A 288,358-nucleotide genomic window follows, 5' to 3' on the forward strand; every position below is an offset into this window, starting at 1 on the left:
AAACATTTCTTCCTAGGCTAATTTGCTTCACATGTTGGTTATAGTAATAGATGAAGAACACATTTGAGATTATACTTAGTAGAAAAAAGTTAAAAAAAGAGACAAACACTGTTTAGGTTTATCTTCTATGGATACAAAAAATGATAATCAAGTTAATTAACTAGAGTTTTAACGTTCCAAGAAAAGTTTATGAGTGGACCAGAGCCACAATTCTCACAAACTTTCAACTATGACAAATAAAAGCAAGTGCAACCACCCCTGTACTATCACTATGTGAAAGTACTGTTATAGCCAGCATTCTGTTTTATAGTCTGAAGAAAGCTCTCACCTACTACCTATCATTTCATTTGAACCTCATGTGCCTATGTTTTTATTTGTAAGTGGAAAAGAAGGATGCTAAATACATTACATTACCAGGATCAGAGAGTGCAGGGATAGGTAAAGATTCAAATGAAAAAGCAAAAAATACATTTTCTTTAGTTGCATCTTGATGCATTCCCTGGCACTTAGAAAGCCAAGCTGATTCATGCAAAAAGTGGGCAAAGATGGGATGTCTTTGAAATACAGGTACGGACTTAACTTTTTAGGATATGATACTTTGCTCTTGTATCATATTTTTTTTCCCAGACAGCAGGCACATTTAAAAACAACTTTGAGATAATTCTGATTCTAGCTATAAGGTAGGCTAAAATTATCAGTTAAAATTTTCAGTTATAAGCCCTATAAATGCTAGATAAAATGTGATACATCATATTAAAATCACAGCTATGGGCACCAAGAGAAAGAGAAAATGTCAGGTGCCAGGAAGCAGAAAGAAACCTGAAAATCAGACAAGTGTGTTGTAAGCTGACACGGGCATCCCCCTGGAGCTGTCAGCACTGTAAGTTGTGGGAATCCATGGAGAGGTTGGTGTGGTGGTGTGTAATCCCTTCTTTATTCAACTATGAATAGAGAATCTTGGGCTAAATGTTCTCTAGTTTATTTACAGCTCTAAATGTCTAAATCTCTATGATGCTAATGAGGTATATAATTATTTCATTACTTTTAGTTAGACAGTTTTCTCCAGCCAAAAGAATCCTCTTCAGATTCTATGTGTTGTCTGGGAAATGTCACAAAGTATCACACTGTATTTACAAACATTATTCTTGTCCACTGCCATCATATCAGTTTAGTTCCTTTACATTGAATCATATACATTCAACATCTTTTCAGGGGTAACACCTATGAACAGATGATAAAATTAAGATTAATTTTTTAAAAGCTTGATTTACAATGATCATAGAGCTTGTTAGTAATTGTGCCAGGAAATGAGTATATAGCTGCTGTACAAGCTAATCATATGTAACTACTATAATTTATGACTATGCAACCTTCATATAGGCAAACCAATTACCATTAAAATAGGATAAACTCATGGTTGCATGATTGCTTTAAAAAGATTTCTCCTAGGGACTTACTTTAGATGAGGTCCTCTAAATGCAAATGCAGAGTGGTTCCATCACAATAAGTCTATCAATAAGCTGGGATATAATATACACACCCATACATTTGCACATGTACACACACATAAACATACACAATAAGAAATGTGTATCTAGAATAAAGTCAATAACAAGAAAACAACCCAGGGTAAAAACAAACAAAACATTTATTGACAAGATATCTTATAAAAGAAGAGTTTAAAATGTACATGTGAAGGAACCTTAGTGCATTTGAAGGAACCTTGGTGGGAATGTAGACTAGTGTAACTACTCTGGAGAGTCCTCAAAAAACTAAACACAGACCTTCTCTATGACCCAGCCATACCACTCTTGGGCATCTATGTAGAATAGCACAAGTCAGGATATGGTAAAGACACTTGCATATCCATGTTCATTGCTGCACTATTCACAATAGTCAAGTTATGGACATAGCCCAGATGCTGTAATAGTAGATAAGTGGATCAAAACATGTGGAACTTATACACAATAGAAGTTTACCTATCCATTAGAAAGAATAAAATTATGTTACTTGCAGGCAAATGGACAGACTTAGAACAAATCATGTTAAATGAGGTTTCTCTCCTATGTAGAAGCTAGATCTAAAAGATAACTGAACTTGATAACTTATACAGGACTCTAGGCATTCACATACAGCCAGACTAAAGGAAGATACCCTTAGAGGAAGGAACCAAGGTTGTAACTCCTCTGAAAATTTAAAATACTATGTATCGGCCAGGAGCTGGTGGCTCATTTCTGTAATCCTAGCTACTCAGAAGGCCAAGATCCAAGGACTGTGGTTCCCAGCCAGCCTGAGCAGGAAAGTCCATGAGACTCTTTTCTCCAACTAACGAACAGAAAACTGGAAGTGGAACTGTGGGCCAGAGTGGTAGAGTGGTAGCCTTCAGTGAAAGAGCTCAGGGACAATGCCCACAACTGACATAAAATAAATTAAAAAAATAAAATACTATTTATCAAATGAATTCCAGGAAATGGAAACCTGTTTTTTGTTGTTGTTGCTGTTGGTTGTGGTGGAGTTTTTTATATTTTATTTTTTTATCTTTTTAGGAGAGAAAAGGGATGCAGAAAGGAAGGGAGGAAGAGTGAAGAAATGCAATCATGCTATTCAGTATACACTATGTAGAAAATGGACTATGTAACTTGTGAGTAGGGAAAGGAGAAGGAAGCTGTGAGAAATCAAAAGAAGGGGTAAAATGGTTAAAAAAAAAGAAGTGAACTCATCACCTGACTTATGAAATGATAATCCCTCTGTACAATACCTTAATTATAACAATAAAATTATATTAAAATGTCTTCAAGTCTATTTGAAGACATTTCAGGAACATGTAACAACATAGAGACTATAATTTTCTGAGAAACAGCAGTGGTTTTCTTGATGACTATCAAAATTTTCCTTGACCATTTATTTCAAGGCAAAAGAATCTTTTTTTTTTTTTTTTTTTTTTTTTTTTTTTTTTTTTTTTTTGCCAGTCCTGGGCCTTGGACTCAGGGCCTGAGCACTGTCCCTGGCTTCTTCCCGCTCAAGGCTAGCACTCTGCCACTTGAGCCACAGCGCCGCTTCTGGCCGTTTTCTGTATATGTGGTGCTGGGGAATCGAACCTAGGGCCTCGCGTATCCGAGGCAGGCACTCTTGCCGCTAGGCTATATCCCCAGCCCCTCAAAAGAATCTTAATAAAAACAAAGAAATCAGGATTAGGGTGTGTCTGGTACATAAGATATTTAAGGAAATTATATTTCCTTAAATTAAGGAAATTATATTTCCTTAAATATCTTATTTCCTTAAATATCTTATGCTACTAATGAGTTCTTTTTATTAGACTTGTCAAATTGCCCTTTTCTTCACTTTAGTGACTTTTTAAAAACACTCTATAGACCTATGGTCAATAATATTAGATACTTCAAATTGATATATACAAAACATCCAAAGAATTCCACTTACTTAGACATTAACATGCACTAACCAGGACTCCATTTAGTAATGAAATATTCATTAATACATTAATGAATTATTAATTCTTTTATTTTCTTTATTGCTTAACATCTCAGCAGTTTTGAAATTTAATTTCTTCAGGAAAAAATTCTCAAAATAGATTTTTGCCATTTTACAGAGCTTAATGTCATATCTCATTAAAAAATATTATTCTCCAAAGAGCATAGTGTTTAGCTAGAATAGCTGAGCTTTTCACATCTGCATAAAAATAATGTCATATACTCAGTGTATAATTAGTGTGCAAAGATTAGGTAGTGATGGGGAAAGGAGAAGAGAATAGACAAATAAAGATAGGATATTAATGGATGCCAAAAGATTAATACTGTATAGTTAAATACATTAATAAAGTGAAAAAAGGTAACACATAATTTTTCAAAAATAAAGTGTGTATTTCATTTCCACATACAAAATTCATATTAATTTTCTATCATTATAAATGATAGTTATTTTAAACACTAATAATCAGTCTTTATTTCTGGCTGTAAAGAGAGTGGTAAATCATTTCCTTGCCACAAAAATTTAAAGATAGCTGGTTGTGAGACCAATATGGTTTAATTTTTTTCTTGTTTCTAATTTTCTTCACTAAAATAAGAACTCATTAGTATTTCTTGACAAGAACAAACTGTGAGAACTACATTAAAAAAATTACTGGTCCCACAGAAATTACTGAACAATCTGAAATTCATAGCTTTAGTTTTTCAATCGCCATAACAAATAATGTTTTAGGTCCATGCTTACAAATAGTTGTACAATCTTCTGTATCATCAGACTCAAAGTTACTTCAGAAGAAGTGGTTTTTGAAAGAACTCAATGCTTCAGTTCATTTTGCTTTTGATCTTTTAAAAAGCAGTGTTAATTGCCTCTTGCAATTTTTTTTTGCCATGGGTATTATCACTCAACTGCATGACTAAGGCCTTGAGCTACCATAAAATATCTGCTGGCCATTTGTATTTTGAACCTTATGAATTAGTATCTGATACAACACCTGATTATTGACCTTCTTCAGTGTCACATCTAATCATTTAAATCATTTAAATGCTTTTTTTTTGGGGGGGTGGCAAATACAATGTTTAGTGAGAGAAAAAGGAATTAAACAGTGTTTATAACAGGATCAATCTTTTTTTTTTTTTTTGCTAGTTCTGGGGCTTGAACTCAGCCTGGACATTGTCCTTGAGCTCTTTTTGCTCAAGGCTAGTGCTCTACCACTTGAGCCACAAGGCTACTTCCGGCTTTTTTTGAGTTTATTGGAAAGTCTTACTGACTTTCCTACCTGGGCTGGCTTTGAACTTTGATCCTCAGATCTCAGTCTTCCAAGTAGCTACAATTACAGACATGAGCCACTATGCCTCAGGATGAATCTTATATTAAAATAAACCTCTGGTGCTCAGGAAAGGCTATTTAAACTATTTTTATAAGCCATGTGTTAAAGAAACACATAAGATATAAACCACTCAATTGAGAAAGCCAAATATTTAGTTTTGTGTTACCACTACTATTATCAATGAAGACTTTATCACTATTCTCAGAAAATTGGGAACTTTAATTTTTTTTTCTTCAATCTTCAAATTCAGAAGAGATCCAGGAAGAGGGGGGAGATATGAGGGTGAGGAAGGTGGAAGGAGAGAACAACTATTAAGAAATGAGTCATAACAGATGTGGTGGCACATATCTGTAATCCTAGAACTTGGAAATTGGGATGATCAAGAGCTCCTGGCCAACCTGAACTATGTAAGACCCTGTCTCAACAAAACAAAAAAGTAAATGAACCTTGTAATGAACACAACTTAAGATTTTTTTTGCCAGTCCTAAGGGTTGAACTCAAGGCCTGGTCACTGTTCCTGAGCTGCTTTTGCTCAAAGCTAGTACTCTACCATTTGAGCCACAGTGCCACTTCCGGCTTTTTCTGTTTATGTGGTACTGAGGAATCAAATCCAGGTCTTCATGCATGCTAGGCAAGCACTCTACCACTAACCCACATTCCCAGTCCTACAACTTATGATTTTTATATAAACTGACCAACTAGTCAGAATCAAGTACAGCCTAATATACTAATTCCAATAAATTAATTCATTTAAAATACTTATGAAGGGGCTGGGGATATGGCCTAGTGACAAGAGTGCTTGCCTCGTATACATGAGGCCCTGGGTTCAATTCCCCAGCACCACATATACAGAAAACGGCCAGAAGTGGTGCTGTGGCTCAAGTGGCAGAGTGCTAGCCTTGAGCAAAAAGAAGCCAGGGACGGTGCTCAGGCCCTGAGTCCAAGGCCCAGGACTGGTCCCCCGCCCCCCTCCCAAAAAAACAAAAATACTTATGAAAATACATTAATGATATTTAAAATATTTGAAATAGAAATGTGTGGTATTACTTGTGGTTTTTAAAAGGCAGCATGTATAATATTTCAAAAGTTTGGAAAAATATACAAACCAAAATCATAATAATACTTAGATATGGATAATAATAAAATAATTCCAACATGAATTCTTCTATATTGGTTCACTCCAGAATCCTCCAAAGTACTATTCTCACAGTAGACAGAGCCTGATGAAAAAATTCTCCAATATCAATTGTTTTAACTATAGTGCCTAACAATCATATATGCTGGATTATCAAATATATTTTCTTACATGTTAACATCTTTAAAATAGATATTAAAATAAGATTATGCTGTGGCAATGTTTCTTTTTTATTTATGGTATAGATAAAATAACAATCTGCACTAAAGAATCTATATACATTATCTTTAGTAATCATCGGGACAGGCACAATGTATATAACATATTATAACCATGTTACAGGTGAGGAGATTAAGTTTAGAATAACTTGAATAGAATAATATGGCTGCTTATTCAAGGGTGCTTATCAGCTTTCTATTATGTAATAAAATGCCTGAGAAAATCAACTAGAAGGAGAAAAGATTAATTTTGACTCAGAGTTTCAGTACCTAGTCTATTAGGTCCTTTGTCTGTGGGCCTGTGGTGAGGAAAAATGTAGTGACTGAGAGCACAGGATAAGAGAAAGCTTCCCACCTCTTGGTGGCTGAAAGCAAAAAGAATGGAGGAAAGGGACAGGGACAAAATATAGCCACTAGGGGCATTCCCCAATGACCTACTTCCTCCTCTTGGGTTCCATCTCCTAAAGTTTTCATCACCTCTCTATAATCTAATCCACAAATGGTTTGGGCCATTTATGAGGTCAGAGCCCTCATAATCCAATCACTTCCCTAAGGCTCCACTTCTGAACATATCTGCATTACATACCAAGCCAAAACACATGAGCTTTTGGGGGACATTTGAGATCTAAACAATAACAAGTAATAAAAACTCCTAGTCCAAGAGTTCAAGCTGATGCTCTGACATTGGACACTGTTATAGCTAGGATCTAGATTGTCCTCCAAAGGTTCACATGTTAAAAGCTTGGTCCTTAACCAATGGCACTTTTGGGATGGTACTTTGGGGATGAAGTGGGAACTTTAGGGAGTAGAGCCTAGTTGGAGGAAGCAGGTCACTGAGCATGTGCTTTTGAAGGGAATATTTTGTTTTAGGGTCCTAGTGGACCTGTTTTTTTCTATCTGCTTCCTGGCTGCCATTAAGTGAATAATCTCTTATTCCTATGGGCTTGCTCCATGATCTTTTTTCCTCAAGCCCAGAGCAATGGGATAAGTCAAAATAAATAATTTCTCCTTTAAACTGCTTCTCTTGGTATTTTGTCATGCAATGGAAGCTGATTAGAACAGAGCCTTTCACCTTGCCAGCCCATACCATTTTACACACTTGGTTAAAGTCTTAGCAGGAGGACCATGTATCCATGTATATAGTATGAGATCAGTTTTATATCAAAATATATGGCATGTGTTCATGAAAGCCTATTTAAAACATTTTGCAAAACTATGTATTAAGAAACCATAGTAAGTTGAAAGCATATACATATATGCACATACATGTGTACAGGTGTACAAGTGCATTTTAAATTACCTCACAGTCAATATTGTGTTAGTAAACACTGACTACTTCGTCATCATGGAAGCAAAAAGAATAGGTCCTAACTTGTAGTTTTTGTTGTTTTCTGTGATATAAATATTCTTATTGTGTCATACTTCAAGATATCAGATAAAGGAAACTGGCCTTCAAGTTTCCTGAAAAGTTAACAGTTAGCTCTGGCCAGCTGGTCCAAGCTGATCCTCAACACCATTACCAGTAAAGGTGAACTAGTGGTGAAGAAAATATCTCATTTTGGGGTTGGGAATGGGGCTTAGTGGTAGAGTGCTTGCCTAGCATGCATGAAACTCTGGGTTCGATTCCTCAGCACCACATAAACAAAAAAGCCAGCAGTGGTGCTGTGACTCAAGAGATAGAATGCTAGCCTTGAGCAAAAAGAAGCCAGGGACAGTGCTCAGGCCCTGAATCCAGTCCCCAGGACTGGCAAGAAAGGAGGAAGGAAGGAAAGAAGGAAGGAAGGAAGGAAGAAAGGAAGGAAGGAAGGAAGGAAGGAAGGAAGGAAGGAAGGAAGGAAGGAAGGAAGGAAGGATTGATTTTATTCTATGATTCTCTTATAGTCACATTTGCAGTAATAATTCTAATTGAATTGGAATGAAGGACTGAAAACTGACAAAATTATAATGAAGCAAACATAAGTTGACATGGCTGTTTAAGAAAGGAGGGTATTTGGGTAGAAGGGTTGTAAATAGTCATAATATTCATATTTAAGTGTTTACACATGGCACTGTGTACTGTCTGCAGTTTCAGATATCCACTGCAGGAGGTGGGAGCTTATAATGCATCTCCAGAGAATAAGAGGGCTGCCATATTGAACTTCCATAATAAACCCAGCTGTGACTTTTAGTCATAGTCTGGAGGCAAAGTTTGTGGTGGTCAAATTTTAAGGATTTTCTAAGAGGAAAAACAATGCAATGTCAAAATTTAGGGATTATTATAAATTTGGAGTTTTGAAAACATGACAAAGACTTAAAAAGGATGCTACAAATATATGAAGTTACAAAAAAGAATGTTGAGAATAACAAGTGTCTATTTCAGAAGATGTGAGGCATTAAACTTAGGGAAAATAATTTCAAACACTGAAATTGGAAAAACAAAAATTCAGATATCCAACTGTGATATGCAAGCTGCAACAGGAAAATCAGTTTGTAAAATGATGAAAAGCATTGCCAGTGCAGCTAACTGAAGATATAACCAGGATGGTGCAAGTCAAATTCTACCACCCAGACTTTAAGGAGCTGCTCAGAAACTTGCTCTAGAATTTTCTGTTAGCCACTGCCTGAAATTTGTAGGGGCATTGATTACTTTTGTAAAGAAAAAACATTCCATTTAAAGTAGTATTTATTTTAATCAAGGCATGCTTAACATAAATACCATTTATTTTAATAAGGTCTCTATTAAATAGCATTTAACAAATTTCTATTTTAATGGGGTCTTGCTTCCTGCCCACATATGCACCTAGGTACGGTCCACCTATGCTAGGCTTCTGTTGGTAGCTAATAAGCACAGATCACTAAACCCAGCTGTCAGTTGAGATGGGGTCTTGCAAACTTTTCTGTTTGGGCTGTCCTCAAACTGTGATTCTCTTTATATTATCTCCAGAAGCTACAATTATAGGCTTGAGCTATCAGCTCTTGGCTGTTTTGTCTCGTGGGGGGGGGGGTGAGGCTTGAACTCAGGGCTTGAGTGCTATCCCTGAGCTCTTTTGCTCAAGGCTAGCACTCTACCAATTTGAGCCAAAGCTCCACTTCTGGTTTTCTCGTGGTTAATTGGAGATCAGTCTCATGGATTTTCCTGCCCAGGCTGGCTTTGAACCATGATCCTCAGATCTCAGATTCCTGAACAGCTAGGATTACAAGGAGAAAGCCACTAATACCTGGCTCTTTTGTCTTTAAAAAAAAAAGTATTGTAAAGGTAATATACAGAGGAGGTACAGATATATAAATCAGGTAATGAGAACATTTATTTTTGAACCGTGTCATCTCTTCCCTTTTTTGTCTTTAACAAAAGCCTTTCATCCTGGAGTGAGGTAATATTTTGTGATTTTGATTTGTCTTTCTTTTTTTGCATACCTGTTGGCCATTGATATCTTCTTTTTAACAAATATCTATTTAGATTTATTTCCCATTTCTAATAAAGTTCTTTATTTGTTGTTTTGTTATTCAGGTTTTAGAATTTCTCACATATTCTGGGTTTATTCCTTTCTTCTTAGATAGAGCTACAACCCCACAATTCAGGTCTCTTCTTCATGAGGACTTCCCTGTCAACCTCTCTACAATGCTGTGTGGAATGGTGCATACCCACAATCCTAGCATACTGGGGAGGTTGAGGCAGGTTGATCATCAGTTTGAAACATAACAAGTTCTAAATCAGCCTTGGCTACATACTGAGACCTTGTCTTATAAGAGCAACCAACCAACCAACCAAACAAACACATAAACAAAAACTGACATTCACTTGTACCATACTCCTTTGGGATTGTGTCATATGGAGCCTAGTATTAACTTGTTTTGATAGGTAAGTCTTGTCTGTCCAGTGGGATTGAGGACTGGCAAGATTTATGTTTCATATTATTTATATAACACTCATAGGAATGCTAGACCACTCTTGCTTTTCTTTCCTCCACTCTTTGCTTTTCTTTCTACAGCATTGATTAATTTGCCTGTCTTGAACTTTGCTAGGCTTGCACAAATTTGGCTACAGTTTCTGTCCTTAAGTCATTTTACCCTTTCTTACCTCTCTAGTCTCTTCTCTTCTTTTCTGTTTCCTTAAGGCAGAGTCTATTTGCACAGCTTATCCTGGCTTTGAGTGTACTCTGTAGACCAGGCTGGTGCTGAACTCACAATCCTCAAGTGTTAGGATTATAGTTATGCATCAGCACTTGTAGCTCCCAGCCTTATCTTAATACTCTCTAAGCAGGCTAAAGAATATTTCTTTAGGGGCTGGGGATATGGCCTAGTGGCAAGAGAGCTTGCCTCGTATACATGAGGCCCTGGGTTCGATTCCCCAGCACCACATATACAGAAAAAGGCCAGAAGTGGCGCTGTGGCTCAAGTGGCAGAGTGCTAGCCTTGAGCAAAAGGAAGCCAGGGACAGTGCTCAGGCCCTGAGTCCAAGGCCCAGGACTGGCCAAAAAAAAAAAAAAAAAGAATATTTCTTTAATGTACATTATTTCCTTTCATGACCAGAGTCAGGGCTATTTCTTCTGTGCAGTCTTCCTACTTCTATTGGGTCCTCCCTTCTGTTTATGTCTGTCAAACACCTGTTCAAACCTTCTATCCTTAGCTTAGCTAATTCTTCCCGGGAGAGTCACCAAAAAGAAGTATCTTTTTCAGAATGTGCCCCCTCTTTTGCACCATTCCCAGCACTGAATTCTCAAAAAGGAACTGCAACTGTGTGATTATTTATTTGTCTGTCATTTGGAGTAAATTGTATATTACTAAGCATTTCTTTTTTTCCCCCCTGTTAGGAATGAGTCACATGGTTAGCTCCTGAAACCTAGTAGGTTTTTTTAAGTTAAAAAAAAGTTGAACAAATGAATTTGACAAATAGGTTATGATCTCTGCTCTTGAGGATATCACCATCTAGTGGGGGAGAGAGAACTGCAGATAAAGCATAAGACAAGGTAGACAAATAGGTTTAAAAGCCATGGAGAAGACAAGTGTTGCGGCACACCCCTGTAATCTTGATACTCTGCGGGCAAATACATGAAAATTGTGAACTCAAGGGCAATCTGAGCTATATATCCAGTTTCAGGCCAGCCTGGGCTACATACTGAGCCTTTGTCTCAAAAACAAGATGTTGTACAGGCCCCAAATGGCTACTTTTGCCTGGGAAGGCAGGCAAAGGAATGGCTAGAGTTTTAAGGATTTCCAAGTTTTCTGAGTAAAAGCAAAACACAGAAGATGCTCACCAAATGAACTGCTTAAACAAGTGCCTGCAGGTCTCTGAATGGTTCACATCGTTTAGATGCCTTTTTGTGAAAGATATGGCCTGGCTACAAACAAAGGACCCAGCTAAATTAGGGCAATAGAAAAGATTGTATTTATAACAAACCAATTTTAAATGCAAATGTCATATAAAAGTGCTATCAGTGGCTGCTAGCCGGACAATTTTTGCCGACCACATCTCTAGGAAAAGAAACTACATTAAGAAGAGCATAGGGGCTGGGGATATGGCCTAGTGGCAAGAGTGCCTGCCTCGGATACACGAGGCCCTGGGTTCAATTCCCCAGCACCACATATACAGAAAACGGCCAGAAGCGGCGCTGTGGCTCAAGTGGCAGAGTGCTAGCCTTGAGCGGGAAGAAGCCAGGGACAGTGCTCAGGCCCTGAGTCCAAGGCCCAGGACTGGCCAAAAAAAAAAAAAAAGAAGAACATAAACATTTGATTGATGTCAGTCAATGTAAGGAGAGAAATTAGAGGGCCTGCAGGATGCAAGGGAAAGTTCCTGAGCTATGGAAATTATTAGCTGAGACTATTTTAGCAAGGGGGAACAAATGAAAATTCAACAGAAATAGTGCCTCTAGTGTAAATATGTACACTATGGCATCCGGATCAGAGGGATACATTACCATTCCCAACCTGCAAAACATGGTCACCTACTATAGTCATAGATTGCAAGCAAGATGTGAAAAAAATCAGCATTAATGAGGAAAATGAACCAAAGGAGACGTAAAATTTAAGCATGCTAATAAATATTAATTAGTACTAAATCTCTGTAGGAAGTGAAATTTTGAAGAAGTTTAAAACCCTCCAGGTCATGTCTGTGGCCCCCTTTACCCTATCATACTTCACATTCTAGAAACAACTGTCATTGTGTGTTGTATACACAAGTTGTAGCTATTCTTAATAATGATTTTCTTTTTTTTAAAGTTTTTATTATAAAACTGATGTACAGAGAGGTTACATATAGTTCTCTTAATAATTATTCCTCTCCCCCTTATCGTCTATCGTGAGTAGCTACCTAAAATTAGCTTTCATGACTCAGATATGATCTCCAAAAAAGTCTTTATTGAAGCTCAAGGCTGTGAGGTTTTTATGTCTGTTTGCTCTGTGACCTTGTCCTATTTTCACTTGTCTCTACACTGGTTGTCTCTACCTTTAACATGACTAGTTTTTACTGGTATTTATGTTCACAGATACTCCAGCCACTCCCAGTGGGCATGCAAGAGTAGTTCTTTTTTATTTATTTATTTATTTATTTTTGGCCAGTCCTGGGGCTTGAACTCAGGACCTGAGCACTGTCCCTGGCTTCTTTTCACTCAGGGCTAGCACTCTACCACTTGAGCCACAGAGCCACTTCTGGCTTTTTTCTATATATGTGGTGCTGAGGAATCAAACCCAGGGCTTCATGTATGCGAGGCAAGCACTCTACCACTATGTCATATCCCCAGCCCAGGGGTAGTTCTTGAATAAACTGAAAAACAAAAAAATGGCACGCCTAGTCCAAGGCCACAGAACTGACTGTTTGCAGAGCTGAGACAGACCTGAAATCTGTACATGGCTTTCTCTCTCACCTTTTGCTTCTAGTTCTGAAGCTCAAACTCTGGTTTCAGGCTGCTATTAAGGACAGGCAAGGAACATCCTCAGTAAGCAGCTTGTAACAACAGTAATTGGTGGACAAACTCACAGTAATAAATATTGGAGGTAGGTCCCATTAGTACCTGAACTCTTCTTGTTATTCCGGTAAGATAACTTTCCCTAGCTCCCAAGCTCATATTCAGAAGAGACACTGTCTATGCTGGGACATGTAAGGCCCTAATGTGCTTTCTTCTGACGGTGTGGTTAAGTGATATTCATAGTCTGGCACAATCCTCCCACACTCCACAGAAACCATGGCAGCAGAAACTCCCCTGCAGTTTTACAACTTCCCAAGGAAAAGCTCAGTTCAACATGTGCTGTAATTTCTGTGAAAGATATTTAAAGTCCTTTAAAACACATGAATGAACCTTTTGAACACTGCTTGGAAGAAGTAATGACATTCAGTAATCACCACCTAGGAGGTATATGAATGCCTCAGGGCAGAACAAAAGGCCAGCTGAACCAGTAAGGGCATTTGCTTCCACAAAATGCTTTTACCAGAAGAGGAACTTGAACAACTCTCATGAAATGACACTGTATTTTTCCATAAAGTGTCATGTGTTCTTTAGTCACTCGCTGAAGCTATGAGTCTAAATTTATCTTCATTTCTGTATTTAGTTTAGTTGCTTTATTCTTGGGAAACAATCTTATCAGAATTCCATTATTCAACTGAGTGCTACATTTGTTTGGATGGAAGGAGAGAACAGTAGCAGCCACCAGTGTTTGTCTGCGAAGCTCTGATTAGAGAATTTTAGTCCCAACCATTTGAAATAACCTTGTAGGACAGATAATTCAGCCCTTATATTACAGAATGGATCCCTGGCAATCTGATAAAGTAAAAAATTGCCTGTTATTTTGTGTAAAAGAAATCATTCGAATCTACAAGGAATTAATAATGTGGGCATTCAATCACAGCTGTTACATTATTAGGATAATGTACACATAGGCAGGACAGAAATGAATGCTCTAGATAAAATGTATTTCCCTTCACATATCATTTTCTGTCACAAAAAGTAGAGGACCTCTTTAGGTTTCCTTTGGCAAGTGCGCACTTACCTATACTCCTTTTGTGCTAACATGAACACCTTTTTGTTTTCACACTTTATGGACATAATGTAAATGGGCTACAAGAGTCTCCTCAGTGATATTTACGTCAAGTTTTTCATTAAAAAAAATTGGTTGACCTATGTTCTAAACCAGGTATGGTGGTGCATGTGCATAACCTCAGAACTTGGAGCACTGAGGGCAGAGCCAGCCAAGATACACAATGAGATCTTGTCTCAAAAAAAAAAAAAAAAAAAAAAAAAGTCACACTCCCCAGAATAGGATGAGCTATGGAAAAGTCCTTTCAAAAGCAACGTGCAAGGGCTGGGAATATGGCTTAGTGGTAGAGTGCTTGCCTTGCATGCATAAAGCCCGGGGTTCGATTCCTCAGCACCACGTAAACAGAAAAAGCCGAAAGTGGCACTGTGGCTCAAGTGGCAGAGCGCTAGCCTTGAGCAAAAAGGAAGCTCCAGCGATAGTGCTCAGGCCCTGAGTCCAAAGCTCCAGGACTGGCAAAAAGTAAAATAAAGCAGTCAATGCGCATGTGCAAAAGAATCCGGTTCTTCTACGTCTGCACATGCTCCGTTTCATTTATTCCTGGAGCACACTATTATTAAGCACTTAGTAAATATGACAGGTCCTAGGTTCGACCCAGAGGTGCAGTTAAACAAGTCCCCAAAATGAGACTGGTGAATGACTCAAAGGCCTGTGCAAAGCCCAATGACATCATCTCCGGCAGAAGCCAGAATGAATGAAAGGGTTCAACTTGCCGGAGCAGAACCGGGACTGGAACCAAGCCCAGAGCCGCCACGTCTGCACCGCCCGACTCTCCCGCTGCGGCGTTCCTCGTCACGTGACTCAGACTGGGAAGGGGGGGGGGGAGGAAAAAGCCCCACGCGCCCGGGGGGGAACGTGCGCATGCGCGGCGTTCTGGGGCGGCGCTCTAAGTGCGCTGACAACTTCCGGTTTGCTTTCCCTGCCTCCCCGCCCCCTGCGTGGTTAGAGCTTTTTGGGGTTTGGCTGTGGTCGCGGTGAGTTGGTGGGGGGCCAGGCGTGTTAAGGTAAAGTGAGTCCCCCCCCTCCTCCCCAAGAGGGACTCCCCACCGTCATGGCCTGTTCCATCGTCCAGTTCTGCTACTTCCAGGACCTCCAGGCCGCCCGGGACTTCCTCTTCCCTCAGCTGCGGGAGGAGACCCCCAGCGGCGCCCTGCGGAGGGACCCCAGTAAGTGCCCCCCGGTGTCACCCCAATTAAGTGCCCCTCGGTGTCGCGGCGTTACTTCCTCGGGCGTCCTCCGGCGGGGTTTGACAGTCTCCGGTCCTCAAGCCACCGCGCGCCGCCGGGCCCTGCCCTCTGGGCCCCGGGTCAGCCGCGGCGTCTCCTCGTCCCGGGACGACAGACAGTCCTGCCTGCCCCCTCTGAAATCCTGGTCCGGCCTGGCAGCTTCGTGGTTGTCTTCCTCGCTCCCCAGTTTTTCTCCCCAGCCTCTTGCCATCCGCTTCCAAATTGCGTCTGGCTTCCTTGGGGCCTTTGCCCCTCCTCCGCTTCCCCATCCCCTCCTACCCATTTCTAGCTTTCCTCCTGAGTTTCTTGTCCTTTCCTCTCTCCAGCCCACTGTCCACCGGCCCCTGCTACTTGCTGGGATGATCGTATCCGTGCCATAGGTCAGCCCACTCACCACTGTTATTGCCCCAGTGTCCACTCTTCTCCATCCCTGGAACTGTGGCTTTTGTCACCCACCCTACCAGAAATGTTTATCATCCCCCATACGCTCCCCCTCGCCCCCCCATCTTTCATTCAGATTTAAAAAGTAAGTGGCTGCTTGATGAGTAAAATGGGCTCTTAAGGTGGTGAGTAAAGTCCCAAATAAGAAAATAACCTGTTAGGAAGAGAGTCTGAATTAATGACATGGCTAAGAAAAGTTAATATGCTTTTATTGAGGTGAGATGCCTTATGCTTGTTTCTACTACAAAACAGCCCGAGGCTGGGTTAGTAAATAGTATGTGCTTCTTCAGAATTCCCTAGTTGTCTCCTTTTGCAAGAGTGTTTCCTGTGGTGTGTGTGTTTGTTTGTTTACTATATTTCCAATATGAAGCACATCTTGCTTTGTAATAATGCCACCAGGCCCACTAAAACAAAGCAGAACACTGTTCTCTTCCAAAATTCAGTGGATACCTCAGGCACTCAGGAGGCTCAGACAGGAGGATTGTGGGTTCCAAGCCAACCTGGGTCTGTCAAAAAACAATTTAGAAGGTAATCAAATCAGAAGTGTCCATGAATAAACATTTACTTTGTGCCAGTCATTGATGTGCCAAACCCATTAAGGTTGGTAGTTTCTGTTCTCTAGGAGCTTATGGTTTTTGGTAGAGACACATACCATGCCAGAGGTATGCAAAGCATGTGAAGTGCTAATGCTTAATTCCACCTTGCAAGAAGTAGGCAGAAGAGGAGATAAAATAGTTTGTGTGGAGGAAGGAGGCCTGGAATGGCATGGCATTTAGAGAACTCAGAAAAGATGAATGGCTGGAGAGAGGATGTGAGAGGAGGAGGGGGAGGGGGAGGAGGAGGGGGAGGAGGGGGAGGAGGAGCAAGGGATGAGGCTGTCATGAGCTAAATCATGAAGAAACCTTGTAACCCTTGTGGGGTGCCTTTGAAAGACTTAAGCAGAGAAATAACACTATTGATTTGTACTCCAGGTAATCAACACAGTTTGTTGAATATCAGTAAGGTGCCATGGCAACCATGTGGAAGAAAAACAAGAAGCAGGAAAATTTGGTTGGGAGAGACTGTTCAGTTATTCAAGCAAGAAGTCAACAGAGCTTGTACTAGCCTTAGAGTTTGAGAGGGAAGGCTAGAACACATACTAGGTGTATAGAATCAGGACCTAATGAAGTGGTGAAAGGGAGTGTAGTTGGTAAGAAAGAATTTGGCTGGCTTTGGCAAGAATATATGATGAAAGAAAAAAGGCATTAAGTTTCACATTTGTAATGTTTGTGGCATGTCCAGGTGAAGATGTCCAGCAGTCGATACAGAAAGTCTAAAATTCAGTATGGATTCCTGATCCAGACTTATATTAATTTAGGAGTCACCAGAAGTGCCAGTTCAGTGTAAAGGATTTTATGTACTGTGAAATGTACTGAGTATTGAAGATGTGATCTTACAGGAACCCTGAAGTTTAGGATTCAACTAGAAGTTACTGACAAGAAGAGTGAAAGGGTATATATCAGAGAGAGGAAAACTAGGCTGTGCATGGAGGGAGTACAATCTGTGATCCTAGCCCTGAAACAGGATAATTGCAAATTTCAGGCCAGCAAGAGCACTGTAAAATTCAGTCTCTGAGGAAAAACAAGGGCTGGAGATGAAGCTCTTTGGTAGAGTGTTTGCCTAATATTTGCAAGCCCTGGATTTGATCTCCAGCACTGCAGAGTGGGAGAGAAAAAGGAGGAGGGGTGCAAAAAGGGGCCAGGGTGAGAGGAGTAGGTGACAGTAATGTCCCTAGATATTGAGGGAGGAGAGAATTTGAATTTGATGCAAGTGTGAAATGGCCAGCAGTTTGAAAACACAGAGAAGGCCAGATAAGATTAAAAGTGCTCATTGGTTTTGGGAGGATAAAGATGATTGAGACCTTAGGGTAGTTTTGGTAGAATAGTGGAGGCAGAAAGCATATTTAAAAGATGTAGAGAAACCGAAAAATGAAGTAGATTGTTTCAGGAAGCTCACTGTGAAGGATAATAGTCCAATGTGGCTAAGGGCTATTCACAGTTACAGATCCCACTAAAACTACAGATTGAATATTCCTCTAAGGTCATAGAGTGAAGATCTAGTTGGGGATGTAATCATATCCCAACATTTACATTAATTTGCACTTCCTGTAGGTTCGTGACTGTAATTTAATTTATGACCCTTTAAAATAAAATTCTTAGATTTCTGTGTGTTGTCTTATTGATGCCGCCATGAGTTCATGTGGCAATAAAGTCTTAGCCAGTGAGCCCCTTTGTAAAACCTGTATTTTAACCTACACTGGAAGGATATTTTAAAATTTACAAATAAGAATTTTTAAATAGTTTGTTCTGTGAATAGTTTTGTTGAAATTCTTAGATTGACTAGGACATATATAATTTCTGTAATCACATCTGACCATCTTTCACAAAAGCATTGAATTTTATAAAGAACTGTTCATTAAGAAAATAGACCTGGCTCTGGTGACTCATGCCTGTAATCCTAGCTACTTGACAGGATAAGATGAGGAGGATCATGGGTACAGACCAGCCAAGGCATAGATTCAAAGCCCCTTCTCAACCAAAGCTTGGCATAGGGACATGAACCTATCATCTCAGCTATGGTGAAAAGCAAACATGGCTCAGGTTCTTAACATGGCATGAAGTGAGAACCTAGTTCAAAAACGACAAGTACAAAAAGGGCTGGAGGTTTGGCTCAGCAGTAGAGTGCCTGCCTACCAGGCATTAAGTCTGGAATTCAAACCCTTGCATTGCAAAACAACAACAACAACAATAATAAAAAAAACACCAAAAGTATGTGTGAAAGGGAAGGGAGGGAAGAAGGGTAGGTGGAAGAAAACCTCTCCCTAAACTTTCATTACAGTGAAATAAAGTAAAAAAAAAGTGGAGTTAGGGTTGTATCTCAGCAGAGTACATGGTACATGCATGTGTGAGGTTCTGGGTTCCATCCCTAGCACCAAGAAAACATGGAAAAGGATCTGACATAAACTGTTGATGGTGATTGCTCCCCCTCCCCTTTTTAACATTATTAATATTGTAATTGATTATTTCATTAGGAATCAAAACTCTTTGAGACTATTTTAATTTTTCTAATCCGGTATTGTAATATTAATATTGCTCATATCTGAAAGGTATGTAAAAAATAAACAAAAGCTCCCAATTGTGCATTTTATGGATGGAGGTATGTCATTTGGTTTAATAGTAGTACTTTTAATATAGACAACAGCTGTAGATGTAGTGAAACCTGGTACCTGGGCACACAGATTAGTTGTCAGATAATAACAGTATGGACATATGTTTCTTTGTATCTGTAGTTATAAAATGAGACAATCATTTGTCCATTTAAAAGATCTCAAAGTCTACTATTTCTCAATAGTTACAAAAATGAAAACTACCACATAGTTGTTTTTAATATCTATTGAGATTTGCAATTTGGCCTTATTACATTGAAATTGCAGGAATGGGTATGAGTAGTAATAGTGAGGACCCACCTAATAGACACTGACATAATTTTGAGAGAGACTGATTTCTAGACCAGTAGTAGTAAGACCCACTTAATATACACTGACATAATTCTAAGGGATAATGATTTTTAGACTAGAACTTTAAGAAATTCACATTTAAGAGGGACAAGTAAATAAATAAATACATATACAGAATATATTAGAATACTTGGAAAAAATTGACAAATGAGATTATGTCAAACCATAAATCTGTATAGCAAAGAAATAGTCAAAAGAGTTGAAGAGGCACCCTAACTATTCTAGATTGATAATGTATAGAACTCAAGCAACTCAATAGCAAAATTATACTGATTTTACTTAAAAATGATAGGTGGACTTGCATGGGCATTTCTCAAAAGAACATATACAAGTGGCCAAGAAGAATATGAGAAAATACACAATAAAACTAATTATCAGGAAAATGTAAATAAAAACCACAATGACATATTATATCTCAATTGAATAGCTGTTATGAAAAATGCTATTTTCTACAGAGACTATGTTATCAGATAACTCAATGGACTTTTAAAATTACAACATTTTTATATTGGTAATTTCTCCACAGTTGTCCATAAAGTATTTTTGTAGTAAAATGCATTAATATATTAAATGTTGTTTTGTGCCATGATATATTAGTACTTAACAAAAAGGAGAATGAGGCATTTAGAATTTCTTTAGGTTTATAGATTTTTGACTACATCATTTTTGTTTTTTATTTTTATTTTTATTTTTTTTCAAATTTTTATTATCAAACTGATGTACAGAGAGGTTACAGTTTTGACTACATCATTTTTGATTACTACATATTTTATTTCTTAAGGAAGATGTAAATATGAGTTTATTTCCTTCTCTTCCATTTCCCTAGAAATATAAAAAACCTGATTTGTGAGGCATAGAAAATTATGAGGTAGTCTCTTCCTTCCTTGTTGTTACTGTTGATTTTTGTACTGCTTGCTCTGTGAAGCCTTCCTTTCCTAGGCCAAAAAAAAAAAAGCCAACAAATTTGTTGAACTCTTTGAATTATTTATAAGTCATATGTTCTAGAGGTTCCTACTTTCTATAGAAACAAGTACATTATCTTTTTTTCTTGTCTCAAAAACGGAAATGAATTTGTTCTGTACTAAGAAGAACTTTTATTAGAGCATGGAAATTAAATTAAGTTTTCCTTTTCCTAACATTTAATGGTTTCAGCTTCTCATTTAGTTTTTGATTTCAACATACTCATTCAAGTACTGTCAAATTAATTGTCCAATCCTAGAATTCAATTTCCTTTTTAGCTTCGGGTTCTTGTTCAATGAAAAACATATTCCATTTATGGATGACAGACTATTCAAAGGCAAATTAGAATGATGCATTTGGGGAATTAAATAGAGCTATAGAGAGCAAACATTGGACGTCTTACTTAGCTTTTGTTAGTAGAATAGTTCATTCATTGGAAATATGCTTAAATAGGACATCTGGGAACTGGAGGGCCATCGCTCAAGTGATAGAGTGCTTGCCTGGCATGCAAGAGGTCCCTGGGTTCAATCCTTAAACTTAAAACTTTCCACAAACTTAAAAAATAATAACAGAAATTTCTTTGATAATTAAAATTGTTTTCTATGTGGTTTGAAAGTTTATTTACTGACAGCTTTTTATACTAGTAAAATCCAACCCATTTATTGAAAAATTTCTAGAGGGGAATTGTGGCCACATTTATAGGCAAAACCTTTGATAAAGGTAAAAACAAAAAATTATGATTATGATACAAATGAATGATTCTAAATAGTTCAAAATAGTCCTATTTGATGATGGGTGTTAAAAAAACAGAAATTGAAAGTCAGGTTAATGAGCAATGAAGATAGTTACTTTGTAATCACTATTATAATTTTATCTTGCTCGTCTGTTTCTCTTCATATCAGATTAGTTGATTGGGTGTATTTGGAAGTTTTGATTGAATCTGTGCTTTGAAAGGAGTGAATGTTAATTTCAGCAACTAAGACAAAGTATTTTAAGCTAGCAAACTTCTTGAAGACTGAAATAGAATCCTCAATGAAAATCTTGAGTATGTGTGAATGTTAAGGAAAAATTCTGAGAATATGAAGAGAATATATTTTAAGGAAAATTCATCCCCACAAAGACTTAATTGGAGAAGACTAAAGATTCAAAGCTATTTACCTATGTATTTCTTTTGTAGCCAGAAATATAGTTTTGTCAGTAGGTTATATGGGAAATGGAGAAGCTAAGTTCAAACATGAAGATTTGAGCTGTTGCAGTGGCTCAAGCCTGTAGCCATAGCTACTTGGGAGCTGAGATGGAAGGATTGTGGTTTGAGGCAAACATGGGACAAAAATAATTCAGACCTCCATCTTAGCCAGTGGCTGGGCATGGTAGTACATACTTGACCTCCAAGCTACAGGGGAAGCACAAATAGGAGAATTGCAGTCCAGGTAGGCCAGAGCATAAAAGCAGATCCTATCTCCAAAATAGCCAGTACCAAATGTTCTAATGATTTGTCAAGTTGTAGAGCCTACCAAAATGAGAGGCTCTGAGTTCCATCACTAATGCTACAAACACAAAACAGAAAGAAATGAAGGAGGGATGGAGGGAGAGAGGAAATTGAAAGTTACATGTACTTCAGTAAGCAAATTGATTTTGCATTATTGATCCAGGATCTATTGTTAGAGATGATAAAAGTTTTGCTTTGAAATGGAGAAATATAAACAGTATAAACAGTGTGAACACCTCTTTATGTTTGAAGATTTTTTAAATCTGTACCCAGTTATCTACTCTGAACTAGATTTCCAGATGATCTTTTCTAACATAGTCAAATTCTTTCTTTAAGATTGAGGAAGATCAAAATATATCATATTTTCACTATTATTTCTTAATACAAATGAAAGCTAAGAATTAGGGCAAATTAATTATTTCATCTAGAAATCAAGTGGAATAAAATTATCAGTGTCAACGATTCCATTTATAGAAATTCTTTGAAAAGGGCTGGGAATATGGCCTAGTGGCAAGAGCGCTTGCCTCCTACACATGAAGCTCTCGGTTCGATTCCCCAGCACCACATATATGGAAAATGGCCAGAAGGGGCGCTGTGTCTCAGGTGGCAGAGTGCTAGCCTGGGGGTGGGGGGGGGGGCGTGGTGAAGCCAGGGACAGTGCTCAGGCCCTGAGTCCAAGGCCCAGGACTGGCCAAAAAAAAAAAAAGAAATTCTTTGAAAAAATAGTTTTGATCCTGGATATAGTCAATAAATGAAATTTATATGAAACTAGTTTAAAACTGCCTTGTATTTCTCTTGAAATACAAAAGGCTTAGCAGTGACAACTGTTTTGTTCAGCAATATAGAGAAACATTTGGATAAGAATAATGTTTTGCAGCATTCTTTTTGAAGTTTTATTAGCATATATTAGTTGTATAAAAATAGATTGAGCTGGGCTGGGGATATGGCCTAGTGGCAACAGTGCCTGCCTCATATACATGAGGCCCTGGGTTCGATTCCCCAGCACCACATATACAGAAAACGGCCAGAAGTGGTGCTGTGGCTCAAGTGGCAGAGTGCTAGCCTTGAGCAAAAAGAAGCCAGGGACAGTGCTCAGGCCCTGAGTCCAAGCCCCAGGACTGGCCAAAAAAAAAAAAAAAAAATAGATTGAGCTAGGAAATTTTTACAGGCATTTGTAATAGGCTTTGATCATAATTATCACACTACTCACTCTTGTAACCCTGGCTGCTGATCCCCTTGCTTTTCCCAAATAGCTCCCCTTCTCACTTTCATTTCTTTTTTTCCTCGGTTGTAGGTCTTGAATTCTGGGCCTGAGTGCTCTAAGCTGTCCCTGAGCTCTTCAGCTTAAGGCTAGCACTCTACCACTGGAGCCACAGCACCACTTCCAGTTTTCTGGTGGTTAATTGGAGATAAGAGTCTCATGGACTTTCCTGCCTGGGCTGGGTTTGAACCTCAGATCTCAGCCTCCTGAATAGTTTAAGATTACAGGCCTGAACCACTGGCACCTGGCTTGTGTTTCTCTCTCTCTCTCTCTTTCTCTCTCTCTCTCTCTCTCTCTCTCTCTCTCTCTCTCTCCCTCTCTCTCTCTCTCTCTCTCTCTCTCCCTCTCTCTCTCTCTCTCTCTCTCTCTCCCTCTCTCCCTCTCTCCCTCTCTCTCCCTCCCCCCAATACAGAGTCCACATATTAGTGAAGACATACAATATTTGTCTTTCTGAGTCTGGCCTATTTTGCTGAATGTGATGACCTTCAGTTCCATTTTTTTGCAAAAGATATGGTTTTGTTTGTCATTGTGGCTGAAAAACATTCTCTATATATCGACATGTTTCCTTTATCCATTCATCCATTAGTAGGCACATAGGCTACTGATTCCATGACTATTGTGAATAGTGATAAGCACTTGATAAACAGGAGCGTATAGGTATCCCTATTGTATGCTGACTTTGATTCCTTTGGGTAGCCAGGAATGGTGGATTATGTGGTAGTTCTAATTTTAGTCTTTCAAGGAACCTCCATAATTATTTCCATAAAGACTATTCATTTAGCAAATATTTATTGTTTATGATGTTCTTAACATAATTTTTATACATATATATGTATAAATACATACACAGATGCAGGGTACTCATTCTGTGTACTTCTAGAGCTTAATATTTGTGTAGATCAGATAGGGGTACATTTAGTATCTGATTTAAGTATTTACATAAGTGTTTACAAGTTAACAAATAGTGCCATATATGGCCTAGAGCAGTATATAACTAAATGAATGAGAAACATAATCACATGCTATAGTTTCACAGAGGGAAAGATCATTGTTGGATGCAAGCAAACTTCATGAAGACTTAATCTTCGTCCAGGAGAAGTTGGATATGGAGAGGTAAGGCAAATGAGAAAACATTTAGCTAACATGTGAGAGATGTTAGCGTGAAAATGTACTTGAAGGTTCCTCATTATAACAGCAGTATTTAGATGTCTGTATGGCAGACAGTATGCTGTGTTATGCCAGCTCTACTTGTCCTTAGAGCTTTGAATAGTTTGTCACAATTCTGTAAAGGGGATATGGTTACTAACCTCATTTTATTAAAAAGGAAGCTGAAGCAGTAAGAAATTACTTAACTCATCTTAACTCTTTAGGATAAAATTGGACATCCAACCCAGGCAATCTAATTCCAGATACTTGTTTTAGATCTTCTCTGTCTAAATATACACTAGCCACATGTGCTAGTGAGCACTAGGAAAATGGCTAGTAAGAACCAAGATATACTCTAAATGTAAAGTACAAATATATATATATATGATTTCTTATAAATTCACCTGATTTCATTAAAATTTTGACATAATGGCTACATTATGCTAAAATATACTATAATCATGTTTAATTCTATATAGTTTACTTATTTACATGTGACTAGTTAACATATACATGTGGCTCACATTAAATTTCTAGTAGACAGCACAATTAGACTACCTACTGCACAGTCCAACTAGGAAAAGAGTGATGGCAGGCCAAGAGAAGAGGTATGTTGAGGATCAGATTAGAATGGCATTACATTTAATTTTTAATTTAATGTACCTTAACACAGTATCCATGATCTGTCTGCCGCTGATTTGGTGGGATGGAGATTAGTAAACTCAGATTCCTGGATCCGTGCAGAACCATCAGCCACAATCCCTGACAGTACCATCTCAAATTTGATAGTCATTCTAACTCATCCAAATTTCTTTATTACAAAGTTTTTCAGGATACCTATAGAGGGAGAGCTGCAAGAGATATTGTAATTTCAGTTTAAGAAGGCAGTGAATATGACCTCCATTTTCTTAATTTTCTGGTTTGTTGTGTTGGATTGCCTTCAACAAAATGAAAAATGGAGGCAGTTGACAGTGTTACTTAAAAAAAGTGCCGATGGGATATTTAGTGGCTGCTGCTTCTTTGATAAATAGGACAAAAAAAAATAGGACAAAACAGTTAAAATTACCCTCAAGTGGTAGAATGCTAGTGGAGTTCAAACTCAAGTGCTGCCAAAAGAAAGAAAGGAAAAAGGAAAGAAGAAAGAAAGAAACAAAGAAAAAGAAAAGAAAGAGCACTGATTACATGGATGCAGGCTAGAAATGTGGCTCAAAAAGTGAAGCCCTGAATTCAAACTCCAGTGCTGACCAGACAAATATTAAACTTGTATCCGTGGAAGAACACTGTTCTTCAAGAAAGGTTGTCAAAAGGAAAAACTGTGCCTGAATAAAAATTTTTACAGGAATAACATCCTTACAAGATACTATTAGCTATTTTTAAGTATAAACTTGTCTTTTTTCCCCTTATAGATTATTCTTGGCCTGCTTGCATAATTTAAAGATATGAGAAATAACTTTGTGAAAGTGCTGGGAGTCTTAACATATTTTATCAAATGGCAGCTTATAAAACGTACTGAATGATTTTCAGTAGACACTAAGGATGCCACAAAATTTAGATCACTGGCACTGAGTAGAAATAGCCACAAGGGTAATGGCTAATTTGTAAAAATGTTCCTCATATTTAAGTTGACTAGAATTTGGAATGCTTTCTTTTTCATTATAATAGAGATAGTAACTATTCTACAGCGGTCTACAAAATACCTTTACCCTGTTCTTGTTTGTTTTGTTTTCTTTGCCAGTCCTGGGGCTTGGACTCAGGGCCTGAGCACTGTCCCTGGCTTCTTTTTGCTCAAGGCTAGCACTCTACCACTTGAGCCACAGCGCCACTTTTGGCTTTTTCCTCTTTATGTGGTGCTGAGGAATTGAACCCAGGGTTTCATACATGCAAGGCGAGCACTCTACCACTAAGCCATATTCCCAGCCCTACCCTGTTCTTATCTTGACTTCTTTTGAAAAACGTTAGTGGGAGCTTCCCAATTAAATTCTCTTTTTCTCTGAGCATTGGTGGCTCACACTTGTAATCCTAGCTACTCAGGAAGCTGAGATCTGAGGATCGCAGTTCGAAGCCAGCCTGAGTAGGAAAGGCTGTGAGACTCTTATTGCCAATGAACCACCTAAAAACAAAAAATGGAGCTGTGGCTGGAAGTGAGAGAATGCTAGCCTGAGCAAAATCCTCAAGGACAGTGCCCAGACCTTGAATTTAAGCCCTATGACTGATGGGGGAGGCGGGGGGGGGGATCTCTTTTCCTTTAGTTGAGAGAAGCTTCCCAGTCAAAAGTTGCCTAGTCAAGTTTCCTACCACTGAAAAATGGATAAGCCCTTATGAACACAAATTCTTGCTTAAAATATTTCTCTGAATCTTGAATGTTTTGAATTGTGTCATAAAGGAACAGTGATTCTCTGCAGGGATAAGAAATCCAAATTACTGCCATCTTCTGTTTGATTGTATGAGTCATTCATGACTTGACTCAGGTACTTTTTATACCAATATAAAGGAAAAATAAAACGTTTTTTATAGCTTCTAACAGAACTGAACAGAGGTTCTGTGCTCCAACTGAGTTTTTTAAAGTCTTACTTGCTTTTATATATCCTGCACTTAATGCAGTGTCTATCACATGAGAGGTGTTGTTTGCGAAATTGAATGAGTGGGTGATTAGCTGACCTTCCTGAAGCACTTTACTTCTGCACGCTTTTCCTGATATATTGGTACCTTGGTATATGCAGTATTTTTAATAGCCAGTTCCAAAGTGAGTCATGGACTTTAATTTCCTGTGCAGGAGACAATACATATTCTAAAGCTATAAATGAGATTGTCTAGTTGTTCTAGTTGCCTCCATTAAGCTAAAATAAGACAGCTGTTTATGGTGCAGTAGGAAATGGATTCAATTGCCTATCTGGATTATGTTTCCAAAGAACAAATTGTAACCTTCTAAGTTAAAAAACAAGACAAACAAACAATAAATCCTCTTCTTACATCTCAATGTCCAGTCAATGTTCGTACTTTAGTCAGGAAAAAAATACCTTAAAAAATTAAGAGCTCTTACTTTTGGCTTTAAATGCAAACTACCATTCCCTAATCTTATCCTTCCACATGAGTTATAGTAGGAATAGGAGTAGTGTAATCCTTAGGAGCATGGGCTGTGGAACTTGTGTGGTCCTGAATTCAAGTCCTACTTTACCACTTAGTCCTATGTGATATGGTCAAGCTATTTAAACTCTGTTTTCTCCTTGTAAAATGGTTTTTTTTGTTTTTTTTTTTAGAGGATTCTTATGCTGTTTCAGTTGAGTTAATGTCCATAAGCAACTCAGGCATGTAGAAATGTTCAGCTCATGTTGTGTATATTGCATCTTCCTGCCTCTTTACCTTTTCTTATTGGTGGTGAATTTTCTTCAAGTATATCTGAAGAATGTTAACTACTTTTTAGTGACTCATTTCACTTTTTATATATCTTACCCCTGGAAGGCCCTTTAATAGTTGAGTATAGCACTCTCCGTGTGTAACATGTGTTACATATTAGTTCCTCTTCTATATAAGATCACAGGGTGTTTGTTTGTTTTAAAGGCAAAGAGTATGTTTGTGTTTTTCTTAGCTCCTACTACAGGGTTTGGCCCATGGTATTTATCAGACCAGTTGTTAAAATTAATTGACTTGTGTATGGAAATCTGTAAATTGCAGTTTTAATCAAATGGTGTAGTCTTTAGGACTTAATATATACCTCGATGCCTGATCTAGGGCAGGGGTGGGGAGGTGTGGCCAGGTGGATTAGGATGTGACCTCAGGGTAGGGGGACCAGGTGGGGGCATCTGCAGAGCCCTCTGGGGAGAGGATCTTACAGTAATGGTGTTTGGGATATTAGGAAGTAATTATTTTTCATTTAAGTGCCCCAGATTAGACTACTATTACTGCAAGTTAATTGAACAATGATTCCAAGTACCAAATACACAAAGTTTCCCTTTTAAAAAATCATTTCTGCATAATTGATTTCAGTAACTTTTAAAAGCTTATATGTAAGTGAAAGTCCTGTTTGTTTCCATCTCAATGTACACCATCAAAATCAGCCCCCCTTTGGTTTTCTGAGACAAGGTCTGTGTGTCCTGGGCTGGCCTGAAACTTGTCAGCCTCTGCCTCAGCCTCCCTGGTGCTCAGATTGTACATGTATTACCATAGCTGCCCGAGATCGGACCTGTCTTGTAAACTGGTTTCCCTTAGAATTTTCATTTTAATTGCTTGAATAATACTTCATTTGTACTTTTTTTTTTTTTGGCCAGTCCTGGGCCTTGGACTCAGGGCCTGAGCACTGTCCCTGGCTTCTTCCCACTCAAGGCTAGCACTCTGCCACCTGAGCCACAGCGCCCCTTCTGGCCGTTTTCTGTATATGTGGTGCTGGGGAATCGAACCTAGGGCCTCGTGTATCCGAGGCAGGCACTCTTGCCACTAGGCTATATCCCCAGCCCTCATTTGTACTTTTAGTCACTGTATTTTACTGGCAAATTCCTGATAGCGTATGTCAGGCTTATAACACCCTAGAATATATGCTATCTGATTCAAGTCCTTACTACAACTCTACTAGTTATGAGGGCTATTGTTTTTCCTGCATTTGTAGTGAAAAAAACCTAAGCTTAGAGATGAGGGATAACATGTCTGAGCTCATAGAACTCAGATCAGGATTTGCCAGATCAGTATATGAACTATCACTAGATACTTTATATTACCACAAAGTAAAATCTCAGAGGATCTCCCATAAGAAGTAAGTATCAAGAAGGGGTACTGAATTTGTCTGGTTTCAGAACTTAATTTTCTTTTTCATGGATACCTTATCTTTTATTAAGAAACAATTCAGTGCTGGGATGTAGCTCAGTGGCAAAGCGCTTGCCTAGCAAGTGCAACGTCCTGGGTTCGATCCCCAGTACCAAAAAAGAAAAGACAAAAAAAAAATACAGTTAAAAAAAACCCAACCAAGAAACAATTCATTTTAAAGGCATCTGTATAAAATGTTAGGTGCTTTTGTAAAACTATTTTTGGGTAATGTCTTAAGTAGCAAACATTTGGCACAAATAAAAATTCTGAAGTCACTGTGCAGTTTGATAAATGTAGATCCACTTGATGTCTAGTATCTTAAGATCCAAATAATGTGCACATGATTTTATTAGTACACATATTTGGAAATCCAGTAGATCAGATTATTTCCTGACTGTTTTCTACATAGAACAAAATCCTAATGTAACACAGTTTATAGTTGTTTTCTTGTGGGTGAGGCGGGGAGGGAGGCTTGGACTCAGGGTCTTACACTCTTGCTCAGCTTTTTACTCACATCTGAAATTCTGCCTGATAAACTGTACCTCCAGTTGTGATTTTTTTCCTGGTTATTTAGAGATAGAGTGTCTTAAGTTTTTGCCGTGGGTGGCTTCAAACCATGATTGTCAGATCTCAAATCTCTAGAGTAGCTGTTATTACAGGCATGAACCACTGGCACCTGGCTTGTTTTCTTTTTTAATATCACCATTATTTAGGGATTGGTGGTTCTACTACAGTTAGAGGAAATTATTTTAAAGTATTTTAAGCTATATATTTCATGTAAGCATTTTCTTTTTTTTTTAAAAAACCAACAAACAGGTAAATCAACCAACTGGGAAGATGATGGCTGGGGAGCGTGGGAAGAAACGGACCCACAAGAACCTGTAAGTCTTTAAATGGACCTATGTTATTTTGACAGTGAATTTTTCTTCTCCAGTGATGGTAACATGTTTCCAAGTTAGGCTGATAATTTAAAAATCTTTGCCAAAGACATGTTTACTTAATAATACCTAAGTAGATACTTATTCCTCTTCATTCTCTCATTAGGTCTTACTCCCTCACATTATTACTTGGAAATTAAGATTTGAACTTGCCTTTTCAGGGGCACATTCAAACCATAGTAATGGGCTAGATGGAGAATGTTCATTTTAGGATTTAAAACATTTTTTTATAGCTCTTTCACTTAGTAATTCAACACGTCTCTGTTGTGCCCACCATATTATAGTTCTTCTTATAGTCCCTGCTCCCATGAGAGCTCATACTCTAGTGGGGAGAAAGAAATAAAAAGGAAAGATAAGCTGGGAATATGGCCTAGTGGTAGAGTGCTTGCCTCATATGCAAGAAACCCTCGGTTTGATTCCTCAGGACCATGTATATAGAAAAAGCCAGAAGTGGTGTTGTGGCTCAAGTGGTAGAGTGCTAGCCTTGAGCAAAAAGAAGACAGGGATAGTGCTCAGGCGGAGTTCAAGCCCTAGGACTGGCAGGAAAAAAAAAAAAAAAGAATGGAAACATAAGTGAAAAGTATCAAATGGTGGTGATAGATATGCAGAAAATTCAAATGATAACAAGATGTAGTGTCTGCTGTACATTGTATGGTTAGGGAAGACTTTCAAAAGATAGGACATTTAAGGTGAGATGTAAAAGACAATATAAATTCAATGATGTGAAGATGTGGCAAAGAGCAACCAGTCATAGTCACACAAAGCCCTGAGGAAGGAAGGCCTTCCTGTATGAAGGAACATAAAACTGATGTGACCTGGTGGAATTGAAACTGCTGTAAGAAGGGGTCAGAGAAGTAAGCAGACCCCATGTAAAGCATTATGATTTTGAAGCTTATTCTAAGTACAATAGAAACACACATGATTTCTAGTTTCTGCAGCTCACCTTGCTTGCTCTTAGGAATAAGTCAAAGTAGGGAGAAGAGTGGAAGGACAGAGACCAATAAGGTATCTGTTGAAATAGTTTAGTTAGAAAATGATGATGGCTTTGTTAAAGTAGCATTAGTGAATATAAGAAATGGGTGAGATCTGTGTAAGTTTTAGAGGTAACAGTAAGGCTTTGCAATTAAGTAGGTGATTACTAAGGGTGAGAGAAACATTAAAAACCAAGAATATGTAGATGGGGTTCAAAGAGATGGGGAGAATGATGAAAGGAGTGACATTGATCAAGATGCATTGTACTCAGAACTGACATATTAAATTGAAACCCCTTTATACTACTCAAGGATTAGAAAAAAAAGAGAGAATAACTTCTTTAGCCAGGCTTATGCCTGAAATTCTAGCTACTTGAGAGGCTCCTTCTTAAACTGCTCACGGTGATATCATGCCTGTTATCCTAAACTACATGGGAAGCTCAAATGAGAACACTTAAGTTCTAAGACAGCTTGACATACAAATCCATGAAACTATCTTGAGGGAAGCTGGATATGGTGGTGCATGCTTGCAATTCTAGCAATGATAGGAAGCTTAAAATAGGTAGGTTGTGGTCCAGGCTCCATATCTGGACAGGAAGTGAGACTTTATCTCAAAAATAACTAGCAAAAAATGGGGTTAGAGCTGAAGCTCAGTAAAAGAACACCTGCCTACCAAGCATGAAGCCCCAAGTTCAAACCCCATTTCTCAAAAAAATGAAACAAAAACCCCAAGAATGGCCTTTTTGACCTGGGATATGGTGTGGAATAAATAAAACATAATTGGCATATATTGCAACTCCTAAAAAGTCTTTTAATTTTGTTAATGTTCAAAGATAACTATAATAAAAAAAAAAACCACCCTCCCAGATATTTGGCTTGAGACCTGAGTAAATGGTGTGTCATATGAGTGGGAAAGAGGAAAATAATAGGTTTAGTGGAGAAATTCAAGAGCATCACGTGTTAAGAAGTAGAGACCTACTCATGTAGTAAAGATTTATGGAAAAACTCCACAGGAAGATTTAAGAGCAGGCAAACATGCCAGCAGACCTCTGGGAGGATTGGGATGTGTTGACTCTGAAAATTCTGCTTGAAGAAGTGAGTGGATGGTCACCTCAGCAAACACCTGTTCCTTGCTGTTCTAGGGCTGTATCAGTCATTTCTAGTTTTGTTCTGATGTTATCAGAACATATTTTGTATTCTTCCAGACCTCTTATTAAATTTATTGTGTGTTGTCTCATGGATTCACATACGGTCTCCCCTATATAGTGTTTCATATATGTGGAAGGAATATACATTATGCTTTTGGTGGATAAAGAATTATGTATTTCAACTAGGTTAAGATGGTCAGTAATGTTCATATCTTCTATATTCTTTCTGATTTTTCACTAGTTCTATCTATTACTGAAAGAAAAAACATTGAAATCTTCATCTGTTACTGTGAGATTATGTATTTCCCTTTCCAGCTTTGTCAGATTTTGCTTCATGTATTTTGGGATTCTGTTGTGAAGTACATATACATGTATACTTGTCCTATGTTCCTGATAGCTCTCATTCAGAAACATTTTCTCTTTGTATCTAGTGATTATATTAATATCTATTTTGTCTAATATTTTATTATAGCCATTCAGCTTTCCTTTGGTCACTTTTTATCATACTGTATCTCTTTTCCATCTTTTACTTTTAATCTATTCAAGTCTTTTACTCTAAATTATGTTTTTATAGATACCAGATTGTTGGACCTTGTCTGACAGTCTTGACCTTTGATTGAAGTGACAAACTTCACATTTAATGTAATTATTGGTACTATTAAATTCATATTTGCCATCTTGCTCTTTGTTATCTATTGTCTTATATCTTTTTACTTCTTTTGTTACTCCTTCATTGGTTCTTTTGTGTTTTTTTAGTGTACATTTTAATTACTCAGATTTTAATAGTTTTGTTGTCATGTTAATGTTCACAGTTTTGATATAATTCATGTACCATATATTCACTGTTTAAACTATACAGTTCATTGTGGTTTTAGTATTCACAAACTTGTACAGCCATTACCAGTGATCTCATTCTGTAGTGTTTCATCACCCCATGTCTTATTAGTCATTCACCTCCTGTGCTTCCCTTGTTCCCAACTCCTGGAAACCACTGATTTTTTTTTCTGTCTGTGAATTTGCCTATTCTGAATATGTCATATAAATAGAATCATGTTATTAAAGACTGATTTTTACTTATATCTTTGTGGTCTCAGATTCTTTATCCTTTTCTTTACATTAGAGCTCTATTAGGTCTCCCACACCCAGTAGGGAGGTAAGAATGGAAAGGAAATTTCTACTCTTTTACTAGGCATATCAGCAGCAAACTCAAAACCTACTTTCCTGAAAGTATAGCTGGGGCTTGTTCACACTAACGATGATGCCAGCATCACAGTAGACTGTCTTGAAGTCAGCTTGTGGTTGAGTCAGTTGAGTTCTTTCAGTTGCCATTGGGTTGAGATTGTTGTGACCAACTTTTATTCTTTGTTAGTTTGGCATTAGAGATCTGTTTTGTTTTGGCCTTTATGAGTATAGCAGTAGTAATCAGATAAATGACAGCCACCAGCACTGAATGTGGCTGACCTGGAGGCCAGGTTCTACTACTGAGTTCAGCAGCAAACTGTTACAACTCCAGGATTCTTTTTATCTCCACAAGTCTCTTAGCTCTTTGATAGTAGCTTCTCATTTTTATGGCATTAAAGAGTAAAGGGCTTTTGAATTTAGACAGACTTAGTGCCAGGAGTCTGGAAACGCCTTTAAAAAAGAAAGAAAGAAAACCTCTTTAGCTTTTTCCTATTCCGAGGTATAAACCATCATAAGGGCTTACTGAAGAAAGTGTATTCTGGCCCCAGCATTGCCTCCCTGAGGCAGTGATAACAGCAAGCAACAAGAACATCAAGTCTTAAAAGATAATAACAGTGGGAACCATGAGCAGACTGAAGAAAGGAGCACACAGAGAGATGGTGAGAAATGAAAAATGAACACAGGAGTAAAGTTAGTAACAAGAGGAAGGTTGCCATTTGCAGATCAGCATATCCTGGCAGTATGACTGAATATCCTGGCATTTCATGAGGAGCCTGGGTTGTCCTACCAGCTCACAGCCCTATGAACAGAATATCAGACAGAGAAATCTTTTGTGTCTGTGGAGCAGTTCTGGTTTTATGGCATGTCCCAGGGACCAGATTCAGATGACAATTATATCCATCTCACCAAAGAAGTTATTACACCCATATGAGAAGTAATGCAAATAAACATAGTGACTAGATCACGCACCTGCAGAAGAGTTGACCTCCCATTGCTGGGATTCTCATCATAGCCATGCTGTGGGAACAGTTAGTTCATGGTTGGGAAAAAGGTCCGGTTGCCATGGTCTCTGCCTTTACATGGACATAATATCTGTGTGGAATAAGTGAACAAGTAACCACAACTCAAATCTGTGGCACACTTAAACAGGTGTTTAACCTACCTCCCAGCACAATTATGGAACAAAAAAACTCACATAGTGTCACAATGTATTGGAGGGCTTGGGGCCACACTGTTGATGGGCCCAAGGCGTGTGGTCTTGTAGGAATCTGGCTTGTTGAGAAGGGACAGACCAGACTCCCCTCAAGGGCTTCTGGCCATTGGTGACTTTTTTCAGCCAGGTTCTCCACCGACCTACCTTGCTTTGGAACAGAGAGCCCTCTGTAGAAGCCCAGTTGCCTCCCTAGGTTTGCTCCATTAACTGTCTTGTCCTTGCTATACTTACCATTCTCTCAAAATGTCACTTCCTAGCTATTTTCTAAGGTAATTTCACTGAATAATAAAGTCCTTTTCTGGGCGAAAATTTAGAAAAAGTGGTGAGGTGGGTAGAAGATAGGAAGGAAGGGAGGGAGGGAGGAAGAAAGGGAGGGAGAAAAGGAAGGAAGGAAGGAAGGAAGGAAGGAAGGAAGGAAGCAGTAGCCAGCTGTATCTAAAGAAATATGTGTCTGTGACATTGGTGGACTTAGGAACTTCAAGTATAGCTTCTGTAATACAAAACAAATGTTTTCAACAGATATTTCCTGCCTGCATCTGTGTGCTCTGGGTTGCCATAACAATACCACAGACGGATTGAAACAACAGAAGTTTATCTTCTCTGTTCTAGAGCCTGGAAGTCCTCACTTGCAGAGCACTCCTTGCTGTCTTCTCAGTTGTCCTCTCTTCTTGTACACTTGGGAATGGAGAGTGAATTCTGGGGCCTCTTCTCCCTAGGAAGACATCAGTCCTTTAGGACCTTATTTAATCCAGATTATCTCTTAGAAGCCCTGTTAGCAAATATTAGTCAAAGTAGGCGCTACGACTTCAGTGTGTAAATTGAGATAGGAAGAGTTATCATTCAGTATATAACAATAATCAACATAATGGATCTGTGTCAAGTGTCATATAATTGGGCAACGAAGAATAAGGTTAAGGAATTCCAACTTGCCCATAAGGAAATACAAGAGAATGAAAGCAAGCACCAGATTGAGGTTTGAACTTGGGGACTCAAACTTACTGAAAAAGTGCTCTGCCACTTGAGCTATACTTCCAGGCCTTTTTCTCTTACAGTTTTTAGGATAGGATTTCTTTTTGCTATGACAGCCAAGACCTTGTTCATCCTGTTTAATGCCGACTTCTGTAGCTGAGATGACCAGCATCTGTTGCTATGCCCAGCCTTTTCTGTTGATAGCATCTCCAAAACTTTCAGCTGAATAGGCCTCAAACTATGATCCATCTGATCTCATGCAGCTGTAAGCCACCACACCTAGCTCTGATTTTTTTCCTCTAAGAAATACCTGGTTATGTTGGAATATTTTGCTCGGCCAGCCTTCACATTTGAAAAGGAACTGAAGCAGTGTAGAAGAATCTTGAAAAGGGCTAGATTTAATCTTAGCTTGGAAGGTATATTTGATGGGCTTTCCTTCATTGATATATTAAGGACAAGGAAGGAATATAGTTTCCTCAATAGTAAATAGATGGTGAGAAATGGTTACTGGTACAGGAAGCAAAGCAGGTTCTGTGTCTTTTATTCAGATAGGCAGTGTGGGAAATTTCCCTTTAAAGACTTTGATGTATGTTCCATCTGTTTTACAAAAAGTAGCAAGGGGGGCTGGGGATATGGCCTAGTGGCAAGAGTGCCTGCCTCATATACATGAGGCCCTGGGTTCGATTCCCCAGCACCACATATACAGAAAATGGCCAGAAGTGGCACTGTGGCTCAAGTGGCAGAGTGCTAGCCTTGAGCAAAAAGAAGCCAGGGACAGTGCTCAGGCCCTGAGTCCAAGGCCCAGGACTGGCCAAAAAAAAAAAAAAAAAAAAAAGTAGCAAGGGACAACTGTTGTCTGTCAGATAAACAAGGAATGAAATGATCAGATAAGGACCCCAGGGAAATGTTTGTTTAAAGTCTAAAACACAGACTATACCATGACCTGATTAAATATTCTCAATTAGAGCATTAGTCTCTTTTGTTTCATTTCATTATTTCCATTTGACTCTAATACCATTTACAACAGAAAAGACCTTAAAATCTTCCATTTGGAAATTTCAGAGAAAAAAGTGTGAAAAAGATTGAGTACTGCCTATATTAGTAACAGACTAATGGGGTCAAAGAGAAAAACCTTTTTACAAAGCATTGCTTACTTTATTTTTGTGTCTCAAAATTGCAGAAGCACTGATGTCTCTTTAAAAGTATAAGTGAATATTTTATTTTGGTGTTTTAGGTGTCAGACTACTGAGAATTAGTGAATATGATGAAAGCCCCTTATTAAGGCAGACTTTATTGGCACCACTATAATATATAAATGACTTTGAAAGTTAATACAAGAACAAGAACAACCCAAGTTGCAAACAGTGGTATTAATGTTGAAAGCTTTGAGAAGTTGCTCCTGACAACTTGAATGGCTATCTACCTAGTATATTATTGCATATACTATTGTGTATACCAGAAAACATTTGTCACCATGTTTACTAAGAGATAATTCATCATACCCTGAAGTAGCCAGCTGTAATTTATCATCTGATACATTGTGAAAGAATAATTATTGAACCTATTTGTGGGCTTAAAATCAAAAGAAAAAATTTGAAGTATATACTATAACCCTAGTTATTTAAAAAGAATTCTTTCATAATCCATAGTCATGGCTTCCATATTTGTGCAGTGAAGAAAAATTTTCACTGGTCTCAATTGAAAGATGAAGCTTTGATCTGTAGGCCTCACTTAAATAAAATCACAGCCTTCTTCCACCAATAGGGATTATGTTCCTTGTGTTTTTTATTTTGTTTTGTTTTGTTTTTGTAGTGTTAGGGCTTGGACTCAGGATCTTATACATGTTGGCACGCCTTCTCCCCTGAGCTACAAATTCAGCCTCCCAGGGATTTTGTTTTATAAATATAGATACATTCTATATTAATTTTAATAAAGACACTAATTTTTGTGGAATACTAAGTTCATTCTGATGTAGTACCTTTATGTGGTTAAGATGCTTTTTGAGTTCTTTTTTAAAATGGCATGCCTCATTTGGGAAATTAACCACCTTGTCAGTTGCTGCTGTTATTTTAGAATCACTAGCTTCAAGGGACCAGTATTAGTGACTGTGCTCCCCATTAGTGTGGGGAGATTAAAAAAAATGTAATAGGTAGACAGATATCCTTATAGTATAAAACAAAATGCTGAACTTGCATCTTGTCAGCCACCAAATGTGTGCTGATGCTCTATTCAACTTCACAGAGGGGCTGGGAATATGGCCTAGTGGGAGAGTGCTCGCCTCGTATACATGAAGCCCTGGGTTCAATTCCTCAGCACCACATATATAGAAAAAGCAAGGAGTGGCGATGTGGCTCAAGTGGTAGAGTGCTAGCCTTGAACCAAAAAAAAAAAAAAAAAAAAAAAGACAGGGACAGTGCTCAGTCCCTGAGTCCAAGCCCAAGACTGGCAAAAATAAATAAATAAATTTTAAAAGTAAAAATAAATTGAGATACTCTTTTTTTACTTAGCAGACTGACAAAGATCTAGTTAAAATATATTTTGAAAAGTCTGTGGAAAAACAAATGCTTTTAAAACATGGCAGGTCATATTACAGATGAATATAATACACGGAGCACAGTTTGAGAGAATATCTAACTCAGTTTTGACACATGTATATACTTTTTCATTGTAAGGTACTTGATAACACCTAATGATTGTAAGCAATGTAAATGTCTATCAAGAGGAAGCTGATTAAATGAATTTGGTGTATTTATGCTATACATGCTTTTAATAAGAATAAAGAAGCATCAAGTGGAATAAAGTCTAAGGTATATGTTAGGAAAAAAGCAAAATGTTAGACAGATATTATGCTACTATTCCTGAAAAGGGGAAGAAAAGATAGTGAACATATTTGCTTTTATGTACATAAAGTGTCACAGGAGATACAAGAAGTGAGTTCATTGGTTGTCTGTGGAGAGGACAACTAAGTGGCTAGAGCACAGGAATATGAGAGAGACATTCCAAAGAAAACCTCTATATACCCTTCTCATTTCATTATAGATATTTACCTATTAAATAAATAAATTTCCAGTTTATGAAAGATAATACTTTGCAGGTCAAACAAAAGGCAGGCATCATACCTTATCAAATACTTTCACAGATCCTAAAACCATTCCTGTCATCAGGTAATGGCTATTTTTTCTTTGCCATCTAGCTGCTCATGTCACAGCTTTTTCTTAATACTGAGTTTCCCAAGATTGGTTCATTACTGGAATGATCCTTGTGTGACATTCTTCTAATATTTTGCTTGTTTATAAATTGTTTTGTTAATGTTCAAGACATTAATTTATACTGTGTATTTTGTTTGTTGATCATCCTTGACATGCTTTGATAAGGAATTTTATATACTATAAAACAGTTGGGGATTTTTCTTTTTTCCTTTTGTTCTTCCCCCTTACACTCTAAGGCAAACTAAGTTGAAGTACACAATATTTTTGTACTTATGGCAAACTTATTTTTACTCATAGGAAGAAGAAGGAAATATGTGCAAAACACAAAAAACTTCTTGGCTTCAAGACTGTGTTTTATCCTTATCTCCAACCAATGATCTCATGGTTATAGCTCGGGAACAAAAAGCTGTGTTTCTAGTGCGTAAGTAGTCTATTGTTTTCTGCAGTTTTTATGTGAATGTGTAGATGGGAGTAGTATATAGGAAATTGGGAATTGGAAATTATCAAATGTTACTTCTTTTGTTTGCATTATATGGTGACATCTATAAATGTGTATGTCAAGCAATGCTTTCATTTCCTTCCCTCCTTTTAAAAAAATTGTTTGCTTCCCTTCTGTATCTCTCTTTCTCTTTTTGGCTACAAGATACTTTATCACTGGATGGGGGCTGGGAATATGGCTTAGTGGTAGAGTGCTCGCCTTGAATACATGAAGCCCTGGGTTCGATTCCTCAGCACTACATAAACAGAAAAGACCGGAAGTGGAGCTGTGGCTCAAGTGGTAAAGTGCTAGCCTTGAGCAAAAAGGAAGACAGGGACAGTGCTCAGGCCCTGAGTCCTAGCCCCAGGACTGGCAAAAAAAAAAAGATCACTGGATGGCCCTTCAGAGACAGTGCTAGCCGCTGCCCATTTATTACAAGGGATAGTTAGTGCTGAAAGGGTCACTAACTGTTTTTTAGTAATAGTACAACTAGTGTGACTTATAGCTACAGTTTAAAAACTCAAAATACTATATATTTTTATTTGAGCATAGATTATCAGCTCACAGACTTTGAAGGTTAAAATTAAGGTTTGGGTATATATAAGATACCAAAATACTTACTGAACAAAATTAGATTGTAAAATGACTATGAAGTGATCTTATAAAGTAAGTTTATACCAACTGACATAGATATAATAGAAAAATGTCTGCCATCTGAAGATAAGTATTATAAGTGAGATAGGTGGTGTGATGTGTGAGAATTACTAACTTTATACTGCAGGAACTATGCATAAAATAGTATGCAGCATGGGTTTAATTGGAGGAAGGTTAGGAAATCAGGTGGTTTAAAAAATTCTTAAATTTAAAATATCTTTACCTATATAAAGATCCCAAGTCAATTAATAATTGAGCTATTACATTTTATAATCATCATCCTAACGGAATAAACCTTATAAATTACTCCCTTTGAATGGTTGTTTTATATGGCATCTTAATGTATTCCAGCAAAATGGAAGTGCACTGATAAAGGAAAGGAAGAAATGCAATTTGCTGTTGGTTGGAGTGGTTCTCTGAATGTTGAAGAAGGGTAGGTTTGAGTTAATTTGGGGTTTTTCTTTGTGTTAAATGAAATGTATGAAATAAATATGTTTGTAAGAAACTCTATTAAGTAGTTCTATCATTTGAACTATTTAGCAAATATGCATTTGTTCTTAGCTGATGGGGACAAGAGGAACTTGTGAGAAATGACTACTTGTTGATCCTATGTACAATCAGTTACATGTGTAAAGTTTTGTGTTCGTTCATGCTTTTTTATGACAACAGAGAATTTAAACATATAGCTATAACGTTTTTGTTTGTTTGTTTTTGTTTTTGTTTGCCAGTCCTGGGCCTTGGACTCAGGGCCTGAGCACTGTCCCTGGCGGATTTTGTTTTGTTTTGTTTTGCGCAAGGCTAGCACTCTGCCACTTGAGCCACAGTGCCACTTCTGGCCGTTTTCTGTGTATGTGGTGCTGGGGAATTGAACCCAGGGCTTCATGTATACGAAGCAAGCACTCTTGCCACTAGGCCATATTCCCAGCCCCGGCTATTAACTTCTAATGAATGTGATGTTATGTTTTATGTGGATGAATTTTACTATATTCTTTTTTTGTGCGTGTGCCGGTTTTGGGGTTTGAACTCAGGCCCTGGATGCTTTCCCTGAGCTTTGTTTTGCTCAAGGTTACTGCTCTACCAGTTGAGCCACAGCTCCACTTTGGCTTTTTGATAGTTAATTAGAGATGAGAATCTTATGAACTTTTCTGCCTAGTTTGGCCTTGAACCATGATCTTGAGGTCCTTGCTTTCCAAGTAGCTACAGGTGTGAGCCACTTGTACCTGGCTTTGATTTTACTATATTCTTACTTATTCATCCAGTAATACTGGCACACAAAGTCTTATTGCACTCATTATCTTTTCACACCAAATTATAGAGAAATAAAAGTAGTTGGTAAGTTCAGTGGATAAGCATGTAATTTTGTTCTTGTTTTTAGGGAACGTGTAACTAGTGCCCTCTGTATCCCACTAGCAAGCCAAAAGAGGTAAGAATAAATAAAAGTTAATTTCTTCATTTTGATATTTGGCTATTAGGATCATAAATTTTATTTATTACAGGAGTTCCACTGGACGCCCTGACTGGACCTGCATTGTAGTGGGTTTTACTTCAGGCTACGTACGCTTCTACACTGAGGTGAGTTGGGTTTTCATCAGTAAGAAAACACTAGTTGACTGTAATATCTACCAATGCATGTAACTTTATTATATTCTGCGTGGAAATATTGCTTCCTGGGGTTGAAGGCCAGGAGAAACAGTAGAATCTTTTTTTTTTTTTGCCAGTCCTGGGCCTTGGACTCAGGGCCTGAGCACTGTCCCTGGCTTCTTCCCGCTCAAGGCTAGCACTCTGCCGCTTGAGCCACAGCACCGCTTCTGGCCGTTTTCTGTATATGTGGTACTGGGGAATCGAACCTAGGGCCTCGTGTATCCGAGGCAGGCACTCTTGCCACTAGGCCATATCCTCAGCCCCAGTAGAACCTTTTGCTAGAAGACGGAGAGAAGGAAAACTGTATTCTTCTGAAAAGAGAGTAGCTGTTAGGCATAGGAACTACTGGGGAGATGGCACTATGTTTCTGGCCATTCCTGCTGAGGAATATTGATGAGAAAATAGTAGAGTTCTTTGTGCTTCTTCCTAGAACGGTGTGCTTTTGCTTGCACAACTTTTGAATGAAGACCCAGTACTTCAGCTTAAATGCAGGACCTACGAAATCCCCCGACATCCTGGCGTGACTGAGCAGGTAGTGTGAAAGACTGTTCAAAGCAATGGTGGTGTTACTTGGAAGCACTTTCTTTTTGCTTTATTGATTGGAAACAAAGATTACATGTCACAGTTAACTATTTTATCTATTTGTCCTGAATTTAAAATACCAATTTAAATAAAAATAAAATAAATAAAACCAATTTACTTGTATTTTTAAATGCAACATTGCACTCTTGATTGTGTAAAATGTGGCATATATAACAATCTTTTAAAATTTTGACAGGTGTCAGAATTACTTGTGGTAAAAGAAAAGTTCTGGCTCACTTCACTTAGTATAATTTTTTCCAAGTCCTTCCATTTCCTTACAAAGGGGGCAATGCCATTCTTCCTGATGGAGGCATAAAATTCATTGTGTATATATGTACCACATTTTCCTGATCCATTCGTCTACTGAGGGGCATCTGGGTTGGTTCCATATTTTAACTATGACAAATTGTGCTGCGATGAACATTGTTGTGCTAGTGGCTTTAGTGTGTTCTTGTTTGTGGTCTTTTGGCTAGATGCCCAAACGTGGGGCTGCTGGGTCATAGGGGAGCTCTATGTTTAGCCTTCTGAGGAATCTCCATACTGCTTGTGAAGTAAGCCAGACCCCAAAAAACATGGACTCTATGGTCTCCCTCATAGGGAATAATTAGCACAGGTTTAGGCTAGTCACAGCAGAGGATCACAAGAGCCAAATAGCTATGCCCTTATGAATGCAAAAGATGATGCTAAGTGAAATGAACTCCATGTTATGGAAATGACTGTTATATCACTGTTGTAATTACTTTCAACATGCCATGTGAAACCGTAGCTTCTATTGTTGATGATCCTCTTGTATCCCCTTCCTGTGGCTGTACCCGCACTATCACTGTATTCCATCTTAGTACACTGGATACTGTATATACTGGTATTAGAATTAGGGAAGTGAAAGGGCATATCAAAATCTAGAGACAAAGGATAAAAAGACAAACAACTCCAAAAGCAATACTTGCAAAACGATTTGGACTACAACTCTATTTTCAGTTTTCTAGTGATTAATTGGAGATAACAGTCTCATGGACTTTATTGCCCCAACTGGTTTCAAACTGATCATCAGCTCTCAGCTTCCTGAGTAGCTAGGATTATAGGTTTGAACCGCCAGCACCCAGCTTTGTAGTTTTATTTATTTAGGAGGCTGAGGCAGAAAGGTTGCTTGAGTTCAAGATTTCTAATCCAGTGTGGGCAACATAACAAAATTTTATCTTAAAAAAAAAAGTAGTGTTCCACATTGTAGAGCTGTGGCAGAAAAGATTTCTTTACTTATTACTAAAGGGAAAAAATATCATTTGCATAATATGAGTAAGAAATATATGTTTTAGAATACTATGTGATTATCTTATGCAGTGTATATGAATAAACTTCAGATGCATTTGCTTTCTGTTTTTATATATCACTTGTATTTACACAATGATTTTCTTTTGCATGAAACTGAAAAAACTCTTCTTACTCATACTACATATCTCAGATGATTTCAACCATCCTCAAAAGCTTTTTTGAGAAGAATTGTAAGCCTTGCTCAGAAGACATTTTGAAATGTATTTCCATTTATTCTTACTACTCGTTCCCTGATATTGCTTGTGTATCAGATAATTGACAGTTTTGTCATAGTATTCAATTTTACATTATCCATGACCTTCAGGTATTAAAAATATGTTTATTTGTTATATCTGTGCAAGAAAATGCATTATTTTTTTCACTTTTCATTTCTGAAATAGAATGAAGAATTGAGTATCTTATATCCAGCCGCCATTGTGACTATTGATGGATTTAGCCTTTTTCAGTCTCTTCGTGCATGTCGAAACCAGGTAGCTAAAGGTAATGTTTTGACAAGAATTGTTTTTATAATATGACCTACTTACAGAATCTTTATTGGCTCTCCATGTGGCTAGGAGAAATGGCCTATATGGCATCAGATACAGTTTGACTTCACATTGACTTTTAATGTTTTTCTAGTATTTCTGTAGTTTTCTCTAAATTCTGAGCTTGAATGTTCCAGAATCTCTTGTACCAACTTAGTCTTTCAAATAAATGTTTGCATTTTGTGTATGTGTTACCATATCATGAAAGAAATTTTACTTTATCCCTTGTCTCATTACTTTGCTTCATTATTAGTTGTAGTTCTAAAATAACCAACTATTATATATTTACTTTGTTTTGTAAAACTTCATTTTACCCATTATAATTAAATTTGGATTGTCTTTTATCTTTGACAGCTGCAGCATCAGGAAATGAGAACATCCAACCACCACCCTTAGCTTATAAGAAATGGGGTCTACAAGATATTGACACTATTATTGATCATGCGAGTATTGGTAAGCATTACTAATTTAAATTCTTTTTTAATTTACTTGTTTTGATTAAAGTATCTCATTTGTTAGAAATGGGCATCTCTTATGTGAAAGAATGTCTTTAGTGACATTTAGAAGTTAGTTCAAACTCAGAAATCATGGACTCATTTATTTTTTTGAAATCTCTTATGTAAAAGAATGCTTTTAGTGAGACATTTGGAAGTTCAGACTCAGAAATCATGGAAGTTAGTTCAGACTCAGAAATCATGTCTTTAAGAGATAGTGGTTGTTTTAGTAAGGGTTTAACTATATCCTCAGCAACAGTATTGTACAGTTTTAAGTCACTATTTTACTTAATTTGTTTATACTGGCCATATAAATTCTTTTAAAAATCTAACCCTTAAACGAATAAGATATAGCTTAAAAGCACATTTCTTCTTACAACAGTATTTGAGGGCTTATTGTGTTCAGTATTAACAATACAGGAATGAAGGCTAGATATAGTGGTATATGCTTATAATACAGCATTCAAGAGACTGAAGCAAAAAGGTGGCAAGTTCCTTACCAGTCTGGGCCACATGGTAAGACCACAGAGAATACAGAGATGAAAGACACTGTGTCTGTTGCCTAGAAGCACCATCTAGTTGGGAGAAACACATACACACATACATACACACATGCTCAAGAATAACACTCTCATGTTGGTTGGTCTGTTAGAAAAATCGCTTTGGTGACAATTTAGATGCTGGAATGGTCCAAGAACAGTAAAGAGAAGCCAGATATGTGTGCCTGTTCTCACAGCTATTCTGGAGACTGAGGCAGGAAGATAGCAAGTTCAAGGCCAGCCTGGGTAACATGATGATACCTCATTTTCAAAAAAAAAAAAAAAAAAGAAAGAGGGGCTGGGGATATGGCCTAGTGGCAAGAGAGCTTGCCTCGTATACATGAGGCCCTGGGTTCGATTCCCCAGCACCACATATACAGAAAACGGCCAGAAGTGGCGCTGTGGCTCAAGTGGCAGAGTGCTAGCCTTGAGCAAAAGGAAGTCAGGGACAGTGCTCAGGCCCTGAGTCCAAGGCCCAGGACTGGCCAAAAAAAAAAAAAAAAAAAGAGCAGGATTAGTAAGAAAACTTTGATCTTAATGAGAAGTAATAGGCTTCTGAATTAAGGTAGTCAAAATAGGGATAGAGAAGAAAGTACTGTTCTGAAAACCATCTTTTTCAGTCAAGGTAGTATATGTTTGTTAAAAATTCACCCAGTACATAAATATATTAAGAGAAAAAGAAAAACAAATTCCCTAAATCCTACTCTCTGGAGATACTCATTATTGCAGATTTGGTCAACATTCTTCCAGACTTGGTAGTGTGGGTATATAAATGCTTATGTAATATGTATTTGGTCATGTGGAGAGGAGTGTTTTCATAAATAGGATTGTATCATACCAATGATATTAGCCCTTTCCCTGTCAGTGCTTTTATTAGTGAGCGGATTGGAAGATAGATGGCATACCTGACATGGGATAAATCAAAAGACTTATTTATAAAGAAACTACTTATAAAAATGTGTATGAGAACCACAAGGGATAGTTGAATGTCCCAGAGCGTCTTAGCGCCAAAGTACGCCTAAAGAGAAAAAGCAGGAACCAGTTCCAAACTTGGAGACCAAGGTTGGAACCAGCATCTGTAGAGCAGTGTGACTTTTGCTCACAGGTCACAGCCAGCTTTCAGGAAGAGTACCAGGGAAATCGATGCCCTGACTTCATTCTCCTTTCTCTCTTTGATCTCCTGACCTTCCCCATTGTCTGAATTCCGCTAGAAGTCAGCACAATGTACATATGAAGGTGGAAGTTAGGGAAGGAAGCAGTGTTGTCTCTAGAGGGCTCAGGGAATGTCTCACAAATAGGTCATCTGATTCTGTTCACTGCATAGTGAATAGAACTGCCAAGTTAGTGTCTTCCCCTTTTTGCTAACAGAAATACTAATATAAAGGGATGGTAGCTTAAGTAGTAGAGTGCCTGCTTAGCAATTGTGAGGTCCTAAGTTCAATCCCCAGTAGCACCAAAAAGTTAAGAAAATATTTCCAAAGTGTTGAGTTCAGTTCAGGATGTCTTCCCTGCTCTGTTAATTAAACTTTGGGACATTAAAACTGGCTGGGGAAAATGATTGGATAGAAAACCTATTTCTATTCATTTAATCCCCAGCCTACAAACAAAAATAAAGACACAAGAACTTTATTTTATTATATACATCTTTATATAAAGGTCTAGTATGTAGCTATTATGTCCTAATATTGATGCTAGAAACACAGATAGTCCGGATCCCTGCTCAGATGAAGTTTATTGCCTGGTGATGAGAGACAAACAATAGATGAACTAAAGGAATAAATATGGTATTGTTAAAATACTAATAAGCCTCATGAAGAAAATTTGCAGAAGGTGTGATTGAGAGTAAGGAGAACACTTATGTAGACTGGCAAGGAAGGGTCTATCCAGGGAACACTGATATCAGGATATTGATTGGGTGAAGTAGTTCTGTGAAGAGCTATAATAACAGCATTCTAAGCAGAAAAAACAAAGTTAGAGTATCAGCCAAGGGCTGGGAATATGGCCTAGTGGCAAGAGTGCTTGCCTAATATTCATGAAGCCCTGGGTTCGATTCCTCAGCACCATATATATAGAAAAGGCCAGAAGGGGCGCTGTGGCTCAAGAGACAGAGTGCTACCCTTGAGCAAAAAGAAGCCAGGGACAGTGCTCAGTTCCTGAGTCCAAGCCCCAGGACTGGCAACAACAACAACAACAAAAATCCCACACACAAAAAAAGAATCACATAGAGTATCAGCCAACTTGGGGACCTCAAAGCCTGCAGAGTATTCAAAAAGCAGAAAGGAGGTTAGCATGGCTTGACTGTTAAGAGTGAAGAAGACACATGGACACCAGTGGCTCATGTCAGTAATCCTAGCTACTGGGATCTGAGGATCGAAGTTCAAAGCCAGCCTAGACAGACAGATCCATGAGATTCTTATCTCCAATTAACCAGCAAAAAGCCAGAAGTGGAGAGGTAGAAGTGAAGTAGAAGTGGAGTGTCAAAGTGCCAACGGTAAGCCGAGGGAGCTTATGTTTAAATCACACAGGATAAGGAATTTGGGCTTTATCCTAAATCCAGTGGGTGAAATTGGTGGATTCTAAGTAAGAGGAAGGAATATATTTTTAAATCTCCCTTTACGCATTGCGTAGAGAGAGGCTTGAAGAAATCAAGGAAACTAGTTAGAAACATTGCAATAATTCAGGCAAAAGGGAAGAGTGGCTTTTATCTAGTGTGGAGGCAGAAGAGTTGGAAAGTAGAAAGATAAGGAAGTTGCAAGAGTTGTATTTCTCCAAGTTAACTTCTGATGTTGCTATACATTGAGCTAGGAGGAAGTGAGATTGTAGATACACATTGGGGAGGGGAGGAGTTAACTATAGAATGCCTTGTAAAGGAGGAAGGCCATTGGATTTGATAACACAGATCTATTGGCTATTTTTTGGGAGCAGTTGAAGTGGAATGGTGAGGATGAAAGCCAAATTGAGTTAGGTTTAGGTTCCAGAATAATAATTTCTACTTCCTAATGTAGAAAGATCACAGCAAGGAAAATTATAAAAAATTGCCACATCTCGATTTTTTAAAGAGATTTCCAGTACTGACCCAAAAAAGGGTCAAAACCTTGGTTTTCATATTCATTTTTCTAGCTCCCTTTCTGGACATTTCTACTTACATATGTGGCTCTTATCATAAAGTGCCACTGTTTTGTATACTGATAAATTCATCTATGAATGTGAGATAGGCATTCTGATCTTTTATTGTAGTCCAGGATTTATAAGGATTTATTTGATCACTTTAATCTCAAAATGCAATGAATGGTTTATTATAAGTACTTAAATAATTTCCTTTCCCAGGACTTTTCTTTAGGAACAGTGTGTGTGAGGGCAAAGTAGAGGCAATACTTAAATATGAATGTTAGTGAATGGAATAATAGAAAATGGGATAGCAACTCTTCCATTTCAGTACTTTTGAGCTCAGGTCTTCTCAATCAGTTGTCTCTATATACTATATAAATGCCCAAGTTTGAAAACATTGCCTCAGTTCACATACTTTGGAACTTAGCAGCAGGCCTGTACTTCCTACATCTCTAAGCTCACTCGTCCCCTCTTCTCTTTCTACCACTCAGATGAATCTGTGACAGGTTCTGTTTTTTTTTTTTCTACATACGGGCATTTGGATATCATCATTGAAGCAATTTCTTTTTCAATATAACTTGTCTTAGAATAGAACTTAGTATCTTAGAATAGAACTGAAATAAACATGTGGTGATCTACAATGCTAGTGCTGTTTCAGTATATTCAAATCTTGTGAAGCTTTTTTTTTTGTATTGTTAGGTATTATGACATTGTCCCCTTTTGATCAAATGAAGACTGCCTCCAACATAGGTGGATTTAATGCAGCAATTAAAAACAGCCCACCTGCCATGTCCCAGTATATCACTGTAGGGTCCAATCCATTTACTGGCTTCTTCTATGCTCTCGAGGTATGTGTTTCAGCACTGATCATGAATAGGGCCACTTTTTATTTTTCAACTTGTCTAAAATTTGCATATAGCGATGTAGCCTTAGAAAGACTTAGCAGTTTGTGTTTCTAAGTTTCAGTTGAAGTTATAATAAATCACAACTACATTTCTTATGTTATTTAGATTGACTAAAAATGATTAATCAAGGTTAAAAAAAAAACTTTGTTTCTGAAGGCTTGAGTTCTTTTGCAACTTAAACAAAAATAATCTGCAATAATCAAAAGCTCAAGAATGTTGGGCTGGGGATATGGCCTAGTGGCAAGAGTGCTTGCCTCGTATACGTGAGGCTCTGGGTTCAATTCTCCAGCACCACATATACAGAAAATGGCCAGAAGTGGCGCTGTGGCTCAAGTGGCAGAGTGCTAGCCTTGAGCAAAAAGAAGCCAGGGACAGTGCTCAGGCCCCAGGACAGTGCTCAGGCCCCAGGACTAGCCAAAAAAAAAAAAAAAAAAGAATGTTAATTATGTCAGCCCACTGGGGATTTGAATAAGCAAAGACTTGTAAAGACAGAATAAGCTACCAACATACTTGATATATGTAGTGAAAATTGCTTCCTAAATTAGGGAAAAGTTAGGTTTTAGGTTTCACAGTTCTTAATTCTCACTTAAAAAGCAGTCATCTCAGAATTGACTAAACTTTTATAAAAAATACTTAATTTTTTTGTGTGCAGATGGGACATCCACAGCACAGCTAGAATAACTTAATGGCCTACCTTATCATTTAGTGTAACTAAATTTTAATTTTAAGGACTGAAATTCTAGAGGTAAGTTAGACTACTACTAATTTTATTTTAAAATTAGAGTAAGATTTTTTAAAATGTTATCACTCCTGCAATAATCATCCCACCTGAGAAATGCTGACCTGCTTGTCCGGGTTTTACAACTTTTCAAAGTTGTTTGCTTTTTGTTTTAGTAGGCTTGTCGAGACATTAGGGTTGTTTCTTTGGGGCTACTAAGTTTTCTGTCCATGTGTTGTGTCTTACAGGGAAGCACGCAGCCATTGCTATCTCATGTTGCACTAGCAGTTGCAAGTAAACTCACTTCTGCTTTATTTAATGCTGCCAGGTAATTTGATAACAAAAATGATCTGATTTGTATCTAGCTTGGTGTTAGCTTATATTTTGATAGTCTGTACTATAAAAACTCAAAACTCTAGTGTTATTCTAATTTTTCTTCTTTTCAGTGGTTGGCTTGGTTGGAAAAGTAAGCATGAAGAAGAAGCTGTCCAGAAGCAAAAGCCCAAGATGGAACCAGCTACCCCATTAGCTGTAAGGCAAGTTCTGCCAGGTTTCTTCTTTTAATGTTTACAGGTGTGCATTGTTGCATTTATGGGCTTTCAGTGCCCATAATTGAGAATGTCTTCATGAATGTCTTTGGGATCATCAATGTGAGGATCTTATTCTCACTAACTTTAAACTACACAAGAAGAGTGATTCTTACCTATTTCATTCGCAGCTGTCTCTCTCTCACAGAGCAAATACTCAAGATGTATTTGTAAACTATGCTTCTATAGACTTAACTTCAGTTGTGAAAAACTTAGTCTAATAGTTGTTGTGTTTTTTGCTTTAGAATGTTTATATAGTTGGTCATTGAGTTGTACAAATTTAAAATGTGTTTAGTGATCTTAAAAAAAATAAATCTCTATACTTGGAAAGCTGAGGGAGGAAAAAATCACGTTTGGGGCCAGCCTGGACCTTGTAGTAAGACCCTGTCTTGAAAATGAATGACTGAAAAACTAAATCACTAGGAGTTACTGGTATTCCAACACTCTTCAAAATACTTGTGCTTACTTCCTTGTTTACCTTAGTAGGACTTTAGGATATGTTAGTAGATCCATGAGTTGTTGGGGGTTTTTTTGTTGTTTGTTTGTTTTTGGTAGAGAGGAAGCAGGAATTTTTACTTGGTTTCGTCTTTTCTCCTTTTACCAAATATGAAGTACCATCCTGAAGGGAAACAGTACCTCTTATCCCTCTTTTAAAAGATGTTCTTCCAAATAATGTTGAGTGAGACAAGCCTAGAACACAGAAAACAAAGGGGCATGATCTCTCTGATATATGACTGTTAACAAAGGGAGACGGAGAGACAATAGAGACCAAGTCTGTGAATACTGTATATGTTCTTGATACATTGTATATTGTATATATGTCTACCTGACCTAGAGAAGGGATAGAAAAACAGGATGTAAGATATCACAAGAAATGTACACACTGCCCTACTATGTAACTGTACTCTTTTTGCACAACACCTTGTAAAAAAATTTGTGTTCAATTAATAAACAAATAAAAAAGATGTTCTTCATCAGAACAGAACCAACTAATTATGTTAATAAAATATATTGAAGTTTTTTGTTTTTTTTTAATCTTACCTTAAAATATTGTGTTGTAGCCAGGCACTGGTGTTCCTAGCTATTCAAAAAGCTGAGATCTGAGGATTGCAGTTTGAAGCTAGCCCAGGGTGAGAAAGTCAATGAGACTATCATCTGTAGTTAACCACCAAAAAGTCAGAAATGGAACTGTAGCTCAAGCAGTAGCTCGCTCACATTGAGTAAAAAAGCTCAGGACAGCACCCATACCCTAAGTTCAAACCCCAGGACCTGCACCAAAAAAAAAAAAAAGAAAGAAAAAGAAAAAGTTGTAACATATCTCATTTCCTATATTCACTCAAAAGTCAAGAAACTGGCCAGATGGCACTTTTTGTCTCAAATAGAATATAACAGAATTTTGAGCACTTTGGCTCAGTAATTTTTCTCTTCTGATCCTTTTTCAGTACCTCTGTTTCACTCATAGTCTTAAGAAGGTTGTTTTTAAATCAATAGCATTTTAGCAAGAACATCAGGGAAAGGAAAATTCTTGCTTCAGGCTGATATATTGCTATCAGCACAGTATTCACCTAGCAAAAAGAGCACTGATTAGGAAGAACTTAAAATAGACAAAAGATAGCCTGTATAGGAAGGAGCAGAGCATTCTAAACTTCAGTTGATTGTGAAGAGGTATCTATGAATATACTTTATAGTCTGTAAAAATGTAAGGTATGGATATCTATACAGAAACCTACATGAGACTGTGTTTTATTTCTTTTATGCATTTTTATTATTAATTTTTATGTTGCTATATGTGATTAGGTAGTAAATTAACTGCTAACCTAGGCATGATTCATATTTCTTTATGGAAGAACAGATGAAGTATATTTCATTGGAGCATTTCATTTATTCTAAATTTCCTGATTTGTATGTGATTTGAGTTTTTATTTTCTTTTAAATAACAGATTTGGACTTCCAGATTCTCGACGCCATGGTGAAAGCATCTGTCTGTCTCCTTGCAACACACTAGCAGCAGTAACGGATGATTTTGGCAGGGTGATTTTATTGGATGTAACTAGAGGAATTGCAATACGTATGTGGAAAGGTACTTCCTTATGGAAATTGAGAAAAAAGTTAATTCACTTTGGGTCGATCATAATATTTAATCTTTTATGTTTATGTGACATTTGATTTTTCTTAATTGGTATATTCGTTAAGTTTGGTCACCTCATACTTTTATTACTTCTTTGTTATGCACTTTCTTTTAGTTCTCACTATCATTTCAGTGTCTGAAATCCATTCCTTGACCCTTCGCCATCCATTTTCCTCACAAAGCTACTCTTGAGGAAGAGGTTCTCCTGAGCCTATAATGCCTTTCAGGTTTAAGAGAGTAAATAGGCAAATTCTATCCTCACCGACTTGACTTAGTTATACTGTGTGCTTACATCCTGCCACTTAGTTTACCAGTAACTGTACCAGTGAGTTTCATTCAGGTGCAGACATAACAGACCCAAGTGTAGGACTAACATGGCCTTACCATGAAATCCTCAGACCTAGTCTCCCTCCATAAAGCTATCCTACTCGTGATTCTATCATATTACTCACCTTTGCATTTTGGGAAGGAAGGAAGAATAGTATATGCTCATATTTAACTCTGTTTTTATTTGGAAGCCACACTTAGTGATCTTTCCAGAATTTTTTAAAAAGAAGTAATCTTTCAAAGAGAGGGAAGGAAGGGAATAGGACCAGGGACTAGTTTGGGGGAAATGTCTCAGAAAGCTTCAATGATACCCAATATTTCTTTCTAAAGAAAAATTATCTGAAGTTAATATAGATGACAAAATATTAAAGTTTGGTCAGTTTCTGTGACAGATTATTATAAGTATTATCCTTTCTGTTGAAGATATTTTGTAATAAAGGTGATATACTTCTATTAGCTTTTCTAATTTTCTACTTTAAATTTTCCAGTGCTTCAAGAGGCTACCCCTAAGCTGAGGGTAACTAATTAGCGTCTCTTTTCCTGTGTCTCAGGGTACCGAGATGCACAGATTGGATGGATTCAAATTGTAGAGGACCTCCATGAAAGAGTACCAGAGAAGGTGGATTTTTCTCCCTTTGGAAATACTCAGGGTCCCAGTCGAGTAGCTCAGTTCCTTGTGATTTATGCACCAAGAAGGGGAATTTTAGAAGTCTGGAGTACGCAGCAGGGACCTAGAGTAGGAGCTTTCAACGTGGGTAAGCACTGCAGGTAAGCAGCAACCTCTGGAATTTTGCTGATTGTGAAAAGAAATACAGGGTTGCTTTTATTAAAGTAAAGCTTTTTATTAAAGCAACTTAAAGATTGCAAGTTGCTGGAGAATTGTAATTATTTTATATAGGTTTTCCTGTGAGTACATGATGTGTAATTAGTTAGTAACAAAGAAATAGTACTAAAAATGCCATGATGCAGTTGAATGAAAGGTAGCTTGACTTAGCTATTTATCCCCTACTTCAGCAGCAAAGACTCAAAAGGAAAGTTTCCTTCATGCTCTCTTAGTGATGTGTGCCATTGAAAGATAGGCCTGGTTTTCTTTATTTTGTTCTCTGGATCCTTTTAAGGTCAATTGGTTCTCTTAGGTGAGACATGCTTTTTACTGGCTTTTGGTATTAATATTCATTTGCTAATGCTCCTGAGTTGATGATGGCGTGGTGTCTCCTGGCTATTATAAAAGTACCTTTGGGCATGTCTCCTTTTTCTAATATTTTTACCATTGTGGTATATGATTTCCTTAGGCTACTGTATCCTGGCTATAAAATAATGGGTTTAAACAATGTTACCAGTCAGAGTTGGCAGCCACAGACCTACCAGATCTGCCTTGTTGACCCTGTGTCTGCAAGTGTGAAAACAGTGAATGTTCCTTTCCACTTAGCTCTGAGGTAAGCTTACTGAGGTAACTTCTGATTCCCTTAGCTCACTGTGCCTTGTAATATAGTGAAGGCTTTGCCATTTCATCACTAGAGGGAACTTTATTGGTAAATAGGAACATAAAGAAAAAAAACAGTTTGATTTTATCTGACTTAGAATAGTTTCATATTCTGTAACCTGTGTGAGAGAGAGAGTGTGTGTGTGTGTGTGTATGTGTTAACCTGTGTTTATTATTGTAGTGATAAAAAGAGTGAACGAGCCAAGGACATGCACTTAGTGAAGAAACTAGCAGCTTTACTGAAAGTGAAATCTCCTGATCCAGGTAGGTAAACATCAGCGAAATAATAGAACATACTATCCTGTCATTTTCTAAATCAAGAAAAGAGGCAAACCGTGTTTACTGGTATTGGAAGTAGGAAATTCAAAGGGAATACCAAATTCGAGAGACACAGGGTAAAAAAAGAGAAATAACTACAAAAGCAATACTTGCAAAACTGTTTGGTGTAAGTGAACTGAACACCAGGGGGGAGGAGGGAAAGGGGGGGAGGGAGGGGGGCATGAGGGACAAGGCAACAAACAGTACAAGAAATGTATCCAATGCCCAACGTATGATACTGTAACCTCTCTGTACGTCAGTTTGATAATAAAAATTTGAGAAAAAAAAAAAAAAAAGAAAAGAGGCAACTTGCCTGTCATCTCCCATACTTTTTTCTTGGAGGCAGGCGGATGAAGTGTGCCATGTAGAGGATACTACAATAATAAAAGGATAATGTAAGAAAATACCAGTAGCATTTAGAGTGACAGTACACATGTGCTTATTTTCTCTCAGAGAAATATTTTGCTGCAATAAAAAGTGAAAATTCTACTTTGATTTTCTCTTTCTAGATATGATAGAAACAGAAATAAAGGAATTAATTCTTGATATTAAGTACCCTGCAACCAAAAAACAAGTAAGTGAACTTTCCCACCAAGTGGCTATTACCCATCATTTCTAAGAACACCTTTATTGTCCTATTTCTCTCCACACATAACAAGCTTAAAATTCCCTGTTATTTTGTTTTCTTATAACTTCATTCGTTATACTATACACAAGTGCTCATGTTTTATACGTACATAGACATACACACACATACACTCACATTCTCTCTCTGGTACGTAACATGTTTAAATTAAAGACTAATAATATACACAAGGTGTTATTCCTTAGGAAATAGAATGTTGTAAGGAACTCTGAAGAACCTTGGGCAACCCTTTTCAGCCATTATCTCCCTCTGCATCCTTAAGATCACCTAATTCAGAATTCGTTTTTCTCTACTAATTACATTACTTCTAACACTCTTGGTATATTTTCTGCCTTTTTGAGCTGTATAAATCCACATATACTTTGTGTCTTCTTCTTAAACATTTCTGTGAATGATCTGTGTGATATATGGAGCTATACTATAGTTGAAATGATAGCGTTCATTCACTTCCTGTGCCATATGAACTCACTCTATCACTCTAAGTTGTTTATTCACTTTCCTCTCTCCATAAACATGTAGGTCATTTCTGATATTGCTATTCAGACAATAATGCCATGTTCATTCTTGTACATATTTCCTAGAACACATCTGCATGTGTTTTTCCTGAGTATTTAGCTAGGAATGGAATTGCCTGGTGTTTGTTACCTTTGTCCAGGCTGGATTATAATATTGTAATCAGCTGTGACTTTTACTCCCACTCCTCTCCACACCCCTCACAAGGCTGCTCGTGTGTTGATTTCATAACTTGTTAGGTGACATTTCAACCCCATGGAGCTCCTTTAACTTCTACTCTACCTTTTGTTTTACATTGCTGTGGCTGGAACTCAGGGCTTCTCTCATGCTAGGCAACTGCTCTACCACTGAGATATACCACCAGCTCTGTCTGCTGTTAACTTTTAGACTACTATTTTCTATTTATTTTGTATACATTAATCATAATTCTCCAAGTGTTTTTTTTAGTTCTTTTATATCTTCAAGTGGGAACCTTACCAAATACTTAATTTTCAATTGTCATAGCATTTATGATAATGCTATTATAACATAGAAGGAAATAAATCAGTGGGTTTTTTTTCTTCTTATTCCCTTAACACAGCCAATTAATGGTTCTACTCAGTATGTAGATTCCCCTCTCCCCCCATTAACCAGTTTCTCCTACAGACTTTCCAATTGCATAGGTGGGTGTCCTCCAATTCAGTTCAGTTCTGACATCTACCTGGAGAGAGTGTCAGATTTCAGGATGAGGACTAGCTCCCATAAGATTAACCCCACTTTAGTCACCAGTCACAAGTAGCAGGTTGTCTGACTATGATCTCCTGTTTGGGTTTGATTAACTTGCTACAGAACTCACAGATATCAGGGCAATTCTTATGTTGACCCACATATCATAAAGGATGTTACAAAGGATTTATGGTGATCAGCCAGAGAGAAGAGATGCATTAGGCAAGGCAGGTAGGAGGGGTGGAGAGCTTCCTGTTCTCTCTAGGCTGGTTATGCCAAGCATCTCTGTGTGTTCAGCTATTTGCAGCTCTCCAAACCCTGCCCTGTCAGGTATTTATGGAAGTTTCATTACTTAAGCATGATTGATTACACCCTTGACTGTTAGCCATCAGCCCTACCTACCTTTAGCAAACCAGATAAAGGGTGGGGTTAAAGGTTCTAATTCTATAATCACATGGGTGGCATGATAACTAGTTCCCATCCTGAAACTGTCCAGGAGTCCACTTGGTAAAACCCAGGATCAATTCCAAATGTTAAAACAGAAGCATCTGTGCCTGCATGGGTTTTAGGAAGTGGAGCAGAGACTGAACATTAGAGGAAAAAAAGATGCTTTTAAGCAACCTGTTGCTGAGGAACTTAAAGGGGGTTAGGAGCTGTGTGTCACAGCCTGAAGCTAGAGATCAAAGGTTTATTCTTATTTTATAGCTACATGCACAGGAGAATTTAGGGAAGAATTATTTTATTGCAGTTATTTTTTCAAAGATTATTTTCCAGTACCACCAAAACAAAAAAGTACCTTATTGTCTCATTGTAAAATGATTTTCCATTACACAGGCTGCTAATTGGCTTTCATGTTTCTCAGGGTAAAATTTCAATCATTAAAGGTGATACTAATTACAAGTTGGGCATCTAGAGAAAAGCTGGGAGGGAATCTAGAGTAGAGACTCATAACCCCAGTAATTTTTCCTAATGCATTTGTTATTCTTACATCATGAAACAACAAAATTGGGGAACTTTAGCCTAGTACAAATTGTCTTCTTGGGTTCTCCTTGGGTTCATCTTTAAAAAGACAACTATACTCCTGAATCATTTATGAAAGTGTGGATTTTATTTAAAATTTTGAAAAACCCAATAACAAAATTGTTGTCTTAGAAAAATTAGAGGAAAGGAAAAATTTTTGCTAAAGAACTTAGATGATTCAGGGAAACTCTTAACTCTTTACTGACTTACCATACAGGAAGTTACAAAGGATTTCTGGTGAACAGCCAGAAGGATACCCAGAAAGTAAGCCAAAAACTCACTTGTGTAATTGTTGACAGATTATGTTTGTCCTGAGTTCTTTAGGTTGCTTTATTTCTTCCAGGTAGTTAGTACTTTGTCAAAGGCCACCCTCTAAGCCAACTTCTCTCCCACAAATACAGAACTTACTGTGTTACATGATCTGATTCCTGCTTCAATGCCACATTTTAGTCTGTCTGCTTTTAAGTTATTTAGTCTCATCAGTTATAATTCAATTTAATGTGAAAGGGTAGATGTGAACTTTAACTCTTGTCTAGTTGCTATGTTGGACATGAGAAGAAAGTTTGGGGCTTCTAAATGAAGACTTAAGTACCAAGAGTGGGTTGGGAGTAGTGAGAGGTAGGCAGGTTAGGCTGTATATTACAGCTAGCCAGCATGACCTGTAGATTCAGCCTGCCTTGCACATAAGTACTAAGTAAGCTGTAAGTTGTCAGCTTTTATTATTGGCATGACAATCACCTCTGCTTTTCATTTATTCCTGGGGAGGGCTCATTCACACTTCTTATTGATAAATAGCTTTGTCTGTTTCTATTTTGTCTCTTCCACTTTGTTAAATATTAGTTCTCTTCTAGTGTATCATTCTCATTCTGGACTTTTCGTCATCGTACCACTTTATTTCATGTGATTTAAAGCTGATTTATATTGCTTACTGCTCAACTTTAATGCATTTTTGTCCTCTGCTATATAGATTAAAACATCTTAAATATGAAATTACTTTTGAAATATAGGGAAGATTAAGGCGTTAATATAAAATACTAAAAAATGAACTGTTGGCTTATAGGTACTAGTATTGCTCAATGTCTTTCTTCTAGGCTTTGGAAAGCATTTTGGCAAGTGAACGTTTACCTTTCTCCTGTCTTAAAAACATCACTGAGACTTTAATGGACACTTTAAAAAATCAAGGTAATAGTTTGTACTGATGAAGGTAATAGCTTCACTTCAAATTTTATGTCTTTATAGCTTATAGCATCATTTTAATATAGACATATATGATGAAATTGGTTACTATGTATATATGAACTAGATTTGTATCTATAAACCTATTCATGTATCTATAAATCTACTTAATATAAGCCTATTTATATATGTGTATGTGTATATACACACACACACACACACACACACACATATAAAAACATACCTTTAGTCTTTGGGGTCTTGTTAATACCTATATATGCAGTTGATGTTCACTTAAAGCTGTTTCTGAATATATTACTATTTCTTGTTGGAAATACTTTAATATGCATCCCACAGTTGTGAGAAAAGCTATCTATATAGACTGATGAATAATGTTGGAGAACATTGTGAAAGCCTTGGCAGTAGAAAACTCAACCATTGTTATGCAAACAGTGGCTGCTTCCATTGTCTTTTGCTTTAAATTGTGGGATAAGGGTGATTCCATACATGTACTATCAAGTAATCTCATTCTGACTGAACTAATGATCAAAAATACTCCAAGTCATTGTTCTGTTAGTGTTTAGTATCCATGTTGTCCTCTCTTTCTTTCATAAGCAGAGCTCGTCCCACCCAAATCCAAATTGTAGGATTCAATGTACTGATTTAGTCATAATTTTTTGGTTGTCATGTTAACTACACAAAATCACCTTACATTTAATTATGTCTAGGCCATAGTGACTTTAAATATCATTACATGTTCTTTCTGGACTTGATACTTCTAATTTTGAGACCACTTTTTTTATTACTTTTTCCAGTAGATACGTAAAGCTGGCTTTTAGTCAACATACAGCTTGTTAGGAACAACCTCTTTTAAGAGGCACTCTATCCTAATAAAGCCTCCTCTCCCGCAAAGACTTCAATAAAATATCAAAATTTATTAAATGAAAAATTACTTTGCACAGGGTTGGGAGTTAGACAAAGCTATAAAATGATCACAATTTCAAATTCTACCTGTACATGAGAATCTTAACTATTTCTAGTTTTATATGCTACTTTTTGCTATCATTGTAAGAACTCGGACAGTTTCCCATATTACTGGGTCCTAAATAAGATTTCTTGGAGGTTTTTTTACTGTCTGCCTTTTCACAGAACAAGTATTTGTTTTAAATTAGATAAAATATTTAAATTATTATACAGAAACATTTTTTATTTAGTTTCACTATGGAGCTCAGGCTAATCTGGAACTTACTGTATAAACCAGGCTGACCTCAAACTCATGATTCATCTGCCTTGTCCTCTCAACAGCTAGGATTATAAATGGATAATACCATACCTGGTCAAAAATTATTTTGTAGAATGTATTTCGTCAGCAATAATGTTGGACAAAATTAAACCTAATTAAGGGAGGATTTTAAGTAAAATTTTACTTTCAGTCTCTTTTTCAGCCTTACTAGATTACATTTGTTACAGCATGCAGTTTCAGGTTGAATTTTATTGTCTTTGACCATTGTGATAATAAGAGTTAGGCAGCTTTGTATTTGCATAGGCTCCAGGTGTGAGCGTAATGGACAGCATAGAAGTTATGGGTGATAGGGATATTGGCAAAGATGTTTCCAGATTACTTAAGTATTACACAAAGACATTTCTACTCTTTTTTTTTCTTTCTTTTTCCCACTACTATTAGAGCAGGTCATTTCATTTTAATCTTTTTAATATTTTTTTCTTCTACTTTTAGAGCTTGAGTCTGTGGATGAAGGATTGTTCCAGTTTTGTGCCAATAAACTGAAATTACTACATCTTTATGAATCCGTCAGTCAATTAAATTCTCTTGATTTTCATTCAGACACGCCATTTTCTGATAATGTGAGTAATTCTAAATCTTAGAATTATAGCTATATAACCTTTATAGTTATAATTATATAGATAAAATTATATCTATTTTAATATATAGCATATGTATATTCTATATCTTAGAATCTTAGTGATCTCTTTGGTTATTCCTAATCTTTGAAGTTTTTAGGAAACAAGTAGGAAATGGAGGTTTTTCTCTCCTTGCACTGATTACAGGTATACTTTCTGTATCAGGCCTCCTGATGGCTCTCTATACCTTGTTGCTAAATTTATATATTTACATAAGACCATCAAATTTTATTATTTTATGTTAATTCAGCTTTCCTACGCTACTCACTTGCTTTTGTTTCTTTTTTTTCCTCTACATATTTTTAAGGTGGGGTGTGTGTGTGTGTGTGTGTGTGTGTGTGTGTGTGTGTGTATTTTTAAGGTGGTGTGTGTGTGTTTTTAAGGTGGTGTGTATGTGTGTGTGTGTGTGTGTGTGCTCGCGCATGTACGCGCGAGCACATGTCTAATAGTATTGGAATTGGAACTCTGGGCCTTGTACTTCAAAAGCAGCCCCTCTACCACTTGATCCATGCTCCCATCTCTTTTTTGTTTTAGCTAATTTTTTAGATAGAGTCTTGAGTTTTTTGCCTGGGGCCATACTAGGTGACAGTCCTCCTAGTTAAGCTTTCCTGTGCAGCAGGGATTGCAGGTGAATCCCACCACTCCCAGCTTGTTTGTTGAGATAGGTTCTTACTTTCTCTCTGCCTCGGCTACACTCAAACCAGTCCTTCAGATCACTGCCTCTGAAATGACAGTGATTACAACGGTGTATCACCAGGCCCAGCCCTTTAAACTGATGATATTTTTTAATACAATAACTTGAAAAAAGTTTCCAATGAAAATATGTTCAGTTTAATGATATGACTACTATAATTTTTTAAAGATTCTGCAAGAAGTCAATTTTTCTGTTATTATAGCACATTAATGCAATTTAATCTTTTGTGTACTACATGTGAAGTACACTTTAAAACTATTCTTATATTGAAGTGTTAAAAAATTCTAACAGATGTTCTGTTTTATTGTATGAAACATAAAATAGTGACTGCTTCTTGTAGTTCTTATAACAGTGCAACTTATGGGAATTTATACAAAATTTTTACTTTTTCGTAGAGAACTTAACTTGTTCTTCATAAAGTACAGAGTCAGTAGTTACCTGTCTCCTCAGATAACTGAGTTCTGCTGGACAGGTTGCCAGGTCTTGTGCCTTTTCTTCTTATCCAAGGAAGAACTTAAATGATTTTAGTGATTAGTCAAGTCACTTATAATGCTTGATAAAAAAATTTTTCTGGTATATTTAAAAGTTAATTGAGGTTTAATGTGTTGACTTTTTAGTTTAAAAATACATATGAGCCAGGCATTGGCAGGAAAGTGTGATGCCCTTATCTCCAATTAGCCATCAAAAAGCTGGAAATGCAGCTGCGGTTCATATAGTAGAGTGCTCGCTTTGCTCACAACAATTCAGGGACAGTGTCCAAGTACTGAATTCAGGCCCTAGGACTGGCACAGGGAAAAACACACACACACATACACACACAATTTTTTTCATTTTTATTTATTTATTTATTTTTCTTTTTTTATATATTTTTATTATCAAACTGAATTACAGAGAGGTTACAGTTTCATACATTAGGCATTGGATACATTTCTTGTACTGTTTGTTACCTCATCCCTCATTCCCCACTTCCCCTCTCCCTTTCCCTCCCCCCCCATGAGTTGTTCAGTTGGTCAGTTCATTTTCACCAAACAGTTTGTAAGTATTGCTTTTGTAGTTGTTTGTCTTTTTTTACCCTGTGTCTCTCGATTTTGGTATTCCCTTCCAATTTCCTGGTTCTAATACCAGTATACCCGGTTTCCAATATACTCAGATAAGATACAGAGATAGTGTAGGTACAACCACAGGAAGGTGATACAAGAAGATCATCAATAATAGAGGCTACAGTTACATATGGCACGTTGAAAGTAGTTACAACTGTGATATAACAATCGTTTCCATAACATGGAGTTCATTTCACTTAGCATTATCTTATGTGTTCATAAGGGTATAGCTATTGGGCTCCTGTGATCCTCTGCTGTGACTTGCCTAAACCTGTGCTAATTATTCCCTATAAGGGAGACCATATAGTCCATGTTTCTTTGGGTCTGGCTCACTTCACTTAGTATAATTTTTTCAAGTCTTTCCATTCCCTTACAAATGGGGCAATGTCATTCTTTCTGATAGAGGCATAAAATTCCATTCACACACAATTTTTTAAAGCAGAGAAATTAGTGGTTTTTCTCCTTGGAATCAAATTTAGATGGATTTCATGTAGTAATTTGACAATAGTGTCACCCATATTAGTGTTCTGTGGTTGCTATTATAAATAATGACAACTGTTTTCCAGAATCTTTTTTTTATCTCCACTGTAGTGTAAGTTTAAGCTACAGGAAGGTTCAAGTTGTTTAAGAAATATCTACAAAATTTCCCCAACAGTTCTTAGGTTTTTTTTAAATGATTAATCATAAGATCCAAACCCTCTTGCATATGCACTAGCAGATGAAGTTAAGTGGTCAGGTGTGGTAGACCTAGACCATTTAGTTAGGATGAGCCCTGATCATAACTGGGTAACACAGTATGCCTCCATCTTGATAAAACAAAACAAACCCTACTACAACAAATATAAATCAAATGCATTCATTGATAATCCTCTGTAGAATTAACCTCTACTTGGCTAATTCAATATATACACCATTACAGACTCGCATTCCCACAACAGACCCCATAGGATGTGAGATATGAAAAAACTCATTTTGTATATTGTTACTTGCTATTTTTAAAGCACTCATTCAGAATTAAAATCATTTTTCCTATAGAAATCTTTGTTTGGATCCTTCAAAAACATCTAACCAGTTTCTAGGCTGATTATGGAACATAGGACATAGAAACTCACATGTAAATTTATTGTGTTGAACTACTGGTATACATTTGAGAGTTTATGGTTTGTATTTAAAAACAATAGCTTAATGTACCAAATCAAAAACACTTTTCTTATTCAAGGATATGGCTCTATAGCCAGGTATGATGTCAGATACTTGGTCCCTAGTTCTTGGGTAGCTGAGGCAGAAAGATGGAGCATTCAAACCAGCCTAGGCTACAGGACAAGACCTGAAGATTGCTTTATGTTGCATGCAAAAAAGAAAGATTTGCTTGCTATGACCAACTTCTGTGATTTCCACTAAAATGATAGTACTCTCAGGAACTGTTTCTTTACACATGGTACATACAAATAGTTTTGAAAGATTGGCATGTTTTATCTGTGACTTTCAAATCTTTGGAACCATGAGAGCCACCTAGAGGACTTACAGTTGATACAATGAGAACTATTTTCCCATGGTTTTTATTTTATACTGTCAATCTTGTTTAATATGTAAAGCATTTAAGTTCAATTTGTTCGTCAGTTTTCTTAGAATGACAAGAGTTACAGCTGATATCCCTTAGAGTTTCTCTTTTTCTGCATACTTGATGATAACATGTTTAATAAAACAATCATCTTTTGCTTGCAGTCTTGAATTTCAGTTCAGATAATGGGGCTTACAGAAAGAGACCTAGTCTTCTGTGAACTTTTATTTCTTTATTTTTTAAGGATTTGGCTGTGTTGCTAAGGCTTGATGAAAAAGAACTACATAAGCTCCAGACACTGTTAGACAAATATAAGCAAGAGAACTCCAGAACTTCTGTTCGATTTTCCGATGATAAGGATGGTGTGTTGCCTGTAAAGACATTTCTTGAATATTTAGAATATGAGAAGGATGTGCTCAACATAAAGAAGATCAGTGAGGAGGAATATGTGGCTTTAGGTAGGTGAAGTGATAAATTCCTCTTACCCTTCTTTTAGAGGAAAGCCTGGAAATATGGCAGCATCTCAGAGACCCTTTTTTAAAAAAGAAAAATTAACCAGAGAATTTAATATGTAATTTGGTTAGCAGAAGCTGGACATATGTACACTATGTCATGTTAGTGGTATTACTGAATGTGATGAAGAGACAGGGTTAAGGTATGCAATGGTTTGTTTTCAGCTATAATAAATAAAAACCATTATCTTCTCTTGTGCTAGGATTCTAGATTGCAGTTCAGGAAGAGTATTAGTCCAAATGGTAAGTTGTCACTGAGTAATGTGTTTCACTTTTGTTTACTAGGTAGTTTCTTCTTTTGGCAATGTTTGCATGGAGAAAGCTCCACCGAGGATATGTGTCACACCTTGGAGTCTGCTGGCCTTAGCCCTCAGCAGTTGTTGGTAAGGGTCTAGTGCTGGGTGCTGTCCTTCTTTACAGATGTCAGGCAGGAGAGTTTAATGTTTTCTCTTTAGCCTACTGTAGAACATACATGAAAGTCTTCTGAAAGTGAAAGAAACTTGTAATGGTCATATTTAATATAATAAGATTATTGGATTTTTGTTTGCTGTCTGTGTACTTTTTTCTTCCTTTACTTTTTTTTTTTTCTTTTGAGATAAGTCTTACACTGTGTAGTTTGGATTGACCTTGAATTTTCAATCCTGCTTCAGCCTTCCAAAAGTTGGGATTATAGGTGGGTACTGCCATGCCAGTTAGTTCCCTGTACATTGTTTCATTTTGTATTTTGCAGAGCTAAGCACCAAACTCAGGGCTTTGTACTTACAAACAAGTGCTGTTTCACTGAGCTAAATCCCCAACCCCATTTCCCTATAAATTTTAACAAGCATATTTTGTGGTTGGTATATAATAAAGTTAGAATTTGTCAGGTATGAATGTATTCATAGTGGACTTTGAACATCATTAAAAGTTGGTAATGTAGAACTGAAAATGGTATGCAAGAGATATGGCCTAGGTATGTAAAGCAGGGCCTACATTCCATCAGGCCCTGCATTCCATCCCCAGCATTTCAAGAATATATTTTTTAATTTAAAAAATTGACTAAGCTAAAAAAATTGTCTTATTTTTGAACTTTGATTATATCTTGGAGATATAATCTTCATGCTATAACAAAAGTTAAATAAAAGAATCATACAGCTAGGCATGGTTTCTTATGCTAGTAATTTCAACAGTTGAAGTATAGAGGCAAGAGCACTTAGCAAGATCCTGTCTCAAAAGCAAAGAACCATCCGGTGGGAAAACTGCAATTCTAAAATTTGTCTTTTCTGAAAACCTGCCCTACACATGCTCACACATATGCACACACTCCTCTTTCATGCTTATACCACACATTTTTATTCTGGGCAGGATTTGGACATTTTGTCTCTGTGAGGAAGGATACATGCTGCTGTCATTTTATTATGTAACTGTTGTGAAATAACACATTGGAAGAAATGTTGGATTAGTGGTTGCCAAAGGTTAGGTGTGAGTGAGGAAGGAGATGGTTGTGAGTCTGAAGGGGAAATGGAGTCTGGATGGCTTGGTGTCTTCAGTGTAATGAGGATTATTCCAGACTACCCATATAATCAAGTTGTACAGACGTACACATACAAATTAATGCATATATATACATGTAACTGGTGGGATCTGAATGAGTTCTGTGGATTTTACCAGTGTAAAATCTTGATTTTTGATCTTGGATGAGATAGTAACATTAAGAAAGACTTCCCTGTGCATTTATTTCTTCTTTTCATCAAGTGAATCTATAATCATTTCATAGTAAAAAGTTACAAAGAAAGGAGTTCCAAGTTAAGATATTTAAATAAGTTAAGTGTAGACTAGTTTATACTGTTTCAGGAGTCTGAGGTCTGAGGATCCTGGTTCAGGAAAATCTGTGAAACTCTTATCTCCAGAACCACCAGGAAACCAGAAGTGGTGCTGTGGCTTAAAGTGGTAGAGTGCTAGCCTTGAGCAAAAGAGCTCAGGGACAGCACACAGGCTCTGAGTTCAAACTCCATGACTGACCAAAGAAAAAGTATTTATATGGGGTAAGGTAGAAAAGGGATACAAGGGGAAAAACATGCAAGGGAAGTTTTAAATGGGAGAAACAATGACTTCTCCTGGTGGGGGGAGAGAATATGGTTTTATATATGTAAAAATTAAAGTCATACAAAAATTTATGTGTGCACATTTGTATATACATATATCCAAGCAAAGTTTTAAAGGAAGACAAGATAGCTGTGTGAGAGCCAAGCAGACTGAGGTTCACATTATGGTTCTAACTTGCTCAGTATGTAGTGTTGGTGAGCTAGGAACTGGTTTCACCATTTCTGAGATCTGTATGTCCACCCCTGCCAAAGAGGTTGTTATGCTCAGATGTGGTGCTATGTATGTCAAGTATATCTTCTCTACCTCCTTAGTTTTTGAAAATTATTTTAAGTAACACATTTAAACACACTGCCAACCTTTTATTTTAGTATTTTTCTTATGTGAAGGTGTTGTGAGGCACAGTGCTTACACCTGCAATTCCATGCCATTAAACTTCTCATTATCCCACAGTTCTCTACAGACAAACTTCATCAACTTAAGAATGCAAACCTAAATAGCTAAAACTGGTTCAAATACATTTAAAAGTTACTCCTTTTGCATTATGATTTTTTTGTGAAATGTATTTTCATAACTCACTACTGCTTTTAAAATGCGAGTTTGCTCGTTTTCCCTGCTTGTTCCCTGCTATCATGTCCCTATCATGTATATGGGAAGGGCGAAGAAAGATCCACAGCTCCAGGTTTACTCTGTCCCCTGTGGAAACCTACAGCTGAGTTGCACCTCAGTAATCCACAGTGAATCCACACACAGCAGTGTCCTCCCGAGTAACATGTTCCTTACTAGACAGTACATAAGCTAAAGGAGAGACAGCGACGTGCTGCAGAATCTTGTGGTTGGCAGACAGAGAGCTTTGTTCTGACTCTCCCACTATCTGTCTGTAGACCCAACTAAGACAGAAAAGGCTGCCTTGTCCTTATGTATGTGTGTGTTGTCCTGCACAGCGTGAGATCTTGTCTGCATTGACAATGCCTTTTGACTGAACAAGATTTTAAATTTGATTTCAGTCCCTGCTCCTCAATGTGTGGCTTTCCAAGGAAAAAGATATTTTGGATAAACCCCAGTCTGTCTGCTGTCTTCATACAATGCTGTCCCTCCTGAGCAAGATGAAAGGTAGGGTGCTGCTGCACATGTAGGTCCATGCTCTCAGGATCTGATTTACTGTTCTTGGAAATACCACAAGAACAAGGAAGGAGGAGAGTTTCTTTTAACAAAAAAACAACATAGTATCAAAACATTTCAACATAAAGCGGACAGCTGTGCCTTTAAACTGTAATCCTAGCTACTTAGCCTGAGATCTGAGGATCTCAGTTCAATGCCAGCCCAGGGAAGAAAGTTCATGAGACTCTGATCTCTGATTAACAGCTGGAAAGTGGAGCTGTGGCTCAAGCAATAGAGTACTATCCTTAAGCCAAAAAGCTCAGACACGGTGCAAAGGTGCTGAGTTCAAGTCTAGGACCAGCGCACATATGCAAAACTTCATTGTAGAGTTTTTTAAAACATAGATTAATAGGGAGTTTGTAATATATCAAGTGTTTAAGTTTGAAAATTAGTCTGTCCTTAAAAGATATAACCTAATACAAATGATACATTTTCTATTTCAGTAAGGCAAACTCAGTAGTCTTTGGTAGAGAAAATATTTTGCTTATTTCTGATGGAATTGTCAAAACAACAATCTATTAAAATGTTCAACAATAGGGGCTGGGGATATGGCCTAGTGGCAATAGTGCTTGCCTTGTATACATGAGGCCCTGGGTTCAATTCTCCAGCACCACATATACAGAAAACGGCCAGAAGTGGTGCTGTGGCTCAAGTGGCAGAGTGCTAGCCTTGAGCAAAAAAAAAGAAGCCAGGGACAGTGCCCAGGCCCTGAGTCCAAGCCCCAGGACTGGCAAAAAAAAAAAAAAAAATGTTCAACAATAGTTTTTAGTAATGATGAAAATAGGAATTTAACACTGATTCAGGAACATGATGACTTAAATTTGGATATAAATGTTTCAAATACAATAAATTACAAGGTTTATTTTCCATTATGTTCAGAACCAGCAGGTGTATCTGTGGGGAATTTAGTTTTAAATAGGAAAAATTAGACAAGTAAAAAAAGAAAAAACTTGGCAAGGTGCAATTTTACTTTCTGTTTCCCTCTCCGCCCCCTAGTGGCCATTGATGACACCTGGGACTCCCAGTCTGTGTCCCCCTGGTGGCAGCAGATGCGTGTGGCCTGCGTTCAGTCTGAGAACAATGGAGCTGCTCTGCTGTCTGCTCATGTTGGACATTCTGTGGCTGCGCAAATATCAAACAACATGATAGAGAAAAAAGTAAGTGGGCAAAGTTTGGCTTTGCTCCAACCCTATCCAGTCAGCTAAAGGGATGCTTTTCCCCTCCTGGGAATATATTGCCTTTGCTGTTAAGGGGTATCAAGAATTTGAAATGTTGACAATAAAATTATAACTAAAAAAAAAAAAGAGTTTGAAATGTGTGCCCAGCAGAGTCTTACTTGTTCAAAGTATTTTGAGGGGGAGAAGAAGGTGTTGATTTTTATTTATTTATTCATTCATTCTTTCATTTATTTTGCCAGTCCTGGGGCTTGAACTCAGGGCCTGAGCACTGTCCCTGGCTTCCTTTTGCTCAAGGGTAGCACTCTGCCACTTAAGCCACAGTGCCACTTCTGGCTTTTTCTATATATGTGGTACTGAGGAATCGAACCCAGGGCTTCATGTATGCGAGGCAGGCACTCTACCACTAGGACATATTCCCAGCTCCTGTTGATTTTTGCCGAGTGAGTCCCTAAAACTGAATCTCTCAGCTTCAGCTTCCCCATTTAAAAGAGGTCAAGGTTTGGTTCTGTTACTTCTCAGGTTTATTCTAAAGTACTCTGTCATCACTCTTTCACTTCTTATTAACCTCACCTTAAACAACTCAAGTAGGAATTTCCTACTTACCTTTGGCTCTGGGGGTTTTCCTCAACTTTTGAGGACTTAAATTTCTATTACAACAACACTCATCTAACATGTTTCATATTTCATAATGGATCAATAGGGGTTTTTATTTGTCATTCTATGATGATGTTACATTGATCTGAAGAGACACCTAAAAAGACCTGAGATTCACTTAACATTGTCAGTCTTGTAATTTTGGGCTAAATTTAATATTGCTAGTTTGACATGTTTTATAATGATGAAAGAAAGAAATTCCAGATATTTTTCTTAAGTTTGCCAGTGCGTTCTGAAGAAATGTCAGTATCCTGACTGGGGATGATTGAAAAAGCTGACCCAGCAAGGTACTAGTGGCTCAAGTCTGTAATCCTAACTACTCGGGAGCCTGAGATCTGCAGGTCATGGTTCTAAGCCAGCCCAGGCAGGAAAGTCCATGAGACTCCTATCTCCAGTAAACTATTCAGAAAAAAAAAAAAGAGAGAAGTGGCGCTGTGGCTCAAATGGTAGAGTGCTAGCCCTGAGCAAAAAGAGGATCAGGGTAGTGTCTGGAGCCTACGTTAGGCCCCAGGACCAGCAAAAAAAAGGAAAAAGAAAATAAAAATCTGGCCCTTGCCAAAGAAGGCCTGGAAAACTTTGTGGTTGAACTGGGTCATTACTTCTGGACCCCTTGTAAATGCCCCTTCTCTCATTCAATGAGGCAGAACAGCCTTTGTGTGTTGCCTTGATTGGCCGTGCTTTCCCCTTAGGAGCAGAGGATCACTTTAATGTTTTCTCTTAATTTTCCCAGACAGCTTTGAGTGCTGATACTGAGGCCCTCACTGATTCCTGGGAGGCTCTTTCTCTTGACACTGAATACTGGAAACTTCTGCTGAAACAGCTGGAGGATTGTCTGCTACTTCAGACTCTGCTTCACACCAAGGGTAGCCCTCGAACCTCCAAAGTGTCATCACTGCAAGCTGAGCCACTTCCCAGACTGTCTGTTAAAAAACTGCTAGAAGGAGGAAGAGGTAAGCAGAAGTTTATTTCAGCATTTGCAACGGTGTCTTTTTGTTCTTGATCTCTACAAAACTTCATTCTGCTTTTCTTTCTTTTTTTGTAATCTTTTTATTTTCTTAAATATTTTCTTTTTGTCACATACTAATCCTACACATGGATGGGGTATAGTGTGACATTTTAATATATGTATATATATGTATGCAGCCTGCCATGAACAGATCCATGTGATTGGCATTTCTTTATGTTAGGGACAAAGTCCTCTGTTTTAAAGTATAATTAATTGTTGTTACCCTACTGTGCGTGGAGCAGTAAAGGTTATTCCTCCTATCCTCCTGCACCCCTTCTGCCTATCCTTCTCCCCCTCGCCTCAACACACACACATCTCAGCCTCTACTGACCACTCTCATACACTACTTCTGTAAGATCACCTTTGTAGCTTCCTGTGTAAGTTGAGGACCTATGGCTCTTGTCTTCTTCTATATCACTTCTACCCTGGCAGAGACACTATGGTTCCTGAGCTTAGATTGTGCAGGATCATAGGCATTATTCAATGCCAGTCTTCTTTGGGTGCTAGTAACTTTTTTTGTCAGCTCTGTTAGCCATTTGATACCAGGATGCCTGTTTGCTCATTGTTTTTCTTTTTAATTGGGTGTTTTAAAGTATCATTAGCTATATTTAAGTCATAGGTTGTCTTAAGAAATTTGATGGGTAGGGCTTTCCCAGAATCACCTCTATGAGAGTTTTCAAAGTGCGCATTTCTAATTGCACTTGCTGATGTCCAGTTATGCTGTGAACTTCCAACTCTACCAACTCAAAAATGGACTGAGCATGTGTGTATTTTCTGTCTATTCTGAGACTGCTTTTGTCTTGGTGTTGTGTTGCTAAAATCACTTACTCTGTAAAGAAAAGGCAGCCTACTTTATAAGTAAAAGAGGTTTATTTTGGCTGACGGTTCTGGAGGTATAGTGTATTGGATGACATCTTGGGTAATGGTCTTCTTGTTGACAGAGTACCAGAGGTGTGGAACATCACAGGTCATGTGACAAGAATGCATGTGTATATGTGTCTTGTTTTCTCTCTTCCCCCTACTGGGGCTTAACAGGGTCTTGAGCTAGCTAGGTAGGTGTTCTGCAGGCCCCCAGTCCTATTTCCTCATTCTTTATTAAACTTGTGATCATTTTTTCTCTTTTGAACAATACGAGGACTTGAACTCAGGGCTTGAACTTGCCAGGCTCACGCTGTCCTGTTTTAGGGTCTAGCTTTCCTCCTGGGCCCACACTTGAGCTTGATCGGCCTATTTTAGGCTTCCTGTCATAGCTGAGGTAACAAGTATGCACTAACATGTGCAACTTCCTTCCATGAACATAGAGTCAAGCAGACATTTTGTTTTTATCCTCCTGTCCTCACCTTCCCACAGGATCATTATAGGTATAAGCCACTGTTGTCTGTATGACAGTTTAATTGTAAGCTCATTATACTTATGCACCGTCTATTGGAAGTATAGGAACACCATTTTATCACTAACCTAAAAAATAAATAAGTAAAAGATTTATTTCTAGAATAAAAATTGTCAAATAATTTAGAAGCCTCACATAAGAAATTAAATCACCCAGCATATACTACTACTTCCATTTGTGACTTTGAGTTTTCTATAAAGCACTCTTTGTGCAAAGTTTTTGGGCTTTTGTCTTGTTTTTGTTGTTGTTTGAGAGGTGATTTTTGTTTTAGCTGTGTGTTTGTGTGTGTGCACACATGTGCGTGCATGCCAGTCCTGGGACTTGAACTCAAGATCAGAGCACTATCCCTTAGCTTTTGTGCCCAAGACTAGCACTGCACCACTTGAGCCGTAGCTCCCCTTCCAACTCTTTACTGGCTAATTGGAGAAGTCTCATGGACTTTTCTGCTTGGCCTGACTTTGAACTGCGATCCTCATTTCTCAGCCTCCAAAGTATCTAGGATTACAGCCCTGTAGTTTTTATTTTTGTTTATTTATTTATTTGTGATGTTGGGGATCAAACTCAGGGGCTTGAGTGTGCTAATAAGCAAGCACTCTATTACTAAGCTGAATCTCCGGGAGGGAAGCTGGGTGTGGTAGTACATACCTAGAGTCCCAGCTACTTGGGAGACTGGAGTGGCCGAGCTCACAAGTTGAAGGGAATCATAGCGAGACCCTTTCACACTAGAGATGCGGAGATTGAGGTCAAGGTTTTTGAACAGTTTTTAAAATGTTTAATTTGCTTCAGGTAGCAAGTAGGACTTCACACCTCTTGGATGTTTTTCACTTGTGTCTACAATTATTTATACTATATTGATGGCTGAAACATGTTATTGGTTAGTTGTGGCTAAACTTTGTCCATAAATATTTTATATGGGCAAGTTAGTCTAGTAAAAGTACTATTATAGGCAAGACATAATGTCACATACATGTATCACTCAAGAAGCTGTGCTAAGAGGAGTGAAAGTTCAAGGTAGCCTGAGCAACACTGAGATCATGTCTCAAAAATAAAAAGGTCAGGACTGGGATTGTGGCTTAATGGTAGGGTGTTTGCCTAGCATGAATGAGGCCCTGGGTTCGATTCCTCAGTATCACATACACACACAAAAGTCATTAAATCACAAAAAATAAAATATTTGGCAAAGCATTGATGGCTCACAGCTGTAATCCTAGCTACTCTGAAGGCTGAGATCTGAGGATTGCCATTCAAAGCCAGCCCAGATGGGAGAACTTGTGAGACTCCCCATTAACCACTAGAAAACTAGAAGTGGCACTGTGGCTCAAAGTGGTAGAGTACTAGCCTTGAGCAGAAAAGCTCAGAGACAGTGCCCAGGCCCAGAGTTCAAGCCCTATGACTGACTAGATAGCTAACTAACTAACTAAATAAGGAGCCAAGATGAGTGTCGTGCTAATTAGCCTGTCTTCCCTTACAATAAAGTGAAAACTTTTAAGTCATTCCTTCACCTGTGTCTGGTAAGGTAAAAATTTTCCGTTATGGACATGGACAGTGTGTGGTTTGTAGTGTAGGCATGTATTCATTACATTATATTCACCTAATGTTCTCTGAGATCATAGACATTTCACTTGTCCTCACCAGTGGAGTGATAGGTAGTGATGCTGCTCTAACTTTATGCCTCACAACTGACCGTGGTCCTTAGGCTTCTTCCTAAGCAAGTGTTCACCATGCGATGTGTTGGCTCCATTTACCAAGCACTGACGTTCATGATTCACAAGTTTTCATTTTCTTTTTTGTCCTTCACCTGTAGGTGGCATTGCAGACAGTGTAGCCAAGTGGATATTTAAACAGGACTTCAACCCTGAACTGTTAAAACTGGCTAGGAAAGAAGGAGAAGTAGAAAATCCAGATGAACTCAAAGAAGGAATGAACAAATGTCTTCTTGACGTGTTTGAGGAGGGGATGGACTTAGGCACTATACCAGGTGATATACAAATAACGACAATTACGAAATCCAGAGTGGAGAGAAGTATGGAGTCTTCGTTAGGGAAAGAATAATGTGACCCTTTCTTCTGGCTTTCAGACTTGCTGCATTTAGCCTATGAGCAGTTTCCTTGTAGCCTAGAGCTTGATGTGCTGCATGCACACTGCTGCTGGGAGTACGTTGTTCAGTGGAATAAAGATCCAGAGGTAAGATTCCCCATTGCCTAGACATGCTAATCTGTTCTGCTCTGTGCTCCTACTGTGTGCTTATGAGACTGCCATTTACTGTAAAACTAGATTTTCCCTCTTGTGGTGTCTCTGTATAGTAATTGTACTTGGCCTTTTTCATAGTTACCTTTTTTAGTGTTCACTCTACACCTGTGAAGACTGGGCATTGTCACTGTCCTTACTCTAGAAAAGTAGGGCACAGAGAAGTTACATCTGCTAAATGTACACCAATCAATAAGCATCATAATTTAATTCTCTTTATTTAAAGCTAACAAGTGGACTGGGATGTGGTTTAGTGGTAGAGTGCTTGCCTAGCATGCATGAAGCCCTGCGTTCAGTTCTGCAGTACCACATAAACAGAAAAAGCCAGAAGCAGCACTGTGGCTCAAGTGGTAGCATACTAGCCTTGAGCCCAGAGTGGCTCAGGGACAGAGCCCAGGCCCTGAGTTCAAGCCCAAGCTCTGGCAAAAAAAAATAAATAAAGCTAACATGTTTTGCCCAGCTCCCTAGTGACTTGCAACAAATATATTTTTTTAACTTTTTGAATTTCTGTGTGAATGCCATCTACCTAATAAAATATTCTTAGTATAGCCATCTTGATAAAAGTTTGAAGATCCTGATGCCAACCAACTATCTGATTGCTCAGATGTCTGTTTCTCAGAAGAACAGGAGAAAGAGCCAGGTGTACATGGTTGATTTCCTGTCCACCATTTTCCTTGCTGTCCTCTCAACTCTGCTGCTCAGGCTTCGTTTTCCTCCACTTTCTGTAGCCATGTGTCCCCCTGAGCCACTCATGGTTTGGAAGCTGCATCAGGAGACCCCAAGCTTGGGTTTGGATCCCACATCTCATCACTGAATTTATTAGCTGCTTTTTGTCTAACACCCTAACTCACCACCCCCCCCCCCCCCGCCCCACTTCATCAAGGAGCCTGTCCTTCCAGATTGATGCCAGGATTTCTCTCAGCCAGCCCCTTACTTAGACTTCCCTTCTTAGTGCTGTGGTAAATTACCCCTCTCTAATCAAAATTGTTACTATATTAGGTTACATTCTCATAAAAAGTAGATCAAGTTTACACTAATATTTTAATAGTAGTAATAGCCTTCCTGCCTCCAAAAACATTAGTATATAATGGAAGTATATTAGTATATAAAGGAAGACACTAATAATAATGGACTGGTCTCAATCATTTGAACCGTAACCAAATAATGGTGTCTAGATGGAGCAGTCTTTTTAATGCTCCTTGATTATATCTTCTACAGCCTGTTTGTTTGTTTGTTTGTTTGTTTGTTTTTACAGATAGGGTCTTACTGTGTAACTCGCTCTGTCCTCATACCCACATTTTTCCTGCCTCTACCTCCCAAGTGCTAGGAGAATAGGTATGAGTCACTATACTCAACAAAATCTCTATATTTTGGTGGGAGAGGGAGAGTGAGGAGCAGCCCTGGTACTTAAACTAAGGGCCTAGGTCCTGTCCTGAGCTTTTTTTGCTCAGTGTTAACACTGTACTTGAGTCGTAACTCCACTTCTGGCTTTTTGGTGGTGTTAATTAGAGATCAAAGTCTCACAGATGTTCCTGTATGGGCTGGCTTTGAACTGCAGTCCTCAGATCTGTCTGCTGCATATCTAAGATTATAGGCCTAAGCCACTGGAGCCCAACTCAAGATCTCTACTTTTTATATTGCACACTTTTCTAGCCCATGACAAAAGGAACATTAAAACCAGAGTATGGGTATAATAATTTAAAAAATGTGAATGAATCAGTTCAAGTCTACGAAAATGGCTGTTAACAGATTGGAGGCCTGGCCCAAGTAGTAGAGAGCCAGCCAAGCAAGCAAGCTGCTTAAGCACAGAGTGCTGAGTATCAACCCCTTATTGTCAGAGGGGGCGGGGAGGGGAGAAGGAAAGACAGACAGACAGACTGACCAGAAGATACTCGAGGTTCTGTGAGTAAATGCCTACAGTCCCAGTTACTCTGGAGGCTGAGGCGGTATGATCATTTGGCCCAGAAGTTTGAGGTCAGCTGGAGCAACATAGCAAGACCTTTGTTTCAGAAAGAAAAAGAAAACACAAGAATAGGTGGTTTAAGAACCAGATCCAGGGGCTATGTGCATAATGGACACAGCTGCCAGTTTTTATATCTAGTCCTTTTTTCCCCCCTTGTAAGTGCCAGTTTTGGGGCTTGAAATCAGGGCCTGAGCACTACCCCTGAGCTTTTTTGCTTAAGGCTAGCACTCTACCACTTGATCCACAGCACCACTTCTGGACTTATTTCGGTAATTAATTGTAGATGAGTCCCACAAGCTTTCCTGCCTAGGCTGGCTTCAAACCCCAATCTTCAGATCTCAGCTTCCAGAGTAGCTAGAATTACAGGCATGAGCCACTGGCACCTGGCTTATGTCTAGTCATTTTAACACACCATGTATGACCTCTGAACCCTTTACTTCTGAACCCTTTACTTTACTGAACCTCTGAACCCTTCAATATTCTCCTGAAATGAAGTCTATAATTGGTCATCACCAAAGGTTATAGTAGTTTATAGATTGAAATTTGTGCATGATACCTGGTATTTTTATTAATTTAATCATTGGTTGTTGGTAGAATCACTTACATTATCCTCTTAATTGTTCATCTTCTTGCAGTATTCAACCCCTATGCCAACCTCACTATTTCATAATACTACTTCAGTAGGCTTAAAGCAATTGAAATTAACTTTGGGAATTCTATTTTCCACCAACATGTTTGTTGGCAGTGGTGATGTTGTGTACAGGCTACAAAATTGTTTAGCAAAAAAGTGGATAATTTTATCTGTATTACATATTGTATTGGGTTGTAATAGATAAGCTGTGACTTTTAAAGAGTAGAACTTAAGACATCCCTCTGATTGTTCATATTTTCTTACTGTTTGAGTTTTCTTAGTAGCACTGAATAGTAACATATTTCACAGTGTGTTCACACGTTGTGTTAAGGATGATCTGAGTTCATGAGTATATATATCTGCCCTTGATGCTTCAAACAAGGTTTGGTGCATAGTAGATGCTCAACATATACTTGTTGAATGATGAATGAAGGGATTTCATTTATAAAAATAAACTGATTGTTTTCACATCTGTGTGAAATTGAAGAATTTCCTGAAGAGAATATTTGTGTGGTATACAAAACACAGTGAGTTTGAATCTTCATTCCCACAAGTATGACCTGGGAGAGTCAAGGAATTAGTAATGTTGTTTAATCACAAATTACTTCTTACCTAAGTACTTCCATAGTTTTCTGTTTATGTAATTGCTTCTTTGGTTGGTTTTTGAGTCAGGGTATTGCTATGTAGCCCAGGCAGGCCTGGGACTTGCTATGCTGGCCTTGGACATGTGATGCAATGCTCTCACCTCTACCTAATTAACGTGTTGTTATTGCCACATTCTTAAGTAGCTTTATGCAGAAATTTATGTAAGAAGTCTCCTTTTGGCATTTGAAGCACTTCTTAAATAACCTTTTTCTCTCTCTTTTCTTCTGTTCATTAAGGAAGCACGTTATTTTGTTAGGTCAATAGAACACTTGAAGCACATTCTTAATGCACATGTTCAGAATGGTAAGTAAGTGGATGTCTCAAACAAAAACTGGGTGTGGTGACTCAAGCCTGTAATCCTAGCTACTTGGGAGGCAGAGATTTAGGGAGTGGTTCCAGGCCAGCCCTAGCTAAAAGTTTGTGAGACTCCCATCTCAACTAGTGGTATATGGGGTGGGGTGGTGGGTGCACCTGTCATCCCAATTCCAGGAGATAAGCAGGGAGCAAAGCAGGCCATTCCAGACATAGAGCAAGGCCCTACCTCAAAACTGACTAATGCGGAGCTGGGGATATGGCCTAGTGGCAAGAGTGCTTGCCTCGTATACATGAGGCCCTGGGTTCGATTCCCCAGCACCACATATACAGAAAACGGCCAGAAGTGGCGCTGTGGCTCAAGTGGCAGAGTGCTAGCCTTGAGCAAAAAGAAGCCAGGGACAGTGCTCAGGCCCTGAGTCCAAGGCCCAGGACTGGCCAAAAAAACAAAAACAAAACAACAAAACTGACTAATGCCAAAAGGATCTATTTTACTCCTGCCTAACAAGCATAAGACCCTGAGTTCAATCCCCACTACCAATACTAAACTCCAAAATGTCACTGATTGGCTGGTGGCATGGCTCAAGAGGTAGAGTGCTTGTCTATCAAGTACAAAGCCTTGAGAGTCAAACTCCAGTATTGGGGGGGGGAAAGTGGATTCAAAAGAGAACCCCTGCTTTAACAGGATGTGAATCTTCATATACTTATACTCATAATTTTTATTTATTCACGCTACCATCTAACTTAGGTGTTTTGCCATATGTAAAATAGTGCTAATTTTAACTACTTGCAAAAATGTTCTTCTGGAGGGGAAAGGGCATTAGTGGTCATTTCATGTCTCCCAAGTGGAAATGTTAGGTTTATTTATTTATTTTGCCAGTGCTAGAGGCCGGGGACTCAGGGCCTGAGCACTGTCCCTGACTTTTTGCTCAAGGCTAGCACTCTACCACTTGAACCACAGCACCCCTTCTGGCTTTTTTGGTTTTTTTAAAATATATGTGGTGCTGAGGAATTGAACCCAGGGCTTCATGTATACGAGGCAAGCACTCCACCACTAGGCCATATTTCTAGCCCTGAAATGTTAGGTTTATATTGCCTACTTTTCGGCTCTTATCTTTTTTGTGCCAGTCCTGGGGTATGATCTCAGGGCCTGAGCACTGTCCCTGAGCTTCTTTTTGCTCAAGGCTAGTGCTCTACCACTTGAGCCACAATGCCACTTCCAGCTTTTTCTGTTTATGTGGTACTCAGGAATCGAAATCAGGGCTTCATGCATGCTAGGCAAGCACTCTACCACTAAGCCACATTCCCTGCCCCTCTTTTCATTTTAATGGCACAGTTTAGTGAATATATAAATAGAAAGCTCGGAACTTTGCTTGAGATTGAGGTAATTCTTATATATTTTTAAAATTAATTTGTGAAGCTATTTTCAAAGGTTTCATCTTGTACATATCTTTTGTTACTCATTTCTCATGAGTAGAATTTCTAGGTGATGGAGTAGACACATACAACTTTAATAGATACTGTCAAGTAGTTTTCAAAGTGATTTTGTCAACTTACCCTACCTGTAATATGTTCTCCATTTGTTTCACATAATCACAAGCACTTGGTGTTATCATTTAAAATGTTTGGCTCAGTGGTGGAACCTTGCTTCATATTATAAAGTCCCGAGCCTGATTCCCAGCTTTGCAAAGGCAGACAAATAGGCAGAGAGACAAAGCTTTTCTGGTGATTATTTGACACTCTCTTACTGTGATTTTTCTATTTTTCTTGTCACTAATGGTATAAATCATTTCTTATACTTCCTGGCCATTTTAGCATACTCTTCCACAGACTAGTTTTGACTTTCATTGGAGATAAGAGTTCAAACTAGTAAACTGCTTAGAAAAGAGAATACCAAATAGCAGCAACATAGTTAGGGGGAAGGACAAGGAGTGGTACAGAGATGGAGGGAAGGAGAGCAAATGCAGCATTATATTCACTGTATTCTATGTAAAAAGTGAACTGTGTCACTTGAGGGCAGGGAGGGGTGGTATAGATCAAGACAATAACACCAGTTGGGCTACTGTACTCATAACACGGCATATAGAATTGTAACCTCTTTGTACAACCACTTAAAATGATTTTTTAAATATGAAAGGCTCATTAACTTCATAAATATTGTGTAAGACACAGGAATGATAGTAGCTTAGTTAGCTTCGGACAATAATTGGTCTAGTATGATGCAGTGACACGATGTAAGCCTTCTGTTTCCCTCTTGTCTTTTATCCTGCCATCTAGGCATTGCACTGATGATGTGGAATACATTCTTGGTTAAAAGGTTTTCTGCTGCTACATACTTGATGGATAAGGTAAGGTAGTTTTTAATTTTATGCATTTTCTTATTCATTAGTTCCCTTAATTTAATTGACTGTTGTAAGAAAAATCATCACACTGAGCCTTGTTTACCTTTTTAAAATTTTTGGTCAGTCATGGTGCTTGAACTCAAGGCCTAGGTACTCCCCCTGAGTTCTTCAGGTCAAGGCTAGCACTACCACTTTGAGCCACAGCATCACTTCTGGTTTTCTGGTGGTTAATTAAGGATAAGAGTCTCACTGACTTTCCTGCTTAGCCTGGCTTCAAGTCATGATCCTCAGATCTCAGCCTTATGAGCAGCTAGGATTGCAGGCATGAACACCTGGCTTTTCAATTTATTCATGCTGTATTAAATGCAATTTCTAGTACTTGGATTTTAATGTCCTGAGGAAGATCCCTAACCAGAGCATAGCAAAAGACATGATGGCTGATGAATTAGAATAAGGAATTACATTTTACTTTAAACTCAGACATGTGACTATATGTTTAATTTACCAATGTCTGCATTTATAGCCAAGATATTTTTTTGGAATAGGGTTGACTGCAGTTTTAGTTTGGCTTCCTTTTTTTTTTTTTGCCAGTCCTGGGGCTCAGATTCAGGGCCTGAGCACTGTCCCTGCCTTCTTTTAGCCCAAGGCTAACACTACCACTTGAGCCACAGTCACTTCCGGCTTTTTCTGTTTATGTGATACTGAGGAATTGAACCCAGGGCTTCATGCATGAAGGCAAGTACTATACCACTAAACCATATTCCCAGCCCCATAGTTTGGCTTTCTTGAATAAGCCTCATTCATAATAAATTGTCTCCATATGTAGATTATATTTTTTTGAAGCTGTGATGTAATCTAAGTGTAAAATCTTAAAATTTTCATAATCTGTCCCTAACAGTACATTTTCTTTTCTACAAATTGTTTTAAAGTATTCAACATAGCACTGACATAAACAACTCCCTTTTTCTTCATTCATATCTCATCATTTAATTCAGTCACATAATTAGATGACTATGCAGGCACATGAGTAGATTGAGAATAAATGTAATATGTGAACATAGAATTCAGCTACTAGGATTAGAATCTGGTTGCCTAGTAGAATATCAGTCCAGCATCAAGTACTTTTTACAGACCAGTCAAGGATACAAGCTAATCTGGCATCTTTAGTTAAGAGAACCAAGAGAATTGCCAGTATATTGACAGTTGTCTTTTAAATGTATAGGGACAGCAATCACTCTGATGTCATGATTAGCATCACAACTCAGGCTCCTTTGGGTCACTGCTTCCCTTGAAAGTACTTTGTTTCATTTTTTTGCCAGTCCTGGGACTTGAACTCAGGGCCTAGACATTGTCCCTCAACTTCTTTTGCTCAAGGCTAGCACTCTACCACTTGAGGCACAGTGCCCCTTCTGGATTTTTCTGTGTATGTGGTACTGAGGAATTGAACCCAGGACTTCATGCGTGCTAGGCAAGCACTCTACCACTAAGCCACATTCCCAGCCCCCCTTGAAAGTACTTTGTATGCCGGGAGCTAGTGGCTCACATCTGTAATCTAGCTTCGCAGGAGGCTGAGATCTGAGGATCATGGTTCAAAGCTAGTCAGTTCAAAGCCAGACTCTTTATCTCCAATTAATTTCCAGAAAACTGGAAGTAGGGCTGTGGCTCAAAGCAGTAGAGTGCTAGCCTTGAGCAAAAAGACCTTAGGGACAGCACCCAGACCCTAAGTTCAAGCCCACAACCAAAAATAATAGCTCTGTGATGGCATTGATAATTTTCAAACCATGTTGAGGCTGGGCCTATAGTTCAGTAGTAGACCACATGCTTAGTAAGGTTCTGATATGTAAATATCTTCAGCATTTCACACACAAAGCATTTCACACAAACAAAAAAACAACCATCTTTTCCTGTGCTTCTCTTCCTTGCCTGCTTAACTAGTTCCTTGTAACCTGCTTCTTTTGGTCCTTACGATGTTTTCTTATTCTTCATCACATCTGAGTGCCCTCTTTTAAGAGAAAAATAGGAGAAAGTAACATAAGGAATTTGGGGAGTGCCAAAAGAAGACACATGGTAAAACTTGTGGCTTGAAGTCTGGTAGATGAGTACTTACGAACCAGTATAAAGCAGGTCAGGAGAAAATGTATTCTAGTTGCTGGAGGTGACTTGTTGGATTCAGAGAACTACCTGGATATAGGCAGTAGCAATAAGAGAGAAGCTAGGTGTATTAGTGACTTTTATTGTTGCTATGACAAAATTCCTGGCATAAGGAGGAGCACGATTATTTTAGCTCCTAATTTCAGAGATTTCAGTCCTTAGTCCTTGGCTATCTTAATTGTGGGCTGTGATGAGGCAGACCATTGTGGTGGTGGGAGCAGGAAGCAGACAGAGAGGGGAGGGGTGGGAAGGGATTGGAAACCCTCGAAGCCACCTCATCTCCTACCTTAGGGCCCACCAGAACACCACTAGCTGGAAACCAAGCATTTAACACATGAGACTATGGAGGACAGCTCATATTCAACCCACAAGATTGAGGTGGACACTGTGCTTCATGCCTGTCTCATAGCTACTCAGGAAGAAGAGAGCAGGAGAGTAAACTAGAGCAAAAAGTTAGTGAGATTACTATCCCAACAAATAAATCGAGCATGACGAATTAGGCCTGTAATCCCAGGGGCATCAGGGGCAGAGATAGGAGGATCCAGGTCCCCGGTTAGCTCCCAGGCAAAAAGTAGGAGGCCCTATTTGAAAAGTAACTATAGCAAAAAGGGATAGAACTGTAACTCAAGTAGTAGAGTGCTTGTCTAGCAAATGCAAGCTCCTGAGTAAAAATCTAGTACCACCAAAAATGAAAGTAATTTATAAAATTATCTAAGCTTGAAATCATTCCTTTGCAGACTGGGTGTTTGAATTTTCTAGTATATGTAAACTGCTCAGCATTAGGCTCTGCTTAGCACAAAGGGCTCAGTAAATAGAATCCATTGCTTGATATTGAAAACATTGGACATTATAAGTTACATGCTTATATATGTTTTAAAAGATGATTCTAGCAATATTCTGGCATCATAAGGTTGGACTGTATTGAGCTTAGTTGTCCAAAGTCTGTGCACTAATTTTAAGACTAATGAGGGGAAGAAAACTCTTGTGTCAGAGTTCCTTCTCTACTGTGCTCTGTGAAGTTCTTGCTTTAGAGAGCAGTGATCCTAGGGGCAGAATTTTCACCTCCCCCTGCCCCCTGTAAACATATATAGTTGAATCCTAATACATCCGTACTGAAATCAAGGAAATCATATATAGCTGGAAAAATAGCTAAAATAGACACACTTGCTTATATTAGAGTATTCTCCATCTCTCTGTTTAAAACTTTTTTTGTCTTTATCAACAAGCCTTGAGTATAGTTCTAGGTTCTTAAGACAACACAGTTATTTTACTGTATAAAACAAAGGCCACATTTTTTAGAAGGTTTTTTTTTTTGGCGGGGGAGAGGAGCTTTCTTCTTTTCTTTTCTTCCTCTCTTCTCTCCCAGAATCTTATTATGTAGCTCAGGCTGACCTCAGACTCATGATCCTCCTGCTTAACCCTCCTAAGATTAGGATTACAGAAGTATATCACCACACCTAGCAAGAACTTTTTCTTAGTTGTTTAAAAATACATTATTTTAGCTGAGTTTGTCATACATGCCTGTAATTCCAGCACTCTGGAGACTGAGGTTAGAATCATGTTGAATTCAAGGATTACATAGGGAGACTCTGTCTCAAAACACACATACAGGGGTTGGGAACATGGCCTAGTGGCAAGAGTGCTTGACTCCTATACATGAGGCCCTGGGTTCAATTCCCCAGCACCACATCTATAGAAAACGGCCAGAAGTGGCTCTGTGGCTCAAGTGGCAGAGTGCTAGCCTTGAGCAAAAAGAAGCCAGGGACAGTGCTCAGGCCCTGAGTCCAAGGCCCAGGACTGGCAAAAAACAAACAAACAAAAAAACCACACACATACATACACACACACAATATCTGTACACATAAACACAAAATATGTTTATAATCATTTTGAAAATTATATGAGCTCAGTATCATATTTTTGTGATATGCTTGTGAATTCTGTCATAAAATTAAGTGGACTTCCTACTGATAATCAATTAATTACAGGTCACCACATATATTTACTGCTGTATTTGTAGCTTGTAAGTCTGGTTACTTTTAAATTCCTATACTATTGTAGTACCTTTTAATTTTAAAATTGTAAATATTACAGCATTTTGTGTTCTTTTTGTCTCAGGTTGGAAAATCACCGAAGGATAGGTTATGCCGAAGGGTAAGTTAATAGCTGTTTAATCCTAAACTTAATATTGTATTTTATTAATTGAAAGGGTGAACTATGCCTTTTAGCATTTGGATGATATATCAGGAGACAAGAAAAATAGAGAATGTTATGTTAAGGAAATGGTCATGAACTATGGCCAATTTTGATTCAACTTGCCAGATTGTCAAGCTAGCACATTTTAACTAAGTTTTCTTAAGACACATCCATCTTTGGACTTTGAATGGTAGGTAACAAACTATGCTTTCCACATGTTAATCTAACATTAGATTGAGGCAGAGGTATACAAATAGTTATTCAATCTTCATATATGTATTAGCCATTGTACAAATACAACATTGCTCTAAATAAGGTTCTAATCTACAGATATTGAGCTTGTACTTATGGCTAGTGATTAACAGAGGTAGCTTTTACTCAGAACTTTGAGTTTTTTAAGTTAAAAATGGCTTAAGAAATGCTGGGACATAGGACTCTAGCCATCACTTACTTGCTACCCACAGCATGAATCTAGTATTTGGTTCTCAAGGTAAGGATTTTAAATGTGTTCAAAAGATTCAGTTCAGTCCCTAAAAGATACAATGAAACCAAACAAGGCTCTTTGATGATAAATACCTTTCATGTCCCTTGTCTGTATCTTACCATGTTCCTTAGTTAGCTGGGTAGCAATGTGGTGCTGTCTTTATAATACACAAAGAATACTAGTTTTTATGTCCCCCTGGGACTGATCCCATGGTCTTGTATAGTCTAAGCACATGCTCTACCATTGAGCTGCACTCCTCCCTAAAATACAACTTTTTTTAGCATCTATTTTATTTGGCATCATCTGTATTACTTCTCCATAGCACAATTTTAGGATAAAGGAAAACACTGATGGGCCAGGGGGCGGGGACTTAAATATGCCCATGACTTGACTTCAAATTCTTGCCTGTCCTGAGTAGAGTAGGGTGATTAGATGTTTAGAATCTTCTTGTGTTCTGATTCTAACAGCAGTTTTGGTTCAGGACTGATTATGTTCCGTTTTGAAACAGGATGTGGGGATGAGTGACACAGCAATGACATCTTTCCTGGGCTCCTGTTTAGATCTTCTTCAGACATTACTGGAGGTAAAAGTGGTGTGTTCTAGGCAGGCATGGTAGCATACTTGTAATCCAAGCAATGAAGGAGGCTAAGGCAGAGAACTGCACGCTCATGACCAGTCTGGGCTGTGTAGTGAGATCCTTCATTCTGAGTGAAGATTATTTTTCATTTTGAGACTGACAATAGGATTGTTCTTACTAGACTTGATGTTCTTTTACTATAATGAGGGTATAGATTATTATGGGTTTGCTTTTTGCTTGAGGAAGTCATCAAGATAGTAGCAAGTTGTATTTTTCCCGTTCTTAACACAGTCCTGCATTCTGCAAACCCTTAGGCAGATGTTAGCAGGGATGAAATGCAAGTGCCTGTCCTGGACACCGAGGATGCTTGGCTGTCTGTGGAAGGCCCAATCTCCATAGTGGAACTGGCCCTGGAACAGAAGCACATCCACTACCCGCTGGTGGAGCACCATTCCATTCTGTGCTCCATCCTCTATGCAGTCATGCGCTTTTCTCTGAAGACTGTGAAGCCACTTGCACTTTTCGATAGTAAGGTGAGTGAATATCCCAAAGGATGAGCCATTTGGGTGTGGCAGGTTAGCAGACACATGGATTTTCTGACTAAAAGTTGGTCAGTTCTGTTGTGACCGATATATCTGTCTTTGAATGTCCTAAGGGACTTAGGATTCCTCATATGTAAAATTTGCAGACCCTTACTCTATCCTGCCCTGACTCAACTTTGCTTTTCCTCCCAAACTCCCTGGCTTGAGTGATTGATGATTCTAGTGACTTCTACATGAGTTAACATATTCAACTGAAAGTATCTATTAACAGTTTTACCATATGGTAAATAATAAATAGTATGGCTTTAGACCTCTACATCTAAGATGTGGAAGATATTTCAGAAAATATCCAGGATAATTTATTTGCAAAAGAAAAGTTCAAGGTGTGGAGGAGGAAGCATTGCTCAAATGTTACAGTACCTGTCTAGCAAGTGTGAGATTCTAACCAGTACCACAAAAAAAAAAAAAAAAAGACTAATAGTGGTGGGCCCATTTGCCCAAGGTATAATCTGATTGAAAATGGTGTGTTTTGAGATAGAAACTTGGTCTTCCCACCTAAAGATCAGTGCTCTTTGCTCTATCATACATTTCCTGCCTAGGAACTTCTTGTGTGCAATCTTCTGGTACTGTTGATTCTTCTGACTTGTCTCTACTGTTAATTAAACAAGATTCTTTAAATGAGTCAACAAAAGATTCAGATTACATAGATTTAATATTATTACTTGCCTTACCAAATGCTCTCAAAACTTATTGGCTGAAAACCACCAGCAATTTTGTTGTTTGCTTTTCAGTGGTAGGGATCAAATGCCAAGCCTTGAATATGGTAGACAGGTGTTCTGCCTTTGAGCTATACCCCCAGCCCTTGTTTTTTTGAAATAATGTCTCACTCTAGTCCAGGCTGTGCTCCCAATCCTCCTCCTCCTTTCTTGACCTGGGATTACAGACATGTGCCACTACCTGGCCTCTTTTGTGGCTAGTTAGCATGTTGGCATGGTATACTGTTTCATGTAAAAGCTCAACTGGGATGGGGATGGTGATCCACTCGCAGTCCTGTTGGCAGTTGGAAGTTCTTTTCCCCGTGTTCCTCTCGGTTGGGTAGCTCACAGGGTTGCTGTCTTCACTCAGATGTAGGAATATGAGCATGCAGGACAGAAGCCACAGTCCTTTTGAAACCTAATCTTGGGAGTAACATGCTGTCACTTCTAATTCCATTAGTGACTAGCTAGCAGCTAGCCAGCAGCCCCAGTCAAGAGGGCATGGTCTAGGGTGTGAATATCCTGGGTGGGGGGCAGTCTGGGGGGCCCGTGGGGACCCTGGCAGCCCACCACATACATAATTGTCATAAAAACTTAAGTAGAAGAACTGTTAAATCCTACTGTTTAGGAGAGAGCTAAAGTCAACCATAATCTATCGTAACTCAATAATTTGTTTTTTTTTTATTTTTTCTTCCTTTAATAACCCATACTTAGCATTTTCTTCATTTCCTTCTCTTCAGGGGAAAAATGCATTTTTCAAAGACCTAACTTCAATTCAGTTATTACCAAGTGGGGAAATGGATCCAAATTTTATTTCTATACGACAACAGGTAAATGATAGTTACTAGATTTTATTCTTGTTTCTTGGGGAAGAAAAACAGGACAGCAAAAATCTCGCTGTCCTTTAAAGGGACAAGCAATTTCAGTGTATTCTCAAGAGCTAGTTTCCTTTTCTTTGGGAGCTGAAAGTTTTAACGGAAGAGCCACTGACAGAAAAGCCATACTAATGAGGCGTTGCCCTCTCTCTCTCCGTTCTCAAGTTCTTGTTGAAAGTTGTTAGTGCAGCTGTCCAGGCCCAGCATTCAGTGACCAAGGAGCAGGACTCTTCAGAAGAGGCAGCAACCACTCCTGGGAAAGAGCCAGACTGGCCGGGGCTGGCCTTGGACTTAGCCCATCACCTTCAAGTTAACGAAGATGTTGTTAGAAGGCATTATGTGGGGGAGCTCTACAACTATGGAGTTGACCACCTAGCAGAAGAGGTAATAATGACCCGGGGATGTTAATAAGGCTCAAGTTACAAAACCAATCGGTGGGGGGCTGGGGATATAGCCTAGTGGCAAGAGTGCCTGCCTCGGATACACGAGACCCTAGGTTCGATTCCCCAGCACCACATATACAGAAAACGGCCAGAAGCGGCGCTGTGGCTCAAGTGGCAGAATGCTAGCCTTGAGCGGGAAGAAGCCAGGGACAGTGCTCAGGCCCTGAGTCCAAGCCCCAGGACTGGCCAAAAAAAAAACAAAAAACAAAAAACAATCGGTGGGGCTGGGGATATGGCCTAGTGGCAAGAGTGCTTGCCTCGTATACATGAGGCCCTGGGTTCGATTCCCCAGCACCACATATACAGAAAATGGCCAGAAGTGGCGCTGTGGCTCAAGTGGCAGAGTGCTAGCCTTGAGCAAAAAAGAAGCCAGGGACAATGCTCAGGCCCTGAGTCCAAGGCCCAGGACTGGCAAAAAAAAAAAAAAACCAAACAAAAAACAATCGGTGGAGTAAAGAATCAGTGAAGCCTCCAGCACAGCCTTTTGTGCTTCCTTTTGTTAGAACTTTGAGGCACAAAAATAGAAAAAAAAAAAGAAATACAAACTGTAGTCAAAGAAATTCCTAAATGTGCCAGGCTCGCTCACTACACAAATATGTCACAGTAAACAAAACAGGTAAGTTTTCATGGAACTGATAGTCTTCCAGAGGAGGAAGCATGATAAATTGTGTTCTGATTGTCAAGTTCTATGAAGAAAATAAATAGGGCCATAGGGGGTAGCGAGAGAACAAGACTACTGAATCTTCAAGGTAAGAGGCAGCCAGGGAATACTCATGCAAAGGCCTGAGGCCAGGCCAGCTTGTGTGGGTGGAGGACTAGAAAGCCCAGTGTGGCTGTCAAACCTAGTAAGAAGTAAAGAAATGTGACGTAAGGAGGGTGGCTGAGGGACCACAGCAGGGGCAGTGCCATGCCCGCAGTCATTCCAAGAACATTCAGCAGTCATCACATGATCTTATATACTGTAATCCCTTTTTCAAACACTTGCATTGAAAAATTATGTGATAAAGGGAAAATATAGCCAGTGTTGGAGAGGCTTAAATGCTAAGTTGACTTTGGTTATATACATGGCCACTGCTAAAAAGTCAACTGGGATCTCCTCACTGAGAGTTAACTTTCTAGAATAAATAACTGGTCAGCACTTACTGTGTTATCTATGTTCACATCCTCAGGCCATTCTACAGGTTCATGACAAAGAGGTACTTGCCTCTCAGCTGCTGGTGCTGACAGGGCAGAGGCTGGCTCATGCACTCCTCCACACCCAGACCAAAGAAGGGATGGAGCTGCTGGCTCGACTTCCACCCACACTCTGCACTTGGCTGAAGGCTATGGTAAGTATGGTAGAATGAGCTAGAATGAGATCCACCACGCCACTGAAGTTTCAATAAATTGGTTCTTCCTAACAGTTAAGGAGAAAAAAAATGGCTGGGCACTGATGGCTCACACCTACAATCCTAGCTACTCAGGAGGCTGAGATCTGAGGATCTGGGTTCGAAGCCAGCCTAGGCAGGACAGTCTGTGAGACTCTTTTTCTCTACTATATTACCAAAAGAGCTGGAAGTGGCTGCAGTGGTAGAGCACTAGCCTTGAGCCCAAACACATACACACACAATGAGCTACAATTTGAATTCACCTAGTTCTAGAGCATAGTATTTTGTTTTGTCTCGTTTTAACTGGGAAATAACTACTGTGATGTCTTAAGCCACTTACCACTATTGACTGGTAGTATATAACTAATGGATTATTTTGTGTCTCATTTACAGAACCCTCAGGATCTTCAAAACACTGAAGTGCCCATTACAACAACTGCTAAACTAGTAAACAAAGTAATGGAGCTTTTACCAGAAAACCATGGGCAGTATAGCCTAGCCTTGCACCTCATTGAAGCTGTGGAAGCCATATGTATTCCTTCTTTATGACACTTACCTACTGAAAATAGTCTAAACTTGTGTGACTAAAACCTGAATTAGTGCATGGCCATTTTACATAGTAAGAATTGGAATTGTGTGGAATATGTCTTTTGTTTTTGTAAAATAAAATATATATATTATATATATATTACTTTCAAAATGTGCAATCCTAGGTAAAATCCACTCCTTTGGTTAATACTGAAGATAAAATATGAATCAATACTAATTATACTATACTAACAATACAGATGTTTACTGTTTAAATTTCAAACCCTTAGGTAGTTTTATTGTTAAACTTTGGTATTTAAATTGGTTCTCATTTATAGATTATGTTCTTATAGAAGTCTACATTTCATACCATTGCTGTGACAAGATTTCAATGTATTCATATCCAATCACCATATGCAAAGTTAGAGGAACATCCTGCTTTCTTTTAAAAACTCCAAGCAACTTTGTTAACAGGCTAGCCGGGCACCATTCCCCCCATGGGTGCTGCCAGGCTCCTTTCCAGGGTGCTGCCATCTGGAGGAGGAAAGGAACAAGTTTGAGGCCTTCTTCAGAAGGGACACAGGTAGCACTCTTGTAGTCCTAGCCAAAATTGAGGATCTGAGATGCAGATGCAGTAAAATCAATATAATGTAATTCAGATTTGCTTTTTTGCCAAGTTATATCCACATCAGGAAATTGTAAAAAAAAAAATGTATTATCTTGTAAAAACTTATGTAAAAAGTGGGGGAAGGGGATTCTAAAATATCTTAAGTCCACCTTTATTTTTCCTACAAGTGTTTAGAAGTCTGCTTTTAGGGTGGGTTGTGTAATCAGTCCCCAGGAATGTTCAGGAAAGTGCTTATTGATACTCCAGCTTTAGCAAACCTACCTCACAGCTGGGTGGAAAGGATACAGTAGAACTAATTTTGTACCCTACAGTGCCTAGCGCAGTCCAAGTGCTAAATAAATATTTTTTTTATCCAAACCAAACTAACCAAAAGTCTGCAAGAAGTGTTTTGAATTGCACAAATACAAGTATGTATTGTGCTGTGTGTTTGGGATGTAGCCACGCTGATAAGTGTGGTATCTACCGCGGGTCACAGTTTTCAGTCACTAATGTGACACAGAACTTGCTTTCTTCACTTTTTTTTTTTTTTTTTTTTTTTTTTTTGCCAGTCCTGAGCCTTGGACTCAGGGCCTGAGCACTGTTCCTGGCTTCTTTTTGCCCAAGGCTAGCACTCTGCCAATTGAGTCATAGTGCCACTTCTGGCAGTTTTCTATATATGTGGTGCTGGGGAATCGAATCCAGGGCTTCATGTATACGAGGCAAGCATTCTTGCCACTAGGGCATATCCCCAGCCCCTCTTCACTTCTTATAAGAAGCCACCTCTAGCATTGAGCACAACTGAGGACTTCCTTCAAGGATATAAGAATATTCAAGTGTGAATTTGCTCACTACAAGATCATATTCAAACAAGATCTGACTTAACTGTTTATGTAGCTACCAACTTTCAACTCGAAAGGAAAATGCCTCAGGTGTTGAATGGCGGGGTGGAGCTGCTGAGCATGAAGTGCAGGTGGCGTGTAGAAGCAGCATGGCAAAGAGCCTGAGCTGGTCCCTCCCCTGCCTCACTGTCTTCCCCTCCCCCCTCCAGACACAGCCTAGAATTCTGCAAGCACATCAAGCTTCATCAGTCACTTGTTACATGTGTTCTAAGGAGTCAGTTTTTCCTATGATTTTCAAAATATTCTCAAAGTAGTATGAATTTAGGCTGGTCAAAGAAACTTGAGGTTATAGATACTACTCTCTAATTCCATTAATACTTTTGTGGGGGGTCAACTTATAGTTAGATAATGATATAAAAACTTACTTTGGTAGGTTCCATAATCAGATCTAGGGATACTAAAGAAAAAGCTGAAATATGGTTCAGAGAACTTCACCAACAAATCACTGAGTCTCTACTAGATTTGTCATCCTAACACTTAACACATATAGAAGCTGAATTCTGAGTTTTTGTGGTTAGGAAAAGCAGTTAAATATTTTACTGCTTCATTAAGGGCTTTTAAAATAAATTTGTTAACAAGAAAGAAACGCTAAGCTGGGCATGGTGGCACAATGCCTATAATTCTAGCTACTGGGGAGGCAGACACAGAAGGATCTCAAGTTTGACGCCAGGCCCCCTAAAGTTAGAAGGCCCTGGATTCAATCCTCAGGACCACAATAATAATATCTACGTGTACATTCTATAAAAACAAAGAGCTACAAATAGTAGAATTAGGTTTTACATAGAATAGGCGTATACAAGTAGCCCAGGTATGGAGAAGCCAATAACCAGGAGTGTTTCCTGCAGACACTCCCTTCCTTAAAGTTATATGCTTTTTACATTGTTAAAGTCTACTGTGTAATGCTAAAGGAAAAAAGAGGTATTCAAAGAATTATAACTTCTATGTTACAGATTGCTAAACAGAGAAGTAAAGAAGATATAGATAAATGTACATAAAGAAGTATATAATACCAGGCTTCTAGATGTTTCAGACTTGGAAAAGGGGGGTGGGGAATGTATTTGTTTTGTAACATTTTACCTAAGGTCAAAGTAAATCCTTTTAAATTGCCTTTATAAAAACTGATGAATTGCAATTTAAAGTCACAGGAAAGTTAAGATTTAGTAATAAAAAGCTTACACTGATTGTGTTCATTTGGAAGTTGCTGTGGTCCTCTTCATTTATAAGAGATGGATATTTTCACAGTGCCCTACAGCAAGAGGGACAGGCCTCTCCTGGTTAACAGGAATGGGACGGAGGGTTTCTGAGCTTCTGACAGATGTCTGCTGAGTCAATTAGCCATTCTCAGAAAGATTTTAATCCAATACTGGATTGTTTATGAAAGGCTCTTTTATCTGTTGTACTGTAAGTAGTGAAATTCTGTATATATTGCTATTTTCTGTGTTCATTGTTGTGAACTTATGTTAGTGAAATAAATTTTCAGCTTTCATGTTGTTTAAAATTCAGAAATGTAAGTATTAAGAGATTTCTTAAGTAATAAATTTGGTGATTTTTTTCCTAATGCAGCAGTTGCTCGCTGTTGGAAGGTCTGATGCTTGGTTATGGCAGAGGAGGACCTCACCTCTGGGGGGCGCACGTCCACTGCTGCGGAATCGCCTGTTCACTGACATCACTCAGGAGTTGTCCACAGTGCCTTTATTTTCAAGACATCACTGACTCAAAAAAGGATTTTAGAAAATATAAAACATATTCTGTGAAGCCATATTGAAGCAGTATATTCAGTGTCCATGTTGCATAAGTCTGATATAGATACATATATGTATACAGACACATATGTATATCCACATGTATATATACATCATTATTTCTCTAGAAACAGGAAGTACTTCTTTTATAAGTTTCATTTTGACCTCATCCTTTAGCAATTACTTTCCCGCTCCTTATCTACACTTTGTATTCCTTTCCGGCCCTATACTAATGCATCCCATCCGCACTGTTGGAGTGCTCCCAGAAAGCTGTCCACAGTGGAGTCTACTTTCCCCCCACCACCTCCGCACACCGGGGACACAGCGTGTCTGCAGACTCGGCAGTGTACTTCCAGCAGCGGGGACACTTTTCTTTTGAAGTTGGCACAACAATTACTTTATATGAAGATTCTTCACGAATATCACCACCTATGGACAGAAATACAGGGAGAGTATTTCAAACAGGCCATTCAATTTGTAGCACCACTGCCTAATTGGTTTAGTTGGTGTTCTTTTTTCCATGACTTTCTTTGCCCTGGTAGGTTTTAAACCATTTGACTTAATACTAACCTGCCACAATAGTAGGATGACTGTACTTGGTGACTGAAGACAGCCAAGGAAGAGGCCTTCTGGGGTTAAACTAGCTGATTTTTACTCAAGTCGCTGAGTTCTGTGCCTTACCTGCTCAAGCAGAGCAGGCATTCTAGCTCTCAGTCTGGGTATAGTTCTGATGAGTTACACTGCCTCTCCAGAAACACACTTGACTAAGGATTTGTGTGCATGTGTGCGCGCACGCATGCGCACGTGTTTGAATTTAGGGTCTTATATTGTTTCTCAGCTCCTTCATTCATGGTTAGCGCTCTACCACTTGAGCCACAAATCTACTTCCCATGTTTTTTGCTATTAATTGGAGATAGGAGTGTCAAGGCCTTTGCTGCTTGAGGCTGGCTTTGAACTACAGCCCTTAAATCTCAGACCCCTGAATAGCTGGGATTATAGGTGCGAGCCACCAGTGTCCAAGTGACTAAGGATTTTTTTTTTAAGCCTAAATCACAGTGACTACTTGCACTCAAAACTTCTTGGATTGGCAAAAGGCCTTCATCTAATAATAACTTAGTATTAACATACTGATTGTGAAAAATACAGTACAAGAAAAATTTCTAGTCATGCACAACAAATTTCGGTTAAGATTTTGACTAGATACTTGGGAGGTACAGGAAGAAACAACTTGAGTTTGAGGCCAGCCTGGGGGGAAAAAAAAGTATCTTAAAAAAACAACCAAACACAGCTCATATGGCAGAGGTGTGCATAGACGGACACCTACAGCCCTAGCTTCCATCCTAATGCCTCCCCTGTCCAAGTTTTTGAAAATCAGATTAAGCCAGAAACTTTCTATACTTAGTGCCAGTAATCTAGATTGACACTGTAAGTCAGCCTCCTGTCTCTCAATGGTACCTGAAATCATTACAACATCTGCTGCTTACTCTCTGTAATGCTATATCACAACTTTGTTCCTATCCATGAAGATGAACCAAGTTGACAGACAATGCCCTACAAAACCTACCTGCTGCTGCAGTGAGACCACCATGAGAATAAGCATGTTTAAGTCATATTCTGCTTTGGGCTATGGATGATATTTCAGAATATATTGTACTGAAAGGCTGTGCAGGTTAGATGGGTATTAGGACACTGTATCAAACGACAGGGACACAGAAGGGAAATGGGAGCAAGGTAGATGACACAGACACTGATGGTCACTCGGGACTAGTAAGTCCCACTTCTAGCCTTAGCCTTCACTTCCCAAGGTCATCAGCAAAGACACCTGAGAGCTGGGTTAGACATTGTTTCCATAAAAACACGTATTCCAAGACTATGTACCCCTAGAATAGTTCACACTGAAAGCTGGATAACTCAGTTCTCTAGATACTGCTTGCTACTCTCACGTGTTACCTTCTAAATTGATGAGGAATGTCCCGGTAAGCTCAATTCCATCTTCAGTCCTCTCTCGAGGGTCCTGGGCCAGTAATGTTGACTGTGAAGCCATCATTAGTTCATTCAGCTGAGAGGTGCTGGAGGTCTCCTCAGCTTGTAGCATCTGGAAGTGAGCACAGGAAAGCTGCTAGTTACATTTTCACCATCAACTGAGGTAGGTTATCTACTAGAGTATCTTCTATGCTTTCCTTCACTAATTCTCACACACACACACATGCCATATGCTGTTTCCCATCTGCATTTTACAAATAAGTAATCAGGCAGAGCCTGCCTGCTTCCTTACCAATCAACAGCGAGGGTGCAGCTCAGGTCTGGTCTCACAGCCAGTACTTTTTTTTCCAGTGTCATGCTTCTGATATTTGGAGGGGGAATTAAGATACTGTATCTAAACAAAAACCTGTTTTAGCCCTGTGGATGAATGGTTACAATCTAAGTAATGCCCAGAAACCTTCTAAAGTACACTGAACTTAGATGTCTGGTAGATTTTGGTGGGCGTGCATTATATTTTGTTGTAGTAGTGGAGTTTGAACTCAGGGTCTCACATTTGCTAGCCAGGCACTCTACCATGGAGCAGTGCTTCCAGTCCTTTTTTTTTTTGCTCAAGGCTAGTACTCTGCCACTTGAGCCACAGGACCACTTCTGGCCGTTTTCTGTATGCGTGGTGCTGGGGAATCGAACCCAGGGCTTCATGTATACGAGGCAAGCACTCTTGCCACTAGGCCATATCCCCAGCCCTCCAGTCCTTTTTTGCGCCTGTTTTTGATGGGTTCTTTCTTGTTGAGGTGCATACCAGAACCTCAATCTTCCTGCTCTTTTGCTTCCCACTGTAGCTGAGATGACAGGTATGCACTACGGTGCTCAGCTTCTTTCACTGAAATGGAGACTCACCGGCTTCACTGCCACTGTTTTAAACTATTGGTTCCGAAGAAGTCTGTCAAACTTTTCTGCCTGGGCAGATCCTCCCATCCTCAGCCTCCTACATAGCTAGGATTACAGGTGCGACTCTCCAGTGCCAGGTTCACTAAGTTCATAATTATTTGTAATTCTGACCTTCAAAATCAGTTGTGATGTAAGTACAGTAGAGAGATTCCTTAAATACCCATGAAACAGATTCGTTTGGTTTTCACAAGGACTCTAAGTGACAACTACGGCCTGCAGTTCTTAAGGGAAATACATGTGGTTTTTGAAAAGAGTCAAAGTTCTTTTTCTGGCATGTTCCAAAGCAAGCTATAATCTTTGGATGACTATTTACAACAACTGAAGCTCAGGAAAGCAGCAAACAATGCAGGAAGTGGGAATGATGGAGGAAACAATCCCTGTAACAGCCACATGGCAGGGCAGAAGTTGCTAAATGAATCTCTTTATCAGTTAAGAAAGCTCCTTAGGATCCTGTTTAAAGGAAGCTCCCGGTGATGCTGTACAGGCTAGCGGCACATGCAGGGATGCGCGGGGGGGGGGGGGGGGGGCCCTACCTCCATGATCTCGAAGAGCAGCCCGGGCTCGATGACAATGATGACCTCGTACTCGGCGGCGTTCTTGCCAGGGATGCTTGCCAGGAAAGAATCGCGCATAGCGCACGTGCTCTCCACCGCCTCCTCCAGCCCAGGCTTCTTCCAGATGGAGCTGGTACTGATCCAGCCCGTGCGGAATATGCTCTGGTCTTTAAAAGGAAAAGGAGCACACTGACATGTACCTGGACTGTAACCATCAAGGGTGCACTGTCTCTGGGAAGCGGGGGTTGTTATTTCTGGGAATCATGCGATAAAATACCATGGGAGCAATCTATGTCTCTGCGAACGTGAAAAATGGGAAATATCACAGAGAGAAAGAGAGCGAGGCAGGCAGGCAGGCAGACAGACAGACAGACCTATTCCAATATTCACAGCGCTTGTCAATGGCGGGAATATCTAGAGTGACATTCTCCTCCCCCTCCCCTTTCTACACAGATTCTAATATTCTAAAAGCTTAATTTAATCACCAGAAAAATAAACTATTATGCAAGCATTCCTAAGTTTTAGTAAGTAGAACAGACTTGGGGTTGTGCATAAACATATTAAGAATGAGTGCCCTGTCAGCATTCTGAAGCATTAGCGATGGTCAGCGCGGCTCTGCCACTTCCCAGGCCCCGGAGGCCAGATGCGTGCGCAGCTCCGTGGAGGGGGGCTGGGCAGTTGGAGAAGACATCACCCTTACCTTTCATGTAAGGCAGGTGCTGGAACACCTCTTCAGCCAGGTGAGGCAGGATGGGCGCGAAAGACCGAACGAGCACATCCAGAATTTCTGCCAGAGCCGTCTGGCAGGAGCGCCGCCGGGGGTCGTTCTCACTCTCGCAGTAAAGCCTGGAGGAGAGGGGCCGTCAGCGCCCACCCCGCCGCTGGCAAAAGGGCCGGCCTCACAGACTAAGACCCCACTGCACCGTCCCCCCAGGGCCCACCTTCCTCAATGTTTTAAATTTGTTATAAAGGTGAGGTACAGAGGGGTTGCGGTTATATGTAAGTCAGGTAGTAAGTACATTTCTTTTTCAACACTGCCATCCCTTCCCTCATTTTCTCCCAGTTTTCCCCTCCGCCCCACCCCACCCCCAATTGTATAGCTCATTTTCCATATGTGTCTACTGAATATCACTGCTGCATCTGTTCACCTTTTGTCCTGCATTTCTGTGACCGCTCCCTTCCCTCCCGAAGGCAGAGAGATGAACAAATAAGAAAACAGTAACAGAGAAAAGAAGAAAAAAAAACCCTCTGGTTTCCATTTCTTGGAGTTCATTTCGATAAACAGTATTTTATAAGATCAGACTGTGCCCACGTTTAAGAAAACCACATGCCACGTCCAGTTCTGGTTTTCAGACAGATGGCAGCTACAGCCTAAAGAGTTTGTTTTTCCACCTGCCCTGTCACCCCCACAATGCTACCTGTGTGCTGGGGGAGGCGGACTCGCAGTTCCTATGTGGGGCTCTTGGAGCTGTGGCCTTGCCAGGCTGACACTTCCCTCCCATTGCACTAGTGACCACACACGACACTTCATGCACACAGCACACAGGCAGCACAGAGGCTCAGCACCGCACCTTCTAAAGAACGCCCCGACCTGGCAGTGTTGCCGTGTCACTGCCCTTCCACTCTCCCGGGCAAAGTGCCAGCCCCCAGGCACAGTACAGCATTCCTACCCCAGTACTAGCAGCCATCACTAACCAAGCACTTCCTCCCCTGCTTCTGCCCTCACTTCTGCCTGCGATCACACTGTGTGGCTGGCCCCATGTCACCCACATGAGCCAGATCATGAAGCTACGAAGTGGCAGGGAAGGCCTGACTCTGGAGCCCAATCCTGACGGCTGCACAGCGGCCCTCTTGGTCATCCCTGGGCCCCAGCGTTTGCCAGGCCCGAGCCCACACTCAAGAAGCACTCGCTATGTCTGACAATCACACCTACCTGTCCTTGATGATGCTGAAGTAAAAATTGGAGAGATCTCTTGTGTAAAATGCTTTCAACAGCCGAACCACCTTCCCAAAATCATACTGTTTGTAGGAGTCAGTAATCTAGAGGAGAAAGTCAAAAGAAATTTGGAAGGTGGAATAATATTAACATAAGGGCTGGAATTATGGCCTAGTGGCAAGAGTGCTTGCCTAGTATACATGAAGCCCTGGGTTCAATTCCCCAGGCACCACATATGTAGAAAACAGCCAGAAGTGGTGCTGTGGCTCAAGCGCCTTGTGCTCAAGCGCCTTGAGCAAAAAGAAGCCAGGGACAGTGCTAACGCCCTGAGTCCAAGGCCCAGGACTGGCCAAATAAATAAGTACTGTTAACATAAGTGAAACATGTTCCATTATTAAAATGTCTTAAGAGAAATAAAATGCTGTTCTACTCTGGGAGCTATAAAAGAGCACACGACTGCAATGAGAGGAAAGGAACAGGTTGTTTTGCTTTGTTGTGAATTGGCAGTGCTGAAGATGGAACCCAGGGACTCTCTCATACTGAGCTGCATTCTTAGCCCTTGAATTTAAGTGACAGAAGCACACCACTCAGTAGCTAAGAGTGCAACTTACCAACAATTCCCTGATTTTGGTTTTGTTTTGTTGTTGTTGTTGTTGTTGTTGTTTTTTGGTGTCAGTACTGGGGCTTAGATTTAGGGCCTCATATTCTTGCTTGGCTTTTTTGCTCAAGGCTGGCGCTGAATCATGTGAGCCACGTCTCCACTATCTAGCTAGCTGGTAGTTAATTGGAGCTAAGAGTCTCCCAGACTTTCCTGCCCAGGCTAGCTTTAAACTAGGATCCTCAGATCTCAGCCTCCTGAGTATTAGGATTACAGACATGAGCCATTGGCATCCAGCTGCTTGGCTTACTTTTGTCCTATTTATTTATTTAGCCAGTCCTGGGGCTTGAACTCAGGGCCTGAGCACTGTCCCTGACTTCTTTTTGCTCAAGGCTAGCACTCTGCCACTTGTGCCATAGTGCCACTTCTGGCCATTTTCTATATATGTGGTGCTGAGGAATCGAACCCAGGGCTTCATGTATGAGAGGCAAGCACTCTACCACTAGTCCATATTCCCAGCCCCCTGGCTTACTTTTGATCTGAGCAGAACTGACATATGTGTCTCTGTCTTAAGGATATACATTATCAGTTTTGACAAAGCATTGTGCCTATGTATGTAAACATGTCGATGAATGATATTCTAAGACACACAGCAACAATCATTTCAGCTGCCTGTCCTTTCCTCTGAGGGATGCACCTTCAGATAAATAAAGAGCTGACTGGAAGAGGACAGTGGGGCCTGGGGGAAACCTAGTCAGTAGATTAGGCCATGCATGTCCCTCTGTTGCCCTTTGAAACACTTCATACTGAAGGTCACCCAGGAGAGGGGCAGAGAGTGTGCAATTTAACAAGAGTAACCAGCTCTAGTTGCTGTTTCTACAAGGTCTTCCCTCAGATAAAACATTCAACCATCCAGCACCCCACAGCTGGTATTTCTGTCCTCCGAAAGCTGCCTGGAGAGCGTTACCTTGGTGGCCAGGTCCTGTAGCAGGTGCAGCATGTACTGGTCTATGACATACATATTGTCCACAGGAATGGAGTCTGTTTCTGGGTTGAAACCGGATACATTTCCCAGAAGAAAGCGGAGTGTGTTTCTGAGCTATTGAGGGTGAGAAACAGAGGACAGTAGGATAAATGTCACGAGGCTTTCAGATTCCACTGAAGAGCTGGTCTATAATTCTGTAAGCTTAATTCAATTTTCACTTCCTTTATAGGATACAGTATTTTAAATCCATTGTAGAGAGAAAGGGTGGACAAAGGTAGTCATAATACTCAGTGGCACATACATAAAAATGGAACTAGAAAAAAGAGGAAATAGAAGGGTTAGGAGAGACGGGGTATGAGGGGAGAATGATGAAAGGGGTGCACTGCTTCACAAATTGATATGCTGAATTAAAACCCCTTTACAGCCGCTTATAGATAATAAACAGATACATATATTGTTCCTAAATAATAAAACTACAGATACATAAACAAACTTTCTAACAACCTTTATACAAATAAGCACTGGATTTTTATGGCTAAATAATAAATGTCTGTTATAGACAATAATTTTACATCAGACTTATAAAGAAATTCTTGGGACGACTACTTATTTATCGATCTGTTCTGTCTGTCTTCATTTATTTGTTGAAGTATTGGGGCTTCAACTCAGTACTAACAAGTACTTTACTATACAAGTCATGTCTTTAACTCTTGGCTTTAGTTATTTTTCAGATAGAGTCTAGCGTTTTAGCCTAGGCTAGCGTTAGACAAACATTCCTCCTATATTGCTAGGATTGCAGATGTACACCACCATGCTGGGATTCTGGTGAAAGGGAGTCCTGCTAACTTTTTGCTCAGGCTGTCCCAAACCTCCCCAGTACTCTAGGACTAGAGACATGCACCACCATGCTGAGCTACTAGTAATGTTGCAGCAAATGAACTCAGGATATCTTTAAATGCTCACAACTTGTAATCTCCTTTTCATTGAGTCTTACTGTGCCAAAGAAAGTGTACATCGATTTCTACAATGAGTCAGTGAACTTTTCATGGAGAAACCGAGAGTAATGGCTCTAACCTTGTGAATGTCATCTCTGGCAGCGTTGAGCGCAGATGAGCCAATTGTGACTTCACTGAAGACATTGGACTCGGCCACCCACCAGCGAAGGACATCGGCACCGTAGGGAGGCTTTGTGCTTTGATCCTGCAATGGAGGAGCAACATGCAAACAGAATGACATCTGTTCCAACGAGCGGAGCAAACACTTATCACTTTAGAAAACATAGTTTTATTCTTTTGGGGCAGGAAGGGGGAGGCATGGGAGTGGGCTTGAACTCAGGGCCTGGACATTGCCCTTGAGTTTTTGTGCTCAAGGCCAGTGCTCTATCCTTTTGAGTCCCAGTGCCATTTCTGGGACTCAGTAGTAGATAACTGGATGTAGGAGTCTCATAGACTTTCCTGCCTGGGCTGGCTCTGAACCATGGTCCTCAGATCTCAGCCTTCTGACAAGCTAGGATTACAGCCATGAAGCACCAGTTCCCAGCTGACAGTTTCAGTCTTATGTGTTTGTTTACACTGGAGTAACTGCATTTTAGGTTTGGGCTGCCAATTTAAGAACTTTTGAACAAAAATCAAATGGCTTTTAATGGCAGTACCTACCTGTCCTCCATTGATGATGACATCGGGGTCAATGACATTCCCGAGAGACTTGGACATCTTCTCTCCCTTTTCTCCGAGAGTAAACCCATGGACAAGCACTGTCCTAAAAGGCAAATTAGCTAGTTTACTGACAGCATGATCATCATACTTTTTGAAGATAATGAACAATTTAAAGGAGATCCCACTTGGACGCAAAAGTCAGATTTTTCTCCTTTACAGATTATGGGTGAAAGCTTTTCTTAAAGGCTGGTTCAGTAGTGAGCTCTCCATTTCCACACAGAAAACTGGAGGAGTTCCCAATTACTAAATGCAGTATTTCCTGACCTATTACATATTGACTCTGGTCACTGAAACCAATGAAGGCAAAGTATGGCTGGAAAGAACAGATAATCGCCTGAAAATTACCAGGAAAAGACACCTGGAAAAATAGCACCTACTGTTCTGACAGATATTTAAGAAAAACAGAGAAGAAATACAGAAATTGGGGATGGATTTTTACAACTGGTAGCAAAAACCTTAAGCCATTAATAACTTTTGTGATTAGACTACCCTCCCATTTGAGTAAGAACAGTAATTATCTATACTAGCCAAGAACCAATTATTTAAGAGAAATTCCCTAAGTAATGGTGCAGTTCACTAGTCACTGAAAGTACAAGTAAGGCTAGAGTGTCTTTCCCTACACTCCTGGTCAGGTCTCACCAGAGTCCTGAGTTCAAGAGCTATAACTTTCCCCTCTATTCCAGCTGATGACCACTTTCTAAGAGTTACAATCTGCATCAACGACTTTTTTGGTGAAGTCTCTTTCTCTTTTTTCCTTTTCTTACCTTTCTTGCTAGTTTGAGTTTTGTTTTCTTTTTTGGAAGTACTGGGATTTGAACTCAGGGCCTTGCACTTGCAAGGTGGGGTCTTACCTAAGTGGAGGTTCCGCCACTTGAGTCATGCCATAGCCCATTTTGTTTTTACTTATTCATTCAGATAGGACAGATCTCACACCAACTTTACAATGCTGATGTCAGAGAACTATCCTCTTATCGTTGCCTCTTGAGTAGCTAGAATTGCAGGTATATGCCACCATGCCAACTTTTCTTACTTTAAATGCTTCTTCCAATGTGACAGAAGAAGAAAAGCTCTCATTTTGCTAATGTTATATTTATATAACATCATGCCTATGCATATATATGTATTGCCCAGCACAAGGCTCTCCACACTGGCAGGGACTCAAAGACATTGCCCTCGAGCTCAGGGGGTAACTCCTTACTTAAAAGGTGCTTTCTTCTTTGTTGCCACACTTGTTAGTAAAGAAGACTGAAACCAGCCCCCAAGTTGGTCTTTTCCTTCCAAGTACAAATCTGCTCTTTGGTCAGTACCTAAAAAATAAAAATTGTTTTACAGAAACTTAAAGTGACAAAATAAAACGAGTATCCCGTCAGGTGCCAGTGGCTCATGCCTGTGATCCCAGCTTCTCAGGCAGCAGAGATCTGAAGTTTGCAATTCAGACCCAGCTGAAACGGGAAAATCCATAAGACTCTCATCAATAACTAGCCAGAGGAGGGGGGAGGGGAGAAAGAGGGCGAAGAGGGAGGAAGAAGGGGAGGAGGAAGAGGAAGAAGAGGGGGAGGAGGAAGAGGAAGAAGACGAGGAGGAAGAGGGGAAGGAGGAGAGGGAGGGGAGGAAGAAGAAAGAGAGAAAGAAGGAAGGAAGAAAGAGAGAAAGAAGGAAGGAAGGAAGGAAGGAAGGAAGGAAGGAAGGAAGGAAGGAAGGAAGGAAGGAAGGAAGGAAGGAAGGTAACCAAAAAACTAGAACTGAAGGTGTGGCTCAAGTCGTACAGTGTTAGCCCTGAGCAACAAGAAACCTAAGGGATAGCACCCAAGCCCTGAGTCCAAACCCCAGTACTGGCACAAAAACAACAACAACAAAAAAGACAAAAAGAAAAGAAAATCACAAACATTTCCACTACAGACATAATTATTTTATCATCTTAACAAATTTCCTTCCAAGGTTTTTTTTTTGCCAGTCCTGGGCCTTGGACTCAGGGCCTGAGCACTGTCCCTGGCTTCTTCCCGCTCAAGGCTAGCACTCTGCCGCTTGAGCCACAGCACCGCTTCTGGCGGTTTTCTGTATATGTGGTGCTGGGGAATCGAACCTAGGGCCTCGTGTATCCGAGGCAGGCACTCTTGCCACTAGGCCATATCCCCAGCCCCCCTTCCAAGGTTTTGATTATACATACAAATACAGACAGGATTTAGTTAGCAAATCAAGACATTCTTCCTGTCTTTGGCCACTGTGGATCCTGTACTTGAAATACTTCCATGGGCACATAAATATTCCACTTCTATACATCCTTATCTCATATGAATGTATACCAAATCATAGAAATAACACTGCAAGAAATATCCTTTGTGCAAATTATGTGTCTAAAGTTTACAAGAGGGAGAAAAAGCTTTTTTTTTGTTTGTGCTTTAAATTTCATCTCTTTTCCTTCTTGAACAGATCATTCAGAAATTTAAAAAAATATTTAGAATTTATGCATGATATGGTAGTAAATACGGAGTTTCAGAATTACAGGAAATGTCACACTTTATCATGTAACAAAACAGCATTTCCTACATGCTTGTAATCCCAGCCCTTGAGAGGCTGAGTCAGAAGGATTGTGGGCTAAAGACCATCCTAGATTACATAGGGAAACTTTTTTTTCTCTCTGTCAAAAAAAAAGACACGTTTTAGAACCAGCACCCAGAAACATGGCAAAACTATTACTTAACTTATGTAACACTTGAACATAAATTAAGCCAAAATAATAACTAAAAATATGCCTTTAGGTTCACAGCAAAACTGAGCAGAAAATACAGCTCTCATCCACCCTGCCTATAGTGTCTCCACGCTAACACTGTCGGCTAGAATGGGACATTGCTTACAATCGATAAACCTGCAGTGACACCTTATCACACAAAGTCCATCATTTCTGTTGGATGTGCTCAGGGTGTTGTACAGCTGGTGAGTCTAGATGGATGACTAATGACCTATGGGCAGCATTCTCTAGAAGAGGAACTATAACACTCACAAAGAAGAGAGGTGACAATAACCGCATCTAGCTCTCTGACAATCTCATTTTCACTACTGAAAAATGATGGGGTCAGATTGTTTCTGTAATTTATTTTACTCTATTTCCATACATGGATACACTGTACCTTGATCAATTCACCTCCTCTGTTACTTTTTTTTTGTTTTGTCAGTTGTGGGGCTTGAACCCAGGGCCTGGGCTCTATACCTGAGCCTCTCTGTGTTCAAGGCTAGCACTCTACCAATTGAGCCACAGCACCACTTCTAGTTTTGGAGTGGTTAATTGGAGATAAGAGTTTCATGAGAACATTTTTGCCCAGGCAGGCTTCAAACCACAATTCTCAGATCTCAGCCTCCTGCGTAGCTAGGCCTACAGGTGTGAGCCACTGACACCTAGCTCCTCTGTTACTTTTATTGCCTCTCTCCAATTTTAAAAATAATTTTAATGGGTTTATTCTATTTTTAAACATGTGTATAAAATATTTCAATCATATTTCTCCCTTTACTCTCTCTTTCCCCTTCCCCCAACTCTTACTGGTTCTCACTCTCTTTTTTTTGGTTAGTACTAGGGGCTTGAACTCAAGGCCTGGGTGCTTTCCCTGAGCGTTTGTGCTCAAGAATAGCACTCTAACATTTGAGCCACAGATCAACTTCGGCTTTCTGCTATTAACTGGAAGTAAGAGTCTCATGTACTTTTCTGCCTGAACTGGCTTTGAATGGTGATCATTAGATATCAGCTTCCTGAGTAGCTGGAATTACAGGTGAGTCCACCAGCACCCAGCCATCCTTTTTCTTTGTAAGGTGAGGGTTCTGCTATTTCAGTTATAAACCGGATGCCCTGAGGTACCAAAGTAGACTGAGGGAAAACAAACTGGTTTAGAAGAGGGAGAAACATCACACAAATCATTTCCGTCTCAACCTTCCCAGTGCTAGAATTAGCGGTGCATACCACCATGCCTGGCTAAAAATTCCCATTTTTTATCTATCCTACAGGTTGTAATTCTGAATGAAATTTCAGGGGTGGGGCATGGTGCAAGTGGTATATAGCATTTGCCTAACATGTGTAAGGTCTTGGGTTCAACTCTCAGTATAATAACAATAACAACAATAACAACAACTCTAAACCAACTTTTATCCTGAAAAGCAAAACCAAGTTTGAAAATTATTGGATTAAATAATTTCTAAGGGTGCTTCCGGGTCTAAAATTATATTATAGCAGATCTTCTTCAAGATAAAGCAAAAGAACAACAACACTTTTTTTTTATTATAGACATATCGCTTCTAAGCAACATCTCTGTACTTTGAAAACTTCTTAACTGGCAGAGTTGATTTTTAGGAATTACCTGGAAGAACACAAGACCATGAGGTTCCACTTTCAAACCATATGTCCAGGATGTCCTGCCCTGGCACATATTCCAAGGCCTCGGGACCACCAGCCTAGTGGGGAATGGAAAAACATCTTTCTTACACAAAGGCCACAGTCATACAGTGAGGACTGAGAACTAAAGAAATGGAAATACAGACACTAAATCCATGCTTTCCAATAAAATGTAAATGGTCAGAAGCCTTTCACAGTTCAGCACAGCCCCCTCTATTGGCATGTAAAAGGAACTGCAGCCACTTGGTTATCGGCTGACAGAAGCAGTGAGAATTGCGTTGTTGAATTCTCTTGAAATGAAACCTTCAGCCTGAATTCTTGGATATGCGAGGTAATCAGCCTCAGGCCAGATCCCTCACAGTTCTGAGGCTCAATGTGAGGGGCTGTTCTCTGACTCAAGTACATCTGCCTTGTGGACTACGTGGGTCAGAATCAGTCTTGACCTCCAGTGAGATCACAAATGAGCCTATCTCACCACTGTCATGTTCAATGCTACACTTGGCCACCAAACTCCACACCCACTCTCAGACTGCACTGCTTCCCAACTATAGCAAGTCACTTCATTCATGTCCCATTACTATATGGCCACTATTGACTATAACCATCTCTTACCTTGTTCATCTGTCATGAAATACTACAAAGGCTGCTAAATAAAACCAGAAGCTTACCTGAGATAAGACTTCTTTTGGAAGGAGTTGCTCAGGAGGAAGAGTCCACCAGATATCGCTGCCATGTTGTTCCACTAGTTTAGTAATATGTTCAATGGTTTGGCTATTTTAGGGGAAAAGGTAGAATTATTCAATGTTATTTGAATATTCAATTACTTATTGCAATTTACTATTGCAAGTACATTTTTTTCACTTTTTTACAATAAGTAAAATTCAAATATAGTAGTATCTTTTCATAATTTTTTTTCTTTTTGTGGTACCCAGAATAAAATTCAGGCCTTGTTCATGCTAGGCAAACATTTTACCACTGAACTATATCCCAGTCCTATTTTGGGATTTTCAGAAATACTAGGGTTTGAGCCCAGGGCTTTGCACTTACTAGGAAGCCACTCTACCACTTGAGCCTTGCCCAAGTCCCTTTATCTATCTATCTATCTATCTATCTATCTATCTATCTATCTATCTATCTATCTATCTATCTATCTTTGTTTCTTTTGCTAGTCCTGGGGCTTGAACCTTGGGCCAGGATGCTTTTGCGCTCAATGCTAGTGTTCTACCACTTGAGCCATAGCTCCATTTATAGCTTTTTTTTTTTGTTACTTTAGTAGAGCTCATTGACTTTCCTGCCTGGGCTGCCTTAGAACCGAGATCCTATGATCTCAGCCTCCTGAGTAGCTAGGATTACAGGTGTGAGCCATTGGACTCCAAGTCCTTTTTGCTGCTTGAGTTAATTTCAGATAGTCAGATAGTCTTGTATTTTGCCCAGGGCTGGACTCCTGCATAGCTAGAATTACAGGCTTGTACCACCACGCCCAGCTTGTGTGCTGACATCAAGATTTCACTAATTGTTTACCTGGGTTGGTCTCAAATTATACTCGTGCTGATCTCTACCCCCTCAGTAGCTGGATTACAGATGTAAGCTGCCATGTGTTTTCTATGGGTTTTTCTATGTATCCCAGGCTAATCTCTACTTCACTGTGTAGCCCAGGCTAGACTTGAACTCCCAATCCTCCTGCTGCAACCTCCCAAGTGCTAGGATTACAAGCATCTTTTCTAACCTTCTCACATATTTTAGTAGAATCTTGTATTACTTGCTTGGCCCATGTCATCATCTTAAATTCAATATGAATAAAAGCAAATGGGTCATATATAAACATAAAAGGAAAAAAAAGACTTCTCCTTGACCTTCCCTTTCAGTTAACAATTTCTCCTATTTCTCTCAAGCTATTTGCTGTCCAACTACCAAGACCTGAAACCTTTTCATTATCTTCCCTCCCGCAATTTCTGCCCAAATTAAATCAATATGTCTGTTACTTCTAACTCTGAAGTGTTAGAGTTGACATTCTGTTAGTTCAACCTCTATGTAGATTTATGCAAAGGTCTGAAATTTCCCTATTTCCCATATTCCTAAGAGAGCTTCATCTCAGATGGACTTTAGCAATGAAGATAATATTGTATTATACTACCATAAAAACTTTATGAAATAAGTACCTAGCTATAGGACAATAATATTTAGTTACATATTACTATTTTAAACAATTTTTACACTTTATCAGTTAAGAAAATATGCCACCTTTTGTCTTGTTCGTTAGTTTGTACTTCACAGGGTGAGGGCAAGGAAGGGCACAAAAACGGTGGTACAGGATGGACAAATACAATAAACATATTCACTATACACTATGTGGAAAATGAATTGGATATCTTGTGGGTGAGGAGGGGAAGGCAAGACCAGAAGAGAGCGACAGAAGGGGAGACACGGTTCAAAAAGAGTTGGACTCATTACTCTTTACCTGATTCATGTAACTCTTACCCCTCTATCAACTCTACAATAACAATTTTTTAAAAAAAAGAAAGAAAGAAAACAAACTGTAACAGAAAAGTCAAGAAAAAGACAGAGTTGAGCATGGTACCACAGGCCTACCCCAGCAGTTGGAGGTTGAAGGTCAATCTGAACTATAAAACAAACTTCTGTTCAACTCAGCCCCTACTCCCCCCAAAAAAGAACAAAAAAAAGATACGTCTAAAGCACAGTCACAAAGCACAAAGAATATATATATATATATATATATATTTATAGTGACTATACTCAGATACCAATTATGACATTTTTATTAAAAAAGAATTTGATTCTAAAATTCTAAAAATGTATGTCATCTGCCCTGTTTTTTTTTTTCTGTTAATTCAGGCAGGTTATAGTTTAAAGATATTTAAATAAACAGATAAAATATACATAAATAAGGTAGAAATATTAAGATTAATATTATCATTAGTCCAAAGGATTTGCATATACACAACATATTACACTTTTCAAACACTTTGCATGTCCTCTCTAGTGGGATTTGCAGAAATCCTGTATACAGTCGCTGTTGCCAGCAGGCTGGCCTGTGCCCCGGGCTCTCTTAAGTCATGAGGGACAACAAGAACGAGGGTTCATGCAGACCTTGAAAGCATGTTGTGTAAGTCACAGGTCAGAACTCCTTTTTAGTTCTCTCTTCCACCTCTTTAGCTGATCTATACTGACAAGCCCTGCCCCTGAACTTGCACTTCTATTCTCTGGAGTTGACTAAGCAATGGAGAGGACTAATAAGGACTAATAAGGACTATGAGTCACAGGAGGCTGGGAGCTGTGGCGACTCAGGAGATTAGTGTGTTGACAGAGCAAGCACTGAGTCCAAAGACCACTTTACTTGTCAGTTATTGCCCAATGACAGGAATAAAGAACAGTATTTTTCTGAGCTTCTGTTTCCACAAAGTAGGGAAAAAATTGTAACAAAGAAGGCTATCTGAAAAGTTATTCTAAAATCTTAATAACTACAGATAAGTTTACCATAAAAGATACTCCACATGCATTTTAGAATGTCAAATTCAACTCAATGGATGTTTTTTTTACATCCTTAACTTCCAGTTAAGTCAATAATGTCTTAAAATTATACTCTTAAGATTTATTTAGCTACATTCAAGAATATTGCTGAGTCTATAAAAGAACCAAAGAAGGATTTCAATTTTGCTGTTGGCATGTTATTAAGGTAACTGTAAAATCCCACCAAACTTAAACATTTCTAGTCTGAGTCATTTTAATTACTACATTTTCTTATGAAGGTAGTGTAACTTACTTGGACACACAATATATATTTTATAAGAAGAATATAATCTTGATTTTTTTCCCATTTATGCAGTGCTAGGGATCATACCTAGAGCTTTATGTGTGCTAGGCAAGCTCTCTACTCCTGAGCTATATACCCTCAGCTAATGATACCCCAAATCCTTAACCTTGTATCTTACACGTTTTATTCATAAATTATACTTTTGTTTTCTTTCAGAAAGGTCTCTTACTTCAGTGAGGAAGGAAGTTTGCTAGGTTTTGGGGTTTGTTTTTAGATTAACTAGTAATATATTTTAGAAATGACAACCACAAATGTTATCTATACAAATGAAAATCAAATCTGCTTAACTATTAAAAACTATTTTTGAGTAGGGAATGGTGGTATACACCTGCAATTTCAGGAACTCACAAGTTGAAGCAGGAGGTTGACCTCAAGTTCATAGCCAGCCTGGGCTACGATTTCCTGTTTCATAAAGTAGAACTCTAAGCTAGGAGTGTACCTCAGTGGTAGAGCATTGTTAAGCATGAGCAAGACCCTATGTTTGATACCTAGCAGTGCAAATGAATGAATCAATGAATATCCATTATTTTAAAGCCTATGGTAGCCCAAACTATACATATAATACCAAGAAAGTCGCCCAATATTTTTTCTTTATTCTATACATATAAGAAGCTAGGGCTGGAAATATGGCCTAGTGGTAGAGTGCTTGCCTTGCATACATGAAGCCCTGGGTTCAATTCCTCAGCACCACATATATAGAAAAAACGAGAAGTGGTCTGGTGGCTCAAGTGGTAGAATGCTAGCCTTGAGCAAAAAATAAGAAGACAGGGATAGTGCTCAGGCCTTGAGTTCAAGCCCTAGGTCTGGAGAAAAAAAAAACACAGAATCTGAACAAAAGAAAAATGTTTTCAATGTATTCAAAAGGAGAAAACACTAAGAAAGAAAAGTAGCACTCATTTATATTTAGAAGACTTACTGCCTTCTTCTTTACTATGAATTATTAAAATACCACATTCTAAATAATATGTACTAACTATGTCTTAGTAAGCATTAGGTCTACAACTCAGTTCTACTTTGAGATTTTTGGATGACCTCTCAAATTAGAGAACAAAGAACTAGAAGTATGGCATGTGTCAATTTCTAAGTATGTTGAATCTTGAGGACCCATGAATTTTTTTTAACATCTTAGTAAAATTCACTAGTCTAAGCCAGGAAAAAAAAGAGGGGGGTTGGGAATGTGGCTTAGTGGTAAAGTGCTTGCCTTGCATGCATGAAGCCCTGGGTTTAGTTCCTTTGTACCACATACAAAGAAAAAGCTGGAAGTGTCACTGTGGCTCAAATGGTAGAGCGCTAGCCTTGAGCAAAAGAAGCTCAAGGACAGTGCCCGGGCCCTGATTTCAAGCCCCAGAACTGGCAAAAAGGAAAAAAAGAGGTAAAATGAGAGAATAAAGAAAAACAAACAAGTATATGTTAATGCTACATAAATGTATTCCAAAAGTTCAGGTTATATACAACAAATACGTATCACGTTTTTCAATAAATAAATCTAAAATGGAACACATATCAAATAAAAATGCAGATTAAAAAAACTTATGACTAAATAAAAGTGCAAAGAACTGGTGTCAGAAAAAGAAAACATTCTCTTTCTTCCTACTCTGGTAGACTAACTGATCCTAAAAATTGTGATAGAGTCTTGAAAACAAAAGTCTGTGCTGGGCATGGTGATACACACCTATAATTCTAGTATTCAGGAGGAAGGAGCAGGAAAAGCCTAAATTAAAGACCAGTTTGGGCTACTTGACATAACCCTGTGTCAAAAGAATCAATGGTTGGGAATAGAGGTCAGAATGGAGAGCTTTACTATCATGCATGAGGCACTTATTCAAGTCCCAGCATTTCAAAAATATATAAATTTAATTTAAAATGTACAATGCAAAACAAGCACAAAGCACAAACTGGGCACCAGTAGATCATGTCCATAATCCTAGCTACTCAATAGGCTGAGATATAAGGATCTCATTTTGATGCTAGCCCTGGCAGGAAAATCCATGAGGCGCTGATGTCCAATTAGCCACCAAAAAACTGGAAGTAGAACTGTGGTTCAAGTGACAGAGCACCAGCCTTGAGCAAAAAAGCTAAGGGACAGCACTCAGGCCCCGAGGTCAAGTCCCAGGGATGGCAAAAAAAAAAAAAAAAATTACTAACTAGCCAAAAAATTAAGCACACATACATTAAGCTAGAACCTTGAGGTAAATATAACAGACAAAATCTGAAAAAATACAAATAAAAGCTGCACAAGTTTTTAAAGCTATTCATAGGACAGTGGAGAAAATGCAGAACAGATACATTGTTGGGTTAGATTCTGATCATTACAATTTTACGAGAGTCCTAGCCAACGATGAAGCACTATGATGGCACCTTACAGGCCTGTGTAATCACTCCTCATAACTGACTAAACCCAACCTTCTCTTTATGTCAACATGATCTGTTACACACAGTTATGTTGGATATCTTACATACCACCAATGTCACTTAATGAATTTTCTCCTAATGAAACAGAGCATGCTTTATTTATTTATTTATTTTTGCCAGTCCTGGGCCTTGGACTCAGGGCCTGAGCACTGTCCCTGGCTTCTTTGTGCTCAAGGCTAGCACTCTGCCACTTGAGCCACAGAGCTACTTCTGGCCGTTTTCTGTATATGTGGTGCTAGGGAATTGAACCCAGGGTTTCATGTATATGAGGCAAGCACTCTTGCCACTAGGCCATATCCCCAGCCCCCAGAGCATGCTTTAAAATGTCTAAAAACACTTGTCTCAGGAGTTCCCTAAGATTCAGTCTTTTGGAGGGACAAAAAAGGAAAAAGTCCACATTTGTCCTTAGAATGTAAGAATTCTCCTTGTTATTTTGTTAACAATATCATGTACTTAAAACAAATACACAGTTAACTTGTAACCTACAGCTCAGTATAAATTACTGTTGATAAAGGGGTGTGTGTGACCACTTATCTCTATGTAATCTAGGTACTTACATTTAATGCTGTATTTCACAGAGCAGCAGGTCCATCATAAAACTTTGTACTTTACTCAAAGACCTTATCTAAACACATGCATTACGTGCCCCTTCTCAGGCTGCAATCAGTGAAAACCCAGTAGGAGCAACGACACCATCAGCTAACCATTCTGTGCTCTGCTAGCAAAGGGACCGAAGCCTTATGTGTTAGTGGAAACCAGACAGCATTAAGGCTCCCAGGTAATGAAACGGCTGCTGTCATTCCACTACTTGCTGTGCTTTGTCTTTAGAAGCAAATTATTAATGGAGCTAAGACTTTTCTTCTGCAACTTACCAGGGTAAGAATGAGGTAAGAGGCTGTTTCCTATATGTTGACAAAACTGAAATCAAGACCAATGAAACTGGAAAGAGAATTCTGTCTATACTTTAATCATATCTGTTTTAAAAATTATAGGGAACAAATTTCAATATTTTTTCTCAAATATAAAGTTTTACAATGAAATGTCACTATTAGGAAACAAAAACTGAAAATAGCTAAAGTCGCCTTTCATTAAACTGAAAACCCTTTGTCTTATTCTACTAGACTTCTCATTTCTAGAAGTCAAAGTTTCCTAAATATTTGTTAGTTATTACAATGATTAATCAACTTTTCTTCCTTCTGTGGTAACCAAAATTTCTAAATTTATCTTTTTATAAATTTTTTTCATTCTTATTAATTACAGGCAGATTTCAATCTAAATTATGTGATTATGACACCAACTTCAAAAATGAAATTCTTTCTTGGAAGGGAGGGCAGCGAGGACTGGCAATGTAGCTCTAGGACCTGTGGTAGAAGCACTTGTCTAACATGTGACAAGCTTCAGATTTAATCCTTGGACCCACACAGAAAAAGAAGAAAAGAAAGAATAAGTAGAAGGACTTTGAGGAACTCCATGGCGCTATCAGGTGTAACAGCAACTCCATGTGGACTGCAAAGCAACGCCCAGTGGAATTGCTGTTACTTCTGATGGTCACCACCTTGCTACGATGCAAGGCCTAGAAGAAAAGAAAAGCATGACTCCTTGATCCTCATTCGATTAGGTAGGAAAAATGGTAACCTCCCATTCTGTTTTATAAAGCTATTAAGAATAAATACTAATGGACCCAATAATGCAGCAGGAAAAGTCATCAGGACAAACGGTGTACAGGAAAATGACCTATGAATTGACAGACGATGTGGTTGAATTTGTCTGTCACTTCTATAGGCCAATATTCTGTATGTCTCTGCTACTTCACAAGCAGAAATCAACCATGCAAGCAACACAGCGAGAGATAATGGACGGGAGTCTGTAATGCGACCAGATAAATGCAATGACTAAATAAAAGGCAATTGATACCTAATGAAAACTTGTGTTTTTCTGACAGAGCTGACATTTATTAAACTAACTATAAATCACCGAATTACAAACAACTCCACCTAAGTATATTTTTATCTGAAGTAATGTTCAATTAAATCAGTTTGCTATGGCCTGGGGTTGTAGCGGGGTGGTATATGGTATATGCTTAACACTTGGGAGGCTCTGAGTTTAAACACCAATACCATAAGAAAACCAAAACACAGAATGCTCTACCTATTAATAGTATATGTTCATATAGTCCACCTCTGTCAATTCAGGGAAATTCTTTTTTTTTTTTTTTTTTTGCCAGTCCTGGGGCTTGGACTCAGGGCCTGAGCACTGTCCCTGACTTCTTTTTGCTCAAGTCTTGCACTCTGCCACTTGAGCCACAGTGCCACTTCTGGACATTTTCTTATATATGTGGTGCTTGGGAACCGAACCCAGGGCTTCATGTATATGACGCAAGCACTCTTGCCACTAGGCCATATTCCCAGCCAATTCAGGGAAATTCTCTATAAGTCTTATCCTCTAAATATTGAAAGAAATTATAAACAATGGCAGTAGCTTATGCTTCCCTGAAAGAGAACTCCAATGTGAAATTTTAAGTAATAGATTTATTTCAATATAATCATTTGAATTCTTGATGGAGGTATTGACATATTACAAGTATATAAAACCAACCAAACTCTAAATTATTTTGCCAGTCCTGGGACATGAACTCAGGGCCTGGACACTGTCACTGAGCTTCTTTTGCTCAAGGCTGGCACTATACCACGTGCACCATAATGCCACTTTCAGCTTTTTGTTTATGTGGTACTGAGGAATCAAATCCAGGGCTTTGTGCATGCTAGGCAAGCACTCTACCACTAAGCCACATTCCTAGCCCCCAAACTCTCAATTATTACAACTGCAAAACAAAAGTATTTAGCCCAGAATCTTAAGTTAGCTCTAAAGTGTGACACACACACACACACACACACACAGGCACACATACACACGCACACACACACACACACACACACACACACACACACACACACACAGACTATTCCTAGAAAGCAAGAGATGGTTACAGTTTAGACACACCGTTCTCCCATTCCTACATTATTCCATGAGACTCAAGTGAAGGCCACATCCTCTGTGGATCAAGCTAGTGGGCTACATTCTCTGGCTTTTATTGCTTCCAATTTTCTGTCAATCCTGTTGTTTCTCAGTGTTATTGTCACCCACAAAGTAATGGGACAACCTAGCTTTCTAGTAGAGGATACTAAGTATTACCAACTGAAAGAAAAAAATTAATAAAACTAAAAGAAATATTAGAGCATGTGGAAGGCTCTGAGTGTAATCCACAGAAACAAAACTTAAGTAAATAAATACCACCATGTGCCTAAAAATGACAAAACAAAAACAAAAAACTTCATCCAAGATCCAACATCCAAAAACCACTGTTAATAGCTCATGCCTATGTCTAATCTTAGCTACTCAGGAGGCCAAGATCCAATGGTCAAAGACTGAAGCTATAAAATGTGAGCAAAAAGCTAAAATTGTTGATGAGGCTTAAGTGGTAGAGTACCTGTCTTAAAGGAAAAATCTGGGCTAGAGGGGAAGGGCCTGAGTTCAAGTCCAACTACAGGGAGGGAGAGTAGGGGGCAGCGACTTCAATCACTATCTTTCAAAAACGTCTAAATTAAGATGAGTGTTGTAGCACATGCCTGTGATATCAACACTTGAAAGAATTCACCAAGAGGATCAAGAGTTTGAGGCCAGCCTGGGCTACATAGTGAGTTAGGGACAGCCTGGGCTGGTGAGACAAATAGAAACAACAAAAAAATAATAACTGGGGTACAATCTCCAATGCTACCGTACACTTAGTTGCTACAATGTCTTAAAGTACCTAAACAATTACTTGATGCTATTTCTAATGAAAAGGGTAAAAAACTCAGACTAAGAGAATGATCCCAAGTACCAAGAGAAAATTTTATTTCAGGCTCCCATACTAAAGAAATACTGCTCATGGGCTGGGGATATGGCCTAGTGGCAAGAGTGCCTGCCTCATATACATGAGGCCCTGGGTTCGATTCCCCAGCACCACATATACAGAAAATGTCCAGAAGTGGCGCTGTGGCTCAAGTGGCAGAGTGCTAGCCTTGAGCAAAAAGAAGCCAGCGACAGTGCTCAAGCCCTGAGTCCAAGCCCCAGGACTGGCAAAAAAAAAAAAAAAAAAAAAAAGAAATACTGCTCATGGTGGGTCTTTGATACTTTGAGGTAAATAGTAATTTTTTTTCATAGAAAAACAATTGATACAGAAAAAAACCTCTCATTTTTAATCAATATTCTAACCATACAAAAGAATCTTTTGAAAACTCTAAAAATTGCTATTTTACAGTAGTTAATTTAACTGTGATAAGCCGGGTATGGCAGTACAAGCTTGTAATGCTACCACTTAGAAGGATGAAGCAAGGGGGTCAAGAATGGCAGGACAGCCTGGGCTACACTAAGTGAGGCCTCATCTAAATGAATTCAGTAATTAACATATAATTAATGATACGTAAAGAATTTTATAGTCAATAGCTTAAAGTACTTTTCACTTTTTGAAGAAAACCATGACTCACTTCAGGTAATGAAATATTATAGGAAAAGTTCTACCTGTTGATCAAGTATTCATCTTTTGTCTTGTGATGAAATACAGGAATTGGAACACCCCACACTCTTTGTCTTGATATACACCAATATGGCCGCCTGTCCAGCATGTCCACCATGGCATTGAGGGCTGCTCCAGGGATGAACTTCACTGATTTTAACAACTCCTGCAGATTTGTCGGTCAAGTGAGAGAAAGCACAGCACTTTTTGTACAACTGGCATTGCCTTTCCTAATGTAGTTTTTCATTTGGATACCCCCAAAACTTACCAAAACAAAACAAACCCAGCACTGAGAGTGGTAGAGCCTAGCAAGTGCAAGGTTCTGAGTTCAACTCCCAGTACAAAGAAAGGGAGGCAGAGAAGGAAGGAGGGAGGGAGGAAAGGAGGGAAGAAGGGAAAAGGGAAAAAGAAAGAAAAACGAGAGCATATGAGGCAAATAAAAGAGCCACAATTTACTATTAGGAATACATAGCCAAATTTAAGTACATGCCTATAATTCCAGTACTCAGAAGGGTGAGTTCAATGCCAGTTTGGAGTTACATAACAACAATGATCTAACAGTAGATTTTACATGTATTTCCAATTTATATCAACCCTAGATCAAAACTGGCTATAAAAAGCTTAATTTAAGTATATTTCATTTAAGCTACAATTAAGATTAATGTAAGCTTACCTCAGTAATTTTTAAATGCTAAAATAATAAACTACTGTTCTATGCTGACAAACAAGACTTATAATATAACCTATTTTACATATCATGGATCACAAGTCAGAAAACATCTTCCCAAATTTAACAGTTACCTGCTATTTATTTGCCATCTACTGTGAACTCTTCCCCAAAAGGTGTAAGCTACTAGCATTTCTTTTCATTTGTCAACTACCGAAAGATTCATTTCGCAATACAAATAACTGGTAATAATCTCCATCAAAGCCAAACATATTAACATTACAAAAATTCTATTGATTAAAAGCACCTTCCTATTTTTGAAGAAAGTTTTAAGTATTTTTCTAATTTACTTTAACTGAAACACTTCATTCTCAAAACCTTTAGCACCACCTACTAAAAGAATGGCATTCTATGGTTCTATTAATACTTGATTTTTAAAAATCCATGAAATGCGTGACTAGATTATTTCTTTTTTTTTTTTTTTTTTTTTTTTTTTGCCAGTCCTGGACCTTGGACTCAGGGCCTGGCTTCTTTTTGCTCAAGGCTAGCGTAGCACTCTGCCACTTGAGCCACAACGCCACTTCTGGCCATTTTCTATATATGTGGTGCTGGGGAATGGAACCCAGGGCTTCATGTATACGAGACAAGCGCTCTTGCCACTAGGCCATATTCCCAGCCCTATTTCATTATTCTTAAGGAATAAATATTGCTGTGTAAAATTGCTGATAATTGCACTGAAGTGCGGCTTTAGAGAATCTTTATCAACTGTACATAGTGGTACACCCCTGTAATCCTAACACTCAGGAAGTTGAGGGATGAGTAGTACAAGTTGAAGGCTGGCCTGGGTTATATGGTGAGACTCTACCCTCCCATACTCTCAAAAAAAAGAAAAAAATAATATTATTAACCATAAGGCATGATGGCATATGCCTGTAATCCCAGCACTCTAGAGACTAAGGAAAGAGGACTGAAGTCTAAAGCCATGGTGGGCTACAAAGTAAGATCCTGTCTCAAAAAAGTCATTATAATTCAGGTATACATGCTGAAATGCTGCCTGGAATAAGTAAGAAACATAATACAGAAGAAACAATGCCCAGTATTTACTTCAAAACAATCCAGCAGCTGGTATAAAAAGGCAGGGTATGGGGGGCAGGGGGGCGGGGAAATGACAGGGAGACTTGGACTAAAGTTGATTATTGTTCAGGGTAAGTCATGGGAACATGGCAATAAATTACCCTGTCAGTGTCATTGCTTGTTGTTTTGGACATAGGATCTAAGAAACATGCTACCCTGGAACTCATGACTCTCCGGCCTCAGCCATCCAAGTGCAGTTATGTACCCTAATCCTGACACTTCTACAAGAAGTGTAGATAAGTGTAGATAATCTATGAACTGAAGATAATCTATGAAAAAAAAATCTCTGGGGAAAAAACAACCTAAAAGGACAAAAACGAAATAAAACAAACCACTTGGTTTAAACAAGTTACATCAGCCTTAGATGTGCTATAACATCTAAGTCAGTGGAGAACTGGGTGTTAGTACTTACAAGTAAGAAAGACTGGCTTTAAAGGAATGACACACCAAAAAACCATGCAACATAGACATCTAGAAAATACAAACTGTTACGCAAAACTTTGGCAAGGATCCCAAATTGCCAGGCTAACAAACAACTCAGCTAATTACAGAAGAATCTTAAGAGGCAAGCTGTGGAAAGTATGCTATACTCAACATAATAAGGCCATACTTGAGCTCCTTCATTCAACAGAACCAAATTATTTGTGGATGGTAGGTACACATATAAAACTACACCCACACAGATACATATATGTATTAAATGAAAGAGCTCACATATGCATTAACTATTTAAAACATCAGTTATAAGGCATTGTTAGCTTAAAGCAGCAACTCTGTAAACAGATGGCAGTTTCAATCCTAAGGAAACCAAAAGCTCACATCATTTTATCAAATACCTATTACATGTCACTGTTGGGGGTTCCTCACTGAGGTAAACACTACAATCGCCTTGATGTAGATGAGACTATAGCACTGAGACTCTGGAAGGTTGAACTTGCTAAACTCTGTTCTGTGCTGATTTCTTGCTCTTTCACTATATTGGTAGAAAAATGACTGGACAAGGCACAGCCTCTTTAAGCTGCGTATGTATACTCAAAGAATTAAAGGTTTAGGGCCTTTCAGATCAGTTATAGGAATGTAAAATCATAACAAAAATCTCCTCTAGATGCAAACCCCACTGTGACCTCCCATGCAATGTTGATGCTGCAAGAATGATAAACCCAACCACTCATAATAGAATGTCTTGTTACCTTCGCTGTAGTTTTAACATCTGCAATGTTGATAAACCACTGTTTGCTGGCACGAATGACCACTGGTTTCTTAGTCCTCCAGTCATATGGATAGCTGTGTGTCAGTTTTTCCTCTTTCACCAAATTCTTTGCACTCTGAAGCATCTTTATAACTTAAAAAAATATGTAATAGATGAAATTGAAAATTTGAATAATACTTTAAGCTACTAGAAGCCACTAAGTCTGAGCCAATAGACACCCATAACTGTAGCCCCTTTTCAAGTATCAAAAACATAATCTATACATCTACTGGTGAAGAAAAGCTGAAGATGTAAAACCTTAATCAGACTCTAAATTATACCACAGCCAGCTCTCATGACACATAATCTACAATTCTAAATGTGAAATTTAAAGTCATAATCTTTCATACCATGAGTCTTAAACTGATCCTCGGGTACCAGAAGAAATCCAGATGCAGTGGACTGAAGCATGTTCCCCCAAAAGATTACCACCACGACAGCTGTGAATATAACCTTGCTTAATGGGTCTTTGGAATTACATTAAAAAAGCTCACGGGATGAGAGTAGGCCCTAAGTCCAATGACCGCTGTCCTCCGAAGATGAGAAGGCAGAAACACACAGAGAGCAGAGGGCTCACAACAGAATTTGTAGCTACAAAGCAGGAGAGCCAGGCATCTGCGGGAGCCCCAGAACCCTGGCGAGCAAATGGGAGATTCCTCCAGACTTCCAGTGGAACATGGTTCTGCCAGTACCTTCATTACCTATATCTACTCTCCAGAATGTGAAAGAATGTATTGCTGTTGGTTTTAGCCCTCAAATTTCTGGCAACTTGTTACAGTAGCCCTGAAACAGTAATCTACCTGGTCAAAATAGCCTCAATACTGCTGTGGGCAAGGAAAGGGCTCCTAACATTGAATGCATGAAGAAAGGCAGAAAGACAATGCCAGCCTGGAGGATATAAAACATGTGATAGGGTCAGGGTCATTTGGGGGGCGGTGGGAGGGGAAATGGGAGCACCAGGAAGGGATCATCTGATTCAGCCAATACTGAACCTACACCAGACTTTTTTTCTTATACAAAAGTCATGTCTTGAATATTACCTTTGTTACCCCAAAATTATATTACTACCTGTTGACTGTTCTGATTTCTTTGAATAAAGCCACCCTAAAGCAAAAGATAAAAAAAAATTCCTAACCTCCATTTTAAAGTATGTAACCAGGACATGGTAATATACATTATAAACCTAGTACTCTGGAGTGCTAAGACTGAAGGACTGCAAGTTTGAGGCCAGCCTTGGCTATACTGCAAGTTCCAGGCCAGCCTGGGCTACATGGCAGAACCTTGTCTCAAAAAATAAATGAATTATAATCCTAGCTACCTGAGAGGCAGAAATTAGGAGGATCATGGTTTGAGATCAGCACGGGCAAAAAAATAAAGTAAGTCCCATTCTCAACAAATAAGCAGGGCATGGTGCTACATGCCTACAACCCAAGCTACATGGGTAAGCTATCATAGGTAGGGAAGTGTTCTGAGGCTTGCCCAGGCAAAATGCACAGGGTCCTATGTGAAAAATAACTATTACAAGAAGGGCTGGGGACACAGCTCAAAAGGTAAGAGTGCCTGCCTCACAAGTGTAACGCCCTGAGTTAAAACTCTAGTGTCACCAAAAATAAATAGTAAGTAAAATAAACCTTGTGGCTAACCAAACTTGTTTAGCTTTTACTTCTGTTGGAAGTATGAGGGAAATAGCAAGAAAGATTACTGCTGGCTGCTTCTTAGGAAATACTTTTAGATACTCACCTATATCAGTTCCCTCTTCAAGGACAGCCTTCTTTCGAAGTTCAGGATGGGCATCGTCTGTGAAAATCCCATCTTCATCCACTAAACAATCCTACAAAGTGTCATTTTCAACAATTACACTGTCAGGACATTTTATCATATGACAATCGCTGATAAAACAATACATTTAAGACATCTCAGCCTAGTTTTTATATACATGAAAAAGCTGGATACTTTTTATTTAGTCAATAGAAATGGGTAAATTTTAAATCACAAAAACCAAAATGTGTTCCTGAAGCATATATTTAAGGTTTAATAACAAGGACTAATAAAATATACTAAAATATCTTTAGCTGCCCTCTTACACAACTACAACAATATGCTGATTTTACTCAGTCTATCTATCTATCTATCTATCTATCTATCTATCTTCTATCTATCTATCTGTTGGTACTGGGATTTGAACTCAGGGCCTGACATTCTGATACTTGGCTTTCTTGCTCATGGATGGCAATCTACTATTTGATCCACTTGTTCAGCCCAACTTTTTTGCTGGTTAACTGGATGATGACCAAAATGGCTCTGAAACTCAATCCTTCACAGTCTCCTGAGTAGATAGGATTACGGGCATGAGTCACTAGTGCCCAGCCAATTCTTCACTTTTTGAGATTTACCTTTTTTAACTAAATAAAAAAACTTGCCAGGTAACCAAAGTGGGCAAAAATAAATTTGCAGATAGCTGTTAAGAACAAACAAGACAAAACTATCCTTTTCATCTAGTAAAATCCACTCGCTATTTTTCAGGGACTGATAGTTAATTTTTTCTGTGACTTAGGCCTAAGAGGAAGTAACAGCATGCCTCAGACACTGTGGGTTTGGCTCCAGACAAAGCGAAGGGAATGAATATCATAGTGAAGCAACACTGTCTGCATATTATAGCATTATGTCTGAAACAATGTACATACCTTAATGAAAAAAAAATATTAAGTGATTAAGTGGTAGAGTGCTTGCCTAGCATGCATGAAGCCCTGGGTTCAATTTCTCAGTACCACATAAACATAAAAAGCCAGAAGTAGCACTGTGGCTCAAATGGCAGAGTGCTAGCCTTGAGTAAAAGAAGCTCAGGGACAGAGCCCAGGCCCTGAGTTCAAGCCCCAAGACTGGCAAAAAAAAAAAAAAAAAAAATCAACAAAAAATACTTTAAGCCAGGAGCTGGTACCTCACACCTGTAATCCTAGCTACTCAAAAGGCTGAAATCTGAGGGTCGTGCTTCAAAGTCAGTCTGGGCAGTAAAGTCTGTGAGACTTTTATCTCCAAGTAACCACTAGAAAATTGAAAGTGGTGCTGGGACTCAACGTGCTAGAACGCTAGCCTTGAGCAAAAGAGCTTATTAAGGACAGCACCCAGACCCTGAGTACAAGCCCCACAGTGACCAAAACAACAATAATACTTTAGTACTAAAAAATGCTAACAATTATTTGAGCTGTTATACTTGTCAACACAGGTTTGCCACAACCTTCAACATGTAAATAATACTCATCTTCAAAGCACAATAAAACAAGGCCTGTATGAATTTTTTTTTTTTTTTTTTTTTTTTTTTGGCCAGTCCTGGGGCTTGGACTCAGGGCCTGAGCACTGTCCCTGGCTTCTTTTTGCTCAAGGTTAGCACTCTGCCACTTGAGCCACAGCGCCACTTCTGGCCATTTTCTGTATATGTGGTGCTGGGGAATCGAACCCAGGGCCTCATGTATATGAGGCAGGCACTCTTGCCACTAGGCCATATCCCCAGCCCTGTATGAATTTTTTTTAATATGCCTTGTGTAATTCTAATTTTGTGCTGATTTTTTTTTTTGGCTAATTCTGGGGAATGTTTCCCAATTAGTATGAATTAATGAACCTTTAAGGTATTACACAAACCTAAGCATTTCACAATTACTATGGCAAAATTATGATTAGCAAGAAATACATTTGTATGTTAGGATTTATCACTTTCATTCTGCAAGATAGAAATATCTGAAAGAAAAAAATAGAGGACTAGTACCATGGGCAAATTGTGCTGCGATGCTACACTGTAATCTTCCATCCCATGAGCTGGGGCAGTGTGAACCAATCCAGTGCCTTTTGCCATGGTCACATGATTTGCAGGCAACAGTGGAGAGACTTTATCAGGAATTAAAGGATGACTACAAGTACCATTTTCTAAATCTACACCTGTGGGAAAAGAAAGACATATTAAGAATTATTTCACAAAATTTTATCTACTTTAACTTAGCAACAGACATCAAGTCACCATCTCTTTTTTTTTTTTTCAGGGGTAGGAACTAAAGCCAGGAATTTGTATATATTAAGCAAGAGCTTTACCACTGAGCTTACGAACCCAGCAGAACATGAGACTAAAAACACAGAATCTAAGTCGACTGAGGTGGCTCGTGCCTGCAAGAACAACTACTTACGAGGCCAAGATGAAGAAGACGGCAACTTAAGGCCAGCCTAGGCAAAAAGTTAGTAAGACTTCATCTCAACAAAATAGGTAGGTACGGGAGGTACACATACTTGTTCACCCAGTTACATAGGAGACGTAATTAGAAGGATTGTGGTCCAGGATGGCAAGGCAAAAAAAAAAAAAAAAAAAAAGCATCACCTGACCTAAAATGTAACTAACGTAATGCCGGGTGCTGGTGGCTCACCCCTGTAATCCTAGCTACTCAGGAGGCTGAACCCTGAGATTGTGATTCAAAGATAGCCTGGGCAGTAAAGTCTGTGAGACTCTTATCTCCAATTAACCACTAGAAAACCAGAAGTGGAACTGTGGCTCAAAGTGGTAAAATGCTTGTCTTGAGTAAAAAGAGTTCAGGGACAAAGCCCAGGCCCTAAGTTCAAGCCCCATGACTGATAAAAAAAATAATAAAAACTAAATTAAAAAGTGTTGGGATCATAGCTCAAGTGGTACAGTGCCTGCCTAGCCACAGTCCTGAAGTTCAAATCCTAGTACAACCAAAAATTTAAAAAGAAATTCTTTTCAGGTGTGTATACATTATATTTTAACCTGCTTTTTCCCTCCCCATTCTCCCATTCCAATATTGATAACAGCTTTCATTGAGAATCCTTAGGTAATCTTCTGTAGAAAAAAAAGGTCTTAGAGCATGGCTCAAGGGAGAAAGCGCTTGTATAGCATGTGAGAAGTCCTTGGTTCAATTCCCAATACAACAACATCAAAACATTCCTTTAACCTGGACATTTCATTTAATAACCTGTTGCTCACTAAATGTTGGTTGAAATTTGAACACTAGGCAAAAAGGCTTGAGAAGAAAACTAACATCCCTTTCTAACTCTTGGCTACAAAGCCTTTCTTTTTTAAGAAAACCACAAGCTCTCCTTGTGGTACAACTTGGTCGCTTTGCATTTTATTCCTAGGAGGACATTAGCAAACCTACATACTTCAGAATGCATTTTTTCCAAATAATCTATAAAATCTTAAGGAAGAAAATTGTCAACCATTATTTTTAGATAAATCCACTCTGCAGTTTTCACATGGATTTCTTTCTATAATTTTCATTAAGACCATTCCTATGACCCTATGCTATGCTCTTTAGGGGGTTTTAAAATAAGAAAATGAGTTAATGTATTAACTTTCCTTTGTACAGATACTTAATATATCTAACCCTAATAATCTCTCTGAGACTTCCGCTACCCCACCCCCAAAGATCTCTAACAAATCAGAAGCAATTCTTATTTTTCTAGAAAGAAATTATATATCAAACCAATTATCGGGGCTGGGGATATAGCCTAGTGGCAAGAGTGCCTGCCTTGGTATACCCGAGGCCCTAGGTTCGATTCCCCAGCACCACATATACAGAAAAAAACGGCCAGAAGCGGCGCTGTGGCTCAAGTGGCAGAGTGCTAGCCTTGAGCGGGAAGAAGCCAGGGACAGTGCTTAGGCCCTGAGTCCAAGGCCCAGGACTGGCCAAAAAAACAAAACAAAACAAAAAAAAACAAAAAAAAAAACCAATTATCCCACTTTCACTATTCCTACTACTATATAAGCTTCTTTTGTTAGGAATGAGAAGAATATATAGGGCTATAGGCAAATCAAACTCTGCAATGTGATGGCTTAAGACAAAATAATTCTCTATTCAGTAATAATTTCAAATAATTATGTGATCTAGACAAAAGATCTCTGTACCTTTCAAGGTTGCCAAAAATCCTTGGCATTTTTTTAAACTTCTGTGAGCATCTAACTTTTCGGTGAAGCCTTTAATAACCTCTGTACTAAAAAAAGTGGGGGTCAGGGGGATAGGAATATATGAAGGCTGGGAGCAGGAAGTACAAGCCTATAATCCCAGATACTCAGGAAGCTGAGGCCGAGGATCACAAAGGCCAAAACCCTCTCTCAAAGTAAAAATAAAAAAGAATGTAGCTCAGTGGTATAACACTTGTCTAGAATGTCCAAGGCCCTAGATTCAATCCTCAGCATCAAAAAAGAAGTACTTAGTCCTCTAACCTACTGCACAACAGAGATCAAATGTTCTTAAACAGCCAAACACAGAGCACACACCTGTAACTCCAGTGCTCAGGAGGCTCCAGAGGATTACAAATTCAAAGCTGGCCTGAGCTACACAGAGAGTGCTAGGACAACTATGGTTACTTAGTAAATCACAAATAAAACCAATCTTAAACATTCTGTAAATCCTTTCTTTTGATCTCACTATTTTGCTAAACATTTTTTCCAATTTATCAATTACAGGATTTATTTCTACATTTATGGTAAAACAACAATATTGTCACAAAATACAAAGCTGCAGTTTTTAATTGCATGCTTCCTAGGGTGTTTCCTGTCTCTCACTCCACAGAAGTATGTCTGGGGGGCTGGGAATATGGCCTAGTGGAAAGAGTACTTGCCTCGCATACATGAAACCCTGGGTTCGATTCCCCAGCACCACATACATAGAAAACAGCCAGAAGTGGCGCTGTGGCTCAAGTGGCAGAGTGCTAGCCTTGAGCAAAAGGAAGCTAGGTACAGTGCTCAGGCCCTGAGGCCAAGGCCCAGGACTGGCAAAAAAAAAAAAAAAAAAAAGAAAAAAGAAGAAGTATGTCTGGGCTCACATGTCCCAGAGGTGTCTAGCTCTTTGAATCTGCTGGAGGTCTAACCAGTGGATAATACATCTTAACATGTGCTTCTTTAACTGGAATTAACTTTGCAGAATGACTCTTAAATATGCTCTGCTCTGAGAGATTCTAAAATTGTTGGGGGTGCGGGACCATATACCATGTCCCATTGTTTTACTCATGGACACCAAGAGTTTCAGAGAAAGCATTAACATGGTCCTTGTAAACACTTTCCTTAATAGTTAATGTCCATGAAAAGCCACATGGCCTGAATGTGTGGTGGCTCTTTCCTTATGAGTGACGCAAATGCTTAATGCCTTAAAGACTCATTATGCTACTTCTTGCTATACTGCTGATTTGGGAAAGAGTGAAAATCAAAATACCTTTGGTAAGGAGTATCACTGCATCGTTCTAGTGCTTTAGACTACAGATCCCCAAGCAGCATCTGTCTCCATTTTACTGTTCATAAAGTAAGGAGGAGGGCTGGGAATATGGCCTAGTGGCAAGAGTGTTTGCCTCGTATACATGAAACCCTGGGTTCGATTCCTCAGCACCATATATGTAGAAAATGGCCAGAAGTGGCGCTGTGGCTCAAGTGGCAGAGCGCTAGCCTTGAGCAAAAAGAAGGCAGGGACAGTGCTCAGGCCATGAGTTCAAGGCCCAGGACTGGCAAAGAAAAAAAAAAGTAAAGAGGAATCTCCTTTTGAAAGCCTTTGACAGAGTAAGACCTACCTGACATTGTTTGTTTATAGTTCTAACCTTAGTATAAACACACATCTGAAATGAATTTAGAGGAAGGCTTTTCTATTTACTTGGTAGTCTTTCCACTTTCTGTATGATGCCCAAGCACTTTTTGCTTTAGTAATTTTTTTTGCTTCTGTTGGCTTGGATCCTGATTCTATTTACTGTGATTTCTACCTAACTGGGATGACAGGAACATGCTGCCAAGCCCAGCTCTTACTGGTCAAGATAGGGTCTCAGGAATCTTTTACCTCGGTGGTAGCTTCAAACCATGACCCCTACCTCCTGAACAACTAGGATTATCAGTATGAGCTATCTTGTCTGGCTTTCTTTCCTTTCCTTTATCCAGATCATCCTTTTTCAGCAAGAAAGATGTATCACTAAAGATCACATACAATTTTAAACTTTCCTAGACTTCCAAAGTAGTATTTCAAAATCAGGCACTACTTTAAAACCTCAAATTATATTTTACAAAGAATTCTTCTGGTAGAATGCATACTGTATCTTTGGAATGACTTACATAATTTCTCCAATTCTTACTAAAATGATAGACAAAAAAAATAAGCTTTATTGCCTTTCTTGCAGACTGTATTAAGTCAGAAAGAAACAATTCTAATAGCTGGCACCAATGGCTCATGTCTATAACCCTAGCTACTCGGGCAGCTGAGATATGAAAATCACACTTAAAAGCCAGCCCAGGTAGGAAAGTCCATTAGACTCTTATCTTCAGTTAACCACGAAAAAAGCCAGAAGCAGAACTGTGGCACAAGTGGCAGCATGCCAGCCTTGAGCAACAAAGCTCAAGGAGAATGGCCAAATCCTGAGTTCAAGCCACAGGACCAGCATTAAAAAACAAAACAAAACAAAACAACCAATTCTAACTACTTTGCATGCATTTGTATAAAGTAACTGCTGGGCTTTTGCCAGCAATAATCCCATGCCTGGTGCCCCTGTCAATATTTTCTTAAAATTTTAACACATTTAACATATATTCTCCCCAAAAGAATAATGTAAAATAGTGCCTAATGTGGAAAGCTAGAAAGCTACAGGTCACATCTATTCAATTTACCAAGAGAATGATCAACAAAGAACTCAAATCAACCTAATATTTTAATGACTGTGACAGACTAGCTATAAATCTTTACCTTCAAATGATGAAATAACTTCAAATGTTGTATCCAAAGTAGAAGAAACAGCTGCTACTTTATCTGCAGCCACTATGTAGAGGTCTCCGGAGGTGGAACACTTCACAAGAGCATACCTAAGATAAAATTTGAGGAGAAAATTACCAACAATGAAAAAAAGACAGCCCACAGTTAACACTTTAGTTTTTAGTATTGTTTTTGGAAAACAAACTTAAAAGATTAAACACTACTTGCAAGCCAGGCACCAATGGCTCAATGCACGTAATCCTAACTAGTTGGAAAGCGGAGACAAGGACAGAGGTTTGAGGCCCCTCAAAGTATGAAACCCCTTCTCAACCCATGGCCGGATGCCATGGTAGGCGCCTGGACTTCCTAGCGAAGGAGGAGACTGAGATGGGGAGTACAGTAACTCCATGACACTGTGGATAGAAAAGATCCAGGGGCTGGGAATATGGCCTAGTGGTAGAGTGCTCGCCTCATATACATGAAGCTCTGCATTCAATTCCTCAGCACCACATATACAGATAAAAGCCAGAAGTGGCACTGTGGCTCAAGTGGTAGTGTGCTAGCCTTGAGCAAAAAGAAGCCAGGGACAGTGCTCAGGCCCTGAGTCTATGCCCCAGGACTGGCAACAAAAACAAAAAAACAAATAAAGAAAAGATCCTGAGTCTCCACTTTAACAGAAAGAAGTTGGTCGTGGTGACATTGCATGTACCCTCAGCTCTGTGGTGCTAAGCATGGGCTCAGGCAGGAAAGAAGACCCTGTCTGCAATATAACTAGGGCATAAAAGGGCTGGAGGTGTGATTCAGCAGTAGAATGGCTGACTGCTCAGCAAGCCTAAGTTCCTGAGTTTGAAGTCCAGTACTGGTGAAATAAAAGGCACTACTTTCAAAGCACTCCACACTTCATGTTTCATCTTCCAAAGAGAGGTAGGTCTTAAAAGGAATTAACAGAACCTAAACAAACATAGTACCTTTTAAGTCATTGGACTTTTTTTTTTTGCTCAAGGCTAGCACTCTACCACTCTCCACAGCGCTTTTTCTATATATGTGGTGCTGAGGAATCGAACTCAGGGCTTCATGTCCACGAGGCGAGCACTTTACCACTAGGCCATATTCCCAGCCCCAATTCATTCGATTTTTAAAGGGATAATAAGTAGAAAATAAATTCAACACAATGCTAATGGTGGCATGACCACTGAAAAATGTAATAATATACCTACTTTGCTTCTGGCATATAGCAAACAGCCTCATTGGCTGGAATTGTCCAAGGCTGGGTGGTCCAGATTAAAACACTAATAGGAGATGAACCATCTGTGAAAATAAGTTGAAACTGTTAGCAAATATTGCAATTCCATAGCTTGAATAAACCCAAGTAAATAAATCTTACCAGTGAGAGGTGCCAATTTAGGAGAAGGTTCCAAGAGAGGGAATTTTACATACACTGAACGACTGACATGCTCAGGATTATATTCAAGCTCTGCTTCAGCCAAAGCAGTCCTAAGGGTTAAAAACATCATACATAAATATTTGGAAATTTCACCAGTTTCTTTACTTCAATTACCAACAAACACACATGTACCTTGATGAAGGAGACCAAAACACAGGCTTGTAAGATCGATAAACCAAGCCCTAAAAGACAAGAGACACTAGGATGAAGCTGAAAAGCTTGTGACATGTACTTTAATATGGTGAAGAAAAGAAGAATCCTTATCATACCTTACCTTATCATACATCTGGTAAAAAACTCTCAACTGTTTTGCCTCATACTCTTTATCAAAGGTGTGGTAGCAATTATTCCAATCTGCCATTATTCCCCAGCGGGTAAATGCTGCTTTCTGCTTCTCAATGGCTGCCTTAGCAAATGACCTAGCTAAAAAGAAAGGGAAAGAAAAAGAAAGGAGAAGGAAAAGGAAAAGCTTTTGAAAGCCAGTAACATTGAAAAAAAATTTTTTTTCTTGGGAGTTTATTTCTATTTTTCAATTTTTTTTCAACTTTTTTTGGCTGGTCCTGGGGCTCTGGGCCCAAGCGCTGTCCCTGACCTTTTACTCAAGGCTAGCACTCTGCCACTTGAACCACAGTGCCACTGCAGGCTTTTTCTGAATAGTTTATTTGAGATAAGTCTCAGGGACTTTCCTGCCTGGGCTGGATGTGTGTCTCAAATGGTAGAGCATCAGCTATGAAGGAATAAAGCCTGGGGAGAGTATAAGGCCTTGAGTTCAAGTCCTAGTACCAGCATGCACACACATACACTCTAAGAAAAGTCTTTATAATCATATCTACATACATAACAGCAAACAGACAAAACAACTTCCTTTCTAGCCAAATCTAATGAAGGAAAGGATCCTGGATAAAATAGCTATTCAATTTTTAAAATGAGTTCTTGTAATTTGGTTGATTATTTTTTTCTGAGGTGAGAATCTCTCCATGATGCCCAGGCTGGCCTCAAACCCACAATTCTGTGTTAACCTCCAGGAATGCTAGGATTACAAGTATATACCATCATTCCTGGATTTAAAATACATATATTTTATTTTATGTTTATAATACATTAAAAAAAAAATGTCATTGAGGCCTAGCACCAGTGGCTCATACCTATAATCCTAGTTACTCAGGAGGTGGAGATCTGGGGATTGCTGTTCCAAGCCAGGCCAGGAAGAAAGTGAGACTCTCACCTCCAATTAACCACTCAAAAACTAGAAGTGATGCTATGGCTCAAATGGCAGAGTGCTATTCTTGAGCACAAAGAGGCTCAGGGACAGCGCCCAGACCCTAAGTTCAAGACAACAACAACAACAACAAAAATTAGTTGAGGCTGGACATTGCTGGCTCACACCTATAATCCTAGTTACTTAGGAGGTTGAGATCTGAGGACCAAGGTTCAAAGCCAGCCCAGGCAGGAAAGTCCCTTAGACTCTCATCTCCAATTATCCACCAAGAAAAGCCAGAAGTAGAGCAGTGGCTCAAATAATAGAGTGCTAGCTTTGAGCAAAAACGCTCAGGGACAGCACCCAGGCAAACATTTCAAACTCCAGTGTTGGCAAAAAAACCCAAACAATAATAATAGTTTGGTTTTTTTAAATACATGTATTTTAGAAGTAACCTTTGGTTTAGTACTTGAGATAGTATATAGTATAATAAAATTTATATTTTATATATGTATATGCTGTATACTGCAGCATATAGTAAAATAAAAGTTAAATGAAAGCAAATAGTAATAAAATAAAATAGAGACACTATACAATTGAAAAGTTGCAAGGGGGGCTGGAAATATGGCCTAGTGGTAAAGTGCTTGCCTCCTCTACATGAAGCCCTGGGTTCCATTCCTCAGCACCACATATATAGAAAAAAGTAGGAAGTGGCGCTGTGGGTCAAGAGGTAGAAGGCTAGCCTTGAGCAAAAAGAAGCCAGGGACAGTGTTCAGGCCCTGAGTCCACGCCCCAGAACTGGCAAAAAAACAAAACAAATAAATGAAAAGTTGCAAAGGATATGCTCACAAAGTCTCAACTTCGGGCTGGGGATATAGCCTAGTGGCAAGAGTGCCTGCCTTGGTATACCCGAGGCCCTAGGTTGGATTCCCCAGCACCACATATACAGAAAACGGCCAGAAGCGGCGCTGTGGCTCAAGTGGCAGAGTGCTAGCCTTGAGCGGGAAGAAGCCAGGGACAGTGCTCAGGCCCTGAGTCCAAGGCCCAGGATTGGCCAAAAAAAAAACAAAAAAAAAAAAAACAAAGTCTCAACTTCAATCTCTAACCAGAAATTCTTAAGAGAATCAATTAAAAGATTTTTTTTTCTCTCTAACACAGGGTAGTTCCCAACAGATCTCATTACAAGCAAACCAAACCAAAACAAAGTGCTTCTGGTAAAATCCTTACTTTTCCAATGAACCTAAGTATTTACAAAATTAAAGGGACAAATAGAGATTAATTACCTTTTTCTCTAATTTCCATAGCTGAAAGATTTTGAGCTTTTCCACCAAGTTCTGATAGTACTTTTAGTTCAATGGGCAAACCATGGCAATCCCAACCAGGCACAAAATGGATTTTGGAGCCTCTCATCATGTGGAATCGATTGGCTATGTCTTTCAAAATCTGCAAAGATCAAATGACAAACAACATCAACATATAAATGGCTCATAATTTATAATCTTTCCTTAATGCAAAAACATTAAAAAACTAAGGCCTAGCCAAGTACTGATGGCTCACATCTGTAATCCTAGCTACTCAGGAGGCTGAGATTATGAGGATTGCGCTTTAAAACCAGCCCAGACAGGAAAGTCTGTGAGACTCTTACCTCCAATTGACTACCAAAAACTGGAAGTGGTGCTTGGTTCAAAGTGGTAGAATGCTAACCTTCAATAATAGAGCTCAGGGGCAGTGCCCAGGCCCTGAGTTCAAACCACATGACTGACAAAAAAATAAAAATAAAGCCTAATTTTAAAAGGACATATAAGATAAACTATTAAATCTAATATAAATGCTGTGTAAACATAGGGGTAAGAAATATTTGAGTTTTTAATATGGGACGTATCACACTGGTAATGAGCTAAGTGATAACTAGAACATCATCCTTGCACTTAAGGACTCAAAAAGTCTGATGAAGGACATAAATAAAACCACATGCCAGTTAACACTGCCATTCACCGGATGCTATTAATACATTACGTAAAAGCTCATCAACTCAACAAGCTGGATGCTGGTGGGTCACACCTATAATCCTAGCTACTCTAGGAGTCTGAGATCAGAGGATCATAGTTGGATGCCAGCTCAGGCTGGAAAGTCCATGAGATTTTCATTGCCAATTAGTCACCAAAAGGCTCAGAGTAGAGCTATGACTCAAGTGGTACAGTGCTAGTCTTGGGCACACAAGCTCAGGGACAGCACAAAGGCCCTGAGTTCAAGTTCTAGTACTGGCACAAAACAACAGCAACAACAAAAAACTGTCATTCATATCAAGAGTCAGAAAAAAGTGACACTAAATGAAAATAATAATAGACAACTCTTTGAGGTGCTAGAGGTATTAGACTAATCGGATATAGATTTTAAAGCAGGCATAATAAAAATATTCCATGAGCAACTATGAAATATATGAAAAAGTAGCAATCATGGGCAAAGAACAAAAGTCTCAGCAAAGAACTGGAAGACAGAAAGACACCCCCCCAAAACCTTTTTCGTTTATATACCAATGTAAATTTACATAACTATCATATGCTCCTTTGTATAGGGTATTTCAACAATATTTTCTTTCATTTCCTAACCTAAATTATAATTACCTTATTTAAAGCATGTCCAACATGAGGGTCACCATTTGCATAAGGAGGTCCATCATGTAGACAAAATTCTTTCTTTACTTTTCTTTCTCTTTGCCAGGAGTAAAGTTCTGAAAACCCACATTTCTATTAAAATAAGCAACAAAACAATGTCTGAACATCATAAAAATATGTACAACAGAATCATACCAATACATGCTTATTTCTTATCTCATGTCAATCTATTCGTTTCTGAAGTATAAATTGCTTAAGTTTCTGAAATGCACATCTGACAATTCTCTTTTCAGTAATTTCCCTGCAGACTTCAGACTAAAACCTAAACTCAGTAAGACATATACTCTACAAAGTTTAGCAGTACCACTAAATTCTTGGACGGTGTATCAGCCCTCCTTCACTCTTCAATCTAGCAGGGCTGTAGGACATGTACCTCCTACATCTCATTCTTGTTATTCTTTGGTCTCAATACTTGCCACTCTCTAAATCTGCACCAACACACTAAAGTCCCACATCCCTTTCCCACGTTGATGTGGCTGGCCAAGCCACTTAAAGATTTGTTTCATCTGTAGGGTAAGTGTGAAGATTAACTGAGAGAACATCAGAAATGGTCACACGTCTTGGTATACAGATAGCACTAGATTAAAAACTTTCAAAAATTAGGAGGAAGGGCTGGGAATATGGCCTAGTGGCAAGAGCTTGCCTCATATACATGAAGCCCTGAGTTCGATTCCTCAGCACCACATATACAGAAAAGGCCAGAAGTGGCGCTGTGGCTCAAGTGGCAGAGTGCTAGCCTTGAGCAAAAAGAAGCCAGGGACAGTGCTCAGGCCCTGAGTCCAAGCTCCAGGACTGGCAACAAAAACAAAACAAATAAAAGCTACCACAAGGACCACTAGTGTATCCTCAAGTAGGTCAAAGATGGGCTTCAGCTTTCTTTTTTTCCCATTTACACATAAACATCTTAAGGTACTGTTGGGCCAGTCGCCGCAAAGCCCTCCAGAGCTGATTCGCAGCGCCTGTGGTGAAAACCGGGCCCACGTCTCACACGTTCTCGACAGAGCACCCCTGAGTCCCGGAGGCCCCGCAGGTGGACCGCCACCACCGCGGGGGCGACTCCAGGCACGTCCGCACTTCCCACGAGGGGCGCCAACAAACCCAGCGGGAACCCGGCGGACTCCGTGCCGGCGGCCGGCCCGCCCTCCCCCGGGTGTGGCTTCGCTCGCAGGCCCCACGCCGCCGCTACCTGCTGGATCTCCAGCTCCACGTCCGGCTGCTGGCGGCCCAGCAGCTTCATGGGGAAGCTGGTCTGCGGCAGCAGCACCGTGTCCCGGTATCTGCTGCTATTCGCATTGGTTTGCTGGTTACTGGCACCGGTGACCGAGCGCACCAGAAGCCTCCTCGTCGTCCTCAGCCACCCCAGGCGACATGGGAAGCGAGGCGGGCCCCACCACCTCCCGGCCGCGGCCAGAACCGCAGCCCCGGGCCCGCGAGGGCACAGCCCCCAACGCATGGCGGGGCCGGCCAGGCTGCACCCCCTTGCCCCAGAAAGCGGGGCTCCTCGGGGCTCCCACCCCGGGCCTGAAAGCAAAGGACCCTCCCCCCCCCTAAGAGCCTGGGCCAGGCGTGCGGGAGTGCGCAGGCGCTCCGGGCTGGAAGGGCGGGCCGGGAGCTGGGAGTGTCGGGTCGATCAGGCACGTTCTCCTCCGGGTCTTCGTGGCGGCCAAGTGGGGCGGGGCCTATTCAGGGGGCGGGGCAAGGGTGGTTCCCCAGCGGGCCTCCTAGTTCAAATCAGAGGGCCTGGCTTTTAAATGCGTAAAGGGTTAATATGCTCCATGATATAGCTTCTATGATATTGTAATTCGTAAAAGAAAAACATATGTTTATAGAGCCAGGTGTGGTGGCATGTGAGTGAAGCAGGGGGGTTAACTAGTTAGCCTCCTCCCTCCACAAAAGAAAGAAAAAATAAAATTGAAGTATTTAGGACTAAAATAACAGTTTAGGCCTGGAGATACAGCACAGTGCTGGAGTGCTTGCCTAGCAGGTATTAGAAGTTGAGTTCAATTCCCAACACTGTCAAAAAGACCACTACCACCAAAACAAACAACAACAACAAAAAAAAAATTAAGGCCCCGCGCCCATGTCTCATGCCTATAATTCTACCTACTCAGGAGGCTGAGATCTGAGGATCACGGTTCAAAGCCAACCAGGGAAGGAAGGAGTCTCTTATTTCCAGTTAACTACCAGAAAACCAGAAGTGGTGCTGTGGTTCCAAGTGGTAGAGGGATAGATAGCCTTATGCAAAAAAAATAAAAAGCTGAGATACAGTGTCCAGGCCCATGGTTCAAGCCCCACAAAAAGACTGACCCCCCCCAAAAAAAGGCAAATTAGACAGTTTAATAAGACAGTTTACATTCTTTTCATACTGTCTTCTAAATTTGTTATTGTATCTCTGTTTGGACTAATGTCTCCAGAATTCAATAGGCATTTATGGATAAATGGCTACACTTCCTTCTCCCTCTATTCAAATTTAATTTGTTCCTTTCTTGCATTTGAAGTACTCTTTGGTGGAATTCTTGGCCTACTACCGTTTGTCACCGGCCTTTAACCACGACCCAACTGCAACCAGAATAGTTTGTCTCTAATTACAAAAGTCTAGGAGTTGCGGAAGAGCGCATGGGAAGGAATTAAAACTGATTACCAACCTGGCAAAAAAATTACCCAGTGGGCTTTCAGATCAAAAGGGATGTTGGCTTCGTGAAAACAAATCTGATAGTTCTGAAGACGACAGTAAAGTCGTTAAAAACCAAATTCAAACTGCTATTAATTAGGAGTCTAAACCACATTGGGCAACCAGGCACCAGAAGCCAGAACCAAGCCTGAAAAAGGGCGACCCCGGAGCAGTGGAAGGCATGCACCCACGGGATGGTGCCTAAAACCCGGAGAAGTGGAGTCTTCTGGCCGGCTGGGAGTCTGCAGGGAAAAAGGGCAACGCGATCGCTGTGCGCTTGCGCCTCAGGTCGCGCATGCTCCGTAGCTGAGGCAGCTTTGCCCTACGTCCACTTCTGACCTATTGACTCCTGGAAAGTGCGGTACTGGACGCCACGAGGGACCTGTGGCTTCACAACGCGGTTTCCTGACCCCTGAGGGTCTGTCTCCTAACGCCGTGGCAGAGTTAGTCACTGTAAGTTCCTCTCGGCATGTCAGGACAGGCCATGGTCCCTTATCCCACCCCTTTTCACTGAGGAGACTCAAGGGATTTATGGTGCTTTTTAAAAAATAGGTTAATTAGATTGACTCTCCAAATATTTCCATCTCAGATCTAGAATCTTTTCCTTTAGTTTTTTTTTAATTAGTGCTTATTACTTATGCAAAGTAGCAGATTTCATTATGACATTAATATTTCGATCACACTGATTTCCCCCTCTCGTCCTCTCCATCACCCTTCCAGATTCCTTTCCTCTTCCCAAATAGTCCTCCTTCTGCTATCGTGACTTTTAAATCCAGAGTCCAAGTGTGACAGTCACCATGCCATGTTTGTCAGCCTTACAATCTTCAGTGCCCATATTTTAGTTGTTTATTTTCATGCCCCTGGGTGTTTTTGCTTTAGTGTGGAAGCAACAAGGCAAAAGTAGACTTGAACGTGTTTCACTCAAGCTTAGAAAATATTAACCTTAGAACTAATTTTCACAATAAGAGCAAATATTCTTTTCTTTTTTTTTTTGGTTGGTCCTGGGACTTGAACTCAAGGCCCAGGCGCTGTCCCCGAGCCTCTGTGCTGAAGGCTAGCTCTCTACCACTTGAACCACAGGTCCACTCCTGGATTTATCTGAGTAGTTTTTATATTGGAGATTGAGTCGCACCGACTTTCCTGCCCCAGCTAGCTTCGAACCCCATCCTTAGATCTCAACCTCTGAGGAGCTAGGATTACAGGGGTGAGCCACTGGCACCTGGCAGTAATAGCAAATATTCTTTAAGTTGCCATTTCTCATATTTGTTGGTCAGTATTATTTGAGTTTTCCTGGAAACAAAAATGTGCTAACTCAATAGATATATACATGTTCTTAATTATTAAGTTTCTACAAACCCTCCTAAGATGATTCCCCTATGAATTTGTGGAAAAGTACTCAGGAACATGCTCCTCTTTTTACCTATGCTGGCCTTAAACAGCCCTTTCTGGTTTACTTTGCATTTCTTTAAAAATTGGTAAGGTTGAACATTTCATTTCTTTAGTGGAAATGATTTTCTTTTTCTAGAAGTTAACAGTTACTGACTGTCCTCGGTTCATTTTTCTAGTGGATTATTTTTACATGTTAATATGTAAAGAGCCTTTTCCAATTAGTTCAATTGTTTAGTACTGTGAGTGGATTAAAAAATAAATTATCCATTTTCTTTTTTTATGGCATTTGGGGTATGTAGAAGTTTTAACTTCTGTGTAAATTTATCAATATATTTAAACGCACTCTTGGTTTATACTTTAAAGACCTTTACAACTTTATAAAGCATCTTTATACTTTAATAGTTTTATTCATTTATTATTTTAATTAAGATTCATCTGTTGACCTGGTGTGTGTGTGTGTGTGTGTGTGTGTGTGTGTGTGTGTGTGTTTGTGTGTGTGTTTCTGTTTTTGTTTTATTTTGAGATGTTTTTTAGCCCGTTATATCCTGGAATTAGAGAGCCTCCTTTCTCTGTCTCCCCAGTACTGGGATTACAAGCATGTATATCACACCCAATGACTTGTTGATTGAAAGTACCACAGGCTCTTGCCTATAGTCTTAGCTAGTTAGAAGGCTGTGATGTGAGGATCAAAGTTTAAAGCCACCCATGGGAGGACTTAGATCAGAAAAGCCAGAAGCAGGAGGTTTGGCTCAAATGGTAAAACACCAGCCTTGTGCAGAAAAGGCTAAGCAAGAGCTTGAAGCCCAGAATCCAATCTCTAGTACTGGCACAAGAAAAATGAGAAGAAAGTGCCAGCTTTAGTGTATTTGGATTTATCTGATTTTATTTATTTGTCTCTTTATCTAAAATTCTCTAAAGTTTTATGTCATATTTTGATAATGGGCACAAGGAATATCTCTGTTATTTTTCACTTCAGAATTGGCTCTGTCATGCTCACCTTTTTTAAATTTTTCCTGGTGTCCTTGAACTTTAGCATTATTTGGCCATGTTCCAAAACAAATTATTTTATTGTTTTGATTGGGAACACGTCTGACATTTTTATATCCTGATCCTCATAAGCTCACCATCTTCATACAGAATTATAGATACCTCTTCCACTACAGTCCTCTGCTCTACCAGCTATGGAAGGACCCATTATAGATACCTCTTCAAGGCTATGAGAACTTGGTAGTTTGATTCCTCTTATTTCATTCTTCTGATCGAGTCCAACTGGCCAGTTGTAAGGATTCCTTAAATGGATGAGGATTAGGTTAACTGCCTTATGAGTTATGTAATCTTTGTTTTTCATATTTACTACAAGGTTTGAGCCCAGAATATTGAGAAAGAACTTGGCCTGTGATGCAGGGTCATATTGGTTATTACATTACCTCCTTAAGGTCAAAATACCTTTCCAGAAGATACAGTAACTCTTGACCTTACCATTCTCCTTTGTCCTTACTGGATAGTCAGAAATGTTAATCATTGTTATAGGGAGGTGGATATAGTTGGAGATCATGTTGAACTAGATAAAGCAAGCTCAGAAAAGCCAACTATCACATTTTTGCTCATTTGTGACATCTAACCTTTAAAGACATATATATACATACATGTGCATGTATATATATGCATATATGTACACACATAAATGCATTGCAAACACATATACATCATATATGTGTGTATAGAGAGCATATGTATGTAACTGTGAGACTGTCTGGGATCACTAGAAGAAAAGGGAAGAGAGATAGAGAATGATAAAAGATAAATAATTATTGAAAGACACCGTGTCTATGTAGAAAGATAGGAAACTCACTGACAGCTGTTGCACAATGGTGGGATATGGAGGACTGAAAAGCAATGGATGAGGTTAATCTGACTAAATTACAATGTGTCCACATGCTAATTACTATGGTAAACCTCTCTAATTAATATGCACTGAAGAAAACCAAATCACAGGAATGATAAATAGGCTATTTCAGAGGGCAGGAACTAGTGAGAGTGGGGAGCAAGGCCAAGGGAGAGGATGAATAAGGTGACTATGACCATACAACTTTGTACTCACCCATGAAAACAGAATAATCAAAACTGTTAAAATTGTTTTAAGAAAGGAGGAAGAGAAATGAGGCATAGAGGTGGAGGTGGTGCACTTAATCAGGGTACATTGAGGGTCTGTATGTATGGAGATGACACTGAAACATTTTACAATTAATGTATGCCAATAAAGATATTTTTAAAAATTAGAATCATCTAAATAGAGGTAGCCAGTATCATTTCATGCTTATGGAGTCAAGTGTTTTCCATGTGTTGTTCATTTAAAAGGCTCTGTTATCAATTGCTATGACAAATTCAGGCAACTTTCTCACGGTTACACAACTAATGTATGCCAGAACCAAGATTGGAAGAAAGATAGTAGCTAATCACTAGTGGACTAGTGGAAATCACTATGCTGTAGGATTTGTTGCTGTCCTTTTTGTTTTGTTTTGTTTTGTTTTTTGCCAGTCCTGGGGCTTGAGCTCGGGGCCTGAACACTGTCCCTGGCTTCTTTTTGCTCAAGGATAGCACTCTACCACTTGAGCCACAGTGCCACTTCTGGCTTTTTCTATATATATGGTGCTGAGGAATCGAACCCTGGGCTTCATGTATACGAGGTGAGCACTTTACCACTAGGCCATATTCCCAGTCACTGTTTTGTTTTTTTTAAGTACCATACATGAGTTGTTCAGGGTACCCTTGTTACATTCTTTCACATGTAAACTGTGGATCCTGATCAGTAACTCTCCCATGCCCCCATTAATCCTCACCTTTCCTGCTTCTGAAAACAATTTCAACAGGTTTCCTCTTTCTACTTTAATACATGCCATTAAACTACACAGACTATATCCATCCTCATTCACCCTCTGTTAACTGAACTCCTCCTGATGATGCCAGCTATGTTGTCTGGGATTTGTTCCTGGACAAGTTCACAAAGTATAGTGCTTTAGGACCCAGAAGGTATAAACGCAATAGAAAAGGAAGTCATTTGAACTGCCTCAAATAAGAGGAAGTTAACTCCCCTGTAGCTTGTGTTGGCCCTGCTCCTAGTCTGCTGTAACATTAGAAAGGTAAGTCATTCTCCTTTGGAGCCTGGGAAGGGACATAATTGGAAAAGTTAATAAGACTCTCTGGTAGATTTTGTGTTTGGATAATATCATTAACTACGTTTTTTTATATTAAAAACAAACTTTATATCCATTTGTTAAGCAAGTATTTTTTTAGGAAATCTCTTAGGGCTAGGGGACAGTGACATTCCATAACTAAGAGTGGACAACAAAAGTACATACTTCAGAAAGAAATGGTAGGAATATTTCCTTATTTGCCAACTACAAGTGATTTGTGGAATCTCTAAATAAATCGTTATCTCTCCTTTATATCAAACCACGTTTGTTCGTGTTTCATATTAGTGGATGTTCTAGTTTGGAAATGTAGGATACAAGTTGTGAGGAAATTCATATGCAATGAGTACCTGAAAGATTTTCTTTGGAAGTAGAAAGTACCAGGGATGTGGCAGGCATACAAAGCAGGAAGTGGCTTATTCATTCCTGAGCCTCACAAGCCTCAAATTATTGCTCAAGGAGCTCAAAGGTAACTGATACTTGTGCAAGTGTTTTAACACCATGCAGTGAATGAAATAATTTTCCTGTCACAAAACAAGTCATATAGCACAGAAACTCAGGTGGGTATGCCAACACCTTAAAGTGTTCCTCATGTTTAAGACTTTTGCCAGGGCTTGGATGTAGTTTAGTGGTAGAGTACTTACCTAGCATGCACAGTGTCCTGGGTTTCATCCCTAGCACGAAGGTGGGGGAGTTTGGGTGGGAGTGTGTGTCTGGTTAGAACAAACTAGTTGCCAGATATATGGCTGGTCATGGGCATAAAGGAGTTGAAGTGTTCGTGAAGCCTAGTTTTGGTTATCTCATGCCCTGTAGTCCTAGCTACTTAAGAGACTGAGATATAAAGTATCAGAATTCAAAGCCAGCTAAGGCAGAAAAATCCGCAAGACTCCATCTCCAAAATAATCAGCTAAAAGCTATGTTGTAGGCATTGCTCAAGTGGTAAAGCACCAGCCATTAAAATATCATGTGAAAAAAATGTTAAACTATTACTCCTGTATTCTATTTATGGTGTTCCTTAATTATTAGCAATGACTATAACTACTTTGTTCCATGTGTAACACCCAACTCCCAGTATGTAGCTGAGGAAGAGGGGGGATAGCCCAAGTGGTGGAATGCTTGCTTAGACCATGGGCAAGGCCTTGGATTCAGTCCCCAATAATAATAATTTAAAAAAACACGAATCTAGCCTGATTACAACATAAGATAAAAAAAATCAAATATTATAAAGAAGTCCATTTTATTTTTACCTTAATTCTAGACAGCTACTGGTCACATTGTGGTACTATGAATTACTGAACACCAATTTGTTCCATCTTTTGAAGGGTTTCAAACACTTTGCTTATCTATCTATCTATCTATCTATCTATTTGCCAGTCCTGGGGCTTGGACTCAGGGCCTGAGCACTGTCCCTGGCTTCCTTTTACTGAAGGCTAGCACTCTACCCCTTGAGCCACAGCTCCACTTCTGGCTTTTTCTCGTTATGTAGTACTGAGGAATTGAACCCAGGGCTTCATGCATGCTAGGCAAACACTATACCGCTAAGCCACATTCTCAGCCCCACTTTGTTATGTATTGTTTCAATTGTTTTCTTAATTCCTGTAGAGTGTGGGTGATAGGAAAAAAATGTTAAAAAGGTTAAAGGCATGTCACCATATAGTCAGAAATTGGTAACAGGTTGTGAGTTCAAGTATGTAACATCTTTTATCCGAGTGGATAATAACATTTTGCCTTACTGTGGTGAAATAATGATGACCTGATTTTATTTAGGCATGGTAGAGTTTTTGTTTTGCCATGCTGGATATCTAACCCAGGCCTTTATCCAAACTGTATACATAAGCTGTGTCTTCAGCCCAAGAGTTTTTCCTTACTTGGGTTTTGAGATGGGATCTTGCTATATTGCTGATGTTGGCCTGGAACTCAAAATCTTTCTGCTGCAGCCTCTGAAGTGCTGGGATTATAGGAGAGTGTTGCTACACCCAGCCAGCCTGAGAGGACTTTTTGTTGTTGATATTGTATGTTTCCCTCAGATTGGTTCCCCATAAACATGCTGCGACAGAGATATAGTGCAAGAGGTTTATTAGGAAATGTTTTTGTCATCACTTGGAAAAGGAAGAGAGGATGTTGGGCTAGGATGTGATGTCAGCTAAGACCTCAGGTAACCTGATTTTGTTTTGTTTTGCTTTGCTTTGCAATGCTAGGAATGAAACACAGGTTTTGTGCATAATAGATAAGCATTCTACCATTTAACTACACCACTCATTCCTCTTCTTTTTAAACTATCCCGTATATACATTTAAATTCTTGGTGCTATTCATACTTCTCTGGTACTTACCAGTTTTGTATATTTCTTGTTGTGGGATTATTTGTTGTTTGAAATAAGGTTTCCCTCTGTCTCAGTCCCTCCTGGAATTACAAGTGTGTGCCACTACCACTGGATTATATATTTAGTTTTGTTATTTTACCTAGAGCTCACCAAAATACTAACTTCTCAAAGGCAGACTGTATTGTACTTTAAGCCCTGAAGCATTTTTCATAGCACATTACATACCACACATACAAACTTCCCCGTGCAAAGCAGCCTGGTCTGGTTTTACTTGTATTTTGAAATTTCCCATCTGTGAGAAAAACAATGTTATAGGATTTGTTGTGAGAGTTAATACCAAAATAAAGGTTTTTTTCCCCAATTCTCTTTTACTGCATTCTTATTCTGCTTACTGAGTAGAATAAATAAGCTCTTAATGAATAATTAACTATTTTACTCGTTAATTGGGATAGTCCCTAGTAAGCATTCAGTAATTATGTGTTGGGCTGGGAATGTGGCTTAGCTGTAGAGTGCTTGCCTAGCATGCATGAAGCTCTGGGTTTGGTTCCTCAGTACCACATAAACTGAAAAGGCTGGAAGTGGTCCTGTGGTTCAAGTTATAGAGTGCTAACCTTGAGCAAAAAAAGCTCAGGGACAGTGCCCAGAACCTGAGTTTAAGCCCCAGAACTGGCCAAAAAAAGTGTTGAATTGAGTTCAAGTAAATGGTACTATTTGGCTTTTAAAGTAGTGTGGTATTTTTCTTGATTTCTTTTCAGGATTTATCATGGCCTCCAGTCATACTGTGTTGATGCGGTTGGTGGCTTCATCGTACGCCATTGCTCAGAAGGCAGGAATGATAGTCAGACGTGTCATTGCTGAAGGAGACCTGGGTATTGTGGAGAAGGTGCTGCTGCTACTCTCATTTCCTAACAGCCTGAATTCTGTTCTTTGAAGTTTACTAAAGGGTTTCATAATTTGTATAAATATTAATATTCAGAATAATTGATAGCTCCCTTATGGAGACTGCAAGATCTTTAGTTCAATGAGCTTTGTGCCTGCTTTGAAAATCACTTCAGGACTGGGATTATAGGTCAACTGGCAAGTATGGGCTCTGCCAGGAAAAGAAAGGAGGGGGAGGGAAGAGAAGGAAAATGACTCCACACTTCTTCCAAGATCTTTATGTGATGTGTCCTCTGACCAGTATCTAGTCTCAAGATTATTTCAGTACAAAGATATGAAAACAAACGAGATTCTCTTTTATAATGTTAGGGGAAAAATACAAGAATATCTTCTTTTTAGAAAAAGCTAATGACAATTTGGTCTTAAGGGTTTAAATGGTTACTAGTGAAAGCTTCTAAAACAACATAGAGTTGAAATGCTAGTATAGAGTCAGTAAAGGAGATCCCACAGAATAGAATAAAAGATGATTTTTCTTTAGATATGCATTTGACAAATCATAAAATATCCATGGGGCTTGTACTTTTTAAGTTGTATATCAATAAAACATGATAGGTGGGCTGGGTATGTGGCTTAGGGATAAAGTGCTTGCCTAGCTTGTATAAAGCCCTGGGTTTGATTCCTCAGCACGACAGAAACAGAAAAAGTGGCACTGTGGCTCAAGTGGTAGAATGCTAGCTTTGAACAAAAAGAAGGCAGGGACAGTGCTCAGGCCCTGAGTTCAGGCCCTGAGTTCTAACCCTAGGAATAGGGGGGGGGGGGAAAGTCCTTAGGGTTTCTTATATTTCTCAAGACATACAATAGTATAACAGAAAAGACTTTGTATCCGTTTCTTATTAACTGATACTCTTACTTCCTTAGCACACTCTTTTGCTTACTGAAAGACTCTCCATTTTCAATATTATCCATGTTTTAGCTGACATGTTCTTGTGAGATTAGTTTGAGAAAAAGAAAAGGAAGAAGAGAGAAAGAGGGAAAAAGGAAAGAAAACACATTTAACAAGTTTGTCAATAAAATGTAATTTTATACCTAATATATCACATTACAGGGTTTGTACTCAAAGTAGTTGCAGCATCTGAAAAAAGTGGACTCAATTCAGTACGATATATAGGAATAATTATACAAAGTCCTATATTTGTGTTCCATAATATCAGATAGATCTTAAACTTTATTTGAAAAAGAAGTTTCCATTGACTGCATGTAAGGCAGTACAGCTGCTTCCAGAAAGCTGCTAATCTTGCTGCCTTTTCTTGATACTGGGGATGAGTCTCAGGCGTCAACCATTGAGCTAACCTCCTACCCCATCTTTTCTTTTTGTGAAGTTTTTTTTTTCTTTTTCTGAAAAAAATGAGAAAAAATAACAAGCAGTAAATAGAAACCATCATTGCTAACATTTGGGAAAATTTCTTTCCAGATTATTATTTTTCTTTGGCATAATTTACTTTCCTTAAATTGATTTTGTGTAGTCCAGCTTTGTGGCCCAGTAGGTAATGAGACTAGAAATATAGTGTCTAAGTTAGAAAGTCAAGTAGTGTTATCATTGTTTTCTGTATACGCTAGGCACTTCCAATAATTTATATACTCTGTTGATAACCTTATTTTAAAGGAAACAGTCTTAGCACTAAACTGAGAGAAGGGAAAGGACATGTATCTTAGAGAACAAAGGAGTTGGGAGAGGTTTCCTCATGTAATTAAATGAATAACAATGTGTGTGTGTGTGTGTGTGTGTGTGTGTGTGTGTGTGTGTGTAGAAGACCTTGAGTTCAAACCCTAGTATACCTTCCTTCCCCACTTCCCGCCTCCCCCTCCCCGTCTTCCAAAGGCTGGGTATTGCCACCTGTAATTCTGGCTACTCAAGAGGCTGAGATCTGGAGAATTTTGATTCCATGCCAGCCCAGGAAGAAAAATCAACAAGATCCTGTTTACAACGAACCAGCAAAATCCCAGACTAAAGCATTGCTCAAGTGTTAGAATGGCAGCAGACATGAACAAGAAAGCAACAGCATGAGATCCTAAGTTCAAGCCTCAGTATTGGCACAAAAAATGAATCTCTGGGCATTATTGACCCAGGGAGGCTAAGATCTGAGAATTGTGGTTCAAAGCCAGCCCTAGCTGGAAAGTCTGTGAGACTCTTTTCTCCAATTAACTACCAGAAAACTGGAAGTGGCACTGTAGCTCAAAGTGCTAGCCAAATACATACAAATTTAAAGAATAAAATAAAATGCTCAGTGATTTTCAGTCATCCCTGCCCTCCTCCCCCCGCCTTTTTTTTTTGCCAATCCTGGGGCTTGAACTCAAAGCCGGGGCACTGTCCTTGCATTTCTTTTGCTCAAGGCTAGCACTCTACCACTTGAGCTACAAGTGCCACTTCCGGCTTTTTCTGTTTATGTGGTACTAGGGAATCAAACCCAGGGCTTCATGCATGCTAGGCAAACACTCTACCACTAAGCCACATTCCCAGCCCTTCATCTCTTTTTTTCATTTTTTCATTACAAAGTATTGTAAGAATTCTGTTTCAGGGGCTGAGAATATGGCCTGGCGGCAAGAGTGCTTGCCTCCTATACATGAAGCCCTGGGTTCGATTCCCCAGCACCACATATATGGAAAACGGCCAGAAGGAGTGCTGTGGCTCAGGTGGCAGAGTGCTAGCCTTGAGCAAAAAGAAGCCAGGGATGGTGCTCAGGCCCTGAGTCCAAGGCCCAGGACTGGCAAAAAAGAAAAGAAAAGAAAAAGAAAGAATTCTGTTTCAGATATTGTAATCCATCTAACTACTTTTATATAAATTATAACATATAATAATACTCTGAGGGGCTGGGGATATGGCCTAGTGGCAAGAGTACTTGCCTCCTATACATGAAGCCCTGGGTTCGTTTCCCCAGCACCACATATATAGAAAATGGCCAGAAGTGGCGCTGTGGCTCAAGTGATAGAGTGCTAGCCTTGAGCAAAAAGAAGCCAGGGACAGTGCTCAGGCCCTGAGTCCAAGGCCCAGGACTGGAGGAAAAAAAAAAACAAAAACAAATAAATAATACTCTGAAAACAAAGGGAATTATGGTATCATTTGCAAAATTATCCATTGTCTTTCTGACTATCTGGATATAGATTGAGTAGGGTGCCACAGGTGGCCTATGTGTTAAATATTACTATAATTCAGTTCATTATCATTTTCGTATTTGATTTTTATTATGTTCTGCGAATCTAGAAACTAAGTATAATGTAAATGAGATAGACATTTGCACATTTAGAAATCAGAGGATTAGTTCTGCTAACACTTGTATTCTTTGTTACAGACCTCTGCAACAGACCTGCAGACCAAAGCTGACCGACTGGTACAAATGAGCATATGCTCTTCACTGGCACGGAAATTCCCTAAACTAACCATCATAGGAGAAGAGGTAAGAATTGTCAGGGATGGGATAGGAATCTGGCTTTGTGGTAGAGTGCTTACCTAGCATGCATGAAGCCCTGGGTTTGATTCCTCAGTACCACACAAACAGAAAAAGCTGGAAGTGGCTCTGTGGCTTAAGTGTTAGATCATTAACCTTGAGCAAAAGAAGCTCACAGATGGTGCCCAGGCCCTGAATTCAAGCCCCAGGACTGGCAAAAAAAAAAAAAAAAAAAAGAATTATCAGAGATGTAATCTCTGTTTGCCTTATGGATTTATAACTGATATGTCATTGATTTAAGCATTATATCTAATGCAACAGAAAGCAGTTATTATGAACCTTGACAAGACGAGAGCAAGTATCTGATTTTAAAATATTTTGGTCCATTGTTAGTCCAGAAATCTCAGTTCCTTAGCCAGAGGAAATACGTTTACTGTTAGAATGACTGTACTCAGCATGGGAACTATGAAATGGACAGAGGGCTGCAGGTGAAACTCAGTGGTAGAGCATTTGCCTGCCACAGATTTCAGCTCACTGAGAAAGAGATGGGCAAGTTTAGGAGTAAGAAGTATAATTTAGCCTTGTATATGAGGCTGTATGTTCAATTCCCAGCACCAAAAACTAAAACAGGAAAAAGAGGAAGTGTTCGACAACTAGGATGGGATGCAATGGAATGACTACAAAAACTTCTGTTGTTTGGTTTCAGTTTGTTTTTAAAATGAGACTTACTCGCATACTTATAACCGAGTAGAATAAGTTGGTTTTTTTGTTAGTTTTTTTTAGTTGTTCTTTGTTTTGAAACAAGGTCTTGAACTCAAGATACTACTGCTTTAGCCTCTAAGTGCTGAGATTAAAAGCATTCATTACCATGGTAGCTCTAGGATAAATTTCTTTTTAGTTTGTTTTGTTTTGTTTGTTTTTCAGGGATGGGGATTGAACTCAGGGCCTTGTGAATATGTAAGTACTCTACCACTGAGCCATGTCCCTAGTGGTAGAGTAAGTTTCTTTAAAACAAGCTTATGAACTTAAAAAATATATATTTTTAAAAACCTCTTTTTAAACTCTGTTAAGGGACTGGGAGTATAGCTCAAGTGGTAGAGCATTTTCCTAGCAAGCTCAAGGTCTTGAGTTCAATGCCCAGTACTGCCAATTTTTTTTTAACTAAAAATCTCCTCCTCTATCTCTCTCTCCCCGTTCCCTCCCATTCTTCCTTCTCTCCTTTTTCACTCAAGCCTTCATCCCTCCTTTCTTCTTTAATAAACCCTGTTTGAGTTATGACCATTTAGTCAGCTTTGATAAGTCACGTACGGTTTTTAATTAGGTTTGCTTTCAAAGCTCTATAAACATGAACACTAAACAGCTTCTGTCCTGCAGGACCTGCCTTCTGAGGAAGTGGATCAAGAGCTGATTGAAGATGGCCAGTGGGAGGAAATACTGAGGCAGCCGTGCCCATCGCAGTACAGTCGAATTAAAGAGGAAGACGTAAGCTCTGGTTTTGTGTTGTACTTTGTTCATCTGCGACTTAGTTCTGTGGTGTGGAGGACATAGAAAGTGAGGCAGTTCATAAATTCCATCATCAATATGCTGCTCTTACTCAAAATCTATGTCAAGTATAATTTTAGTGGCTCATGGCATCCTACTCTGATTCAAAGTCCTAAGTAGATGCTATTTATTTTCTTCATGTATTGCTAATTGTATGAACTATTCACTTTTTTTTTTGCTTATGTAAATTGTATCTTTAAAGTAATCAGACTTTTTTTTTTTTCAATCTAACCATACCTGTTTCAAAACATTCTTGGTGCTTCTTGGAAAATTCTCCCTGTAGCACCATCTAGAGTTCAGTATGTTCATAGCATAGTGTTTAGTATTCAAGTGTTCAAAATGTTATCAGTTAAATATCTCATTGGAGCTTCTCTTTTTTGAAATACAATCTCACTTCTAGACTAGTCTAGACCTTGTAATCCTCCTGCCTCTGCCATTATTTTTTGTCTAATTTAAATGGAACTAATTTATCTATGATGACAAAAATGTTAATATTTTACTGTTACAAAATTGATTATGTTAGTTTAAGGCATCCACCTTACAATTTTTTAATAAAAAAATTGCTTTAAAGTTTATATATATATTGGGATATTGTATAATTGATTTGTTTATTTCTTCTTTTTTGATTTTTATTTTATAGCTTGTAGTTTGGGTTGATCCTCTGGATGGTACTAAGGAATATACTGAAGGTCAGTGTTTCTTGTGTTCATATTGCACTAGGATATGTTTAGTTGTGCACACATGCTCTACTGTATATTGGATGAAAAGCTAGTATCCTTTTTTTGTTGTTTATTTTATTTTGTTGGTTTTGGGGATTGAACTCAGGGCCTGAGAGTCCCTGAGTTCTCTTGCTCAAAGCTAGTACTCTACCACATTGACCCATAGCTCCCTTCAGGGTTTTTTTTTAGTCATTAGTTGGACATAAGAGTCCCATAGGGACGTTTCTGCCTGGGCTAGCTTCAAACCACCATCCTCAGATCTCATCCTCTTGAGTAGCTAGGATTACAGGCATGAGCCACCAGAGCCTGGCTCATTTTATTTTTGTTAAAACTTTATTTGTACCGACAGCAGTTAACTGTTATAATAGAAGGAAGATGGGCATAGTGATACATGCCTGTAATCCCAGTACTTGAGAGATCAGAAAGGAGGATTGAAAGTTAGAGGGCAGGTTAGACTGCATTGGGAATTGCTGTTTAAAAAAAGCAAAAAATTAAAAGGGGGGAGGAACAAGGGAAGATAAGAGTAATAAAGGAGGTAACTATGATCAAAGTACACTTTCTATATATATATGTATATATATATATACACATAGCCAATAAGTGAATATAATGAATATATGTATATATACATATGGTGAATAATAAATGGAAATGTCATAATGAGACCCATTTGTACAATTAATATACACCAATAAAAATAACTACAAAAAAGCATGAGAAAAATTCATCTCCTTCAAATACTATTCCCATGTAATCTAGCAGCCTCACAGTTATAAATGTGTCCCCCCACAAGAGACTATCAGTCATAACAAACCAGTGTTCCCAAAGGAAGTACACTGAACTTCCTTAGCTCTGTTGAGGTAGAAAAGCAATGACAAGCACCTCTTTGCTGCCCTAGCCACGTCACCACCATTGTCCCACTCACCAATATGGTAGAGCGCTTGCCAGGCAAGTGTGTGAGGCCTGACTTCAAACCTTAGCAATAAGGAAAAAATAAATTAAAAAACTTGGCAACACAAAAGAAACATCACACTGAAAAGTCCAGGTTTTAGTATTGGGGAAGCTTACATTTTTATTTTATGTTATTTTTGTGCCAATCCTGGGTGCTGTCCTTGAGTTTTTTGCTCAAGGCTGGTCCTCAACACTTGAGCTCGACATCTGGCTTCTTGCTGGTTAATTGGAAATAAGAGTTTCACAGACGCTCCTTCCCGGGCTGGCTTTGAACCACAATCCTCAGATCTCAGCCTCCTGATGAGCTAGGATTGTAGGTTTGAGCCACTGGCACCTAGCTAGAATTTAGTTTTTGAAATAAAAGTCGACATAAGTTTTCTTAAACTTATAGCTTAAGAAAAGAAAATTTCTCATCATTACTGGAAAGAAACTTTTTCTGTGGTTGGCTGAGACTTATCTATGATGAATGAATCATCTTGTGCATGTGTGCAGGCTTATGTAGTTTGTGAGTACTGGAAACATTTTTTAATTCATTCACAAACAGGGAAGTTCTAGTTTAGTTCTAGCTTAAATGGGTATAAGAAAACAGAAAGCATATTTAGCTAGACACTGGTGGTTCATGCCTATAACCCTAGCTATTCAGGAAGGCCAAGATCTCAAGAGTGTGGCTTGAAACCAGCCCAGGCAGAAAACTCTGAAAGACTTTATCTCAATTAACCATCAAAACCTGGAAGTGGAGCTGTGGCTCAAGTGGTAAAGAACCAGCCTTGAGCAAAAAGAGCCAAGGGAGAGTGCAAAATCTTGAATACAAGCCCCAGTACACACACACACACACACACACACACACACACACACACACACACGCACACACGCACACACACACACACACATGGTGGGGGGCTTATTTAGATCCTAACTCCTACCCAGAGATTTTGATTTGTTAGCACTGAGAAATCACCTGAGATTTGTTTTGCAACATTCATACCAGTTGATTCCAATACTGCTTAGAACTCTACAGTCTCCACCTCCGAGAAACTTGCTTTAGAGGCTTGTTATGCAACTCTGGAGAATAATTCAAGTATATAGAGTGATTCAGCAGATAAGAGTGAATCAGATGGTAGCTACACAGGTATAGAGGGATCTAATAAAAATGAGTGGATCACAGTAAGAAGCCAGCGTGGGCAAGAAGGTCCATGAGACTCTTATCTCTAATTAACCACCAAAAAGCTGGAAGTGGAGATGTAGCTCAATTGTTAGAACCTTAGCCTTGAGAAAAAATGATAATGGACAGCACTCAAGCCCTGAGTTCAAGCTCCATGACATACACACAGTGTTGAGTTGTGTCTGCTCTGTTGATTGGTTTACAAACTATACTATTACTTTAGTTAAGTGGCTGTTTCTCTCTCTAGTCAGCTCTTATAATTTGTGTATTTTGCCATTACTAGGATTAATTGTAGGTGAATCATTATCAATTCTGTCCTTCTCCTTTCCTCCTTCTCCTTCTTCTGCCAGTCCTGGAGCTTTAACTCTGGGCCCTGGGCACTGTCCCTGAACTTCTTTGGCCCAAGCCTACCATCCTACTACTTGAACCATAGTACCACTTCCACCTTTTCCTGTGATTAATTGGAGATAAGCGTCTCACAGACTTTCCTGCCTCAGCTGGTTTCAAACCACAATCCTCAGATCTCAGTTTCCTTAGTAGCTAGGATTACAGGTGTGAACCACCAGTGGCTGATTCCAATTCTTTACTTTGTGCTGCAAAAATAACTTGGAGCATTCCATGTACTGTGATGAGTCAAAACACAAAAAAAGTGTAATTGATAACTCTTCTTCATAGGTCTTCTTGATAACGTAACAGTTCTTATTGGAATCGCTTATGAAGGAAAAGCCATAGCGGGAATCATTAACCAGCCTTATTACAACTACCAGGTATGACTGTCAGTGACACAAAAAATGTTAAGTAAATAAGTATACTGTGGTATGATTCCAGATGTCATCTAGTCCACTGTTTTCTAGCACCATTTCACAAGCAGTCATATGGAAAACTTTTCAAATGCAGATTCCCGGGTTATACCCTAGACTTACTGAACTAGAGCTTCTGGGGGTACTGGTATGAGGAATGTATTCATATGTATACACTTGTATATAGAGATACTGTTTACATTGTATTTTATGATTTACTTACTATTCAAGTACAAAAGTTTAGGAATCACTGATAGGGTTCTCGATTAGCTTGGTCATCAAGACACCTGGTTTCTAGGTAGTTCTTTAAGTAACTAAAGAACAAACCATGCCAACCAAGACAAGATGCTAGCCATGTGCTATCTGGGTATTACTGTCTAGTACCTAATTAGAGTCAGTGTGATAATGAACTAAATATGCCCTTGCACTTTTTTCCTTACTTTGTCTCTTCTACTTTGCTTTGACTGCCCATTATATTTCCAAGAAACTCTCTTCCTTAGATACAAAAGACTAATGTTACTTAAAAACCAAGAATACACTCAAGTCATATTCAATTTGAAAAAAAAATTGAAATAAAATACTTGAGGTGTTTGTATTAATGTGACCTTATCAGACCACTGAAGAAACAAAGCAGCCAGAGTGAGGATGATTACTTCTTCAATTGCTAATTTAAAAATAGGATTCATTTTTACTTCTAATACAAATTTGCTTTTTCCTGCTGCTTAATTGTAACCATGTGTTTCTTAAGAGTTACCAAAATAGTTATACATTTGTAAGAAAGTCTTTCATTGCCTAAGTGGCCATTAATTCTTAAAATATGACTTAATGTGGGTACAGTATTAGATGTAGTCTTAAGTGTCATTTTTATAAAAACTTTAGAGTAAGTAGTAGTTTAGAGGGGGCATTTAATTCTTTAAAGACGCTAATGCATGATACCTTTTGTCAGAAATAAAGATCTAAATGCTTAGGACTTGTTAATAATTTTCATCCCTTCTTTCTGAGATTAGAAAAAATTGTATTCATCTTTCACAGAACGATGAAAAGCAGAAGTTAAGGGAGCACAGGAATGAAGCAAAGGTGAGAAATATAGCTAGGGCCTGGCTAAACCACTAGGTAGAAAAGAGGTAGGCATTTGTGGTACCCAAGCTGCATTGTCCATCCCATGCACTAGCTCATTTTCTTCTGTTCCACTCATTACCTCTCCCTTTGCAACATTCCCTTCTGTACTCTATCCTGTCTTTGCCTTCTCTTTGCTTATGCCATAAATTTTGTTTCAGAACATTGAAGTTGAAAACTGGCTCAGCTGTGTTGGTATTCAAGGCTAAAGATTTCATTTTATTCAGTCATGATCTTCATCATAATAGCTAAAACTTATCAAGAGTATAAGAGCTTACTGTGTGCTCCAGACTGAAAGGATTCACATGAATTATCTCTTAATACCAATCCCAGCTTGTAAGGAAACTATAACCCTATTTTAAAGAAGTGGAAACTGAGACAGTTAACTTGCTAATGTCACCCAATGGTTAAATAGCAAACCTGGGGTTAAAAGTCAGTTCCAAACATCCATGTTATTCTATATTGCTCTCCTGAGCCAGATGAAAGACTGAACAATTAAAATAAGTGGGATCACAGGTCTCGATACCACGCATGCTCCTTAGTAACCAAGTTCCTGTCTCACACTCTTCTTCCCAGGGAACCCAACTAACAACTCTAACAGCACCCAGTGTACTGCTCTAGGAGACCTAAGATGATGTGTATGAAAATATTTGACTAGTAAACTCTAGCAGCCTGATTTAGTGATGAAGAATATCAGCTTTAATTGGCATGGTGGCACGTGCTTATAATCCTACCTACTTGGCAGGCTGGGAAAGGAGAAACTCATGAACCCAGGAGTTCAAACCAGCCTGGACATTGTAGTGAGACCTCATTTTAAAACGCAATGGAGAAACCTGGGCAGCAGTGCCTCGTGGCTGTAATAGCTTCTCAGGAGGCTGATGCCTGAAGATCTCAATTTAAAGCCTGCTGGGAAGGAAAGTCCATGAGACTCCTTAAGCACAAAAACTTCAGGGACAGAGTCTAGGTCCTGAGTTCAAGCACCCGGACTGGCAAAAAAAAAAAAAAAAGCGAGGGTTCAAGAAAAGAAACAAAAAGAAAAAAGGAGAGACACTTTTGAACATATATGATCTGGGTTTGGTTACGAATTTAGAGTCCTTAGTTTACCTAATGATACCACATATTACTTTCCTCTTCTTTAAAATATGGATGATAACATGTACTTCCTTGGGTTGCTTTGAGGGTTGAAAGAGATAATATATGTAAAGCATTTAGTTTGGTATTTAGTACCTGTATGGAATTGAGTAGACTATATGCCTGCCTACAATATATGTACTATATTAATACCATGTTTTGATGACCTTGGAACAATTATTTTATGTTCTGGATTTACTTTCTATGGCATACAGGTTCTATTTTTCTTTGTATCCACTTACAGCAGTGTGGTTGAAAATTCTTTGAGCTCTGCAAAGGAAATTGCAGATTCTATGATTGCATTATCAATTGTCATTTACTGGTACAAATGTTAGTAAACTCTTAAGCCTGACCTCATTATTTATGGCTAGTGTTCAATATCAGCCTATTTACTTGCTCTATCTCTGTGGCAGCAAAATACATTCTCACCATAGTAATACGGTCCCTGTCATTCCTTGGATCCTAAAAATAGTGATCAGTACATGGTGTCTCATTTCTTAGACACTTTTGTACCCTTGGAAAATGGCAATTTTCATTATTACAAACATGTTACTGAACCATTAGAAAGAAATCATAAATCAGCATATGATGTTTCCTTTGCTGGTGACTCAAGAATTCCCTTCAATACATTGGATACTACTAAGCAAAGCAACAATGAGATCAGCCTATTCTTTCAGGACAAGTTCTTTACCAGTGTTATTATTCTTGTATTTTATCATATTAGCATGTTTTTATTTTTATAGCTAAATGCCTTAAATTTGAAATGGCTTAACTGTAACTAAATATTCCATTTATGGCTGGCATCTTTCTCCAGGTGATTACAAGCTTTGTTTTTCCCCCTCGTCTACATAGGCAGGACCAGATGCTGTGCTGGGAAGGACAATCTGGGGAGTTTTAGGTTTAGGTGCCTTTGGGTTTCAACTGAAAGAAGCCCCTGCTGGGAAGCACATTATCACCACCACCCGATCCCACAGCAACAAGCTGGTTACAGACTGTGTTAGTGCTATGAACCCTGATGATGTGCTGCGAGTGGGAGGAGCAGGAAATAAGGTAAGAAGATCTGTCATCTGCTCTGAATCCCCAACTTCTTTAAAAATATAGAATAGAGCTGGGCTGGGAGCACTTGCTTAAAAATGTGAAATAAGATGAAAAAAATTAAGGTTTAAGAGACAAAAGGGGGTGGCTTAGTTATAGGGCATATGCTTAGCATGCACAAGGTCCTGGATTTGAAAGAGAGACATACAGAGAGACAGAGAGAGAGAGGAGAGAGAGAAGCTTCACATCTTTCTTATCTGAGGTAATAGCCCATCCTTGTCAATGACTTTCATTCCTCAGGATCTTCTGTGTTATTTCTTAGCACTTCTATAGATTCTAAGTGTAGACCTGTCTGTGTCCTTTCTAGCTACTACATTCATTCCTTCATCCAGGCTTCCAGTCTCCTGGAAGAATTGTGAAGTGGGTCAAAATTTGATCTACCCCCATAAGCCCTGATCTTTTCCCATTAGATTGTACTCTGGATGTCATTATGATAACATCCCTCAGGTATCTCAGATTCAGCATTCTTTTTTTGGCCAGTCCTGAGGCTTGGACTCAGAGCACTGTCCCTGGCTTCTTTTTGCTCAAGCTAGCATGCTGCCACTTGAGCCACAGCGCTACTTCTGGCCATTTTCTGTTTATGTGGTGCTGGGGAATTGAACCCAGGGCCTCATGTATACAAGGCAAGCACTCTTGCCACTAGGCCATATCCCCAGCCCCGGATTCAGCATTCTTTTTTTTTTTTTTTTTTTTTTTTGCCAGTCCTTGGCCTTCGACTCAGGGCCTGAGCACCATCCCTGGCTTCTTCCCGCTCAAGGCTAGCACTCTGCCACCTGAGCCACAGCGCCCCTTCTGGCCGTTTTCCATAAATGTGGTGCTGGGGAATTGAACCGAGAGCTTTATGTGTAGGAGGCAAGCACTCTTGCCACTAGGCCATATTCCCAGCCCAGATTCAGCATTCTTAATTTCCACTCATCCCCAGATGTTTTCCTCTCCCTATTTGCTGTGTGGTTGATTCTATCACTTTTACTTAATTGTTCCAACTAGACACCTGAAAATCATCCCAGATTCCCTCCTTCCTCACACCTGATTCTTTCCTTCACACTTGAGATTCCTTCCTTTCTTACACCCTTCCTTCTGCCTCACATCTGGCCCTACCTATACATCTTAATTCTTTTCTAATGCCTCCTCTTGTTCGTTTCAACTGCCAGTACCATAACTGAGACCTATCAACCACCATCATTGTTTTATAGTTTGCAGTGTTCTATTTCAGCTCAGTCTCCATAATTTCCACTAGAGCAAATAAAAAGATAAACCCTACCCCTCTTCCAACAATTTAAGATATAAGTCTAGGAGCAAAGAATGTGAAACTTTCTGTAGCCTGGCCCCTGTAGATCCCTAAGCTTCATCTCCTAACACTCCTCAACTCATACTTCTGCTCAGTGTCACTAGATACAATACCATACTTATGGATGTGTCTGCCACACGGTGCCTAGCAATGGAAAAGCAAATAATGTTTATATGAGCTGAGTGCCGTTCAGTCTCCACGTGTATGCTTCACAAGCAATATTCAGTGATGTGTAGGTTTTTATTTATTTTTATTTATTTGTTTTTGCCAGTCCTGGGGCTTTTTTTTTTTTTTTGCTTGTTTTGTTTTTTTTTGCCAGTCCTAGGGCTTGAAGTCAGGGCCTGGGCACTGTCCCTGAGCCTCTGTGCTTTAGCACTTGAACCACAACACCACTTCTGGATTTTTTTCTCAGTAGTTTATTGGAGATAAGAATCTCATAGTGTACAGATATTTATGAACTGGCCTTTGTATATCATACAATGAAGACCAGAGGTGCATTTATATTTTTAATTTTCTCCACCTGGTAATTTAAATATAAAGTTATCAGCCTGATTTCCACAAACAGCAGTCACAAATAAATTTCATTTGTGTTAGTATAATTATGTCATGTGGAATGCAGAAATTAGGAGTTCACCTAAACATAAAGTACATTATAAGAATCACACTTTAAAAAGATTACTTCATAAAGCAAAATATTTAGAAATGATTTCTGCTTTCCTAGTCTGCTTTTTTCCTCCAACAAAATCAGAATTCTAGTACTGCACATGTCCTATAAATGCTGCTGTAAATGCTATAAGGAATTTTTGAAATAGATTATGCTGAGTTTTCAATATAGCAGTGATCTTGCTCTTGCTCATTAAACAGTATTTGGGTTTGCATCTAAAATTATCAATCTGATTAGCTAGATGATTTGTTTCTTTTTTTGTTTTGTTTTTTTCCTATGTGATACCACTTGCAAGAGACTATGAGACTGTATCACAAAACTACAGGAATATTTTTTATTTTAAAAATTTAAAAATAATTTTGTGTAATATATTTTAAATAAACACAAGTGTTTTATGTCTGGAAAAAAAAAAAGTCTCACAGAGCCGGGTGCTGGTGGCTCATGCCTGTAATCCTAGCTACTCAGGAGGCTAAGATATGAGGATAGTGGCTCAAAGCCAACCTAGGCAGGAAAGTCTGTGAGACCCTGATCTCCAATTAACCACCAGAAAACTGGAATTGGCGCTGTGGCTCAAGTGATAGAGTGCTAGTCTTGAGCTGAAGAGCTCAGGGACAGCACCTAGGCCCAGCGTTCAGGCCATATTGACCAACAACAACAAAAAAAGAGGCTCACAGACTTTCCTGTCCTGGCTGGCTTTGACCTGTGATCCTCAGATCTCAGCCTTCTGAGTAACTAGGATTACAGACCTGAAACACCTGGCTATGTGTAGGGTTTTTAAAGGCATTTACTGATAATTATGAAAAGTTGGAATTTAAAAAATAAATATAGCTGGCCACCAGAGGCTCATGCCTATAATACTAGCTACTGAGAAGACTGTGATCTGAATATTGCAGTTTGAAGCTAGCCCTGGAAGGAAAGTCTATGAGACTGATCTCCAAGAAGCTAGAACTATGTCTCAAGTGGTAGAGCACTAGCTTTGAGCACAAAAACTCAAGGCAGCACCCAAGAGGGTGTTAGTACTGGCATAAATAAATAACAAATAATAAATACATAAATAGTGTTTAAAAATTAGAACAATAGATATAGTGGCATAGCACAAGGGAAGGTGAAATGAAAGGATTGTGAGCTTGAGACTTACAGGCCAACCTGTGATACCTAGCAACTTCCAAGCTGGCTCGAGCTATGTCTTAGGAAAACAGAGTTGGTGATATAGTTCAAAGGTAGAGATTACCTAGCATATTTAAATCCCTGGGTTATATCCAGCACAAAAAAAAATTACTTAGGCCACAAGCTATCTGTAAGTGTGTGTGTGTACATGTGTGCACTGGTCCTGGGTTGAACTCAGGGCTTAGGTGCTGCCCCTGTATTTGAGCTTTGCTCAAAGCTATCACTCTACCATTGAGTCACAGATCCATTTCTGGCTTTTTTTGTTGTTGTTAGTTAGAGATAAAATTTCATGTGCTTTTCTGCCTGGGCTGGCTTTGAACCTTGATCCTCAGATCTCAGCTTCTTGAATAGCTAGGATTACAGGCATGAGCCATCAGAGCCCAGCAAAATACAAACATTTTAAGATGGAAATATATTCTGATGTTCACTGAAACAAATAGTTACAGGAATGGTTTCCTTTTACCCCTGCCTTTTGTAATCAGGAAAATTGATCACTTCTTTTTATTTCCAAGGGCCCCATTTTCCTACAAAACATTAGTTCCTCTTCCATCTGGACTGTCCTCTTTTGAAAAAGCCTGGCTTGGCAGCTTGTAACATTTTACAAATAAGGACCCTTTTAAGAATTTGATGAAATTTCACCTCCTCACCCATGAAAAAAGACACACCTGGTATAGTTCTTCCTACAATATAAGACTTGGCACATTGGTTAGGTGAAAAAGAAAAGGTTTTATTCAAAAGCCTAGAGCAGGATTAAAATGTCCTATGGTTTTCATAAGTTGTACAGAAAGACATAATTGGTTATTTTGTGTTTACTGAGATTTTCTTCCTTCTCTTAGTCTGTTCTAATATTTGAAGTTTGAGACTTTTAGAAATAATTTTTTACAGTAATAACAAAAAAAGAGTCAATTGAGCAGTAAAATATGATAGCAAGTTCCTGTTTAGGTAGTCACACAAGCAGTATCAGGGGCCACAATTGTCTGAGTGTTACAGAAAAGGTTGGGATGAATACTTAAAAGGTCATAGCAATAGATCTGACTCTGAAAACCTATGGAAGGACTTGTTAGACCCATCAGCCATGCACACATATGAGGATAACTGATATATTACTATACTGCTTGTGACTTCCCTATCCTTTCCTTAGTAATGGTCAGTGTTGAAATTTAAAAACCTTAATTATTCTATGACAATAAGAAATAAACTAACAAAATAAAGTTTCATCTAACTTGGTATATGAACACTGTTCAGATACCTTCCTTATAGTTTATTTGGCCCCTTTTTCTCCTTTAGGTCTCCACATTTTATTGGACACCTATTATTTCTTCATAGTGTTGATGTTATTTAAAGGCTTTAATTGAAACCTGGCAGAGGAACTGACAAAAAGTGCTCTATAGGTACTAGTAGTTATTTTTTAATATGTATATCATCCATTTCATGTTGAGGGTTAATTAATATTTTTAACCTTTCAGATTATCCAGCTGATTGAAGGCAAAGCCTCTGCCTATGTATTTGCAAGTCCTGGATGTAAAAAATGGGATACTTGTGCCCCGGAAGTTATCTTACATGCTGTGGGAGGTTAGTCCATTTTATTTGGGAATCGTTTTTATATTGTAAAAATAGTTCTTACAGTATAAAACTATTATTAAGACATACTTTGGTAATATTCTTTACCTGGATTTCTAAGGCATAAAGCTAGGGGAAATGTAAAGATTATCCAGTGCAACCATTCATTTCATAGATAAGTAGATTTTCAGCAGATTTTGATTTTCAGCAGATTTGTCTTCCTTTAGTTCATAATCTCTGGGCATGGGGGAGAGGTTGATCTACATATAATCATTTTAACCCTTATTTATTGGGTTTGGGTGTTTTTGTTTGCTTGTTTGTTTTGGTGTTGGTCTTGGGGCTTGACTTCAGGGTCTGGGCTCTGTCTCTGAGCTTCTTTTGCTCAAGGCTAGCCCTCTACTAGTTGAGCCACAGCTCCACTTCCACTTCTGGCTCTTTGGGTAGTTTAGTAGAGATAAGAGTCTTTTTTTTTTTTGCCAGTCCTGGGCCTTGGACTCAGGGCCTGAGCACTGTCCCTGGCTTCTTTTTGCTCAAAGCTAGCACTCTGCCACTTGAGCCACAGTGCCACTTCTGGCCATTTTCTATATATGTGGTGCTGGGGAATCGAACCCAGGGCTTCATGTATATGAGGCAAGCACTCTTGCCACTAGGCCATATTCCCAGCCCGAGATAAGAGTCTTATAGACTTTCCTGCCCAGACTGGCTTTGAACCATGATCCTCAGATCTCAGCCTCCAAGTAACTAAGATCGCACCTGGCTTACGGTTTTAATTTTTTTTATTTCATTTAGCCTATTATAACTCATTTCAAAAGATGATCTGAAGAAGTTTTTGGGTTTTTTGTTTTGTTTTGTTTTTGCCAGTCCTGGGGCTTGGGACTCAGGGCCTGAGCACTGTCCCTGGATTCTTTTTGCTCAAAGCTAGCACTCTACCTCTTGAGCCACAGAGCCACTTCTGGATTTTTCTGTATATGTGGTGTTAAGGAATCGAACCCAGGGCTTCATGCATTCAAGGCAAGCACTCTACCACTAGGCCACATTCCCAGTCTGGTTTCAATTTTTTTGAGAGGGTTGTTTTTTTTTTTTTTTTTTTTTTTTTTTTTTGGCCATTCCTGGGCTTGAACTTGGGGCCTGGGCACTGCCCCTAAGCTTCTTTTTCTGAAGGCTAGCACTCTACCACTCGAGCCACAGTACCACTTCCAGCTTTTTCTGCTTATGTGGTATTGAGGAATCAAACCCAAGCCTTCATGCATACTCAACAAGCACTGTACTGCTAATCCACATACCCATCCTGAGAAATTTTTTTTTCCTTGGAAAGTAAAATGTTCATGATTACTGGGATCACCCACTGAAGATCTTATAAGCTGGTCTTGGTCAATATCAGTGCCAGTGCTGAAGACCATAGTTAGAAATTTTTGAAAATGTGATGGAAGCTGGGCACCCAATGGCTCACACTTGTAATTCTAGCTGTTCAGGAGGCTGAGATCATAGGATCACAGTTCAAAGCCAGCCAGGGCAGGAAAGTCAGTAAGATGCTTATTTCCAGTTAATCACCAAAAAGTCAGAAATAGAGCTGTGACTCAAAGTGGGTAGAATATGAGCATTAAGCACAAAAGCTCAGGGATAGCTCTCAGGCCCTGAGTTCAAGCCCCAGGACCAACACACACACACACACACGCACACACACATTGATGGAAAATGTATTACAAATACATACCTAATAAGGTAACTTTTTCCAGATTCAAATAGACATCACTACACATGTACTCTTTTTTTTTTTTTTTTTTGGCCAGTCCTGGGGCTTGGACTCGGCCTGAGCACTGTCCCTGGCTTCCTTTTGCTCAAGGCTAGCACTCTGCCACTTGAGCCACAGTGCCACTTCTGGCCATTTTCTGTATATGTGGTGCTGGGGAATTGAACCCAGGGCCTCATGTATATGAGGCAAGCACTCTTGCCACTAGGCCATATTCCCAGCCCCCACACATGTACTCTTAATGAGCAATTCTTAAGTATCTTTCAGCTAAACCTTTATAAAACTGTTAATATTATATAGTGAGCTGACAAAAACATTTTGAAGATGGGAATGGTGGTGAAAAAGTATCATAATTTAAAAAATAATCACCTCAGAAGGAAAGAAACTGATAAACAAGGAAAATAGATATATAGCTAGCTTAGTGGTAGACCCTTGTGATCCCAGAGTTCACCTCCAAGAAAAAAGAAATACAAATTGAATGCCTAATGAAGTTAATTTTACTCAGAGAAAATAATCTTTTGTCCTTTTAGTTAAAATTACCCTTAATGTGAGTTAAAAGTTGACCTTTATGGTCACTTCCTATTATGTCCAGAATTTATTGGATACTTTTAGAGAGGCAACCGTCATTTAAAAATAACTCAGGGAGGTAGCTCAGTGGTAGAGCCTGTGGTTAGTATGTGCCTTGCTCTGGGTTCAATACATAGCACCTACTCCACCCCTCAAAAATACAATAAACGTGATCCAACTATCCACTAACATTTTGTTGATGTTATCCTGTAGGAAAGTTAACCGATATCCATGGGAATGCCCTTCAGTACAACAAGGAGGTGAAGCATATGAATTCTGCAGGCGTCCTGGCTACACTGAGGAATTATGACTACTATGCAAGCCGAGTCCCAGAGTCTGTTAAGAAAGCACTTGTTCCTTAAAGGAATAATCTACTTAGCCTAGTGGACTTGGTTCTCAAAATAATACATTTTAAAGCTGATTGGAAAGGATTAGAACTCTATCTTTATTCATTGTTAATCAGTGATTTATATTTGTTAATTAGCAATAGAAAATAGTATTAGAGAATTTAGGTTTATAGTGGTCTAATACTCCTATACTTTGGACACATAAAAAAATTGTGTATTCTTTTTCCTGTTGGACATGGTGGCACACACCTGTAAGTCCTAGCTAGCTACTTGAGATGAAGGGGACCTCAAATTCCAAACCATCAAAGTCAGCTTGGGCTACCCAGGAGACCATGTCTCAAAAGAAGAAAAAAACAAAACAAGAAATTTAATTTTATGAATTAGTCAGCCAGACTGGTTTACACATGGAGATTTTATAAATTCAGTGTGTTGTATTTTTCTCCTATTTTTATGTGGAAAAAAGGGCGGGGGGTGATTTTAGTTCTACCTGACTGTCTAGATCATTTATTTAATCAACATTCCTAAAACAGATTTCTTTAGGGCACAAAATTTTAAGTTGTTCCAGAATTTCACTTGTTTTTCAGGGTAATTTTTAAAGTGTCCTTAATTCAATTATGAATACATATATTACTTTGAATGTTGATGCTGTACTTGTGGGGAATGTTTCTTTAAAATAAATTATTGAATCCTAGCCTTTTATGTTATTTATCAGCTTTTTAGAAGTATTTGAACATAATAAATTCTTTGTTATGGGATTCATTCATTTACATAACATCTTTATAAAGCTTCATTGTGGCAAGTTGGGTCCTTGCCTTTACTTCCTTCCAGTGGGAGACGACAATGTATACTAATGATCATCATAAGGCAGTATGCCTAGATTTTATTTATTAAGTCTATCCCTTTAAACAAATTTCTGTATGGTTAACCAAATGGTTTAAGTCAGTAGTTCTCAAACCCACTAACAGTATAGATCAGTGGTAGAACACATACTCAGCATGTGTAGTTCCAGGGTTTAAGCCTCAGCATCAAAAGGAATGAGTAGCTTCCAAACCCAAGGAAAATTTTTAGGGTAAATTATGCAAGTTGTGGTGATACTACCATATGTGCACATAATATACTTTGACAGGTTTTATTGTGTTTCAGTCAGGCAGGTAGAACTGCATTAGTGATGCACTGAAAAATGGAGTTGTTGCTGTATTTAAGAGTTGGAGGACCAATCACACTACAGGTCCTCAACAAATGGAGGCAGGAGGATTGAAAGTATAAGGCCAGACTAGGAAAAGATAGCACCATAAGACCCTGTCACACAAATAAATAAATAAGTAAAGCCAGACACAAGTGGCTCACACATGTAATCCTGGCTATTTAGTAGACTGAGTTCTGGGGATCATGGGTCAAGGCCAGTCTGGGCAGATTAATCCAAGACACTATTATCTCCAATTAACCAGCAAAAAATAAATAAGTAAATAAAGGAGAGTAAGAGGCCTAAAGTTGAAGTCCTAGTAACAGCACTAAATAAACAAAAGGGCTAGGACTATAACTCCAGTGAAGGAGTCCTTGCCTACCATGTGGATGGCCGGGGCTTCAATCTACAGTGCCACTAGTAGTATTCCTATGTGAAAACCACAGTTAGCCAAGTAAGATGTTTGGGAGTGAGCTCCTCTCCATCGCTCTCACTTCTGAATGCCCTTCTGCCCCATTATTGCTTCCTTAGATCACTGCATGGTCTCCTGGATAATCTCTGCCTACACTGCAACTCCTTTGCAACCAAGCTTCCTGGGTAACTTGGCTGGACTCTGTCTCTAAAAATAAAAAGGCAGGGCACTAGTGGCTCATGCCTGAATCCTACTCAGGAGACTAAGATATAAGGATCTCAGTTCGGAGTCAGCCTAGGCAGGAAAGTCTGTGAAACTCATGTCTGAGTAAGCAAAAAAACTGGTAATGGAGCTATGGCACCAAAAACTACAGTGCTAGCCTTGAGTAAAAGAGCCTAGAGAAGCTTACTTCTCTTATCCCCTACCCATGTCTATAGTCACTACTGATTTATCCTCTCCAGAGTGTGATAATTGCTCTTGATTCCCAGCCTTACTCCACTTCCTTAAGCTTTTATTTTCTCTCATTTAGGCTGTTGTGGTAACATCTCAGATCTTCCTACCATTAATTCTGCTCACTCACCATCTGCTACACTGATGCCAAAGTGATCCTTGTAAGATACAGTCCTCTTAGCTTGCTTAAGAAAAAAAACAAAAACCTCTTCCCAGAGTTTGCAACTGTGCAGATAGAAACCATGTTTATACTATTGATGAGAAAGTAAAGGAGAATTCCTAGAACAACAAACAGTAGGCAGGGGGTGGTTTTGTTCTTTGGAGGTCCTGAGGACTGAACATGGAGCCCCAAATCTCTAAGGCAGATTCTCTACCATTTAAGCCATGCCTCCATCCCCCCCCCTTTTTTTTTTTTGGCCAGTCCTGGGCTTTGGACTCAGGGCCTGAGCACTGTCCCTGGCTTGTTTTTGCTCATGGCTAGCATTCTGCCACTTCTGGCCATTTTCTGTATATGTGGTGCTGGGGAATTGAACCTAGGACCTCCTATATACGAGGCGAGCACTCTTGCCACTAGGCCATATCCCCAGCCCCCTCCATCCCCCTTTTGAGCTTGTTATATTTGAGATAGGGTTTTGCTTAATGCTTGGGTCACCCTGGCTGCAGTCTTCCCTGCTATCCTCTGCTACTTGTACTTCCTCTTATTCTGAGGATGACAGGCTGTGCCACCATACCCAACTATTAGTTGTCTTTTTTTTTTTTCTGCCAGTCCTGGGGCTTGGACTCAGGGCCTGAGCACAAGGCTAACACTCTGCCAATTGAGCCACAGTACCACTTCTGGCCGTTTTTTTTTTCTATATATGTAGTGCTGGGGAATTGAACCCAGGGCTTCATGTACACAAGGCAAGCACTTTTGCCACTAGGCCATATCTCCAGCCCCCAACTATTAGTTGTAATGGAATCTCATGAATTTTTAAGCCTGGGCTGACCTGAAACCACAGTTGTTGGATCTCTGCTTCTCAAGTAGCTCAAGTTACAAGACTGAGCCAGCATGCCTAGCTCATACTTTCTTTCTTTCTTTCTTTCTTTTTTGCCAGTCCTGAGGCTTGGATTTAGGGCCTGAGCACTGTCCCTGGCTTTTTTTTGCTCAAGGCTAGTACTCTGCCACCTGAGCCACAGCACCACATATGTGGTGCTGAGGAATTGAACCCAGGGCTTCATGTATATGAGGCAAGCACTCTTGCTACTAGGCCATATTCCCAGCCCATACTTGATTTTTAATAAAATCATGTTTTTTAAAATCCTGTTAACCTTTAGAAGCAGTTTCCCTTAACTGAATAGTAATTGTCTCTAAGAAAGTAAGCACATTTTTTTCTTTCTTAATGTAATGATTTTAATTTTTTATTCTAAAATTGTAAGTGGAGACAAATGGTACTTCTTAGTCTCCTCAAAGAATTCAGAGGGCTGGGGATATAGCCTAGTGGCAAGAGTGCCTGCCTCTGATACACGAGGCCCTAGGTTCGATTCCCCAGCACCACATATACAGAAAACGGCCAGAAGCAGCGCTGTGGCTCAAGTGGCAGAGTGCTAGCCTTGAGCGGGAAGAAGCCAGGGATAGTGCTCAAGCCCTGAGTCCAAGGCCCAGGACTGGCAAAAAAAAAAAAAAAAAAAAAAGTCAAAGAATTCAGAGTTGACACACAGAAATTTTAATAGAGCATGATTTAGTATAAAGAGTACAAATGCAAAAGTACACCCACAAAGGAAACTCAGTGTGGGCACCTTGATCAGTCAAGTGCCAATGCATAAGCAAAGGTACACGCCCCAGATAGGAAAAGGACAAGCAATTCAGCCAACAACAGAATGCATGGCACAGCAGTATCCACTGAAAGGAGGGATAAGAGGACAACAGAATCGTAGGAAAATAACAAGTTAACAGGTCATTTCAGGTTACTTTCTTTGTGCAAGAATTGAAGCAAAGGACACTAGATGTGCTTGTGCTCACCTGAATTATTAGTTGGATATACAACCATGAAGCATGCATACTTCCTTTGGTGTTTCAATGGGGGAAATCAGTGGATTTGCTTAGATGTCACTCCACTTACAAAAAAAAAAACCAACAAGATAAACTAGCAGTGTACACACAGTGTGTGTCATTACCCTTTCTCAAACTGGGAGAGGCACTCTGAGTCTTGGGAGAGATTATTATTTGTATCATTCACCGTGTCACAGAATGAGGGGCCACAAATAAAAGGTGGATGAAAAATCTAACCTTAAACAGACTTATTACACGCACAGGTGGTCCAAAGAAATGAAAAGCCTAGGGGCTAGGACTCATGTCCAACTCGAGATCATATATCACATAATCCAAAACATTTATAGCAAAAAGAATGCATTGTGTTCATACGTTATATCTATCAAGAATCATGCGGGCTGGGGATATAGCCTAGTGGCAAGAGTGCCTGCCTCGGATACATGAGGCCCTAGGTTCGATCCCCCAGCACCACATATACAGAAAACGGCCAGAAGCGGCGCTGTGGCTCAAGTGGCGGAGTGCTAGCCTTGAGCGGGAAGAAGCCAGGGACAGTGCTCAGGCCCTGAGTCCAAGGCCCAGGACTGGCAAAAAAAAAAAAAAAAAAAAAGAATCATGAGCATCAATCCATCCAGGCAGGACTATCTGCAGTGCAGGCTAAGATCCACATCACACAAGAGGAGCTATGGAAACAGCATGTAGGACACACTGGGTTAGCTGAGTGATGATGGCTCAAGCCTGTAATCCTAACTACTCAGGAGGCTGAGGGTGGCTGGCTGGTCAAAGGCAGCACAAGGTAGGAAAGTATGTGAGACTCTTATTTCCAATTAACTATCAAAAAGTTGTGGCTCAAGTGGTAGAGTGCTTTGAACACAAAGCTCAGAGTCAGAGCCCAGGCTCTGAGTTCAAGCACCAGCACGGACACCAAAACAACAACAAAAAACAAAACAACCCCCCCCCCCCGCCAGATTATCATGGTGAGGACACGCTAACTTTCTACTGTGCAGGTAGACACACACACAGCTCCGCTTCTTTCTACCTCGTGTCATCTGACATCATTACTTTCTTTCATAGCCCCATGGTCATCTTTAGAAACTGGATATTTCAAACGGAACCAGGGAAACTCAGGGGACGAGTGCGGTCGGGAGCGATGGAGAGAATGATGAAAAGGGTGACATTGATCAAGATGCATTGCACTCATAAGCTGACAAGGCTCAACTGAACCCCTTTACACAACTAAAAATAATAAAATAAAAGAACCGGTGTTTCAACATTTGATCTCAAGTTTCTCACACAAGGCGGCACCAATATTTGCAATCGGCTGGTTCAAGCCACTATATCCAAAGCATGTATTGGGTGGACTACTTACGCATACTTTTGTGTGTTTTCTAGAAAGTGCACGATGCTGTCATGAGAGGCATGTAAAGAATAAAGGTGTTTTGTTTTGTTTTTAACTTAAGTCCTAACAGCAAAAGCCACATCATCCCCTCTTCCACTCAGTCGTACTATGTCACGTAGACCTAGAACCTGACGGGTGTGAAGGCTGAATGGAGACGGGCGCGCTGTGATGACGCAGGACGTCGTGCGCGGGGACGTCAGTGGTCGCGGCACGCGGGCGGGGCGGGACCTGCTGCGGCGTTGGCGTGCGGCGCGCCAGGCACACGTTGCACCTTCTAGTTTCCAGTCAGTCTTCGCGTGCTGGGTCGGCGTCCGGACGGCGAGCCAACATCCCTGAGGCGATGGCGATGCTCTGTCTCACGGTGAATTCTGGAGACCCTCCCCTGGGTAAGGAGCCGAAGCCGCCAAGCGTGTGTGGGGTTGCATCAGCCAGAGGGGTGCGGGGCAGGGATGTCGCCTGGCCCCGCTCTGGCGCTGTGGCGGTCACCGTCTGGAAGATGGGGCCTAGCTTTATTTTAACCCCCTGACTGAACGGAGTCGTCCCGGGCACTCAGCCTAGTCTCGGGATCTCCGGAGGCGTCTCCTTGCCGAAGTCTGTTTTCTGGGGCATGGGAGGAGGAGGCACCGTGTGAGCCCGGGTCTGGGCTACCGGAGTCTTGGTTTGGAACCTTCTCTCAGGGTGGCGACTTTCCTCTTGAGATGCGGAGCTTCTCGTAAGATCCCGAATTCACTCGACCCGTCTTACCTTTCACGTTTTGTCGGGTTCAAAAGGAACAACAGGATAGACGGTCGTATTAGCATTTAGAATTTTAACCGAGGTAGCATTCACTTTTAATTAAAGGTGGTGGAGTGATGGGGTGGAGACTCCTCGGCAAGCTGCAGGCTGTTGGGGTGATTTGCTTCACACCCTGTGTGGGGTAGTAAATGTCAGAGCTAACGTCAGCGGTACTGCTTTCTTGATACAGCCCGCGATTGTTGTGCTGGTTACATAGCTTAGTATTTCCACTTTATCATTAATTTGAGAAATTATGCCCAAGAATTTAAGTTTAATGAACTCGTTTTGGTTAATGCACATCAGGGATATACACACGTAGTTTTCTAGAGAACTTTTAAATGGGGAGAGTGTGTGGGGCCGATTTTTATTGTTGATGGTTGAGTATATGAATGTCTTGAGTTTCTTGGAAAGGCTTTGTATATACTAGGAAAGCACTGTACCACCCATCTTCCATCTCCCTTCCGGACCCTATAAACCATTAGCTGGCTTAAATAATTAAAACGACGTTTTAGTTTATTGGTTCCAGTAATTATGGCCTAACCTCACAGCAAATCAATAAACTCTATAAAAGAAGTAGATTTGATTGAGGGGATGGAAAGGCACTAGACATACTGTCTTATGGTTGAAGGCAAAGACGTTTGGTTGTTGGAGGCCTAAACCTCAGTCCTGACTGGTAAATACTAGTTGTGGAACTTGGATGAGTTCCTTGCTTACTTCCCCTTTCCTTGTATAAGAAAGGTGGAATGTCTTCTATAAAGTGTTGGCTCCCAGAATGGAATAATACTTAGAGATAAAGTTCTCACATCTTTTAGATGTGTCATAAATAGCTGTGATTCTAACATGTCACTTAGAAAATCACTCTGGAAGAGATAGGTCTGTTTCCTCTACAAATTACAGAACTCAGAACTATTTTTGTCAATATTAGAAGAGTCTTAAAGAAATTTGTCATTTAAAACTGTACCAATTTTAGAACACATGCTATTTTTCTAGTTGCTTCTCTTGGTTTTCAGTTAATTTTTCTTATTTGCTCAAATGCACTGTTTTATCTTTAATAAAATTGAGTGAACGGGCTGGGAATGTGGCTTAGTGGTAGAGTGTTTGCCTAGCATGCATGAAGTCCCGGGTTCAATTCCTTAGTATCACATAAAGAAAAAAAAGCCGGAAGTGATGTGACTCAAATGATAGAGTGTTAGCCTTGAGCTCAGGGTCAGTGCCCAGGCCCTGAGTTCAAGGACTGGTGATTGATAGATACATAGATACATAGATACATAGATAGATACATAGATAGATACATAGATAGATAGATGGATGATTGATTTTGAAGGAAGCATTTAGCAAAAATAGATTACATTGCTAGAATCCTATATTGTATGTATAGTGCATGTTCTTTTTAATGTTAAAATAATTTCAAATATAAAAATGATAGGAGAGAGGACTTTTTTCCAAGTACTACCTGAGTGCATACTGCAGATACTTCACCTCCCTAGAATCTTCCAAGTGTATATCTCTCACAAGCAAAGAATCTGTACATGATTCACACAACCATCAAAAGTCAGAACATACACATTGACGCAATTTCCATACCTACAATCTCTTATTAACACTTAACTGTTCCAGTAATACTTGTAGTATGCAAGATCCACATTCTATCTAGGATCAGGTCATGTTGTTTCAGTTTCTTTCAGTCTGGAATACTTTAGTAGTCTAACCTTGATTTTCATAACTTTTACCTTGAAGATTACAAGCCACTTTTGAGTATCCTCTAGTCTGGTTGTCTGACATTTCCTTGTAGTCAGATTCATTCTATGCGTCTTTGGCAGAAGTAACACAACGGCCATTGTTCTCCATTGCAGATGTGATTTCTTATTTATCATTGCAGCCCATCAGTGGTGCATCAGTTTAATTTTTCCCTTGCTAATAATTTTATACTTGATCACTTAAGATGTTGTTGGCCCACTTTCCCAGGTACAGTTTTTTCTTTCAATTTACAGATATTTTGATAGAGAAAACTGAACCATGCAAACAGCTCTTTTCACCAATGCATTGGTTTCAACATCTAATTTGCTTATGATGTTGGTTGCCATAGTGACCTTCCAATTGTACAATTATTTCTATGTATATTAGGCAGCATTTTTTCTTTTTGTTTTTCTTTTTTCTTTTGATGGCAGCACAGAAATTCTTTTTTTTCTTTTTTGCTCAAGGCTAGTACTCTACCACTTGAGCCACAGTACCACTTCCAGCTTTTTCTGAGTAGTTTATAGGAGATAAGAGTCTCAGACTTTGCTGGCTTTGAACCTCCATCCTCAGATCTCAGCCTCCTGAGTAGCTAGGATCATAGGCAAAAGTGCCACCAGTACCTGGCAGAAATGCACTTCAATTTACAACCATTATTTGCCGGTTTCTGTATCTTATGGCCAAACCTTTGTGAGACTGAAGCAGCGTTACCCCCAGAGCCTGTGCTCCTAAGCCTCATCTCCTACCATCAGTGATGACAGAACACATGGCCTTTTCTAGGAATGGAGAGAGCAAAGGGATGGCAGCTAATGTACCTGTGCTCTGGCAGCTCCCAGCTGGGGCTGTGGGAATGGAGCAAGGCCTGCCAGCAGGCAGCCTATCATACTCCTGAAGGTCTCATTTTCCCTGGCACAAAAGAACTCTGTATAGTCTCACTTATGCCTGGAGCCCAGTGGGCTTCCTGGAAAAGATGGCAGAGATCAGCTTACTGATTACATCAGTGGTCACAGATACACAAAGCATTGGCCTTTCCTCATGAGTGGAATCCCTGGACACCAAAAAATTAGTGCAAGGATCTATGAAACCCCAAACACACAATCTTTGTAAGGAAGGAAGTTCCCCCTCTCTGCCCTGCCCCTGCGCCCTCCCCCCCCCCCCCAAACCTTGGGCCTGTGTGAGGGACAGCTCAGTTTCCTGGAAGGTGGAGCAGGGCAGGTGCCCATTGCCCTATGGGGAACAGAGCATGGCCCAGCTACTTGCAGAGGGTACAGCACAGCTGCCACCATGTTCTGGGAGGGGGACTTGGGCATGGCTCTTGCTCAGGCCATACAGCCAGGGTGACCTATGGGTAACACGTCAATTTAGCTAACTCTGAGGCATACTTCAAGGAAACGTGAACAACTGTTAAACCACATTGTTATTCTGATGCCTCTCAGAATACCACTTCCAGCATTTTCCACATCCACCCATCCATCCACCTATCCGCCTCTACCCATCCATATATCCACCCATCCATCTACCTACTTGTCCATCTATCCATTTTCCATCTCTCCACCTATCCATTTACCTACCCATCCATCCATCCTCTATCCTAGGCAGCATTTTTCTGTGAGAAGAGCGTTCCGGTTTTCCCATGTGAAAATTCATAGTAACTCTCCTCAGTGTGTTGTCTCTGTATGTGTACTCGCCAATTCGGGCTGAAATTTCAAATGTACAGTGTTTTAGGATTTGAGGTCAACTATGTTATGAAAACAATTGTTATATCACAGTTGTAACTACTTTCAACGTGCCATGTGTAATTGTAGCTTCTATTATTGATGATCTTGTATCACCTTTCTGTGGTTGTACCTACACTATCTCTGTATCTTATCTGAGTATATTGGAAACCGTGTATACTGGTTTTAGAACTAGGAAATTGAAAGGGAATACCAAAATCGAGAGACACGGGGTAAAAAAAAATACTAACAACTACAAAAGCAATACTTGCAAAACTGTTTGGTGTAAATGAACTGAACAACTTAAGGGGGGGAGGGGAAGGGGGAGGGGGGAATGAGGGACGAGGTAACAAACAGTACAAGAAATGTGGGCTAGGGATATGGCCTAGTGGCAAGAGTGCCTGCCTCACATACATGAGGCCCTGGGTTCGATTCCCCAGCACCACATATACAGAAAATGGCCAGAAGTGGCGCTGTGGCTCAAGTGGCAGAGTGCTAGCCTTGAGCAAAAAGAAGCCAGGGACAGTGCTCAGGCCCAGAGTCCAAGCCCCAGGACTGCCCCCCCCCCCCCAAAAAAAAAGAAAAAGAAATGTATCCAATGCCTAATATATGAAACTAACCTCTCTGTAATTCAGTTTGACAATAAAACATTAAAAAAAAAGAATTTGAGGTCAAGATTGCCTTATTCCTGCTTTCAGATGCTGACTACAAATGGTAGTCCAAGCCTTAGTTTGCTCTTGAATTATTTCTCTGAGATAGAACATAAGACTTTCTGTAGACTTTCTAAACTATAGACTACTGAGAAAATAGTTTATTCCCTATAAAACTTCTTGCTGGTTTATTGACTCATCCTTATTGCTTTTATTATCTAAGTTATAAATACTGCATTGTCGTTAAACAGAAATAAATCTTTTCATCCTTCATTTTTAGAAGCGTTGCTAGCAGTAGAACATGTGAAAGGTGATGTCAGCATTTCTGTTGAAGAAGGGAAAGAGACTCTTCTTCGTGTTTCTGAGTAAGTGCTTTCATATATCTATTTTCGGTACTATTAAAAATATTCAGCATTAAGTATTATATGCTTATTTTACTTGTTAATTTGGTGGGTTGTTCCTAAAAAGAAGTGAGCTTCATTATTCTAAAAGGACAGAACCCAGGGATTTATATTTGTCAGCTAGCTATATGATTTCACTGATTATCTATTTTAAAGGAGCTAGAAATGTAAAGAAAGAATTTTATGTAAGAAGATGTTTGTTTGTTTGTTTTTGAGACAAGTACTCATGGAGCCCAGGATCCTTCCGTAGGGATTACAGGTGTGCACCACTGTGTCTTAGCTTTATATAAGTGGCTTGAATTTAAGGTCTGGGCGCTGTCTTTTAGCTTTCTTGACAAAGACTGGCACTGTACTACCTGAGCCACCACTCATGTCTAGCTTTTTGGTGGTTATTGGAGATATTATTTTTACACACCTTTTCTTCCTGAGCTAGCTTTGAGCCATGATCAGATCTTAGCCTTCAGAGTAACTAGGATTACAGGTGTGACCACTGCCCAGCTCCATTTTCTGTTTTGTTAATGAAGGTATACAGATAATTCCTTCCTTGTTTTGTTAGGTTGTCATCTGCTTCTTTTGTTTCTAGATTTTTTCAATTTTATTATCCAATATTTCTTGTTGAAATTTTAATTTCTGTTATTACATATTTATTGTCAAAGCTCTGGGGGTTTTATTCTTTGTTGTTTTGGGGTTCAGGGTTGTTTGTTTTGTGTCAGCTGTGGAACTTGAACTTAGGCCTTGGGCACTGTCCCTGAGCCTCTCGGGGCTGAAAGCTAGCACTCTCACTTGACCAACAGCACCACTTCTGCCTTTTTCTGTTTATGTGGTCCTGAGGAATCAAACCCAGGGTTTTATGCATGCTAGGCAAGCACTCTACCACTAAGCCACATTCCCAGTCCCCATTTGTTTGTTTTAAACAAGGCCTTTTTATGTAGCTCAGGCAGCTTAGAACTAAACATCTTGCTTCTGTCTCTTGAATACTGGAAACAAGTGTCAAACACTGTGCTAGTCTTTAAGAATTCTGTTATATATTTTCTGGATAATCCTTTTATAATGTCCTGTTCTTGTTTGTTTTATGTTTTTGCTATTTTATTTTTATTTTATACTTTATAACAAATTTGTTTTGTCGTGAAGATGCTGGAGATTGAGCCTAGGGCTTCAAGCTTGCATATACCACTAAGTATACCTTCAGCCCTGATTGCAGTTTTTGTTTCATTCTTTATTTTGGTCACAATCTTTAAAATTATAGCTTTTTTGAAACATCTGACAATCCCTAGTAGTAGTTCTTTTGGAATTAGCGTGAGAATGGTCCTTTCTGAACTGAGAGTTGTTTCTTCCAATTCTGAGCATTACTCTAGGAAAGTCTGGCTAAGCTGTTCACTTGGGGAACTTGTGATGTCTACAGTATCCTTAGTTATTTCCTTTTGGGGCTGATGAGTTTATTCAGGGAAGAGGTTCTGTTCAACTCCTTAGGGAATAAATATTCCATTTTTGCAAAATAAAGTTTGTGTGTGGGGTGTTTGTGTATTGTCTGTGGGGGGGGGGGGAAATGTGAGCCTGTATGGAGAGAGAGAGAGAGAGAGAGAGAGAGAGAGAGAGAGAGAGTGTTACAGTACTCTGCTTTGAACTCATTCTTGAACTGGCTAGGCAACCTTCTGAGTAGTAGCTCACCACCACCTTGGTTCAGTAGTAGTTTAATGAAATTGTTTTTAGAAATTAGAAGATATGCAGGTGTGTGTGTGTGTGTGTGTGTGTGTGTGTGTGAAGATTGCTCTAAAGTAATTAGTGGGTTTAGCTGGATATTTTATAACAAATTAAATTTGATAGAAACAGGTAAATAAGCTGTAGTAGAAAAGAACTTTAAAAGTATATTAGGATTTCCATTTTTACATATCTTCCATAGTTTCATGACTTACTGTTTTTTAGAGTGAGTAACTGCAGTATATTACTTCATGTTTTTATTCTAGGGATGTGGTATTCACAGACATAAATTCTATACTTCGCTATTTGGCCAGAGTTGCAACCACAGCTGGGCTGTATGGCACTAACCTGATGGAACATACTGAGGTAAACCTTATTTTAATTTATTGCTTCTGGAGTTTTGAGAACGCATTGTCTTACAGTACATTGTCATGTTCTGTTACTTTACAGTGTTAATTATAGGACAAGTTAAGAAATGTTTATGGTGGTTTTATTTTTAAAAAAGAGAGAGTCCCAGATTTGATATAGCTCAGTGGTAGAGCACTTGTCTAGCATGTACCAGGCCTTGGGCTTGATCACCAATATAGCCAAAAAATAAAATGTTCTCTCTCTCTCTGCCAGTCCTGGGGCTTGAACTCAGGGCATTGCCATTGTCCCTGGAGCTTCTTTTGCTCAAGGCTGGCCCTTTACCACTTGAGTCACAGTGCCAGTTGGGGCTTTTTCTGCTTATGTGGTAGTAAGGAATCGAACCCAGGGCTTCATGCATGCTAGGCAAGCACTCTACCACTAAGCTACATTCCTATCTCTCTCTCTCTCTCTCTTTTTTTTAAATAGTTTATTCACATACTAACTGTACTTTGGGGGCATTTAGTGCATCTTCATCTTCCTACCTTCCTAGGATATGGTGATGGCATGAGACTGTATAGATCATCCCATCCAACTCTCATGCTTTATAGATAAGGCAATGGGCATATTAAGTCTCAAGTGTTTGTTTACTTTTTTGTTCTTCAGGAAAGTAACAAAATGTGGCAACTATTTTAAGTGCCACTTTAGATCCTGTGCTACTAGAATTGAATCCATATAATGACTCAAAAATTTGAGATGAGAAAAGTATGTTTTTACATTAGGAAACTGAGTATGTTGTGCTAGTAACTGCTATTTTTTTCTTGTGGTCATCTTTTTTGAAAGTCTAAACTCTGCAGTGTGTTTCTTTTCTCTCTTTGTGTTCACAGATTGACCACTGGTTGGAGTTCAGTACTACAAAATTATCGTCATGTAATTTGTTTACCTCTGCTGTCAACGAGCTTAATCATTGCCTGTCTTTGAGAACATACTTAGTTGGGAACTCCTTGACCTTAGCAGATTTATGTGTGTGGGCCACCTTAAAAGGTATCAATAATTCCTCTTAAAATATGCATTTCTATGATTTTGGCTTTTTTTCTTTTTTTAAAAAATGGAATTTGACTATATTGCTTAGGCTGACCATAAACTCCTAATCTTAAGCAATATTTCTGCCTCAACCCCACAAGAAGCTTATGATTATAATTATGCACCACCATGCCCAAATAAAATATTTTAATCATTTAATATTTTGCCAGTTAAAAAGTACCCGTATGAGCTCATTTATGTATATGTATATACCCATCCACACATACACATGTTTAGGCCATAACTTAAGAGCTTTCTTATAGAGTAGTCATTCCCAGTGTCTTATTTATATACAGTTATAGGAATTTCCTGTCCTGCTAGCCCTACGGGTTTTCTTTCAAACTCCTCTTGCCTTTGGAATTATCATTCTTCCTTAAAGCCTTCATTCTACTTACATCAGCACTTTTCTGCCTCAGCCTTCTTGTAGACACTTAACTCTCACTAGAAAAATAACTAGGACTATGAGAAGGGCTAAATTAGTGATTTGAAGTGTTACTTTTCTGGAAGGTTGCTTATTTCTCTTCTACAACTAGTTTGCTACAGATGGGAGGAAGTGTTTATCAACTTGGGAAACCAGTTGGCCTTTTATTTTGAAGGAACAAAAAAACTTATATGAATTATAACTTATATACAGAAAACTCCACTTAAAATATATGATTTTACTGAGGGGTTTGAATTTGACTTTACACTTGCTAGGCAGATACTCTCCCATTTGAGTCATGCCCCTAGCTCTAGACTTGGAACTCCTTCCTGCCTTAGCCTCCCCTGTTAGTATTACAGAAGTGTACTTTATTTTTTTTATCTATTCTGAGGGTTTTGTTTGTTTGTTTTGTTGGTCATGGGGCTTGAACTCTGGGCCTGGGCGCTGTCCCTGAGCTCTTCAGCTCAAGGCTAGTGCTCTACCACTTGAACCACAGCACCATTTCCAGTTTTCTGATGGTTAATTGGAGATAAGAATCTCACAAACTTTCTTCCCCAGCATGGCTTTGAACCTCGATCCTCAGTTTTCATCCTCCTGAGTAGCTAGGATTACAGGTGTGAGCCACCAGCACCCAGCTTGGTTTGTATTTTGAAGATGAAGTCTCACTTGCTTTTCTGCCTGGACTGGCTTCAAACCTTTAATCTTTGCATCTATGCCTTCTGAGTAGGTAGGATTGCAGGTGTTAGCTAGTGATAGCTTCTTTTTTTTAATTTATTAATTAAATTTTTTTGACAAGGTGTTGTGCAAAAGGGGGTACAGTTACATAATAGGGCAGTGTGTACATTTCTTGTGATTTCTTACACCCTGTTTTTCTTTCCCTTCCCTAGATCAGGTAGACATATATACAGTACCCAGTGTACCAAAAACATATACAGTAGCCACGTGGCCTACACCAAAGGAAATTCACCTAGGACTTTAAATGTAACATCAACAATAGAATTTGCTTATCTTTGTCTTATATGAACATCTATACATAGTTGTTGAGCTATTGTGATCCACCGAGAGGTCTATTTTTGACCTTTATATGTTGAGTAGTTGTTTGGTTTTAGTTACATAATGTAAGGTCGCTGACCCAAACCTGTGGTAAATACCATTTGACAAGCAGTTTTTGGTTTCACAGACCTGGTCTCTACTGTCTCCCCCTCCCCCCACCTTAACAGTCATATATCAAGGAGATCATGCCCCTTTGTTTTCTGTGTTCTAGGCTTGTCTCGCTCAATATTATTTGTTCAAGTTCTGACCATTTCCCTGCGAATACCAATATTTCACCATTTCTAATCGCTATGTAGTATTCCATTGTGTATAGGTACCATATTTTTTGGATCTATTCATCTGTGGAGGGGCATCTGGGTTGTTTCCATATTTTGGCTATTGTGAATTGTGCAGCAATAAACATGGAAGTACAGATGTCTTTTTGATATCTTGAGGCCTGTTGTTCAGGATAGATGCCTAGGAGTGGTATGGCTGGGTCATAGGGTAGGTCTACGTTGAGCTTTTTGAGGAACCTCTATACTGTTCTCCAAAGTGGTTGTACTAATTTGCACTCCCACCAACAATGGAGAAGGGTTACTCTTTCCCTGCACCCCCTCCAGCATTTGTTGTTGCCTGAGTTCAGAGTATAGGCCATTCTAACTGGAGTGAGATGGTATTTCAGGGTTGTTTTTATTTGCATTTCCTTTACTGCCAGGAATGTTGAACATTTCCTCATATGTTTCTTTGCCATTTTTATCTCTTCTCTTGTGAAGTCTCTCTTTAGCTCCTTTGCCCATTTCATAATTGGTTTATTGGGCTTGGAGGGGCTTAGTTTTTTGAGTTCTCTGTAGATGACGGATATTAGGCCTTTGTCTGTTGCTGTGCTGGTAAAGATCCTTTCCCATAGATTGGCTGTCTTTCTAGTTTGGTGGCTATGTCTTTAGCTGTGCAGAAACTTTTTATTTTGTAGCGGTCCCATTTGTCGAGTCTCTCCCTTATCTGTTGTGCCCCTGGGACTGTATTCAGGAAGTTCCTTCCTGTGCCTATAAGTTCTAGCGTCTTTCCTACTCTGTCCTTCAGTAGTTTCAAGGATTCAGGTCTGATGTTGAGGTCCTTGATCCATTTTGAGTTGATCTTGGTGCATGGTGATAGGCTAGGGTCTACTTTGAGTTTTCTACATATGGCTGCCCAGTTTTCCCAGCACTAGTAGTTGACGAGGCTATGTTTTTTCCATTGTATGTCTTTAGCTCCTTTGTCGAATAAGTGATAGCTTCTTGGTTATCTTGATTTTGTTTTTCCTATTTGATCTTTTTCATAATTTTGAAATAAAATTTCTTATGTTTGAAATGAAATGAAGTGTTAGTCTTACAGTTTGTGGCATGAGTAAGGACAGAAGTTATGGCTAGAGAAGTTTAATCTGAAAAAGTGATTTTTTGAATTCTGTAAAATACCTTAAGGTGTTAGGACATGTTTCAAATTTTAATGATTTTATTACAGATGGGCTTTAATTTCTTTTACTTAAATTAACCATGGTTAGAACTTTGTTTTTGAATTTGCAGACTTACAGAATAGTTTTAAAATTATGTTTGCTAATAGGAAGTGCGACGTGGCAAGAACAAGTGAAACAGAACAAGGCTCCAGTTCATGTAAAACGCTGGTTTGGTTTTCTTGAGGCCCAGCAGACCTTCCAGTCAGTAGGTACCAAGTGGGATGTTTCAACAAACAAAGCTAAAGTGGTAAGCATGCCTGCCTTCCTCCTTCCTTCCTTTCCTATCTTTTCCCCTCCCTTTCATTCTCCTCCTCCTTTCCCTCTTTTTCTTTTCTTTTCTTTGCCCAGCCAGGGGTTGGGCGCCATTCTTTGTGCTCAAGGCTAGCTCTCTGCCACTTCCAGCTTTTTCTGAGTAACTTATTGGAGAGAAGGGTCTCATGGACTTTCCTGCCCCGGCTGGCTTCAAACTGCAATCCTCAGATCTCAGCCACTTGAGTAGTGAGGATTACAGGTGTGAGGCACTGGTGCTCAACCCTTTCCCCCTTTGTTAAATGCTGATGTTTCAGTGTGGATCTGAGAAGGAGATTATTGCTATTCATAAAACTTATTTTCTGGGGCTGCTTAACTTAGAATTCATAGACACTACAAAAGAAATGAACTTAGCCTTTTATAAATGAGGGAGAATTTTCTTAGAAGAATCTACTCTTGTTAAATCTTAGTGTGGCATTAACTGGTAGAGTACATAAAGCCGTAATCTTTATATGTGTGAAAGATTGACTCTCCAGCATTTTTCTTAGACAATTCAAACTTTATAAAACGAAATTTTCACTGGCTTTGTTGTTTAGTGCTGGGGATTGACCCCAAATCTTCTTGTATGCTAAGCCCATGTTCTACCATCAGTCTATACTTTCAACTCCCGTTACTATTTTACTGTCTTTCTCCTGAATCTTCTGCTTTCCGACAAAAAAAATACACAAAAAAATGGTTCTTACTTAGTTAAGGTTTTTTTTTTATGCAGTAAAATTTGCATAATACTACTTTGGCTAATAATCTTTACTCATCCTTTACCATTTTTCCCCATCTAATTGGTCAGCAAGTCCTCTTATTCTCCTATTTACAGACTTTCTTTCTATCCAACCCTACTGCTTTGCTTATATTATTGCATCTGCTTTGTTAAATACCATTTCATAACTGAACTTACTCTACTTGGTCTTTCTCTAATCCTGCACATTTGCTGTCCTAGGTAGTATTTTAAGATATGAAAATAACTTATGCCCCTAGGACTCCCCATTACTTGAAGCATAAACGACAAGACTATGTGTTTTGCTACTTGGGCTTGAACTTTTGCTTGGCTTTTTCACTCAAGGCTGGTGCTCTACTTGCTACTCGAGTTACACTGGCATTTTGCTGTAATTGGAGATAATCTCATAGACTTATTTTCCCCTGGGCTGGCCTTCAGCCTCATGAGTAGCTAGCATTGCAGACGGGAGCACCACCATCCAGCTTTTTATGTTTTGGACTTAAATGTATTTCAGCTTCCTTGTTCATATACCCACTATGAATAGACATTGCATTGTTATACCCTGCCTTTGTGTCTTGCCTTTAAATGCTTTTCCATCTGATACATTTTTGCTGTGTGTGAGGGAGCGCGTGTGCATGTGTGTATGCATTCCCACATGTGACCGCAAGCACAAGCATGCCCGAGGCACTGACCCAGAGCTTTTATGCTCAAGGTTAATGCTCTACCCCTGGAGCTATAGCTTCACCTCTGACGTTTTTAGTGGTTTTTTAAAAATTTATTTATTAATTGAACACAAATTTTTTGACAAGGTGTTGTGCAAAAAGGGTACAGTTACATAGTAGGGCAGTGTGTACATTTCTTGTGATAACTTACTTGGTGATTAATTGTTGATAAGAGTCTCCAGGCTTTTTCTGCTTGGGCTGGCTTTGGAGCTGGCTTTGAACCATGATTCTCAGATCTCAGCCTCTTGAGTAGCAGCCACTGGTGCCTGGTACATTTTTTTTTTTTAATGCATTGGAACCAGGTGTTAGTGGCTTACATCTAAAATCTTAGCTTCCCAGAAGACAGAGATCAGAGGATCACCATTCATAACCAGCTTGGACAGATAAAAACAATAGACCATTGAAGTGCTAGAAGTGAATTTGTGGCTCAAGCGGTAAAGTGCTAGCCTGTCAGTGGAAAAAAGACAGTTGAGAGCTTGAGGCCCTGAGTTCACCCCTTAGTATTTGTACAAAACCAGAAGAGATCCAGTTTGGTTCTTACCTCCTTTTGAGCTTTTCCTGATGATCTGGATATTGTTGATTTGTGTGTGTGTGTGTGTGTGTGTGTGTGCGCGCGTGCGTGTATATCCTGGAGCTGGAACTCAGGGCCTGGGCACTGTCCCTGAACTTTTGTGCTCAAGCTAGTGCTCTGCCACAAGAGTCATATCTGTTTTTTTAGGTGATAAATTACAGATAGGGATCTCAGACTTTCCTGCCCGAGGCTGGCTTCAAACCACAATCCTTAGATCTGAGGCTCCTGAAAAGCTAGGATCACTGGTGCCTAGCCTGTTGATTAGCATTTTTTCTTTGTGCCAGTCCTGATGCTTGAACTCAGGGCCTGAACATTAACCCTGGCTTCTTTTTGCTCATTCTAACACTCTACCACTTGAGCCACAAGGGCCACTTCTGGCTTTTTCTGCTTATGTGGTGCTGAGGAATCAAACTCAGGGGTTCATGCATGCAAGGCAAGCACTACTGCTAAGCTATATTCCCAGCCATTGTTGATTAGTTTTGTTTTGTTTGCCAGTACTGGCGCTTGGACTCAGGGCCTGAGCACTGTTCCTGGCTTCTTTTTGCTCAAGGCTAGCACTCTGCCACTTGAGCCACAGCGCCACTTCTGGCCATTTTCTGTATATGTGGTGCTGGGGAGTTGAAGTTCATGTATACAGAGTCAAGCATTCTTGCCACTAGGCCATATCCCCATCCCGTTGATTAGTTTTTGCTAAATGTTCTAACTGTATCCTCTAAATACTTGTGCTGGTGGTGTGTGCTTTTATTTATTTCCTTCCTCAGACTTTTAAGTCACCCAAGTGCAAGGATGATGTTCTAATCATTTTGTTCATTACTACTCTGGTGTGTCATTTAGTAAGTATAAAATGTTTCTCTAGTGAACACACTCATTAAGTATTTGACAGTATAATTCTTGTTGTTTTCTTTTCAGGCACCTGAGAAAAAACAAGATGTTGGGAAGTTTGTTGAGCTTCCAGGTGCAGAGATGGGAAAGGTTACTGTCAGATTTCCTCCAGAAGCTAGTGGGTAAGGAAATACATCTCCAGCTTGTACTTGAATATATTAGTGAGAACGCTTTAAAAGTTATCCAACTTCTAATGAGTTGATACAAAAGAATATGAATAAGATTTTAATAATGGGAGTTAAAAATTCTAACCAATCATAATAGTTCTTAATTATTAACAGTTAATATTAGTTAATTAGTTAATATTATAAATTGTAATTTATAGCCTTTAGTTTTAGATAATAGAAGGGCACTTAAATTTTATCCTATTTTAAATACAAATAAGAAAATACCACAAATGGAAACATTAAAATAAAGGCTGGCAGAGTAGCTCAAATGGTAATGTTTGCCTAGCAAGTTCAAGGCTCTGAGCTTACATCCCAGCTCTGACAAAACAAAAAGAGGGAGAGAAATTTAAATTTAAATGTCTATAAGTAGGGGTTAACTTTTATTTATATTCTAAGACTAGGGGCTTTCATTCAGTAAGGGTTTATATTTATACTCTAAGCATCTCTTATATTAATAGTAGAAATTAAATAGCAGTATTTTTTTCCCTCAGATGGAGAAGAATGCTGAAAAATATGTTCCTACTTAGTTCTCTCCATTGGTAACAGGTCTCCCAAACTCATTGACTCTTGGCAAAGATAAAATTATAGTCAAACAATGCCTTAGCCTGAGGCTGCTTCAGACCTTGTCCACCATTCCCTAAGGCTGAGGGGAGTCTACCTTTCCACATCCACCTCTGAGAAGCAGAGTTAAGAGGAATGTCAAGCTTTGTAATTCCTATGATACTAATAAAATAAAATGAACCTTACTAAAGACACATTATTAATGCAGTTTTTGCATCTAGACACAACCATTAGAAACACTGTTAATTTGTAAGTGAGATGATTCTTTTACAACTTTGATTTCAGATTTTGTCTCTTCAGATGATTATTTAGTTGTGGTATTTTATAGTCTCAATTGTTTTTCCTGAGGCTTGGAATATACATTATTAGACCTATATGCATTTTTGCAGATTCAGATGTATCTTTCTTTTAAGACTCTTCATCACTTCCCCCCCTCCTTTTTTCTTTCCCCTTTTTCCCCCCTTTCCCCTTTCTCCCCTCTTTCCCCTTTCTCCCTTCTGTCTCTCTCCTTTCCTCTTTTTCTCCTCTTTTTTTTCCTCACTGCCTTTTCTTCCTCCCTCTCCTTCCTCCCTCTTTTCCTCCCACTTCCCTCCCTCCCAGTATCTTGTTCACGATAAACATACACTGTACCACTCAGCTACACTGTCAACTCCACATCATCCTTCTTAAGTTAGTTTCATATTTAAAGCTAAGCACATTAACTCAAACAACAGATGATCAGTAACTATATCTTTTTTGAACGATATAGCATATTACTGAATTAAACATGTTTCAAGAAAACACACTTTTCTGCTTCTGGGAATCCATAGCCTTTTAAGTTAACTTTATTTTAGAATAGTTTTAGATTTATATTAAGTTCCTATATTTATTACATCCAGTTTTTCCTAGTGTTGGCATCTTACATGTATGTGGTAAATCTGTCATAACTAATGAATATTGATATTTCTCACTAAACTCCATCCATTTCTGGGGGTTCATCAATTTTTGTTTAGTACCTTTTTTTCTATTCTAAGATACCATCTTAGGGCATATGCAGTTCTGTTTTTAGCAGGGAATCTTAAAAAGCTCAAATTGCATTGCATTTTATTTGGTTTTATTACTTGGTGCATGCAAACCCTTCACAAATCACTGATCTGGACCCCTGAATTTGTAGAAACTTAATTGCATTAGGATTGGTGTGTTGTTCAGTGGCAGAGTACTTGCTAGGCATAGCAAGGCCATAAGTTTAGACTCCAACATTGCAGAAAAAAATTTTAATTGATTTTTTGGGGTTTGGGCGGTTGTAGGGCTTGAACTCAGGCCCTGTGCACTGTCCCTTAGCTCTTTTGCTCAGGGGTAGTGCTCTACCCCTTTTTTTTTTTTGTTTGTTTGGTTTGGTTTTTGTTTTTTTGCTAGTCCTGGGGTTTGAACTCAGGGCCTGGCCACTGTCCCTGAACTTCTTCTGCTCAAGGCTAGCACTCTACCACTTGAGCCACAGCGCTGCTTCTGGCTTTTTCAGTGTATGTTACTGAGGAATCAAACCCAAGGCTTCATGCTTGCTAAGCAAGCACTCTACCACTCAGCCACATTCCCAGCCCTGCTCTACTTGACCCACAGCTTTACTTGCAGTGGTTAATTGGGGATAAAAGTCTCAAGGAGACTTTTCTGCCCAGGCTGGCTTTGAACTATGATCCTCAGATCTCAACCTGTTGAGTAACTATGATTACAGGCATGAGACACCAGCACTTAGCTTTAGTTGTTTGTTTCTTAAGACACAAAGTCATAAATGGGGTTGTATTTTCCCTCTCATATCGATAGCACTTCAGGTCAAAAGTGTGCTGTAGAACTTGATGGATTATCTTAAAATAATGGCTGTTGTAGTAAACTGATAGTGATAAGAATCGGCAAGAACTATTTAAACTTGCTTCATACCTTGTTTTCTTCCCAAATGATTATGTTTTAAACAACAATGGCATAGATAATTGCTTTTTAAAAACTTTTGGGCTGGGAATATGGCCTAGTGGCAAGAGTGCTTGCCTCATATACATGAAGCCCTGGGTTCTATTCCCCAGCACCACATATATACAAAATGGCCAGAAGTGGCGCTGAGGCTCAAGTGGCAGAGTGCTAGCCTTGAGCAAAAAGAAGCCAGGGACAGTGCTCAGGCCCTGAGTCCAAGCCCAGGACTGGCCAAAAAAAACCAAAACAAAACACAAAACTTTTGGTGATAGAGGGTTGGTCTATAACCCAGGCTGACTTCAACCAGACACCCTCCTGCCTTAGATCTCAAGTGCTAGAAATTTATAGGTGAATGCCACTATGCTCCACTTAGAAGATTGCTTTTTACAAACTACATTGATAGAGTTAGGAATGCGGCCTAGTGGTAGAGTGCTTGCCTAGCATGCATGAAGCTCTGGGTTCGATTCCTCAGTACCATATAAACAGAAAAGGCTGGAAGTGATGCTGTGGCTCAGTTGTGCTAGCCTTAAGCAAAAAAGCTCAAAGACAGTGCCCAAGCCCTGAGTTCAAGCGCCAGGACTGGCATCAAAAGAAGAAGAAAAAAAACTACGTTGATAGAGGAGAATATTAATATTATCAGCAGAGTCTCTTGATTTTCCCTTCTCCCCCCCCGCCCCCCACAGTATTAGGGTTTGAATTCAGAGCCTCCCACTTGCTTTTTGTTGTTGTTGGTGGTGGTGGTTATTTTGGAGGTAGAATCTAGTGAACCTTTCTACTGGCCTCCAACTGTAGACCTTCAGATCTGAGCCTCCTTCATAGTGAGGATAACAGATGTGAGCCACTAGTGCCCAGCTCTGGTAATTATTTTACTTTTTATAATTATCATTTCCCCATGAGAACAAAAACATTTTTTGTTCTTGTTTTTCTGTATGTGGTATAGTGTCAGTCCTGGGGCTTGAACTTCAGGCCTGGGCATTCTCCTTTAACTTTTTTGCTCAAATCTGGCACTCTACCACTTGAGCCACAGCTCCGCTTCCGGCTTTTTTTTTTTTTTTTTTTGCCTGTGCTGGGCCTTGAACTCAGGGCCTGAGCATTGTCCCTGGCTTCTTTTTGCTCAAGGCTAGCACTCTACCACTTGAGCCACAGCGCCCCTTCTGGCTTTTTCTATATGTGTGGTGCTGAGGAATCGAACCCAGGGCTTCATGTATACGAGACAAGAACTCTACCACTAAGCCATATTCCCAGCCCCCACTTCCAGCTTGGTTTTTTTTTGGCCAGTCCTGGGGCCTGGACTCAGGGCCTGAGCACTGTCCATGGCTTCTTTTTTGCTCAAGGCTGGCACTCTGCCACTTGAGCCACAGCGCCACTTCTGGCTGTTTTCTGTGTATGTGGTACTGGGGAATCGAACCCAGGGCCTCATGTATCCAAGGCAGGCACTCTTGCCACTAGGCCATATCCCCAGCCCCACTTCCAGCTTTTTTAATAAAGAAGGTTGGGGGTTTTTTGTGTGTTTTTTTTGGATTGGAAATAAGAGTATATGGACTTTCCTGCCCGCCCCCCCACCCCCCTTGCTGACTTCCAACTCAATCTTCAGTAGCTACAGGCATGATCCACCAGAAGCTGGCTCAAAAGATCATACTTTCTGATTCATGGAATTTGGTACTAGAGAAGACCGTTGAAATCATTTGGTTCAAATCTTTTTATTGGCATTTGAGAAGACTAAAGCCTAGAGAAGTAAAATTTCCAGAGAAAGAAAATTTTTCTAGAGAAAGAAAACCCAGTTTTCCTTTATGTTTTTGTTTGTGTTGTTGTTTTGTTTGTTGTTGTTTTGCTTGTTTTGTTTTTTGAGACAAGATATTGCTATGTAGAGCTGATGGTCTGTAACTAGTGATCCTCCAACTCAGTCTCCCTATTGCTAGGATTAACAGATGTGAGCTGTCATGCCTAGCTCTTTTGGCTTCATAGTTCTTGTAGGTTTTCATTTAGCCATCACAGTGACAGTCCTAGCGGCGTTTCTCTCTAGTGGGTGCTAAGTATTTGTTCACTTCCCAGTAGCATCAAGTCTTATAATAAGGGGATACTGCCAGTTGGCGTTGGAAATGGTTTCAGAAGCAGTTTTTCTCCAGGTGACCATTACTCTTGGGGGGAAAAAAGGAACATTACAATTTTGATAGCTATTGTACTTCTTCATGAGACTTTTACATGCAAAGTTGCTTTGTATTATAAATATTCCTAGTCTGTTGTTTTGTTTTGTTTTTTTCTGTCAGAGTCAGATTTTCTATTATAGTGCTTCTTGTTGGAAAGTAAAATATGGCTGAAGTATTAGTTAGAAGTTCTGTTTAGTTTTCATCTCCTCAGGTTTAAGTTGAAGTGTTTAGTTAAGACCTGTTAATGAGTTTCTTTGTGAAATGTTTTTGTTTTAGTTACTTACACATTGGGCATGCAAAAGCTGCTCTTCTGAACCAGCACTACCAGGTTAACTTTAAAGGGAAACTGATCATGAGATTTGATGACACAAATCCTGAAAAAGAAAAGGAAGATTTTGAGAAGGTAATTAAAAGTGTAGTGATGACTTTTTTCAGAAAAGTTAATTAAAATTAGAGGGTGACCTGATACCTTCATGGTATAAAAGCAAACTTTGATTCATAGCTGCCTCCACCCAGTCTATATATTCCACTTATATATATTCTTGCCACCCAAACCAAAACATGTCATGCTCCTATGCCAAAAAAAATTTTTTTTCCCTCTTCTCCAGTTATAGAATTTACCTACATGCTGTATTTCCCTATGAGTACCAAATTTACTGGATGCAGGTTTCCTTTTTGTCACATAATATTAAGTTTTGTGAATGAAATAATCACTAAATAGGTATTTTAAAATGTAGTTTTCTACCTCTTGTATCATCTTTATTCAGAAGCACTACAGTACATCTCAAGAGGATACAAAGGATTGTTGGTATGACCAGTAAATACTAGTTTTTTCAGAGTAAATGAAAGCTCCCTCATGAGGTCAGCTTTCGGAGCTGGAAATTTGGAAGCTAATGTAATGAATATTTATTTCTCCTGACTTAATATCATATAACATTCACACCATATTCAGGCTATTTAAGACTGATGGATGTTTTATTACATTTACTCAAAATGCAGTATCAAGGATTGGAAATAATGGGAAAAATGAAAATATGCACTGATTTTTTTTAAACATTTGTTGCAGGTTATCTTGGAAGATGTTGCAATGCTGCATATCAAACCAAATCAGTTTACTTATACTTCGGATCATTTTGAAACTATAATGAAATATGCAGAGAAACTAATTCAAGAAGGGAAGGCTTATGTCGATGATACTCCTGCTGAGCAGATGAAAGCAGAACGTGAGCAGAGGATAGAATCCAAACATAGAAATAACTGTAAGGCATATTTTTGTCTCATGTTTTAATTCATAGTCGGTATTATGTTTCCTTAGTGGTACATGATTTCTTTATTGTGAGAGATTCTGACTTGAAACACATTGAGTATGATTTTTATGTTAGTGCATCTTAGAAATGGTTCTTCTTTCTCTGTAATCTGACATTTTTACTGCTTTATTACCAATCACAACCATATACAAAGAGCCCGTGTCTTTAGTTCTTACTTATCCTATGAGGTCTTTTGCATGTATTTCATTTGAAAGGTTCCTTACTGTGATATTTTATAGATCTTTTTCTTGCAGTGCTGGTGATTAAACCTAGGGCTTTGCATATGCTACACTTGAACTCGATACCACTACATCCCTAGCCCTTATACGTCTTCAATTGAAAGGTTTAACATTTCTTGAAATCAGGGCCTAGGCCCTGTCCTTGAATTTTTTTGGTCAAGGCTGGCACTCCACTTAAGCCACAGCTTCCATGGCTTTTTGGTGGTTAATTGGAGATAGGAGTTTCATGGTGTTTTCTGCCAGGGCTAACTTCAAACCATAATCCTCAGATCTCAGCCTCTTGAGATGAGAGTTGCCAGGATTACAGGTGTGAGCCACTAGCACCTGGCCTACCCTATGTTCTTTTTTTCTTTTCTTTTTTGCCAGTCCTGGGGCTTGAACTCAGGGCCTGAGCACTGTCCCTGGCTTCTTTTTGCTCAAGGCTAGCACTCTACCACTTGAGCCACAGCACCACTTCTGGCCTTTTCTATATACACGGTGCTGAGGAATTGAATCCAGGGCTTCATGTATGCGAGGTTAAGTACTCTACCACAAGGCCATATTCCCAGCCCCCTCCTCATGTTCTTTAGATGGGCACAGGCTTTTGTGACAGTACTAGTGGGTCCCCAAAGTCAGGGCAAACTTGTTTGAACCCTGGGCTTAAGCCTGCCCCCCAAAAAAGAAGGTTTCATCTTTAGAAGCACAAGGTAAAGATTTCATAGGGCTGATTAGTGTTGCTATGTTGGGGAAATAAAATGGATGGCACCAAATGAGAAAAACCTCTCTTATCCTTAGTTGGTACTATATCAGCAGACTGTTAATTTTACCTTTTTTCAAACTTCTTTAAAGAGCATATTTTCTAAATGGTTGGGTTTTTTCCCCTGCTTTGGTAATACTTTGGTTTGAACTCAGTGCTTTGGACTTGTTAGGCAAGTGGTTTACCACTTGAGCCACACCCCAGTCATTTTTGCTCCAGTTTATTTTTCAGATTAAGTTTTGCTGACCTTTTTGTTGAGACTGGCGTACAACAGTGATTCTCCTGAGTAGTTGGTATTACAGGTTTGAGCCACCACCATAACTATAGTAGTGTTTCAAATTAATGGAATATGGCTAACATAAAATGAAAGCATATATCAAATTATAAGAATAATAAAGTAATTAGAATTTAACCACATTAGTAACATTAAATAAATACTAAAGTAGTTCTCATTTTATAGCTGTTGAGAAGAACCTGAAAATGTGGGAAGAAATGAAAAAAGGAAGTCCGTTTGGTCAATCCTGTTGTTTGCGAGCAAAAATTGACATGAGTAGTAACAATGGATGCCTGAGGGACCCAACACTTTACCGTTGCAAAATTCAGCCACACCCAAGAACTGGGAGTAAATACAAGTAAGTGTATCTTTTTCAGTATGCTAGGTAGCCTTCTATGCTTTTGTTTTAATCCTCTTTTGGTGTGGAGTAGTCAAACAGTCAAGAAACCATAGAAAAACTGGCCAGGTGGCGTGTGGTCTTTAAGAGGTTTCTTAATCACTTGTCAAAGGTTATAGGAGGTTATTTCCAATAGTAACTTCCATCTATAAAAGGGCTTCTTCTCCTTAAATTTGCTTTTTGTGTGTCAACTAGGTATAATTGTGGTGTGTATCTTTTTCAATAGTGAGGAGCCTGATTTTTGCCAAAGGCCACTTGGATACTTCCAATCTTATTTGAGGTCTTGATAAAATTATCAGTACAGGCAGATGAGCTGAGGGGTAGCTGACAAGAAGCTGAATTGTCTTTCGTATTGTGTACTAAATGATCTTGTGGGATTTATACAGCCCTTGGGCCTGACAGTCTACACTCTTTCTAGATAAAAATACTTGTCTTTCTCAAGTTTTATTTTTCTCTGTGGATTTTCAAGTTAACTTTTTCCTTTTTATGATGCTAAGACATAAATCATTCATTTTCAGTATGAAATAGATAAAACACAGTACAGTACTATTTTTATTCATTTATTTTTCCCTTGTTATTTCCATTATTCTCATTTTATTTTTGTTTATTTTTTTCCAGTCCTAGAGCTTGAACTTTTTTTTTTTTTGGCCAGTCCTGGGGCTTGGACTCAGGGCCTGAGCACTGTCCCTGGCTTCTTTCTGCTCAAGGCTAGCACTCTGCCACTTGAGCCACAGTGCCACTTCTGGCCATTTTCTGTATATGTGGTGCTGGGGAATTGAACCCAGGGCCTCATGTATACGAGGCAAGCACTCTTGCCACTAGGCCATATCCCCAGCCCGAGCTTGAACTTTCTGAGCTTCTTTTACTCAAGGGTAGCACTCTACCACTTGAGCCACAACATCATGTCCGGCTTTTTCTATTTATATGGTACAGAAGAATTGAAATCAGGGCTTCATGCATGTGAGGCAAGAACTCTACAACTAAGCCACATTCTCAACCCAAGAAATTAATTGTATATTTTTCTTTATTATGGCCTCTCCTGAGACTTGAATTCAGGGCCTAGATGCTGTATCTGAATGTCTTTTGTGCCCAAGGCTAGTAGGACTCTACAACTTGTGCCACAGCACTACCTCCTCCTTTTTTTTTTCTTTTAAAGACAAAGTCTCACTGTGTAGCCCTTGCCATTCTCAAACTTATAATCATGCTGCATCCTTGAAAGCTTTATACATTATTATAAGCAGATATTGCTTTAAGGATTATTTGAAGAAAAAAATAGGCTTTTTTTTTTAGTACCGTGGATCAGATGCAATATTTAGCATGTGCTGAGCAACTGCTCTACCACTAGTAAAGAAAACAATCTTCAGTAGAATTGTACTTTTTGGGGAATATTGGTATTTGAACTCTAGGCTTCACGCTTGCTAAGTTAGCAGATGCTGTACCACTGGAACTACATCTGTTTGTTTTTTGAGAGTCTCCCCTTTTTCCCTTTGGTGGCCTTGGCCACAATCCTATTCTTATGCTTACCACTATAGTTGGGATGACAGTTACATACTACTGTGCCCAGCTGTTGATTGAGATGTCTCTTGAACTTTTTGCATAGGCTATCCACAAACTTTTGTCCTCTTATTCTCAGCCTGCCCAGTACAAGTGTGAGGCCCTTAGTTCAACCCCCAGTTCTAGTACACACACAAAAAGAGCCTGTTGGTGTTTTTAAAAACTCTGACCGTACAAAGAATTATCATTTTTATTACTAATGCTGCTTATGAATGTTTTAAGATAGGAAGCATAAAATAGATAATGTTGATTCAAAAACATTCTTTTTTTTCCTAGTGTGTATCCAACATATGATTTTGCCTGTCCTATAGTTGACAGCATTGAAGGTGTTACACATGCCCTGAGAACAACAGAGTACCATGACAGAGATGAGCAGTTCTACTGGATTATTGAAGCTTTAGGGATAAGAAAACCATATATCTGGGAATATAGTCGCCTAAATCTCAACAATACAGTGCTGTCCAAAAGAAAACTCACATGGTTTGTCGATGAAGGACTGGTAGATGGATGGTATGTTTCATATTACCTAGAATTGACAACGAAGTATTTGTATCTGACTTTTAATGTAACCCGGTGGTCATTCAGTGGATGGGCCTGTGCGCCTATATTGAAATCCTGCTTTATACTTCATTTCAGTCGGTGCCTTAGTGTTCCTCCCTCACCAAACCCTACCTTGTGTTCATGCTATGAGCATGGAATACTCACTGCAGACCATGCATGGGACATGAGCATGAAAACCACACGAGATCCCATCATTTGCAGATCTCAGCCTTGGACAGAAAAATGTGTATCACTTGTATTTTGTAGATCTAGTTACCACTCTCCATGCTCTACTGTGGCCAAAGTACACTTGATAAAGATTTAAGTGGTCTCAGCCTTGCTGTGTTGAGGACCACTTGCCCAAAGGATTTAGCCTATAGAAAAAATATGAACATTCCTGTGGCATCTTAATAACCTAAATGAGATTTTTGTAAGAAATGTGAGTCTTAAATATGAAACTGACCAAACTGGGGATGTGGCTTAGTGGTAGATAGAGTGTTTACCTAACATGCTTAGGGCCTTATTCCTCAGCACCACATAAGCAGGGGGAAAAAAAGCCGGAAGTGGTGCTGTGGCTCAAGTGGTAGAGTGCTAGACTCAAGTGAAAAAAAGCCAGGACAGTGCTCAGGCCTTGACTTCAAGTCTCAGGAGTAGCAAAAAAAAAGAATCTGATCATATAGTCATGTATTTATAAATGAAACCTATTCATGTTGATTATCATGCTTATAAATCTAAGAGGAACTATTTTACCAGAATTAATACAAATTATAATTTATTACTCATTAGGTGTTTTTTATTTTCTGCATCTGCACATTTTAAAACATTTCCTTGGTATTTAACAGTTTTCCTATTTCCCAGGGATGACCCTCGATTTCCGACAGTACGTGGTGTTTTGAGAAGAGGAATGACAGTTGAAGGACTGAAACAGTTTATTGCTGCTCAAGTGAGTTGAGTTTTCTTTCCTAGGTTCTCCTTAAATTTTTAGGTATTTCTGTTAATATCTTTTTAGTTGTTATTATCTCTGTTATTCCTATTCCTTGTTTGTTCCTTATGATTCAAGGATAGACTCAGGATTTGTGGGACTGTGTGTGTTGCATGCATGTGTGTGTGCATGTGAGCTAATAGTTGGGAGTTGAACTTAGGGTCTTGCATTCTTACTTCCCTTTTTTGTTCAGTTGGTGCTCTACCACTTGAGCCACAACACACCTCTGGTTTCAGCTCTTTGTTGGTAAATGGGAGATAATAGTATCTCAGGTAGCTTTGTTTGGGCTAGCTTTTTATAATAGTGGAAAATTTGGATTGTCCTAAACTCCGAACCTAGCATTGGACAAAGGTGAAGTATTTTTACCCAGTAAAATGCATGACTGAGCTTTGACAATAAATGGTTAAGGATAACAAATCAGTTTACATGCTTTATAAGTTTTGTATTTCAATTGAAATAAATGTAGGTATTTGCTGAGTTTTTTTTTCCTAAAAATGTTTTATTTGAAACAAAATATTGTTTACTACTTCATAGCCTTAAAATACTTTTATTACTGTTGTTCTAGGGCTCCTCGCGTTCTGTTGTGAACATGGAATGGGACAAGATCTGGGCATTTAACAAAAAGGTACAGCAGTCATTCAGTTCACTTTATCACACCTGACTTTGGAATAATATACATGTAGAAATCATTAGGGTCCTATGGTAGAGAACAATTTTGGAAGAATATTATCATTTTGCAATCTTCCAGGAAAATAGAATGTTTTCCTTTTCAAAATGGCAAAAGAGCATTGAACTTATTAACCACACCAATAAGTAAATAGTAGTTGAAACAAACAAACTTGGATTTATGGGAAATGGTAATAGCTTTTTCCTTTAATCTTTTGTGAACACTCTGCATTTCATTTTTCTGCTTTCAAGCTGCGAGCTCTCTGTAAGAAGGTATTACTTAATGCTTTCATTTGCCTTACTTTAAATGTAGCTTTTTAGCCTAATACATGTTATCATCTGAGTGAAGCACAATCACATTTATATGTCTTATTTATGCAGACCTGTTGGGAATGCATTACTCCAGCTTTATAAAATGTGTCCTCTATTCTTATTGGCAAAGAGGAAGACTTGGCTAACTTCTCTCTACTGTTCCCTTGTGTGCTGAGAAGACTCAAAGCTTTAATACACATGATTGGGTTGTGGGGAAGGTTCACTAGTTGCAATTTCTGTGTCTTATTGGATCCAGCTTTAAGAAAAAAAACAATGAAAATCAAATGAAGGTCACGCAAATTGATACTATTACTTACTAATTGGGAGCAGTTGCTTAGGTACTATAATAAGGCAAATCGTTAAAAAATGCCACGTTTCAAACTAAGGTTTCTGTGATTGTGTTCTGTAAATTCTTTATTGGGATTGCTGCTTGATTGTGCTGATGTCTTGCCTCAAGAAATAGTTTGCTTGTCTTGCATGTGTCTTCTTTGTGTTCAGTCAGTTTTTTGAAAATAACAGAATTACTAACTGGTTCTTTGTGTTGCTGCAGTTACCAATAATAATTTTAAATTTTTCAGGAAGGTTATCACTCTTATTAATTTATTAATCTAGTTTTACAGATTTAAGTCTTAATACTTTTGCACATATATTTTGTTCAAATATATTAAAAGTATTTCACTGAGGCAATTCTGTAGATTATGCTGAAGGTGAGCAGCATTGCCTCTCCCAGCTTCTGCTCTCTGGGCCTCTTCCCTTTCCTCCCACATGTAAAGCATGTGCTCTTCCACTGAAGAACCCCAGTCCATCTCTGCTATTTCTTCTTTCTGGAGCTTTTTTTGTGCAGGTTTAATAAGTCTGCTAGACTGGGTCCTTTAATTTTATTTTCTCTTATTTTATATTTGGCCTTTGATTCTGTTTCCTGGTAGATGACTCTACCTTCTGCCATACTGATTACTTTTTCATTCTTGTTCTTTTCATGATTTCTTATATGAATTTTCAAGATGGCTTCATATTTATTGTGTATGTGTGTGTTTTGTTTTTTTTCATTAATAGTCAAGGCCATTCTCGGTGTCTGGTTTGTTTTGGTGTCTGTTTGGTAAGGGAGGCTACAAGGCTGTGGGGAGGCCTGAGGAGCAAGAGTTGATCTTCACATAGGATGAGCTGACTGGGCAGGTTGGAGAACTTCCAAACTCCGTGTCATTAACTTTTTTCATCTTCTCTTACTGCAGTTTTTTCCCAAGAGGAGTTTCCTTTAGTTGCCCCCTTAAAGCTGAAGGCCTGGCTGCCAAGGCTTTGGAGCAAAATGGGGAAAGACTACTGCTGAGGGATTTCATACCTAGTCTCACCTATCTCTTCCTCCTTGTGTTTTCAATTCAGTACCTTTCCTTACAGTTCCTTTTGGCTTCTGCTTGTATCTAGACATGGTCTTTCTTGTTCCTGGCAAAAATCTATTTTTCATTAAGGCAGGAAGGAGGCAATCTCCTGGTTATGGAGTGATATGAGGATGCTTCTATGTGTTTTTAAGCTTCCAGAATTGTTAGCTTCCATTTTGCTAGTCCTTCTGGGTATGTTTATGGGGATTTAAGAGGGAGTGAAAGCAGTGAGTCAGTTTGTTCTGTATATACTGAAATCTGAATGATCCTTAATCCTTAAATATCATCTAGTAAAGTTTAAATTTTGGTTGATAGTAAAATTTAAATCATTCTGATTACATACTTTTTTTGTTTCTGTTATTGGCCTTCCTGACATTTTCCTATACTGACCATTCTGTCCACCCCTTGAATACAGGTCCTTTATTTAGAGTTCATGTGTCATTGTCATTCTCTTAATTACTACTAGGTTGTTTTCTAGCTTATTGTTTCTAATATCTAAAATTTCTGATGATAAAATTTAAGTTAAGCATCATTAAGCCATATTTAGTGCCATGGCATTGGGAAGTGTTAAGGGAAAAGCCAGACTATCTACCTTTATTTATTTCTTTTGCCAGTCCTGAGCCTTGGGCCTGAGCACTGTCCCTGACCTTCTTTTGCTCAAGGCTGGCACTCTACCACTTGAGCCACAGTGCCATTTCTGGCTTTTTCTGCTTATGTGGTACTGAGGAATCAAACCCAGGGCTTCATGCATGCTAGGCAGACACTACCACTAAGGCACATTCCCATCCCGCCATCTACCTTTAACCTTATTTCTTTCTACTAAAAATTTTCAGAAAGAAAAAAAATTAAGCAGCCTCTATTTGAAAATGTTCTGGAAGTCTTTTACATACTCATCTAGAGCTTCATTTATAGCATGAACTGTATATGCTAAAGAAAGGAGGAAATGCATGTATAACATAGGGATAGTAAGACATAGGGAGGCTGGTAATCTCAGTATCCTTACAAATATACTTAGATGCTTGTTTTCTTATCCTGACCAACTTGGCAAGAAACTATAGCTTTCTGCATCACAATTAATTAGAATTTAGTTGTTCTAATAGTTTGTAAAAAGCACATTTAGTTTGATGCTGATTGGAAACCTTTCAAGAACTTACTTTATGAATTTTTAGCTTTGTTAGTTTTCTCCTTGGTTTAACTTAAGTGCAGAAATTTAAACTTTGCACTATTCCACTTTGGTCACAGCTCTAACCTCCAGTTTTTGGTGGTTAATTTGGAGATCAGAGTCTCATGGACTTTCCTACTGGGGCTGTCTTTGAATCAAGATCCATTGACCTAGGCCTCCTGAATAGGTAGGATTACAGGTGTGAGCCACCAGCTCCTGTCAAAAATTTAAATTTTTAAGTCTTAGACCAAAGTGTCATAGATTTAAGGTGTTTTACTTCAGAGCTGTTACTTATCTCTGGTAACTCTCTCTGTATTCATTTTTTTTGTTTGTTTGTTTTTTTGGTCAGTCCGGGGCCGTGGACTCAGGGCCTGAGCACTGTCCCTGGCTTCCTTTTGCTCAAGGCTAACATTCTGCCATTTGAGCCACAGCGCCACTTCTGGCCATTTTCTATATATATGTGGTGCTGGGGAATCGAACCCAGGGCTTCATGTATACGAGGCAAGCACTCTTGCCAGTAGGCCATATCCCCAGCCCTCTGTATTCATTTTTAAATGTTTGTTTCTTCTTTTTTTTTTTTTGGCCAGTCCTGGGGCTTGAACTCAGGGCCTGAGCACTGTCCCTGGCTTCTTTTTGCTCAAGGCTAGCACTCTGCCACTGAGTCACAGCGCCACTTCTGGCCATTTTCTATATATGTGGTGCTGAGGAATTGAACCCAGGGCTTCCTGTATATGAGGCAAGCACTCTTGCCACTAGGCCATATTCCCAGCCCCCTAAATGTTTGTTTCTAAATAGTAAGGTAACAGTCTTCCACAACTCTCAACACAGTCTCTGCCTTTGCTTTCACCTAGTAGATCAAAGTGTGTAGAGTGTTCTCTTCCTGCCCCCAGTCCCCAAACAGGCAAGCTTCCAATAAAAGTTTTTGCATAAACCACAACAAATAAAACAAACTTGAAGCTGCTGTGGTTGAAGTATGTGAAATCCTCAGGCTCTTTGGAGTAATTTGCAAACCACTGATCTAGAGTCTTTGAGATTTATGTAATTTTTGAATTGAAAGAACTTGAATTTATTTATTTTTTAGAAGCAAAGCTGGTCTTCAAACTCCTGGGCTCAAGCATTTCTTTTGCTTTAGCCTCTAGAATAATTAAACTACAATAACCACACACAGATTTAAAAGTTTTTAGTCCCAAGTTTTCCAGACTTCTTTGATGTTAACCATTCTGTGGAATGCTTGTTTAAATTTCCAACCAGAAGTGGTACCAGTGGTAGAGCACTTGCTCAGTTAATATAAGACCTGAGTTGAAAGCTCAGTACTACCAGGGAATAAATTTCCCAACTATATTTCAGACTGCCAAAACCACTGTAAGGTTAAGTGGATGGAGAGTCTGCACTAACATATACCCCAGCTGACCTTTTGTTAGATGAGAAAACAGCTGCAATGACCGGAGTTAAATTTCTCAGATATTATTGTCTTGTTTTAGTTTCTTTAAGCTAAATTTTGTCTTACTTTCTTAAATACTAATCTGAGTAGTTACAAATTAAATCTTTGATCTTTCTAGCCTAGTAGAAGTTGAGAAAGGCAGTCCTGAACTTAGGAAGAAGCAAACTTAATAATAAATTCAAGACTGAGTAGTGATTTAATATTGTCATGAAGTATAAGCAGACAAGGAGAATTTAAATGGCTTTGCAAACTTGTGGGAATGACTTGAGGATGGCTCTTTTTTCTGAGTTCATAAGAATGTCTATATCATTATTTTTTCCTAAAGCAAAAAAATTACCCTCAAAGTTTAAAAAAAGGCCAATCCAACAATAGTTGCAATAAAAAATATACAGCGAATGTGGCCAGGTTTAGTTATATATACCACTGTTTCCTATACCCTTCTAAAGGGGGGAAAAATCTGTTCATATTTTTCTCCCAGATGCTTTATAGAGTATCTGAATTACTGTGGTGTTTAGTCATCATTGGTAAGTTTAATTTGAACAGTAAACTAAAAGTACATTGGCTCCAAAGGAGACTACTTCTATTTGAGAGAGAGAGAAAGAGAGAGAGAAGATTATGCTGATTCATTCAGTTAATTTTATATATTTGTTGATTATCTGTATTGTCAGACCCTTGCTAGATACTGGGAATAATAGACATTCCTGAATATGTATATACACTGTGTATTTATGATCTAAAATGTTTGGAACCATAGCACTTCATACTTTAGACTTGTAGCTTATGGGTGCCGAACCTTTGTATAAGATGTAGACAAATAGAATTAAATTGTTTTATGCTTTTATAATCTATAGAATTGCCTTATTATAGTGATCTAATGCTGCACTGCTTTTGATGGGGCCATGTTGCCTAAATGATTATGAAAAATGATACTGAAACAATATCTGTATTCCTTTTTAAATGCTTTTCTTGTAAATTACATTTACTTATAGGGATTTCCTTCTCCGTTAGATACCAAATTTTCTTTTTTGATCGGCTCCAGGGCTTGAACTCAAAGACTGGGCACTGTCTCTGAGCTCTTTTAGTCAATGCTGGCACTCTGCCACTTTGAGCGACAGCTCCACTAGGTACCAGACTTAAAAAGATAGTTTTAAACACCCATCAGTAGTTATTCGAGGGAAAGAACTCTAAATCTTTTATGTTGTGTAAGTTTATGACTTTTTTCTTTATTCTGCTTGATAAATATTACATGTGGCAATAGATAAACCACAAAATTTAGTAAGTGCAGTAACAAAGCCAGTTAGTATTTCTGTGCTGTTATTTACTTTTATTTATGACATTTGACAGAATATTTCAGTGTTATAACATGAGGATGTGTTTGTTGCAGGTTATTGACCCGGTGGCCCCACGGTATGTTGCATTACTAAAGAAAGAAGTGATACCAGTGAATGTTCCAGAAGCACAGGAGGAGATGAAAGAAGTAGCCAAACACCCAAAGGTCACCTCACAGTTTCACCAATGGTTTGGGGATAAATTTCTTTTCATCATCAGTTGTCAGGAATTGATACCAATTCAAACATCTTTTTGTGGATTTCTAGCTAAGAAATTTATTCTACTAATAATATACAACACACTATATGAAATGGTTACATTCAGCTCTTGCTTCAATTTTATTCTGTGGAGAAAGCATATTAATGTATAAAAAGGATTTAACTCCTCTTGGAGTCATTCTGAGAGAGAAAGTATTCTAATTCCCATTCTTTCCTTTTTTTTCTTCCTCCCATAGTACTAGGGTTTGAACTCAGCCCCCTACTCTTGCTAGTCTGGTGGGTGCTCTGCCACTTGAGCCACACTGCCAACCCTGCTTTGTTCATTGGCTAGTGCTCTCCCAGCCCCTTGCTGTTTATTTTGGAGATGAAATGTAGCAAACTTGACTGCCTACTCTGGCAGGTCATCTGGATTTCAGCCTCCTGAGTAGCTAGGATTATAGGTGTGCTCTACTTAGAACTTCTGGCCTCATTCTTTTTGTGAAGATTGAGCTACACTCTTTATTATCTAGGTTATTCATTACATGTTTGTCTTTCCACTGAAACATGAGTCCTGCTTATACATATACACACACATCCTCCCTCCCCCATTTCTCTCCTTTCTCTTCCTCTCTTTTCTTCTCTTCCCTTCACCCTCTCTCTCCTTATGCTGAAGATTGAAGCTAGAACCACAACATGTACTATACCACTGATTTTATTTTATTTTTTTTTTGGTGAGGCATGTGTGTGTGTGTTTGTGTATATTTAGACTCATTGATAATGAATATTGACTCATAACTTGACTTCAGAGTATAAATGTTTATAATTAAGTTTAACCTTCCTCCTCCCTCCTGCCACCCAGCTTTTTTTTCTTTCTTTCTTCTTTTTTTTTTTCTTTCTGTACTAGGGTTTGAACTCAGGGCTTCAAGCTTGCTAGGCTGGCACTCTTGTTAGTTAAGTCACTCCTCCAGCCCAGTTTTTTTCTGGCAATAGGCTTTTAATAATGTAGTAATACAATGAATAAATGAATTAATGAACAGATCTGCCTACTAGGTTCAGGTTATAGTTAAGTTGTTGCTCCAACTAACATTCCCTCTCCCTTTTTATAATCAGAATCCTGATGTTGGCTTGAAACCTGTATGGTACAGTCACAAAGTTTTCATAGAAGGTGCCGATGCAGAGACTTTCTCAGAGGGTGAAATGGTTACATTTATAAATTGGGGCAACATCAACATTACTAAAATACACAAGTAAGAATTATTTTTGTTTTCAAATAAATTAGGAAAAATGTCTTTTATGTTTACTTGTTAAACAACTAATTTAGGCCTTGACTAATTGTTTTGACATTCGTGTTCTGACTAGTAAATCTGTCTAGACATAGATATTACTAATTCTGGACATTTGCATTATTATTCCAGTTTACTAATAAGCTATTCAGATATATTTGGTGATATAAAAATTATTTTGTCTAAATATAAAAAATAGTTTTAAGGGGCTTTTGAGCACTTTAACATCTTGTTATGTAGATAATTGTTTGATGGAATGCTTCTTTTAGAATTTACATATGTAACTTGCTCTTTATCATAACGTGTGCTTTAAAATCGATTGGTTTCTGTTAATTTTGTTTTTTATCACAGTGGGCTTATGTTTACTAGTTCAGATTTTAGGTTATATAAATAGGATATAGTATGCTTAAAATGTGTAAATTCTGAAATCTCAGTCATGTAGTTATTACATGATTGCAAATAACTTAATATTTTTTAATATAGATTTAAGATTTTTAATTCAGATTTATAATGCTAACTGTATCAAAGTAATTTTAGATTAATATGTTTTTATCAGATATATAAATTGTTGACTAGTGGATTATTGGTATTTTAATAGCAGATAATCTTTTATTCGTCTAAAATAATTTCTCAATCTTAAATCTAGAAATGCAGATGGAAAAGTTGTATCTCTTGATGCAAAATTGAATTTGGAAAACAAAGACTACAAGAAAACCACTAAGATTACTTGGCTTGCCGAGACATCACATGCACTTCCTATTCCAGCTATCTGTGTCACTTACGAGCACTTGATCACAAAGCCTGTGCTAGGGAAAGATGAGGACTTTAAGCAGTATGTCAACAAGAACAGTAAGGTAACCTTCTCTGGCCATCTTTTTCTGTTACTGTTACATAAACTTTTAGCATTTTAAAAGTTAATTGTAAAGGTTTAGGCTTCTCGGATAAGATGGAAAATCTCTACAAAATTGTATGTGAAGTTTTAAAGAGTCAGATATGGTGGCATGTGTCTATAATCTTCAGCACTGGAAGCTGAGTGAGGCACATCATGAGTTTGAAGCCAATCTAAGCAAGACTCAGTCTTTAATTTTTTTTCCTTTCTCTGTGTGTGTGTGTATGTGTGTGTGTGTGTGTGTGTGTGAGAGAGAGAGAGAGAGAGAGAGAGAGAGAGAGAGAGAGAGAGAGAGAGAGAGAGAGATAGATAGAGAGTATTCTAGGGCTTGAACTCAGGGCTTGGGCACTGTCCTTGAACCTCTTTGAACTCTACCTTTTGAGCCAGAGCACCACTTCTGACTTTTTTGAGTAGTTTATTGGAGGTAAGGGTTTCACAAGGACTTTTCTGCCCGGGTTGCCTTGAAACTGTGGTCGTTACATCTCAGCCTCCTGAGCTGCTAGGATTTCAGGCATGAGCCACTGGTGCCCAGCAAGACTCAGTCTTTAAAATCCAGGGGCTGGCTAAGCACTGGTGAATCACTCTGGCAATCCTAACCTGAGAAGGATGAAACTTGGAAGACCATGGTTGAAAGCCAATTTGGGCAGAAAGAAAACAGCAAGACCTGTGTCAAGTGGTAGAGCACCAGCCAGAACCAGAAAAGCCAATGCGAGTGTGAGGGCCCGAGTTCAAGTCCTGGAATCAGCACAAGTAAATAAATAAGTACGTAAATAAACTCCAAGGACTGCTGAGTACCAAAGGTAGACAAAGATAAAGACTAGGATATGTAGCTCAGTAGAGCACAAGAACCTAGAATTGAAACACAAGTGAAGTTAAATAACTTGCAGAACTAAGTTCAATGTCTAGAGCTGCACTTGAATGCCGGGCTTCTCTACCATTCAGCTATGCTTGTTGTATGTTCCCATTGCATTTCATATTTATAGTAGAAAAATTATTTTCACAGATATGCCAATCAGGCTACTTAGAAGGTTTTTTTTGACGCCACTTACTTTATAAATCTTCACACTTAAAATTGTGTTGGAACTGCATGTGGTAGCACAGGTTTTTATACCAGCTACTTCGGAAGCTGAGACAGGATTCCAAGTTCCAAACTGACCCAGCCTACACAGTGACTTACTGCTCAAAATAATATGAATAATCAAATTTTCATCTTAGGTTTGTATGTATGTAGTTACTTAATTTTGAGACAGGGTCTCACTATGTTGCTCATGCTAGTTTGGATTCCCGGGCTCAACCTAGCCTCTCATCTCAGCATCCTGAATGCAGCAGTTGTAGATATGGTCTAGTGGGTCTGGTTTGTCGTCTATTTAAAATAGGAATGTTTGAGCAACTACAAAACTTGCTTGTGTTTTAGAGTTGTCCAGTGCTCTTGTTAGAAAATGTATATTCTATTCTTGTATTATCTTTATAGCGTGAAGAACTAATGCTAGGGGATCCGTGCCTTAAGGATTTGAAAAAAGGGGACATTATTCAGCTCCAGAGAAGGGGATTCTTCATATGCGATCAGCCTTATGAACCTGTAAGGTATATATTTGTATTCATTTTATGTGTGTTTGGTTGGAGATTGAGCCCAGAACTCCACACATGAAAGGCAAGCATTTTACCACTGAGCTCCCCAGCTCCAATGAGTGGCTTTTTATTTTGTTTGTTTGTTTGTTTGTTTATCATTATTGGTCCTAGGGCTTGAATTTAGGGCCTTAGTTCTATCCCTGAGCTTTGTTGCTCTATCTCTTGAGCCACAGCTCCACTTCTGACTTTTTTGGCAGTTAATGGAAGATATGTCTCATAGACTTTGCTGCCTGGGTGGGCTTTGAACCACAGTCCTCAGATATCAGCATTAGCTTGGATTACAAGCGTGAGCCACCAGCATCCTGCTCATGTATAATGTATTTTAATCATGGCCCCCCTGCCAGGAATTTAAGTTTAGTTGGTGTTTTAAATATTTTATTCAGATCAACTCTTTGGCCTTTCTTTTTAGCCCACATAGTTGCAAAGAAGCTCCGTGCATTTTAATATATATTCCTGATGGACATACAAAGGAAATGCCAACGTCTGGATCAAAGGAAAAGACCAAAGTGGAAACCACAAAACATGAGGTAAACAGCAATCTGTGTAGAGCTTGGAATGTCTTTCTTTATAAATGCTTATATTATTCTTTTTTTCCAGTTTGATATAATTTTGTGGAGTGGCATTTAACATGAGCTAATAATTCTACTTTTGACTTTCTGCATATCTAGAAAACTTCTCCTCTTAAGGAAAGGCCAGCTCCTTCTTTGAATAATACATGTGCTATATCTGAAGATTCCATGGTCCTTTACAACAGAGTGGCTGTTCAGGGGGATGCAGTGCGTGAATTAAAAGCCAAGAAAGCGGCAAAGGAAGACATAGATGCAGCTGTTAAACAGCTTTTGGCTTTGAAAGCTGAATATAAAGAGAAAACTGGCCAAGAATACAAGCCTGGAAGTCCTCCAGCAGCAGAAGTACAAAGTGTTTCCAAATCACCAGCAAGCTCTGTGGACAGCAAATCTCTCTATGATAAAGTTGCTGCACAAGGAGAGGTGGTTCGAAAGCTGAAAGCCGAAAAGGCCCCTAAGGTCAGTGAGCTAGAGCTCGTGCAGATCTCATCAAAAGTAAGCAGATGAGTTGAGACTTCCTAGAATAGTCTCATCTTCTAAACAGATTGTTTAGAGACTCCCCGCCTGCTTGAATATTTTGATCTAATAATTAGCAACTGAAAATTGTGAGGTTCTCACAATTGGGGAGTTGGGATTGTCTGGGAAAGAAACATACAAATTAACTATAACCCTGTGTAATGTGACCATATTTTGTGTAATATGTGTGGGTTGATGGCAGTAATTGTAGTTAGATTGTCAGGGAAAAAAGAAACAATTTGTAAGTCTATTTAAATATTCCTTATGGGGCTGGGGATATGGCCTAGTGGCAAGAGTGCCTGCCTCATGTACATGAGGCCCTGGGTTTGATTCCCCAGCACCACATATACAGAAAATGGCCAAAAGTGGCACTGTGGCCCAAGTGGCAGAGTGCTAGCCTTGAGCAAAAAAGAAGCCAGGGACGGTGCCCAGGCCCTGAGTCTAAGCCCCAGGACTGGCCAAAAAAAATAAATAATAAATAAAAAATATTCCTTATGGGCTTGAGGTATAGCTCAGTGATAGTTTGTTTAGCCTGCTGGAGAAAACAAATACGGAGAGGAAGAAGGACGGGGAAGGAGGGAGTGAAAGGGGGAAGGAGACAGTTTGTGGTTAGAAGCCTTTTAAAGAAAAAAGCTCAAGAGAAAGGCATAATAAGTGTGGAACCATGGTTCTTAAGCTCTATTGTACCTAAGAATTACTTGCTAGGACACAAACTGCTGAACAACTGCCCCCTCACCTTTCTAATAAATAGGAAAAGAATACAGCAAATAGTGTGAAGAGAAAAATGCATGTCAGAGAAGTTGTTTGGTTATGGACATGCTCTAAGCCCAGGAATTGTGCTTTTAGAACTACCAGTGTAAAAAAAGAACAGGAGGTGATTAGGTGCTCTGAACCTAGGAAAAATGAATGGACTATTAAGGACTTTGACTCCCTTCATAGGGAAACTTCAAACGATAGCAAATGCTGCCTGACGTTTTATTCTTGTTTCAGTGTGTCCTTAAGGGAACAGCCTGGTGTATGGCAGTGTTTTTGTGTGGAGAGGGTTAAAGATGGGATGGTGTCTATGATAGGAGGTCAGGCTTAAAAATGAAGAAAGATATATGGCCTAGTGGTAAAGTGCTTGCTTCACATGCATGAAGCCCTGGTTCAGTTCCTCAGTACCACATATATAGAAAAAGTCAGAAGTGGCGCTGTGGCTCGAGTGGTAGAGTGCTAGCCTTGAGCAAAAAGAAGCCAGGGTCAGTGCTCATGCCCTGCATTGAAATTCCAGGATTGGGGGAAAAAAAGAACAAAGACATTTGTATTGAGTTCACAACATAGTTTTAAAAAAACATGATGAAATAAATAGAGCTGTAACTGAATGTTGTTTCTGATGAACTGCCAAAAATTGTGGAATGGTGCTGTGACTTGAGTACAGGCATGTCACACCACTGTGTTTGCCTTTGGTAGCTGGAAGGGATATCATGGGATCTGTGGGCCTAGCTTAGCGCATGAGTAACACAAGGTGCAAGTTCCTCACCTTGTTGAACAAGTTGCCAGGCACCTGCCTCAGACCCCTGCCACCTGAAATACTTTCACTTACAAACATTTATTTGAGCACCAAGGAAGAGAAAAAATGGTTGACTAGGATTTAATTTTTTTTTCTGTGTCTCCCTTGTGAAGTATTAGGAGTCTTTCTGCTTTTACCTTTACCGAGATTTTTTAGGTCCTGAAGAGCTGTGGTTATCTTTAAAACAACAACAACGAAAAAAAACAAAACCCAGGTTTGCTTTAGGAAACAAAGACTTATTAGATATATGAATATAGTTTGTAATTCCTCTATGTCTTCTACTGTGCTGCTGTGTAGTATGATTGGGGACATTTTTGCTTCATGTACATTGGGTGCTGTGGGACCCCATTCAATATAATTTGAGGAGAAGGCTTTGATCTTTAAATTTCCTCATTCTGTGCTTAGGATTACAAGCATACTCTACCATACTTGTCTGTCTTTCTTTCTTTCTTTCTTTCTTTTTTTTTTTTTTTTTTTTTTTGCCAGTCCTGGGCCTTGGACTCAGGGCCTGAGCACTGTCCCTGGCTTCCTTTTGCTCAAGGCTAGCACGCTGCCACTTGAGGCACAGCACCATTCCTGGCCATTTTTTTCTGTGTATGTGGTGCTAGGGAATCGAACCCAGAGCTTCTATGAGGTTTTTTTGGTGGTTTTTTTTTTTTTTTTTGGCCAGTCCTGGGGCTTGGACTCAGGGACTGAGCACTATTCCTGGCTTCTTTTTGATCACTCTATCTCTTGAGCCACGGTGCCCCTTCTGGCCTTTTCTGTTTTTGTGATGCTGAGGAATTGAACCCAGGCCTTCATGCATACAAGGCAAGCACTCTTCCACTAAGCCATATTTCCAGCCCTCTTTGAGTCTTTTAAAACGTATTATTAGCATTTCTCCTCCTCCAACAGATTGCCTCTAATTAGCCACTTTCCCTTCCCACTCTGCCAAGTGAAAACCTCAGCTTTGGGAATCATATTACTGATGTGTATAAGTAGTTCTCTCAGATATGCTAGTAAGGAGCAAAGGTGTACTTTTTGGAAAAAAAAATACTTTTCACTGACAACTGAGAAGTCCAAGCCATTTTGAAAAGTTGTGATATCATTTTCAATTGCTAAGGAATTAGGTTTTTTTCTACTTTGTTGAAAATTCCTCCTCTCCCGGTGGAAAAATACTACCATCTAGTGGCTGCTGTAGAAATAGCTCTTTGACTGCTTTTCATTCTTAATGTAACCATGTGCTGTGGCCCTGGGGCTTGAACTCAGGATCTGGGCACCCTCCTTCAGCTTTTTGTTTTACTTTAGCCACAGCTGCACTATGGCTTTTTGGTGACTAATAGAAGATAAGCATCTCGAGGACTTTTCTGCCCAGATTGACTTTGAACTGTGGATCCTCAGATATTAGCCTCTTCAGTAGCTATTACTTATAGAAGTGAGCCCACCAGAGCCTGACTCACTTCTCAGTTTTGAATTGTATTTGTAAGATCACTTTAGCTTACCTCCAAAATCTTTACTAAAGCCTTGTACAGATTATTTCCTTGGAACAGCCATAAAATCTGTTGATGTCAATATGCATCATTGTTTATTGCAAAATTTTTATGGTGGCATATATTCATATATTAAATTAGCATACTTATCTGTATGCTCGTATACTTAAAAAATGGTTGCTAAATTGCTAATAATACCTAATACAGTGTAGATGCTATGTAAGTCATACTATGTAGAGGAATAATGACATGAAAAACATGCCTGGACATGTTCCGTACAGATGTAATCCCCACCCCCAAGTAGATCTTAGAATATATCAAGTATGCTTTATTCATGTGGCTATTTGAAAAGTTGTACAAATGATCAGTTTGGGTTGTTTATTTTGGTTTTGGGGATTATATAAAGTTGCCGGGGGTGGGGGGAGGCAGAAAACTGTGTGTATACACACACACACACACACACACACACATACATACATACATACATACATACATACATACATACATACATAGTGGAATTTCAACTCAGGGATTTCCATTGTTAGGCAGACATTGTACCACTTGACCCAAGCTCTCAGCCCTTTTTGTTTTCTTTTGTTTGGATAGAGTCTTGTATTTTTACCTAGGGATGTCTCCTGCATTGTCATTTCAAGTTTGGTCCACAATACTTGGTTTACTGGTTGATATTGAGGTCTCATTACTTTCTTTTTTCCTGAACAGATTTCAAACTGCAACCCTCCCAATATTAGCTTTTCCAGTACCCGTGTTTATAGACAGTGCGACCATGTTTGGCCCAAGATCCAATTCTACTTTTGACTTTCTGCATGTCTACCCCCTGAGCCATGCCTCCAGTATACAATGTTTTTTAAAAACACGTTTGGCCTTCAGTTGGATAAATCTATGGACATAGGAGGTTAACTGTGCTTTGGTCATAATTGAAGACTTTTACATGACAATGAAATGTTTAGAAATTTCTGTTAATATTACTTCTTTTCTTCCTTTATCTCAGGCCAAAGTAAATGAAGCAGTAGAGTGTTTACTCTCCCTGAAAGCTGAATATAAAGAAAAAACTGGGAAGGAATATGTACCTGGTCAGTCCCCGTCGTCTCAAAGTTCAGATTCAGGTCCTGTCAAAAACACTGGTACTGCTGGTCCAGAAACATCGGAAGCAAAAGCACTTTTTGACAAAGTAGCTTGTCAAGGAGAAGTAGTTAGAAAACTTAAAGCTGAAAAAGGCTCTAAGGTGAGTGTTGTATTATCTTTGTGCACCTCTGTTTTCCCCATTTCATGCTGTTTTCTTTGCCTGGAACACTTTTCAATCCCCATCAGTTGTGGATTCCTTCTAGCTGTATTTCAGTTCTCACTGTCCTTATTCTTGCCTTATAGAGAAACTTCTTTTCCCATCTAGATGTAGCTGAATATTTTCATATCATTGCTTTCCCTGTCAAAATACAGCCTGGTTTGTTTGGTTTTGTCAGTCCTAATTAGCTTCAAACCCCCATCCTCAGATCTCAGTTTCCTTAGTAGGTAGGATTACAGGTATGAATGAGCCACTGGCATCTGGCATAAGAACCTGTGGTTTTTTGTTTTTTTTGTTTTTTGGGTGTTTTGTTGTTGTTGTTTTTTGCCCGACTTGGGGCTTGAACTCAGGGCTTGGGCACTATCCCTGAGCTCTTCAGCTCAAGGCTAGCTAGCACTCTGACGCTTGAGCCACAGTGCCACTTCCAGCTAAAAATGTTATGTGTATGTGGTACTGAGGAATTGAACCCAAGGCTTCATGCATGCTAGGCAAACACTCTACCACTAAGCCACATTCCCAGTCCTGAACCTATATTTTATTTGCTTTGTTTTCTGTTTCCCTCTGATATGAAAGAACCAGAGTATAGAGTAACCCAGACCTAATAGTGCCTACAACATTGTAGACCCTCTCAATATCTGTTTGATTTGTTCTCCTTATCAGTCTCAAATAGGTTTTTATGGCTGGCAATGGTGGCTCACGCCTGTAATCGTAGCTACTCAGGAGGCTCAGATCTGAGGAACGCCGTTCAAAGCCGCCCAGCCCAGGCAAGAAAGTTCTTGAAACTCTTTATCTCCATTTAACAACCAGAAAACTGGAAGTGGCACTGTGGCTTAAAGTGGTAGAGTACTAGCTTTGAAACTGAAGAGATCAGGGATAGTTCCCCCAGACCCAGAGTTCAAACCCTATGACCAACCAAAGGAAAGAGGCTTTGAGCTCTGGTATAGTTTGTGCTAATTCTTTTTTGGGGGGGTGGGAGGGTCAGTAATGAGGCTTGAACTCAGGGCCTACAAGCTGAACTGTTCGTGAGATCTTTTGCTCAAGACTAGCACTCTACCACTTTGAGCCACAGCTCCACTTTGGGTTTTCTGGAGTTAGATGGAGATAAGAGTCATATTTTTCTGCCCAGACTGGCTTAGCATCACAATCTTCAGATCTCGGCCTCCTGAGTAACTATGATTACAGGCACGAGCCACTGGTATCCCGCTAGTTCTATTATCTTTATAATAAACTGTTGAATATTTTTGGCAGAGAGGAGAGGATGGAGTGGCTTTGAGAAACAGTCTCAAGATGTGATTCAAGTTGTCTTCTAACTTGCATGTAGCCTGTGCTAATTACACTCATGAGCCCTTTTCCTGAGCCTGGAATTACAGGCATGTGCAAGTATACCTGGCAGGAGTAGGGTATGTGTGTGTGTGTGTGTGTGTGTGTGTGTGTGTGTGTGCGTGTGTGTGTGCGTGTGTGTGTGTGTGTGTGTGTCACATGCATGCAAGTCAGTAAGTTGCAGTAGATTTCAATGTTTAACCATTAATGTAGATACTTAATTGTTGCCTTCTTTATAACTATGATGTGTTCAATTTAATGGATTTTACTTTAGAACCCTATGGAATAGATGTTGTATATCATTGGTTTTTATGGAACTATTCTGTAACAAGACTATCCAGTGCAAGTAAGCATTAGCCATGTGTGCTATTGAGCATTTGAAATGGAGCTACTGCCACTGAGATCCTAAATTTTAACTTTATTGATTCAAATAGTCCCATGTGGCAGTAAATTACTGATTGGACAGTGTTGTTATAGACCATTGTTTCCTAGTACTCTTATATAATTCTGCCTCTGTTTAATTTTACTTTGAAATTTATTTTTGATAATTAGTATGTTTTAACATTTGCCACCTCTACCCCATACTTCTCCTCACCTCAACTTCTGATAGTGTTTGCAAAGCTTTGGATACTGTATTTGTGTATTGTGTTATGACAGTTATTTGAATGAAGTATGGTCTTCCATTTTTCCTCTCGTTGCACTATAGGATCAAGTAGATGCAGCTGTGCAAGAGCTCCTTCAGCTGAAGGCACAGTACAAGTCTTTGACAGGAGTAGAGTATAAGCCTGTGTCTGCCACTGGAGTTGAGGACAAAGAGAAGAAGAAAAAAGAAAAAGAAAACACATCTGAAAAGCAGAGTAAGCCTCAGAAACAAAATGATGGTCAAAGGAAAGACCCTCCTAAGAACCAGGGGAGTGGGCTGTCATCAAGCGGAGCAGGTGAAGGGCAAGGGCCGAAGAAACAAACCAGGTAAGAAACCTGGCAGCTTCTTTTGAAGGAAAGCAGAATTTTGAATGCAGTCAATTATTGCCTTTGTTGTTGTTGTTACATTTTTTAACAAGCAAATTTTGGTTAATCTGACCATTAGGCTATTATGTCAAAGAACTAAATCTGTAATATCCGCAGACAACTTCTTTTAATTTTCCGTTTTCTTAGCTTTCATAACAAGTGACACATGAATTTCTTGGGCTAAACATCCCAGAACATAAGAAGTCTCCGTGCTTGTTTTCTATCATTCCACTTTCCTCTGCAATGAAAATGAATTGTTGGTGCTGTTACAGGGTGAACATCTTTAGCCTGAAAATGTGATTAGGGATGTTCAATTGGTGTCATTTATGCAAATACCCCAGAATTCTAAGAACTCCGAAATCTAAGACTTTTGGTCCTGAGCATTTTAAGTAAGGGATTTTCAGCTAGTGCTAGTTTCTTCTGTACCTATTGTAAATATTTATAACTATTCCTTTTATTGCCCTTTTTTAGAAAATTAGCTTATATTAGTTTTACAGAGGGGATTTCATTGTTTTATCTCCACATGTGTTTATGTCATATCCAATCATTTTCACATCCTGTTGCACTCCCTCCTCTCACCTTGCAAAAAAACCTTCCCTTTTTTATTAGCATATATTAGGGAGTTTTATGGTATCCATTTAAACCTTGATCCTTAGATCTCAGCCTCCTGAGTAGCTGGGGTTACAGACATGAGGCACCAGCCCTCAACTTCTTTCCTTCCTTTTTTTGCCAGTCCTGGAGCTTGAACTCAGGGCCTGAGCACTGTCCCTAGCTTCTTTTTACTCAAGGCTAGCACTCTGCCACTTGAGCCACAGAGCCACTTCTGGTCTTTTCTATATGTAGTGCTGAGGAATTGAACCCAGGGCTTCATGTATATGAGGCAAGCACTCTTGCCACTAGGCCATATTCCCAGCCCCTCTCCTTCCTTTTAACACTGTTGGTAGCCTAACTTCTTAACTTTTTGCAATTTTTCAAGCAGATTTTTCAAATGAAAATATGCTCTGGGAACTAAATAAGGACTCCATTCCCAGTACATTTTCCCCCCTGGTCCTGGAGCTTGAACTCAGCCTGGATGCTGTCTCTGAGCCTCTTTGTGCTCAAGGCTAGCACTCTACCACTTTAAGTCATAGTGACACTTCCATCCTTTTCTGAGTAGCTTATTGAGCATAAAAATCCTCACATACTTCCCTGTGTGGGCTCGCTTTGAACTGGGGTCCTCAGATCTGAGCCTTCTGATTATCTAGGATTATAGGTGTGAGCCACCAGCCCCTGGCTGCATTGTCTTTTTAAGAGAATACAACAGTTAATCTTTTTGCTTATTGATCACAGATAACAAGATTTATGGAATAGTGGAGGAGTGAGTAGAACTTCTCAACCCTTTACCATCTGATTGCTTGTAAAAGGACCAGGTTTTATGTAGCTATTTTGTGGTGATATATCACAGTAAATCATAATAGGAGAATGCTCATGCAAAAATGTCTGCATCTTAAGCCAGTAAAGCCTAGCTTATAAACTAAAAAGCTGTGCTTATATAAGTCATGACTAATGGATAGATCTTTCTATGTGGATTGTGAGACCAAAGTTCTTTGAGTAATTGTTGGGGTATTTCCAAAAGAGGATAATTGTCCGGAGTAGTTACGGATTTTATGGATATGTATGTTTGGGGTTTTATGTTTTTCAGTGCTAGAGATTGAATTCAAGTAAACATTCCCAGTGGTAGAGACTACTGAGCCACACCCATTTCCTGCAATAATTTTTATTTCAGTTGTAGTTTATTGTATGAATATCTACCTCTACTAATTTGGCATTTTTAATTAACTTATTTTATTTATTTATTTATTTTTGGCCAGTCCTGGGGCTTGGACTCAGGGCCTGAGCACTGTCCCTGGCTTCTTTTTGCTTAACCACTCTACCACTTGAGCCACAACAACACTTCTGGCCATTTTCTATATATGTGGTGCTGAGGAATCGAACCAAGGGCTTCAAGTATATGAGGCAAGCACTCTTGCCACTAGGCCATATTCCCAGCCCCTAATTTAGTATTTTTAAAGAAAGAATGTACAATATACATGTATATTGTAAGGTCCATCCCTGGGAGGGCTCCATGCCGTTGCCCCCACCTGTTTAAGTCTGTACCCAGTACCTGAGTTACCTAGGTAACTGGCACACCTGGAGGCAGTTACCTCCCCCTTCTCTCACATCCAATCCACCTGGCCATATTTCCCGCCTTTTCCTATATAACCCGGCTCAACACAAGTCTCTGGTCTCTTTCCTTTTCTCCCTTACTCTCTCTTGCTCTTTTCTCTCTCTTTCCCTTCTTACTTCACCTTTCTCTCCCCATGCCTCCATCTTGTGTGGGCTGGTAGTCTGTGTTCCCCTCAAGAAACTCCTTTCTGCCTGAACCATGTGGCAGGTTTCCTTTTCCACGAACCTTACATATATTATGCATATATTCACATGTACATATATATGTATATTTTCACATATTCATGTGTAGCTGCTGTTTTTATTACTTTTTACGTCTTACTTTCAGTAAGACACTGATCTTATTATCATTTTACCATGGTTGAGAATGACTTAGATCTTTTTTAGTAGAAAATGTACATGATGAGGCTTTGTCTTTAACGAGCACATTAATTGAATAAAGTACTTCATAAAAAAAGATGTTTGCATTAAAATCATAGCTCTTGTTAGATTTGGTACTAGTTTGGGGGAGTTTTTATTTAGGGCTTTTCTTCCCCCCCCCCCCCCCCCTTTTTTTTTTTTTGTACGGGGCTTGAACTCTGGGCTTTTGCACTTTCTATCAGCTTTTTAAATCATGGCTGGTGTTCCGCCACTCAAGCCACACCTCCAGTCTAGCATCCTATTGGTTAATTGAGATAAGAGTCATTCAGACTTTTTTGCTTGGACTGACTTCAAAGTTCTCAGAACTTAGACTCCTGAGTAGGGAGGAATATAGTCATGAGCCACCAACATCAAGCCAGTTTCATAGTTTTTTGGAAAATATCTTATCATCTTATATGACAGGACTAAACTGTTTTCTGTGTTAAAAACATTCTCCAGGGAACGAACATAGGAAAGATATAAATATAGAAATGTGATACTAAAAGATAAAATTTAATCTTTTTCAAACTTCAGTGGTTTATTTTCAGTTTAACCTGCCATAATTTGAAGTTATTTCTCTGAAGTACATGTTTGGAACTTAATCCCAAATTCATATGCTGATGTTATTTGGAAATGGAACTTTGGATGGGGGGTGGGGAAGCACGGGAAAGTAAAGATTAGCTTGAGGTCAAGAAAGAGTAGCTTTTATTAGGGTTTTAGTAACTTTATAAGTAGAGATGAATTAGCAGCTGCTGAGCCATGCTCCATCCACCATTTGTATTTTCTTTTTTGTATCTGCAGATTGGGTCTTGAGGCAAAAAAAGAAGAAAATCTTGCAGATTGGTATTCTCAAGTGAGTATGCTCTCAGTTGATTTTTGTTTTAATTTTCTCAAGTCTGTTTTATGATTAGATAAGGTCCAACCATTTAATAAATCCAGTAAATCCTTGGTATCTGTTAATGTACCAGTATCTCCAAGGAGCCTACAATTGAGGGAAAACCGTGAAACTGTGAGAGCTAGGCTTTATAGAGTTCAATACTGTGAATGCTTGATTCATTTTTCCCCGTGATACCATCAAACCTGTGTTGAAGACAGGCAGCCTGTCAACAAACCTCAATCTTCATTGTGTCATTTCAGTTAACTTTTACCATACTTTGTGGCTACCTTTCCTTTTCCTTCCACTTTCCCCCTTTCCCTTCCTCTTCCTCTCTCTTCTCCCTCTCTTCTTCCCTCCCTCCTTTCCCTTCTTTTTTCTGATTTTAGCGCTTGCACTGTCACTAGGTTTGCCTGTTCAGCTGGTGCTCTACCATTTGAGCCACACCTAGCTTGGCTTTTTTTTTTTCCTTTGGTCCTGGGGCTTGAACCTATGGCCTGGGTATGTTGTCTTAGAACTCTTTTGCTCAAGGCTTGTGCTCTACCACTTTGAGCCATAGTGCCACTTCAGGATTTCTGGTGGTTAATTCTGAATGTTAATTGGAGATACGAGTCCCATGGACTTTCCTGCCTGTTCTGGCTTCAAACCACAATCCTCAGATGTCAGCCTACTGAGTAGCTAGGATTAGAGATGTGAGCCATGGATCACCAGTGGGCCACCAGCGCCCAGCTTGGCTTTCTGCTAGTTAATTGGAGATGGAATCTTGTAGACTTTTTTTTCCTGGGCTGGCTTCCAACCTTGATGTTCAGCCTCCTTAGGAGCTAGGAGCCATCCATGCCTGGCTGATGATTGACTTTTGGGGAGGGGAAAATATGCCTCCCAAATTAAGGACAGGAAAACATTCATCAGATCACAGAATTATTTTCAAATAACTGGTGATAATAGAATTAAGAGCTCCACATCAACTGGGCTATAAGATATACATGTGGGAATTTGAAAGTTTAGACTTTGAATATTTAAAATTTATATCAAAACCAAGTATTGGATGGGCTCAAGTGGCTCATGCCTATAAATCTTAGCTACTCAGAAGCTGAGAGGCATTTCTAAGATAGCCTGGGAGAAAGGTCTGCTAGACTCTTACCTCCAGTTAACCAATAAAAAACTGCAAGTAGAGCTGGTAGAGTGCCAGCCTTAAGTAACAAGCTAAGTGAGAACTCCCTGATCCTGAGTTCAAGCCCCATTACCAGCACCAAAAGAAAAGAGTAATAAACCTGCCATTGAGACAGACTTGCCGAATATATGATGCCTTTTTATAATATATAGTGTATAGTGTTTTAACAAGGTAGTTTTTAAGGCATGGTCATATAAATTCTTGGATCAAAAGATCTCTGGCAGTGTACATTAGCTCATACTTGTAATCTCAGCTATGTAGAGGTGGGGTTTGGGAAGGTCACAGTTTATGTCTACCCCAGGCAGAAAGCTAGCCAGCTCCCATCTCTATGTGTGTGTGTATGCTTAAGTTTGGTTAGGATAGGGCAAGTGATAGATGTCACAGCTAGATAAGAGAGTATTGTCCAAGTTAGCATGGGTAAAAACTGGAGACTTACCTGAAAAGTAGCCTGAAGCAAACAATAGAGGCATGGCTTAACTGGCAGAATGCTTTTCCTAACAAGCATGAGGCCATGAGTTTAAAACTTTAGGACTGTCAATGAAATGACAATGAGATAGTAATTATTTGGTGATTAGTCTAAAGTCCCAAAGATAGTAAGTAAATAGGCGAGACAAGATTGGAGTATAGTCTTTAGAGTTAGAGACCTGTTTTTTGTTGCTTCTCAGAGTAGGAAGATCTGTTTTATTGTCATTCAGACATTCCACTTGACAAATGTATATCAAAGGAAATGTCTAGATTGGATTTTCATTTCATTTTATTTACTTACTTTTTAAGACAGGTCCTACTGTGTAAACCAGGCTGGCCTCAACCTTACGATACACCTGTCTCAGCCTCCTGAGTGCTGAGATTACATGTGTGTGCAATCACATCTGGCTCAGATTGGAATTTTTATTACTGTGTGCTTTTGCCATTTGTAGAATTCTGCTTTACAACAAAATTAAGCTTCACAGATTTTCTTCTTCTCTTGAAAAGGTCATTACAAAGTCAGAAATGATTGAATACTATGATGTGAGTGGCTGTTATATTCTTCGACCATGGTCATATTCCATTTGGGAATCCATCAAGGACTTTTTTGATGCTGAGATCAAGAAACTCGGTGTTGAAAACTGCTATTTCCCCATATTTGTGTCTCAAGCTGCGTTAGAGAAAGAGAAGAGTCATGTTGCTGACTTTGCCCCTGAGGTGAGTTAGCTTTGATTTTTTTTTAATTAGCATACACTTATTCTACAAGGGGCAGTTTTATTGTGACATTCCTTCACTGTATATAATGTATATAGTGTATATAATGTATCTGGATCAACTTGACCCCTATATCATTCTCCTTCCCTTTTTTTTCCTTCTTAAAGCAACTTCAGTAGATTTCATTGTTCTATTTTCATACATGTAAATAAACTCCTTCAGCCATATTCATCCTCATTACCTTCTTTGTTAGTCCTCCCTCCCTCTCCCCACTCAGCCCACCATCATTTATAGTTTTAAAATAACAATGTGACCTGGGTTGCTTATGTGATTTGCGATAGGGTTTTTCTTTTATTATTTTGGTGGTTCTAAGTTTTGATCACAGGGCTTTGCTCTTGCTAGGCAGGTACACTTATCTCTGAGCCATATCTCCAGCCCTTCGCTATTTGATTTTTTGGAGTTTTCTTTTATAAACTTCAAAGTACATTTTTAGTCATGTCTAACAACCAGTTTGTAGAAATGTAAGGCTGTTTTTATCTTAAAATTATACTTTACAGCAAGTTATGACTGTTTGACATATCATCTTAACTAACTGGTGCCCTACCTCACAATAACAGCCTTCTGTGATTTGAAATTGCCTTACTGATTTTGAAAAAAACAAAGTTTGCCTTTATACTATTGTTGTGAAATACGATTGAAAAACAATGCATGAAAATGATTTTATTTTACTAGGTTGCTTGGGTTACAAGATCTGGCAAAACTGAGTTGGCAGAGCCAATTGCCATCCGGCCTACCAGTGAAACAGGTGAGAACAGTAGACAGCTCGTTGAGACCTTATCCAGCTGTACTTTTAGGAGTTGAGGCTCAGCTTTTGTTTTGTGATATGTGTAATCCTTGTCAATAACACATTGTTTGTAAATGATATGGAATTTTAATCTTTAAAAAGTATTGCTCTTGTTACAGAACTCTTTTTTTTTTTTTTTTTTTTTTTTGCCAGTCCTGGGCCTTGGACTCAGGGCCTGAGCACTGTCCCTGGCTTCTTTTTGCTCAAGGCTAGCACTCTGCCACTTGAGCCACAGCGCCACTTCCGGCTTTTTCTGTTTATGTGATGCTAAGGAATTGAGCCCAGGGCTTCATGAGTGCTAGGCAAGCACTCTACCACTAGGCCACATTCCTAGCCCCGGTGAGACTCTCTCTAGTAAACTATTCACAAATGGCACTGTGGCTCAAATAGTAGAACATTAGCCTTGAGCAAAAGAAACTCAGACTCAGTGCCATGGCCCAGCAGTCAACCCCCAGGACTGACAAACATAAAATAAAATGTGCAAACTAATACTTTATGTCATATTTATTTTTAAACTTTGTTACTCATTTTAATACACTCATGAGTAGAGTTTTGGATTTTGGTTTTTGTTGTTGTCTGTGTGTGCCGATACTGGGGCTTAAACTCAAAACTCAAAGCTTTCACCCTTACCACTTGAGCTACAACTTCAATCCCTGCTTTTTAATTAGAGTTAGAAGTCTGAAGGATTTTCATGCCCAGGCTAGATTAGAGCCAAGATTGTCAGTTCTCTGCCCCCTGAATAGCTAAGATTACAGGCATGAACCACTGGCAATTTAGCTATATGTAGAATTTTTAAAGATTAATAAATACATTTATTTAACCAAGTTTTTAAAATTTTCATCCCCCAACAAAACTGAGAAGTTACAGGCAGCTATTATTATCTCTTATTTTCTAGGTAAAGAAAGGTCTCTGAAAGATTGTCATTTTCCTAAAATTACTCATAGTAAATGGGAGTGCAGCTGGATAATGACTTTTAAAGTGATTATCTGTATTTCTAGGAATGTCTGTTCTTCATTTGATACTTCTAGTGATTTTTTTTTGGCCAGTCCTGGCCCTTGGACTCAGGGCCTGAGCTGTCCCTGGCTTCTTTTTGCTCAAGGCTAGCACTCTGCCACATGAGCCACAGCGCCACTTCTGGCCGTTTTCTATATATGTGGTGCTGGGGAATCGAACCCACGGCTTCATGTATATGCTTCATGTATATGCCACTAGGCCATAGTCCCAGCCCTTCTAGTGATATTTTTGTGTATTCCCTATTGAAGTTATGATACTAGCTTTTTACCAAATTAGCAGGATTTTTTAAATTGGTTGTGTATCATGGATAGGCTCTAATTCATGGCATACTCTCAGTAGATCTCAATAAGATTTCATTCTAATATGTAACTGCTGAATTCAGGAAGTTTTTTTGACTTTCACATCTTTCATATTAGTGATCTCTACTTTATGGGCTAATTGTGAGAACTCAACAGGATAATAAGTACAAAGAATTGAACAGAAGTTGTATTTCTAAAAGCAAGCAAAACACAAAAACAGTCAAAGTAAATGAATGTTATTCTTCATGAATATAAATTTAAGAAATATAATCAAGCAAATCCTTAAGTGACTAAGTGACTTGTGTTTTCCTGTGCCTTTCAGTAATGTATCCTGCATATGCAAAATGGGTGCAGTCACACAGAGACCTGCCCATCCGGCTCAACCAGTGGTGCAATGTAGTGGTAGGTACACACTACTCAGATTTTGTTGTCATCATATTTTCGTTTTAGTTTTTCAAGTATTTTTATTACTTACAATGTAAAGTTGTTAATAAGAATGGAAAGGTATAATACCATCTGTACTTTTTTCTCTCCTAGCGCTGGGAATTCAAGCACCCCCAGCCTTTCCTTCGGACTCGTGAATTCCTTTGGCAAGAGGGGCACAGTGCTTTTGCTACCTTTGAGGAAGCAGCAGAAGAGGTATTAAAATTTTTTTCATATTATTTTTTATCTTTTTCTTTGTTTAGGTTCTGCTTTTTAAATTTTTTATGCAACACTTGTTACAAAGTAAAATCAAATTAATGCAGATGTACATAGACAAGAAATTACTTATTGAGTTCTTACTAAAAACAGTGTATAAGTTCAGTTGAAAATATTGCACTTTGTAGAAAAGTTGTAGTTATATGATTGAAAATAATCATTTTTCACTCATTGCTATATATTCTGATAAGCATTTTTTTTCTAATTCTAAGTCTACATACAGCTTTAAGAAAATGTTCAAACTCACTTCGTCTTCCGTACTATTATTTCTTCTTTTTGTTTAACAATACTGGAATTTGAACTGGGGCCTTAGACTTGCTAAGCAGATGTACCAGACACTGTATCAGTGGTACTCCAGCTTAAATGTCTTTTTTTAATGAATGTCTTATTTAGCTTTTAACTTTTCCATTATAAAAAGATTTTAGTGTTTGAAGTACTTCCCACAACACAATTTATAGATTTATAATGAATAAATATGCCCTAAATTTGTACACATTTTTTGTTTAAATTATTTTTACAGGTCTTACAGATACTTGAGTTATATGCTCGAGTATATGAAGAACTCCTGGCAATTCCTGTTGTGAGAGGAAGAAAGACTGAAAAGGAGAAGTTTGCAGGAGGAGACTATACAACCACAATAGAAGCATTCATATCTGCTAGTGGGAGAGCTATCCAGGTACCACACTGCTGCTGCTTAAGACCTGTGGGTAACAGTCAGGACAGTCCATGGGCAGATCTAGCAATTTCTTCTGTCACAGAGAAGTACATTCTTGTTCTTGTTGTTGAAATAGGGTCTCATTATGTAGCCCAGGCTGACCATAAATTCACAATCCTTCTGGCTCAGCCCCCAAGTGCTGGGATTACAAATTGAATTGTGTGTCATCACACTCTGCCACACTAGAAATTCTTATTCCTGTGTGACTATAATTGTGTACCCATGGGTCAGCCTTTCTCCATTTCTTACTCTCACTTTCCCCAGCCTGTGGTAATCACTATTTTATTCTAAACTTCCATGAGATGAACTTCTTAAAGAGTAGACATTTGAGTGAGATGATGTGGTACTTTGTTTTCTGTGCTTCTCTTATTTCACATAGCTTAACATTAATCCCCTTCCTTTAAAGTAAAACAAAAAGTTCTGGTATGCTATTGCATAGTGGGATAAATAACTATGGATAACAGTAATGTAATATACAGTTTAAAAGTTTTAAAAAATGATAAATCTTATTAAAGGAATGATAAACGGGGCTGGGAATGTGGCTTAGTGGTGGAGTGCTTGCTTAACATGCATAAAGTCCTGGGTTTGATTCCTCAGTTCCACATAAACAGAAAAGGCCAGAAGTGGTGCTGTGGCTGTAGTAGTATAGTGCTAGCCTTGAGCAAAAGCAATTCAGGGACAGTGCCCAGGCACTGTGTACAAGCCCAGGGCTCCCCCGCCACAAAAAAAAAAATGGGGGGAATGAATGCTTAAGAACATATATTTAAATTGATTTAAACATTATGCAGGTATGTGCCAACTAATTAATAAATGAAGCTGGACATGATTGTGTATGCCTGTAATCTCAGCTGCTTGGGAGGTGGAGGCAGGAGAATCACTGGCTGAGACTGTCCCAGGAAAAAAAGCTTGAGATCTATCTGAGAAACGAAGAGCAAAGGGGCATGGCTCCTGAGTTCAATCCCCAATAATATACACACAAGAAACAATGAATAAAAATATGTATTTCAAAGAAAGGTGTTTTATGTGCTTCCTAGTTTATGATACTGTTAGCATACCTGTCATCTTTAAATCTCCAGGTTTAGTTAATTTCTGAATCACCAAAGCATGGATGCCTTTTTAAAGATTGTGCTGAAAGTTACTTCTACTGAAAGGGGCTGCCTATAGCAAAATACGTAGGAGTTGGTGGGGTTTTTTTTCTTTTTTTCATTAATTCTGACCTCTTGTTATGTTATTTATACTTGTATTTTAAATCTTTGCAATGTCCAAAAGGGAGGCAAAACAGATGTAGTGCTATCTTAAAACATGTAATTTTATAGTGATTATCGTCAAAGGCATAAAGGATTATTAAATTTAAAGCTTATGTTTCTTCTACTTTAGGGGGGAACATCACATCATTTAGGCCAGAATTTTTCTAAAATGTGTGAAATCATTTTTGAAGATCCAAAAACACCTGGAGAGAAGCAGTTTGCCTATCAGTGTTCCTGGGGACTGACAACACGCACCATCGGGGTTATGATCATGGTGCATGGGGACAACATGGGCTTAGTATTACCACCTCGTGTAGCTTGTGTCCAGGTAAGAAAAATAGTTCCTTTTCCTGTTTTTCATTTTGTTTATAAAATAAGCCATTTTTGGCTATATTGACTTGAAATCATGATTAAGATTTGAGATTTGGAAGGCTGTTTTTTTTGAATGATACATTATTTGGGTAGATTTCTCTGACAATAAAACAACAGAGGATATAGCTTAGACCTGTTTTGTGCAACTCTATGTTGTTTGCAATGTTATTGTTTGTACTTCTTTTTTTATTTATTTTGTGTGTGTGTGTGTGTGTGAATGTGTGTATGTAGCAGTGCTAGAGCTTGAACTCAAGGCTTGGATGATATAGCTGTTTTTTGCTCAAGGCTAGCACTCTACCACTTGAGCCACAGCACTACTTCCCATTTTCTGGAGGTTAATTGGAGGTAAGGGTCTCACAACCTAGGTTGGCTTTGAACTGAAATCCTCAGATCTCAGCCTCCTGAGTAACTAGGATTACAGGTATGAATCACTAGTGCCCTGCTTCTTTCATTTCTAAAGCTATATTATAGCTGGACACCAGTAAATAAACCAGGCTTACTTTAATTCTTAAAACTATTTTGTAGCCAGGACAGTGCTCAGGACATGAGTTCAAGCCCAGGACCAGAACACGCACACATATAATAAAAACCTACTTTGTATAAAACTTCTTCAGAGGGCTAGGTATCTGGCTTAGTGGTTGAGTGCCTGCCTAGCATGCATGAAGCCCTGGGTTCGACAGCACCACATATATAGAAAAACACCAGAAATGGTGCTGTGGCTCAAGAGGTAGAGTGCTAGCCTTGGGCAAAAGAAGCCAGGGACAGTGCTCAGGCCCAAAAAACTTCTTCAGATCATTTTTTTAAATGAGCTATAATAGGCTAAATGAAATAGTGTAGGTCAACTGAAAATTCATGTAGTGTAGCTAAGTGATATGCAACTAAGTGGGTAGATGTTATGTGTAGATAAATCATGTGGGCTGTGAATATGGCCTAGCGGTAGAGTGCTTGCCTCATATACATGGAGCCCTGGGTTTGATTCCTCAGCACCACATATATAGAAAAACACCAGAAATGGTGCTGTGGCTCAAGTGGTAGAGTGCTAGCCTTGGGCAAAAGAAGCCAGGGACAGTGCTCAGGCCCTGAGTTCAAGCCCCAAGACTGGCAAAAAAACAAAAACAAAAGAAATCATGTAAGTTGATTAGGCTTTTAAAAACCTTTAAAGGGGAAGAGAGCAATTGGAAGAGAGCAAAGGAAAGCATGGCATTGTTCAAAAAAGAAATGTACTCATTATTTGACTTATGAAACTGTAACCCCCCTGTATATCATCTATATAATAACAATTTAAAAAATGAAAGGAAAAAAAAACACTTTAAATCTGGTAAGTTTTAACTCCTGGATGGATAGTTTGCAGTTACAGGACTTCAATGCTTCTATGTGTTTGTTTCTGTATGCTGGATTCTAGGTGGTCATTATTCCTTGTGGTATTACAAATACACTTTCTGAAGAAGACAAAGAAGCTCTGATGGCCAAATGCAATGATTATCAACGGCGGTTGCTCCGTGTTAACATTCGAGTTAGAGTTGATTTGCGAGATAATTACTCTCCAGGCTGGAAATTCAATCACTGGGAGCTCAAGGTAAATCGTCAGTTGAAACTTTTATTCCTGAATCCTCAACCTAGATTTAGATTTTCTGTACATTCATTTCTCTTTAACTTAAGGCTTTTTATGTTAGAATAAAAATGGAGTTGGAGGGCTGGGAATATGGCCTAGTGGCAAGAGCACTTGCTTCCTACACATGAAGCTCTCTGTTTGATTCCCCAGCACCACATATATGGAAAACGGCCAGCAGGGGCGCTGTGGCTCAGGTGGCAGAGTGCTAGCCTTGAGCCAGGGACAGTGCTCAGGCCCTGAGTCCAAGGCCCAGGACTGGCCAAAAAAAAAAGGAGTTGGAGGTTTTGTTTAAAATAAGTAAACCTCATGTAGTTGACGTATGGTGTTTATACCAGGAATCCATATAAGTTATTTGAACAGTTGGATATAATGTTAGAATAGTCCTGCACGGGCACTTGTCACTGTTGAGTTTTTAATGCCACATTGTTTCACATCAGCTAGTTGATTTTCAGTTTGTCTATCCAAAGCCCATCTGAATTCTGGTTTATTATAATACAAATTTCATTTATCTATCATACAGTGTTGTAAAGATGACCTGTGTGCTTAATTCCATTTTATGAACTTCTGGAATTTAAATCTTTTCCTTCCTTCCTTCCTTCCTTCCTTCCTTCTTTCTTTCCTTCCTTCCTTCATTCCTTCCTTCCTTCCTCCCTCTCCCTCCCTCCCTCCCTCCCTCCCTCCCTCCCTCCCTCCCTCCCTCCCTCCCTTTCTCTCTCTCTCTCTTTTTTTTTTTTTGCCAGTCCTGGGACATGATCTCAGGGCCTGAGCACTGTCCTTGGCTTCTTTTTGCTCAAGGCTAGCACTCTACCACTTGAGAAACAGTGCCACTTCTGGCTTTTTCTATTTTTGTGGTGCTGAGGAATCAAACCCAGGGCTTTCGTGTATATGAGGCAAGCACTCTACCACTAGGCCTTATTCTCAGCCCCTTAAATCTTTTTCTTTAAGACAGAGAATTTAAGGGTTTTTTTTTCCTTCCATTTAATTTATTTTTTTACTCATGCATTCATTTATTTTTGGAGTCAAGGTCCTACTATGTAGCCGAAACTGCAAACTGAATCCTTTTATCTCGGCCTCCTGACTGCTAGGATTACAGATGGCCTCTATTCCTGCCTAGCTCAGAGAATCATAATTGGATCTAGAAATAAGGAGGCAAGAATATAATTCACACTCTATAGGAAATAGTAATGGGAAAATGTAGTGAGATTTCAACTTTAAGTTTTGATATTAAGCGTGGTAATAATGCTTTCAGTGTCAATATATCTAACAGATCCAAAGTTACTAATATTTATAATGTTATATAAATGGCCCTTGAGTTAAACTATCTTCTGTGCTGGAGCACAGATACTGCTTTCCTTGTATTTGGTAGTAATTTCTCTACTGAGGACTTGAAAAGGAAAGAAAAAAGGTCTTTTCTTGCTTAGAAATAGCTTTTGAGTGGTATGTAGCAGCTTCTCTAAACCAGTTTACGCTTACCTGGAAACCAAATGTTACAGGATAAACTTCTTATTGCTGCTATGTTAATTGAACAGAAGAGGTACCTCCATATTCCTTTCTCAGTCCCTCCCCCAACAGTCCCTCACTGTTTTTGAGTCCCTGTTAATTCTGTACTTTGTGAGCGGAGATACTGCTAATATGAGTTGCGTCCCTATAGTTCAGGTCTTCATTTCTTGGAAAGAAAATAAACCCTTAAGCTTTCAACTTCGTGCCTAAAACTAAAGAACATGAAAAAAGAGTTTGACTAACAAGCTCTAATTATACTTAAGAGGTTTTGGATCCAGATCTGGGATCATTTTAGATTTGAGATTTTTCCATTAGGGATGCTTAAATAATCATGTCTGTAATATTTGAAAATGTGAAGAACTGAAATGTGAAACATTTTTGGTCTGAAGCATTTTGAATAAGGATACTTACTCCTAGCTTTATTTTCCCCCTTCCATGCTAGGGATTGAGCCCAGGGGTTCATCTGTGGTAGGCAAGCACATCATCTCAGCTACACTTCCAGTCCCACTGAAGTATTTTTAATCCCATCTTAGTTCCATTTAGTTAAAAATTTCTGGTAGTGGACTGGGAGTTTGGCTTAGTGGTAGAGTGCTTGCCTAGCATGCATGAAGCCCTGGGTTCCACTCCTCTATACCACATAAACAGAAAAGGCTGGAAGTGGTTCAAGTGGTAGAGTGCTAGCCTTGAACAAAAAGAAGCTCAGCGACAGTGCCCAGGACCTGAGTCTAAGCCCCAGGACTGGCAAAAAAAAATTTTTTTTTAAGTAGCAAAAGACAGTTTAGGAAATCTAGGCTCCTATTCATTTGGTAGTTATTAATGTGTGAAGTGTTTATGTGAATAATTTATATATAGGTGCTCATTCCAGTAAGAACATCAGGTATAATGTGGTTTGGTTGCCAGACCAGAACCCAGCAACTCCCAAAATTATTCTCAGTAGCCCTCTGATAGTTTCAGGAACTGAAAAACTGAAAATGTTTCATTAATAATTTTCTGCTGTGATTGGAAAGAAAAACATGCTTTTCATGAGTAAATTGAGTAACTAATTACTTAGAAAAAAACTACCATGTGCCAACCTATGCCTTTTTTATTTTATAGGGAGTACCAATTAGACTTGAAGTTGGGCCACGTGATATGAAGAGCTGTCAGTTTGTAGCTGTCAGACGGGATACTGGAGAAAAGCTAACAATTGCAGAAAATGAGGCTGAAAGTAAACTTCAAGCTGTTTTGGAAGATATCCAAGTTAACCTTTTCAGAAGGTAGTTTCTTAGACTTGATTATGTCTCTTCAAATAATAACCAATCTCTGAGCTATAAAATAAGGAATTTTTGAGGGGCCCCAGTGAAAGTAATCTTTGCTTTTGAAGTACCAAGGTTTTTTCTTTGCCTATCTTAATGTTTTCATCTTGAATTGTGCATATTGGTGGGGGGGGGGGGGTGCATTCCTGGGGCTTAGACTCAGTGCCTGAGCACTATCCCTTACTTCTTTTTGCTCAAGGCTAACACTCTACCACTTGAGCAACAGTGCCACTTCTGGCTTTTTCTATATATGTGGTGCTGAGGAATCAAACCCAGAGCTTCATGTATGTTAAGTTACTTTTAATAGAAGTTCTATGTAAGTCAGATAAACTAAGCTATTATTACAACATGGAGATTTGAGTGTGTGTGTGTGTGTGTGTGTGTGTGTGTGTGTGTGTGTGTGTGTGCGCGCGTGTGCATGCGCTGCTTTTAGAATTTGAACTCAGAGCCTGGGTATGGTCCCTGAGATTTTAGGCTCAAGGCTAGTACTCTACCACTTAAGCCACAGCGCTGCTTCTGGCTTTTTGGTGGTTAATTGGAGATGAGAGTGTCACGGCCTTTTGCCCAGTTTGGCTTCAAACTGTGATCCTCAGTTCTTAGACTCTGTAGTAGCTAGGATTACAACCATGAACTACCAGTGCCCAGACAAAATTGAAGATCTTAATGAATGACTTCTGTAGTCTTTGATTGAACAATGCGAAGTCAGTGTTGTGTGTCAGGATGGTTCTGCTTCCCCTGGTTATTCAGAAACCTTGCTTTTCATTTCATTGAATCTGCCATCTCCTAGGGCCTGTGGTCACTTACATGGGCAAAACAAGATGACAATCATTATCTAGACAATGCTGGTGTCTGGGTGTGGGGAAGGGGGGGTGTTCAGGAGCCATGCATACTACCTTCAAGCTTCAGCCTGAGGATTGCATATGACTTTTCTCATCTCATTGCATAGGCTCATTTCACTGTAGTAACAAGAAGGGGAAGGAGAAGCAAATTGGTAGACAGCTAGTTGTGGTGTAGAGTTCATATGGTCAATAATGTTCTTCCTTCATCACCACTCATGAGTGACTAAATGAGTGGCTTTGATGTACCACAGGTAGGAAGAAGGATAGCCAGGAATAGAATGTTTTCTCAGTTGAGTCTCAATAGCAGTACAAAAGCAACGGTTGCCTCCTGTGTACTGGGCAAACTTCCCACACCTTCAGGTTCGTGCAGCACTGTGGTAAGGTGCTGATCTCCTTGAAGGTCACCACTAGGAGAGGGAGTTACTTTCAAGTTGAGTTCTTCCAGCTTTGGGTTTTTGTTTATTAAATGTTGTTTATATATGTTTATAAAACTCATTTAAAAAATATTTTCTAATACTTTTGGAAGGGCTTGTGAAGACCTTAAGACTCATATGGTTGTGGCGAATACTTTAGAAGACTTTCAGAAGGTACTGGATTCTGGAAAGGTAAGACATTTCCAGAGACTGGTTTTTTTTTTTAATTTGTTTTGTTTGTTTTCCTTGTGGTGCTGAGGATTGAAATTACATTTTATGACTCATTAAGCTTACATATGATATGAATCCTTTTTTTCAACAGTCACAGAAGAGAATTGTGTATTATTTCACATTATATGTTGTAGTCCTCTGGTTTCCCCAAGTTCTGGCTAATACTTGTAAACTCATGCGTGGTAATTTTGCGTACAAATACATTTGTTTGGGGCTGGGAAAGGCTTGAAGTTGCTTGTGGCTCAAGAGGTAGAGCATTAACCTTGAGCAAAAGGAAGTCAGGGACAGTGGTCAGACCCTGGGTTCAAACCCCAGGCCTGACAAAACAAAACAAAACATTGTTTGCTATGAACCCTAACTTCATTGTGTGATTATTTCATTTTGGTATCTGTTCCTATAGTATGCAGTCTTCTAGCTTCAGAAATGTATCACAAGGTTAAAAGTCAGTTTTTTCAGTTCCCTGACTATACATGCATACATACTTACCTGGCTCTTAATTGCTTTTTTCGCATAACATGAAAGAAAATGCTGCTCAGGTTTAAGCCTTCCTATTAGAATAAGTGGCTACTTTCGGCTCCTTAAAACTACTAAGAGGGCTGGGAATATGACCTGGTGATAGAGTGCTTGCCTCATATACATGAAGCCCTGGGTTCGATTCCTCAGTGTCACATATATGAAATAGCCAGAAATGGCGCTGTGGCTCAAGAGGTAGAGTGCTAGCCTTGAGCAAAAAGAAGCCAGGGACAGTGCTCAGGCCCTGAGTCCAAGCCCCAGGACTAACAAAACAAAAAAAAAGAAAAAAAAAAAAGCTACAAAGTTTTTTTGTTTCAACTTAAGTAGTTTTGGCTGAGATTTCATTGGTTTTGTGTATTATGTATATGTACCTGTTCTAGTTGTAAATTTAATTTTTGTAAGAAGAAGCTGATGTGCAAGGTTATTATTGGAATGAATCACTTATGGACTTTAGAATTCTACTCTATGTTTGAGTACGCAACCAGTCCCATGTCCCCAGGTTACAAATGAGAAAATCATCATGGGCCAGAGTCTAAATGAATTAGCCCAAGCTACATAGAGTTGAATCTGGTGCTAGAACTTAGATTCTACTCCCTCCCTCTCTCCTGTTCAGTTTAATGTACTTTCCTTTGTACTTTTTTTAATGTTGAGAATATAAGGAAACACTTCGTTTGTGAATGCTACTATGTCTCATTGCATGAGCTGGTAGTATTAATCTGTGTGGTTCTCAGTTTACTAATCTAAAAAAAAGTACAATATAGATCTTGTCAAAATGTCCTTCAGATTCATAATTCCTCCATGTTTAGCTTTTTATTATTGGTTTATTGCCTTTTTAATCTTTTACCTTCCTGGATTCTGTAATTTTTCCCTTGACTCAAATGGTATACTTTTAATAGAAGGCTAGAGATTAGATAGTCAACTCATGTAGTTTTCCTTTCTTTAACATTTATTTATGATTGTTTTCCTTTTGCTCCATAAATTTTTATATAAAATTTCCTTTTACTATAGAAATGTTAATCACTTTTACAGCATAGTCTATTAGAGAAATTGCATAAGCGTTAATAAATCAATAGGGTAACTTAGTTAATCCATTCATTTCAAAGAAATGAATCTCAAAAGGTATTAATGGAAGTCATATCTTTTATCCTGTTATTAATAAATTATTGCACAAATTTTAATTTTTATTATTAGAATGGATTACTTCTTCTAAAGTAGAACATAGTGTTTTAATGGTATGTACAAAGAGCACTTAGGACCAGAAAGCCAATCTTGTCCTTTGTATTCAGTAGTCAGTTCCATCTCACTTCATGTGGGTCAGCTTAGATGTGTTGACTGTCAAGCAACCTTTGAGGCTGTTGTAAATAAAGTTGTATTTACTGGGAAGGGAAGAGAAGAACAGGATCTTTGGAACTTTAATGTAGGTGAAAGTTTTATTTTTTCTACTCTTTGTCTGTTGCTGTAAATGGAAAAAAAAGACATTTGATTTATAGTTTGATTTTGATACTTTTTCCAAAGGAAGGAGCTTAAGTCAATGAAAAACAAAGGCTATGTACATATGTGATTTATTGTTATATATTAATAGTAGTTAATTTTGTTGATCTCATGATTTTTCAATATTTCTGTTTCTTGTCATTAACATTGTCTTCTAAAAACTGTTTCTGGTACTAGGAATTGAGAACTACATCTGCCCAGGTTGGGCATGTGCTGAACCAGTTGAACTTTTTTGGTTCTACTTTTTGGTTTTTTTGTTAGAGACTTAATAACTTTGTTGAGACTGGCCTTGACCTCAGCATCTTCTTGCTTCCACCACTGTGATTATAGGCATGTGCCACTACTTCTAAAAGGTTTCTGACATTATATACTACAAAAATGTATTTTTAAGAATAAATATAGGGCTGGGCACCTGTGGCTCATGGCTGTAATCCTAGCTACTTAGGAGGCTGAGAGCTGAAGATTGAGGTTTTAAAGCCAGCCCAGGCAAGAAAATCCATGAGACTTGTCTCCAATTATCCACCAGAAAATCAGAAGTGGTGCTGTGGCTCAAAGTGGTAGAGCACTAGCTTGAGCTGAAGAGCTCAGGAACAGTGCCCAAGCCCAGAGTTCAAGCCCAATGACCAACCAAAAAAAAAAAAAAAAAACCTAAATAAATATAGGGCTGGGAATGTGGCTTAGTTGTAGAGTGCTTGCCTAGTATGCATGAAGCCGCCCTGGGTTTGATTCCTCAGTCCCACATAAACAAAGGAAAATGGAAGTGGCAGTGGCTCAAGTGGTCGAGTGCACAGGCTCAGGGACAGTGAGTGCCCAGGCCCTGAGTTCAAGTCCCAAGACCAGCAAACAAAAACAAGAAGAAATATAAAAATGATTAAGTTAAAAATCTTTTCATAGCTCAATAACTAAAAATATGTATTGTCTTTTTTTATATTCATGAAAGTCAAGCCCAAAAAGCCAGAAATTTCAAATCTTTTCATCTAAACATTACTTTGAAGCTAGAAAGAATTATAGCATAGTTTTTGCAAAATTATCACTTAGGAGTGGAAGTAAAACTTCTGTTGAATTTGTTTATATGCTACAACTATTTTACATTTTTAAATTTTATTTTAGAGATACAGATCACCTTAGTATTTTTTTTAGGGAAGAAGAAAATTGTTAAAGTTAACAGATTTAAATTTATTTTTCTTTATAATTAAGTCCTTAATGGTTTTCAACTGCATGATTGAAGTCAGAGGTGAAAGTTTTTCCCCTATTGTATCTTTTGCCATGAATTCCATATATCTATACATCCATACATATACATATATCCATTGTGATATTAAAGATCAAATCCATGGTCTTCCAAATCCTAGACAAACCTGCTAAGCTACACTCTCAGCTTTATTATGATTTTTTTTTTTTTTGTCAGTTATGGGGCTTGAGCCCAGGACCGGGGTGCTGTCCAATCATATTTTATGAATGCACATTTTATCATGCTTTTTTGTTTGTTAAATCTCAATAGAAGGAACTGTTATTTTCATTTGTATCTCTGGGTTTTTTGTTTTGTTGTTGTTGTTGTTGTTGTTGTTGTTGTTTTTGCTTTAGCTTTCATTGCACCAACAATTTCTATTGAAATTAGACCAGATGTTTATTCTAGCCAATCTCTGCCATTTTTCTCCCACTCCTCTCCAAACCTTTCAAAGACTTACCTAGAAATGTATCGCCTCTTTATTATCTTAATGTAGCTTAGAAAAGCAGTGTATAAGCTGGAAATTAGAGTGATATATTGTACTGAATGAACTAAGAGTTTTGGTTAACTATCCTTTTGTCTTCCCCCATGTTAACATTCACTTAATGTACTAGTTTTTCTGTAATTTCCTAATCTCAATTTACTTTTATTTAATAGAGAAGCCTTTTCAAGCATGTTTAACCACATTCCAAGTATAAAGAAGGGTTTGCAGAGTAACTATTATTTTGTGTTGCCATTTTTTGTTTGCTTTGAGACAAGGTCTCACTTTGTAACTTAGGCTGGCCTCACATTCATGGTCCTCCTGCCTCAGCCTCCTAACAAGGGTTTATAGGCAAGTTGTGCAGAGGAACTCGGAATTTAAGTGTGGAACATGTGTCTGGGATAAGTTGATGAAGAGTTGGTGAGGAAACTAGGGACATTGGAATTACTTCTGATAGTTCTCAGATCTCCCTTTCATAGAGCTGTAGATTGCCATCAGCTGCTTGTTAATTTCTGATGTGCTAATAATGGTGTTCTTCTCATCATTAACATGAATCAGGATTTGCAGGGAGGGCTATCCTACAATTGTTATTGCAGATCTCATTTGTCGTAGACACATGAAAAAACTAGGAGAATTCTTGCTGGTCTAGTCGAAACTTTAAATTTTATTGCGAAAAACCGCAGGTCTAAAGATTTTTGAATAAATGAAGTTTCAAAATTAAGACAGACTCTTAAGTGTCTTGATTTTGCCCATTATTCAACATGATTTTTTTTTAAATCGATATGCAGAATGATTTTGTTTGTTTATTTTTGGTGCCAGTCCTGGGGCTTGAACTCAGGTTCTGGGTTCTGTCCCTAACCTTTTGCTCAAGGCTAGCACTCATCACTTGAGCCACAGCTCAACTAATAGCTTTATTTATTTATTTGCATTTTAGTGGAGATAAGAATCTCACAGACTTTCCTTCCCAGCCTGGCTTTAAACCATAATCCTCAGTTCTCAGCCTTCTAAGTAGCTACAACTGCAGGCAAGAGTCCCTGGCACCCAGCTACAGAATGAGGTTTTTTGCTCTCACAAGATCTTGGACATTAATTATTCACTTAGCATGTCAGAAACATTGTGATAAAAGTGAGGTCTTCCTGCCTGATTGTTGCTATTTTTAACATCACTATAAAAACCACTCTTTGTAGTATCATCTCCTGTTTATCTTCCCAGTAACCATCAGGTGGATAGAATGGGCATTAGTCCTTATCTGGTAAGGTTCTGCTGAGTTTGCTGTTTTGCAGTCAGTATATTAGGACTTTGGGAGATTCCTTCAGTGTGTCTTAATTCTGAATTTGGATCTTTTTTCTTTTTTCTTTTTTGCCAGTCCTGGGGCTTGAACTCAGGGCCTGAGCACTGTTCCTGGCTTCTTTTTGCTCAAGGCTAGCACTCTGCCACTTGAGCCACAGTGCCACTTGTGGCTTTTTCTGTTTATTGGTGCTAAGGAATCGAACCCAGGGCTTCATGTATGTGAGGTAAGTACTCTACCACTAGGCCATATTTCCAGCCCCACCTGAGTTTGGATTTTTGATAGCAGTGCAAGAAAATTCTGAGCAAGATTCTAAGTACTGTGGCTGGAAAGAGGCTGGGAGCCAACACATTTTGCTTATGAATTATGGAGAAAACTTAAATCGTACAGATAGAGCAGGGTTAGAAATACTGAACATGTCTCCTTTTCTTATTAGATTGCTCAGATTCCATTCTGTGGGGAAATTGACTGTGAAGACTGGATCAAAAAGACCACTGCCAGGTAATAATGATTAACTAATATGCTTGTGAGGTCTTGCATTTGGGAGAGAATGCATTATCCAGCATGGGTGACTGGAATTCTTGTTTATTTCCAGGGATCAGGATCTTGAACCTGGTGCTCCATCCATGGGGGCTAAAAGCCTTTGTATCCCTTTCAAGCCACTGCGTGAGCTGCAACCTGGAGCCAAGTGCATCTGTGGCAAGAACCCTGCCAAGTTCTACACTTTGTTTGGTCGGAGTTATTGAAAGATAAAACCAAGTTGCTCTCCAGTCCTCCTTACTTTTTAACAAGTTGACACTAATCTTCTCAGATACAGTTTTTTGGTTTTTTTAAATAAAAGTTCTAAAAGGAGGTCACATGGATAAATAACTATTCTTATGAACAAATTAACCATGAAAAGGTTTTTCTGTAAACAACTCTAGTAATAAATACCATGAACTAATACAACTCCGTGTATTCTTTTCTCTCGGAAATACCTAAATTACATGCACAAATTTCTATCAGGATATGAATCATTGAAAATTAGGTTAGGTCGGTCTATCCATTGTCCTGACTTACATCTTGAAGCACTCCTTCTTTGGTTTCTAATACTAAACTTAAAATCACCTTGAGTTCTGTGTTTAAAAAACAAAAACCACAAATGAATAATAATAAAGCTTTTCCTTGAGCTTCTCTCTCTCTTTAGTTACCATTGGGTCTTCAGAAGTCACGTTCTGATTTGTGAAGGAACAATCATCCCTTCTCTTCTTTCTTTCCATCTTCCTTTGCCCTTCTTTTGCCCTTACTGTGATGCTTTTCACAGAAATCAGCGAGGATACCCCAGGTCAGAGCGAAGGTTCACTTATTCTTGGCTTGCTAAATCACTACTGCATATGATATTCTTTATTATAATTATTTCTGTGACTTGCCCCTTTACCTCTGACATTTTCTTAGTTCTGAAACCTTTGCCTGCTGCTTATGTATTTGTATATTAAACACCCATACTTTCCCTTCTCATACTGCCTCATCAACCTCATCTTATCTCACAGTTTGAAACAGCGTTAATAGGCCAATAACTCTTAACATTTGTATCTCCAGGTCTGAGCTCTAGAACTGTTCTAATTACACTGAAGTATCTATGTTCCATTAACACTTTTAAGTTAGCATGCCTCCAAAGTCTTATTTCACTCTCTATCCCAGTCTTTCCTGCCTGGAAGGACAGCTTTGACCCTGTAAACTGGAACCGGAAACCCGAGTCATCCTAGGCAGCTACTCTTACACTGACATCCATAGTCCTTGGCCAGCAACATAAACAGCTGTTAGGTTGATGTGTTTTACATCTTCCCCTTCCATAGATTTATCTGTGAATCTCTGGGCCAGTCTCTATATTTCCATGGGTGTTTGTCTTTTTTTTGGCTTACTCCTTGAAATCCTTTTGTGGCTTGCCATCACTTGCCTGCCTCAACAGACTCTCATTATTTTTGCAACCCAACCATGTAGGGCCTCCTGCTGTTTCCCATTTATGTCTCTCTTCCTGGGATACTTTTCACCTGTAATTTCTAGTCTCCTTGGTAAATTCTTCCTCAGCACTCCATTCCAATATAGCTTTCCATGTTGGCAGTAAGAAAAACATCAGTAAAGGAAATTGCTCCAAAAGGTCTTGAATTCTGGGTTGGGAATATGGCCTAATGGTAGAATGCTCGCCTTATATACATGAAGCACTGGGTTCGATTCCTCAGCACCACATACATAGAAAAAGCTGGAAGTGGTGCTGTGGCTCAAGTGGTAGAGTGCTAGCCTTGAGCAAAAAAAAAAAGAAGCCAGGGACAGTGCTCATGCCCTGAGTTCAAGCCCCAGGACTGGCAAAAAACACAAAAGGTCTTGAATTCTGAGTAATTTTGAAAGATGAATAGAATTTCAATGTAAATAGAGGAAGAAAAATGTTTCAGGCAGAGGGAATAAGATTCAAAGGCAGGAACGTACATGCTTTGTATGAGAAACAGGAACTGTTCTTACATTGATAGGAAATAGTTGCTTGAAAGCATACGAACTACAGTATGCTTTAGGAATAATGTTCTAACTGTGAGTGGGGTCAAGTGAAATATTTGAGCCACCTCTTTTAAATCTGAATCAGTTTCATGATTGATGGCAATTCTTCACTACTCTTCCATCCTTAGAAGCAATGTAAACTGCTTATTAAAGGGGAAGAAGTCTAATACATATTACAGAGTTCCTCTACTTCATAGTATAAGGTAGAACAGTTAACACATAATAATAGCTATTGTGACATAGGATCATCTGGGAGTTATTCCTAATATATAACTTTAAAGTAGTCGTTTTATCCTCTAACAAATTTATTAGTATTCAGGAAAGCAATTAGAAGCTGAAGTGTTGGATTTTTTTGTTTTCTAATTTTTGCTCAAGGCTAGTGCTCTACCACTTGAACCACAGCTCCACTTCTGGCTTTTTTGTGGTTAATGGAAGATAAGAGTCTCAAAGGCTTTCCTGCCTAGACTGGTTTCAAACAGTGATCCTCAGATCTCAGCCTCCTGAGTAGCTAGGATTACAGGTGTAAGCCACCAGCACCCGGCAGATCTTAGTATTTTTTTTTTAAACCAAAACTTCCTTGCATCATTATTTTTGTCTTTTATCCTGAAACTATGAGAGATTGTCTGGAGCTCCTCCAGTTTAAAAATGCATCGCCATGCCTCAACGAGAAGAATGTTTTTCTTGTTTCATTTATAAAGACTGGAAGTAGGGTAGTTGGTTTATTCCAGGCCAGTGGGCAAAGCTGTGGAAATACCACTCTAGCTTTAGCATTGGTTTTCACTTACTATATAGCTCTGTTTCCAAATTAGTGGCCTCCAGTATTCCTTGTTTCACACAGTAGATGGCATTCAAAACCACTTACATATCAGAAGGTCAAGGCATGGTTGTTGATATCAAATGACTTACTTCACTACTGATACTGTTGCATGCATGGAGCAGAACTTAAGCCCATAGATACCCATAAGCTACAATTGAAAGTTATTTAGCTCTGTAAGGAAACAAACATGCAACCAAACAAATGTCTCAAGTCCATATCGGAAGTCAGTGTCTTCCCTTTCTACAAACCCTTGCTCACGTGACATTTCTTGCTTAATTGCCCTTTAAACTATTTTATAGCTTTATAGTGGCCTATAAAAGATGATTTCCAAATATGACAAACACTGAAAGGCTGAAGGGGTGAATTAGCCAGGCACTGTTATCAGTATATCTGTGGCTGCTCTCCTAAGCGCTCAGCCTTCCTGAGAAACAGAGGAGAAACTTTCAGAACACTGCGCTGCTATGGGGCGATACTCTGGAAGGAGCTTCCGTTTGATCACCATGTGTGTGGTCAGCATCCTCCTCTTCGTGATGGAGTTAGTGATCGCTCACATAGGCAACTCCCTCTCTTTGGCTTCCGATGCGTTTACCGTCCTTTCCCACCTTCTGTCCATGATCATAGGATTTTTTGGTGTCAGGGCTAGCAATGTAAAATATCACAAGAAGAGCACATTTGGCTTTCTTCGGGCCGATGTGGTGGGAGCGTTTGGCAACAGTGTTTTCGCTGTGGCCCTCATGTTCAGCATCCTGGTTGAAGCCATCAAGAGGTATATCAATCCCCAGAAGACAGAGAGAGCCCTGCTGGTGCTTGGTGCTGGAATCGTTGGGCTGGTCTTCAATGTTCTTAACTATGTCATCTTCTTGGACTGCTGTTACTGTACAACGCCCAGGCCTCAGAGCAACACCAAAACAGGTAAGGCTCCTCAGATGGTGGTGGCAAAGTTACAGCAAATTCTGGCAGATGTTGTGTTCAGGGGCCTCTGGGGCGCCTATCTAGAGAGGCCCTACTCACTGGGTGGGTCTCTTGTACTTGTGATTTTACAGTAGGTCTTTCATAGAAGAGTTGCTTTCAGTCTGGCTTTTCAGGCTGTTAGCATGGGCGGACGTTTTTCTTCTGAAAGAATGAAACTATGTTCAGACCAGAAGAAAGGAAGCAAAGGCACTGACTAGAAGTGTACATGGAGCGATTGGAAAGAAAATGCATGTGGCATCATAAAAAGTCTCCTCAGATGTGACATGGCTGTGTTTGAATTTTTAAATTCTAAGAAAGAGGGGCTGCATCTCTAACTGATAAACTCTAGTAACATTGTAAATGAATGCTATGTAAAACGGGGAGAGGGGAGGCATAAAAGATGATGTGGTTTCTGACCAGGAATATTTGCACTTATTTATTGTAGGCATATATTCTCTGCGAGTAAAAGGAAAACAATGTACCTGTGAATCCTCAAAAAGGACTTAAGAGTGGATACCAAAGTTACTGGGTCATCTGTTACCAGATTGAATTAAATCTTGGAAGAAAACAGTAAATCTATTTTTTTTTCTTTTCTTTTTTGCCAGTCCTGGGCTTTATTTAACTCAGGGCCTGGGCACTGTCCCTGAGCTCCTTTTGCTCAAGGCGAACACTCTTAACACTTGAGCCACAGTACCACTTTTGGCATTTTCTGTTGATGTGCTGAGGAATCGAACCTAAGGCTTCATGCATGCTATGCAAGCACTCTACCCCTTAACCACATCCCCAGCCCCAGAAAACATTAAATCTAAAAAGTAGCTTCTTAGCTGGGCACCAGTGGCTTAAGCCTATAGTTTTAGTTACTCAGGAGGCTGAGATCTGAGAATCTAGGTTCAAAGCCAGCCCTGTCAGGAAAGGCTGAGAGACTCATCGCCAATTAACCAGTAAACTGGAAGTGGTGCTATGGATCAAGTGGTAGAGTGCTAGCCTTGAGCTGAAGAGTTCAGGGACAGCGCCCAGGCCCAGAGTTAAGCCTCACTACTGAAAAACAAACAAACAAACAGTAGCTTCTTTGTGAGATGGAACTATGTTTCTTCACTTTATTGCTGTAAAGTGACTTAAAATTATATATATATGAAAAATTCAAAAATATATCCAAGGCTTTTCTTACTAATACTGATGATTTTTTCCTGTTTGCATTCTTCAGTGTCATCCTTCTGTCTCTGATACCATTATTAAGTCAGTTTTAAATTATGTTATCTTTTCTACCAATACAAAATGTTATGAGAGCATCGGTGTTGTGTGCTGAACGTAAAGGGAGTCAATTAAGTAACTTGAATCTAATTTAAATTCCAGTATTGCCAAAAAACAAAGGAGGAGAAACTAGAGTCTAGGTCTTTATTAACTCTCAAAAATAGGTTTTTTGCCAGATGCTGGTGGCTCACGCCTGTAATCCTAGCTACTGAGGAGGCTGAGATCTGAAGATCATGTTTCAAAGCCTGACAGGAAAGTCTGTGAGCTTCTTATCTACAGTTAACCATCAGAAAGTCAGAATTGGAGCTTAAGTGGTAGAGCACTGGCCTTGAGCAAAAACTGCTCAGCACTGTGCCCAGGGCTTGAGTACGAGCCCCAAACCTGGCATTTAAAAAAAAAAAAGAAGTTAAAACATCCTATTTTTTAAAAGACAATATTACTTAATCCAAACAAAGCCAGCATTTAACAGAGCCATTCAGGTCAGAGCTCTGACTCAGACATAGTTAAAACTACATTCATAGTTTTATTCTATAAGCTGAATTTTTATCAGACAGCTCTTAGTTCACTTTTCCTTTGGGAAACAGTGCTTTCTAGTGTTTATGTTATTGCTGAGGTAACAGTTAAGAGGCGTAAGGAAAATATTTCACCCTGACTGACCACATGAGTCTCTCTTCTTGTAGAATACATGATAATACATTGTATTCTTCTTTAATAACTAAGTGTATTGATGGATACTTTGCATATAGAGCCAAAGCTTTAAGACTGGTGTTCTATATTATGTGACCATTTTGGCATCTTTTAGTGTTGCTGAATTCTTTGATTAGATATTTCAGTCTTTATTTTTTCTAAGTAGTTTTAGGACAACTGTTTAGCATGTTACCATTTATATCTATAGGTAAGTATTAACTATTTTGTTTGAATCACAGTCTGTTGTATTTTAGTATTAGATGTTTTGTTTGTTTGTTTGGCTTGTCCCGGGGCTTGAACTCAGGGCCTGAGCACTGTCCCTGTGCTTCTTTTGCTCAAAGCTCGCACTCTCTACCATCTGAGCCACATACCACTTCTGGATTTTTCTGTTCATGTGGTACTGAGGAATTGAACTCAGGGCTTCATGCATGCTAGGAAAGCCCTGTACCACTAAGCCACGTTCTCAGCCCTTGGTACTGGATTTTGAACTCATGGCCTAGAGTTTTCTTGAATGACTTGGTTTGCTGGAGCTTTACTACTTGAGCCATGCTTCCAGCTCAGCTTTTTAATGTTTTTTTTTTTGAGATGGTGCTTCACTTACTTTGGTGCTTGGACTGGATTCAAACCTACAATCCTCTGGATCTCAGCCTCTTGAGTAGCTAAGACTATCGGCATGAGCCACTGGCTCTGCTTCTAAACCTCATCATTTAAAAAGTAAATATGTAGGTCAAATGAATCTCATAAATTAACATTAACCTACTAAGAATTAGCTCACATTTCAGTAGGAAATATAATTAATCCATGCATAATAATCTCTAAGGGAGAAAAGAATTCTTTGTTTATATTTGCAACAAGGTCTTACTGTGTACCCCAAGTTTTCCTGGAACTCATGATTCTCCTGCCTTCGCCTTCAGAATGTTGTGGTATTAGGCATGGAGCACAGATGAGGGGAGAAAAATGGTTCTTGACTTCAAAAGATTCATCTTAATTTTAAGATAACTCCATGCATATAGAACCTCAGCTTGAAGTACTTTGAGGTGCCCATCAACTAGAGAACTGATACCAGCTGGTTTAGTTCACAATGCATTAATCCATCATCATTGTGGGATCTATAGCTAGGGACCTCCTGACTACAGTCTCCCTGGTTCTGTATATCTTTTACTACTTTGTTTTATTTGTGTGCTGTGGGTATTGGTTTTAGTTATGCTTGTTGTTTGGGATTACAGAAAAGTAAAATTAATAATAATAATAGTAATCAAGGCCACTGACTTGAGATATTACCCACAATGCATATACAGGTAAGGCTTTTGACATGGTTGGGATTCCTGGAGTAACTTAGGCAGACATACAGAGTCAAGTGCATTTTTAAAACCATGGAGACAAAAAAGAATATTTGGAAAAACATGACTGTAATCTCAGCATTTAGGAGGTAGAGGCAGGGGAACCTCAAATTTGAGGCCAAACTGGGCTATGTTAGTGAGACATAGGGGGAGAGAGGGAGAAAGAAAGGGTGGGGGGAACAAAAGAAAATAAAGAGAAAGAAGAAAGGAAGATAGAAAGGAGAAAGGGGAAGTAAGGAAGAAAATGAAAGATGAAAAAAGGAGAAGCAAAGAGAAAGCAAGAAAGAAAACAAAAGAAAAAGAGAAGAAAAGGAAGGAAGGCAGAAAACAGGAGGGGAGGAGGGAAATAAATGAAAGAAGAAAGAAAAGGAAGGAAAAAAAGGAAGGCATGAAGGAAGAAAGAAAAGGAGGGAAGGAAAGAGAAAACTGGTCGGTGATGCATGTTTTGTGAGACCTGGATGTAAGCTGTTTACTCCTTTTACTGTTTTTTTCACTCTCCCAAATGTGTACAGAACCATCAACATTTTGAACTTTAAACCTGTTTCATTTGGAGTTTGTTTTCTTAATACTTTTGTTTTTCTTTTCCTCCCTGTCTTTTTTCCTTCCTTTTTCAGACAATAGAGGGATTTGAACTCAGGGTCTCATACCTGTTAGGCAAGCACTTTTAATGTTGGGCTATGCCTACACCCCTGCCCCCCCCCTTTTTTTTTTTGCTGGTCCTGGGGCTTTAATTCTGGACTTTTGCTCAAAGCACTTTCCTACCCTGGCTGGCTTTCAACTGTGATCCTCAGATTTCAGCCTCCTGAGTAGCTTGGATTACAGACATGAACCTCTGGCACCTAGCTCTACAGCCCTTTATTTTGTGCTGCCCCCCCCACCACCCCCCAATAAAAAGGAAAGAATCTGTACAAGCCAGGCACCAGGATCATGGTGCCTGGGCAGAAAAGTCCCAGGAGATTCTTATTTCCAATTAACCACTCAAAAATCAGAAGTGACACTGTGGCTCAAAGGGATAGAACATCTACCCTTGAGTAAAAACAACAACAACAACAAAAAACACCACTTAGAGAAAGCACCCAGGCTCTGAGTTCAGCACCTATGACTGACAAAATAATAACAACCAAAACAAAACAAAACAAACCTATACATGCCTAGTCTTAATGGTCCATCCCTGTAATCCTAATTACTCAGGAGGCTGAGATTAGAGTATTGTGGTTTGAAGGCAGCTGGGCAAACAAACTGGAGAGATTCTTATTTCTAGTCAACCACCCAAAAAGCCAAAAGTGGAGTTATAGCTCAAGTGATAGAGTGCTAGCCTTGAGCAAAAGAGCTAAGGAATGGCACCCAGGTCCTGAGTTTAAGCCCAATACCAGAATTCAAAACAAAACATGAAACAAAAAAAAAACAAGGACACCAAAAACAACAACTACAACAACAAACCAAACCCTACACAAACCTGGTGGAAAAGGCCTGAACCCTAACCCTCAGGAGGCTGAAGCAGGCAGAGATCAGAGGTGGGAAGTAGGGGGATCTGCAAAGCTAAATAAAACATTTTGAATAGGAAAAGGGAAGGTTTCTTAGGCACCTATCTCCTGCACTCTTTCTCTTTCTAGTTCACAGGCAGAATTGGGATGACTGGAAATGTGCAATCAATATTCCCAAAAGTATCCCTTGCGGGGTTCTAAATTTGACACTAGCCACTATTTTCAGAGTACAGTCCCGTCCTTAGTCTTGATTAATTAGCTCCCACAGGACGATCCAGTGATAAGAATGCATAACCCTCATGGATCATAGCATCTATCTCATAAGAGATTTGTTGTGGTTTTCTTTTGATTCGTTGTGGGGCTTGAACTCAGTGCCAGGCCTCTGTCCCTGAGTTTTTTTTTTTGTTCAAATCATTCTAGCATTTTACCATTTTGAGCCACAGCACCACTTCTGGCTTTCTGGTGGTTAATTGGAGATAGGAGTCTCAGAGACTGTCCTGCTGGGGCTGGCTTTGAACTCTGATCCTCAGATCTCAGCCTCCTGAGCAGCAAGGATTACAGCTATGAGCCACTGGTGCCTGGCATGGTAGGAGAGTTTAATCATCTCTCTTTCAAAACCAACCTGGGCAATAGAGCAAGACATTTTTAAAAAATGATCATGTGGAAATAAAGTATGTATATTAGACCCTTTCAAGTTACAGACAAAAAAATCAAATGTCCAACAGCTAATGCAAAGCTGGTGCTAGAATATTCTGGGAAGGTGGGGGACTGAAATCATTTTGGTGTTCTTAATGGTCAAGTGTTTACAAGAAGTAGATAATGCATTTCTAGTTGTGGTTTGCTGTTTCTTTGTTGATAGAAATGTTAGTGTTGTCATGGTGCTGTTTAAAAAAACACTGGAGACAACCGTGATGACTGACATACTCAAGTTTTACCAACATCCTTTGTGAGAAGCAATAATATCTACAGAGACTTCTCTTTCTTGGAATGCCTTCCAAAGTCCAGGCCCTGTTTATTTATTATCTACATCTAAGAGATTATCTTCACAGAACTCTGAGGAAGTAATTTTTGATACAGTAGAATCTGTATTCTTGCCTTTATTTGCAGTGACATCTCTAAGATGTATGTTCTTAGTAGTAGATAGGAAAAAAAAGTTCTCTTTACTTCAGATCTGTGAGGGTTTTACTTCACAGGAATAGCAGCTCTTCAAATCTAAGTACTTACAGCATTTATCAATTGGAAATATGTTTTTGTTTTTTTTTTCCCCAGTCCTGGGCTTGGACTCAGGGCCTGAGCACTGTCCCTGGCTTCTTTTTGCTCAAGGCTAGCACTCTGCCACTTGAGCCACAGCGCCATTTCTGGCCATTTTCTATATATGTGGTGCTGGGGAATTGAACCCAAGGCTTCATGCATACGGGGCAAGCACTCTTGCCACTAGGCCATACTCCCAGCCCCTGTTTGTTTTTAAGATATAATTGACTCTAGTTTTGCACCCCAATCCAATTCCTTCTATCTTTTCCTTGTTCAATGTTAGTTATATGTTAGATCTGCTTATATCTTCCATGCCCTGTAGGATTTTTCATATTATCCATCCAGAAAAATACAGTATATACATAGTTCTTCATATTTTTCCTCACTAATCCCTTTCCTCTTTGCTCATAATGAGCACTTTGGTGCTCATTAACTTGCCCATAGCTTTTGCAAGTTTTATATTGAAATAAATTTAGATTCACACTATGTTATAAGGCAAATTCAAAGCTAATACCTTTTATCTAGTTTGCCCCGATGAAACTATGGTATGACATGGATAAAGAAATGGGCATTTGTACAGTGTGAGCTTTTATGCCATTTTGTCAAATGTAGATTTGTATAACCATTATCATATTAGGTCACCAGAGATGTCCCTCCCTCATCCTGCCCTTTTACTGTCACACACACTCCCTACTCCTCAGCTTTGTGTCTTAGAAACCACCAGTCTGCTTTCCTCTTTTGTAATCTAATTACACAGATGGAATGTGCATAGGTGACCTTTGAGATTGGCTTTTCTCTTCCAGCATAAACTCTTAAGATTCATTAAAGTTGTTACATATGGCAGTAGTTTGTTTCTCTAATTACATGGTCTTAGGTTCTTATAATAATTATAATTATATTCTAGCATTATATATGTTATATTAGTATATTATGTGTAATTATATTAGATATATTATAATTATTATGTTATTATAGAGTCATGTTTTCTTAGCCTTTCTGCTTATTTTAACTGGTATTTTACACCACTTTAATTTAATACAATTGTTGGATGATAGGGTGTAAGTTTGATAGTTACTTTCTATTTGTATTTGTTCCTTCTGGTTTTTACTTGTTTTCCTCTTCTTGCTTTCCTTGATTTTTAGAATTCCATTCTAATTTTTCTGTTGCTACTTTTTGTTGTTGTTGTTAGCCCATGGGGCTTGGACTTTGGGCCTAGGTGCTATCCCTGAGCTCTTTTGCTCAAGACTAGAGCTCTACCACTCTGAGCCATAGGGCCACTTGTGGTTTTCTGCTGTTTAATTGGAGATAAGAGTCTCCTGGACTTTCTTGCCCAGGCTGGCTTTGAACCATGATCCTCAGATCTCAGCCTTCTGAGTAGCTAGGATTACAGGTGTGAGCCACTGGCACTTGGCTCTCCTGTCACATTTTTTTTAGTAACTCTTGAGATTGTCTTGTTAGTAGTTGCTTTAGATGTGACATTACTCATATGTAACTTACAACACACTAATAATGTGTCAATTGTTTACCAGTGCAAGTGAAGAAACTTTCCTTTCTGTTTCCTTTTATCTTTCTTCATTTATAATTATTAGTGCCACATAGGTCCCTGAAACTGACTTCCTTCCTTCCTTCCTTCTCTCCCTCCTTCTTTCCCACCCTTCTTCCCCCCCCCCTCTTTTTATGTTGTTCACATGGGGTACTTTCTATGATTTCATCTTCACTCTTCTATTGAGATCATCCATTGGGTTTTTATTCATGTTATTGTATATTTCAGTTGTCAAATTTCCATTTTATTTTTATATATCCTAAGATAGTTTCTTGTGTCTCCTCTCCCGAAGATTTAGTTGCATTATTAATAGCTTAATGGTTAAGTCCTTAAGTTGGTCCCTTTCCTTTTTCACCACATGTAAAGCTGGTGTTTTTGTTGGATTGTCTTCCTTTACTTGTCCATTGTTTTCTGGGCCATTTATTTTTCAAACATAGATTTTTGTTCTCATCACAGTGAGAGAAATGAAGGGAATGTTTTAAGGGTCTGCCAAAAACAACTCATCCAAACAAGTCTCACCCCTCTGACTTGGATAATCTCACTCAAAAGGCATTTTGCAATTAAATAAAAAAATCGAACCCAGGCCTGATTCAAACTATCATTGGTCTGGTCTTCAATGTATCTTTTCTTCCCTGTATCTCTCCTTAAAGTCTTAATTCTATTTCTTGTTTTGTTCTGTTTCTTTCGTCGTTGTTGGTGGTGGTGGTGGGGTTTAAACTCAGGACCCTAGGGGTGGTCCCTGAGCTTTTGTGCTCAAGGCTAGCACTCTACCACTTTGAGCCAAAGCACCACTTGTAGTTTTCTGGGGGTTAACTGGAGATGAGGATCTCAAGGACTTTCCTGCCTTGGCTTGCTTTGACTGGCAATGCTCAGATCTCATCCTCCTGAGTAGCTAGAATTACAGGCATGAGCCATGGGTGCTTGGCTCATTTTGTTTTTGAGACAGGGTCTCACCAGGTAGCCTGGATTGGTAGCAAATGCAAAATCCTCCTGCCTCAGCTTCCTGTATGTAGATATTATAGGAATGCACCTCAAAGGCTTTGATTTTCATTTAGTTTTCCTCTGGGTGGAGGGCACATCAAGGTCATCCTGTAGAAGAACATATAGAATTGAAGATATTACTATAGCCATTGTTTAGAAACATGACACCCAAGTTTTCCTCAGGTCACAGTTCACCTCATTTCCACATGCAACATAGACTCATCTCTCTAAAATCCCTAAAAGCTCATGCAATGTGGTATCAATCAGCTCCACATGCAGGGCAAGGTCTTGCCATCTTAAATGGGTCCAGGATGAACGAAGCATCTCAGGTATAGTTCCTCATATATGGCTTCTTCAGTTTCTTGAGGTCTGGGAACTAAAGAAACAAATGGCTTGCTCTCAACACATTCAACACACAATGATGGGACATTCATGGGACAGTGGAGCTGTGTCCCAAGTGTGTTTGTTTTTGACAGCAATCACAACTTTAGGAAGATGACTTTTAATAGCTTCCTAGTTAGGGTTCCCTCTGGTGGTGAAGAAGCTGCATTCTAGACCCTTGACAGCTCTGAGAAATGGTCTTCTGCCTCTGAAAGATTTCCCTGATTCCTAGTCCCCTGATCTGATCTAATCTAATACTCCTGTTAAGAGTGTTTAGAATAACACCCCCTCCACAAATAAACAACACACACAAGAATGCTTGGATGTGGGAACATTTCCTCTCTTTTTCTTCTTTCTACCCTTAAAGGAAGAGTTACCTTCCTCTAGCTCAATCTGCCTGTCGTTTTTGTGAGCACATTACTCTCCTTCATATCTTATGCACCTAGGTCTGAAACACCTAGTAAAGCCCACTCCCAAACACTGATGCACACGAAGGCCTGTTAAAATAGTTGCAGGTGCAATAGCTGCTGTGACTTTCCAACATCAAAATGCTTGTGAAGCACCCTTCATGACAGTGTCTGCCTGAATCGCACCAGAAATGCAGTCCCTGTGTTTCTTTGACCTCTGGATAATCACGTATCTTTCTTAAGGTTTGTGGGAACTCATCATATAGGAGTCTTGTAAATAATACCTCTTTCTCACTTTCCTAGGTTTGGAAGCAATTGATAGATTTGATATGGCTGGCAGCAAAATATAAACTTTATTACAGATATTAAGGGGTATGGTTTAGATATGTTGTGACAGGGAGCTTCATCACAGTGCATTCTAGAATTATCTATACAGTTCCAGATCCTCCTCACAGGGTAGAGCCTGTTTCAATTAACTTTCCTCATGGATCAGGAGTGTAGGTCTCTATAGGAATTTAACTCTCAGAAGAGCTGAGTGTGCTCCAGAGAAGAGAAGTGGTCCTGACTCTGAGAAAGGGCAAGGATGAAAGGAGGCCACGAATGAGTCCTTAGATGAGCTGTAAAGCAGTCTTTAAATGTTGAAATGCATATTTTTTGTTAATAGTCACCTTTATGTGAGTTTGGTTTTTTGGTGAGTTGTGGGGCTTCAACTCAGAGCCTGGGTGCTGACCCTGAGATTTTTTGCTCTAGGCTAGTGCTCTGCCACTTTGAGCCACAGCACCATTCTGAGTGTTTGGGTGGTTAATTGGACATAAGCATCACATGGACTTTCCAATTCCAGCTGGCTTTGAACCACAATCCCCAGACGTCAGCTGCCGGGCTAGATTTACCTCCCCTGGTGCGGGGATGCTAAGCTTACTCCCTTACCAGTGCTCCCCTTTTCACCCTCTCCCCTGGGCGCCCGACCCGCGGGTGGCCAAGGTGGAGTGAAGGGACACGGGAAAGCCTAAAGTGCACGCGGCCCAACGATATCCCCTTTTCTCCCTCCTTACCCACCAAGGAAGCCAGGTGCAGACGGATCTCGGAGACGCTTCGGAGAGCAATCCGGTTTAATCGGGAGGGGCTCACAGTAATATAGTAGTGATGACGAGGATTGAACAGGAGCTGGCGATAGGCTGGCGAGCTTGTCCATCCAAGAGCAGCTCCCAAGGACCTCCCTCATGGGCTAACGTCACTTCCCAGAGTACCGCCCTCTGGGCAAAGCCCGAGAAAAGGGGAGCACACGTGCTTGCTGGCGCAAGGTGGGGAATGATCTCAAAGCTTCCCGACCCAGAAGGAGATAGGTGTGGCTCACTTCCACACTGCCCCAGGGCTGGGGGAAGGGTGGCGTCTTGGAGCGCTCTTATCGCCCTTCCCCCCCTTAGGGCCAAGATGAATCCCCAACAGTCAGCATCCTGAATAGCTAGGATTACAGGAATGTATCACCAATGCCTGGTTTATGTGAATCTTTTTGAAAGTGAATTAGTCTTCCCCTCCCTAACCTATCTGAAAAACTCCACGGAGTGGTTATTTGTGAAGAGCCTTATGCAGGTGGCAGTCCAATGAGCAACTGACATGTATTACCTTATTTAAGTCTCATGACAACCTCATGAGATTGATGCTTTTATGATTTCTGCTGCATAGATGAGGAAAGAGATGGCATTAAAAAAAACCCCAACAACTCCAGGACATGGAGGTAGTAGCAAAATCAGCAGAATTTGGATTTAGTTTCAAGTTCCCACTAAGGAATTTGATAAGCCTGACACCTTAAAAAATTATTTTAGGGGCTGGGAATGCGGCTTAGTGGTAGAGTGCTTGCCTAGCATGCATAAAGCCCTGGGTTCCATTCCTTAGTACCACATACACAGAAAAAGCCAGAAGTGGATGTGGCTCAATGGTTGAGTGCTGCTATCCTTGAGCAAAAAGAAGGTCTGGGACAGCACCCAGGCCTTCAGTTCAAACCCCCGGGACTGGCACAAAAAGTTATTAAATAATTAGCTAACTTTAACTGCTACACAGAGACATAAAAATTGTACACATTAATGGGATAGTGAGGTATTTTGATACTTGTATCACTGCATAGTATTTCAGTCAAGTTACACTTACCAATCTCAAACATTTAACACTTCTTGATCGTTAAGAACCACCATTATTGTTGTTCAGTTACCCCACTGTATCACTGTAACCAGCACCTCTTGATCCTCTCTAACTGTGTTACGGGGTTCAAGGGAGTCGATTCCACATCCCTCCAAGAGTCCACCACTCAGAGACAGTCTCAAGCAAATAGATGGGTTTATTGGGGAAGCAAAAAGTGAACTGACCAGCCAGGAACGCAGCACAGACTTGGGAGCTGACACTGTGACCCTAAAAAGCTGGCTGACCAGCCAGGAACACAGTGCAGACTCGGGAGCTAACACTGTGATCCTTAACAGTCCTCGAGCTGAGGTTTATAAAAGTAAAAGTGGGGCTGGGGATATAGCCTAGTGGCAAGAGTGCCTGCCTCGGATACACGAGGCCCTAGGTTCGATTCCCCAGCACCACATATACAGAAAACGGCCAGAAGCGGCACTGTGGCTCAAATGGCAGAGTGCTAGCCTTGAGCGGGAAGAAGCCAGGGACAGTGCTCAGGCCCTGAGTCCAAGGCCCAGGACTGGCCAAAAAAAAAAAAAAGTAAAAGTGTATCGCAGATGTAGGGGGTTGACGCAGGGGGTAGAGCAAGCAACAAACAAGTTAAGCAAGCCATTTACAGAAGCAGAATTTTGGGGTCAGGTTGACCTAATAATCAAGATGGAGTCAGCTCTACTCCCCACAACATTTCCTACCATGTTTCCCTAGTCAAGATGGAGTTAGCTGTACTCCCTACAACAACTGTAACAACTTAGTACTCATTGATCAACCTTTCTTCATCCCTCTCCCTGGGCTCTGCTAACCACCACTCTATTCTCCACTTTGGAGACCCAGTTTATTAGAGTCCCCATAGGAATGAGATCACTCTGCAGTACTTGTCTTTCTGTGTTTGGCTCATTCCACCATGCAGAATACTTGTGTTATTGAGAATGGGGAAACTCAAATGACTAACTGTTATGCTACGATATCTTTCAAGTTTTCTTTTGCATTTCTATTGAAAAAAATAAGTTATATGTAGTAAAGGGTTTCATCCTAACTGTCCAATTTCTCTTAAAGTGATTGCAAAATTAAAATGATTCAATGTTTTTTTTTTTTTTTTTTTTTTTGGCCAGTCCTGGGGCTTGGACTCAGGGCCTGAGCACTGTCCCTGGCTTCTTCTTGCTCAAGGCTAGCACTCTGCCACTTGAGCCACAGCGCCACTTCTGGCCATTTTCTGTGTATGTGGTGCTGGGGAATCGAACCCAGGGCCTCATGTATACGAGGCAAGCACTCTTGCCACTAGGCCATATCCCCAGCCACCAATGTTTTTTTTAATTATTTGATGTTACAATAGGATGTGTTTTTTTAATATAATTTTATTTTTATTAAGGATGTTGTCCAGAGGTGTTACCATTTCATAAGTCAGGTAATGAGTACATTTCTCTTTTGGATAATATCATATCATAATATCCTTCATTTTCCCTGTTTTCCCCTTCCTGTCCCTGCCCACAAGTTACATAGCTCATTTTCCACAGTGTCTGCTCAACACAATGACTGTGTTCATTCCACCTTTCCTCCCTTCCATTCTGCCCACCTAAAATGACAAAAAAAAATTTAAGAAGCAAAACTAAACATCACCACCACCAATGACAAAAATACATGTTTCCATTTCCTGGAATAAGTTTCAATAAATGCTATTTTAAATGTTCAGAAGAGTTATGCCTTTGGGCTCTTTCCCCTAAGAGTCCCTATGTGAATATCTGCAGCCTGGTATAAGTTATGGCATTCAGTTGTAGTTGAGATCTAGCTTCCACATATGAGAGAAAGCATGCACCATTTGTCTCTCTGAGATTGGCTTACCTCACTTAACATGAGTTGTTCTAGGTCCATTCATTTCCCTGCAAATGACATAATAGTAAATGGATGAGTAAAATTCCAATGTGTACATGTACAACATTTTACTGATCCACTGATCCACTCATCTATTGTAGGATACCTGGGCTGTTTCCATAACTTGCATATTGTGCGTAGTGCACCAATGAACTTGGATGTGTAGGTGTCTTTACCATATCCTGACTTGTAATGTTCTGGATGGATAGTGTTAGGAAAGATTAAGCAGATGAAAGGAGAGAAAGAAAGCACAGATCTCAGCAGATCAAATCAGGTTTGGTTCATCACTGGCGAGGGGTGCCAAGTACCATCCAGCAGAATCTAAGTTACATGGCACAGAAAGTGGGGAGTCCAGGGTGTAAGTACAAGTCAAACAAGGAAGTCAACTCAGGCTGCTGGCAAAACTGAGTTCTACCTGGGACAATGAATAGTTTCAGACAGGAGAAGTTTTCCCAAAAATTGCTTCAGGGGCTGGGGATATGGCCTAGTGGCAAGAGTGCTTGCCTCTGATACGTGAGGCCCTGGGTTCAATTCCCTAGCACCACATATACAGAAAATGGCCAGAAGCGGCGCTGTGGCTCAAGTGGCAGAGTGCTAGCCTTGAGCAAAAAGAAGCCAGGGACAGTGCTCAGGCCCTGAGTCCAAGCCCCAGGACTGGCAAAAAAAAAAAAAAAAAAAATTGCTTCAAAGACAAGACTTCGAAAAATGGCCCTTGGGGGACTGTGATAAGTGGACCAAGAAGGCAGCAAAGGATCAAGGTAACAATGCCGCTTCCTATCAGATAGGGCTGGTATTCTTTTTTTTTTTTTTGGCCAGTCCTGGGGCTTGGACTCAGGGCCTGAGCACTGTCCCTGGCTTCTTTTTGCTCAAGGCTAGCACTCTACCACTTGAGCCACAGCGCCACTTCTGGCCATTTTCTGTATACGTGGTGCTGGGGAATTAAACCCAGGGCCTCATGTATACAAGGCAAGCACTCTTGCCACTAGGCCATATCCAGGGCTGGTATTCTTACAAGTTCAAGGCAGTGCTTAAGATAGACAGTCTTGCATTTCAAGAACAAGCAAGTCGATCACTCCGAGCTCATGCTTGTAATCCTTGCTATTCTGGAAGCTGAGATCTGAGGATTGTGGTTCTGAGCCAGCCCAGGGGAAGAAAACTTCTTAAGACTCTTATCTCCAATAAACTACTCAGAAAAGCCAGAAGTGGTGCTGTGGCTCAAAAGGTAGAGGGCTAGCCTTGAGCCAAAAGAAGCTCAGGGACAGTGCACAGACTCAGAGTTCAAGGCCCAGGACAGACATAAAAAAGAGCAAGAATTATTTTTGAGAAACCATGGAGATACTTTTAAGTAAGGACATTTGATAACTTGACCAGCACAGCTCTGGATTCGTAATGGAGTTCATTCCTTCTAGGGAAGATGCAGGTCATGTTGCTGTGACTCATCTTCACTAGCAAACTTTCAAAGTGGTATTGACCACTCATTAGTGTTCATTTTCATATCTCACACCTCTGTCATTAAGAGTCCCTTAGCTGAGTGCTGGTGGCTCATGCTTGTAATCCTAGCTGCTCAGGATGCTGAAATCTGAGGAGCCCAGTTTGAAGCCAGCCCTAGCAGAAACGTCTGTGAGACTCTTATCTCCAATCAACCAGCAAAAAGCCATAGTAGAGCTGTGGCTCAAGTGGTAGTGTACCCTTGAGCAAAAAACTAAGGTACACCAGCAAGGCTCAGAGTTCTCTCTCTTGCGCGCGCGTGTGCGCACACGCGCACACACACACACACACACACAGAGTGAATTTCTTAAGTTTAGGGTATCCTGAAAAACACCTAAGGGCAAATGTCTACTTGATACAAAGTACATTATTACTTTGTATCAACCAAAGTGATACGTATCCAAATTCATATACATATATGTTTTCTAGTGAAAAACTGAATTTGTTCCCAAAATTCTTCAGCTACCTATAGAAAGGATTTCCTTTGGTCAAATCTTTACACACATGGAAATGGGCCAAGGTGGAGATCTCTATTCTTTGATATATATGCTATAGGAAAAAACCTTCCTCTTCTGAATAAGAACTTGGGAATGCTTTGAACAAGATGTCCATTCTCTTTCCTGAAGGCAATATCATCTCTTTTATAATTTTCATTTGTGTAAGTTAATTGTACAATTATGCATGTAAGGTATTTGACCTAATTAGTCTCACTGTTATTCTTCTCCCCCTGTTAAATCAATGCTATAGAGCTTTGTTATTCTATTTCCACACATGTGGATGAAGAGCTATGATCACATCCACTTCGTCTTCTCCTTCTCCTTGCACCCTACCCCTTCCTGCTAGGGAACATCTCATTAGAGTCCTGAAAATGAAAACAACCACAAAATACCGTTGCGTTCTTAATTTCTTTACATGTAATTTCATTGTTATTGAGGTACTGGACAGAGGAGTTATTTCGTAAGACAGGTAATGAGTAAAATTCTTTTGAGATAATGTCACCCTTTTCTTCACTGTCTCCCCCTCCCCTCCACTCGTTTCCTCCTTCCATCCCTGTTTACAAGATGCATAGTTCTTTTTCTACATAGTATATGCTGAATACTATGACTGTATTCGTTCTCCCTCCCTCCCTCCATGTCAGCACCACCCCCTTTGCTTTAGAAATTTCTTTTAAAAAGTTATTTCTGGGGCAAATGCCAGTGTAGAAAGTTTTTTATGTCAAGATCTCTGAATTTGTGACTCAGGTCGTGTCTTAAGTTTTGCAACAAATGAAGTGAACTTTGAATTTTTTTCATTTGCTTGGTTCTGGCAGTGCAGACAGGCACAGATCAAGACCATCTTTTAGAGAGGATAAATGAGTTTATTGCTGATGACTGGAACCAGGCTCATGCCAGAAAGAAGTGCAGATCCTGAAGGAGGGGGACACCCTGGGTTTTATACAAGCTGGCTAGATACAAAGTAGGCATTCATCAGATATGCAAAAGGTCATTAGGGCTGACATCAGTGTCTGCCCAGGTTGGCAATTCCTTTCTAGTTGTGCAGGCATTGTGGCATCCTGTTGCTATCCATTCTGTATTGTTATTTTGTTTCCTGCAGTCTTGGGGCTTGAACTCAAGGCCTGGGCCTCAGTCCTGATCTTTTTTGCTCAAGACCAGTGTTCTACCACTATAAGCCCACAAAACCACTTCCAGTTTTCTGGTGGTTAGTTGGAGATAAAGAGTCATAGACTTTCCTGTGCAAGTTGGCTTTGAACTGTGATCCTAAGTAGCTAGGATTATAGGCATGAGCCCTTGGTGCTGGCAAGTTTTTTTTTTTTTTCCTGTCTTGGGGCTTGAACTTGGGGCCTTTTGCTCTAAGCCAGCCCTCTACCACCCTGAGCCACAGTGCCACTCCCTGTATTATTTTTTAAATGTCTTGTGGGCAGGGCGTGCTGTGGTTCTGGGTTTGATATCCTAGCTATTCTTTCTGGAAGTTGAGATCTGAGGATGGTCATTCTAAGCCTGCCAGGTCAGGAAAGTCTGTGAGACTCTTATCTCCAATAAGCTACTCAGAAAAAAGCCAGAAGTAGTCCTGTGGCTGTAGTGGTAGAGTGCTAGCTTTGAGCAAAAGGATCTCAAGGGTAGCACCCAGGTCTTGAGTTCATGCTCTGAGACCAGCAAAAACAAAACAAAAAACAAACAAGCCTTGTGGGTGTCCTGCTATCCGTTCAGATAGCCCCACCTAGTCTCCCCCAACATGCATTCCAGCTGCAGCCCCACCAACCACATTCCTGAACTGGATGCTGGGACATCCCTTTACCAGGAGGGATAACTTTGTCAACTTACGTTTTACAACAAAAGAATTTAAAATGATGAAATGTGTAAGGCGGGGAAGAAAACTCTGCAAATAAGTGGAACTTTCTCTTTAACGGAGAATGAGACCTGTTTTTTGCAGTGTCTGGCCCTGGCTTGTTTTGGGTTTTTTGTTTGTTTGTTTGTTTTTGCTGGTCAAGAGACTTTTGTCTACCACAGAATAGATCAGCATGTGTGTTGGGTGTGAGCCACCAAGCTTAGGGCTGGTGACCACCTGCCTGTGCCCTGCAGAAGGAGAAGTGAACAGGATAGCAGTTACAGGAAAAGGTAACAGAAAGGACCTCCCCCCCCTCACCCCCCCCCCCCCCGCGCCTTTTTTTTTTTGCCAGTCCTGGGGCTGGAACTCAGGGTCTGGGCACTGTCCCTGACTTCTTTTTTTGCTCAAGGCTAGAACTCCACCACTTGAGCCACAGCACCACTTCCGGCCTTTTCTGTTTATGTGGTGTTGAGGAATCGAACCCAGGGCTTCATGCATACTAGGCAGGCACTCTACCGCTAAGCCACATTCCCAGGTCTGGGCCCAGCATTCTTTATGAGGTCTTCGAGGGAGAAGAGAGGAATGATCTGGTGGTCACACCACGGGTGGTAGTGTCATAAGGGTATTGAGTGATGGCTGAACTCACATTTAATAAACTAGAAAGGCAGGCAGTGCCCTTAAAGGCAGGGCTGACCCAAGTTCATGCTCCTGGGCCTTATGAGGAGGGTTAATGGGGAATCTATACAGCAACCCGAGTCTGGGCACGTACGCACGGGTGTCCACGTCCACCACCGCGTACACACCCGTGGCAGTCAAGGTCCTGGTCATTCAGACTGGCAGGCCATTGGTCATTCGGGAAAGGAGGGCTTGGAGAAATGGGTGGTGGTGGGTGATTCCCACCTCCGTGAAGAGTGACATGCTGCAGCCCCCCCCCCCCCCCCAACACACACACCTAGGAGAGACGCTGGCGGTGGCCACCTGCCTAACCAGGCTGGTGGGTGTGGGTGGTGAGGGAGGAGGGCCCCAGGGCGGAGGGAGGAGACCAGGCTCGCCAGCCACTCCCATAGACTCTGGACTGCGGGAACTGGGGTCGCTCTGCTTCAGTCTTATAAAAAGCGTCTGGGCCAAGCGGGCGGGCGGGGAAGCCCAGGAGGCGGGGTGCCGGGCCTCGGTGGAGTCGGGGCCGCCTCCGCGCGCGCCCCCACCTGTGGCGCTGGCCTTGGCGGCGCTGGCCTGGCCGGGGACGCGGCGGGCTAGGCCGTCGCCGCTCGGCTGCAGCCATGGGCCGTTATTCGGGCAAGACGTGCCGGCTGCTCTTCATGCTGGTCCTCACCGTGGTCTTCTTCGTGGCCGAGCTGGTGTCGGGCTACCTGGGCAACTCGATCGCGCTGCTGTCAGACTCCTTCAACATGCTGTCGGATCTGGTCTCATTGTGTGTGGGGCTGGGCGCCGGTTACATCGCCCGGCGCCCGCGCCGGGGCTCCGGGGCCACCTTCGGCTACGCGCGCGCCGAGGTGGTGGGCGCGCTCAGCAACGCCGTCTTCCTCACCGCGCTCTGCTTCACGGTCTTCGTGCAGGCCGTGCAGCGCCTCGCCCGGCCCGAGCGCATGGACGACCCCGAGCTGGTGCTCATCGTGGGCGCCCTGGGGCTAGCCGTCAACCTGGTGGGGCTGCTCATCTTCCAGGACTGCGCCGCCTGGTTCTCCTGCTGCGTCCCGGGGCCCCGCCGCCGCCTGCAGCAGCAGCAACAGCTGGACCACGCGGGTCCTTTTGGGGGACCCCAGGGCACGGAGGGCCGGCAGTGTGCTGGGACCCCGACAGTCCCCGGCTCTGACTCCGCTGTGACCTTCCGGAGGGCTTCGGTCGAAAGGAAGCAGGAGAAGGGGGCGACCGTTTTCTCAAATGTAGCAGGTGCCTTTCGGTTGCATCCTTTGGGCCGCTTTGCCGCCTCCGCCGCCTCCTCCTCCTCCTCCTCCTCCTCCTCCTCCTCCTCCTCCTCCTCCTCCTCCTCCTCCTCCTCCTCCTCCTCCTCCTCCTCCTCCTCCTCCTCCTCCTCCTCCTCCTCCTCCTCCCTCCCTCCCCCTCCCCCTCCTCTCCCTCCCTCGTTTTCCTCCCTCCTCCCTCCTGATCCCTTCCTTCTCATCTCACGCCCCTTTCTTCCTTTCTGAATTAAAAAAAAAAATCTCTTTGCAGCCCGCTTTACTTCTCTTCTAACAATATATATTCCTCCTAATATCTTTAATTTCCTCCTAGATTCTGGGTTCTCGTTTGCTATTTGTCTACCTCTATTCTCTCTGTGTGGAAGTATCGATTTTCTTTGGAGTCAGTTCTTATTGTTGGGCAATAAACAGTCCTCCTCCTCCCTCCTCCTTTCCATCGGTTACTGGCTGAACTTTGTTTCCCTCCTCCCCTTGGGCTACCCTCTGTCTCTTGGTTTTGGGGGTGGGGGGGGTGGGCTTGCAGTCATTCTTTTTTTGGTTTCAAGTTGAAAGGAAGTGTGAATGAAATCCAAAGGTGGACCACTCTTTCGGGATCAAGGGGGTCTTATTGGGGATTGTGTGTGTGTGTGTGTGTGTGTGTGTGTGTGTGTGTGTCAGAGAGAGAGAGAGATATCAGGAGGAGGAGAGTTCTCATATGCTACTAGATAGATATAGTAGGAATTTGAAGTAACAAAACTTTGAGTCCATTGGTTCTTTTTGTTTGTAGAACTTATACACAACACAAGGTTTCTTCTTTGAATGCAGGTGATTCCCTGAGCACCCAGAACGAGCTGGAAGAGACTATGAAAAAGGAGAAAAAGTCTGAAGCGCTGAATATCAGAGGTAGGCTTGACTCTAAGACCATTTGCTGTCCTTCCCAGTGGTCCCCGTGGTCGGTGCCCTGCTCTCCACTGCTGTTTGACTTTGAATAAGTCAATGGTGTGTTGGAAAGTAGGCCATTTACCTGCACAGACTATGACCTGGGGTGTCTTACCTAATCACCGCATTGATTCAGAAGGAGAAACTAGTTGCTAATGATTTATCATTGCTCTAGTTGTGCCTGAAATAATGCACCCTGCTCCTGAGTTTCATGATAGCATGACCACCTTCCTACTCCACTCAATTTTGCACATTCATAGACATTGCTGATGTATAATACAGCCTATTTTTTAGTTGTTTGCTTATCTAGTTATTTATTTTTGTCAGTCATGAGGCTTGAACTCAGGGCCTGGGTGATCTCCCTGAGCTTTTGTGCTCAAGCCTAGCATTCTACCACTTTGAGCCACAGCACCACTTCTGGTTGGAGATAAGTCTCATGGGCATTCCTGCCGGAGCTGGCTTTAAACCAAGATCCTCAGATCTCAGCCCCTTGAGTAGCCAGGATTATATGTGTGAGCCACTGGTGCCTGGCCTCTATTTTATTTTATTTTATTGTTTAAGTTATAATGTTTTTGGTGGTTCTGGAGATTGAACTCAGGGCCTGACACATGCTAAACATGCATGCCTTCTGCAGTTGACTCACACCCCAGCCCCAGGGCAGACTGCTGTAATGAATAGGATTTTGATAAAAGTAGGAAAAATACTAGACCTCTACCCAAGACTATGTCCTACATGACATTGCTGAGTGACTCTGTTTCTTCACTTATCCCTTCCAGAGTTTCTCCTCCTCCTCCTCCTCCTCCTCCTCCTCCTCCTCCTCCTCCTCCTCCTCCTCCTCCTCCTCCTCCTCCTCCTCCTCCTCCTCCTCCTCCTCCTCCTCCTCCTCCTCCTCCTCCTCCTCTCCCCACCCCCATCCTGGGGCTGAACTCAGGGCCTAGGCAATGTTCCTGAGCTTCTTTTGCTCAAAGCTAGCCCTCTACCACTTGAGCCACAGCGTTACTTCCAGCCTTTTCTGTTTATGTGGTACTTAGGAATCAAACCAGGGCTTCATGCATGTTAGGCAAGCACTCTACCGCTAAGCCACATCTCCCCCGCCTCATTTTTTATATGAGGGTAATGAGGTCTGTGGTGTGGTTCAATGGTTGGTGGAACACTTGCCTAACAACCATGAGGCCTGGAATTCAATCCCCAGTACTACAAATAAATGAATAACAAATAACTAACTAAATAAAGTAAATAACAACAGTACTTACCTCATGGATTTACATGATGGGAAGACATGTAAAGTGCTTAGGCTTATAATAGGGAAATGAGCTTCTACTTTACTTGAGTGCCTACTTTGTGCCAGGTACCAGGCATGAATGAGTCATTTAGTGTTCACTACCATCTTCCCAGATGGATACTTTTTTTTTTTTTTTTTCCAATCCTGGGGCTTGAACTCAGGGCTTGAGCACGGTCTCTGAGATTCTTTTGCTCAAGGCTAGCACTCTACCACTTGATCTATAGTGCTACTTCTGGCTTTTTCTGTTTATGTGATACTGAGGAATTGAACCCAGGGCTTCATGCATGCTAGACAAGCACTCTACCGCTAAGCCACATTCCCAGCCCGAGATGGATACTTTTATCATTCAGGTCCTGAGTGACATTGTGAGGTGCCAGGCCCTGCTAGTTCAGTAAGGATGAGCTAGGTCTTGTCTTTGCTGTATGCTGTCTGAATTCAGGTTCAGTGTGAGGCAGTCCTGGGTCCTTCATTTGAGGCTATAATTCAGAGAAGGACCACCAAATGTAAGTGCTAGAAAGAATGTGGAGAGAACGAACTCCCACCCTTACTTACCCTTCACAAAAGAGAAAAGAGGAGTCTAGAGTTTGGCGACTTCCCCCGTCCCCCTTGGCTAGCATAGAGATGGGTTGGAATCCTGGGCTCCAGTTTCATGTTTTCTGGCTCCTTCTATGATCACACCTGCCTCTGGTGTCCAGGCAGGGTGGCTTGCTTCTCCAGTGTGCATGCAGAAGCAGTTGCTTCAGAAAACAGGATTGTTAATACTTCCCCCACCCCTTTTTTTTTGGTATGGCATACACATCAATGGAATATGTCATTACAATCCATGCATTACCCCGCCAACTTTTAAAATTGAAAAAGTAATTTACATTTATAAAGATGTCAAGTTCTGGAGACTTTGCTATCCTAGCTGTTCTTAACTTTTACAATCACTGGGAAGAATGAGAGAAGAGAGTTTTGCTTGTTGGTGTTGCTGTTGATGGTGTTGGTGGTGGTGGTAGAGCCTAGGTTCTGTCCCTGAGCTCCTTTTGCTCAAAGCTAGTGCATTACCATTTGCGCCATGGTTCCACTTTTGGTTTTCTGGTGGTTAATTGTAGAAAAGGGTCTCATGGGCTTTTCTGCTTGGGCTGGTTTTGAACTGTGTTCCTCAGATCTCAGCCTCCCAAGTAGCTAGGATTATTGGCCTGAGCTACTAGCACCCAGCTCACGAGAAGAGTTTTGATACTTTTACTAGGAGTGGAGTATTACCTCTTGCTTCATGTTTTATCATTTAATGAAAACTTGGTTATGCCTCTCCCCACTAAAGAAGGCAGAATTGTCTCCCCTCCTCATTTGTAGGTGAAATATCCCGGATGGTGTTCTCCATGAACAAAAATCATTTTGGGCGTCTCTATGAACAAAAACCATTTCTTTGTTTTTAATCACTGTTTCTTTCATTCCAAACAAAATAAGAAAATGAATTCCAAGAAATGCCATCTTAGAAAATATTCTCATGTACGATCAAGCTTGGTGCATTACAAATGTTGCAACAGTGTCAGAAAGACAATTAGCTCTTTTAATTTCACTATGAATCTAAATCGATAAATCACAATCCTGGCATTACCCCTCTAAGAAGACATTTCCTCATAGTTCTTTTATTCTTTTTCTTTTCTGCTAAGACAGATTACATTTTTTGTTTTGTTTTGTTTTTTTGTGAGTCTTGGGGCTTGCACTCAGGGCCTGAGCACTGTCCCTGGCTTCTTTTTGCTCAAGGCTAGCACTCTACCACTTGAGCCACAGTGCTACTTCCAGCCTTTTCTGTTTATGTGGTACTGAGGAATCGAACCCAGGGCTTCATGTATACGAGGCAAGTACTTTACTACTAGGCTATATTCCCAGCCCCAAGACAGATTATATTTTTATTTATTTATTTTTGCCAGTCTTCAGGCTTGAACTCTGGGTACAGGCACTGTCCCCAAGCTTCTTTTGCTCAAGGCTAGCACTCTACCACTTGAGCCACACAGCCACTTCCAGCTTTTTTTTGTTTATGTGGTACTGAGAAATCAAACCCAGGGGTCCATGCACACTAGGCAAACACTCTACCATTAAGCCACATTCCCAGCCCCAGATTTTATTCTTTCAGAAGCAGGTGTAAGTGCTCAATGTGAATGCACTGTGTTTTCAGTAATTCAACAAATTACATAGCATTGATGGCTTTTCCAAGTGCTAAGATACTTATACTTATCCAATTTCAATTGTAGTCAAATTGCCAACTCGTCATATATGTCATTTTGGGAGTTATTATTACTATTATTTTTACTACTACTACTACTACTATGCTGGTCCAGGGGCTTGAACTCTGGGCCTAGGTGCTGTCCCATGAGCCTTTTGTGTTCACGGCTAGTGCTCTACTGCTTGAGCCACAGCTCTCCTTCTAGCTTTTTGTAGTTAGAAGAATCTCACAGACTTTCCTGTTTGGCCTGGCTTTGAACCTTGATCCTCCGATCTCAGCCTTCTGAGTAGCTAGGATTACAGGTGTGAGCCACTTGTGATGGTCTTTTTATTTATTTTATTTTATTTTGGCCAGTCCTGGGGCTTGGACTCAGGGCCTGGGCACTGTCCCTGGCTTCTTTTTGCTCAAGGCTAGCACTCTGGCACTTGAGCCACAGTGCCACTTCTGGCCATTTTCTGTATATGTGGTGCTGGGGAATTGAACCCAGGGCCTCATGTATACGAGGCAAGCACTCTTGCCAGTAGGCCATATCCCCAGCCCCGTCTTTTTATTCTTATTTTTGGTCAGTCCTGGGGTTTGAACCCTGGCGTCCTTTTTCTTATACCACTTGAGCCACAGCGCCACTTCCAGCTTTTTCTATATATGTGGTGCGGAGGAATCAAACCCAGGGCTTCATGCATGCTAGGCAAGCACTGTACCGCTAGGCCATATTCCTAGCCCCTCTATGGTCTATTGTTTCTTTCCTTTTTAAAATTCCAAGTTGACAAGTGAAAGCCAAGCGCAGAGGATTCTTGCCTTTGTAAAGGATTCCAGTCTTCTGAGAACTATGACTAATCAGGTGACTGACATGCTTACAAAGTTCTGATCTTTGTCTCTACCAAACTTGTCTCAGGATCACAGATGAGACAGTGGCAGGGTTTGCCCCCATACCTTTACTATGTTCAATAAAATGTCTAAGTACCACTGGAAATCAAAAGATTGCTATTCTTTGCCAGCACTTCTTTCTAGACATTTCTGCTCCTTTCTTCCCCCTTGCACTGACTCTCAGTACTTATGGCAATTACTACACAGTACTTACGGTACTTACTGTACTACCAGGTGGAGAAGTTTTTACATTCCTAGGTCAGGCAGATCTAGTTTGCATTCTGTCTCAGCCTTTTCCTAGCTCAGTAACTTCTGTTCAGCTTTGGCCTCTTTACCTATTCATGAAGATACTGGTACCATCTTCTCTGTGTTGTGGTGAGCATGACTTGGATGTTTGGCATGGCTGGGCACAGGAAGGAGGATTTACTCCACAAACTGCCAAGGTGCACGATGGGAGAGGCAGAGAGCTTCCTTCTTCCCCCAGGTTGCGAGAGCATGGAGCTCAGTATCGGCCTGTGCTACTGCTACCAGGGTGACTACAGACAGCAAGAATGCTGTACAATATGCCTTCCCAAAAAGCAAGAAGAAAAGATTTTTTTTTGAGTGCTCTTACCATGAAGACAACAAAGATTGGAGGAAATATATATGTTTTTCTCCCATTTGAACAAATAAACAATACAAATAAATGATAATAATACAAATAAATAACAACAACAGTAAAGGAGGAATTTAATTTTTTAAATTTTGGTCCTAGTCCTGGGGTTTGAACTCAGACCTTATGTTCTTAGTTGGCTTTTCCCCTCAAGGCTGACACTACCACTTGAACTACAGCTCTTCATTTGTTTTCCTGCTAGTTAATTCACAAGTCTCTGGGATTTAGCTGCACAGGCTAGCTCTTTGTTGTTGGTGGTGGTCATGTTGTTGGTTATGTTGGTCATGCTTGAACTCAGGGCCCTGTCCTGAGTCTGCTCAACACTAGGCTAGCGCTCTTCCATTTTGAGCCACAGCTCCACTTATGGTGGAAGATTGGAAATAAGAATCTCATGGATTTTCCTGCCTGTATTCAAGCCTTGGTCCTCATGTCTCTGCCTCCTGAGAGCTAGGAGTATAGACATGAGCTGTGGGTGCCCAGCTTATTGGCTGGGCATTGAAGTCAATTCTTTACACATATTAAGCACATGTTCTGCTACTGAACTCCACCCTTAGCCCTCTACAATTTTTTTCTAACTGAACTAGTTTAGTAGAGTATGATTAGCTTTTACATTAATTAGAACTAAATGAAACAATAGAAAACAGTAACAAGTGCTATGTAAAGGGAAATGTTCTATGCTTTTCTTTGTTTCTGTGTGTGCTGGACTAGAAAACAATTCTTAGTTGGATTATGGGAAAAACAAGTTTGCAAGCTACTCTTTCATGTAATTCTTAGGGATGACTAGTGGTATGACTCAAAGGAAAACCTGGAATTGGAATTCAGAACTTACACAAAGCAAGATGGATAGGGCTCTGCTAAGTGGACTTCCCAGGATTCTCTCCCTCTGAAAGACTTTTTACTGAGCTACTCTGTGCCTAAGATACGGAAAGGACATAGCAAGAGTAACCACAAGAAGCTGCTGGCATGTTCTAAGCTAGCTCTTCCCGAAGCAGCAGGGCTGGAGTCTCACGATTCTACTCAGGACCTAAATTATAATACTATCCACCTAGGAAGCTAGCTGTGAACATGAAGCAACTCATGCATGTTTGCCACCTGGCACAAAGTTAGGCAGTCACTAAAACTACTGAGTTTTAAAACTACTGAGTTCACTTTACTATAAACCTAAGCACTTTATATGTTTTTCCTCATGCATTTTTTTTCTCATGAGGCCAGTACTCTTGTTATCCTTATCACTAGATAAGGATTGATATCTCTCTCATCTATCTGTCTATCTATCTATCATCTATCTATCTATCTATCTATCTATCTATCTATTTATCTATCTATCTATCTATCTGCCAACTATCTATCTATCATCTTCCATAATTGTATTATCTTATACAAATTACTCATTTACTCTGTGTTTCAGTTTCTTCCTTTATAAAATGGAGAATGACATTTAGAGTGGGCCTGAAAATCTTTTTTTTCTTTTCCTTTCTTCCCTCCCTCCCTCCCTCCCTCCCTCCCTCCCTTCTTTCCTTCCTTCCTTCATACCTTCCTCCTTTCTTTCATCTCCCTCCCTCCTTCCCTCTCTCTGTCTCACCTTTATTCTTTCCTTATTTACTTTCTTTCTCTTTTTTATACTTTTATTTGCATTTACTTTATACTTCATTTATTCTCATATCATACATATTTGCTTCTCTTGTTTCTCCTGGGATCTCTTTTTCTTGTGAACCGCTTTCTTCACTGGTGTAGGGACAGTGTTTCCCCTCCGCCCCCGCCCTCTCTCTCTCTTTTCTTTTGCCAGTCTTGGGGCTTGAACTCAGGGCCTGGGCACTGTTTTTGAGCCTGTCTGTGCTCAAAGCTAGCGTTCTACTACTTGAGCCACAGCACCATTTCCAGCTTTTTCTGTTATGTGGCCCTGAGACAGCAAACCTGGGGCTTCATGCATGTTAGGCAAGCACTCTACCAGTAAGCCTCATTCTAGGCTCAACATCATGTTTCTTTTCAGGGCAAAATCTCAGTGTGGCAGGGGAGGTCAGGTGCAGCTCAGTCCCTCTCGGGTCAGCTGTGTGTCTTGGATCCTTGCTTTCTTCACCTGGATGTGTCCAATCCACCGGAGAATCATCCCACACTGTGAGATGACACAGTCACCCACTCCTCCCAAGAATCCTCCTTGCCACTTTCTGGGCTCTCTGAGTCCTGGGACTGGTAGTCTTGGCTTTGATTCTAAGATATCATTGCCTTTATTATTACTATTATTATTATTTCTAGATTGATGTTTGCTGGAGTGCTAACCTCAAAGCGCATAGGTAGCAACAGACATCCCTTGGATATCTGTTGGAAATCTGCGTCACTCTGTGACTTTGGGCCCCACTCTTAGCTCTGTGCTTCATCAGTGTCCTTCTTCATGGCAGGTGTTCTTTTACATGTGATGGGAGATGCGCTGGGGTCTGTGATTGTGGTCATCACGGCCATCATATTCTATGTGCGTCCCCTGAATGCTGAAGCGCCGTGTAACTGGCAGTGTTACATTGATCCCAGCCTGACCATCATCATGGTTATCATTATTCTGTCATCGGCCTTTCCACTCATCAAGGAGACTGCTGTCATTCTGCTGCAGATGGTCCCCAAGGGAATCGACATGGAAGAGCTGAGTAAGTGGACTCTAGGCTGACGCGGAGTGCGAGTGCTGTCGGAGGGCTGGCATGTGTGCAGAGCGCTGCTGGGTTTGTGCATTCTGAAATACCTGAAATCAACCACGGAGACTTCCTCGTGTGCTCAGCAGCCCAGGAAGATGATGCACAACTCCAAGAACCAAGGGTTCTTTGTAACCCACGAGGCTCTGACTTGTCACACATTTTTTTGAGGATACTATGTTTGGGCAATACCTCATGCCTCCACATCAAAGCAGTTTACTTCATCCTTGACTACCATGCGTTGAATGGTCTAAGTCAGGACTCTGTTCTGGACCAATTTCCTTGCCCTTCAACATTAGCCCACTCTGCAGAAAGAATTGTCCTTCCCCTGGAGGTGAGGGGGACAGAAAGAATAACACTCCATTTGCAGCTTCTCAGAGAGCAGCTAGGTTAACTGTCTCCCAGCCCCTCCCCCAGGACATCCACAAAGACTTGACCTAGGGCCCTTAGGGTCCAGGGAAAGTGCCATATTCCCTTGGGGCTCCCAGGACCTCCTAGTGGGGGGAGATCAGTCATTGGACCAGAGCTAACATTTTTTCACAGTACCTCAGAGCTATACTAGAGCTATTTCAGTGACCAGCTAGTTGCTTAATCATTAGTCTTTTGAGGAAGAATAGTTGAAACCTCCTATACTGCTGATATTACTCAGAAATGTATTTTTTTTGGACCCATGGATGATTTGGAAGTGCATTGTTTAACTTGCAAATTATTTGGCGGCTTTGCTGTTGTATTGATGTATGTATGTATGTATGTATGCATGCATGTATGTCGGATATGGGGCTTGATCTCAGGGCCTGGGTGCTGTTCTTGAGCTTTTGTTCCTGAGCTCAAGGCTAGTGCTTCACCACTTTGAGCCACAGCGCCACCTCTGGTTTTCTATTGGTTCATTGGAAATAAAAGTCTTATGGCCTTTCCTGCCTGGGATGGCTTTGAACCATGATCCTTAGATCTCAGCTTCCTGAATAGCTAGGGTTATAGGTGTGAGCCGTTGGTGATCAGCTTGTGGTTGTCTTTGTATTGTGTAGGCTTCAAGTTAATTCCATTATTGCCTGAGAACATTTTTTTTGTATGATTTCAATTATTTAAGTCATTATTTATTTGTGATCCAGAGAATGATCTATTCTAATGCATGCATCATGTACATTAAAAAATATAATCACTATACCATTGTTATTGTGATGTTCTAGAAATATCAACAAATCCTCCCCCCCCAAAAAAGATTTATTTGAACTCAAAGAAGGCTACTCTTGCCTAGACTGTAATTTTTACTTATTTATTTTTCCTGCAAACATGAATCATTCATAGTATAGATTCTGCCTTTCAATTAAATGACTTTTTCAGCATACTGGTCCCTCTGTCTCTCCTACCCCTCTAAAAAGGACCATGTCTCAAATTTGGAGCCCTCCTTCATCCATAAATGAAATCTATCTCTTCACTTTGTTCCAATGGAAGTCAAATACTCACGCTAGATGTGTGCATCTGTGATTAAAAAGTTTAGAAACTGTAAAATTCCTAAATGAGGCCTATTTAAATGTTGGTGAGAAATTGGATATGTAACTTTATTTCTAATGTTTTTAAAAGGAGACTACATTTTTTTTTTTTTTTTTTTTTTTTGGCCAGTCCTGGGCCTTGGACTCAGGGCCTGAGCACTGTCCCTGGCTTCTTCCCGCTCAAGGCTAGCACTCTGCCACTTGAGCCACAGCGCCGCTTCTGGCCATTTTCTGTATATGTGGTGCTGGGGAATCGAACCTAGGGCCTCGTATATCCGAGGCAGGCACTCTTGCCACTAGGCTATATCCCCAGCCCCAGGAGACTACATTTTTATAGAGCAGAAACTGTTTTATATAAAAACAATACTATTTTATGCATATTTGTTATTGTTACTATTATACATTGCTTCATTAGTGAGCCACTAAACAGGAACTAGAAGTTAGGAGATCTATTTTATGACCTGCCTGACAGTCGATTTACATGTAACAATAATATATTCTATGGCTGTGGTAGATGGTCCCAGATAGAGGAGTAACTTGCAATGTGAGTTGTGTGTGTGCGTGTGTGTGTGCACGCATGTGATTATGAGCATGCACACACATGCATGTGTTTGATGCTGAAGATTGAACTCATGACTACTCACATGCCAAACACAATCTTACACAACCTTGGGCTACTATGACTCTAGCTCCAGGCAGGATCACTTTGCTTTGAAGGTTATAGCTCTGCTGGTACTATGTTTAATTATACCCTCTGTGGCCAGTCTGTGGGATCATTGTAACAGCCTCAGTTCCTCTTCAGGTATTTTCTCCTGGACGTTCTATTTGTACTTTTTAGGCTCTTCCCTGAGAGCATTGCTCTGACTGTTTTAAAATAATCAGCCTCTATTTCCTGAGTACCTGCTGTTTTCCCAGTGCTGCAGGCAGGAAGAGGAAGGAAATGGAGGACAGAAGATTGGGGGCATTGCTTTTTTGTTTCCAGTTTTTATTAGTACAAAGAGCATTGCCCAAGCTGTTCATGTACATAGATATTTGGCTATGCCCTGTGGTGACACTTCATTTCTAGACTTGTTGGTAAATATTTTCCATCCATATTTGTCAAACTCTTCTTTTTTTCAAAGAGCTATTCTACATTATGCTCATGGAAGTTCACTGGGGGCCATTCTCTGTACATTCAGCAAACATGTGCATTTTCTTCTTCTTATTAAACATGTTCATTTGAATTGCTTTTTGTGGCTGACAATGGTGTAGGCATTCAGCGAGGAGAAAGAAAATTGTGGGAAACACCTATTCATAGAGGATCAGTGATTTTTCTTCTTCTATTAGTCTTAGTAAATACACACTATTTTGGTGAAGAGCTTAAACAGCCACGCCTCTCACCTGGTTCTGGGTCTCAGCTACTGCTTTCACAATTTCCTATCATCTACTCTCTTCTAGTGAACAAACTCTCTGCTGTGCCCGGAATTAGCAGCATACATGAAGTGCACATTTGGGAACTTGTAAGTGGAAAGATCATCGCCACCCTGCACATCAAGTACCAGCAGGACACAGGCTATCAAGATGCCAGCAGGAAAATTCGAGAAATCTTTCACAATGCAGGAATCCACAACCTGACCATCCAGTTTGAAAAGGTGGACTTGAAGGAATCCCTGGAGCAGAAAGACTTACTGTTGCAATGCAGCAACCCCTGCATCTCCAAGGGCTGTGCTAAGAGGCTGTGCTGTCCCCCTGGGGCACTGCCACTGGCTCATGTCAATGGCTGTGCTGAGCAAAATGGCGTCCCTCCTCCAGAAATATATCGAAGTAGAAGAGAAGCCACTGAAGTGGCCATTGATGTGCCTTTGGATGGCTGTCTGAGTAACCACAGACAAACTGTTAACAAAACTCGGGAGGAACAATATTCTGAAAACAGTACACATTTTTGATCTGGTACTCCCCTAAGATCAGACTCTACAGAGTTGAGGCACATTGGGACCACCAAGGTGGCTTGTGGAAACAGCTTTGTGGGTTGTGGGTTGTGGTCTTGAACCAACCTTGCACTCTTCGTGTTCAGTAAGGGTTGGCTCATTAGGATTTTAGTGGAACATATCTGTTGGTTTTCATGTGGCTGATAACCCCTTTTCATCCTCCTGGGTATCTCTTGCTGCTCTTCAACAGTTTTGTGATTTCTAAGCAAAGTGCACTAGCACATAGACCAGGGATACTAAAGGGTGGAACTCTTAACTCTGAACACCAGATTTAAAACAGTTCTTCCTCTTATTATTATTGTTCTTTTTTTTTGTGGTGCTGGGGATTGAGCCCAAGGTTTGGTATACATGAAGCAAGGGCTGTACCACATTGCTGCACTCTCAGTAGCATTTAGCTGACTCTCAGGTGAGAGGCAGAGCTCACTGTCTATGTAGGAAAAAAAAAAAAGGAAGTATCATAATACCTGTGTTTTTCCCCATCCCTTCGAAGTCCATGGGGGAGGAAAGTTAGGTATTTGTGGAACTTCAGGAATATCTTTTCTTCTACTTGCTTTTGGAGAAATGTAAAACAAGTACCTATTCAGGTTGGAAAGTGTTCTCAGAACATTAGAAGAGGTAGAGTGTAAGGGGGTAGGAAGAAAAATATTTTGTCTTCTTCATTTTGTGAGATGAGAGAAAACAAAATTTTACTTATGCTTGAAACTAAACTACAGCTATATAGTGTGTTTAGATATTTAAATATGTAACATATTCTCTTTGCTTGGAAGTATGGAAATACTTCTGCTTCCTTAAGTATGATACAAGTATGTATTTGAGGTCTTTGAGAGTCTTCCAGTTGGATTCCTGCCATTCATAGCTTCAGTGATGATTTACTAGTCTGTCCAAATTTTTTAAATAATCTAGACTGCCTTTTCTTTAATTAGACATACTTTGAAGTATTTATTGTAGTTGCCAACTGCCAAACTGATTGGAAAAGGTTGATGTTCAAATAAGAAATGAAAATTAATTTAGCTGCTGCTTTCAATATATTTTGTGGCACTTAGAATTTTCATTTAGGTGTCTGACCCATGTTACCAAGTTCAAATAAATTTATCATGATTTTACTCAGACACATAACCTGATTGTATCAGTAGTAGAGAAGCATCTATCATGTATTTAACACATTGTCTAGGCCTCAGTATTTGAACAGGTCTCATAGAGTGAGAAAATGGAGGGAACAGAGAGTACTTAAAGAACTAGAATCTTTTTGATAAGTTGAAGAATTAAAAATGATTCTCTCAGGGCTGGGGATATAGCCTAGTGGCAAGAGTGCCTGCCTCGGATACACGAGGCCCTAGGTTCGATTCCCCAGCACCACATATACAGAAAACAGCCAGAAGCGGCGCTGTGGCTCAAGTGGCAGAGTGCTAGCCTTGAGCGGGAAGAAGCCAGGGACAGTGCTCAGGCCCTGAGTCCAAGGCCCAGGACTGGCCAAAAAAAAAAAAAAAAAAAAAAAAAAAAATGATTCTCTCATGTCTTGTAATCTCTCAGTCCTTCTATTTAGAATCTGCCTAAAACTTATCAGAAATGCTGAGATAATAACAAACAATTCCTCCCTCACATTTTGTACCACAAAACCATTTCAGAAATTTTGTCTTTGCTGGGCCTGTTGGCTCATGCCTGTAGCTCCAGCTATTTAGGATTCTTAGGCCAGAGGATCACTTGAGTCTAGGTGTTCAAGGCTAGCCTAGGCACAAAAGGAGTCCCTGTTTCAACAAAACAGAATAAAACAAAGGAAATTGTCAGTTCTAGTTCTAAATGTGAGGCCTGATGAGTAAGCTGCTCTCATCTATAGTAATGTCTTTGTTTCTTTTCTTTTCTGTGTTTAAGTTGGCCTTGGATAGGTAAATAGAAAAATGTCCAGAACTGTTTGCTTTTATTAGAAGTCTGCTGGGTTATATTGTATGCAATATATAAGCTAAAAAGGGAGCAAAGATAACATTTATGCTTTTTAGAAATAAAAACTAGAAGATTCTTTAAGAAACCTCCCTTGGTGATGAATGAACCAAACTCTCCTTCATAAAATTGTTCGAGGTACTGTAGCCAGAGCCGAAGAGAAATTTCTCACTTCTCTCCAAATTTGAATTCATATTATTCTGCTTTTATTAAAAGGGAAACTTGTAATTTCACCTTTTTGTTGTTTTTTTGTTTTTGCTATTGGATCATAGAATCAATTTTAGTTTGCATTGAAATAATGTTCTTTCATCTCTAAATTACCTTTTTTTGGAAGTCAAAGGCATTTAATTCCAACATAATTACATCTAACTTCAGAAAATGATTCTGATTGACACATACCAAGTTGTGCCTGAGGGTTAATGCAAACAAAACTTTTTAAGAACAGTTTTGCTGAGGGAGGGTGTGTGTGTGTGTGTGTGTGTGTGTGTGTGTGTGTGTGAAAGAGAGGGAGAGATAGAGATAGAGACAGAGACAATATTAAACCCAGGGTATGGGGCAAGCCCTCTGCTCCCAGCCCTTTTATTTGTGTTTTGTGTTTGAGGTGTAGTCTCCCCAATTTTGCCAGGGCTACCCTCAAACTCTCCATGGTCTTATTTTTGTTTGTTTTGTTTTTGTTTTTCTTCCTCTGACTCACAAGTAGCTGGGATTATAGGCATAAATTACCAATGTGAAGTTCTGAGTATATTTAATACAGTTCAAACAGACTGAGTAAGTGCAATATTTCTCTATCAGCTTGGCTATTTTCGTTTTCACCTCTATCACTATGATGCCTGCTATATAATTTGGGTTTTACCCTCGCCCTAGTTTTCCTGTCCTTTAATTCTCTTAAGGAAATACAAGAGGTCCCCCTGCCCTTCCTAATCATCCCTGCTTGGTGGCAGAAGCATCTGATGAGCAACCTATTTACTCTTTTTTTTTTTTTTTTTGCCAGTCCTGGGCCTTGAACTCAGGGCCTGAGCACTGTCCCTGGCTTCCTTTTGCTCAAGGCTAGCACTCTGCCACTTGAGCCACAGCGCCACTTCTGGCCGTTTTCTGTATATGTGGTGCTGGGGAATTGAACCCAGGGCTTCATGTATACAAGGCAAGCTCTCTTGCCACTAGGCCATATCCCCAGCCCTTGAGCAACCTATTTAAAACAACATTTTCTTCCAGATTAGAGAAAACATTGTCACTCAGTTTAGATTCATTTGAGAAAATTTCTTTTCTATCTTTTTTTTTTTTTTTTTTGCCAGTCCTGGGGCTTGAACTCAGGGGCGGCTCTTCATATCCCTTTCTCATCATTTTAGCACAAACTACAGGAAGTACCTAATCTATTCCACTTTTCAGCTTCCAGTTTTGTATGCAAAGACAGAGATGAATTCCCCCCTACCACAGGGTTATCACTTTCTATTGTTCGTGGAAAGATTGTCCCTCTTAAGTTTTTGATTAAAATACCAATAACAGCAAGACATTAGGTGAGGAAGAATGCTATATATTTCATCCTGTTTGTCTACTTATGCTTTTGTCCACTGGCTGAGCAAGCTCCAGTGACACTAAATGAGAAACTCCCAAATTCAATAGGAGTGTTTCCATGTGAAGCAAATGACTGGGGCAGATAGAGGGTTCTGATACTATGATATTGAAGCTGACCTTCCAGTGTTGGCTGTGTTTGAGCCAAGTTGGTCAATGACTGCATGTTGAACCAGACATATACACTATATTGGGTATTATGGAATGTTTAGCAGTATCCCTAGCTTCTATTTACAAATGCCAGTGTCACATCCCCGAGTTTGGGTACTGCCACATGTCCCTTGGGAGAAGTTTTGCCCCTAGTTCTGAACTACAAGTTAAAATCATAGGTAATTTAATTAGGATTCACTTTTTATATATTTGATTTTATTGCCAGTTCTGGGGCTTGAACTCAGGGCTTGGCAACTATCCCTGAGCTTCTTTTGCTCTAGGCTAGAACTCTACCACTTGAGCTACAGTGCCATTTCTGGCTTCTGCTTATGTGGTAGTGAGGAATTGAACCCAGGGCTTCATGCATGCTAGGCAAGCATTTTTACCACTAAGCCACATTCCCAGCCACATTCCCAGGATTCATTTAAAGAAACAAACACATTTTAATGTTTATTGGTTTGGGGTTGTGGTTAGAATTCAGCCTTGTACATGCTAAACACATGGTCTCTTTCTGAGCTACATCCCAGCCAAGTGATTTTTTTCTGTTGTTGTTTTTAAGATGACATCAAGCTAGTCATTAAAATCTACCTTTATCTCTGTATAGGAATTTTAGGTGTTTAAAGAAAGCAAGAATATGATTTGTACAAAAGCCTTTACAAATCTTAGTCTAGTGAATGAAATGAAAGAAACTATATTTGCTCACATTCCTCTGCGATGAATCCAAATTTTGAGTATCTTCTATTTGGCACAACCGATTGTTAGAGTAAGGTATTTAATTCTCCTTCATGCTTAAAATTACCCATTAGTGGATGGCTTACCCTTGGAATCCCAGTACTAAAGAAACTGAGGCAGAGCAATCCTAAGTTTGAGGCCAGCCTGGGCTACCAAAGTGAGCCACTGTGTCACAAAGCAAAAACAAAACAATGAATCGATTTAAAACTCAATGGTGTGCATTGTTATTAGGTTCTTGTTTAGTAGTAGCTCATCTTAGACATTATGACAAGTTTGGACATTAAAATATTCTTTAATTTATTCAATCCATTGTCAAATCCTATTTTTTTTGAGGGGGCAAACTGTGTCTACTGAATTGAAAACATCTTGACTTTAGATTACTTTTACATACTTATAAAGACTGCATAGCCTACTAATCAGGAAAAGCTAGGACAATTTCCTGATTTGGATTTCAAATTTAGACAAATGATCACCAGCTGAATGCCAGTGCTATAGCTGTACATTTTTGCCTGGTCAGTTGTTGCCTTTCTGTGCTTCTAAAGGGGCCACAAGCAGGGATGAGGTTCCCAAACCAGAAACTCCGTTTGTCAAATGGAACTTGCATTAAAGCATGATCCTCAAATAAATCCAAATTGTGTTCATGCAAATATGTTGCTTCCTGGTACCTCTCTTTCCAAGTGTTTATTATTTTTTTCCTGGACTTTCTTGTTTACATACAACTTTCTTGGATGTTTGATAAATAACATCAGTTCTCTCCTCTTACTAGGAAGCCAGAGACCCCAAAATACCTCTGAATTCTAATGAGAACAACCTAGAAAGGACGATTTGCAAAGGGGAGTGCCCCCTTCCTGGTGGTCTGAGGTTTTGTTACAATATTGTGGAGATCTGTTGCTTATGGTCCTCACTTCTGTCCTCATAGGACAGAAAGAGATCATTGAAATGTTAAGATACAAATTTTGAAGAACCCAAACGAATTGCATGTGCATCCCCCAACGATGTAAGTTTGTGTGCACACCTTCTGAAGGTGTAAGATGTTCAATGGTGCTGTAAATAAAAATTTAAAAAAAAGAAACTTGACTCCAATGTGTGTGGGAAGTCAAAGTAGCAGACCTCATTTTGTCTTTGCCAACTTACCTCGGACAATGATCACTTGCCCCTTCGTTGGTTTAGTTTTAATGAGTCTCGACTCTCTTTCCCTTTTAGTGTCTTCTTCACATTCTTCTACTACTCTCCCCAACCCTGTGCCACCCATACCTGTGTCATTCAGCTTTCCCTCACTGTAATGAACACCTAACACAATCTACTTACAGAGAAAAGAGTTATTTTTGGCTCAGAGCTTTGGAGCTTTCCATATATGACCCATTAGCCCTCTTGCTTTTTTTTTTGCTTCAGTTTTTCTGTTCAAGGCTGGTGCTCCAGCACTTGAGCCACACATCCACTTCTGGCTTTCTTCCTTTTGAGCCTGTGATAGAGAAAGCACATCATGGTGGACAGCCGGTGACAGAGCAACAGCTGCTTACCTCGTGGTTAGGAATGGAAAAACAGAAGGAAGGGACAGAGGTCCCACAATGCCTCATCACAGCACCTCCCCACACCCCCAGTGATGGGAAGCTCTTCCTCTACAACCCACCTCTCAATACTACCACCTCCACCAGGCTGGAGAGGAGGCCTTGAACACACAGGTGGGTAGGATACAATGCCTGGTCTTTGCTTGCCCATGCCATTCCACTTTCTCAGCTACATTTGTCAAGATATTTCCTTTCTGCTTTCTCCTTTGCTGATGTCGACTTCCTTTTTATATGTGAGTGTGCCACTTTTCCCCAAAGGTTGTTTCCTGCAGACTGTACACTGTGGAGTCTTTCTCATCCTGTGCCCTGACTAGAGAGTATGTTACAGACAGGTAGCATGGCCTATGCCTATAATTTCAGCACTCAGGAAGCAGAAGTCAGAAGATCATGAATTTGAGCAAGACCCCCAAACAAACAACTAACTAACCAAGCAATCCATCAACCAGCCAATTAAGAGTATGTTGTGAGACTACCACACCTTTTGGGTGGAAGTGGGGTTATATCTCTTTTGTCTGGTGGGAGGCAAGAAGGAAGTGAACTTTCCTTCTCTACTTTTACCACATGGTCACAAACATACCTGGGCCAGAAGCATGAACACCAATTAAGATCAAAGAGTTTACACTTCACATGAATTCTTTTAGGCTTGGAAATGCAGAAGTAAGTGTGCATGGGAGTCATAGCCATTTTGCCTCTGCTTTCTTGGGAGAAGAGGGTAGAGAGTGAAGGGGAAGCAAGTTCTCCTTGTGGCTTGCCTCGATAATGGGTTGCTAGTTGTGATAAGAAGTAAGTCTCTTATCTACCCTTTAGAATGGATATGGGGCCCTTCAGAAGATCCTATGTTCAAATGCATTCAAAGAAACCCTAGTACAATATTTTGGGACAATGTGATGTTTCATACTTGCATTATACATTTTGCTTTCTTTGTGACAGATGGCAATCCGTGGCACTTCTAAGGAGAGAGACATGATTTGATCCAGCTATCACCAGCAAACCTAGGTTATCGAGAAGTTAGTCCCAGAGAATTATTATGAGGGAATCAATGTGTATTATAAAGTATATATAAGTATACAGATGAGGTAGAGCATTTGAAATTTTTGCCTGACTGTAAGTCCCAGTAGTACCATATTAGCTCTTTGACTATCATAAATATGTTGTCAAATATCTCAGGTGTCATTTGTGCCATGTGTAAGATGGAGAAAAATTATAGTTTCTCCCTCATGAACAGCACTGTCAAAACTAGAGATGGCTGGGGTGAGCATTTAGCACAGAGCCTGGGCCTACAAATGATCCACGGGCACTGGATCTTTTTGAAATGCCAACATATAGTAAGGAAAATTTCAGCCAGATTGATTCCCATTTTGAACTCACTATTCACAGTGGTCACTGTTGACATGTCTCATTGTGCACAACAACTCCATTCGATTTTCAACTCCTGCGATGTTACACCACTCTCACAAGAGAACAGTATAACATATTCTTCAGAAGAAAAATGATACCAGAAAAATCGTTTAGCACATTGTGCCACAAAAATCCCAAAGGACCCAACATAGTAAACAGGAAAGCAAACTACAGCCAGCCTGACAGACTAAGAGGCAATACCAGGATATCACCTCTTCCCAGAGGGAGGTAAGATACTGCGGATGGAGAATTATAAAATCCAGGTTCCAAGTGGTGAGTATCTTGACTGTATCTGGGTGAACCCCATTGCTGCTAATAATCTGCAGTCAGATTCTGCCAGAGACACACCTGTAGCCAAAGACTTGGGGCTTGGTGTTGGCTTCACCGGAGAGAGCAAGGGGCAGCTCAGCAAGGATGTGCTTTCTCTAAGGGCTCTTGTGGGGTTAAGGCAAGGGCTCAGAGATGTGGGGAGGTTTCAAGGAAAGCAGGTCTTTGCCCTGGGTTGGATGCTTCCAGAAATGAGGGTAATTATGTTCAGGATGGATCCATCATTTTTTTTTTTTTTTGGCCAGTCCTGGGGATTGGACTCAGGGCCTGAGCACTGTCCCTGGCTTCTTTTTGCTCAAGGCTAGCACTCTGCCACTTGAGCCACGGCACCACTTCTGGCCATTTTCTGTATATGTGGTGCTGGGGAATCGAACCCAGGGCCTCATGTATATGAGGCAGGCACTCTTGCCACTAGGCCATGTCCCCAGCCCCATCATTTGTTTTTACCCAGGATCTTCTGTATTTTGTGCACATGTGCATGGTGCTTTTGCTTCTGTGCTTACACAGGATCATGGGAGCCTTCTTATGTCACTTTGTCGTGACCACAGAGTGGCATCTTGGCTGGTGCAGGCCACCTGTGAGGAATAACTTGGGAGTGTCAACAGCCTTCATAGTTGGTACATGAGTTATAAAAACCACTTCCCAGGGGTGTTGTGCAAATTAAATAAGATAATACATACTCCTGGCACATATTCAGCACCTATAAAAAGCTAGTGGGGTCTGTGGAGTCACCCTGTATGGGTCAGCCTCCACAGCTGTCTGCTTTTAGGATGTGGATCAAACGCATGCTCTGAGTTTACCTTATTTTATTTCATTGCATCGTGGGGCTATGAAAAATCCCTTGAATATCATGGTAAAAGGCCTTCCAGACCTTAAAGTAGTTTCTTATAGGAAGTACTCACTCACTAGAAATACTCTTACATGGCTAAAGCTATCCCCGCAGCCCCCGCCCCTTTTTTTTTATTGCCAGTCCTGGGCCTTGAACTCAGGGCCTGAGCACTGTCCCTGGCTTCCTTTTGCTCAAGGCTAGCACTCTGCCACTTGAGCCACAGCACTACTTCTGGCCATTTTTATATATGTGGTGCTGGGGAATCGAACCTAGGGCTTCATGTATATGAGGCAAGCTCTCTTGCCACTAGGCCATATTCCCAGACCCCCACAGCTCTTATCTCTGGATGGTATCTTAAAATAAGAGGATCTAGATCAATTCAGGTGACTGGGAACACGCATGGCTTGTGAGGCCAAACTGTCTGTGTCCACTACCCAGTCCAGCGGGATGTCTGCCCGGATGTCTGCCCACCCACACATGAATGAATGAATGAATGTCCCTAGTGAAGTACAGGCCATGTCCCTCCTCACAGTCCACCAAGCAGGTAGTTTGTTGGCACCATCATACACATGGGGCACCCCCATACGTTACTTAGTCATGCTGGATGCTCTGGTGCTAAGCATGCTCTGAGCCCGATATCTGGGGTTACCCCACATCAGCAGTGTGTTGGGGGAGCAGAGTCCTATCTCCACTTCACACCACCCTGGGCTTGGGCGACCACGCCCTCCTCCACCTCCGCCCAACAGCGTGGAAACTGATGCTTGAGCCCCACTGCTCATTTGAAAGAAAGTGTCTTTTGTTCTAAAAAAGAAAACAAAACATGAACGACATGTTAGGATGGTTCTCAAGATTAGGTGGGTTCTAGACTTTAGTGGGTTTAGTTTTAGTCACAACAGCAGGGTGCTTAATCATTCTATGCATTCTGCCCCTCATAGTTTGCTCCTTCTCTAGCTTCATAGAGTTGGCAATAGCAAGGAAGACAGCTGCACATGTCCTTGCTTTGTGAGGATACCAGGCCTTGGATCAATGCATTTCATTAAAGGATGATGCTCTCTATTATATATATGTATATATATATGTATACACACATATGTATATGTACATACATATACATGTATGTAGGGATATACACACATATGTATATATGTATATGTATATACATATACATGTATGTAGGGATATACACACATATTTGTACACATATGCACATGTGTGCACATATGTATGTATAGATACATGACAATATACATATATACATATATAACATGCCTATATTCATATATATACAAAGAGAGAGAGCATCAAAGGGCAATGATAAAGAAAACCTGCTATTACCAGAACTAGCTCAACCTGATATACCAGCTTGCAAGTAATTTTTGAGAGACTGTAGCCATTGGGATACACATGTGCACTACCCAGAACTAAAACCTGGAACCCAAGTATCACGGGATTGTCTTCCTGTCAGTCAAGGCTTAGATTTTGGAGTAGGAACCCCTCTGGGCCTGTTGGTGTAATAAGCCTGAAAGTTCCAACCCTTCTGAGTGTTGGTTGCTTCTTCTTGGAGTATATTCTGCAACAGAGGCCTTGGAAAGGGATTGACACACAGGGCATGTTAAATGAACTCTTGTTGGTTTCACCCTGCTGGAGGACAATCTTTCCTTGAGAGTCACATCTGAACAGCCAGTCTCTGCAGTGAATGACTCTACCAGACTCAACCTGATCTCTGAGCCTCTACTTGAACCTCTCCTCTCTAGAGAATTAGCAGCTGGTGTCTCTCTCTCTTCAGCACACCAACCTTGAGACGTTGCAACAGGGAAGGAGAAAAGTCAGTGGGAGGGGGATAGCAAGTGGCTTCTGGAAATAGAAACATATGCTGGAAGACAAAGGTTAAACTCAGGAGATCAGAGAGAATTACCGAAGAGAACAGTGGTTAAGACATTAGTATTGCAATATGGATGCCTATTAATTATCCCCCTTATCTAAAAACTGTTCATTAGAAGAATCAGCTTGTCATAAAAGAGAGATTTACATTAGAAACTGCCATGGAAGCAAAACCCCTGGACTTTTAAATGTTGTCAAACACACTTTTCCTGAGGAGAACGACACGGTCCAAGGTGACCCCCAGCGGGCCTCTGGACTGTATGGAGGGCTTTTAGAAGCAGGAAGTAGGGCTCGGCAGTAGAGCTGCTTCCTCCTCCTTTTCTGCATTCTTCCTCTTATGAACTAATCTAAGTCTTTAGACATGCAGGCAGTATGTCCTTAACTGCAACCTCTTGCCTCCTTAAATTCAAAAGGAAGATTTTGAAATCTCTGTTCACTTTGTCAAGACTTGGAGATTATAGTATAGATTATAGAATCTACAAATTGCATACCAACTTCTATAGCAAAAAAAAAAAGCTCAATAAAGAGAAGGAGGAAGGTGCGAGAAATAAAGAAGATAGGCTGAGGCAGGAGTATTTCAAGTTTGGTGATAGCCTGGGCTATCTAGAAAGTTCTTGGCTAAATAAAAAATAATGGAGGGGAGGCTTGGAGCGGGGGTCCAGCTCAGTTTTAGAGCACTTTTCTAGTTTGCATGATACCCTGGATTTAATTTCTTTCTTTGCCAGTCCTGGGGCTTGAACTTAGGGCCTGGGCACTGTCCCTGAGCTTCTTTTACTCGAGGCTAGCACTCTACCACTTGAGCTACAGTGCCACTTCTGGCTTTTTCTGTTTATGTGGCACTGAGGAATGGAACCCGGGGCTTCAGGCATGCTAGGCAAGCACTCTACCACTAAGCCACATCCTCAGCCCTGCCCTGTGATCTTGAATTGAAGGTTTTCTGGAGTCCTGTCCTAGTTACAGTCCCATCATACAAGTCCCATTTGTGACCCCAGTGTCTGGAGATAGCAATAAGTTCTGTTTGAAGGTTGCATGGTCTTTTTGAGGACCTCCTCCTGATAGCTAGGTACCATGGAAATAGGAGCCTTGTCATAATTGGTTTTCTTTTCTTTCCCAGTAGCTTCAGCATATGCTCCATTACATTCTACGTCTCCCTTAGGCTTTCTTTTTTATTTTCCATAAACCTGGTTGGCTACTAATTACTGTGCTTACCTCCAAACTTTAAATACTCAGCATTCTATAACCTTTGTATAGATCAAAAAGTGGGAGACCATATTCATCAAAGTAGGACTTAGGTCTAGGTAATGATTTTAAGGGGTATGTAGATTATTTGTCATTATTTTCATGCCATCCTAAAACGTAGCTATCACATCAAGCTAGTAACTTGACAATTCAATCCTAAGGACCGGCTCTTTTAAATACATTCAGCAAAAGGCTGATTTCAAGGGAGGGTTTGAAGCATAAATGTTTCATTTTATTTTACTTTTTTTTTTACACAAATCAATTTTATTTCTTACATGCTTGTGGCAAACAATTGTGAAATGACACATAAGGACAACTTATATCAACATTAAAAGACAAAATGCTTAGGAACACATTTAACAAAATGCAACATGCCTGTGCAGAAACCCCTGAGAAAAATTACAAATAAATTAAATCAGAGATGTATCATACTTCCAGATTTGAAAGCATTATGCTGTTAAGAGGTTCCCCCCTAAAACTGATGTATAAGTTGCATAAAATAACAACCAAAAATCTCTACATAATTTTTTTCAGAAATTGACAAGCTGATTTTGCCAAATATAAGAAAATGGTCTAAAGTTACTAATATAGCCTTAAAGGAAAACAGATGGAGAACTTCTAACCATACTTAAACATTTAGTACAGTCAGACACTGACAGCACACATCAGTTCTATTTCCTACTTAGGGGGCAGAAAATAGCAGGATTTTCAAAGCCAGGCTGTGCAAAATGTTTGCCAAACCAATCTTAATAGAAGAGTTAGTGGTAGTGGCAAGTGCTTTTCATCTCTGCTATTCAGGAAATATAAATGGGGAGGTTGGGGGAGGTGTCCAATATCTAGGTGGACCAGGAAAAAATAACTTTCTATCTCAAAGAAGAATCCAAGCTGCAAGAACTAGAGTCATGCCTCAAGTAGTAAAGCCCTGAGATCAAACTTTGGGCACTGCCAAAAAAAAAAAACAAAAAAAACCGCCCCCCCAAAAACAGGGGGAAAAAAGAACCACAGCCTACAATAGTTATAATTCAATTAAATAAAAAAATTTATTTTTACTGTTTCACATGGCATGTTGAAAGTAATTACAGCAGTGATATATCACTCGTTTCCATAACATGGAGTTCATTTCACTTAGCATCATCTTATATGTTCATAAGGGCATAGCTATTGGGCTCTTGTGATCCTCTGCTGTGACTAGCCTAAACCTGTGCTATTATTCCCTATGAGGGAGATCATAGAGTTCATGTTTCTTTGGGTCTGGCTCACTTCACTTAGTAGAATTTTTTCCAAGTTCTTCCATTTCCTTACGAATGGGGCAATGTCATTCTTTCTGATAGAGGCATAAAATTCCATTGTGTATATGTACCACATTTTCCTGATCCATTCATCTACTGAGGGGCATCTGGGTTGGGTCTATATTCTAGCTATGACAAATTGTGCTGCGATGAACATTGTTGTGCTGGTGGCTTTTGTGTGTTCTTGTTTGTGGTCTTTTGGCTAGATGCCCAAAAGTGGGGCTGCTGGGTCATAGGGGAGCTCTATGTTTAGCCTTCTGAGGAATCTCCATACCTCTTTCCAGAGTGGCTGAACTAGTTTACATTCCCACCAACAATGAAGTAGGGTTTCCTTTTAGCCACACCCCCTCCAACATTTGTTATTGTTAGTTTTCTTGATGAAGGACATTCTTACTGGGGTGAGGTGGAATCTCAATGTTGTTTTGATTTGCATTTCTTTTATGGCCCATGATGTAGAGCACTTTTTCAAATGTCTCTTGGCCTCATTTTATTTTATTTTGAGACAGGTTTTTCGCCCTTGTTTCACACTCTCAGAAACAGTAATAGTCAAGAATGTTTACTTCAGAAACATATTCCATCCACTAAAGCATGCTCCTTCCATAGAAAGAACTAGTGTATGTGGCACAGGATAGTAGGAGAAATCATGAGTGCTTTAAGTTTGGGAAGAACTTACATAAACTGGAAGCATATGGGTTTTGGGGATAAACTTCAAACGCTGGATCTGCTGCTTATGAATTAGTATTTCTGGACATCTTGTTTCACCTTTACTAAAATGTTGGGGAAAATGTAAAGGACTCATCTTAAATTTTAACACATATAAATTTATTTTCCTTCCTGTGATTCTTAGTGATTTTTTAAAAAAAGTTTTGTCACTTGTTTGTTTTGGTCTGGCTCAGTGAATATTGAAGGAATTAGAAAAAGATAACAATTATCAACAGGTGTTAATGTCTTCCACTTTGTGGTTGTTCATAGCTGGTGTCTAATAGCCCATGAAAAGGTTTTTCTTTCTAATTACCTGCCAGTGACCAACACAGGGTCAGCCTGGTGAACTTCCTTTTTCCCCTTTCCCCTTTGTTCCCCTCCCCTCCACCCTGTTCTCTCCCCTCCTCTCCTCTCCTTTCATTCTCCCCTCCTCCCTTCCCCTCCCCTCTCCAACCTCCTCTACCCCCTTTCCCTCTCCTCTCTTCCCTTCTCTTCCCTTCCTCTTCTTTTCTTCTTTTTTTTTCCTTTTAAGATAGACTGGCTGTAAACTTCTTGATCTTCCTGTGTTAGCTTTTGAAAAACTTGCCTTATAAATATACACTACCACAACCTGGCAAATTTTCTCATGTCAGTTCCCCATATCAGAGAGCTAGGCTGGTAACTATAGCCAGGAAGAGAGCACATTTCATGAGTGAGTTGGGTGATGGGAAAGAGAAGGGAGTGAGAAAGACACAAACTTTAGGATCTATGAGACCCTGTATCAGTATCTTCAGAATTGCTTTGTTCACTATGGGAGTCATATAAAGTAAGGTTCTTTACCTGCAAGAGGTGACAGTGGGTGGAGAAAGCTGAGACTGAAAATGAGAAATGCCTAGAGCAGCATTCTAGTGGTAAAATATTTCCAGATTTTACAACTTTGACCCCATTATCCCATAAGGAATAATACAAATGACTCCAGACATTTACCAAGTGATTACAGTGGGGTTTGGTAAAGATAGAGCCATTTCATTCTTCACAAATGATTAAACTCCTATGACTAAGACATTATAAAGCAAAACATGTAGGCATTTTGAAAATAGCCAGATGACCTGACACAATGAATAGAAATAAAATTTCTTGGTTGAAACAAAATATCTTGGTTGAAAGAGTTGAAAGACTGTAAATTCCATCTGACCTTCCTGTTTCCCTCACAAACAAAGGCAAAAGTCAAAAAAACAACAACAGCAACAACTGTATTCTTGATGTAAGAAATATAGAAACTGGGTCCAAAGCTCTACCTGCAAGGAAGTCTCTGCCCTGCCACTTAAGATTGCTGTATGACCTTAGGTATCCATGAAACCATTCTGGACCTGAATTTCTTATCAATAAAATGGAGGCAATCAGACCTACCCTGCCTGCTTTATAATATAGTTTGCCAAAGTGTTTTGAAAATGGGAAAATGTTCTGTCATGCAAAGTATTGCTCATTATTCCTGTGGTTGCTCTCCTCTTCCACGTATCTCTTCCCTAAAGCTTTGCTCAAGAATGACGCAGGACTTAATTCTGAGGTCCAGTTTAAGCTAGGATAGTCATCAAAGGATGGCTTTTCCATCTTCTCATTTTGAACACAAGATGAATATCATTAGTTTGGGGACACTCTGTGGAGATTACACAGGAAGAAAGCAGGGAGTAGTTAAAAATGCTAGCACACTATTCACCCATTATAGCAGGAATTTTGTTGTTGTTGTTTTGTTTTTTATTTTTTTGCCAGTCCTGGGCCTTGGACTCAGGGCCTGGGCACTGTCCCTGGCTTCTCTTTGCTCAAGGCTAGCACTCTGCCACTTGAGCCACTGCACCACTTCCAGATTTTTCTGTTTATGTGGTACTGAGGAATCAAACCCAGGGCTTCACTTATGCAAGGTAAGCACTCTACTACTAAACTTTATAGCAGGAATTTTAAGTGCCCACTGTGTGTACTCACTAATATGGGACAAGATTCCAAAGAAACTTTCAGTAGGTGTGTGTGTGTGTGTGTGTGCATGTGTGTGTAGATGTGTAAAGTGTGTAAGAAGAATTTAGAATAGACATATTTACTTGGGGATTCATAAACTTTATTATTATTATTTTTTGCCAGTCCTGGGGCTTGGACTCAGGGCCTGAGCACTGTCTCTGGCTTCTTTTTGCTCAAGGCTAGCACTCTACCACTTGAGCCACAGTGCCACTTCCAGCCTTTTCTGTTTATGTGATACTGAAGGATCAAACCCAGGGCTTCATCCATGCTTGGCAAGCACTCTATAACTAGGCCACATTCCTGGCCCCTCCAAGCCCTTTTGTGCAACTATTTATATAAAATATTACTATATAAACATAACTTTTACAAAATTCCCCAAAGTCATGAAAGTAGTAAGGGAACTATTTGGGAAGATGAACAAATCAACAAAAAAGGAGAAAAGAAAAAGACAAGAGAATGAAATAGAGGATGAATACAACCACAGTATATTATATATGCGTATGAAATATTTTGAAGAAGTCCATTAAGATGTACAAAAAATGTAATAAGTATTAAAAAAAAGTTTATAGAAAGCTTTTTGAAAGCAATACTTGAGTCATCTCCCAAGCCTAGATGGCTGATTGTGGACTTGGACTTGTCTTATATCAACAGATAAATATCAGTTTATTAAATATAGCAAAAGATAGTAAGAAATTGTAATATTTTGTACCTACTACTTGGAAAGCTTTAGAAAATTGTATTAGTCATATTTCCTAATTTAACTATTCATCCCAGTAATTGCACTTCAGTTTCAACAGGTGCATCCACTTTTCTGAATACAATTCTATAAAGTTCATGGGCTGGGATTCTGGCCTCGTGGTTGAGTGCTTGCCTCGTATGTATGATGCCCTAGGTTCGATTCCTCAGCACCACCTATATAGAAAAAGCTGGAAGTGGCGCTGTGGCTCAAGTGGCAGAGGGCTAACCTTGAGCAAAAAGAAGCCAGGAACCGTGCTCAGTCCCTGAGTTCAAGCCCCAGGACTGGCAAACACAAACAAACAAAATTCCAAAGTTTAAATGGGTTCATGTAATTTTGAGGGAAGTAAAAGAAAACACGAAGGTGAAAATGACTCAAGTGAAATTCTTAGCCAGCTGACTTCCTTGCCCCCATTCTGCCAATTTACTGAATAAGTGATCTTTTTTCTCCTAGTGATTCCCCATTCTCATTTATCTCCCCAGCAAACATGGATATTAAGTCCCTATTCTGTAGATGATACTATATAAAAGATGTCAAATTTGTCTGTGACTAACTCCCTTATTGTCTTAAAGAAACTGAAGGCAGAGGAACTGCAGAATGAAGAGTAGGGGTGGGGGAGGACTGCTATGCAGGGTTCAAATCCCACCTCTGATACTGTCCCAGGGAGACATTGGAGCTAAGTTCCTTCATCAAACAGCCTAATTTCAATCATCATAATGTGACTTTGCTGTCTTATTCCTCTCGTAAGTCAACATTTTTATCTCTCATTGGCTTTTCGGTTAGGTTGTACACAGTTGACCTGAATCTATTGAGGCGGAAGTTTCTAGCATGACAATATTTTGTTGGCAAAATAAAAGTTATGGTTTCTTCTTTCTTGTCAATTTTATTTCAAGGTGTAAGTTGGCATGGAACAAGTCAACAAATGTAATATGCGCTTTAGTATAATATTTTATTTGATGTTTAAACTTGGGTAGTATGATCTCATAAAAGGAAGCCTTGTATTTGTTTCTGGGAATCAGTTCTATGGATTTTATGCTAGGGGTTTAAGGGTTGACTTTGTCTATCCTGAGACTAAAACTTTCCTTGTATGTTGAGAATTCTTAACCTTACTGCTCATATATTTATTTGATTTTTCTCAAGTCGCAGAATGCATCCAGGATACTCAACTTGCCATACCAGTTCCATGTCCTACCAAAAGAGCACTCAAGGAGGTAACACAATCAGTGTAAGACTCTGAAGCCAGTTATAAGCATCCATTTCCTTCTTTTTGGTGTTATATTCTAGGTTAGAAATCAGTGTTCCCAAGAGAGAATAGATGTGAGACCACTGACTTATAATTTTCTATATCAATGGTCTTATTATGAATTGTAAAAATACCCACAGATTTTCTGAAGATTATTCATAATGTTCTTTTTATTCTGGCAAAGGAACAAACAGAGAAAAATGGGAAAGCCAAAAAGCTGCCCCATAGCTTATCACTTTTACCTTTAGTTTCAATGGGAGGAATTTTTTTCAATCAAGAATTTATGATAGAGATGTCTAGTTACCCTGTATTTCCATTTTTTCATGTTCATTAATGGAAACTTAGTATTAGAAGAATACATGAATATTCAGATTAAGGTATATCCCCTGTGAGAACATATTTTTTCTTTTTTTGCCTGTCCAGGGCTTGAACTCAGGGCCTGGGCACTGCCCCTGAGCTTCTTTGGCTCAAGGCTAGAACTCTACCACTTGAGCCACAGAGCCACTTCTGGCTTTTTCTGTTTATGTGGTGCTGAGGAATCGAATCCAGGGCTTCATGCATGCTAGGCAAGCACTCTACCACTAAGCCACATTCCCAGCCTCCATATCTATATTTTTAAAAAGAGATTTTTAAAACTAATTTAATTTTAAAACTAATTTAATAAATATATTAACTTTGTTTGAGGTGAG

The 288,358-nt window shown here is 39.7% G+C and overlaps 5 protein-coding genes, 1 long non-coding RNA gene and 1 other non-coding gene across 10 annotated transcripts; 5 read left to right on the plus strand and 2 right to left on the minus strand.

The window, feature by feature from the left end:
• The first annotated feature begins 15,077 nt into the window (after positions 1-15,077).
• On the plus strand, positions 15,078-90,999 carry Rab3gap2 (RAB3 GTPase activating non-catalytic protein subunit 2). Of its 2 annotated transcripts, none has more exons than XM_048356550.1 (35): positions 15,078-15,333; positions 29,857-29,921; positions 38,968-39,091; positions 40,154-40,235; positions 41,178-41,225; positions 41,299-41,374; positions 41,874-41,975; positions 43,735-43,834; positions 44,233-44,331; positions 48,719-48,867; positions 49,891-49,970; positions 50,089-50,178; positions 52,170-52,309; positions 53,236-53,452; positions 53,977-54,120; positions 54,349-54,431; positions 54,995-55,059; positions 58,461-58,551; positions 60,281-60,408; positions 64,065-64,278; positions 64,618-64,715; positions 67,422-67,527; positions 68,572-68,732; positions 70,129-70,357; positions 73,608-73,781; positions 73,881-73,987; positions 77,526-77,592; positions 79,879-79,949; positions 84,213-84,248; positions 85,283-85,357; positions 85,666-85,884; positions 87,389-87,478; positions 87,689-87,907; positions 89,136-89,294; positions 89,727-90,999. In XM_048356550.1, the coding sequence occupies exons 1-35, from the start codon at positions 15,219-15,221 to the stop codon at positions 89,880-89,882; spliced, it is 4,179 nt and encodes a 1,392-aa protein (XP_048212507.1). In that variant the 5' UTR covers positions 15,078-15,218; the 3' UTR covers positions 89,883-90,999. The 2 variants fall into 2 exon arrangements, with proteins under 2 accessions (XP_048212507.1, XP_048212508.1); XM_048356551.1 differs by having other exon boundaries at positions 70,138-70,357.
• On the plus strand, positions 46,385-46,516 carry LOC125360282. The gene has a single exon (XR_007212683.1). It is a non-coding gene; the product is annotated as a small nucleolar RNA SNORA36 family (small nucleolar RNA).
• Positions 91,000-92,761: 1,762 nt separating the features above from the next.
• On the minus strand, positions 92,762-135,669 carry Iars2 (isoleucyl-tRNA synthetase 2, mitochondrial). Its single transcript, XM_048356552.1, has 23 exons — positions 135,276-135,669; positions 134,039-134,161; positions 132,698-132,857; positions 130,491-130,639; positions 130,349-130,398; positions 130,157-130,266; positions 129,990-130,080; positions 128,767-128,882; positions 123,816-123,985; positions 121,796-121,886; positions 119,997-120,148; positions 117,011-117,171; positions 106,875-106,977; positions 106,172-106,265; positions 103,027-103,135; positions 101,769-101,871; positions 101,188-101,313; positions 100,096-100,227; positions 98,528-98,634; positions 97,295-97,440; positions 96,574-96,761; positions 95,060-95,204; positions 92,762-93,538 (listed from the first exon to the last, which is right to left on the minus strand). The coding sequence occupies exons 1-23, from the start codon at positions 135,540-135,542 to the stop codon at positions 93,396-93,398; spliced, it is 3,036 nt and encodes a 1,011-aa protein (XP_048212509.1). The 5' UTR covers positions 135,543-135,669; the 3' UTR covers positions 92,762-93,395.
• Positions 135,670-137,072: 1,403 nt separating this feature from the next.
• Positions 137,073-163,985, plus strand: Bpnt1 (3'(2'), 5'-bisphosphate nucleotidase 1). 2 transcript variants are annotated; one of them, XM_048356554.1, is made up of 10 exons: positions 137,073-137,213; positions 144,419-144,546; positions 147,890-147,994; positions 149,360-149,467; positions 150,168-150,216; positions 153,035-153,126; positions 154,192-154,236; positions 156,259-156,456; positions 161,087-161,192; positions 163,711-163,985. In XM_048356554.1, exons 2-10 carry the CDS (start codon positions 144,427-144,429, stop codon positions 163,857-163,859), a joined length of 972 nt encoding a protein of 323 aa, XP_048212511.1. In that variant the 5' UTR covers positions 137,073-137,213; positions 144,419-144,426; the 3' UTR covers positions 163,860-163,985. The 2 variants fall into 2 exon arrangements, with proteins under 2 accessions (XP_048212511.1, XP_048212510.1); XM_048356553.1 differs by lacking the exon at positions 154,192-154,236 and having other exon boundaries at positions 137,074-137,213.
• Positions 163,986-169,534: 5,549 nt separating this feature from the next.
• On the plus strand, positions 169,535-235,557 carry Eprs1 (glutamyl-prolyl-tRNA synthetase 1). The gene is made up of 32 exons (XM_048356548.1): positions 169,535-169,700; positions 174,468-174,552; positions 176,553-176,652; positions 177,519-177,675; positions 180,764-180,903; positions 183,880-183,974; positions 188,942-189,068; positions 189,732-189,924; positions 191,408-191,579; positions 193,449-193,682; positions 194,571-194,655; positions 195,260-195,319; positions 201,033-201,143; positions 202,285-202,421; positions 203,104-203,311; positions 204,818-204,930; positions 205,385-205,502; positions 205,644-206,000; positions 210,085-210,318; positions 212,402-212,664; positions 216,109-216,160; positions 218,325-218,534; positions 219,264-219,336; positions 221,011-221,090; positions 221,226-221,327; positions 221,908-222,063; positions 223,480-223,677; positions 225,124-225,297; positions 227,929-228,089; positions 229,494-229,572; positions 235,049-235,113; positions 235,208-235,557. Exons 1-32 carry the CDS (start codon positions 169,655-169,657, stop codon positions 235,356-235,358), a joined length of 4,536 nt encoding a protein of 1,511 aa, XP_048212505.1. The 5' UTR covers positions 169,535-169,654; the 3' UTR covers positions 235,359-235,557.
• Positions 235,558-238,419: 2,862 nt separating this feature from the next.
• Slc30a10 (solute carrier family 30 member 10) lies at positions 238,420-270,444 on the plus strand. Of its 2 annotated transcripts, none has more exons than XM_048357822.1 (4): positions 238,420-238,870; positions 258,827-258,904; positions 266,344-266,583; positions 269,553-270,444. In XM_048357822.1, exons 1-4 carry the CDS (start codon positions 238,420-238,422, stop codon positions 270,038-270,040), a joined length of 1,257 nt encoding a protein of 418 aa, XP_048213779.1. In that variant the 3' UTR covers positions 270,041-270,444. The 2 variants fall into 2 exon arrangements, with proteins under 2 accessions (XP_048213779.1, XP_048213778.1); XM_048357821.1 differs by lacking the exon at positions 238,420-238,870 and adding an exon at positions 257,299-257,993.
• Positions 270,445-272,857: 2,413 nt separating this feature from the next.
• LOC125359709 lies at positions 272,858-273,324 on the minus strand. Its single transcript, XR_007212607.1, has 2 exons — positions 273,204-273,324; positions 272,858-272,976 (listed from the first exon to the last, which is right to left on the minus strand). It is a non-coding gene; the product is annotated as an uncharacterized LOC125359709 (long non-coding RNA).
• Positions 273,325-288,358: the final 15,034 nt, after the last annotated feature.

The sequence above is a fragment of the Perognathus longimembris genome, chromosome 11 (assembly GCF_023159225.1).
Source record: "Perognathus longimembris pacificus isolate PPM17 chromosome 11, ASM2315922v1, whole genome shotgun sequence".
Classification (NCBI taxonomy): domain Eukaryota; kingdom Metazoa; phylum Chordata; class Mammalia; order Rodentia; family Heteromyidae; genus Perognathus; species Perognathus longimembris.

Coding starts and splice junctions, on each gene's coding strand:
- Eprs1 (XM_048356548.1), top strand. CDS start 169,655: ATGGCGATGCTCTGTCTCACGGTGAATTCTGGAGACCCTCCCCTGG. Junction 201,144..202,284: donor AAGTAGCCAAACACCCAAAG/GTCACCTCACAG, acceptor TTTTATAATCAG/AATCCTGATGTTGGCTTGAA. Junction 225,298..227,928: donor TCAATCACTGGGAGCTCAAG/GTAAATCGTCAG, acceptor TTTATTTTATAG/GGAGTACCAATTAGACTTGA.
- Rab3gap2 (XM_048356550.1), top strand. CDS start 15,219: ATGGCCTGTTCCATCGTCCAGTTCTGCTACTTCCAGGACCTCCAGGCC. Junction 87,479..87,688: donor TTATTTCTATACGACAACAG/GTAAATGATAGT, acceptor TCCGTTCTCAAG/TTCTTGTTGAAAGTTGTTAG. Junction 89,295..89,726: donor GCACTTGGCTGAAGGCTATG/GTAAGTATGGTA, acceptor TCTCATTTACAG/AACCCTCAGGATCTTCAAAA.
- Slc30a10 (XM_048357821.1), top strand. CDS start 257,363: ATGGGCCGTTATTCGGGCAAGACGTGCCGGCTGCTCTTCATGCTGGTC. Junction 258,905..266,343: donor TGAAGCGCTGAATATCAGAG/GTAGGCTTGACT, acceptor TCTTCATGGCAG/GTGTTCTTTTACATGTGATG. Junction 266,584..269,552: donor AATCGACATGGAAGAGCTGA/GTAAGTGGACTC, acceptor ACTCTCTTCTAG/TGAACAAACTCTCTGCTGTG.
- Bpnt1 (XM_048356554.1), top strand. CDS start 144,427: ATGGCCTCCAGTCATACTGTGTTGATGCGGTTGGTGGCTTCATCGTAC. Junction 144,547..147,889: donor ACCTGGGTATTGTGGAGAAG/GTGCTGCTGCTA, acceptor TCTTTGTTACAG/ACCTCTGCAACAGACCTGCA. Junction 150,217..153,034: donor TACTAAGGAATATACTGAAG/GTCAGTGTTTCT, acceptor TCTTCTTCATAG/GTCTTCTTGATAACGTAACA.
- Iars2 (XM_048356552.1), bottom strand. CDS start 135,542: ATGCGTTGGGGGCTGTGCCCTCGCGGGCCCGGGGCTGCGGTTCTGGCC. Junction 120,149..121,795: donor TGAAGAGGGAACTGATATAG/GTGAGTATCTAA, acceptor TATTTTTTTAAG/TTATAAAGATGCTTCAGAGT. Junction 95,205..96,573: donor TGCTCTTCGAGATCATGGAG/GTAGGGCCCCCC, acceptor GCTCACTTCCAG/ATGCTACAAGCTGAGGAGAC.